Here is a 288,358-nt window from a genome sequence, read left to right on the forward strand (position 1 = left end):
AATATTTAGTCACAGTTGAATAAACAAGCAAACACTTCTCCCTTATCACAGGTGACCATAGATAAAGTTACATCTTCAAAGATTCAGTAAATGTGTCAAGAATGAAAGCAAATTCCATCTGCAATTAACTGAGAAAACAATATGTGAAATGCTGGACTTTCTCATCGGGAACATGTATGTGAAATCTGTGAATAGGCTAATTGGGCAAGAAGTTGGCATCCCCATGGGCACTAAATGTGCCCCCCTCCTTCCTGATCTGTTTCTTTGTGCATACGAGTCAGAATGTCTTCACAAAACAAGGAATTTGGCAAACTTAAGCTTCAGGTATATCAATGATCTGATGTGTCCAATAAGGGTCAGACCGGCTCCGTGGTCCAGCGGTAGAGCGTCCGCCCGGAGAGCGGAAGGTCCTATCTCAGTGAGCTAGCACTATAAATCGGTATCAGTCCGGACTAGTACAAGCAGCCACACACACACGCACGTGCATGCACGTCGCTATATAAGTGCAATAATCTTGGACGCGACGTTAAACCCCATTTCACCTCACCTCACCTCACCTCACCTCACCTCAATAAGGGTCAAACAGCCAACTCCCTTCTACGGATTTACCCACATGCGATAGAAGTACATGTACGTTTTTGTTTGTGGTTTAACGCCACATTCAGTAATATTCCAGCTAAATGACGGCGGTCTTTAAATAATCGAGTCTGGACAAGACAATCCAGTGATTGATGTCATGAGCATCGATCCACGCATCTGGGATACGATGACATGCATCAACCCAATCAGCGAGCCTGACCACCCGATCCCGTTAGTCGCCTCTTACGCCAAGCATTGTCACCTTCCACGGCTAGCATGGGTTCGCTGCACAGGGCTGATGATGTCAGTGAAACCGCCTCATTTGTTTCATAATTAATTTAGAGTGTCCAAAAAAAAGAAGGATGACTTCATCTTTCCAATAGTCAACTTCCCTTTATGCTGAGCAATAGCCCAGAAGCTCCAGCAATGGTGTCTACATTTCACAACTTTTGAGGTACAATCGAGCATGCTCTTTCTATAAAGTAGGGCTGGGACGAGTCCAAATTTACTACCTGGGTACCCGCCCCCCTATTACCCCACCCTACCCGGGTACCCACTCTAGGTCTCAGGAGATGTCTCAAAATGTCCGATTGGGAACTTTTTTAGCATAGCCCTGGCAAAACGTGTTTAGATACATGTATTAAACAATCTGGTCATGCATACACTGAAGATGACTTAAGATATATCTTTATACATCCATATGACAAATCAGAATGAATGGGTGCATAGTCAGAAGAAAAGCGAACATTAATTACATGTAGTGTAACCATGGAGTTCCAGATAATTTTAGTCATTAGACAACATATCACGTGACTAACCACGGGTCCGGGTATTCCTTTTGGGTACCCGGGTCCTACTCAGTACCCACCAGACCCGGGTTCCCGACTTACATGTCCCAACCCTACTATAAAGATTTCAAAGAGCGACGTACGACTCTTGCTCAGAAGTTGTTTGATCAAGGTTAAAACATTCAAGACCTCAGTAAAGCTTTCAAAAGGTTTCATGGCAGACACGTGGAGGACATTTCCAAATTTGACGCATCGGTGACAAAAAAATTAGGTCCGATGCAATACCCTATTACGACTCTTGCTCAAGAGTTTTTTAATCAGGGTTATATCAATCAGGGCCACAGTAAAGACTTTTAAAAGGTTTTATCTTAGACACGTGGAGGACATTTCAAAATGTGACGCTCCAGTGATGCAATTACCTGTTTTAACCTTTAAACAAATTTTCCCATGTCTTTTTTTTCGTTTCAGGTGAACATTTTACTTCTTTGCGTGTGTTTATGACGGATACAACTGGTTGGCCAGGATATGCTCACCTTTTCGCGAACACGTAATATCATCACTATTAGATAGTGATTCATAAACACATGCTCATGATAAGTCAGAATCGTTCCAAAGACTCTGCTTTTGGCAGAGATTTCGTATTATTATGGAAGGAGTTTTACCTCTTTCATTTTCATGAAGCGTGTTTGTCTAATATTTGAGAATTTGACCCAAGCTACGTTTCTTTCGATATGCAGATATTAGCAGTTAATGCGTATGCTAAAAACCTTTTCTTACGTCAACGAGGTGCTGATGCTAAGATGATATTTCTATAAGTTCGAAAATTCGACCTTTTTCTATCACATGGATTTAATTATGCCGCCAGAAGACCTAAACACAAGAATAATAAAGAAGAAAGGGTAGTTGGCAGCCATTTGAACATGTCTCATAAGTGGCAGTTATTTACTTATACAACATTAACATTAAGAAAGGGACCGCCTCCGTGGTCTAGTGGTAGAGCGTCCGCCCGGAGAGCGGAAGGTCCGGGGTTCAATCCCCAGCTGCAGCATACCAAAAGACGTTTAAAGATGGGACCTGTTGTTAACCTGTCTGGCGCTCGGCATTAAGGGGCTAAAACAAGGACTGGTCGGCACGGAGTCAGTATACTGTGTCTGAGTGGGGTATTCATGTTAAACTGCGACATGTTATCTCAGTGAGCTAGCACTATAAATCAGCATCATTCCGGTTTAGTACAAGCAGCCACACAAACACACACACGTACATGCACGTCGCTATATAAGTGCAATAATCTTGGACGCAACGTTCAACCCCATTTCACCTCACCTCACCTCACCTCACCTCACCTCACATTAAGAAAGTGCGAAAACGTTTTACTGTTATGAAATACGTAGATTGACGTCTTGCTGGTGACGTTCTCCCAGTAATTATTATATATATACTACCGACAAAAATAAGAAAACAAATAATTTGAATGTAGAAATCGTTGAGGTGTACGTTTACAATACCGTGGCGCTGCATCTGAACGCAACATCTAATCAGAATAAACCTTCACATCGTGCATCAACAGCACGTGATGCTCGTGCACACAGAAGCCAAAGCGCGTGCGCCTGTAGGGGAACTCATAATATCACTACTGCAATTGAGCTTAGCACACGCTTAAAATGTGCCCGAAACAGTATCTCAATAAACAGACAAAATGGTGAATTGTGGGTACGGTAGACAGAGGGAGTGAGTGAGTGAGTGGGTTGGGTTTAACGCCGCTTTTAACATTATTCCAGTTATATCGCGGCGTGTCAGCTTAATGTGGGAGGAAAGCCCGAAGTGATGCAGGTCTCAGACGTTTACAACTTCGGTGAAACCCACGAGCACGGGTATGGTGCTGACAAACCTAGAAACATAATCGGGGCGAACCGGGATTCGAACCCACAATCATAGGTTTCTGGCGTGTCCAAGGGACGCAACTCTGCACAGCGAATCGCGGCGCTTTAGACGACTGGGCCACCCGTGCCCCCTAGAGAGAGGGAGGTCAATATCCAAGGTCGCCCGAATGTTTGGCTAAACAGATAGTGTAATTTGTCGACTATGAGACAAGTACCGTCAAACGGATGTGGTTGCAATGGGACCCGGGCATGACAGGCTTTAACAAAAGACACTAAGACAAGACCATCTCATTGCATTGATTACACCACGCAATAATACAAATCTGCTTCTGTTGTCAATAGAGAATTGCGTTCAAACCAGGAAAACAAATTTCAACATCTACAGTTAAAAAACGGCTCGGCAGCCCTTTTAAAAGCAAGACGTCCTGAGAAGGGTATGACCCTTATAGCTTATCATCAGCAAAGATTGGGGTGTACTTGTCAACACCAGGGATGGGTTCTGCGCCAATGACGTTACACTATGTTTCCAGACGAATGAAGGTTTTACCCTAATTCACAGATGGCAGAAAACGTTGTTGGCGACGTAGCGGCGAGCGGTATACCAGGGCAACAATTCTTGACAATGATCGTAATGAGGGCGGTAGTGTCATGGTGGTGGGTGGTATCACACATGACAGACGAACTGATTTGATTTATGTGAATGGACATTTTACAGACCATCGACATGTTTACGAGACTTTGCGTCCTGTCGTTGTGACATTCGCTATAATTATTGACAGATATTTTGAACTATACTACAACATGACAATGCCAGACCACATCGTACCCAGGTCGTTACCGATTATCTCCGACGAGAAAGCATACGGACATTGAACTGGCCGGCTAAGTCTCGTGGCATGTCCCTGAAACAGCATCTTTGAGATGTTCTCGGGCGGTGAGATCCAGCACCTGCCCACGTGGCCCAGCTTGGAGTAGATCTTCAGGCGTAATGGCGGCAATACCAAGAGCGACCATATGCAAGTTAATCAACAGTATGCCTTCAAGGTGTCGTGCATGTATCGCCCAAGATGGTGGACACACCAGATATTGATCTACATGCCTCAAATTAATTTTACAGACGTTTATCATCTTTACACTGTCACTATGATTTCATCAGTTCCCGTACTTTTTGTGTGTAGTATATATATATTTCCCGCAAACTTTATTTTTGCTCTTTAATGCCTCTCCCTTGCACCCACTCGCCTGTACCAGGGCAATACGTTCCTTTAACCTGTTCAGGTCTGCCCCAAACACCCGGGCCACCCTTTACTCGACCCAGGACATGCACCTTACACTATGAGCCACCCTTTACTCGACCCATAACATGCACCCACACCCGGGGTCACCCTGAACTCGACCCGGATCATGCACCCACACCCGGGACCACCCTGAACTCGACCCGGAACATGCACCTTACACCCGGGAACACCCTGAACCCGACCCGGAACATGCACCCACACCCGGGGCCACCCTGAACTCGACCCGGAACATGCACCCACACCCGGGGCCACCCTGAACTCGACCCGGATCATGCACCCACACCCGTGGCCACCCTGAAATCGACCCGGGACATGCACCCACACCCGGGGCCACCCTGAACTCGACCCGGAACATGCACCTTACACCCGGGAACACCCTGAACTCGACCCGGAACATGCACCTTACACCAGGGTCACCCTGAACTCGACCAATAACATACACCCACACCACGGTCACCCTGAACTCGACCTGGAACATGCACCTTACACCCGGGAACACCCTGAACTCGACCCATAACATGCACCTTACACCCGGGAACACCCTGAACTCGACCCGGAACATGCACCTTACACCCGGGAACACCCTGAACTCGACCCATAACATGCACCTTACACCCGGTAACACCCTGAACTCGACCCGGAACATGCACCCACACCCGGGGCCACCCTGAACTCGACCCGGAACATACACCCACACCAGGATGACCCTGAACTCGACCTGGAACATGCACCTTACACCCGGGAACACCCTGAACTCGACCCATAACATACACCCACACCAGGGTCACCCTGAACTCGACCCGGAACATGCACCTTACACCCAGGGTCACCCTGAACTCGACCCGGAACATGCACCTTACACCCGGGGCAACCCTGAACTCGACCCGGAACATGCATCTTACACCCGGGAACACCCTGAACTCGACCCATAACATACACCCACACCAGGGTCACCCTGAACTCGACCCGGAACATGCACCCACACCCGGGGTCACCCTGAACTCGACCCATAACATGCACCTTACACCCGGGGCAACCCTGAACTCGACCCGGAACATGCACCTTACACCCGGGGTCACCCTGAACTCGACCCGGAACATGCACCCACGCCCGGGGCCACCCTGAACTCGACCCGGAACATGCACCTTACACCCGGGGCAACCCTGAACTCGACCCGGAACATGCATCTTACACCCGGGAACACCCTGAACTCGACCCATAACATACACCCACACCAGGGTCACCCTGAACTCGACCCGGAACATGCACCTTACACCCGGGGTCACCCTGAACTCGACCCATAACATACACCCACACCAGGGTCACCCTGAACTCGACCCGGAACATGCACCCACACCCGGGAACACCCTGAACTCGACCCATAACATACACCCACACCACGGTCACCCTGAACTCGACCCGGAACATGCACCTTACACCCGGGGTCACCCTGAACTCGACCCGGAACATGCACCTTACACCCGGGGCAACCCTGAACTCGACCCGGAACATGCACCTTACACCCGGGGTCACCCTGAACTAGACCCGGAACATGCACCTTACACCCAGGGTCACCCTGAACTCGACCCGGAACATGCACCCACACCCGGGGCCACCCTGAACTCGACCCGGAACATGCACCTTACACCCGGGGCCACCCTGAACTCGACCCGGAACATGCACCAGAGCGTAAGTGCAAGTACGTGGCACGTGCACGTGGCTATATAAGCTCAGTAATCTTTAACGCGACGTTAAAATCCATTTCACCTCACCTCACCTCTACTGTGGTCTGTCAACGTTTTGTTTGTTGTTTTACGCAGCAATGAGTAATATTCCCGCTATGTCATTGCATCCTGTAAGTAATCGATTCTGAATCAGATAATTCAGTGATTCGCCTTTGGGGTACGATGCCACGCAATCAGCAAAGTCAGCGAGTCTGGCAGCCCGACACATAAAATCGCATCTTACGACAGCATACGTTGCTTGGGGCCAATCTCAACCCGGAATCCCTCATGGTGTAAATGGTTAACCCAATACGTGGCTGTGTGTTCCCCTAAACATTTATGAGTGCAACTGTTTCAATCTCATTAAATTCCCATCATGCACCCCTATACGATATCCCTCTGTAGAACAGAAGATCCGATGTTAATGAGCTCAGCGAGAGATTTTATGCTGGAGTAACCATGGTTACAGGCCGGCAAAGCCACATTTCGAAAATAGATAGCCCGAATTGATGTGGCTCTCGCGGCAATGGTTATGGTTGCGTGATTGTATAATGTGGCTCTCGCGGCTATGCTGTCAAAACATGCTTTGTGATTCTAACAGGTTACCGTATATGGAAACACATTAAATGGCCTGGCCGGGCCCGTGTGCGACATACGCTTGCAGTCGGAAAGCGCACGTTAAATCTCCAATATAAGTAAGTAAGTAAGTAACACCACGCTTAGTAATTTAAATGTGGGACACTAATTTAAAGGTATCTCTAAAGAACACCACGCTTAGTAATTTAAATGTGGGACACTCATTTAAAGGTATCGGTAATCGGATTAATTAATTACCCGCTAGAATAGGTGAAATGCACTCAGCTGAAAATGTGGCTCTACCGGCAATAGCCATTTCTGAAATGTGGCTCTCCCGGCTAGACACCGATAATGAGACGGGTGACTGTTTATGGTGCGCACAGTTGATTTTACAGTAGCTTCATTCACTTTAAAACCTCATCTAGCGTGATGGGGGATTGTTTAACGCAGTGAGGTCGCACCGAGCACGATGGCTCCATCACTGTCATTCGATGTGACGAGAGAACGCTTTGATCACTAAGCTATCCCATCGCCCCTCATCAGCAGTAAATGGGTACCCGGTAGGATGAAATAGTGACAGTTATCATTCTAGCGCCTCACAGGCAGCTTAGGTTGTATTCTCCCCAGGGAGCTGACTGATGCAGACTGATCCATTGACCGAGTCTCAAACCATAATGTAGCTCCAGGAGCATTCACATGTTGAATGAAATCCGACTCACTTTAAAAGGTTGGTTGGTTGGTTGTTTTACGCCGCACTCAGCAATATTCCAGCTATATGACGGCGGTCTGTAAATAATCGAGTCTGGACCAGACAATCCAGTGATTGACATCTTAAGCATCGATCCACGCAAGGGAGAACATCAACATTGTTGTTGTGTAGACAGGCTCTTGTGATCCCGTGCTGTATGCGGTCGAGCGTTGTCCTGCTGGAATACACCGTTGCCGTTGGCTGCAATTGGGAGGACGTGCGGTAGGAGAATTTCGTTGATCCGTAAGATTGCCCTGGATATGGACCAAAGCTGTCCTGCCATGATGAGAGATAGCCACCCACATCATAACGCTACCCCCACCAAACCTGTCCACTTCCTGTACGTAGTTTCCGGCGTAACGTTCTTCTGGCTGCAGCTGATGGGGATTCCCCTGTCTACAATCGGCCTATAACGTTGTTTCTTTGCACTTCTGTTAATCTTGATATGTTGTTGAACTGTCACTGTTCGATTGACGCTGATGCCAGGCAATCAAAAACTCTGCAATTTAATACCCTTCATACTTCTCCCTGGCCCTTTTGTTAATGCACTGGGTGCGTTTTGCGAATCGAACGTGTTTCCCGACTAATGGTTTGCATGTCCTTGTTGTGATCATTTTCATCCGGGAAATTTGTCACTTACACTATAACACATTACACCTCTACATTTTGCACTACTTGGTCCGCTAATTTTGCTTTTATGGCCAAAAGTATCCGTTTTGCGTTTCTTTTTTTTTGAAGAGTACATTTTACCACCGGTAACTGCGATGGAAAAGAGGAATTTCTAATACATCATATATCTGAAAAAAATGAAAGATATCTACCACTCACGTTGAGTAAACAAATTCTGATGGATCGAAAAAAACGATAATCTCACACACGCTCCCATATAGCGCCCTTCCTGTTTAATATGTTATAGGTATAAAGGTTTCACCTTTCTACAACAGAATGAGATCCATGTTATAAGCATCATCCTAGCCCTGCACCATGACTGTGGAATACATTTATTTTATGGAGAGAAAAAACAATCTAGAAACGAATACAAAAGTAAGTCTAGCCAGCTCTTGCTAGCTCTATTCCACAGTCGTCTAAGAAATCAGCATAGGGATTATTTTTATTTTTAGAGTCAAGAAGGATATTGTGTAATATAAGATTTCATAGACTAAATGTTAGTCCAGCGTCATCCCAATAAGGCGATTTTCACCACTGTGGTCAACGTCTTACACGTGTTACTGGGGCTTGTCCTTCAGCATTGGACTGACACGTCGTGATGTAGATGACGTGGTGTAGGGACATTACACATAATGACTCGACAGAATGGTCTGCGATAAACAGTGGGAGCAAGTAATCACCACGTGTTAAAGCTGGGCATTATCGTATGAACTCGACCGTGTAGAAACATACAGGGGACATAACTCCTTCTACCTTCTACAATATGCCAAGCAGTCGCAAATGTTTGTAAAACGCCCTGGCGTTCTGTGTACTTTATATTGAAGTTGAAATAAATTCAAAATACTCATTGTATGTTACACCTGAATGGTGAACCCGTGAAGATCCGGGTAAGAATAGGTCTTCAGCAACCCATGCTTGCCGTAAAAGGCGACTATGCTTGTTGTAAGAGGCCACTAACTTGGCTCGCTGACTTGGTTGATGCATGTCATCGTAATTGCGTAGATCGATGCGCATGATGACAATCACTGGATTGTCCTGTCCAGACTCGATTATTTACAAACCGCCGTCATATAGCTGGAATATTGCTGATTGCGGCGTTAAACAACAAACAAACAAACCTATACACGTCCTCCATCAAGGGTTAAGTATCGGGAATTAAAAGCATGTTTAAAATAACACTAGCATCGTTTAATAGAAGAAATGTAAACAACCAATGCCAAAAATCATTAAACTTAGCTTCTTTAAGTTACAATCAACATGCAAACTCATTAAAATCAGATCTTAGTTCTCGCTACCGCTAAAAAAATGTGTTTAGCGATAGCGAGAACTAAGGTCTGATTTTAATAAGATTGAATCAACATGATGAGCTGCAGGATCAAATTTCTGATACCCGGTTCCACTTTTCCCACTATTAAACACAGAGTAGAAAACCCAGTCTTTAAACAACCACAAATTCAAATGCGCTTCCTCTGAGAAATACCACAGGTCCATCGAGAAAGGCAAAGTCTCAGAAATTACCGAACGCAAATTTGCGTCATTGTCCCCGTGAATGGTAAACCCTGCATAAAGCCATCCATCCACGCGTAGTGATGCATGCATTGATGCAGTCCAGGGCTTGGGGTCCATTTAGCAGTTTATTCATCTTGTATGGTGAACCTCACCAAATACATGCACATCTTCAGGAGACTAGGTTTGGTCAAAATATGTGTCAATGCAAGTTTAATTGAAATAACCCAGATACCATCTTGTTTTTAAGCTTACTAACATATTTTTGTATATCAATCTAAAAGAGTTAGTTATTGCCATAACTACACAAGGAGCTGGTTACCCTATCCATGTACTTAAAGTAGCCACTATGCCCCAATTGGCCCTTTTCGCTTTCTAAACCATTTTTGCTTTAAGTACGGTAATGTTAAAAACAAACACATAACTGCATATTAATACATGTATTTCAATCAAAAATTGCATGTTCTCCGATAGCCTTTCCATTTTACTTGTTGCCTTAATGGCGTCAGCACCTTAATCCGATAAATGTTTCTTTGTGTTTAAAATCAAAATAGTTTAATACATATTTAGCATAATGACGTATAATTTTGTAAAATTGTAACCTCTTTTTTTCATTGAAAACATAGTTGTACAGCCAAACTGGTTAAAATCTGATTTGTAAAAAAAACTGCACGAAATAAGGCAATAGCACTTTCGTGAACAGGCGAAAATATTATGCACGTCACGTTGGGTGCAGGGGTCAACTATTCTCCGAACAGCCAAACCAGGATGTGTCTGTTCCGTGTTTGCTTTTCCAAATCAGAACCGGATTCGCTCAGTCCTTGCTTTTATACAGACAATAATTAACTGACTGTTACAGCGTTCATGCTGTAAAAGGTGTTTCACTTACAAATATTTACACAGCATTGTCCAGCGATACATGTCAATACATCGCACCTGAAATAGGCTGAATACCTCATCCGGGTACGCGCTTAAACCTAAAATAATTGCTTCAAGAAAAAATAACTTACAAGTCCTCGCTTTCAAAACAGCTACAAATGCTGAACTAAATCGTATATGAGTATGACTCCGTTAAAATAACTTTATTGAATTGGTAATGAGTGCATTTGAGCAATATGGTAAACTTAGATGCGTTTTATGACTGCGTCATATACACGCGCCTGTTGTGATCAATATTAGAGTTACGTCCCTTCGTGAACTCGTGACACAGCAGTCACATGACAGATTTGCAAAGATGGCGTCGAAAGGTGGGCAGATAGATATGCGCTCGCTGAATGGGCCTCTCAGTGATATTGAAGCAAGAAGAACACACCATCTGGCGGTGTCGAGAAATTACATTTCACAGCCGAGAATAAGTAAGTTAATTTCGTTCACATTGCGTGTTGAGATTAAGTTATAAAGCGGATAGACCAAAACATCGGACGCCGACACATGAACACATGATTCTGCATACATGAATGAAACTCAACTGTGTATGTGGTCATGTGCCGGCTTTGTTTCTTCAACTAAAGCCGGACATAAGTCACATCTGTCTGGTTGACAAACATATGGACCATTTAAATAAATCAAATTGTAATAATTTTCTTTCAGGTTGAATTCTTGAGGTGTTTATTATTGATTATTTGCTATAATTTATGTTACGTGGGGGGGTGAATGTCATTGTCAAATACGCTCAAGTTACCAATGCTATGATCACATAATCCTAGCACTTGATTACATATTATCCCGAAATGATGATTGTATTAACATGTTCTATTTGTTTTTCTTCTGACATTGAGAATACAATAACTGAAATTTAGGAACAAAATCTTTAAATTATTTCTGGTTTGACTTATGAGATTTATGGAACTTCAACAGTGTGTTTGCAAATGTCGTCTTGAAAGTGAAAGTTTGTATCCAACAGCTGTTAACAAGGAAATTATCATTACCTTCAAACCACAGCATCTGTAGTCACTCTATACTCATGACTTATCATGTTATGTGAAACAGATAAACACTAAATTTATCACAGGGTCTACAGTTTCTATTCCTACATGTAACAGTTGTATGTAGATTGTGAAAACTAGATATCATCACAATTGTAGATCTGTTCCAGACTCCATTTGACATGTTTCACAGCTTCAAAATATGCATATAACATGACAAAGGCTGTTCATGAAATATCTTTTCAGTGTTTTATGTTATTTGTGGTAAACGAAACAATCCTACTTGCTCAGTTGATTTATAGTGATAGTTCTCATTGTCCTACATAGATCATGTGCCTGTTTTTATTTGTGTCTATAATATCGGAACATTGATGAAGCTGTACTATAGCTAATAATCATGGTAATACCCAGAAAATCACTTACATGTGTATACCACTTTTTAATAAATACAGCCATGCCCATGCTATCATGACAGTACCCTGCACAATTAGGGGTAGATAACCTTAGTGTTTGAACTTGAAGATCAAGGTGAATGTGCCCTAGTGTTGTGATCATACACAGGATGTGATGTAGGCATGATGAGCTGCTGTTATTAAGCATGGTCTGCTATGTTGTCAAATTAAATAAGTAATATGGAGGCCAGTTACATGTAGATCAGGTATTGTCTTAATTTATATAGCTATGCATTTTTGTAGGTGAGGGTGAGAAAAGTAATTTTTGAATACAGGCTTTCAAATTTCCGTTTCAACTGTAAAACCAGATATATTTTCATAATCAAAACTATGGGCGAAAAAAATTGTTTTAAGAAACAACAATGTGTCTTGAATGGCTTACACAACTGTATTATTTCTTTCAACCGACTATAGCATTATTGTTTGTTTTTTAAAGCATTTTCTGCAAGAATTTGTGGGTTTTTTTAGGGGGGGGGTGTTAAAGTACTCTGAATACTTGCCTTTTTCTATTATGGATGTTTAGTCCTATTTTGTACTTTTTTAAATCAATACATTGTGCATATCTTATCACTACTAACACAAGTACGGTAATGTTCATGTTGTTAAAGATTAAGAAATATTTACACTTTATTTATGTGTGAAGTCATGGTCATTAAGTAATGTTGCTGTAAAGTTTTATCAGACTTTAAATATGTTAAACATGTTACCATAGTTTAAGAGAGGTTGAGCTACGGCTTCTAGGGATTTGTGGGTTGGCATAAAATTTACTGAAGTTTTATGAGATGGATCAACATGATCAGTAAAGCAATAATGATAAAGTACTACCAGAATCACACAAGCATGACACAGCCATCATTCAGCTTCACACAACCCATAACTACAGCCTCATCTCCAACACTGATGGGCATCAGACAATGGACGTTAATCTCGCCTTCATGCACATTTTAATTTCACTCATTTAATTACAGTCTGCATTTTGACATTTTACTGTGCAAGTCTCCAAGCATAAGTGATTAATTATTTCTCATATCAGTTAAAATGGATAATGATTTATATCTTTTCCTGGTTTGTCAAAATAATTGATGAGTTGGTCCCTAATCAAGCAGTCCTATGCCTGGAGGCTATGAACTACACATTTCAGGATGTATTTTGTTCAGTCAGAATTTCTACTCTATATAACTGCATTCAACATTTCCATAACTTGCACTGGAATAGTCCCAGCAGTTGGCTAATGCTTTCAAAACATTACTCGTGTTTGTCATGTACTGCTGTTGCAGACAGTTTGTTGAATCACAACACAGAAGAGTGCAAAACATTGAACATTGTTGAACTTAGGTTTCAGGAGGCTCACAATTAATTTTTGAATATATATACTGTGTTATCATGATTATAATTTGTAAAATAGGTTAGGAGCTGTTAAAAAATTATGCACAATTTGAGACCTGTTATTGAAAATGTGAGCACTTTTTATATAAAATAATTGATTATGCTTGTGGGAATGTTCTCTCTAACAAGATATGGTTAACCGGGAAGGGTTGTGGAATACCATGATGAATGTTAGCATGTTTTTTTTATGATAAAATATTAATAAATTTATTTGATAATTGATCATTCACACCATTTCCCCTTTGTCGTTGGATAGGGAATGCTGATATTACTTGTTGTGTCATGTTACATTTGTTTACAAGATAATATGCTGCAAATATCAAGATCATCAAAAAGAAATATTAATTCCCAAATTTGACCTAAGCAAGCTTTGGAGGCCAAGAGAAACATTTGATGACAATTAAATTTTTCATGAAATTGTTCTCCATGTCTATCATCCTACTCATGGCCTATCTACATGATGTAGATAGGTGGACAGCCCCTGAAGGAGTAAGAGGGGGTCAGTAAGAGGGAGTTGGCATGTGGGTCAGGTTGTTCCAAGTGGGCCGCATGGTCGTTCTTACACTAGTGACACATTCCCATGTTGCTGGCTACCAGGGAATCATAGTGCTTAGTATGTACTGTCGTAAAACATTTGTAGATATGACTAGGGCAGTAGACATGAACAGTTTTGCCACGGATTCTGAGATTTATCTAGGGTTCAAAACTTAGTGCCCTGGAGTCAATTGGGAAAAATTGATTTTGTTGAATTATTGGATTTTTTTTTTAAAGTTCCTACTTTCCTATATTCAGAGGTATTTTCACTTTAATTTAACATGTTCTAGATTCCCTTCAATTGACTTATTGGATTTCATCACTAAAAGCGCTTCTTCTTCTTCATGTTCATTGGTCCTGTCGTCAGAGAACATGGTGAAGTAAGACTCACCTGTACAAAACCACAACATAACTTTGAAGGGGCGGTTGGGTAGCATAGTGGTTAAAGTGTTCGCACGTCACACCCAAGACCCAGGTTCAATTCCCGACATGGGTACAATGTGTGAAGCCCATTTCTAGTGTCTCCCGTTGTGATATTCCTGGAATATTGCTAAAAGCGGCGTAAAACCATACTCACTCACATTACTTTGAACTATATTGACATGAACTGGAAAATTTGTAACTCAAATTTGGGACCCTTTACTGGCTTTAACTGAAGACTTGAGGACGAATATCGGCCTCTGAGCAGGTCTAGATAAAAATCCCTTAGTTTTGTTTTACGTATCTTTTTATTCTCCACTACGACTCCTGTCTTGTGGAGAAATCTTCCAATACAGCATGTAAGACACTGACAATATGGGCTTGTTTAAATCAAGACTTAAATACATCTCTTTTCCCAGTATTACACAGGCACAACTGTTGATCAGTTTTCCTTCCTTCACTTGTATATACTTGGTGTTCACGCTGCAGAACATTGAGCATACCCTAGGGCGTGGAGTGTGCATGTATAAAGTATGCATTATCGATATGAGAATCAGAAGGCACAATCTACATACACACTTCATTCCTTCACGTCCCTCAAGAAAGAAACATTGTAGTGGCTATCAACTTAAGCCAAAGACGATACAGGCTGTTTTCATAAATATTCACAAAGGTTTTGTGAGTTCTTGGTCTCAAACAGACAAGGGATATTATTTTTGGAGTTATAAATGATATGGATCAAATTTGCATCTGTAACAAAAAGGCCACAATAGTTTTTCCTGTGTGTTTATATCCTAGTTGCCATAAAACTGATGTTAGTGAAAGTGAAGTCTTTGTTTGTATTGCATGCTAGATAGGAATCTTGAAGAAGGCGTACAATGGCAAATGTCTTTTATGACCTTTAACCAGATGACCTTGTCCAGGGTTCATTATATCATACCATGCCTATTGGTTAAAATAGTTGAATGGTTCAAGTTTTTATTATTTTACGGTGTTTACATTTGCCCGGCATGGCTGGCGTTAAAGTTTCCATTGTTGATACTCGTGAACAAAGTTGTCAAATCATTTTCTTTTAAAGCAGGGATTAAAGTGCATTGTTTATCAAGTGTGCATACGGATGCTCGTGAAGATGTTTAGGTGTGCGTAGAGTTGATGTGTTCCAACTAGGACATGTAGAAGAATACTTTTGATCTATTTTGCGAACTTGGTGACTCATTTCACCATCAGCAAGATAACAAGTACATGTAGTTGGAATTTGCCAACTCCTCCCTCGTACCTGTAGTTTTGTATGATACTGGTATGTTAAAACTTAAATATAAAGGAAGTCCTTAGATCATGTTGGATTACTATGCTGTTTATGTTACTTTCTAACCCAGCATACCTCATGCTTGTGACAGCAGATAGTGTGATAGCTGAATTGATCATGTTTTCAGGGGTTGAATTGCACTTGGGACAACTGGTTGTGGTGGTGAGCTGTTTCACGTCTCAACTCCTATCCAGGTCTGCTCTTGTCTTGATATGTTGTTTTCAATCCAAGAAGCTGAAATTGTCCCTTCTGCTATCATCTGCTGCCTTGTGACATCCACCAGTATGTGGTGGCAGTGTTCCGGTTGCAGCTGAACATGTTCAACGTTTAATGTCAAGTGTATGGTGTTAAAGGAAGCGATTTGTGTATGATCCTACTTTGGTGTGTTTGAGATTGTAAAAGTAGGTTAAAGTGCTCATTATTCATCATATCTCAGGCTAAGCTGTGTGAGTGTGAAGATGAGGCTTCGCTGTTAATCTCCTCCATGGATGAAAGCACACAGTCCTGATCACACATGTAGACATCTGCATGATCAGATTAAAAATGTGAGCATTTCTAGAACTTTATTTCTCCCACAAGCAGAGCTCCCAACAAGCTGCATATTGGCAATATGTACACACACTAATTGACCATCACCCCAAGTTTGTGTTGCTTGGGAACAATTATGCTTGAAGAAAATAAACAACCTAATGGTATAATGACACTGTGTCACTCTTCACCTTGTGTGCCTGTATGTCTTTGTCGTGTTTACAGATCTTTACTCACTGAACTGATGCAAGCATCGCATATACCGTATTCGACATAATAAGCGCTCACGGCGATATTTGCCAACATATTGGCAAGTGAACAATCCCAATTAGAATCCCTTCCGATTGGTCAATGTACACAAGACTTATTTATTCGTGTATAATACGCACTCATGTGTTATATGCACCCTTAATTATGGGAATTAATTTCTGGAAAAATATATCTGTCGTATATAAACAGTTCAGACCGTCAGCATAAACCACGAAATTTATTTTTCAACTCTGTTTTTTCCACCCAAATAATATTCTAATAAGAGCTCCCTATTTCTAATTTTGAGAGCGCCCTGGGCGCTTATTACGTCGAATACGGTACATGAATTCAAAGTCTACGTCAGTGTATAATGAAAAAAGTGATACTTCTTGCTTATTGTATAACTTAGACATATATTGCTGTTATGATCGTATGCAATATGTGACACACATGGGGCATCACATCGTTAGATACAAATAGAAGGTCTATAAAACAGCATGTTAAGCTGACTGATGTTTGAAACAGGCTCACTCATTGGTTTACAAATACCCAATAGACTGGACCCAAGAGAGCAAAACATAATTTAATGCCCAAAGAAAAATATCAATACACAAAGTGAATAATTCCATGTGAGTAAATACATGGAAAAACACCTGAAAAGAAAAGGCACTGTTTGGGGTCCTCTCTCTTATTTATTTACTGGAAAATAAAATCTATGAAAGCAGGTTATTTAATTGATTTTACCCTACACTCGTGTGATCAGGTTTAGTTGACATTAGTCTTTGTAGTAGACTGTTAAATATTTCATTGGTCATAAAATTGTGACATGAAAAGTTTATGAGCAAAGAGTTGCATAAGTCATGAGCTGGTGATAGTGCCCGCTTTGTCAATGCCAACCTCGTTACAGATGTTGCTCAAAGAGCTAAACCACGTCAAGTAGTTAGATGCCTTTGTGCTGTATAATACTTATGTAATTGCAAAGACTTATTTAGATCCATCAGTGGAATAGTTATTTCATTACGGTTGCTTCAATCCTCATCTTGTGTTCCCAATACAGAGTGTCTGGTGAAGCACTGCCTGCTTTAATCAATAGTACTATCTTGGGAAATGGTGAGATGTACATGGGAGTTATGGTTCTTTATTACCCAGCTGGGGCTGGAGATGTGGTATAACTAACTATTACTGTATAATGTTCAGTGGTTCCAGATTCCTTGTGTTAACATGTTAAATTCAGTTGATTTCCATCGATTTGGAGGAGCATTTTATCTATGATGGAGTAACAGCTGCCATTTCTTATTTTGGTTATCAGGCCAAGATATTTCATGCAAGGGTTTTATGAAACTTTGACACTCAACCAAACATGCCAAATGTAAAGAATATTTTTAAACCCTTCCCACATGTCCCAAACATGCCACATGCTCCAATATGTTTGTCATGACTTTCCACAGACAAACCATTTGAGTTTAGTTTTCTATCATAAACATGTTGAAGAAATTATGATGAATCATCATAATCAGACAATAAAGAAAGTATGTTTCTCTTGTGTGGTCATACAGCAAAACCCATAAATATGGCAAATTGCTACTAGTCCTTACGATACCTTAACTATTGGGCAGTTTGGCCAGTGCCAATTTCTAACACTGCTTTAGGGTAACCTTCCACTTATCCTGTACAGAATGTCTTTACCACGTTTGGATATCCCATCCTTAATTTACTGCTGGGAACATTAGTTTTATCTAAGGACCATGTTATGTTACATTGAGAAATGTCCATGGAATACTGTTTATCATGTTTATCATCCAAAACTTGGGGGAGGTTAAGCCATATCTCCTAGGAGATGAGGTGAGGTGAGGTGAAATTGGGTTTAACGTCGCGTCCAAGATTATTGCACTTATATAGCGACGTGCATGCACGTGTATGTGTCTAGGAGATGAAATGTGTTGCAGACCATTGTGATGTCATTAGTTACCATGACATCACAATCAAATAACATCAAACCGCTGAAGTTGGTAGCTGTGCTTTTTGCATTGAGGACTCTTAGTACAGTTTCCAAGCCAAAGAAATTGAATGATTTGGATGATAAATAGAATCTCACCACCATGTCTTTTCATATCAAATATTTTGACTCCTCATCATGATCAAAAGGCACAAGGGTGAGATTCTCTATGTACTAACTGATTGTTGAGAGACAAATTTAGAACAAGCACCCAATCACAGAGTAGAGTACAGCCTAATCCGTCCTGAGTCAGGGCTCAAGCAGTGGGTCGTGGACCATATCTGTACTGATTGCTGAGAACAAAGTCTGCCAAATCCATTGTTATCTTATACTGTCTTTTTGTCATGTTTATGAGGGAATCGCATCAGAGCAGTATTTGGAAGCTGTTAAGAAACTGATCATGCTGATGCGGAATTACGGACAATTTGCACCAAACCATAAACAGCTAAGTTTTGCTAAGTGTGAGCAAATAGCTCAATGGGTGAATACAAGTTTGACAATTACTTCTGATCTGAAAGAGACTTGATAGGAATATGAGACAATATGTCTCCAGCTCGGAGAGAGTGCACATTGTGGGCAGGAGCGTCTCTCACTGTGGTTATTGATCAACACGAATAAGGGACGCTGGTATTCATCATTTGAAAGTCAACCGCTGCTGCAGGGAAGCATTGATTGTCATCGATCCTGATCAAATCTGCCTGATGGAGGCCTAAACCCTGTGTGGGGGACGGTCAACATACACCACAGGCCTCTTTTATACTGTACCCCTGATTTTGGTAACTGTGTAGGTCCCCGATATCTGATACCCCATGGGTATTACAGGGTGGAGTGGGTCCCCTATTTCAGATACCCCATGGGTATTACAGGGTGGAGTTGGTCCCGATTTCTGGTACTCCATGGAGATTACAGGATGGAGTGGGTCCCCTATTTCAGATACCCCATCGTTATTACAGGGTGGAGTAGGTCCCCTATTTGTGATACCCCATGGGTATGACAGGGTGGAGTAGGTCCCCTATTTCTGATTCCCCTTTAGGGATTACAGGGAGGAGTAGGTCCCATATTTCAGATACCCTATGGGTATGACAGGGTGGAGTAGGTCCCCTATTTCTGATTCCCCTTTAGGGATTACAGGGAGGAGTAGGTATATTTCAGATACCCCATGGGTATTACAGGAGATCAAGAGATAGGTACAAAATATCCGATTGGGATTTTATTTTAATCAAGGCCCTGGCAAAACGTATTTAGATACATGTATAAAACAATCTGGTCATGCATACACTGAAGTTGATTTAAGTCATATCTTTATTCAACCATATAAAAAGTCAGAAGGAATGGGTGCATAGTCAGAAAGAAATTAGTGACTTTTAGTGTAACCATTGAGTACGAGATTTTTTTCATTAAACAATATATCACATGACTAACCACGGGTCCGGGTAGTCCTGTGGGTACCCGTCCCACCCCTAACAGATAGGCTAACATCTAGTCTCTGAAATGAACCTATTTTACAGGAAAATAACAGTTGTTAGATTATATTAAGAAAATATGATGAAAAGAAGCCAAGAGATTCAATTTTTAAGGAAAAACTTGCTAAGTATTAAAGACTTTCAGGAGTTGTATTGGATATATTTGTTTCAGGGTCTGTATGACAGACTATGGTACAGACAATAACCATAATGTCAGCTATTTGCTTCTTTGCATCTTGATCTTATGTAAACATGGTCAGCCGCACAAGGCAGACTAATTACATTTTAGACTCAGAATAAACTTGTTTCAAAGCCCACATGAGCTGTTCGTCTAAACTGTTTTCCCCCAACTATGACCCTGGTAATTATATTCAAGCTGCATTATGATGCCTATGAATAATTCCGCCATATGTTGCTATCATCCAGTATTAACTGTCTGCATATTATTTTCCAGCCTACAAAACAGTGTCGGGCGTAAATGGACCTTTGGTTATCTTGGACGATGTCAAGGTAAGCTGCTTTTTGGTGTTTTCTGGGGCTGGGTGCAAAGGTATGATCACTGTGCAGAGTGGCCTCCCTTAGCTGCTTAAGGGAGGCCACTGGGATGGATTCATTGATTCCAGATTCATCTTAGTTATGATCCAAGGTGTATGAACGCATACTGTGGCTTCCCCCAACTGGTAAACTACCACTAGCATTATCTAAGCTGGTGGTGCAAGGGATCTGGGAATTTTGAATTTTGAACAAAATCTGTTCCAGATAGCGTTGGAAAAAAAAATTCCCTCAGGTTTACATTCGACATACTGGACGTTCTGAAAGATAAGTGTTTTTGTCACAAGACCATTGTTATTCTCCTTCCTCCTACCAGGTTCCATGAAAAATATTTTATGTCTTGAACATGTCAAAGATCAGGCTGAAAATTGAATTTTTCAAATTGACATCAACTTCTGACTGATCGGGTGACACATTATGCTGCTTGTTTTAATAATGACCTGACGTTGAGGAACATCTGGTGTCAGCTGAATATTATGCACAAAGATTAGCCATCAGTTTAGTGGACATCTGTTGGATACCTGATCTGAAAACTCTCATCTGTTAACCAGACCGCCCACGGTCCTCAAGTTACCTGTAAATAAATGTTCAGAAGTGAAGTGAATGATATACCCACTGTAATTACCCGTCTAGGATTCATAGATGGTTCAATATGTTTTCTGTATCCAACATGTCCCATTGGTACTAGTCTTTTTACAATTTCTGTGAAATGTTTTATTTTTACACAAGGTTTATGAGCGAAGGCTGAAATTATTGAGTGGTTGGATGCCACAATTACCAGTATTCATTCACCAGTATTCCACCAGTATAGGCGGGATCGTGATTGGCTTCAGTTGAAGTACTTGGTGGGGAGTCAAACACAGTGAAGGTTGCCATGCTGACTAGTTTGAAGGTCACTGTGATAATGTAGTAATATGGCTGCCTACGCTGTGAAGGTTGCCATGATCTTGGTGTTAAATTGCTGACTAGTTTGAAGGTCACTGTGATATTGAAGTAATATTGCTGCCTACACAGTGAACATGGTGAAGGTCACCATGATATTGGTGTTAAATTGCTGACTAGTTTAAGGTCACTGTGATATTGAACATGATTGAAGTAATATTGCTGTCTACACAGTGAAGATCACCATGATATTGGTGTTGAAGGGGCACTGATCTAACGCAATTCCCCGGGACTGGTTGTTGCCTTTGTTATTGTTTTTTCCCAGTGAGTACCCGGATGTATAGCAGAAATCTAGACTAGTTCGAGACCTCTGCTGCGCCATTCGTAAGCGCATCAGTCACTTTTATGGATAGTAATAAGGGCGTATGGTCACATTGATCAACAAAATGAAATACAGTTTTCGAGATAATAAGGAAATGTAGGTATCTTTGTGGGTAGCATTGGTATTGGTGACGAAGTTTTAATAAGTCACTTGCTTGGTCATTTTGCGATTTTCGTTTACACTATTTTGACTTGCAACACAAAGTAAATATTTCACCTGAGCATATGCTTTTTTATAGTGTGTATATTTTTTTACTGTCAATATGTGTAACATTTTCAAATTTATTAAACTGACTAAAAACATTTCCATTTGTATTATTATGATAACGAATTCCAAACATTTTGATGTTTAATGTCATCACCAAGAGACTGAAAATGTTACGTTGAAAAGTACATTTCTATGTTGTTTGGCTTCTAATCTTACATAATAATCTGTTGTGATGTTTGTGGGCCCTTTTGATCATCTTAATCAATCTGGACAGATTTTTTAGTCAAAATGACTGAAATATTTACACATTTTATAAATTCCCTGAGAGAATCACATTTTACAAATTGACGGTAATATATACACGCTTACAAAGGAAAAGACCTGTGAAAACAACATCTATCGTGTATTGAAGAATTTCCCAACCAAGACATAGAGAAACAAGAACGAATCGGTTCAAATGAAGGAAAACAAAATGCAAATACCATAATTGCAACCTACCAAATTTATGTGTATAAATTTCAGGAGCTTCTTTGTTCGAGGAATGTATCCGTGAATATCCACTCGTCTGCAGCTGTACAAAGAAACTTATTCGATGTCATGTGTCTCTGTAACAATCAAATATGTTAAAAGATATATATCGTTTCGGGATATTATAACCCGTGTTCGTTCCTCAACTGATCACTTGGATTGTTTCAGGTGTTTCACATAGGTGTCAAGTCTCAAGGGTCGGCCACGTGCATATTACATAACACACATTTCACCTCACTTCAAACCTGGATTTAGATTGAATAATTACACAATAAATGCCAAATTGGAACCTTTGTCAGGTAATCTAAGTGGTGCTACCACTAACTGTACCTGTAATAAATTCATTAACTGAGCATCAAGTGAATGACGACAAATACACAAGTGTAGGGTTATACGAGAAAACGTGGATGACAACAAGGGAGTAGTAATCGTATTATAACCATCTGGGGTATTTCCAAATTCGATGAGCTCCGCCTTTCTTTTTGTCTGTTTGTTTAGGCTGAAGAAATTAATTTACATGCGCCCTTTGTCGAAATCTTTAAAGATCACAGTTAACAAATCAGTGTTTATACAAAAATTCGTAAAACAAATATTGCCTCCAGCCTCCAAGTTTATTTAGCTGTCCTTGCAGGCGGTAGCACAGTCACTGGTCACGCTCAGTTGCGTTGCGTATCATCCGGGTACTCACGGGGGAAAAAACAATAACAAAGGCAACAACCAGTCCCGGAAATTGTGTTAGATCAGTGCCCCTTTAAATTGCTGACAAGTTTGAAGGTCACTGTGATATTGAAGTAATATTGCCCTATACTGTGAAGGTCACCATGATATTGGTGTTAAATTGCTGCCCACACTGTGACCGGGAATGGATTTTTTTCACCTCAGTATTAATTATCCTTTACCTCAGAGAACAAGTACATAATGTTTTACACGAGTTCAGTAATTTCCTTCAACCAATAAACCTGCCTGTGAATATTGTGAGATAAAGCAGTGAGTAACACCCCTCTGTAATGATGCTGTTCACATCCTACTGTGCAGACACTGTTCAGTGCAGGTAGGTGCCTGTGTAGAAAGTTGTGAAACACTGACCCGGCTTTGGGGATGTTTTGTTATTGAAGCTGACTCTGAACAACAGCCAGTGTGTTCTAGGTTCATGTCAGCCCTGGCTCTACACAACAACCAGTGACTTAACAGGTGCCCTTTGTGTGTCCAGGAGTTGGGAACTGTGTGTGAACATATCTTAGGAATTTTGTATTACTGTTACCCTGAAATCAGAAGGCAATTTATTTTTGTGAATTAACAATTTTTTGAAGAGACAAAATAGGACCACCCAAAACAGTAATTACAGGGATTCATCTAGGTGGGCAGGCAACTTGGGGGGGAAATCATGATATTGAATATATGAGACTTTTTTGTGGATTTTATTTATAATTTTTCAATGTTCACATTTTCGTAAATTCAGAGGAGGTACACTGAGCAGGTCTAGATGAATCCCAGAATTTGCTGTTATCATTAAGCATGTTAAAATGATTTATTTCATTATTCTAAGCCCGTTTTCATATTTCTGCAATAGTTTATACTGCTGACAGTTGACCAGGTATTTCCTTGACCCATGTTGAGTGTTAGAGGTACCTCTGTTGTGCCTAAATGTTGTGGCCATTTTCAGAAGATGCAATAATTACAGAATCAGTTGTTTTCCTCATGCGGATGCCTTCATGAGCATGGTAGAATAAGTCTCTTGTAACCATGGTAACTTAGGTTAGTTGTAACATTCAACTTTAATGGATGAATTCAGTGTTTGAAATTACTGTATTCGATCTTACAATCCCACCCGGACACGTAGAAAACTGACTCTGGCAGCCGCTTATTAAAGCTGTACACAGTAAGTTAAGTTTGTTTTAGTTGATCGAACATTAGTTGAGAGGCTTAGTTCAAACATCAATGAAACTAAGATGACCCCTGACACGCTACTAACAAGAAAATAGGGACTGTTTTGTATATTTCAGTCTTAGTAGGCAGCGCTTGTATAAAGATTTCTTACAGATTAGTCTAGAATTTGGTCGCGCTTAATAAAATCTCATTAAAATGAGATCTAAGTTCTCGCTGCCATTAAACAAAGATCTGAGGACAACCCATTACAGATCACATCAGTATGACCTTTCATGAACTTTGACTGACCACTGAAATGACTAACAAATCGACATTAGCCAATTAGAAAGCAGCTTTCTCACGCACTACGGCACTCGTTTCAACCTGGAGCCTTCCATTTCAGACTACGCTTGAAAAATATGTTGAAACAGTTCTCGATTAAAACTTTGAAAACTGAGCAAACGAACATTCCGGAATGTCTAATATATGGTTGAGATAGTGTGGCAGTGCTTTCCACGTACTGTGTAACGCCTCCTCCGTTCAAATGTTTATCCCATGGAAGCGAGAGATAGACAATTATTTTGATGGAATCAGTCGTAAGGGATGTAACTGTTGTTCGGAATACCCCGTGTTAACGGTTGCATGATTAGAAAAAACATTCCGACTGTCACTTTCATGATCTGGTAAGCGACGCTTTGATTGGTCGGATGAAAGGTCGTTCTGACATGACCCCTAATGGGATGTCCTCAGATCTTTGTTTAGTGATAGCGAGAACTAAGATCTGATTTTAATAAGATTGCACTTAATACATGGAATAAGTAAGCATTGTAGTCAAGCTGTCTTTATCATAACACGAAATTTAAAAAGTTAAAATTATAAGGGGTCTCAAGAATGCCTAGATTCAGACATTATAGGAGTGGACACCAAGGTCCCCATCTTTAATTTCGAACTCTGGATGAAGTAGTGAAAGTTGTCTGACTTGGCTGATAGCTGGTCAATATCATCACTCCCATCACTAGAGCCAGGATAAGTTTCATGTTTCAGTGACTGGTTTATCTGGTTCAGAATCAATTATTTACAGTTGCTGACCGCAGTGAAAACATGTTAAGCAACATTATTTCATTCATTCATGTTGTGGTCTTGTACTTTCAGTTCCCCAAATTTGCCGAGATCGTCAAGTTGACGCTGGCCGATGGCAGTCAGAGAAGTGGACAGGTGCTGGAAGTCAGCGGGTCAAAGGCTGTTGTGCAGGTCAGTACCGGTCAGTCACATGACCCGATGTTCCGTTGATACAATAGGGCGATGGGAAAGTGCCGGTTGTGTCCAGAGTCTGAGGATCACCTGGAGATGGGTCATGTCCCATGTTGGAGGATCACCATTAGATGGGTCATGTCCCAAGTCGGAGGATCACCATTAGATGGGTCGTGTCCCAAGTCAGAGGATCACCATTAGATGGGTCATGTCCCAAGTCGGAGGATCACCATTAGATGGGTCGTTTCCCAAGTCAGAGGATCACCATTAGATGGGTCATGTCCCATGTTGGAGGATCACCATTAGATGGGTCATGTCCCAAGTCGGAGGATCATCATTAGATGGGTCATGTCCTAAGTCGGAGGATCAGCATTAGATGGGTCGTGTCCCAAGTCAGAGGATCACCATTAGATGGGTCGTATCCCTAGTCTGAGGATCATCATTAGATGGGTCGTGTCACGAGTCGGAGGATCACCATCAGATGGGTCATGTCCCATACAGCAGGATCACCATTAGATGGGCCCTGTCCCATATCTGAGGGTCACCATTAGATGGGGAGTGTCCCCAGTTGGAGGATCACCATTAGATGGGTCATGTCCCATAAAGCAGGATCACCATTAGATGGGTCGTGTCCCGAGTTGGAGGATCACCATTAGACACATGCAGGATACAATAACAGAATTGATAGCCTGGGTGGTATATGTTACAGGAGAAACTTGTTAACTTACATAACTGCAGGGAGCAATTTGCATTTCTTTTCAAAATATGTGGGGAATTCAAGGCAGAAAAGGTCCCTGCATTCAGGCCACAAACAGCTGGTACAGCTGTCTACCATATAAACAACTCACCAACATTTCCTGTTTCTTGTTAGTCGCTGGATTTTGTGTGATATGGAAAAGTTCAAATATACATTGACGACTGTGATGACGGAATGCAAAGAGAGTGACAACTCTTCTCAGCCAGGAAACTTTCCAAAATATTCAAAATCTTTCTCATTGGTTTATTTAAGACTTTAACATTTTCAGTATTTTTTTCAATAATAACATAAAAAGTGATTTGCACACGCGTATCAGATTTTCTGAAAATGTACAAACTGTTTTTTACATTGACATTCCTGCCAAAACATTGAAGAAATTCTTATGAATAAATATGTCAACAGTAATAACAGAAACTGCCTTTTTTAATCATTAACTCAAAAACACAGAAGACAACATTCCGATGTCAGGGACATCTCTCAGCTCAATAAAGCAACACATCAGCCAATTAGGAATCACTTGACGACCCATGACGATCCAGGGTAGAATAGGTCTTCAGCAACCCATGCTTGCCGTAAAAGGCGACTATGCTTGTCGTAAGAGGCAACTAATGGGATTGGGTGGTCAGGCTCGTTGACTTGGTTGATGCATGTCATCGTATCCTAATTGCGTGGATCGATGATCATGATGTCAATCACTGGATTGTCTGGTCCAGACTTAATTATTCACAGACCGCCGTCATATAGCTGGAATATTGCTGAGTGCTGCTTTAAACAACAAATAAACAAAACAAAACAAACAAACACTTGTCCATTCGTGGGCATGGCCTCAATGTTGTTTTTTGGTTTACAGAAACTTAACCGTAAGAAAAAATTGCATGGTTAGCCATGGAATCACTTGCAATATACTTAATAAGCAGTAAACCTTTAACATGTTTAAATAATGCATACTTTACTGGCAAATAACCATGTTACGGTACAGAAATACATCTATAAGAATGTCAAAAATGTTGTAAAAATCCAAAAATTTAAACAAATAAATACGATTGTAGCGTGCTTTGTGTGGTGTGCCCTCTGCTCAATAGTGTGTTAACATCCTTGATCTCAGCGATGAAGGGATGTTCTATGTTGTTTGTGGTCCTGATGTTGACGAAACCTGACAAGTTCACTTTTGACCCTATTATCAGTCAAGTGGGCGACCCAGTTTTAAGTCACTTGCGAGGTCGGAGGTCACATAACACTGCTCACACACAACATGACGAGCACAGGTCACATCGTCACATGTGTTCAGGTGGAGATCAGGTGGATCAGTATCAATCAGCCAGATCAGCATACATGTGATCATACAATAAGGTGTTACAAATATCTTGTAAAGCGCTGTTATCACATATCAGGATATGTTGAAGTGCAGCTATTACATTTGTTAAAGTAAAGTTATGAGATGTGCTACGGTCCAGTTAATATGTTAAAGTGCAGTTAGACGCCCATTTCTGGTGTCCCCCGCCGTGATATTGCTGGAATATTGCTAAAAGCGGAGTAAAACCATACTCACTGACTCACTAAAGTGCAGTTAATGTGCAGTTATTGCATATGTTAAGGTACAGTTATTAGGTAAAAGGCGACTATGCTTGTCGTAAGAGGCAACTAAAGGGATCCGGTGGTCAGGTTCGCTGACTTGGCTGATGCAAGTCATTGTATCCCAATTGCGTGGATCAATGCTTATGATGTCAATCACTGGATTATTTACAGACTGCCATCATATAGCTGGAATAATGCTGAGCGCGGCGTTAAATAAACGAACAAAAAGATATGTTAAGGTGCAGTTTAGATGTTAAGGTGCAGTTATTACATATGTTAATATCTTTAAGTTGTTACATATGTTAGGTAAAGTGCTGTTATCACATATCATGATATGACCAAGTAGAGTTATTACATATGTTAAAGTAAAGTTATCAGATATGTTAACATGGTTAAGGCCCAGTTAATGTTATGGTGCAGTTATGATGTTAAATTGCAGTTAATGTGCAGTTGTTACATATTTTAAAGCAGGAGTTACTATGTTAAAGTACAGTTATTACATATGTTCAAGTGCAGATATTGCACATGCTAACATGCAAAAATTTGATAAATGTGAAGGTTTGGACTGGTACACGTTTCAGTAAAACAGTTGCTGAAGTAGTGATTAGAGAGTTTAGTGTGAGCTGTGGACACTTTAATATGCAACAGTTTCTTAGACATTTCAGCTCTTTCACATTGTTCTCAAATTCAACAGCAGCACCATTGATTTGGTAGTTTTACAGTTTCTCTTTGCTGTAGGTTTCAGAAACAGTAGAATGAATTAGCACCCAGTCTTCTGTCTTGACCTGAATGCCACCTTTAGACCCCTATAGTTGTAGAAGATTGGTTTGTGTATCATGTTCACATAGTCATTGTCATGACAACCTGGCTGTACTCACACTCCAGATAAGTCACATGATCACATAGGAAGTCATCCCTTGTATTACTGCAGATCTGGGGGCGGTCGGGTAGTGGTTAAAGCATTCGCTCGTCAAGCCGAAAACCCGGGTTCGATTCCCGACATGGGTACAATGTGTGAAGCCCATTTCTGGTGTCCCCCGCCGTGATATTGCTGGAATATTTCTAAAAGCGGCTTAAAACCATACTCACTCACTCACTCATACTGCAGATCAGTGACGTATTACCTTATTTGTGTAACAATACTACATGGCCGTTGTGTTGTTCCTGTAATGAGACATCCAAGATGACACAGTAGACCTCACTGTCAGAAGCAGGTGCTCCACGCATGACAGAGGATGCCCAGGGTTAGGACACGAGATAGACACACACACATTACTCCCATGTGTGCATTTAACCTCTCACAATGTGGAGGATGACTGTCCGAATCGTTTAAGTGCTGTAACTTCCTGTGCACAGTTGCCTCCCTTGGGCCTTTCAGAAACCAAGGGTAATGGGTTCGAAACCAGGTTGTCCTGATTATGTTTCTAGGCTTGTCAGCACCATACCCATGCTTGTGGGTTTCATCGAAGTGGTAAACATCAAAGACCTGCATCACTTTCCTCCCTCATCCGGCTGACAGGCTGTGATGTAACCTGCATACGGTACAAAGTGGCAATAAACCAACTCGATCGATCACTCACTCACTCACTCACTCACTCACTCATGATATGATTGAAAACTGTTAAAAAAAACAGGTCACACACACACAAGTGACATATCTTCCTATGACTGACATGGGTTGACTAGAAGCATAGTGCTAACTGTGGGTGTTAACATTGACAAAGGTCATGAACATTGAACAGTGGTGGTGTCCACTTGGATTGATACTATCTAATACTGTTTTTATCACTCTTTCACCCTTGCTGGTTCTTCTGTTGGTGTAGGTGTTCGAGGGCACATCAGGTATTGATGCCAAGCACACAACATGCGAGTTCACTGGCGACATCCTGAGGATGCCGGTGTCGGAGGACATGTTGGGTATGTATTACCATCATCATGATTGTAGAAAGTTGTTCCGAACCATCTGGTGCTGTGACGATGAGCAGTACTTGGCTGCACATCACATGTTACATGCTCATCATCTGTAGATGATGCTTTTCATGAATCAGATTTGAAGAATTATGTAAGCACATCTCAGGCCTCTTAAACGTCCTAAATTACTTGTTTGCCAAAGTGATGAGTTGGCAGTCATGCTTGTACAAATATGAAGTCCACATTGTATGTGTTGCATCCTCATCAGTTTTTACCTTGTGTTGACCAGGCAGTAATTTACCTGTAACTGAAGTTATCACTCATTGTGGCGTCAATATATTTTCAGGTTTCAGAGAAAAGTTATTGTGGCAGTTTTTATGCTCAGATAATCATTTTATGGCGGCCATTTTACTTAATATGAAAGGACACATCTCACAGGTAACACTTCCATACTTACTTGTTTTCCCAGGGAGAGTGTTCAATGGATCTGGCAAGCCCATCGACAACGGTCCTCCCGTCCTGGCAGAGGACTTCTTGGATATTCAAGGTGAGCAGCCAGTTGTCAACCGTCAACCCTGGCCAGGGTTAATGGAGGCCACGTAGTAGCATCATGTTTTGCCTCTGTATCTTTGAGACATGTCATTACTGTACCCATGATATTCCTGTGTAAAATTTTCTTCAACCAGAATTGTTGAATTACCTCGCTCATTGAAATACAAACCATTGGAAATTAGGTCGCAGTGGCCTAAATACTTTGCTCAGTTGTTTCAGCTATATAAAGCAGGCATAATTTCCTTTCCTGGTGATACATAGCTTAAAACTGCTGACATGACAAAAGTTCAGATCCATTCCTGGTGAAATAACAGAGTGATATCGAACAAGTGAAGCATGCAGTTAACAAGTGTGTTAAGATAAATGCGTTCTACACACACTTAACTCCTGAACGGCAGGTCAGCCCATCAACCCCTGGTCCCGAATCTACCCCGAGGAGATGATCCAGACTGGCATCTCCGCTATCGACACAATGAACAGTATTGCCCGTGGCCAGAAGATCCCCATCTTCTCCGCCGCCGGTCTGCCACACAATGAAGTGAGTACACTGTCGGGGCTTGCTGCGTAGCCCAGTGGCTCAAGTGTTAGCCCATGCCCAACACTCAGGTTTGATTCCCCACATGGATGCTAAGGGTAAAACATTACAAGGTCACAATACAATATGTGTCATGATACATAGGTCATGATACGATACGTATCATGATACATAGGTCATTATAAAATATGTATCACATGGAAACTTCTTACTATTAATATTTCAGAGCGGGTTCAAAAGGAAAAGCTAGCTGTAGATACATGTTCATAGCGTTTATTTTTAATAGTGAACTTGAACGCTATTTACAACACATTTTGCGATATTTGACTGACAAAAATGCTGGGTGTCACTAAATGCTCATGATGTCAATCTCTGGATTGTCTGATCCAGACTGTTTTCTACAGACAACCATCTTATAGCTGGAATATTGCTGAGTGCAGCATTAAACAACAAACAAACAGTTAAGAAAGTATGAAAAGGATTTATAGGTTTCTAGATTCTGATGCTGTAACAGAAAAGCTCTATGTTATCATGAACTCTATTCCCTGCAAACACTACCTCATTGCTCCAGTAATCAGATGCTAACAGTAACCATAGTAACAACCCACTTAATGTGACTCTTGTGTTCAGATTGCTGCCCAGATCTGTCGCCAGGGCGGCCTTGTCAAGGTGCCAGGGAAGAGTGTGCTCGACGACCATGATGACAACTTCGCCATTGTGTTTGCTGCCATGGGTGTAAGTAGGCACAGGAGGGTTATCATCATGACCATGCTTCATTTGTCAATAACCTTATGTTAACCTTGTCATGTGGCAGTCATCTTAGATGAATTGATAGGCTCAGTGGAGTTACCCTGTAATGTTTTAGATTCACTGTATGCTATAGATATACTGAAACTCTTTGAAAACACATAGAGGATTTTGACTCTTGATAAGTATCAAGAGACTTGAAGATTATGTCCCGGTGAATGAGGATTCAAACTCAGACAACATTAATGCAATGTAGCATACCTTCAGGCCTCACAACATACCAATTTCTTCTTTTCTGTCAGTTTGCAGAAAATTATTTCCCAAATTCCGCTTAGCGTTTTCATAGTATGTCAGTACATATTGAACTCCTTCTGTATGGAATTTGGTAGGCATGTCTTAGAATAGTATATAAACTTCTCAAGTGCGATTGTTACATGCATCAACAGTTCTGTAAGAACTCTCCTTGTTCTGTCTGTAGGTCAACAGAGAGACTGCGAGATTCTTCAAACACGACTTTGAGGAGAACGGTTCCATGGAGAATGTTTGCTTGTTCTTGAACTTAGCTAACGATCCTACGTGAGTTCTTTACCTAATGCTACCTTCACACAGCAGTAGTTCAGTAGAGAGTTGCTGGACATATTCTTTTAGTTTCTGGGGTGATGAGGTAGAGTGGTTAAAGAGTTCGCTCATCTACCGAAGGCCCAGGTTCGATTCCCCACATGGGCACAATGTATGAAGCCTATTTCAGGTGTCCCCTGCCGTGATATTGCTGGAACAATGTTAAAAGCGGCGTAAAAACAAACTCACTCACTCACTTTTAGTTTCTCAATAAGCATGATAAGAATGGTATTAACTATTCACATAGCTGTTTACAGCGATATAGTGCCCTGGCTTTGTTCTGTTCACGATTGAATGTATAATCATCACCTGCAGAAATCAGGACTTGATAATGACCAGTGGCTAGTGGGAATAGTCAAAGATGGTTGCAGACTGAGATGTCCTGTGTCTAGACTGGGCTGCCTGACCCATTATTATTTTCCATCCGATTTGAATGCATATGTTTCAGCAAAATCATAATGACATTATTTTCTTGTGTCCAGGATCGAGCGTATCATCACGCCCCGTATCGCTCTGACCGTGGCCGAGTTCCTGGCGTACCAGTGTGAGAAGCATGTGCTGGTCATCCTCACTGACATGAGTTCATACGCCGAGGCTTTGAGAGAGGTCAGTACAAGACTTGGCCATGGTGTAACACTTGTCTGCATGCTGCTTGCGGATTTCGAATTAGAATTGATGCCCAGCTGGTTGTAATGAATCTGATGGACTTAATGGATTTCATGTCATCGTGACTGAGTGGAAGGTGCTCATGTTATCAATCACTGGTCCAGATTTGATCTTTTACAGAATATAGCTTCAATATTGACGAGTTCAGCTTTAAAGAACTAACAAAAATACAAAGTTCTCTCCATGTTCATTTTTGGTGTTACATGTTCGAGACTAAAAGAAGTTGTTGTCCTTACATTGCTGAAAGACTTAAAACAACATTCACTCACTCCAGAATGTCACAGAAATCACAGTATCAATTCCCCTTTGAATGTAGGTCATGGACATTATACGGAAATATGTGAGGCGGGAACGTTTTGCAATCAATTCTTGACCATAACAACACTTTATCACTCTTTGATGTATTTGGGATGCAGGTGTCAGCAGCTAGAGAGGAGGTGCCCGGTCGTCGTGGTTTCCCTGGTTACATGTACACAGATTTAGCCACCATCTACGAGCGAGCTGGTCGTGTCGAGGGGCGGAACGGCTCCATCACACAGATCCCCATCCTCACTATGCCCAACGATGGTACGTTGTAGCCGAGTGGTGCATTGGTTAGCTAACAAAATTCAATTACCAAAACATGAAGATGAAAGTTAGAGCTTGACCCTCTGCTACTAATGGTAATTTCCACTTATCCTTCCTGGGGGGCATGGGTGGCCCAGTTGTCTAAGGCGCCGCGATTCGCTGTGCAGAGTTGCGTCCCGTGGACACGCCAGAAACCTATGATTGTGGGTTTGAATCCCGGTTCGCCCTGATTATGTTTCTAGGTTTGTCAGCACCATACCCATGCTCGTGGGTTTCACCAAAGTGATAAACGTCTGAGACCTGCATCACTTCGGGCTTTCCTCCCACATTAAGCTGACACGCCGCAATATAACTGGAATACTGTTAAAAGCGGCGTTAAACACAACTCACTCACTCATCCTTCCTGGGTCTACTGAAGTAAAATCCCTGTTTCACCCCAACAGTCATCTGTCGGCACCAAATTAGTAATGGGCTGTGAGGTAGCATAGTGGTTAAAGTGTTGCTCCTCATGTCGATGGATTGGGTTTAATTCCCCCCATGTGAAGTCCATTTCTCATGGTTCTCGTGTTCCATGATATTGCTGAAAACATTGCAAAACCAGTCTCTTTCACCAAGTTTTAGGTGTTTATGACGTCCATGCCTCGGTTTCCTTCTAATTGTGCCGGAAAAGAAAAGTGACATGACATGCTATACAGACTCACTCCCTTTGTATGTTGGGCAGATCCACCTAAATGTATTTCAAGCACTTCCCTATACACTCTGTATACAAGAACTACCCTAGCCACTGTGATCTGTTTGGGGTGCAACGTGTGTTGTGTGTGTAGTTCATGCTGTGTGGATCTGTTTGGGGTGCATCGTGTGTTGTGTAGTTATGCTGTGTGGTGTCTGTTGCAGATATTACCCACCCTATCCCAGATTTGACTGGTTACATCACAGAAGGTCAGATCTACGTTGACCGACAGCTCCACAACAGACAGGTAGCCAGCATACAAATATCAATCATTATTATTCTAAATCTATCAATATTATTCAATATCAATCAATATTATTCAGTATCAATCAGTATTAGTCACTATCAATCAGTATTATTCAGTATCCATCAATATCATTCAGTATCAACCAATATCATTCAGTATCAATCAGTGTTAGTCAGTATCAATCAATATTAGTCAGGATCAATCAATATTAGTCAGTATCAATCACTGTGTTAATCAAGACAGTACTGTTAATAAAAGCATTACAATAACAATTTCCATCACCAGTTCTTCACGTTTATATACACTATGTCAAAGGATCATTTTAAATTAATACTATCAGGCAATTCTTTTGATGGTTTTTCTAGAGGTACCGATATGTTGAGAGATTGCTCCTGTGATGTGATGTTTTTTTACCTGTCTCCAGATCTATCCACCAATCAACGTGCTGCCCTCCCTGTCCAGGTTGATGAAGTCCGCTATCGGCGATGGCATGACAAGGGAAGACCACTCCGACGTTTCCAATCAGCTGGTGAGTACATGTGTACCTGTAACAAACTATGTCTGTTGGGATTCTGATGCAGAATGGATGCATAATTACCACATACCCCTCGAGATCAGTTGACAACTTATGATGTATCCTGCCTGGGAGGGAAATAAATTTCTTAATGGGAGAAGAAATCCCTTATACCCCACCATGAAGAAGACAGGCTCCACCCTGTAAATTTCTGAGCTAGAGAATAGGTCCCTTTGCTACGAGGCAAAAAGTTGCACATTGTTTAAGAGTCAATGAAAGTCATATGACACACCACAATTAAACCTAAGCACATACGAACAGCTGTTTCTTCCAGTTTTCAATTTGTTTTACATCTTCTACAATGGCAGGTTGAAACATGTCGGTAAGATAAATTTGTTGTAGCAGTATCACTCACCTTCGGCTCGTGGTATATAGCCTAATGTGGGATGCGTAAAACCACCTACGTCCCTTGTGTACTGTTAATGAAATAGTTAAATTTGCCTGTTTAAGCAAAGTAGACTTCACCAGTCCAACCAGTAAATCTGTGTGCCTGTTTCAGTACGCGTGCTACGCCATCGGTAAAGACGTGCAGGCAATGAAGGCCGTGGTGGGCGAGGAAGCCTTGTCCCCGGAGGATCTCCTCTATCTGGAGTTCCTCACCAAGTTCGAGAAAAACTTCATCTCACAAGGTACGTTTACAGCTTCCAAGATTCATCCTGATCATCCTTGGTTTGTCTGCTCCATTCCTGTGTGTCCCCACAGTGTTTGGAGCTGTGACCTCACACATTAGGCTGTTAAACCTCAACACGACTACAACACTGTTGATACATGTATCACCTATCACTTTGTGTAAAAGAATTATCCGTTGTATGCCAAATTCTCACTGAATATGATCCTTTGTCTGAGGTCTGAATAGCATCACTTGAAGCTAATGTAACTTTTGACAGCGACATTGAACCGAACTCACTCACTCACTCACTCACTTGAGTATGCATCACTTCAAGCTAACATAACTGTTGACAGCAACATTGAACCCATCTCACTCACTCACTCACTCACTCACTCACTCACTCACTCACTCACTCACTCACTCACTCACTCACTCACTCACTCACCTATGCAACCACCCACTCAAGTATGCTGTAAGCTAAAACGTCATTCTTCCAGACTTTCTAACTGTGTCAACTATTACTAAGTTTACACATTAATTTAACAACTTTTGTCTTCCCACAGGTCATTATGAGAACAGAACAATCTTCGAATCTCTGGATATCGGTTGGCAGTTACTGCGTATTTTCCCCAAAGAAATGCTGAAGCGTATCCCCGCGGCCACACTCGCCAAATACTACCCCAGGGACGCCTCCCGCTCACACGCTAGCGCTGCCAAGGACCAGATCACATCCTTGTAATGTCAATCATCTGTAACCATGGTAACACGACACTTCTCAGCTTGCAGTATTCCTTGCGGCAGACAGTCCAGACAGTAAACTTTAGGATGGTGTATATTAATAAAATCAAATGTTCCCTATCAAATTTGGTTTTTGTGAAACTCACTCTTCAAAATGTTATGGACCCAACTATTGTTTTTTTTGTCAAATTAATATTTGATATTAGATGACACCATTCAAAGTGAAATATCTGTTGTTTTGTTCAAAGCTGAGCTGTTCAAACAAAGTCTTGTGAAACCTTTGTTATTATTCTTACAAATAAATTCTTTGGAAGTTAAGTGAGTGACAGATTTCATGTTGTCCCACAGCCCTGTCAGTGTGCTGGAGATGAGAATCATAGTAATATATATGTGTGAACCCGTCTTCATGTTCCACAAGAATTGAACTACGCAATGTTTCATATATAGAATCATTTTCTCTGATGGTAGTCAATCGTTTAGAATCCAATGTGCAACATTCTAGATGATATGAGATAATCTGGAGATGGTGGATTGAATGTGAATGCAGATAGGCTGATTGACTTGATATTAATTGCTCACTGGGTTTAAAGCAACATTCAGTCACTAGAATTGTAATTTTCCCACATGAACATACCACTTGTGTTATAGAGATCTATGTTTATCAGGTTATCATCAGTGCTATTATAGTACTCAAATGATGTTAAGGACCACCCATTATTTTGTAATACTATAATAAATCTGTCATGACAGATTTACTTTAGCAATATGAAAGAATTGTTGGTCCTTGATTTCTTTTGAATAGTATATCTTAGGAATAGCGACATTTGTAACTCTTCTTTGATCAAATGATATTTATACTCTTTAAGTCCCTTCTGTGTTTGTTGTCTGTGGTTTATGATTTAATGATATATTTTGTTTTGGTTGTCAGTCTTTCAAAGTAACCAACAGAGATCGCGTTTATTCCATCATGACACTGAAATGTTAGTCATTATTAGTAATGTCTCGGAAAGTGTACTGGTAAAGTCAACGTCTTTAAGTAGAGACGAGAAGCTGTTTTTTGTGAATTATTTGTCACGAGTAAACAACATTCCATTGTTTGAAAGTGCTGTGACAGGTGTGTAGTTACCGTTATAAAATGTGTAGAGAAAGATTACCTGCTTCAAACTAACCAAGTCCACAATATCAATTCATTATATCATTCATTTAATATTTCAATTTGAAAATGTGTATCTTGATTTTGACACTAATGGGTTTGTAGTAGACTGACTGGCAATATTTCCAGAAGGTAGGGGAACCATGTATATTAACATTGTCAATACTTTGCCCTGTTTATTTGCTTGTCGACATAAGTATGTTTGATTCCAGTTGTAAATAATTCTGTCTGTAATGTGTGAGATAATTTGAATAATTTGCATTGTTTATACATCATTTCACAAAGTGAATCTGTGACTGTTTGGAGGTTTTTTTGTAATATTTTATTCTGTTCCTAAAAGCTCATTTGGATAATTGTTTTATTTATCTTTAATGTCGTTGCCTTTTTTGTGTTAAATTTTGAATATGTTTTACTGCTTCTGGAAAACTAATATCCATTGAAACATTTTAGACAATTATTTCAGTGCAAAACTATATCTTAATTTAAAATATTGTGAACTGATGAAAGGGATTTGAATCAATTTATCATTGCATACCATCATACCATGTTATGGTAGAACACCACCTAGTGAGTTAGACTTGTATTAAGGGGAGACAACACCAGATTTCACTGTGATATATGTGTTATGTAGAGACTATATATAGGCTTCTCATCAAATGGCTGTGTATTTGACTTATATGTAGATTATGTTGTTTCTGTATATAGAGAGTATTCCATCACTTGACCTACGTAGAGGATATTAGCTTGAGGCAATATTGTCACCACATACTGTAAATCTTGAAATTAACGCGAGCGTGAATTAAGTGCGAAAAATGCGAACGGCATTTGCTCGTATTATTAAACATCGCATTTATATAAAAAATAAGACATTTTGGATAGCAGAAATACCAATTTAGACATACGCTGAAAACAAACAACTATGTATTGCACACTTGTTATTGTAGCAAGTATATACTGTAAACAATGTCATTCAAACACAAATTACATCCTGGGAATTGTCACTGCTGGGGTCAAGACACTTATGTCATCACTGATCACACCTGCAAGTCCAGACAGACGTCGCTCATGCAACACGTGTCTTTGTTTTTGCGACGGCATCAAAGGCCAACACGAACCAGCGTGCATTTATTGTTTGAGCGGAAGTACTCTACTCAGCTCTAATAAGCGGTGGTATTTGGTGTGTGATTGGATTAATATAAGAATGGACTGATGTTTGAGAGGAAGGGGATGTAGCATTCATATCAAGTCGCATTTTTGTCTAGGGGCAGTGGTCGCATTCTTTTGGAGACGCAATAATTTCACGATTTACAGTATCTGTTAGGTGGTGCAGACGTAGAAATGTCAGATTATGATATTGTCACCATTAATGAAATCTTGTCACATGTGATCTGTTCATTAGCTTCAGAGACATCTATTTCTTGCTGTACCTAAATATTGACATTTCATCTAATGATTGGCCCAGGATTCAGCTCCAGCTGTTCAAGGACTTAAGATGTCGTTCAGAAGTAAAATATGTTTATTGAATTGTTTGCCAACTCATTTCAATAAAGATGATAAATCAGTTTTTGAGAGATGCCTAGTCAGCAGGATTATTGACATAGATGATGTATTGAAGAATCAAATGTTACGATTTTGTCCTAGCTGTTCTAAAACAGATGTATCAACCAGTGATGTATCTCCTTGTCACACACCAGTATATCTGTGTAGTGCTCCCTCCTCCGCACGTCCCGGTACCGCTCCTACTTCCACACGTCCCAGCGTGCACTGATGGCATTAGTTCATTGATGTCTTGTCCAGGGGTGGGTCCAGGTACAGTGAAAACTGAGCAGGGCCCCGTGCCACAGAGAGATCTTATCACCACGACTGTAACGACTCTCACAAGTGCTGAGATCGCTTTGTAGAACAGGCCCTAGAGAGTGTTGACCTGGGAGTGTACTGACCAGAGAGGTTGTCGATCTTCAAGCCTGTTCCAGTATTGGACATTGGGTGGTTGTTTCATAAGGGTTCCTACCCCAACACATGCGTGTCAGATACATGAGATCATCAGTATGGGAAGGTGGAAAACCATCAGACAAGGCCTCGGTGCCAGAAAGATACAACCAGTGACTGATACAGGATTTTGTAAGCCTGGATGGGGGCGGTCATGTACCCTAGTGGTTAAAGTGTTTGCTCATCACGCCAAAGACCCTTGTAAGATTCTCAACGTGGGTACAATGTGTGAAGCCCATTCTGGTGTTCCCCGCCGTGATATTGCTGGAATATTGCTAAAAGTGTTGAAAACCAAACTCACTCACTGTAGCCAAGGATGTCATGCAAACCACTGGTCCATTATATGCTGAATAGTGAAAATTTAGACAGACAAGTGAAAATATGTATGGGCAAGTGAGAATTTAGACAGATTAGTTGTTTGCTCCCAAACGTATACCACTTGTCTGAGATGAGTCCTGGACTAGTTGGATGTGACCAATGGTTCCTACCCTTGGGGCCTCACACAACCAAAGTCAGGTGTGATCAGAACAGGGGATCCGACGCAGGTACATACTTCCTGCATCCCCCTGACGTGGCCATTTTGGGGTCGTGTAAAGATGATCATGCGGACCGGGAATCTAACCTATACTGGGAGTTTGTGTCTTTAGGCCCATTACGGAAGTGTCTTCACTGAAACATGTTTTGGTACTTTTATGGTCGCAGGATGGACATGTGTAGTCCTGTCACGGGTAGCAGGTAGATACCCTGTTGGGTGAGGTAGACCAGGTAATCAGAATGTGTATATTTGTATCAGCTCTGTCTGTCAGTTCATTGTACACTGGAGTACTTCAATAAAGCAGTGCAACCACACCTTGCTTGTTGTGATCAATAACAGGAGTATGTTCCCGTGGGTTTCTTCATAGTGGTGAACGGCTTGGTCCTTCGTTACTCTGGGCTCCCTACCCACATTAATCTGACTCGGTCATTTGATTGTTTGATTGTTTGTTTGTTTGTTGTTTAATGCCACGCCTAGCAATATTCCAGCTATGTGACATCAGCCTTTAAATAATCAAGTCTGGACCAGTAAATCCAGTAATTCACATTGTGAACACTCCAATGACACGCACTCAATCATGTCGCCAAGTCTGAGCAACCCAGTCAAATGGATCGGCTCTACCAACCAACATGATTTGCTGGGGACCTTTCGAACATGGAATCCACAAACAACAATTCATCTGAAATACATAGTGATGTAAAATCAAAATTCTCTCACTCGATAATATCAGAAAGGAGTGTGATTATGTCCCTATCCCTATGAAAAACAGGCCCAGTCCACATTCTGTGGTGATTCCAGGTTAGAATGTGTCCCCAGAAATATATCACCCTGTGGGAATCCCGAGTTTGAATAGGTCCCCAGTAATGCTTGTCGTTATTGGCAACTGAATGGTTAAGATTTAGTGACTTGGCTGATTGCGTATCCTTGTGCCCTACTCACACCTATGGTTGCTCACAATATCAATCACTGGATCGCCTGGTTCAGACCCGATTGTTCACTGGGTGGGTTGTATAGCTGGAATATAGTGGGTGAAGCATTAGTAAGTGAGTATGGTTTTACGCCGCTTTTAGCAGTATTCCAGCAATATCATGGTGGCTTCACACATTGTACCCATGTGGGGAATGAAACCTGGCCTTCGATGTGACCAGCCACCGCTTTAACAACTAGGCTACCCCACCACCGGAGTGAAGCATTTAAGAGGCAAACACAAGTATGAATAGTGCTACATGGATGACGTCATAAAAAAACCTTCTGTGCCCAACCTTTCAAATTAAAGGTAAAAAAAACAATATCCTAAAACATGAGGATCGGGAGGTGTGAGCTTTCTGACTGGACCAACTTCATGACCAAGTAGATTTTACGTTTCTGCAACCAACAACTGATTTTCCTGACCAATACTCCATAATGTGCAGGCTGTTATGTCACAGTTGGAATAGTGCCGGCTGCCATCAAAGGCAATTTAGGTGGCCAGCTCCGTCGGTCGTTGTAACTTCAGTTGAAGACCACCGTGGAAGACCTCGCTCTCAGCAGATTGTCAACATACCTCGACGTAGCCGTCAGCCACAGGATCCGCGGTCCCAGTTCCACATGGCGACCTTACAATTAGCGCTATGACTGAGTATGTTCAGTACGGGAGTTAAACAGTCCTAGAACTGACATATACTCAAAAACAAAAGTTCCTGTGACGCCAATATTTTAGTGTATTTTTCAAACAAGTAAAGTTTGGTTTTCAATATTGTAGTACATGTATGGGAATCAAGTCACAAAAACGCAACTGCTACAGAAAAGCTTGCATTCCATGCAAAAGTTGACTTTTATGCAAGCCCCATGCATTTCACTACCCAAGAATGGGTGATCATGCTGACAACAACCACTCAGATGTTGCAAGACAATTTAACGTCCACAGAAACACCATTTGGTGTTTATGGCAACGTTGGCAACAGATGAATGCAGTCACAGACCATCCTTGGAGTGGCAGGCCACGCATAAACCAATAGTCGACAAGACAACTGGATTTGAACAACACACCTACAAAATCGATTCCAGACAGCAACAGTGACAAGAAGCATCCCTTGCCTTCGATGAATATCATCACAAACCGTACGTCGTCGCCTCAGATGTGCAGGGATTGTCGCCAGAAGACCCGCCAGATGTCCCATTTTGACAGGAAACCACCTTCATGAACGTCTACAGTGGTGCAGACAGCACCTACGCTGGACGGCCATGCAGTGGGGACAAGTTCTATTCACCGACGAGTCTCGTTTTCACCTCAGCCACACCGATGGACGGATTCGAGTGTACCGACGTCGAGGTGAACGTTACGTCAATCATTGTGTCATGGAAGAAGATCTGTTCGGATCACCAATCGAGCACATTAGACAGGCAGCCCAGAGCACTTCCGTCAAACGGACAAGGTACCAATATCCGAACACAGGAACATTTACTGTGTAACCCAACATATTCATATATGGATGTCTGCCGGGGAGCCCCTGCTGCGTGTGGCCCCTGGCCCCCCAAAAGAAGGGGCCATTCAAGGACTGGATCAAACATTGGAGGTACCACATGAAAGTAAGTGTAAATGAACTGGTACATCTCACAGGGTACAGAATGGGCCACGCCAGACAAAGTCTTCCTCTGCAAAAGGCCTGCCAGACACCCCCAAAGAGGGTCCCAAAATTTGGGCTGGGTTAAACATTGGAGGTACCACATGAAATCAACATAAAATGAACTATTTCACTCTACTAAGAATAAAAAACCCATTGCCAGACAAATCGTCTGCTGCATAAGGCCCGCCAGACACCCCCAAATGTTGACCCTTAATGCACTCAGTGGACACTCTGGTAAAATTTGACCAGAGTATACATTCAAAGTACCAGATGAAAGTAAGTTTAGATCAACAGGTACATGTTACTGAGTACAACACGGCCCATACCTGACAAATTGTCCTCTGCATAAGGTCCGCCAGACCCCCCAGTGAGGGTCCCAAAATTTGGGCTGGGTTTAACATTGGAGGTACCACACTGGGGTGTCGCGCCTTCAGATTATAACAATTGCAATACAAACCAGTGGGGTCCAAGAAACAGGTTCTCATGACCTGCAAGTATGATCATGTTAATTCTAGTTCAAGTGGGAAATCACGCCATTAAGATAATTACAATGCCAAGACAAACCAGGATAGTAGTATATAGTGAGGGCGCAGACGCTCCTTTTGGTGGAGGGAAAAGTGGAGGGAGCCTGAAAGGGTCCCCCAGCATATCGGAGCAAGCGCAAGGGACAGCGCGTCACAGGTTTGGGGGAATGAAAGGTGTGTGTGTTTATAAGACAGAAAAGAATTCGTAAGTCAACAAAAGTAAAGGGTATTCAATAGAGCTATGTGTATGGCGTGCTGCCCTGAATAGACAAGCAACCCAGTTTGAATTGAGCGCGCTTGACAACTCACGTGACCACGTCGTTTCAAATTGTTTATTACACAATCAGCAAGCTAGCAGTGTCGTTTAATTACATTTAGCGCGCAAGAACAAGGTAGTCACGTCACCCTGCATTGACTATAACGCTGAAGGCAGCCGGATTTCGAATCACCCGCGCTGCGTACTATTGTGAACCATTTGTATAGAGGGCGTTCACTTATTCAACCCTGTCCCGACTTGCATAGTTGATGTTTCAATGCTAGCTTTTCCATTTAACGCAATGATAAATAAACCGTGCGGTTTGAGTTTTAACCGTGTAACATGATGTAAGAGTGTCTTCCAAGAATCCCTGCACGTGTAAGACAGTATAAACTCTACAGTAGTGTAGCCCGACAAACAGTTTTACTCTCGCCAGCAAACGGATTGGACGTGAACAACATGAAGAAAGCATCAGAGATTAGACTTGACCCTAGAGATATATTTAGGAAGACTACGTTGAGAAAATCACAACAGAGAAAGAAACCACAAGCAGCCAAGAAGTCGACGCTGAAGACAAAGAAGAGACAGGTAACACCCAAAATGAAAACGATGACAACCAAACAGGGATCGAAGACAACACCCCAACCCGTGTAAATACAACATGTGTCGGAGGTGAAGGCTGTGGTGGAACGGGCAGTTGCTGCCTTGAAGCGTCAACAGAGTCAAGGGTATAAAAGAAAGCTTCATACCCTCTAATCGCACACCGTATTGGATCACCATGGGGGTTGCCAACTGTCCGGACTGTGAAAAAATGTTTTCAAGGAGAAATGTCATGTTACGACACAGGAGAAATAAACATAGCATACCGCCGCCGTTACAAGCCCATCCGCCGCCGCAAATCCACCCGCCATTACAAGCCCACCCGCTAACGCCGCCGCCGCCGCAAGTCCACCCACCATTACAAGCCCACCTGCTAACGCCGCCGCCACCGTCGCAAGTCCACCCACCGCCGCCGCTGCGTCAAGCCAACCCGCCGTTACAAGCACATACGCCGCCGCCGCCGCCATCGCTAGTCCACTCGTGGCTGCCTCATTTACCATGTATATCTGATCTTCGAGAACAATTCAAGTTCCTGATTCCCTCAAATGCGCTCGTTGTGGGACTCAGTGGTTGTGGAAAGTCTGTGTTTACCTCTCATGTACTCCGGCATGGCCTGATCCAACCCCAACCTACCCGCATCGTTTGGTGTTATACTCAATGGCAGCCATTATATCAGGAGCTCGGTGAGCAGCTTCCTCAGCTGACCTTTGTCAAAGGAATTCCCTATGATATCTTGGACGAGGATTACTTTGATGCTCGTCAACAGAACGTGTTGGTCCTGGATGATTTCCTGGCCGAAGCAAAGCACGACAAGCGTATTTCGCGGCTGTTTACTCAAACCTCACATCACAAGAATGTATTGATCTTTCTCTTGATACAAAATCTGTTTCCGAGAGGTAAGGAATCGAGAGACATTGCTTTGAACGCGCATTATGTCACCCTGTTTCATTACCCCATAAATAAACACCAAATTAAACTCTTCGCTCGTAGAATTTTCCCCGAACATATGGATCACTTAAAGGCTATGTATGAAAAGGTTGCTGAAACACCCTATGGGCAACTCACCATTGATCTAAAACCTACCACCAAAGATAAGGATCGACTGCATGTTAACCTCATAAATGAGGAAAACAGGAGAACAACAGCACAGTCTGAACCTGATCTGCGTAGGGAGAAGTTGACTACAACAGAATCTCTGGATAGTCCTCTGACACATGAAGAGAGATTGCCCCAACATCAGCTCACTCCAATTGAAACCGATTCAGACACGAGAAGTGAGACATCATTGACTATGGCCACGGCTTGCGCAGATTGCAGGGTGCTGATAGATAACATGCACGATCTACAGCGACATATCAAACACTGGTGTCCGGCCAATAGCCTTCAACCTAAGAGAAAGCGTGCCAGACTCGAGAGTGATGACGATGACAGTGACTTTGACGACCTAGCCTCTTCCCAGAAAGGCAGTGGTCTTGCCGTCAAACCTCCACGTGGGAAGTCAACATTCACTAATATGGAAGCCGAGGAGTGGCAAAATGTAGGCTTACAACGCATCTGGAAGCAGGTGTACGATACGTTTCATGACATGATGAAACTGCAGAAAAAACAGTACAAGCGACAGGGACGAACGCAAGAATGGATTGAGAGAAGATTGAAACTGAGGTGGGAGGATCTAGTGCGTAGTACTCTCAACTATGCGATGGAATAAACCACGTACTTTAAAGAGGCACCTCTGTTTCAAAACATGCTATACAACCTGGGAGACATGAATCCTTCCACGGAACAATCCGTTCTCAAAAATAAAATCAAACTCCTCCTAAAACCCAAGATGAAAGAGATCCTGCCTTTGATGGATATGCCGGAAATAGAAAGTGAGACTGAATCTGATAGCGTTGCAGAGGATAACGACGGTGATGACGAGGAGGAGAATGATGATCGTGAGCAGAACGATTAGGCATAAATACCCATCACTACTATATCAGACTAACAGTCAGAAGAGAATGCGGAGTCAACGCCACGCGTCTAGTTTGATTCATATTTTGAAAACACCTCGTAAACTGAGGCGTTTGAACGATAAGAAACGCCGAATTTCCCTCTACGTGAGAGGAATTGTGAAACTGGGACCTCCTGGACGGAAATCGTTACAAGCAATGGATAAAGCATAGACTATAGACAACCATTCAACCTTAAAACAGCGTAGACAAGGAAACATTCAACAGTGCGAAATGTGTTTCAAAACATGGACTCGCTGTTTAAACAATAGGGCCTTCGAGCAGCAGCAGCATGTGTATATGAGTGACTAAATAATGTTCCAGAGTGAATACTATTGTCCATTCGTATATCACGGCTTTGTATGGAACCGATTGACTCGAATCAATAAATGATACGAATGAATTGTTTGTTTTTTCTCAGTTTTCGATCATAGTCTTCGTCATACTACACCCGTGAAGGTCCCGGGTTATAGAATGGACCTTCAGTAACCCATGCTTATCGGCGACTGACGGCAGGGATCGGTTAGTCAGTCTCGCCGACTCGGATGACACGTGCCATCGGTTCCTAGTTGCACAGATCGCTGCTCATGCTGTTGATCACTTGATTGTCTGGTCCAAGCTCGTTTATTGACAGACCACCGTCCTAGAGCTGGAATAATGCCGAGTGTGGCGTAAAACTAAATTCACTCACTCACTGATACCAATACATCTAAAAAGTAATGTCATCATTTAAATGGTGAGTTTAAACGCGTATTTTACCCTTACAAGGACGAGTGCATTCCACACACCCTTCCTGTTATCAATGTGTCACTGTTTACAGTTCGGGCGAACATAACCCTATAGACATGTGTGCGGGCGAGTTCATTCATCAGAAATCTGTCATTTACGATGTGTTTATAAATATGAACTGCTTACCACGCTCATAGTCATGTTGCGTGTCGTGGTTAGAACCGTAATTGGTCTATTGAAAGGTGTCATACATTCGTGTTCGGATATAGGTACAACATCTTCACGCACATACTTTCCTACATCATTCAAATGTATTAAATACCGGATACGTTTAATAGACACCAACGAAAGAAAGGTTTAATGAGGGGGAATACCCATATATATCCTCTCTGAAATAACTCCCTTTTAAAATAACAAATGTACAACACATGTTCCCTAACGTATCATAAATACGGGACACTGGTCACACAATTTATGAATGGGAAGCTTCAGGCGAGGCTGGTATGTTAACATTAATTGTAAGGCCGGGGTATGTTGACATTGTTATGGGTGGTCGGTCGCTTAGTCTCTCTGCTATACATTAGCTATGAATAAACCTGCTTCGACATATATTTCCAATAAAACATTTTCCTCGTCAAACAATTTTCCATGATAAACTCTGTTCTCTCTTCGAATTAAGGGTGAGTATTGTAAACATGAAAATGTCCTATAGATTGCTTCCATCACTTTCCCAACAAACCTAGCTTCGTGCTATCACATTGCTACATGTACTCATCAGTTTTCTATTGAACATAGACATGGTTCTATCCATACGTATTGCGAACTATCTATTGTCAAAATAGCACGTTCTGAAGTAAAACTGTGCACATCATGTTACACGGTTAAAACTCAAACCGTACGGTTTATTTGTCATCGCATTAAAAGAAAAAGGCTAGTTGAAACATCAACTATGCAAGTCGGGACAGGGTTGAATAATTCTTTACAAATGGTTCACAATAGTACGCAGCGCGGGTGATTCGAAATCCGTCTGCCTTCAGCGTTATAGTCAATGCAGGGTGACGTGACTACCTTGTTCTTGCGCGCTAAATGTAATTAAACGACACCGACACCGCTAGCTTGCTGATTGTGTAGTCTTATCTATTTCTTCTATGTTTTTTCCATACAGGTTGTCTAACGTTCATGGTGTACAACGTGTAGACCGTACAAGATGAATTTGATCCAGCTAGACGTACATTTTTTTTTTTCCTACATTACCCGGCGTATATCATGTTGACACAACCCGTCTCTATTGTGGTATGGTCGTACTTTCAACACACACCCTGCATTCATCAAACCAGGTCGCACGCTCTCGCGAGCGCGGTCAATTTGAAACGACTACGTGAGTTGTACACTAATTGTTATTTCTACTAACGCCTGAAATTAACGAAACCATTATGACCAATAAACAATTTGAAACGACGTGGTCACGTGAGTTGTCAAGCGCGCTCAATTCAAATTGGGCTGCTTGTCTATTCAGGGCAGCACGCCATACACATAGCTCTATTGAATACCCTTTACTTTTGTTGACTTACGAATTCTTTTCTGTCTTATAAACACACACACCTTTCATTCCCCCACACCTGTGACGCGCTGTCCCTTGCGCTCGCTCCGATATGCTGGGGGACCCTTTCAGGCTCCCTCCACTTTTCCCTCCACCAAAAGGAGCTCCTGCGCCCTCACTATATACTACTCAGGGTGTGTCAAAGGAAGGTTTCTCACGACCTTCATGTATGATCATGTTTATTCAGTTCAAAGTGTTTTATGATTTGATAAATGCTTCAAGCAATATTTTGATTATAACGTCAGTAGCACTATTATTAAGATTTCATATTTGCATTCAGAGGTTGGCAGAAAAGAAATGGCTAGGTGTGGTTTGGAAACGGCTTTTCTTTTAACAAAAGAATTCACATTTGCTTGAAAACACAGCTCTATGGTAACAATTATATGGGAATTTATACAAAATTCAGTCAATCGTGACAGATCAACAATTGCTTGTTTAGAATTTTGTGTTGTGGAAAACACCCTGAATGGATCAGGTTAATGCAACCTTTCTTGGCATTTTACCGGGAGGTAAGAAATGTTTTCCCGGGAAGCTTGATGTCGATTTTTCGAGAGAAGTGACGTGCTCGTTACACACCTCAGAAAAAAAAGAAGTTAAATTTATCGTGTATGGCTTTCCCTTCTTTATTGAGGATATTCAAAAACAGATATATATATATATATACAGGTCTGTGCCACGATTTTGTTAGGTTTCTCGATACGATAAACTTTTCGGGACCGACCATAAATATGGAAATTTTTAGATGATAAAACTTGCTAAATAAACGGAGATCATAGGTTTTTAAACACAATTATCACCAAAAGATTTCCAAATGGTATTGGGGACTGTCATTTACCATTCTTATAGCAGGCTTTGAGGACTACCTAAGCATGTTTGGGTTTGTAGGAATCCATAGCCAAGCTATCAGGCTATAGCAGGCTTTGAGGACTTCATAGCTGTTCAGATATATATTCACAAGAATCAGATACCATGCCTTTTTTTATTACATTTCAACGATAGGCCTAATCTATGATATCAATACTAGTATTCAGAGACCTGATTTTATAAATACGTGATTTTAATCTCAATAAAATCCTTCCATCTTTAAGAACAAAACATAAATTTGACCATCTGTTGACTCTCAGAGCTGATGTCCAATGTTTCATTATGCACACTGGGATTACAGAGGGTCAACTGTGTAGGGTGGGGTGAGAGTGTGTCTAGCACTTAATGTGGTACAATCGATATATATTCCAGACCAATTTTACCCGTGTATACCTGAAGGGTCAACTTTTTGTGGGTGTCTGGCGGGCCTTATGCAGAAGATGATTTGTCTGGCAATGGGTATTGTGCAATAAGTAGAGTGCAATTGTTCATTTTATGTTGGTTTCATGTGGTACCTCAAATGTTTAACCCAGCCCAAATTTTGGGACCCTCACTGGGGGGTCTGGCGGACCTTATGCAGAGGACAATTTGTCAGGTATGGGCCGTGTTGTACTCAGTAACATGTACTTGTTGATCTAAACTTACTTTCATCTGGTACTTTGAATGTATACTCTGGTCAAATTTTACCAGAGTGTCCACTGAGTGCATTAAGGGTCAGCATTTGGGGGTGTCTGGCGGGCCTTATGCAGCAGACGATTTGTCTGGCAATGGAGTTTTTATTCTTAGTAGAGTGAAATAGTTCATTTTATGTTGATTTCATGTGGTACCTCCAATGTTTAACCCAGCCCAAATTTTGGGACCCTCTTTGGGGGTGTCTGGCAGGCCTTTTGCAGAAGAAGATTTGTCTGGCGTGGCCCATTCTGTACTCTGTGAGATGTACCAGTTCATTTACACTTACTTTCATGTGGTACCTCCAATGTTTGACCCAGCCCTTGAATGGCCCCTTCTTTTGGGGGGCCAGGGGCCACACGCAGCAGGGGCTCCCCGGCAGACATCCATATATGAATATGTTGGGTTACACAGTAAATGTTCCTGTGTTCGGATATTGGTACCTTGTTCGTTTGACCAAAGTGCTCTGGGCTGCCGTTCTACATGCGGGATGAGATGGATCGGCGCCTTTGACGTCAACTACGTGTTCCACAGACACTCCAGGAACTTCGAACTTTGTGCGACGCCTGATCCATTCCATGAGAATAATGCATCGCAACCAGAGGTGGACACACACGCTATTGATTTGTAAATTGACATTTTGGCATGTTCATGGGTTTTTTTTATGAAATCGCATTTTCTGAAGTCAGTATGGCAAATTAAACCAATTGAACACTTACATGAGTCTTTTTTCTGTTGCAAACCGAAATTGTTTCAGATTTGGTAAAAAACATACCTTTGCATTAAATCTTATTCAATGTCACAGGAACTTTTGTTGCTCAGTATATGGTTGTGGAATCGCATTCACGGGACCAGGCTTGTTTGAAGGGGTCAATAACTAGTCCTTGCAAGTTTGATTCATATCATTCAAACTCCATTTTATCGACATGCAGTTTACGTCTACCGATCAAGCAAGTAATTATGTCCCAAAACACAGAGTGAGTTTGGAGTTTTACTCAAGGCATTAATTACAAGATCTTCGATTACCCAGTGTGGTATTTTTCCGTTCTGTTGTGAATAACACTCTTGGCCCATTCGCCACCGCAGCCTCGTTCCGGAAGTGATGTCATCTCAATTTCTCTTATCAATAATTCAGCAAATACTTTATCTCACTCACTAATGCCATTTGATTTGAAGGCTATTTTCAGCATCATGTAATTTGAATCGGTTTAAAACGAAGCCATGGGCTCAGGTTATTTATTGATATAGCATGGAGATGTAATACCCTGCATTATGGAGGATGTCATCACAAGGTCTTAACTTTGACTGGAAGTGGGCAGAACAGTTGGGAACGCCCCCTTTAAATTCTTTGGAGGCTTACCATCTGTATTTGTATGAAACAAAGCTTGCGTTTTCAAAATGCAGCTTAAAATAAATCCTTTCTCGACCTCGCCCTTCAGGGTGTCATCAATTGCATAGATTGATGCTCATGATGTCAATCACTAGATTGACTATTTACAGACCGCCGTCATATATATAGCTGGAAAATTGCTGAGTGCGGCACTAAACGACATCAAACATGAACTTTAAGGTGTACAATTCCAGGTCGGTCAACTCCGTAGATAAATCTGATATTTATGTGATTATCATTTAACCACAAGGTACAATAATTAGTTTACATAAGACTCCTTGTGATCAATTAAACGTGTGAATTAGGGGTTGGGGTTGGGGTTGGGGGGGGGGGGGGGGTATCACTTGTCCCCAATTTGATTCAAATAAAACTGTTTTATATATAAAAAAAAATCTAGGAAGGTTTTCCTTGGTTTTGAATGGAAACAGTTCTGTGGTCTGCCGTGAGTAGAGAAAACATCGTTAAAAAGATATTTTCCAGTATTGGAGTGTGTGTGTTTGGTGGTGGTGGTGGTGGGGGGGGGGGGGGGGGGGCCTAATGGATTTGTTGTGTTCGATTCCCCAGGGTTCACTGGTCAGCAAAGGCGATGGATCTATGTAGGTACAACTTAGGAAGACATTAACAATGACCCTTAAGAGTTCCCTTAGCGCTTCTTATAGTTGTGTCATAATCCGCTGATCGATGGGTAAAATCCCAGATTGGTTCGTCAGCACCATACCCTGCTCGTGGGTTTCACCAAAGTGGTAATCGTCTGAGCCCTGCATTACTTCAGGCTTTCCTCCCACATTAAGCTCACACGGTGTGATATAACTGGAATACAGTTCTCAATGACGTTAACCCAACTCACAAATTCCTGCGGAGACATTATCACGCGACTGACAAGGGTTGACTGCGGAGTTAGGCGGTTATCTGTCCTCGCATGTTATCTACGCGGCGTGCAGTGCAGAAACAAACACACACTTAGATGGGTGTGTTATCTATGCCGTACCAGGTAAACATGCTGGAGATAGGATTGTACGGGATAAAGTTGGTCGTGATCAAGAATGCAATTTTATAGTCCTGATAAATATGTAATAGAAAAGGGGTTATGTTTGTCTAGGTTTAATGTTTGTCAATAATAATTAAAAATCTATAAAAGAGTGTCATAAAATATTATGGTTATGCTAATATGATTAATTTCATAAGAGGCGTACAATTCCCGAATAAATGACACATAAATAAAAATCTCTTTGATCGTTTATTTGTTTGTTTGTTTGTTTGTTTGTTTAACTTCAGCAGTGTATATAACGGCTATATCCCGACGGCCTATAAATACTGAAGTCACGATGACAACGTACATCATGTAGGGTATCACTAAACGCTTGATCAACATAATTAATTTGAGGATAAAAGGGTGTCTTTTGAAACACTTAAATCAGACTTACTGGAACTGTCAACTTGCCAGAGCTTTAGAATCTCCCGCCAAGGAAGGCACTTCGCCAAACGACGGATTCTATATACCTTTGCTGTGAATAATGTTTCTGTGCTTTGCTTGTTAACATTTTAAAGTTTCGTAAAATGACAAAACGCAATTATTTCACACACGTGTTTGGTTAAATCACTTGAATCAATTCCGGATTTGTTTTTAGTCCGTACAATATCATTCAAATCATATCTTACTGCTAACTCCGTGATATTGCTGGAATATTGCTAAAGGCGGCGTAAAACTATACTCACTCACTACTGCCAGCTACCGTTATAGTAGCGGTATCTAGCACTAAGATCTGATTTTAATGAGATTGTATTCAAAATACGATTGACATTTGACGCTCGTGGCACGAAGTCTGCACGAGGAAGCTCTGTATTCGCGAAACAACCTGTCACAAGCTTGCCACCTTTAAATATAACTCATATTCCCAGGAACATGCCCAAGTCAAATCATATACTACTCAAAAGAAGTTAAGGATCATCGATTCTTTCATATTACAATTGTTAATCTGCCCTGAAATGAGAGATTACCTGTAGTGATGTGAAAGAATCGGGTAATCCTTAACTTCTTTTGAGTGGTATATATGGACACGAAGTTTATCAGGTTTACGGTAGGCAGTTTCCGCACTCGTGTGCGTGGCGTGGCCGCCATCGGATGGCTGTCTGTCTGCCTACCCGGGAGGAGAAAGTCACCTTTATATAACTACAAGCTGACACGGGGGCACTCAAGGTCATTTCAAGGGCGAAGTGAAACGTGTAACTGCGGCGAATATTTATATTTGTCTTCCTGAAAAAGCCGGATCTCGCCGCCATAACATACACCAGCTCCACAACACAGTCGCGTGCACTATACACGGCTTAATGCCCCCCCCCCCCCCCCCCTAAAAGGATGCAAATGATAGCCAATAAGGCAAAGGCCCTAAAATGTTTTTAACGATTACATAATTGTCATTTATTAAGATAAATACAATAATGTGTTGTTATTTTCAAAGACATTACGCTTGGTAATACATGAGGTATTATTACCGATGTATTATCGATTTATGTGGCGTGAGTAATTTCCAGCCTTAAGCATTCGGGTAATTCACCATCGTTTGTCATATTGAATATCAGCTAATGTATTGATGATGCCCATATCGTTTGTCAGTAACATATGACGTAGCTTTTCCTTATGTGAATAAATAGTCTGTGGTATAACGTGATGTCGTTTGTTATACCTCGTCGTGCACGACGTCGTTCTGTCTCATGCTGAAATCGACATTGGTTTTTTTTCTTGTTTGTTTGTTGTTTAACGCCGTACTCAGCAATATTCCAGCTATATGGCGGCGGTCTGTATATTATCGAGTCTGGACCAGGCGGTCCAGTGATTGACATCATGAGTATTGATCCACGCAATTGGGATACGATGACATACATCAACCAAGTCAGCGAGCCTGACCACCCGATCCCGTTAGACGCCTCTTTCGACCAGCAAAGTCGCCTTTTACGGCGAGCATGGGTTGCTGAAGACCTATTCTACCCCGGATCTTCACGGGTGGCATTTTGGAGGACGGAGTACAACAAGACTTTATTTACACTCAGGCCGGGTACTCGGCACATGAGGTACAAATTTACAAGCAATATATACATAAGATGGCGGGATTGTTTACGTGGCAGATTTCACAGTTTCCATAGTGACATTACAGGATGCACAGAAGCTTGTTTGTAACACTTATTGTTTTACAATTAAAAGTTCTTAATAATAAAGCATATTTTGGTTTTTAACATATGAATTTGAAACAAATATTTTCCGTTGGTGTCTAACCAAGGACAAAGAAAAATATAATGGTGTTCACATGTTCGTTCACTGACGGGAATTTTGAGCAACCTACCCACGTGTAATTCAATAGGTTATGATGGCATGAAGTTCTAAACAAGAGACATTTAACAGCCGAAGAGAGAGGCACAAATAAGAATTCTTTTCAAGAACGAGTTAGAAAGCCACGAGGCTACTGCATGCTCGGCGTCAGAGTGAGTGAGTGAGTGAGTGAGTGAGAAGGGTTTCGCCGCTCTGACAGTCCGGTTGATATATCTGTAAAACCATATACATGTAATATTGTCATAACCATTTTTTGGCGTCACCGGAAGAGAGGTTTAGACTAAAATTGAAACATTTAATTTAATTAAGTTTACAAAATAATGACGAATCCCATAATAAAGAAAATACCCCGCACTGTGACTATGACGACAGACTTGTCGTGCTAAATTGAACGTGAACGCTAAGTATCCATCATTATGATATATTTATCCCTGTGATTTTCACAGTTGTATACCGTGATAGGGAGGTAAAATGCAAAACAGCACTAAAATAACTGAAACTAGTATTTTGACTGAAGCAAGTCGTTTATGAAATTGTGCGGTCAAGGGGAGATAACAACCTCCAACACTTCCAACACGGAAGTAGTTCGACGTTTACGAGCGAGTCAGCTGACTGTGGAGGATTCAGTGTGAGTTCAGATTTCCTGAACGAAACAAGCGGTCTTCCTGTTGACACTGGTGGTTTTCCTGAAACTGGAAATCCCGTACACAAGCAGCATGTTGATGGTGTAAACAGAAGAGTGTCCACTAGGGTAGTTTTGAGATACTGAACTTCGATTTGAATAAAATAAGCATAACTGAACGAGAGACCATATAATAGATTATTATATGGTCTCTGACTGAACTTAGAAAATTTTCTAGCGATATCATCTCTAGAGAAGGGGGTAGTGTCAAGTCGTCATGTCAGCGACGCGGGTTTGACTTATTTTGTATAAAACCCTTACCTGGCGCTATATACAATCAACCAGAAGTTGTTATCCAAAAAATTGTACGTTTTCTACTCACTAATTTATTGAAAACAATGTTTGGCATACACAATGCCCAAATACATTTTGTGATTGTAGTTTGTTTTTCTTGTCAATCCAGTTAAGATCTAAATAGACAGATCAGACAAGCAAAATATAAGATATTGTATTTTCATCATTTTCTCAAGAGATTGTAAATAACACCAGTTAATCCAGAAAATAGGAAATTTAAAAAATGTTTTGTTTAAGATGTTGAACTAAATGAGGAAAGCAAACTAAACAATTTCCACGTGACTATTCCAGACAGAGACCGATGAAACTGAGACCTGCTGTGTCAGCCATTATGCGTCGAGTGTTTGCCATCTCTGACCTCCATGTTGACTACAAAGAGAACATGGACATTATCCAGCAATGGTCGCCCATGGACTACGAGAATGATGCACTGATAGTAGCTGGCGACGTCACAGACTCGCTGCCACTTCTTCAACAAACACTGCAACATCTGCAGCAAGTCTTCTTCAGGGTCTACTACGTTCCGGGTGAGGATTCTATAACCGTTGATGGAGCCTGGTGCTGTATAAGGTTCACAGTTAGAAAAAAACATCTGATCTGGGAAGTCTACCCTGGAGTATTCAGTCTATATTTCCATTCTGATGACTCATGTTTTCATTCCAGATTGCTTTTATTATGATTGCCAGCACCCACCTTGTGTTCATCGATGGCCTCACTCACTCAATCAATCAATCACTCACTTGATCACTCACTCAGTCCCTCTCACTCACTCTTTCACTCACCCACTTAGTCTCTCTCACTCAGTCATTCACTCACTAACTTGATCACTCTCACTCAGTCTCACTCACTTGATCACTCACTCACTCACTCTGTTGTTTCAGGGAACCATGAGCTATGGATTAGGAAGCCTGAGCAGGAGAAAGATTCAATCACTAAATTCCACCAAATAATCACGATGTGCAAGGAGATGGGGGTCGTGACCGAGCCGGAGTCATTGTGTGTATCCAATATGGCCGCAGTGTGGATTGTGCCACTCTTCTCCTGGTACTCAACTCCAGAGGAAGACTCGGAAGACTCGCTCTACATCAAACCACAGAACCCAGTGGGTGAAGACAAGTCACACAACATGTGGATGGACAATCATTTGTGTATTTGGCCAAGTTTCGAAGGAACACGATCCAAATATTTTGCCAATCTAAATTCACAGACGTGTATGAAACAATACACAGACCCTGTCCTCTCGTTCAGCCATTTTCTACCAAGAACAGATCTCGTCAAGCCTTCAGATAAAGAACTTGCAGAAATTGAAACGGAAAGGAAAAGACTTGGACTTGAGAGCGCTGTCGAAGCAAACAAGAAAGGTCATATAAATCCACGATCTTTCAACTTCACCCGCTATGCTGGGTGCAAGGTGCTAGAAGCACAGATTCGGCAGATAGGTTCGTCCGTCCATGTTTTTGGCCATCAGCATAGGAACAAGGACCGGAGAGTGGATGGAGTGCGCTACGTGTCTCACTGCCTGGGATACAAGAGGGAGAGGGCGGCTGGACTTGTTACCGGAATTGAAGACTGTGCCCCGAAACAGATATGGCCGGACATTGTATAGTGTTTAGATGCTGATTGTTGACTTTTGACATTTCGATACAGGTTGTTGTGATGCTAGTCTTGCCAACCGTAACCATGGGAGCACCAGTGGCTATTATGAGTTATGTCCCTCCTACTGACCAATCAGATTCCACCTCTCATATCACTTGCATTCAAACAAAATGGCAGCGCCCAGTGAAGACGATCTGATCAATAATCAAGATCTTTATTGTATTAAAATGGGTCTCACTTAGCAAAGCGCACCAAATCACTTGAGCACCTTCATTAAAAACATGAAAAAATTGGGAAAATATATGTTGACACTAAATTGACGGTACACGTTTTGCAAATCCTGCTGGTGACCAAAATCTGTATGGCAGTTTACAAACCAGATGGCAGTTTCGTTACTTGTTAGTCCAGCCAAAATATAACTCCATAATCAGCCTTGTTTGGCAAGGATGGAAACTGGACTTTCAGGTAACTCCCTTGCCTCAGGAAGATGATCCAGAGTTCGATTTAAGGAATTATTTATCTTGCACCAGAAGCATGTTGACATGAAAACCAAGTTGCACTAAACAAAACCAGGCTGACCCTGGTCCTATAAATTTATCAAAGTTTAAATTGTAACAGACCAGCCTTCTGCCAGTGTCACATAAATTAATGCCGCATTGCTGCAAAACATGACAGGAACGTGCACATGATCTTGAAGTACCCACAGATTGATGACATCATGCCAAGAAAGCTTGACAAATTACAGGTGACTCAGGGATCAGTGATGTAGTATGGTAAATAAACTTTAGAGGTATTGAGTGTGTTCAAAGATAGGTTTTGTGTGGAGTTAGTCACACAAATTTGATATTTTTTTACATAAATATTAGCTTGCTCTTGTGCATGTTTTATACAACTAAATCGAGCCCTGACATGTACACACACAAACACATATACAAAGAAGGAAGATTTTTATCAACATCAAAGTTTGGAACTGCTCCAAATGAGAGTTATGTCATTATTTAAAGTCCTACCATGTGATGGCCACGTGTGAAAAAAACAACATACGAGGCTGCTGGCCGATCTTGACAGACATCTTGATGTCAAAATGTTTGAGGTGACATCGCTTGTCACAGCTGCCTTTGTAGCCCCAGTTACCAAACAGAACTATATTGTAACTCCTATTCTAAGCAATTGTTGAATGTTATAGATGTGAATGCTGTGATGTGAATAATAATCGTAGTTGACCATGTACAGGTATGTGTAGTCTGTTGCCACTTTGTTCATACCCAGGTTTGTTTGTTTGTTTGTTGCTGCACACGGCAATATTCCACCAATATTATGGCGGTCTGTAAGTTATCAAGTCCGGACTAAATCTAGTGATTGATATCATGAGCATCGATGTAATTGAGATACGGTGACATGCATCAACCAAATCATTGAGCCTGACCATCCAATCCCGTTAGTCGCCTCTTACGACAAGCATGGGTTTCTGAAGAGCTATTCTACTGTTACAGCTGATTAGACGCCAACGTGGGGTTGTGATCGGTTTTTATTCAGATTCAGAGATGTTGACATGGAGAAATGTTGAAATGTAGAAATGAAGAAATGAATGGCCCTATTTGTGGAATTGAGCCATGTAATTAACTGTGGTGACTCACGCTGGATGACCATAGATTGCCTGTTGAACCCTGCCACCACCTTGTTGTTGCCTCTTGTGCTGTTCTGTGCTTGTGAGGTGGTTAGATTGCTGCAAAAAAGACTATCTTAGTTTTGAAATTAGCCAATGAGAAGCTAAGAATTAGGGTCAGGTGATAAACAACTTTCATCCTGGATGCAGAATGAGACAATACTCTTGATCCAGCATATACTTTACATAACTCTGATGTCATAACCATTCAGATGAATGAAATGTCATCTGTGGGACGACTCCACGCCCTGTAACACTATCATACCCAGGTTGTGGTAGAATGACCTCAAAAGAGGTCAAAGAACACCTCATTCTTTCATATTACTAGAATCAGATGGTCTTTATCTTCTTTTGAGTAGCATATATAACTTTATTTCCCCTTACATGAGTCTTTCTGTGCAATAAAATAATGTCAAAGAAACAATTAAATACATCCAGTTTATTTTAGAAAAACATAATCTTTGTGATGTCTGGAGTACATATTATTGTCCCAGTGTTGGAGCAGGGGGCTCAATCGGTAGCTCCTTGTGAGTGAGTTGGGTTTAACGCCGCTTTTAACAGTATTCCAGTTATATTGCGGCGTGTCAGCTTAATGTGGGAGGAAAGCCTGAAGTGATGCAGGCCTCAGACGTTTACCACTTCGGTGAAACCCATGAGCACGGGTATGGTGCTGACAAACCTAGAAACCGGGCGAACCGGGATTCGAACCCACAATCATAGGTTTCTGGCATACCCAAGGGATGCAACTCTGCACAGCGAATCGCGGCGCCTTAGACGACTGGGCCACCCGTGCCCCCAGTAGCTCCTTGTGAGTGAATGTTGTTTAACGTCACAGCCAGTAGTTTTTCATGTAGATCAAGGTGGCCAATAAACTGATCCAGACAAACCAGCAGTTGATACATCATGAAGAAAGGCTTGCCCTGCAGCTACAGTGGGCATTAGGTGGTTGCAGTGTGTGGCTGGTCGATGAACCGTGATGACGTGGACAGTTCATCATCCTGGCTATCACGGATTTTTCTGTTCCAGATTCAATTGCTGCAGGACCAATATTCACCCACTGCCGCCAAAATTGGATGCTGAGCAGTGTGACAACTCGCGACAAACTGTCGTTGCACCCTAGTGTAATACATGTAGTTCCAATAATGTTGACTCTTGTCAAGCTTTTGTAGCACGGTACATTGTGAAATATTGCTGTCTTTCTGTCAGCATTCCATACATTGTGAAATATTTCTGTTCATCTGTCAACCTCCAAGAGGAGCCTGACCAAACTCAACTTCTGCCCCCAAAGTCCCACAAGGTCCATGGGAAAGACAACAATTCCAACAACTTTCTGAAATGTTTTTATTTTGTCAATGTATGCGGAACTTGTGTTACAAACAATACAAGTTAAACTGAAGGAGCAGACATGTTGGGCATATTCAGGTACAATAAATCTACAGCAAAAACCTGAAACATAACGCCACGAAAACTTGCAGCTAGAGTTGGACTTATACGCCATTGTGAACCACATAAACTTTCAGCACTTTCCAACAGCCAGTAGTGGCAGCTAGTTCCATGGCTGCAGTGATGACTGTTTGCACACTAGTGCACGCAGTTGCCAACACCCCTGTTCGAGAAACGGAAGTTGTTTAACGCAGTTCAAATGAGTTGCAACAGGCCATATAAAGCTCTTCAATGCAGCAGAAGTGTCAATGGCTGTCTATTATTTTGTAGATAACCCACAAGACACACCACTCTGGTAAGTATGTACCGACGTCCTTCACAATCCGATCTATCCCGATATCCATCAAAAACAGTACCGGGGAAGAAGACCCAAGGAGTTCAATCCTTGTCCACAGCTCATTTTATTCTTTTGTGGTGGTCTAGTTGATAAGAACCAACTATTCTTTGCCTTATCTCACTGGTCTCGGCTGACTAGTGACTGTCTAACCTGTTGATGCATGAACTCCAGTGACCATATCCTAGACTTTAGAGACAGTATTGGAAGAAATCAAACTGAATTTGGTGACTAGATTAAAGCTTGGCTTGGTGGGATGTAAGTTTCAACAGGAGCTGGTACCATAGTAAGGAATAACTTACTAAACAAATGCTTTCTGGCTTAAACAACAAACACAATTATGACTACTTCTTTCCCTGACCAGTGCATTGTGGGATTCCATAGAACACGCAGTTCACAATGAGATGGATGAAAAAGTCTATCCAAAGTACTTCCCAAATTTCTGACAAATATTTAACGTTTAATATATTATAAATCTGACCCAGGGCCTTCACACGAATTAACCGGCACTGTTCAAGTACCATGACCATATAAGGTCAAGTTAACATTCATGATGGAATTACTATCTGGATCAGAGACCTGAAATTCAAAAGAATAAGCAACGTTTTGGTACAGACTAATTTGTAGGACTACGTTTCTTTTAAATTATTTTTTACTGAAAATAACAAAAGGAATCGACCGATGTTAGCAGTACCAGAAACCATGTTGATTGATCTACGAATATATTTGATAATGTGAACAAATGAAGTGGACACTTTCCCCACAGAAATATTTACCAGTGCTGGAGTGCCACTTAATGAGTAAAATAAACAATGTATAACATAGACAGACCTGCTGTAATTTCATATCCTTCAATGCAAGGTGAACGACATAGCAGACCCAATCACGAAAACAAATATCATTCCTCCATTTCACAAAAGTTTCAAACTCGAAAACATCTTGAATGGATTTGCTATGACCGTTGACCTTAAACAACACCAGCGTCATCCACACTGGTGACAATATATCATATGGTATAATTTATAACTGCAAATATTCACTTCAAAGCACAACTTGAAGACATAATATTTACATAACTTTGTAGGATAAATGGCAAGGAAGAGATTATTATAGTAAGATTGGTAGCTAAACAGTTTCATCCAATCGAGGTGGGACTTTTCATAATGTGTCAACATGATTGCAGTACTCCTTGAATCACGCCTGAACTATAACCATGATATATGACTATCACAAAATACATTCCAAATATTGGTCAGCTTGCGTTACCATTCTACATACCGAACACAGTATGTCAATTTTTTGTGAAACAGAATTTTAATTATTTGTTTGCGTAGAGCAATAAAATCAGATTAACACAGACCCCTAATGAAATATCCCAGCTCTTCAAAACATATTGCCTGAAAACATTTCTGTGTAATGAATATTCAGTTGAAAAAAACAACAATCTCCTCCTTGCCATCTTCTCATAATATTCCATTGCCAGCAATTAGTAGAACATAAACATCAACAAACAAACATACAAGTAACGTACTCTGCCAGGAAGAGGTATATGTAACATACTCTGCCAGGAAGAGGTTGTATAAGTAACATACTCTGCCAGGAAGAGGTTGTATAAGTAACATACTCTGCCAGGAAGAGGTTGTATAAGTAACATACTCTGCCAGGAAGATCCAATTGAAGACAACACTCTGTCTCCTGATAATAATTACCTGAAATCTTCAGAACGTTTTGATGCAAATCTCAAACAAGGAAATAACCAACATATAGGAGAAAATTCACTGTATACAATAAAATATTAATACATGAAGTTCAAGAATTCCATGTCAACAGTAGCACTATAAACACAAAACAACTGGAATACAATCCTTAAGTGATATCAACAATGTTTATCTCTCATCATTGTCAATCAGCAGTTTAGACAATATCTAACAGCAGGAACACAATGCCATCTACAGTCTGACCTCTGACCTGTGTATTTGTAACCTTTCATGTAACTCATTAAAACACAAAATCTTTTTCTTCTTCTCCATAATGAATATCAAAAATCAAAATGTTCAAGACTTGTAAATTACTAATATTTACGAACTAACATCAATCATTTCTCCCCGAAAACCACTACTGAAATGGAACTGCATCACAATTATTTGACAGCCATCTGCAAAAATCAGCAAAAACAAAACAATATGACACTAAGACTGTGGAATGTATTGAGTCATCTCCAACACAAAGTACTTCACGGTACTTCAGTCTTGCAGCGATAAAACTGCTGTACGCAACATGAATCACCATACAATGTGCTCCAATGAGAAATCACTGAACCAGACACAGCTGCTCGAGAAGGAAGCCCATTCAACTGCGTAAACCTGCAGTATATGTAGATAACCTCAAGCGATACATCCATGTCCTTGTTCTACAAATACAGATACCATTGATGCAGCTTTGAGATGGAGATGTCTCAACATACAGCCGCAATGAAACTTGTGTAGCCAAGTTCAACATGGCCAAACCAAGCTGTGATTGCAGAAGATTATTATGATTGTGCTGTTAGGGATTTGAAATCAATATGACCTCTGTTTCAAACCTTTCTCTCTCATGACCCTACCGTATAATTATCTACCTACTGTACGGTCTAACAGATCACTGTCCAATAGCAGTGGTATTTGTCAAGTCGTATGAAACAGAGGTCTTCAAAATAATATTCTGTATCCATGGCAACATGCTATATGACTAAAAAGGACAGATATCCGACCCCTTTGGATAACTGTCCTTCATAAAACTTGTCAAACATGTATGCCAGGATCATTCAAATTCTACATCATGAATTCGAGAAAAGTCAAACTGACAAAAATTATTTTGATTTGGTCAATAAAGAAGAGTAAAGATCCTGACCCTTGGATCCTTCCCTTCTTAGTCGATGATTTGAAACAACAAACTTAATTCGATAATACTTTTGTTTCTAAAAAACACACTATCGGGTAACTCAGGAGTGGATGATAGGCCATAGAAGGGGAGGGAACTCCTGACCCCTTGGACCTCCCTCCCTTCTATAGACCTGCAACAGTCACACGCCTCGAGGGAGGGATTGCAACTGTCGACATGTGCAATCACAGCTTGCATCTGCAGAGTCAAGGTTTGGGAAGATGGAACATTTTCCTTGACAGGTACGTCTGCAGCTTGGGAGGAACGGGCAACCTTGGAATGACCTTGACCAGGTTCTCCTGGTAGCAGACCTGCTGCTGGATGGTCTTTCGACAGAGGTTCACCAGGGTGTGGGGCGAGTTCATGTTCGACTTGTACCAGCTGCGGAAGTTGTCGTCGTCGGCCAGCATCTCAGCAGGAATTCCCGGCCCCTTCCACTTGAGCCAGTCAACCAGGTTGAGCATGTCGCAGCCTGCTGCGTACAGCACCTTGATGCACGGCACCTGGTACTTCAGGTCCTCGAAGTACAGCCCCGTGCTGAGTGAGCTGACGCACACGTACAGCGGCGTGCGACCCTTCAGGTCCATGGAGTTGATGTTGCTGTTGGCGTTCAGCAGGATTCGGATCATGTCCTTCAGCTTCCAGTGGGCTGCCACATGGATGGGTATCTTCCCCGACTTGTCAGCCCTGCGGACACACCACATGGATAAATAGTATGGCAAGATGGTATGGATACATGGTATGGCTAGACAGGATGGCTAGACATTATGGCAGGATATTATGGATCTGTCCATTAAGTCACCTCTTGCTGGGGACCTATATATAACCTGGAATCCCCACAGGGATACTAGCTATGCTTCATGTTTACTAGCAATATTATTATGAAAAGGGAGTGAGGGAATTGACTTTCACACAAGTTCCACCAAGTGAAGCAGGTCCCATGTTTACCGCTTTGGTGAAACCCATGAGTATGGGTATGGTGCAAACAAACCTTGACACTTAATCAAGGCGAACCAGGATTCTAACCCATGATCATAGGTTTCTGGTGTTCCCAAGGGACGCAACTCTGCACAGCGAATCAAATTTTTTTCTTACATCAACTGCTTCAGAAAATCCACCAGTTAATTTTTCATGGATCTGAGTTGTCGATTTTTTCATTCTTGAAACAATGACCGACAAATTATTGTCTAACAAAAAGCCGAGACCCCCACCAATGTTCTTGACTGGTAGAGCACCAATTCTATCGATCCTAGTGATGGTCAGTACAATCATGACTATCGTGAATCTAGTTCAAACATTACTAGGACTAATTATAGGGTTGGAACGATACACCAACTGTGCGATCCAATACGTATCACGATACTTGCATGTGCTCTTATCTCCGGTGCATAAGCCATCTTTTTCATAGACAAGATGGCCAAATACCAGGCACACTGACGATTTACAGTTGGCAGTGTCAAGTATGTCACAATGGACGAAAACATTTGCGTTTTTCACCACTAATTTTCACTACTATTTAGTAATCAGTGCTTGGTGTAACAGTTATTATATCCACTTAGGTGGGAATCGATATTTTTTACTTAGTGTGCGACTAAGATCAATATTGGTGATCCACCAATGCATCGGTGTATCGTCCCACAACTATTACTCAGAGCTCCAGATAAGCTGCGTATCTGCATAAAATATGCATCAGAATTGAAGAAATACGCAGTAAAATACAATCCAAGCGTATGATATACGCAACAAACATTACAGATACGCTACAAAAATAAAACGTGTGCGTATCATCAAAATATTGTGAAGTAACCCTGCATATTCGATTAGCAAATCAGCAACTTATTTTGAAATTATAAACGGGCATTCCGTCAACCTTGCCAAACTCCACGATGACAGTTACATCATGATCATTTGCCATAACACTTTCTTGTGGAAGTATCGTGGTATTTTTGAGTCCTTGAGCTCTCGAACCCACACGACACCAGTTTGCAGGGACTAGATGAATAGTGTTTTTAAATATTTAACTTAGATACCCACATTGGTAAAAACGAGTGGGTAACAGAAATTTGAATACCCAGATAGAATTACTGATACCCAATGATTTTAAAATGCATGGGTAAAATACCCACAACACCAAAAACTTATCTGGAGCTCTGATTACTTGTACTGTCATTAAGGATGGTCTTTAACTAACATGTTAGCTACTTCTGTGGCTTTATGCCACAGCCCCACACAAACTTACATGTTAACGGATGCACCTGCAGCAAGCAGTCGTTCCACCGTGGCGTAGCTGGAGTGTACGATAGCGTTCTGGACACAGATATACAGAGGAGTCTGACTCTCCAGGTCCGCCTTGTTAATATCGGCACCTGGCATGACAAGAGGAATAGGCTAGAGTAAGACTCTCTTTAAAATTTATTTAGATCCTGCTGACACAACATAATTTAATGTGAAAGAGTAAGTGAGCCAGTTTAATAATGCTGCTCTGACCAGTCCGTCAGTTACACCACCGTGTATGAGCTTTCTGTGGGAGGAAGGCACATCATAGCTGTGGTTGGCCATTACAACTATGGCATGGTGTGACCCTGACAAACCTAGAAACACAATCTGGGCAAATCTGTCCCTGATCATAGGCTTCTGGCATGCTTAAGGGACACAACTCTGCACAGCGATTTTCAGCGATGGGGCCATTCATTCAGTAATGAAATAACAAAACAACTGCTACACTTGCTACCAGCATCTCACCTGCTTGCACAAGGATATCCACTAAGACCGGTCGGCCATGGAAAGCAGCCTTGTAGAGCGGGGTGCAGTTTCTCTTGTCCGTTCGGTTGATTCCAGCACCTGCCTTCAACAACATCTGAAAGGCAAACAGTCTCTGTGGTGAAAAGTTTTCACATATTCAAGACAGTTTCATTTTCCTTGATCACTGGGAACTGAGTTCTATTCTGCCCCAAAATCCCCATTGCTGACAAGAATGGGGTATACAGTGTCTATTCTGCCCCCAAATCCCCATTAGGGACAAGAATGGGGTGTTAGGGGTCTATCCTGCCACAGACTTTCCAGCATCAGCATGAGGGGCAAGCTTGGGGTACTGTAGGTCTATTCTGCAACAGAATCTTCATTGGGGACATGCATGGTGTACTGAGGGTCTATCCTACCCCAAAATCCCCATCTCGGACAAGCTTGGGGTATTGAGGGCCTACTCCGCCCCAGAATCTCAATTGGGGACAAGCTTTGGGTATTGAAGGCCTACTCCGCCTCAGAATCCTCATGTGGACAAGCATGGGATATCAGGGTCTATCCTGCCCATAATGCCAACAGGGGACAAGTATGAGGTAGTGGGGGTCTATTTTGCTCAGAATCCGCAATCAGAAGGACAATTATCGGGTATTGGAGGTACAATCTGCCTCAAATGGTGTACTGGGGATCTATGTTCCTGGAGCCCCTGAGGATCATGAGTTTACCCACCACACTAATTTCCACATGGTTGAGGGACACAGCAGCCAGCAGGGGGGTAGTACTGTCCTTGACGCTGGGGACAGTCGGGTTATTCCAGGGGTAGTTGATGTCAGCGCCTTGTGCAATGAGGCTGTTGACACTCTTGCGGTCGTTGCCCATGACGGCCAGATGGAGGTCCCGCTCCCTCTGCGGCATCCCCTGCGTCACCACATCGGTCTTGGTCGACTTCGAGTTGCCCATTGTTGATGAATACTGCAACATAAGTAATAATTCTGTGAGAATAATGGATAAACTATTACTGATGGTTATGTTTGGTTACCATAATAATAAATCAGAATGATGCAGGAATATTTGGGAAATACCATGTGAATTGGAGGTGACACATTTCATCCCTGTATAGCAAATTTACACCTGTTGGGACGATACTCGATTCAGCTACCCATGTATTGAATCATGTTTTAATCATGTTAAATCTGTATTGATTTTCAATAATATTTTTTCAATTTCAATAATCATTCGTGCTAGGATTATCTAAATACTGCTTTTCACAAAATAAAAGGCTAAATCTGATTGTATAATGCTTTATGAACAAGTCTTAATTAACCAGCCATGGGAGTAAAACACTAACAGGTTGATCATGCTGAAAGCAAAGGAAAATCTAAGGCTTTGCATCAGAATATCACCACCCACATCCCTCCGTACAGTTGGACTCTAGTGTAACTTGTGTAGCACTTGCAAAGACTTGAAGTGATGGTGACTGTCAAGTCAGTGATTTTGCTGGAGACAAAATGCCTTAGTGGACGTTTCAAATAATGATTATATCAATATTAAAATTACCTCTATATAATTAATAAAATGCATGTTACCAGGGTAAGCAGTTTTCCAAGAACGAAATCCCCTCGTCACATGACCATGATTCATAAGCCTAATGTTCAAATTTAAAGTTTTGGGTGTCCCCACATTTGAATACTTCAGCAAAGCACCTCAAGGGACTGAGGGTCCAAGACCCACCTAATTTCTATCATGTCTATCACTGGTTTTACATGACAGCTAGACACGAAGCATAAATCTGGAAGGACTTCTTGTTTTCTTTGTTGTTTAATGTTACACTCAGCAATATTTGAGTGAAATGATGGCAGTCTGTAAACAATCAAGTCCATAGACCAGACAATCCAGTAGTTTATATATGATCTGATAAGATGACATGCAATCAACCAAGTAAATTTGTGATGTTAAACTAATTTGTAAGCTATTCTTTACGTCTTGCAGTAAAAGGATCATAAAAGTCAACTAATCACTAACTTGATATGTTTTCCAACTGAAAATATCACAAATATAAAAAGTTGCTGATAAACATGATCATGACGATAAAGGTATCACATTTTCATTGGCATATTAACACGACCTAATCTTTTTTCCATCAAGAACGATGAGTATCATGAGCATCCACATATCCAAAGTCAAAGTGTTTAGGACAATTATGAAATGTATCAAGGTGCTTTACAAGATGCATGTTTCTGCATATATCCCTAACCATAACAATGCATAATATGCAGGCTGGCGTAGAAGCCATTGGTCATATCCAAATAGTCTGCATTTCATACTCATGGTTTCTGTAATATAACTTGATTTGTGGAGAAAACAAAAAGTCATTTTATATTCCCTCTAGTCTCGAACTAGTGGCCATGTCTCTCCCTGGTGGGTGTTGCAACAATATTAGGGAGATATGTTCAAGACCATTACTGAGTATGACAGCAGGCAGGTCAGTGAATCGTCAGTCAAACAGGCGTCTGCATCTCTACGCTACACCGCGAACTGCACTCTATCCAGTGCCCACACAAAAACATCGTTCAACTTCATCATTCACACTGTGTGTTCGTGTGTTACATCCTTAACTGGAGCAGTAAATCGGGAAATATAATTCCAAATTTGGTCACGGCGTTACTGGTTGTGTCACATGAAAAAAAACACACGTCTAATAGACTGATGAAAACGACACACGCAGCAGTCGGCAAGTTAAGAAAAGGTGATGTCATAAAACAGATAATATACATCAATTAGCTTCGCGGCCTAGGTAACATATGCCAGCAGTCAAAGATGTGATAGCCGGGATCAGTCAACGGGTGTCAAAGCGAGTCAACATTGCAGATGCCCGTTGAAACTGTCACAGAGTATTTGTTCCAGTTTTCTGGTATGAAATCATCCGATATAGACAAAGTCTACCTACTGTAACTTAGAGACAAAACTGCCGTTGTCAATCCATGCTTCTTGGTGTGTCTTATCAGTCAAATCGTGTATTTTTTCTGGCATCGAATTTGCTTTCCTTTTCCTCCATCTTGTTATTCCCCGGATGTTGGGGAGAACTTAGTGTATGCGTCTGCTGTGGGAAAACTCCTTTCGCCCCAATATATATGGATATGGAATAGCAATACTATTACATGTCAAATATATGAATAAATATTATGAAAACCGTTAATTGTCATTAATAGAAGCCATACGTTTTCGGACGGCCATGTTTATCGCGATTACTCGCCCTGTAATGGGGGGATGTACCATCACACAGACATTGTACATCATTGTGAAAGCCCGAAGAGATGCAGGTCTCAGACGTTTACGACTTCGGAAACCCACGAGCACGAGTATGGTGCTGACAAACCTAGAAAAATAATCGGGACGAACCGGGATTCGAACCCAAAATCATTGGTTTCCGGCGTGCCCAAGGGACGCAACTCTGCACAGCGAATCGCTACGCCTTAGACGACTGGGCCACCCGTGCCCCCAGTTGTATAACAAATAAAGATACCAAAGGCTGGGACTGCTGGATTATTACTCGACATGAAGGGACGATGACTATTGGAAAATTAAAGTCATCCCTCTTGTCATACTGCCGTGTGGATAGTTTTTTGTCACTTTGAATCTTTATGCATAGATCTAAATTTAAAACAGATGAGTCAGTTTGTAATTGTGTGACGTCAATGCCCCACTGTGCTAGGCGATAAGGTCTTACCTTAATGAATTTACTTTTATTTTGTTGCAAATATTATATATAGGGGCTAAAAACCTGTTTAAATCATGCTTCTCGTGCCCCAGAGAAATTCCATTTTGTACTTCCCAGCGAGAAAATGGTATTTGATGCCTACCAACTTCCGGTTTGGCGCGGCCAGCTCTTACCCCTAGTCCTGCAATATGACCGTGGAATATATTTATTTTATGAAAAGAAATATCTAGAAACGCATACAAAAGCAAGTCTAGCCAGCTCAAGCTAGCTCTATTCCACATATGAAATCAGCATAGGGAGGTTTTTTTAGAGTCAAGAAGGATATTGTGTAATATAAGATTTCAGAGACTAAATGTTAGTCTACTCTTACCCCCTGTTAATTGGGATATGATGCCATGCCAGGGAGCCTGACCACCCATTCCCTTTAGTCGCCTCTCACGACAAGCTTCGGGTTGCTGAAGACCGATTGTAACCCGGATCTTTACAGGATATCTGAACGCCAAAGACGCATATGAAATGTTATTATGATATGAAAGGAAACTTCACGATTGAAAAATTGTATTCATCTGTTTTATCTTAAGCATTTATGCAACATGAATGTCTATGTATTGTTCAAGGCACGAGGATTATTTTGTTGCTTCTTTTAATTTCGGATTAAAAAAAAGTCAAAAACAAGGGAATTTGGCTAAATTTAACTTCAATTATATCTTTGATCTGGCATCATTCAATAATGGTCAAGTAGCCAATTCTCCTCATTGATTTACCTGGCCCTGTTCCACAAAGCGACCTTAGTGCTAAGTTGGTCGTAACTCCCATACTTTACCATAGGCTTACGATCAACGTAGCACTAAGATCGCTTTGTGGAACAGGGCCCTGAGAGCTAGAAATAGAGGAGACCAATGAGACCACCTCGCCTGTTTCATATTTAGATCTATGCACAAAGATCCAGAGTAACAAAAATCTACCCACAAGACTAGCACAAGAGGGATGACTTCAACTTTCCAGTGGTAAAACAATGCCCTATATTATATCTGTTTATTTCTACATTTGTACATTATTTAGGGACTGGTCATGTATTATGGGAGGGGGTGACATGACAATATGTTACTTGGGTGGTTGGGTAGTGGCATGAAAAAATGGTAATATGTGAATTTGCTATTTGAAAAACTTTCCTCCCATATTGAATGATATACTTTGCTCTTAAAAAACTGGTGCTGAGTTTCTAGACCTTCACAATGTGTGAAAAAATGTCCCCTGCAATTGTGGTGTTCATTAGTTAATGGATTGATATCAATAGAGACGGGTGGGGCATTAATTTATGGATTCATGTCAATAGAGACGGGTGGAGCATTGATAATGGATAGTTGTCGCAAAAACGGCACCTCATATTTAATAACGATACGAACGATTTATGTAGTAGCATTCATTGGTTGACTACATCATTGATCATTTATTTCTACAGAGACAGCATCATACCATATACAAATTGAGTTGGTGGTGTTTGAATGACTTAAATCAAACTCGAATAGACTATTATGTGGTCTTATTCTTCGTAGGTATACGTGATTGTCAGCGGCGTTAAACCCAAATCACTCCCGGTAAGGATTTTCAATATTGTGGGAAGAGGAGTAAAATATCTAGCGATGCGCCCCTGACGCAAATCCGGAAATGTTATAGCGGAAATTGATAGAGAATATACGCATGCGCCCGGCGCGAAGATTGAACAGGACGGAACAAGCTCAACGAAAGAGGTTGACTGAAAATGTCAACTAGTGGGATTAAGCGATCTTTGTATCGCCCTGCTCCTAAGTCCAATGTGGGTCAGAATAAAAACAGGTTGGTGGGAATTTATCTATTCCGATCTCTGTCTTATGGTACAGCAAAGACAAGCTTGTGTCATTCAGAGCCCGTCTCGTCCATATTCACTTTCTCTTCATTTAGTTTCTGACCCTGCTTCAAGTGCTTGTCAGAAATTACCACCTGGCTCATTGTAGTGGATACCTTTCTACTGATTGTTTACTGTTTACACACAACTCAACAATATTTCCAGGTACATGACGGCGATCTTTATATAATCGATTGTGGATCAGAAGATCCAGTGATTAATTTTGTGTACAACTACCCAAGCCGTCGGGACAACCAAGATAGCCTGACACAGGATCTATCTGATCGCCACTCTTACGTACAGCATAGGTTGATAAAGACCTATTCTAATCGGAAATCTCTGCAGTGGACTATTGTTCATATTGGCTGTTCTCATTTGTGATGGAGGGGGCACAGGTGGCCCAGTCGTCTAAGGCTCCGCGATTCGCTGTGCAGAGTTGCATCCCTTGGGCACGCCAGAAACCTATGATTGTGAGTTCGAATCCCGGTTCGCCCCAATTATGTTTCTAGGTTTGTCAGCACCATACCCGTGCTCGTGGGTTTCACCGAAGTGCTAAACGTCTAAGACCTGCATCAATTCGGGCTTTCCTCCCACATTAAGCTGACACGCCGTGATATAACTGGAATAATGTTAAAAGCGGCGTTAAACCCTACTCACTCACTTACTCATTAGTGAGGGGTTTTACTACGCTTTTAACCATGTTAACAATATTCCAGCCCTGGGAACACCAGCAATGGGCTTCACACATATTGTAACTGTTTATCTGTATTGTCACTCAGATTATAGGTCTTCGGACATCATGCCTTTTCAGACAGCCATGTTTACTGTGCAACCCATGGTGTAGCAGCACACAGACATTTTAAGTAGTCAAAAAATGGCTTTTTTTAAAAGAGAAAGTTGTCTTTGATAAGTGAAGGAGATGTTTTACAGCTGGTCGTGTGATTAGAGAGAAAACTATGAATGTTTCTTAACCGTCCGAAAACCCATAACACGGGGATATATGGAAATATATCCTAGCTTACCACTGTATAACATCGGAGCCACTAAATGAGTCCATTCAGTGAGCTGAAACAGACAGTGAGGTATTCATGTTAATTTTTATGCTTGAATCATATGTTCTCACAATCTCAGAAGAACAATTTTATTTCTCATTTTGTTATAATGACAAGAGGGTAAAATCCCTTTGTATAAGACTGAGAGGAATTTCCCATAATGTAGAGAATCCTTAAATGTACAGTTGTTTAACACTAGGATTATTGACAAGGACCACTTGTCTTTCATCACCATTTTAGAACATGGTTTAGAGTTTGTTTGTAATAGATCCTTGAACATGAAGGTGACCAATTTTGTCTTGTCCATCATTAGCAGGCCTTGCCCCAGACAATATGAAGCAGCTGAGATAAGTAGACTAGTGAAAATCAAACAACCTCATCATGTCCAGTTTTACAAATAAAGAGAAGTCCTGGGGTCAGTGATGTTTACTCCCAGTGTGAAGTCGGGGATACAAATGGTCCCCAGCAACCTTTGCTGGTCTTTAAAGGCGACCAAATGGATCAGGTGGCCAGGCTCCATGACTTGGTTGATTGCATGTTATTGTAACCTGACGGCATGGATTGTTGCTCACAATATCAAACTCTGGATTGTCTTGACCAGCCTTGATTATTCAGCACACTTATACCCAATGTTTATGCTGACTTTCATGTTGGTTGTTTCAGGCGTCGTCTGGCTCAAGGTCGTCTTGTATCTGGAGCAGGGCAACCACCTCAACCAACCATCCGACTTCCACAAGGTGATACAATACTTTGTCCAAAAAAATAAACTGGACATAACATGCAGTTGTTGAGGATCATGTCAAAAAGATTCCAACTGTCCCTCATGAATGTAACATTTTGTCAGCTCCAGAGCTTACTGATAGCTATTTAATTTGCATTTCATCCATATAGATGCACTAGATTACTTACAGTGTGAGGGGGGTACAGGTGGCCCAGTCATAAGGCACCATAATTTGCAGTGCTGAGTTGCACACAAGAAACCTATGTTCGTAGGTTTCACCAAAATGGCCCAGTTTAAGGCTCCGTAATATGCTTTGCAAAGTTGCTTCCCTTAGACATTACAGAGACCTATGATCATGGGTTTGAAGGACAGATTTGCCGTCAAGTTTCTAGATGATTTGTCAGCACTATATCCATGCTTGTGGGTTTCAATGATGTCAAGACATCTAAGATGTGTATTGTCCATAACGTTTGCGAGTCCCGTGGGAATCGAACCGGGTACTTTCTGATCGATATTTGGGTGCCTTGTCCTCAGGACCAAAGATGTTAACTCTGTCAGCAAGCTGTCAAGGTGAGGATAGCATCTGTGAAATGACTCCATGCCCTGCTAAACATGCATCACTTTGTGTGTTGATCCCTGATATTAAACTGAAAACTGACACCCTGATATTACTAAACAAAAGCACTGTTAAACCCAACTCACTCAACTTGAAGTGTTCGTTGCCATAGAGATATCATGGAAGCTTTCTCTAATTTCAGGTTTTGAAGCACCTAAACAAACAGAAAGAACGCTGACACCACGCAAGTAGGTGTACACACTTTACCCTCATGTTACATATGTTGTTTGAAACATTTGACTGTTTAGTTTTCTAATGTCCTTTGCCATTGCCAGTTTTCTTTGTATAAAATACCACATATTTAATACAACTGACAAAAGATATGTTTTGTAAGACAATTTGTAAAGAACAATGCTTATTTATTGGGGACTGCCATGACTCCTGGTTGACAGTTTCCAGATTAGCCCTGTTTATATTATTACAGTGATTCTGTAGGATGATATATCTCGGTAACTTACATACAGTAACCTATGTTATTTCACTTTGCGCATAGTGTGTGCAATGGGGACAAGTTTCCTCAGAAACTACTGAAGCAACATGAATAATAGTTTGCATGGTTATTTAAGAGATACTTATCAAGACTGCATTCGAAGATTTGTGCCATCAATTAATTGTTTACAGAGTTAAGGCCCTTGATCCATGTTATTTGTGCAATGGGGGCAAGTTTTCTCAGAAACAACTAAAGTTAGCTTATCTTAGAGATACTTATTAAGACTGAGGTATTTTTCGCAGAGAAAGAGCCTTTTTTGTGTATTAATTTCACATTTAATCATTTTCTTCTGATGACGAAAAGCGACCCAAGTGCCTCTGTCTACATAGGGCTTTATGGGGCTCTTTCTTATAGTTTATGTTCACTACTATATGAACAAACAAAACTTCTAATGTGCCTCATGGCGGGGGATAGTGATAACGCTGTTTTTATTGTTTTACCAATAACTATGTTCACAGTTTTTACCAGTCAGAAATTCTGATGTATAATATCTTGATGTTTATAGGCAAGCTCCCCAGGAGACAGAGAGCAGGTCACCACGACCTAGTGCCCCACAAGACAGCCTTGACCTTACAGACTCTGAGGTCGACTTCCCTCAACTCAGAAAGGTCAGCTGTTGCTCTTGTGCTTTGATGGAGGAATCATGGCTCTTTATGTAAATGTGTGGAGACTGAAACAGTGTTGCCTCTATATGGAGCGCTTGGGTAGCCTACTGGTTGAAGCGTTGACTTGTCACGCCGAAGACCTGTGTTTGATTCCACACATGGGTACAATCTGTGACATAGCAGGAATATCGCAAAAAGTGGTGTAAAATCCAACTCACTCAGTCACACAACCTGATATGGCCTTCTATCTGTTTTGAGCAGATGTCAGAAAAGAAAACAGGGACAATAAAAAGAACTTGTCTTCCTTACATTTATATTATCATGATTATTGCAAGTAAGTGCAGTGTAAAAACACCATAGAATTTATTAAAATAACAGCTTTAAAAAATCTGAGTTTTGGACCAAAGGATATTTTATTTTTTCCCACATTTGCTTGCCATGTTTAGAATCCAAGATAAATCCCATATAAGGGACAAAGTTTTAAAGAATTAATGCTGAAGGCTGTTGCTCTTACTGGTCCTCGGTAGGTGTTGTTTTCCTGACTTCCATGCAGGACAGGGGCATGTTTGGTCCAGCTGTCTGTGCAGAGTTGCTTCCCTTAGGCGTGTCAGAATCCTGTGATTGGTACGAATCCTGTTTCACCCTGATTATGTTTCTAAGTTTGTCAGCACCATACCCATGTTCATGGGTTTCACCACAGTGGTTAAAGTTCAAGACCTGCATCACTTCAGGTTTTTTTTTCATCATCATTGCTTAAAATGCAAACAAATATTTAAAAAATATCGGGGGGGTAGCCTGCTCACATCCCTGAAGATGACATGCTGTAATATATAAGTGAAATACTGGTCAAAGCAGTGTTAAACCTAACTTCTTCACTCCATGCAGGACAAGCAAGTGTTGGTGCTGGATGCTTCACGCCAGACCCTCTCTCCACACAAGGCGGAGGTAGACGTGGTGATGGGCTTTGAGAAGTCTCCGGTCCGAGTGGTGTGTCACTCAGTACACAGTGCACAGAGGCAGCTCAGGTAAATAACAATACCCATGCTATAATCTTGGATATCTGAGTGGTGTGTCACTCAGTACATAGTGCACAGAGGCAGCTCAGGTAAATAACACTACCTATGCTATAATCTTGGATATCACTCAGTACATAGCGCACAGAGGCAGCTCAGGTAGATAGCAATCTTGGATATCTGAGTGGTGTGTCACTCAGTACACAGCGCACAGAGGCAGCTCAGGTAAATAACACTACCTATGCTATAATCTTAGATATCTGAGTGGTGTGTCACTCAGTACATAGTGCACAGAGGCAGCTCAGGTAAATAACACTACCCATGCTAAAATCTTGGATATCTGAGTGGTGTATCACTCAGTACATAGTGCACAGAGGCAGCTCAGGTAAATAACACTACCCTCAGGTAAATAACACTACCCATGCTATAATCTTAAATATCCTGTTTTAAATCACCTTAGCTAAAGGTTCATTTGACTGCCGTCTGTCATAAACATCTTCTCCTTCGAAAACACTAAACCACTGAACTGAAATTTCACACACTTGTTCACACTGCACATTGTTGAACATGTTGAACATGTTCAAGAGGTTCGAATCCCAATTTAAAAATGTCTTTTTATGGCCAAGTTGGTAGTTTCTGAAGTGTCTGTTTCCATGGTTACAGAGATGCAGGTTCATCCCATTGGGAGGTGGAGGTAGACCAGGTTCCCCACCTCTCCATGACAGATGACCACCCCTCCCACCACCACGCCATCTCCCCCCGGGTGGTCCGAGAAACGCAGATAGAAGGTAAACACCGCCAGTCTCCACTTTACCCTAACTGGCTTCACTTCCAAACCGGGTTAGAATACATCCTCATCACTGTGAAGCCTGTCCATATTATAGGCTGGTCGGACTCAGTGACTTTGTTGATTGCATGTGATGGAGCTGACGACATCAACCGTTGGTTTGTCTGGCCAAGACTCACATTTTGTACAAGTCTCTGTGATAAGCAGAACTGTTGCTGTCTGCAGCATCAAGCAGCAACATGTTGTTTTTTATCCATATTACAGAGCTCCAGATAAGCTTTTGGTGTTGTGGGTAATTTACCCATGCATTTTAAAATCATTGGGTATCAGTAATTCTATCTGGGTATTCAAATTTCTGTTACCCACTAGTTTTTACACATGTGGGTATTTAAGTTAAATATTTAAAAACACTATTCATCAAGTCCCTGCAAACTGGTGTCGTGTAGGTTCGAGAGCTTTATAGGACTAAAAAATACCACGATACTTCCACAAGAAAGTGTGATGGCAAATGATCATGATGTAACTGTCATCGTGGAGTTTGGCAAGGTTGACGGAATGCCCGTTTATAATTTCAAAATAAGTTGCTGATTTGCTAATCGAAAGACGCAGGGTTACTTCACAATATTTTGATGATACGCACAAGTTTTATTTTTGTAGCTTATCTGTAATGTTCGTTGTGTATTTGATACGATTTTATTTTATTTTACTACATATTTCTGCATTTCTTATGCGTATTTTATGCAGATACGCAGCTTATCTGGAGCTCTGATATTATGAGGAGGAAGGCACTAAATTTTGTAATCTTTTCTTCTCATAAACAAAGATCATGTGGCCCAAATGGCCATGTAGCCACACATGTTTATTGGAAACAGTCCATCGGAAAAGTCTTAGAATTTAAGGGGTCCTTGATTCAAATACAATAGCAGAAAGGGAAATTTCAAACACTGGTTACCTCTATGAGTAATTATCTTAAAAAGATGTTTAAAAACTGACACTGATATCAGTACTACCTGTCTGCATGGTCGTGTGTGCCAGGTTCGGAATGTTGAGGATGAAGCTGTGTGTTGACTCTGTGTGTTGTTACCCAGGTGGCCAGAAGGACCCGATGTCAGCATCCCGAGTTGTGTTTGTGGAGCCAAGTGAGGACAGAGTAGCGGGACAGTCACGGGTTCCACACTATCCACAACCAAACTTTGACGATTCCCATGTAAGTTTATAAAGTGATGTCTTATTCTGGAGACAAGAACTCCACCTAAGTACGATCAATTCTAATCCTTAAGGAGCAGTTTATAGCATGTAGTGTCAATGAAGACAGAATTGACATATGGATTACTAGTACCTTTATTGGGAAGTGCTCAGTAAAGGTACTAGGGGCTGAATGGTCGCAGTGGAAAGAATGAAGGAGTTGAACTTCGTCATCCTTGATAATCCAATGTATCATTGCTCCCTTGTATTCTGATAGGACCGTATCCGTGGTTTAGTGGTACAGCGTCCGCCCTGAGAGCCTCGGCCGTGTCATACCGTGGTCATGTTAAAAGATTGAACTTGTCACCCTGCTTGGCGCTCGGCATTAAGTGGATAAAACAAGGGCTGATTGGCTCGGAGTATTCTGTGTCTGAGTTGGGTATTCATGTTAAACTGCAGCATGGTGTCTCGGTGGGCTAGCACTATGAACTTAGCATTAGTTCAGACTAGTACAAGCAGCCACATGCACACGTGCAAGCACGTTAAGCTCCACTTTACCTTACTTCTATTCTGATATATGCTATGGATCCATTCCACCCAGGGTGGCAGGGTATCCTAATGGTTAAAGTGTTTGCTCATCACGCTGAAGACTCGGGTTCAATTTCCAACATTGGAACAATGTGTGAAGCCCATTCCGGTGTTCCTCACCGTGATATTGCTGGAATATTGTTAAAAGCGGCGTAAAACCATACTCACTCACTCCATTCCACCCATTGCTTTGGTTCCGATGTGATGTGATTATCACCACAAAATTTCACTTGCTCATGAGGGGCAGTTGGGTAGCCTTGGGGTAAAACCTTTCACTCGTCACACCAAAGACCTGGGTTCGATTCCTGACATCGGTACAAATTCAATGTGTGAAGCTCATTTCTGGTGTCCCATGTTGTGATATTGCTTGAATATTGCTAAAAGCGGCATAAAACCAATATCTCTCTCTCACTCACTCACCTACTCACTCACTCACTCACTCACTCACTCACTCACTCACTCACTCACTCACTCACTCACTCACTCACTCACTCACTCACTCACTCACCTGATTATGTTTCTAGGTTTGTCAGCACCATACCTGTGCTTGTGGGTTTCACCGAAGTGGTAAACGTCTGAGACCTGCATCACTTCGAGCTTTCCTCCCACTTTGAGCTGACACACCGTGATATAACTGGAATACTGTTAAAAAATGGCGTTAAAGCCAACTTCACTCACTCACTCACTCACTCACTCACTCCTGTGTATTAGGACAGGAGTCGGAAGTCATCATGTTGGCTGTATTGTAGACAAGATGCTGAAGCAGAGTTAAATACTTGTGATGTAACCATTTGTTTCAATCCTGAAAGAACAATGCAGTTCGATTATATGTCTGTGTGTCATGTGATTTTAACTTGGCTCTCAGCTCAGAATTGTGTTTAGAGCCAATGGTCAAAGATGATTTGTTGTCTGCAGGAGTCTGACTGTTCTACAAGGGTGGTGGAACCGGTCACTGTGGTGTCCGAGACACAGTTGTCCGACAACGATGCTCCGTCGGTCATCAGCGAGAGTGATGCCTGCTCTCTCTTCGAATATGTGTCCAGCAGTAAGAAAGGGTACGACAACTTCAGATGAATTTACTTTTGAACAGAGATTGTTCTACATCATCTATGTCTTCTCAAACATCAACATTCATCCCTAAGTCTACATCTACTGTCAGTCCAAATGCCAAAATTGGATTTTAAATATTCCCAATCAAGATACTATTCATATAACTACATTTTTAAATTTATCCTATCTCGCAAGATGCTTTTCTTCTTTCGGTACTATATGGAAACATGTTTGAACAAAGTCTCCAGCTTCTAAAAAACAAATTACCTGAACACATCCGAGCATCACTATGGTCACCACTCAAACAAATAGGACATGCACTGTAATCTTGTATGGTGGTCCACATGGAAATGTCCCTAGTCCTGCTAGAGTTGCCATCTACCTAATGGTGAAAGTGGTAGTCCACAAGGAAATGTCACCAGTCTTTCATGAATTTACTTGTCAAGAACTGGTACACTGTTGACATATGTTGATTCTAGCCAGAAATAATAATCCTTACATCCACCCATCCCATGATATTTTTCTTGCAAGAAATAATCATGCATTATCATTTGTTTTCTGGACAAGTTTCATTCTGATTCTACTGTTTTAGATCTTCCAGCTTCAAGACTTCTGCTAAGAGAACGCCAGGCAAAAAGAAAGGTGAGCTATCTATCCCTCCACATCATTGCATCTTTGAGTAGCTAGGTGAGCTAACTACTCATCTTTGCATCTTTGAGAAGCTAGGTGAACTAACCACACATCATTGCTTCTTTGAGAAGCTAGGTGAGCTAAATACTCATCATTGCTTCTTTGAGAAGCTAGGTGAGCTAAATACTCATCATTGCTTCTTTGAGAAGCTAGGTGAGCTAACTACTCATCATTGCATCTTTGAGAAGCTAGGTGAGCTAACCACACATCATTGCATCTTTGAGAAGCTAGGAGAGCTAACTACTCATCATTGCATCATTGTTCTAATGGTTTCTATACAGAAGAAAAAGTTAAAAACTGTATCATTACAAACAATGAGAGTTCATATCATCCATGTTCACGAAAATTTACTAGCAAAACATTCTGTGGACACAGACATTGAAATGATGGGAATGTTACAGAGTTAATGGCAATGGCATCAGTAGATCGGTCACTCCCTCTGGTTGTGCATGGTGCTGCAATACTTAGTGGTAAAATGTTTCTTATTCCTCCTCCACCAGGGGGCACTGTCATCCCGTCACGCTACATGCAGAGTGCAGCCAAGGTGTCCAAGTCACTTTCCTCTGAGAGGGTAGGTTGTGTAGCACTGGGAATTTGTCTCAGTTAAGCAGGATTTGAGTTATAACTGATGTTTTGGAGATATATAGAGAATAATGTTTGAAATACTTTCATATTTTGAGGCTTCAACATTAAGTGCTCCAGAGATGTTTGACAGCTTTTAACATCACAATGATAAACTTTCAAGAAGAGAAACATTTATCAAGAGCACAAGAAGTTTGTTTCCCAAGTGACTTGAAACCTTAAATTGTATTAATGATAAGGATGACAGTCGATGTTTTCTATCAACATGTTTTGTGTCAAATAAACGAACTAAGCATGTTCCTGTCGCAGAGTTTCGCAGTAGGGAAGAATGTTTCCCACAAGAGCATCGAAGCTCCAGGCTCTGTGAAGAAGCGCAAGCCGAAGTCCGAGTCACGCAGTCGCCAAGTGACCACGCCTGTAGCCTCCACTCATGCAGTAGCCAGCGACAAGAAGACCTCAACACCCACACATGACGTGACCTCCATGATATCCCGCGACATCGACGCTTCTGCAATACAAGCCGAGACGTCCGTCATATCTCTTGGTATGTGTTCTTGTAGTGGGTGAAACAGCTGCTCGCCTGTCAGATTATGGACAGAGTAATTATTTCAGCCTCCTATACCTCTAATTCTCAACATCATGATGACCCTGTATAGTTTGTAGCTATTGGTATTACCATGATGTTTATTTTGTCATTGGTCATACAGTTTATACCATTTCATTCACATGACCCGTGAAGATACGGGGTAGAATAGGTCTTCAGCAACCCATGCTTGTCGTAAAAGGTGACTTCCTTTTCGGACTTCGGGTGGTCAGGCTCCCTGACTTGGTTGATTCATGTCATCGTATCCCAATTGCATGGAACGATGCTCATGATGTCAGTCACTGGATTGTCTGGTCCAGACTCGATTATTTACAGACCACCGTCATACAGCTGGAATATTGCAAACAAACAAACAAGACAAATTTCATTCACATATTAAATTTCTGTCATTACTTTGGGGGGTTATCAGGTACTCATCACTAATATCAATCTTGTACCTTTGTATGTGGTATTTCCGTATCGAGGAATAATCATCCTCACAGTAATTGTTGGGTATCCGCTGGTCGTTGGTAGGTTGTGGGTGCAAAACCCCAACCAATTTTTGGTCTTCGTTTCACTTCAAGGCTACTCGGCATCTCACTAATGGGTGCGAAGCCCTTTGATACCCAAATTCAGAGCAAGGGTGTGCAACCCTTGCTCAACACCTGTTACTGAGAACCCCTTAATGCCAAACATGTAAATTTAATAGTTCAACTAACTTGCTTTGTTTGTTATCTTTGGAGGAGCAGTGGGGTAGCCTAGTGGTTAAAGCGTTCGCTCGTCACACTGAAGATCCGGATTCGATTCTCGACATGGGTACAATGTGTGAAGCCCATTTCTGGTGTTCCCCGCAGTGATCTTGCTGGAATATTGCTAAAAGCGGCGTAAAACCATACTCACTCACTCATTGTTGTCTTGGTTGTAAAAGTGGGTGAAACAGCCGCTCGCCTGTCAAATTAGATGCAGATTAATTATATTTTTTACTTATCCTGCATTACTCCTTAATGCATTCACTGCTTACTTACGACAACTAGAAGGACAGCGCTGGGAAGGTCCTGGGTGAAGAAATAAAGTTGTTGTTCTCAAGTCCCAATCAGTGGCCTTCCGTCGCTGTCCTGTGACCTTGATGACACCTAAGGTCATCTTCACATCACTGCTTGTCGCAGCACAGCTAGGACGTGTCCAAGCGGAGCTCTCCTTTTGGATTAATTTTAGACCTTCAGTTTGTCTACAATCTTAAAAATTGATCTGCGATGGGTGATGTATTCTTTTCATATTACTTTCACCATGTTGTGTAGTTTTATGTGAATTAATTAGGCGTGAAAAGACGCTTGTCTTTTTTCCCGCCAAAATATTGTTGTTCGCCGCCATTTTGAATTGTGTTACAATCGTTTGCCTGCCAAGGTAGTCATATTGTTTACAATTCTCAGCTACGTATGTATAACATATTCTTATGTTCTTAAATATTACTAGCTTTGGCGTAACAGTGAGTTGCGTATACTAAAATTATTGTATACTTTTTCAACTCGTTAAAAATATGGTTGCCGATAGATTAATATCAAATCTACGGCTTTCTTCCAGTCCCGCTTCATCAACAATTCTTTTATTGCGTACCTATGTTTATGCGATTAAATAGTTTTTTGTTGGTATTTTTGGTGTTACATTGAGTTGCGTATATGAACTATTGTATACTCTTGCAACTCGTAGTTTTTGCCGATAGATTATTGTTCAATTCTATGGCATTCTTCCAGTACCGCCTCATCAACAATGGCGTAATTGTGTTTAATTTAAACATATTTTATTGACATATATGGTCAACGGGATTGGGCAAAAGTTATCCAACTTAGGTGGCCCTTTCCCTACTCTATATGTACAGACATTGAATATACATATATATATGTAATTGTGTAACTTATGATTGAGCGTGGTATTAATTGTCGTGGGAAAAATCTTACAAAGATTATCATCCACGTTGTTTGGTTTGCGTGCAGATGTGCTCTCCAAACCCTAAATGAAAATATAAATACCCTTGGTTTACATTGGGTTGCGCATACAAAAATATTGTGTATCCTTGCAACTCATAAATTTGCCGATAGATTAGTGTTCAAATTCTTCGGCACTCTTCCAGTATTATCTCATCAACAAGGGTTTCATTGCGTAACATACCTTTGAGCATTTTACTAATTGTCGTGGAAAAAACCTTACAAGATTATCATCCACGATTGGTTGGTTTGCGCGCGGATGTGCTCTCCAATCTCTAAATGTAAATAGCCTTGGTTTACATTGAATTGCGTATATAAAAATATTGTATACCCTTGCAATTCGTATTTTTGCCGATAGATTACTGTTCAATTCTACGGCATTCTTCCAGTACCATTTCTTCAATGGTTTAATTGTGTAACATAATTATGTTTGCTCGGTGTACATATTGTCGTGGAATAATCGCCCAAAGCTCTTTATCCACGGTCATAGGCATGCACGTAGATGTGCTCGCCAAAATTCAAAATGTAATTTTTATGTAAATCTCTAATCCAACGAGTTTACTATATAAAAGCAGATTACTCACAATCATATTTTGCAGTTATTCCGTCGTGAGACGAGAGGAATGTCACTATCGCAGAATAGCGAATGACATATGGTTCTGTCATTACCACCCAACCGTTATTATCGGCAGGTATTATGACGACTGTGATTGCAGAAGTACACCATCCACCGAAATCAACAATACCGGAGGATTTTGTGAGTATCGTAACTGCTCCTATTTTTTCAGCCGCCGGACACTTCCAGATACATGTATGATAATCTGTGACGTCGGCGACAGCACCAGCGTATCGAGATGCTATGATGGGGGTAGATTAGACACAAGCCTTGATCCAGTCAATACTTTTGAGCTTTGTGTCTGATTTATCTGCGCCGAGCGCAGCACTTGACTACAACCAAAGCACTTCTATTACGCAATCGGCGCACGATCAGCTTAGCGCTGTTCCAACATATCCAGCATAGACCTGCGCCGAGCGCAGCGTCTGACTGATACCCAAGCGCTCCTATCACGCCAGTGACGCACGATCAGCTTAGCGCTGTTCCAACATATCCAGCATAAACCTGCGCCGAGCGCAGCGTCTGACTGATACCCAAGCGCTCCTATGACGCCAGTGACGCACGATCAGCTTAGCGCTGTTCCAACATTCCAGACCTGCGCTGAGCGCAGCGTCTGCGTATCAATCAAGGTCTCTACAATGACGTTAGCCCAAGGCTTACAGTGTACTCGGTTACGTAACCGGCACATGATCAGCTTAGCACATGTACCTGATTGGGAAGCAGACCATCTCGTGTCAGTAACGCCCTCCCCTGATAACAGGGTAAATAAGAGGGACACCACGAGGTCATTGGAGGAAGCCTTCTCCAAAACTCACATTTGCTCCGTGATTTAAGCGACCAATATCGTCAATGTTTGCAGTGGATCAGAATCTATTAGAGGATAACCCTATCTGATTAGATCACTTCCAAACTATGGTGTTTTTCCTACAGCGTCAGTTTGACCACAGGAAAATTCATCTTGAGACCGTTCTGACGGTGATTACCGTTGCACCCAAGACTTTATAGCGTTTCCAACTGAGATGCTGGTTTCAAGGGCAGTCTATTACGTCAACCTTGATCATCTACTCCCCTGTTCAACGAACAGATCGCAGACACGCACGTCAAGTTCCCAAAAAGCTTGGAAAGTCCAAGTCAGGGAATTATAAGCCTAGACGCGCGTTTCTCAGGGAAGACCAGCATTCCCTTACTGAGAAAGGGAGTGGCAGAGACAAGTCTCAAGGACGATTTCGTACTTATCGCACTATATCATGGTGTCCGTATAAGGGTAGAGTTAACCCCACCGTTGACCACAGTTTGATTGGGAAAATCCAACATAGACATACTGTTGGTAAGAAGAGCTGTAGAGTGGGTTCACAACCCAGTCTTTACTCCGGGGTTTTATCCTCACACCTACCTGGTACTCATGAAGGACCCAGACAAGATGAGAATGATCCACAATCTCTGTGTTCAACGAACGTTTGATTCTTCATCAGTCTCGACTATCCATCCCAACCGTAGACTTTTCAGGTCCAGTTCATTGGGGTTCACTACCAATGGTAGTATTTCCCATTTGACATGTCAGTGACACTTATGGCTATTTACAGGAGTAATGAAGCCAATAACTATCTACACGTGACGAACACTTGGTTCGAGTCGTAGATGGAGGGCGATCTACTGTATCATCAACACATGTCAATAACTGGGATAGACAATCAACGAGGCGAAGTCGGGAGTATTCTCCTTCCTATTGACTTCAGTTCATAGGAGACCTGTTTAAGACAGACCAGGATATCCTATCTGTACCGAGGGACAGATGGCACAAGTTTCTACTTCTTTTGTCATCTACTCTACACCAACCACACACACTTCGCCAGTGGCAAGTGTTGCTAGGGTTAATCACCTCGGCACAGGAGTTAACTAGCATGGGCCGCTTACAACAGCGACCAATTCAATTTTTTTCCTGAACCCTTACATCAGGAGTCAGGATCCACTCAAGGCCATCACTCTACCAACTAAGCTAGAGCCTCAATTTGTGGCGCTGAATGTCTGCGGAGTCTGTTTAGTCGGATTTTCCCCGAATACACACCTGTTTGTGGACGTCCCCTTTCAGGGGTGGAGTCTTCACTTACAAGACCAGATAAGCTCAGGGCTATGGCCCGGCGCACAATGGAAGTGGCACATAAACAACTTGGAGTTGGAAGCTTTAATTCTGGCTATATCACATTGGCAGAATCAACTACAGTTAGCCCGACTCGCTATATCCACAGACAACAGCACTGCGGTGTGGTGCCTGTGCAATCGGGGAACAACACACTCTCACTCTCCACTTCTAAGGACATTCAGATTTCTTCCATCTAGTGGATCGGCTGTGACTAAGGTTCATAGTTCAGCACATCCCCGGATGTAGAAACATACTGGCCGATACTTTATCACGTCCAGACAGGGTGGCTCCCACTGAGTGGAAATTTCTCACAGAAGCATTCCAGTTACTGCTTCAGGAATTCAGGCAACCAAACATTGACTTGTTTATTACTTGCCTAGGCCACCAACTCATGACGTATATCTCCCCGTTGCCGGATCCGCAGACTTGGGCGGTGGACGAGTTCAGTATCACTTGGGAAGGGCAAAGAACTAACACTCTTCTGCCACCACTTTTACTTCCCAAGGTGCTACAGGGGATCAAGGAGACAAGGTATCTCGATCTCTCCTTTGGTCGCACCATGGTAACCGGCGAGAGGGTAGTTCGTCAAGCTCGGAAAAATCTAAAACGATTCACTTCCCCTCTCACAGTGGTCCAACCTACTCATCCACCCTCAACAGAAAATTGCCTCACCCAACGTCTGCACGCATGGTTCGTCTTTAAAAGGCGTTTAAGTGCGAAGGGTTATTTCGACACGGGCAGCAAAGCTATAGCTTTAGTTCATCGTTACTCTCCCAGAGACGACGATGACAAGTGGGGATCACTTGAGACTTTTTACAGGGAAGAAAAGAATCAAGACCCTACGATTGCGTCACAATTCCTAGAGGAATACCTCCTACATTGCGTACCCAAAAACACTTGGAAGGTAGCACCATTACTACGTAATTGGCTGCAATTATCTTAGTGTTGGCCGTTTCCGGAAAATCACAGTGTGATTAAGGTCACGGAACTACAGGCCATATTATGCTCATTCAGGTTTGAGGATCAGAAGGCCAAGTTCCAGCCACCTGATTGGGACTTGAACGTGGTACTTCGAGGTTTGCGAGGTCCCCCTTCGAGCCCCTCATTGCATCCTCATTTTCAAGCTCCTTCCCAGCGCGTGACACCTTCGTTACACTCTCGGTATAGTATAGAGAGCTCCGCGAACGGGCTATCGCTGTGAGGAGCTTGGACATCACCAAGGAAACAATGGTTTCTCTTGGCATTAGCAATGGCGGTACAGGTGAGCGAACTACATGTGGTCGACTCAACCCGGATCCGTTTTGAGCATGGGACGCACGGAACAGGACATGTAGGGTTATGCTGGGATTTTATTGCTAAAATCTACTACCAGGCCAACCCGACCGTTCTTCACCATCCCACCGATATCGACTATTGTGGGAATCGTACATGGTGAAGTTCTCCTGGGCTCGGTGCGAGCAGTTCGAGTTTTCATTCGACGCTCCAAGACAAGGCGTGGTTCGTCCACGACAGAAGTTAGTCGCATAATCGCAAACACCATATCTATATGGTTACGCGCAGTAATCCTTCAGGCCTACGAGATCATCAAACGGAACTCGCCGAGAGCGAATTACCCTCAAGATCTCAAGGTGTCAGCCTTACCAGGGCTCAACACGGCAATTGTGGTTTTGGAACAATCACGGAAGGATATTTCTGGAGATTCGACACATATTTTCGTTAGTCATAACCTTCGCGTTGTGACTCTCGAGGATGTCAAAGACGTTCGAAGTTTGGCCCTCTGGTTGTTATCCTGCAGATTGCCAACCACTGACGCAAATAATGAACTCGCCCTATACAGAGCCAGTCAACTTCCATGTGCAGTCACTCAGTCGCCACCAGTGGAAGAATATTAGACAATCTTGTTTGTCAGCGACGGCTCTATGACGCAGTAAGTAAAGAATTAGCTGAATAGCTATTATTTTCTTTATTACTAAGCGTGTATAGGGAATTTCTCTTTAATTCCTATGTTCAATGTTTTTGATTTTTGAACAACCCTACCGTAATGGCGTTTTTGTCTGAACTTTTCCGCTTCACGGCTTATCGACCAAATGGGGTCGTATTGCAGGGTGTGAATTATTGAGGTTTCTGTTTTCATAAGGTTGACCCACCTCCAAACCGTCCGATACAGATGCATTAAGGAGTAATGCAGGATAAGTAAAAAATTTAGTAAAATCTAAATATTTTTTACATTTGTATACTTATCCTGCATTACTACGCTTAAGGCCCACCCGTCGTTAGACTTGCCTCCCCACTTTGGCTTCAGAAACCTCAAAAGTATGTTTTTCTAAGAGCTTGGGCGACAGGCAGTGATGTGAAGATGACCTTAGGTGTCATCAAGGTCACAGGACAGCGACGGAAGGCCACTGATTGGGACTTGAGAACAACAACTTTATTTCTTCACCCAGGACCTTCCCAGCGCTGTCCTTCTAGTTGTCGTAAGTAAGCAGTGAATGCACTAAGGAGTAATGCAGGATAAGTATACAAATGTAAAAAATATTTAGATTTTACTAAGTCAGTCTACAATACCTATAATTCTCAACAAAACTTTCTGAATGTAAAGGAATTTCAAGTTCAATTTTTGCAGTCATCAGTCTTGCTATTGTTGTGATTTGTGTCAGTGTTTACCTGAGTATTGAGGCAATTAGATACTTATCCAAAACGTGTCTCACAAGAAACAGATTGAATCTATTTTCCTTTTTTCAGCGGACATCAGTCATGAATCTATTTTCCTTTTTTCAGCGGACATCAGTCATATCAAGCAAGACAAGAAACACCAGAAGCAGGCTGCCAACAAGGTGACGAGCCATCGGGAACCTTGTGTCACAGTGTCGACATTGTCACATAGGAATTTAGATCACTGGTTGGGGGTTGGGTTGCAGAAATGTATTTTTTGCCCATGAATTTGCAGTTGCTTCACTTGCCTTGTAATAATAAACTGGCCATTACATGTCTGGATACATGTCAATGTATATTTCAGGGGGGAAACAAAGCATTGTCCAAAACAAGCATGAAAGGGATTTTTGTTATAGTCCTAATGCTAAAAGTTAGACCTCCGTGGTCTAGAGGTAGAGCGTCTGCCGGAGAGTGGAAGGACCGGGGTTCAATCCCTGGCCACGTCATACCAAAAGAGGTTAAAAGATGCTACTTGTTGTTGCCCTGTCTGGTGATCGGCATTAAGGGGCTAAAACAAGGACTGGTCGGCTTGGAGTCAGTATACTGTGTCTGAAAGGGCTAGCACTATAAATTGGCATCAGTCCGGACTAGTACAAGTGCAGGCACCCACGCATGCAGGCACACACTCACACAATTTCACCTCACCTCACCTAAAAGTTAGAGTTCGGGTGTCCTTAGATTCAAATAGCATTGAAGCAAACCTCAAAACCCAAGGACTATGCATGATGAGAGGAACAGTACTTGCTCATTTTAAGCATGACGTAATAATATTGTGATGGAAGATGCATTGATGTGTCCCTCATGCCCTCATCTCTGTGTGTTGCAGAAGACGGAGGAGGTGAGCCAGGACCATCTGGACACGCTGTACGCCCGCTACCTGCAGTGGGTGTTTGTGGAGGCCAAGGCTCGCATGGCCTTCCAGTCACAGGAGAAGGAGGCTATGGTAACGTTCCTTGCAACATGATCATGTTTGATTTACGGCATATTTTGTGTTTCCTTGTTGAGACACTGCCTCTATGGTGTAGTGGATAGGGTGTCTGCCCAGAGAGTGGAAGGCTGGTGGTTTGATCCCCTCTTTGTCTCTGGTGTAGTGGATAGGGTGTCTGCCCAGAGAGTGGAAGGCTGGTGGTTTGATCCCCTCTCTGTCTCTGGTGTAGTGGATAGAGCATCTGCCCAGAGAGTGGAAGGCTGGTGGTTGGATCCCATCTCTGTCTCTGGTGTAGTGGATAGAGCATCTGCCCAGAGAGTGGAAGGCTGGTGGTTGGATCCCCTCTCTGTCTCTGGTGTAGTGGATAGAGCATCTGCCCAGAGAGTGGAAGGCTGGTGGTTGGATCCCCTCTCTGTCTCTGGTGTAGTGGATAGAGCATCTGCCCAGAGAGTGGAAGGCTGGTGGTTGGATCCCCTCTCTGTCTCTGGTGTAGTGGATAGAGCATCTGCCCAGAGAGTGGGAGGTCGGTGGTTGGATCCCCTCTCTGTCTCTGGTGTAGTGGATAGAGCATCTGCCCAGAGAGTGGAAGGCTGGTGGTTTGATCCCCTCTCTGTCTCTGGTGTAGTGGATAGAGCATCTGCCCAGAGAGTGGAAGGCTGGTGGTTTGATCCCCTCTCTGTCTCTGGTGTAGTGGATAGAGCATCTGCCCAGAGAGTGGGAGGTCGGTGGTTGGATCCCCTCTCTGTCTCTGGTGTAGTGGATAGAGCATCTGCCCAGAGAGTGGAAGGCTGGTGGTTGGATCCCCTCTCTGTCTCTGGTGTAGTGGATAGAGCATCTGCCCAGAGAGTGGAAGGCTGGTGGTTGGATCCCCTCTCTGTCTCTGGTGTAGTGGATAGAGCATCTGCCCAGAGAGTGGAAGGCTGGTGGTTGGATCCCCTCTCTGTCTCTGGTGTAGTGGATAGAGCATCTGCCCAGAGAGTGGGAGGTCGGTGGTTGGATCCCCTCTCTGTCTCTGGTGTAGTGGATAGAGCATCTGCCCAGAGAGTGGAAGGCTGGTGGTTGGATCCCCTCTCTGTCTCTGGTGTAGTGGATAGAGCATCTGCCCAGAGAGTGGAAGGCTGGTGGTTGGATCCCCTCTCTGTCTCTGGTGTAGTGGATAGAGCATCTGCCCAGAGAGTGGAAGGCTGGTGGTTGGATCCCCTCTCTGTCTCTGGTGTAGTGGATAGAGCATCTGCCCAGAGAGTGGAAGGCTGGTGGTTGGATCCCATCTCTGTCTCTGGTGTAGTGGATAGAGCATCTGCCCAGAGAGTGGAAGGCTGGTGGTTGGATCCCCTCTCTGTCTCTGGTGTAGTGGATAGAGCATCTGCCCAGAGAGTGGAAGGCTGGTGGTTGGATCCCCTCTCTGTCTCTGGTGTAGTGGATAGAGCATCTGCCCAGAGAGTGGGAGGTCGGTGGTTGGATCCCCTCTCTGTCTCTGGTGTAGTGGATAGAGCATCTGCCCAGAGAGTGGAAGGCTGGTGGTTGGATCCCCTCTCTGTCTCTGGTGTAGTGGATAGAGCATCTGCCCAGAGAGTGGAAGGCTGGTGGTTGGATCCCATCTCTGTCTCTGGTGTAGTGGATAGAGCATCTGCCCAGAGAGTGGAAGGCTGGTGGTTGGATCCCCTCTCTGTCTCTAGTGTAGTGGATAGAGCATCTGCCCAGAGAGTGGAAGGCTGGTGGTTGGATCCCCTCTCTGTCTCTGGTGTAGTGGATAGAGCATCTGCCCAGAGAGTGGGAGGTCGGTGGTTGGATCCCCTCTCTGTCTCTGGTGTAGTGGATAGAGCATCTGCCCAGAGAGTGGAAGGCTGGTGGTTTGATCCCCTCTCTGTCTCTGGTGTAGTGGATAGAGCATCTGCCCAGAGAGTGGAAGGCTGGTGGTTGGATCCCCTCTCTGTCTCTGGTGTAGTGGATAGAGCATCTGCCCAGAGAGTGGAAGGCTGGTGGTTGGATCCCCTCTCTGTCTCTGGTGTAGTGGATAGAGCATCTGCCCAGAGAGTGGGAGGTCGGTGGTTGGATCCCCTCTCTGTCTCTGGTGTAGTGGATAGAGCATCTGCCCAGAGAGTGGAAGGCTGGTGGTTTGATCCCCTCTCTGTCTCTGGTGTAGTGGATAGAGCATCTGCCCAGAGAGTGGAAGGCTGGTGGTTGGATCCCATCTCTGTCTCTGGTGTAGTGGATAGAGCATCTGCCCAGAGAGTGGAAGGCTGGTGGTTGGATCCCCTCTCTGTCTCTGGTGTAGTGGATAGAGCATCTGCCCAGAGAGTGGAAGGCTGGTGGTTGGATCCCCTCTCTGTCTCTGGTGTAGTGGATAGAGCATCTGCCCAGAGAGTGGGAGGTCGGTGGTTGGATCCCCTCTCTGTCTCTGGTGTAGTGGATAGAGCATCTGCCCAGAGAGTGGAAGGCTGGTGGTTGGATCCCCTCTCTGTCTCTGGTGTAGTGGATAGAGCATCTGCCCAGAGAGTGGAAGGCTGGTGGTTCTTTATGTTACCCAGTCTGGCGATTAAGGGGATTAACTGGTCAGTATACTGTCTGAGTAGGGTATTCATGTTATGCCCCCATAGAATGTGTTAAATCAGGGGAGGGCGGAGTCTAGTGCACCCATAGAATGTGTTAAATCAGGGGAGGGCAGAGTCTAGTGCACCCACTGAATGTGTTATATCAGGGGAGGGCGGAGTCTAGTGCACCCACGGAATATGTTATATCAGGGGAGGGCGGAGTCTAGTGCACCCATAGAATGTGTTATATCAGGGGAGGGCGGAGTCTAGTGCACCCATAGAATGTGTTATATCATGGGAGGGTTGTGGTTGCCCCATAGAATGTGTTAAATCAGGGGAGGGCGGAGTCTAGTGCACCCACGGAATGTGTTATATCAGGGGAGGGCGGAGTCTAGTGCACCCACGGAATGAGTTATATCAGGGGAGGGCGGAGTCTAGTGCACCCACAGAATGTGTTATATCAGGGGAGGGCTGAGTCTACTGCACCCATAGAATGTGTTATATCGGGAGGGCCGAGTCTAGTGCACACATAGAATGTGTTAAATCAGGGGAGGGCTAAGTCTGGTGCACCCATAGAATGTGTTATATCAAGCGTGGGCGGAGTTTAGTGCCCCCATAGAATGTGTTATATCATAGGAGGGCGGAGTCTAGTGCACCCACGGAATGTGTTATATCAGGGGAGGGCGGAGTCTAGTGCACCCACGGAATGAGTTATATCAGGGGAGGGCGGAGTCTAGTGCACCCACAGAATGTGTTATATCAGGGGAGGGCGGAGTCTAGTGCACCCACAGAATGTGTTATATCAGGGGAGTCCGAGTCTAGTGCACACATAGAATGTGTTATATCAGGGGAGGGCTAAGTCTGGTGCACCCATAGAATGTGTTATATCAGGGGGGGGCGGAGTTTAGTGCCCCCATAGAATGTGTTATATCAGGGGAGGGCTAAGTCTGGTGCACCCATAGAATGTGTTATATCAAGCGTGGGCGGAGTTTAGTGCCCCCATAGAATGTGTTATATCAGGGGAGGGCTGAGTTTACTGCACCCATAGAATGTGTTATATCAGGGGAGGGCGGAGTCTAGTGCACACATAGAATGTGTTAAATCAGGGGAGGGCTAAGTCTGGTGCACCCATAGAATGTGTTATATCAAGCGTGGGCGGAGTTTAGTGCCCCCATAGAATGTGTTATATCATAGGAGGGCGGAGTCTAGTGCACCCATAGAATGTGTTATATCAGGGGAGGGCTGAGTCTAGTGGCCCCCATAGAATGTGTTAAATCAGAGGAGGGCTGTTGTGGCCCCATAGAATGTGTTAAATTAAGGGGGGGCTGTGGTGGCCCCATAGAATGTGTTATATCAGGGGAGGGCGGAGTCTAGTGCCCCCATAGAATGTGTTATATCATGAGAGGATTGTGGTGGCCCCATAGAATGTGTTAAATTAAGGGGGGGCTGTGGTGGCCCCATAGAATGTGTTATATCAGGGGAGGGCGGAGTCTAGTGCCCCCATAGAATGTGTTATATCATGAGAGGATTGTGGTGGCCCCATAGAATGTGTTATATCAGGGGAGGGCGGAGTCTAGTGCCCCCATAGGATGTGTTATATCAGGGGAGGGCTGTGGTGGCCGCATAGAATGTGTTAAATTAAGGGGGGGCTGTGGTTGCCGCAAAGAATGTGTTAAATCAAGGGAGGGCAGGGGGCCACCTGTGTGTAGGGTCCTGGATCTACTGCACATGGGTTCAAGTCTCATTCCCGTGCTTTGGTGTTGGCCAATGTGATGAATGACCTGCATTATTTGGGGCTTTCTTTCCACATTAAACTGACACACTGTCTGATAACTGAACAAGAGCTTAATTTGTGATTAAATGTGGACAGAAAACCATCAACCAATGCATTGTCTTGCTTCACGAGAGGAAGGTTTTCCTTGAATACTGGTAGATGCTGATTGTGTCTCCCCTCCCATACTGTTTTTGGCCCGGTTACTATTCCCCTTGGCGTCGGTGTTCCCATCCTTTTCCGAGCCATAACTTGAAAACTGTACAATGTTTTCAAAAGAAACTAGCCATATGCATTGCTCATCAGCTTAACTGGTGCCTTTTGCTATTTTGAAACTTTTCAACAAATTATTTTGTTACATTTCCATGGAAACTATTTGGACTAAGTCTTAAACAACTCTTAACCATGTTAACTGTTTCCGAGTCATGACTCTCAAACTAAGGAATATATTTTCATGAAACTGTACATGTGCAATGACCAAATGCTCAACTATTGCCTTTTCATGTTTTTAAAATTATGGTGTTTTTTAATTTGTTGTTTCCATGGATACTATTTGGACTAAGTCTCAAACAAGTAGTGTTTGTTTCCCTTCAAAACTCTGCATGAATATTTCTGCATGAAACCATTATATTTCTAGGTTATAATTTGCTGATTTATTTGGACTAAAAACACATTCTAGTCCCAGTATGTGTCTCTACAAACAAAATGTGTTTCCAGGCACAGCTGTCAGGTCTGTGGGGGAACAATGACAAGCTGGCAGCTCAGGAGGCGGAGCTGAAGATGGAGCTGGCTCGACTCCGACACCAGAATGTCCTGGATGATCAGCTGGCTGTACAGGTACCTGCCGAAATCACACTACTGCCACACTCATACCTGCCGCACTCAAACACCTGCCGCACTCACATACTTGCCGAAATCACACACCTGCCACACTCATACCTGCCGCACTCACATACCTGTCGCACTCACATACTTGCCGCACTCACATACCTACCACACTCACATACCTGCCGCACTCACACACCTGTCGCACTCACATACTTGCCGCACTCACATACCTGCCGCACTCACATACCTGCCGCACTCACATACCTGCCGAAATCACATACCTGCCTCACTCACATACCTACCACACTCACATACCTGCCACACTCACATACTTGCCACACTCACATACTTGCCACACTCACATACCTGCCACACTCACATAACTGCCACACCCACTTACCTGCCGCACCCACATACCTGCTGCACTCACATACCTGCCGCACTCACATACCTGCCACACTCACATACCTGCCGAAATCACATACTTGCTGCACTCACATACCTGCTGCACTCACATACCTGCCACACTGAACCATATGTTGCGTGTTGTAGGAAGCGGGGCTGGAGACCGTGGTGGGGGGTCTGGACCAGATGGAACGGGAGTACAACAGTTTGGCGGACAGTCTGGACACCACGCGGCACCAGATCCGCACCACGGGGATATACATCCCACCAGATGAAGACCAGTTCCTGGGTGAGTCTACAGCCGACTGCCGAGATGCAAGCCAGTGTGTGCACTTTTACCCATGTCAGGAAATATGGACATTGATGGGGGATATTATTACAGTGCCTTTCATTTGTTGAAAGCTTAAATGTGGTCCTACTTACTTGATAATGGCTGTCCATGTATAAATCTTTTCAAAATGAATCAAAAATAGAAGTTCAAGTTATTTAGTTAGTGAAGGCTCCAGAGGCCCACTTAGAAAAACACCTTGATCTTGGTCCTAGCCCAGTACCCCATGTTAAGATTCCCTCACTCACAGAATGTGACAGAGTTGTACTCCTTACACAGATAAACTGGAGTCGGCCCTGTTGGAGAGTGAGCAGCTGCTGGGGGAACTTAGTGTGATGACGCGACAGTCCACCCCCCACGTCAGGTCCTTCTCCAACGCCCTGCTGACCGGCAAGACAACTCTTCAGGCACAGAAACATCAGATGAAAGGGTAAGCCTATTTCAGCTTCAAGGGCCTATTGTAGTCTTGCAATCATACTTTAGGCAAAGTGGTAAACATCAGTAACCTGCATGTTTGTGCTTTCCTACCACATTAAGCCGACACACTGTGTTTCCTCTAGGCCTGGTCTGTTGTTACCCGATCTGGCGCTCAACAAGGACTGGTCAGCTTTGAGTCAGTATACTGTGGGGTATTCATGTATGGTATCTCAGTGTGCTAGCACCATAAAATGGCATCAGTCTGGACTAGTACAAGCAGACACACAGAGACAGGCACACACAAGCCGCTATATGGGTGCAATAATCGTCGATGACGCAATGTTTAACCTTTTCCCCTCAAGTTCTCTGTCACTCTACTGCTGTTTTCAGATGCAAGGAGATGCTCGGCGCCTGTCAGTCTCTGGTCATACAGGAAACATCTCTCAAGATTCAGGATATTCAGATCAATACAGCCAAAAATACAGGACACACATCCGTCGGCTCTTGATGAAGATCAACTGCTGACCATATTGAACACGTCTGTTATAACAAAAGATCTTCATCCAGAATCTGTTTCTGAACTATTATTGACAAGGCTGGACATCCAACTCACCATGAGGAAGTTGAAAGATTCCAAAAGGATCTGTTTGCATGTAACAGGCAGTAAGGCAATGACATTGGATATCATTCCTCTGACTGGAGCATCATTTTCAAGAAATGACTTGGTTCTCTATTGAAACATGTTTGTGATATTGGTTTATTGGTATATATATATAACTATAAAGCAACACCATGATAATTGTCATAATAATTTATTTTCACATGATGCATACTTTACCTACAGTACACCATGGTACAATAACATCCATACACACCTAGTTAATAATAATATCACACTCATTGTGAATCTCTCATCACACTCAACTGAATCACAGGACAATAACACAGAATATACACCCGCAACTATATTGTAATACACTTTATCAAGTGTGTTGTGGCAAGGCCAGCAACCCAAGGGAAGCAAGTCTCCTGAAAATACTGTAACAAGCTGACCACGGATTCATTTGCCAAGTGCGTTCTGCTTGTATAGAACAATGAAAGGATGAAATCCCCGGGATACTGATGCTACTCACACTTCAAGGAACTTCAAGGAAACAGTGATGTGAGTGAAGTAAGAAAATAATCACAATCTTGTACACATCCACATAAGACAACATCTTCAAAGAAGTAGTGATGATGTCAGGCTTTGGAGTTTATCTCAATTGACAACAATTTTATGATAACCTTAAATGTTTTCCAAACTGATTAACAAGGAATGTACCTGTTGCCATGGAGAACTTTGGTTAGGTTTGGGGGCACATGTTTTATACTTTGGATGTTTCTCAGATAATAACTTGAGCCGGTATCTGGAATGTTGACAACTGAACCATCAAGCAGAGATTTCAATGTTAAAGATGCTGAATACTCAACTAATTCATTTGTGTCCAATACAAGTCTCCAGTGATAAAAGCACATACTGCAACTCTGCTATAGACCACATGACCACCCTGTGTTGCCCTCGTCCAGGTTTACGACCTTTATACCACACCTACAAGTATATCCCCCTGGCTGGTATATACTCTTACACACCAGTTGGAAATATTCAAGCCATACTCTATAAATAACTGAGTCACACACCAGTGATTGATATGATAAGCAATGTCCCACACCATCAGGGTATGACGACCTGCAAAATCTGAGCAGACTCTAATGGATTGAGTTACCATCATAGGTTACTGCGGATGTCTCAATGTGCAAGCTTTGAAATTTTGAAAATGACTTGCTGCTACAATCTCCTAATAAATCACAGCAGATTCGTTTGTTGTTTAATGCCACACTCAACATTATTCCAGCGGTCTGGCCCAGACAATCCAGTGGTTCATATTGTGAACACCGTCGGGGTATGATGACATGCCATCAGCCAAGTCACCTTACCTCTTACATCAACATAGGTTCTGGGAACATCTCTAACCTGGACTCAGGAAGTAAATCATTTGTTTTATTTTCACAGGTCCTCAATTTTCAAATCTTATATGACGATGTTTCGATTTGTTTTCATGCTTAAGCTGTTAAAATAACAAATAATGATCTGTATTTTGCCCTTTTGATGAAAAATCAATTTAATCACTAGAGAGAACCCATGGCAGTTGGTTCAACAGAGTGAGCAACACATATTACACACATCGGCCAAGATGAGATATAAACACTGTTATACCCTACAAGGGCACTAACACACATATACAAGCAGGTAGACAGACAAATCCCTAAACATCCCACCCACCCCCTCCAAACCAACAAGCATGGATCAGGACCAGGTGCACATGAAATCTATGTGAGACGAGATAAATATTTGATGTCTAACCACGATAACAGTTACAAAGGGTTTTCACAAGTTGGAGTGAATGAATAACATAAGAAATTGATAAGTTGAAAAGAGAAAACACTGAGACAAAGATAAGAATGAAAACAATGTTGGTACACCAGACTCTAGGTAGGAGATTGGCAGCTGAAGTTATGGCTAAATAATTCGTATCAACAGCACTTTCACAGGATGTTCTGATACAATGGTTTATACATCTTCAATGTTAATTTGTTTCTGCAAAGTGCAAACCACATTTGGCATTTCCCAAAGCAAGAGCATCCTCTAGCCTTTTTGTCTTCTTGCCACTTTTCTGTGCTAAATATGATTGGACTATCACACATATCGATAGTCCAATCAGAATGTTTCACAAAACCAACATCCATGATTTTGTATGAAAGTGATTTACCGCTGCCTGTCTTTGCTGACACATCTTTTTCATCGAAAAATGATTGCCTTTATTTATGTGTTCGCAAATGATTTCTTTATCTGATCGACTAGGTCGTCAGCATCTTTTTGAAGCTATATGTGATAAGAACAGTGATCTTATTGGATATTGTGTTTTCATTACAAGGGGCACAACTCGTGAGGTGACGCCATGGTTGAGCTAAGAAAAGTGGCCTTCATGTGGCAAGGGTAGAAAACTAGGCTTTGATATACACTTGCCTCCGGAAGATGTTCCCAAAGTATAATGTAACTCTTACATAACCTCCAGTGAACCCCAGCCATGCTGATCGATCCACCACAGTACACATGAAGATATCCACCGTGATAATCTTCTACCTCGAATGTCTGTAAGTCACTAGTGCAGCAAGTTATCACAGATTTATCTGAGGATTTGACCGTACCATCCTTCAGGGATGGACATGGGAACAATTAGGAAATGGATTCCACACACCGTTTCACAAACAAGAACAAGAAAAGAATAACTTAGAGCAATCTCTGGATAGTCACAGCCTTTGTAGTACAAGCTTCAATCACAGATAAATCACAGCCGCTTCCGTGACAGGTAACATAGTGATATTCGGCAGTCTACCCCAATTATTCAAAGGTATTATTCCACTCAATAACGGCACAACAATGTGTCACTTCTACCAAGTGCAGCACCTCAAAACTAACATTCAACACCAAGAGTTTCATTCACACCAAGAGTCTGACAGCCTGAGACATTGCTGGAGCCATACTGTCTTATATAGTATCAAACAGTAATTGCAGTTGAATAGCTGTGCGTTGAAGTCAGTTCCACAAGTGCAAAAATAGTCTGATTAGAATGGTTTCAAAGGAGATATATCTGTTTATAGTGTTGCAGTTTTCGATCCACACTGGGTCATCTTAGTTGTGTCTGATTATTCCAGCATCATTTTATGGTAGGAATGTTCACAACACGAAGAGAAAGAGCTCCATGTACACAAGATCATTGTTCCCCACCACAGTCAATAGAATCACACAAGTCCATATCCATCCTTGGTCATTTCGACAATGTCTTCCTTATCATACAATTGACTTCTGAACCATGTGCAAGGAGACATTATGCCATGTGGATAGTCAGGACACAGTGCCGTCTCGCAATTTCAGAATACACATGGAGAAAGGAGTGTGCAAGGTCCAGCTGGATTGTCTACAGACTATCCGTGTCGCAGTTCTTGTATTGCCAGTTATCTGTCTGTCCATCCGTCCAACTGGCTGTCTGTCAGTGTGGCAGTTCCTGAATGGTAAGCTGCATATGCCTGTTCTCCTGGGAAAGCCTGGCAATTTCTGTCCCTAACGTGTCTAAGCTTTCCTGAAAATAAAACACAAACATGTGTTAGTACCTTTTCATGAAACACGTGAGCATGGTTACTACCAGTTTATCTGCATCCCTTCAGCACTTTACCATTATTTTATCTATGTACCTTCAGCGTGATGTTGCCATTTTTTTAACTAATGTATTTTCTTGACCATAGTACACACCCACATATAATGCGCACCTCCCTAGCTGATTCAGTATTTGGGATTCAGTTGCAGCTTTTTAAAATAATAATAACCCTAAGCGCAGCACTTCGGTGCAGCTAATCACTATTGCCAGTTATTTTTTTGGAACAATTTGACCAGTCACCGCCAAGGCTCCCGTGCACATGATCGCGAGACATACGTGTTGACATAGAATCGTCAAACTACAACAAATATGTCTTTTAACGAGTCAAAGTATGGCATTTATGATATATGCATCCATGCTCAGTCAACTAGAGTTCGTTTCAAGGGGTCAATAGTAATCTGACCATGGTTGCTGTTAATAACGGTGAGTTGTGCAATCTTCCGCTTCACACCTGATTTAGCCAAAATTAATTAAAACAATATTAAAAGAAACTTTGAATAGAATTAATGAAAAAAGTTACAAACATAAGTCTGTATATACAATGAACACTTTTTATAGCCTGACAGTAATTGCATGATTAATTTGCGTACTTCAGTATGGATTTGTTGACATGGTATTTCCAGTGTAACATGCTCACGGTAATGTCTTAGCGTTTGGGGTAAAAACATCAGAACTCATTATGGCGTGTATAATGCGCACCCCTTTCTACACAGCTGTTTTTTTCTAAAAATAAGTGTGCCCTATACTCAAGAAAAGACGGTACGTACCTTCAGTGTGATGTTTTTAAGAAGTGTGTCCTCCAAAACTCCCTGTAGCTTCTTGTTGATCTCCAACGAGAGGTCAAGGGTCATGGTGCCATCCTGTTGGTGTTGGCTGTACACGGATGCCATGATGCCACCCTTCTTAGCCAGGAGAGCCTGTAAGCAAGGGAGGTAACTGTACACAAGCATTCCACCACACACCACAAAACTATTTCTCTTACACTGGTTGATTTATTTCAGTACAGTGGTCAGTTTCGACAAGCTGCCTGTTTAATTGCAGCATGTTCAGATCTCAACCCAAAACACAATCACAAAAAGATTTTCTTGTTTTCATTAATTTGATGGGAAAATCATTTGCTGAGCGTTGAGAAACAAGAAACTGGAAATACTTTATAAATACCATCTCTGAAATGTCTCCGAGATATCTGACTTGATAAATTCTTTGAAAACAGTTACGATACAGCTATTATTGGCATTGTTCAAACAAGCCCACACAAGTTGTGTGAGTGAGTAAGTTGGGCTTGACAGTGTCACACTGAACAGTATTTCACTGCATGTCATGCTAATCTCAATCTCATTCAAATCAGATCTTAATTTTCACTACCGCTAAACAAAGATCTGAGGACATCCCATAACGGATCACGTCAGAAGGACCTTTCGGAACTTTGACCTACCAATGAAATGACTGACAAGAAATTGACATTAGCCAATCAGTAGGCAGCTTTCTCGAGCTTTACGACATAAGTTTCAAACTGGCGACTATGCTTCGAAACATATTTCGACATATTCTCGATTAAAAATTTTAAAACTGATAAAAAGAACGTTCTGGAATGGCTGATAGATGGCCTAGATTGTATGGATATAATCATAAAACCCGTAGCTGTCGTTCGGAATACCCTCTGTTAAATTTTTCAAGGTTGCATGATTAGAAAACACATTCCGTCCGTCACTTTCAGGATCTGGTAAGCGACGCTCTGATTGGTTGGATGAAAGGTTGTTCTGACATGACCCATAATGGGATGTCCTCAGATCTTTGTTTTGTTTTGAGAACTAAGATCTGATTTTAATGAGATTGTGCTAATCTTCAAGGATAGCCCAAAGTGGTAGAAGTGTCAAACTACCAGTGTATACTGGTACAGACAAACCAAAGCATCATTAGCCGCCTGGTTCACACAAGGCCAGTGTGGTTGTAGTCAAGATTCTCTATAGCATGCAGTGCATAGAGAGACAGAAAATACTGCACTGAACAGGTATACTGCCAAGGGAGCTGAGAACGCATACTGATCCATTGACCAAGGTAATATGCCATGCACTTTGAGCATGCCTTTCAGCTGTGGATAGAGTCTAGGTCTATACAACAGACAAATAATTAATATGTCTACTACTCCAGCTTGTTGCATGACATGGGGTACAGACTTATCTCTGGACTTTTGTGACAGAACTAGCAGAAAACAACATCAATGTAAACACAACAACTGAAGATCAAACAGAACAACATCAAAGTTATACTAATATACCTGAAAGTAAATCACTGTGATTGTACCCATATACCTGACTGAAATTACTTGTATACTTGACAGTTAAACACTGAAGTTACACCTTCCTACAAACACAAAAATTATACCTACATACCTGACAGCAGACACTGAAATTATACCTACATACCTGACAGTAAAACACTAATGTTATACCTAAATACAAATACTGCAATTATACCTACATACCTGACAGTAAAACAATGAAGTTATACCTAAATATAAATACTGCAATTATACCTACATACCTGATGGTAAAACACTGAAATTGTACCCATATACCTGACAGTAAAACACTGAAGGTATACCTACATACAAACACTGAAATTATACCTGCATACGTGACAGTAAAACACTGAAATTATACCTACATACCTGACAGTAAAACACTGAAATTATACCTACATACCTGAGATAAAAACAATCAAATTATACCTATATACCTGACATTACATGATACTGTAAATGATGGGTACAATGACAGTTTCAAGGTTAAGATCAGTCATGAAATATGAGATAATGAAAATGGACCTGTTTGAGTATGGTTTTGCCCTGCTTTTAACAATATTCCAGCAGGGTTCACAAGAAATGGGCTTCACACATCGTACCCATGGTGGGGATTGAACCAAGGTCCTCAGCATGAATGAACGCTTTAACCACCGCCAAGACCTGTTTAAATCTATGCATGAAGTGTTTTTTGTTGTTTGTTTCTTTTTTAACGCCATGCTCAGCAATATTCCAGCTATGTCATTGTACATGATGGCAGTCTGTAAATAATCGACCAGACAATCCAGTGATTGACATCATGAGCATCGATCCACGCAATTGGGATACAATGACATGCATTAAGCAAGTCAGCGAGTCTGACCACCTGATGAAGTCTCAGAGTTTTCCCACTTGTGTTGATATATTTGATATCAAAGACATTTGGGTGAGATTCTCTATATGTCATAGAGAACACCCAGACAGGTCTTAGCACACAAATAACGGGTTGCCATGCAATGACAATTACGAGATCAGTGATCGTGAGCAATCAACTCTTCATTCTTGTTAGCTTGAAATGGTCAGGCACCCATTACATTTTTATCATCAAGAACAAAAAATAAAATGTTTTCATATTGTCAGATTTTCAGAAGTCTTGAGAACACAAAAACATATTTATCAGCCCCATATGTTTCAACTGAATTAAATTTTGCTAAAAATTTTAAGGATTCCACTTCTCCGTATTCTGCATCACAAAAAGAACAAATGTTTCATGCACTACGAGTGGCTGTATACGTCACGAGACTGTCGACTGCCATGACACAGTTGCATGTTGGATGATAAGGACAACTGGGAAAGCCAGTAAGGAATGGTAAGTACAGATTAATGCATATGACAAACTACAAACAATAAAAACAATAAGAAGAACAAAACACCAGAAAAAGGCAGTCAATTGAAACTGCTTCATAACAAAAACGCAAAGGGATGGTCTGGAGTTTCACCATTCCGATCACCATGGAAACAAGTTTACAGATGAAGAAAATTGACACCATTCAAGAAAGTCAAGAAAATTACAAAAACTACGAAAATAGCATTGAGCAGTAACAACAATGTAATGGCAAGCAAGTAGAATACTGCAGCATGGTTTTTTTAAAATATATTTGTATCTTATTTGTGCTAAAACTTGCCCAAACGTTGATAAATCAGAAATCTGCTTGGTCTACAAATCGTTTGAAACTATTCCAAAATCAAACTACAGACCACACATTATTTCTTAAAGTTTACTTAATCAGAAATTTAATACAGTAATTAGAATAATGTAACTGAAATAATAATCTCAACATCTTTTGTTCAACCCGACACTCAATCTGATTCCCCATGTGACACCGACAGGAAGACAGCGAGCGCACCCTGGTGGGGAGGAGGAGCGATGGAAAGGGGAGACAAGCGAAGTGAATGGAATAGCCTACCTGTGACTCGGTCCTAGCTCGCAGCTAGCGGAGAGAGAAAGCACAAGAAGTTAGCCACATCGACATGCACAAACAACATGGCGTAGATGACAGTGCCGTCACTGACGACGCTGCCAGACAGACAGGGTGAAGCAATGCTGGGTGCCTTGGGATGTCACTTTTACTGCTGAATTTCGACCAGATCAATTTGTTTTCATTTAAATTAAAAACCTACCAAAATGTTTTTCAAAAAGTAAATAAATAGATTAAACAATTTCAATTGTAAACATTCCTCAATTGCAGCAATATGGCTGCTAATCCCGCATTTACCAACATTTACTCTTTGATTCTTTGCATAGGCTGAGAAATTCAGTAAAGCAAGAAAGAAACTTGGGCGGGTCTGTTCATGAATTGCGAGGTATTCTTGTCTTTGATATCAAACAGAACACTTCCTGTTCAAATTCACAAATATACACGACTTGGACTAGCGAGAGATTTGTGCAGCTGAACCGGAGCACTACAATACACAGCTGTCCTAACATCTCATGTTTCCGTGTCCCAGTGCTGGGCTTCTCAAACAGGGATCAACATTGTGTGCCTTACTCCTAATTAACCAAACTTACATCACTGAAACACAGTCAAGTAATAATTTCTCATCACATAAGTTTATTCTTAACGCTATCAAAGCTTGAGACATATTTTCATTGCCTAATGTAACTTTAGAAACTGCATAGGAGTTCAATTCCTGAGTGAACAGCCCCATTTATTACAGACTGTCAAATAATTAAAAGCCATGTTTGTTTACAATTACAGAAGCCCTCACACATCTGGCAATGCATATCAAACATAACATCCGGCAATAGTTAACTCAGCAGACAGAAATCAGACTTTTGAGTTCATGAAAAGTAGTTCCGACAAGGTGACCTCATTGCATATTTCTGGGATCTTGACACCAAGTTCATGGAAGGTTTATCACATTAGTAATACAATCTATCATAGGATAAAAATTATTATCAATCTGGCAACTGATGATTGCCGTAATCACAAACAGTCTCGGCTTTGAACAAGGTACGACCGGTAAACACAACACCTAAGACTAGGCTGAAACTCAGGGTACAAAGTCTACTTGTCCAAGACTAGTAAAATTTCGTGACATTTCCCTGTGGACTACAACTTTCACCATTAGGTAGATGGCAAATCTGTAGAAAATCATATTTTTGGACGAGTGAAAATATAAATTAATTTCTAAGCCCGTAACCTGAAGGTACAGCAGCAAATGTAGAAGCCATGTGATGGACTGAGACTGTGGGTTAAGCTGGGGCAGTGCAGGAGGTACTTACTCATGCTGTTAGTTGAGAAGCGCTAAATGGTTTCGTGAAACGTGAACATGGGGATGTATGATGGCCTGGACACAACTGTCAAGGGTAGGCTAATGGATGATGGTTTTCTATGTAAGCTGTCATCACCACAGCCATAGGGTTCAGTGTTCACTCAGTGGAGCAAAGCTGTTTCATAGTTTCTTTCGCAACCAAATTCGAACTTTTGAATATTTAAAAGCACTATTTGCATTTTTAATTTAAGTTTATACACAACACTGGCAAAAAGGTAATAAAATACTGGAAATGTGGAATGTCTCAATCTTACCCTACATGCTGGTCTTTATCTGTTTATGGTGCTGAGTTTGTGACAATGTTTTTATCAACCATTTGAAATGAAAATTCTCATTATGTAGTCATATTTGAAGGAAAAGAAGAAGAAATTGAAAAAACCCAACCATATCTGCCACACTGAATGAACACTGAACCCGACTGGGTTTGTGGGAACCGTCATGAGTTACCGCTAGACGCCGAGCATCACGCACACTGTCAGCCGTGACTTGAGCACAACACAGTTCACAACACATTAACACAATACAAAAGCAATAGCACGTCAGTACTGAAAACAGCTACACTACATCATTGAAAATGAAAACATTGAGAGGTGAGATTAAATATTTCTGCCTTTTCCATTGACATCAAATATGGTAAGAAATACAAAAACATATTTATTATTTCCATCTCCCATGTCATGCAACACAACAGTCTGGTCAACTGATTACCAGTTACCTCTCTGCATCAACACGGACACAGAGTTACTTCCCCTGCGTCAAACAGTCACAGAGTTACCTCCCCTGTATCAACACAGACACAGACCACCAATATATATATACTCCCAAACCGGAGTCTGTTGGTCTGTGATATCACTACAGTAAGACAACAATACACAAGGGGGGGCCTATGTTCCTGTACTGCTTCATCAGTATCTTTACTTGGCATCATGGTTACTGTTATCGTTAATCCTTGAATATGTGCCAGGGTTTTATTCCAGGAGGAACTGAGACTCAGTGTCTGAGTTGAGGCCAATCTCATTACATTCAGATCTTGATTCTCGCTATCGCTAAACAAAGATCTGAGGACATCCCATTACAGGTCATGTCAGAACCTTTTGCAAATTTTGGCCAACCAATGAAATGACAAACAAGATGTTGAAATTAGCCAATCAGAAAGTAATTTTCTTGAGCTATTGGCACTAGTTTCAAACTGGCAACTTCCATTCCACTTTTCAATGGCTAGGCTTTGAGAAATGTTTTGACTTATTCTCTATTCAAAATTTGAAAACAGAACAAAACATTCTGGAATGTCTAATAGATGGCCAAGATTCTATGGCAGTACTTCCCACCGGCTATGTCAAGTTCTTTCTGTTGAATTGAGTGAGTATGGTTTTACGCCTTAGCAATATTCCAGCAATATCATGGCAGGGGACACCAGAAATGGGCTTCACACATTGTACTCATGTCGGGAATGGAACCCGGGTATTTGGCGTTACGAGCGAACACTTTAACCACTAGGCTGCCCGACCACCCCTTTTCTGTTGAAATGTTTATCCTATTGAGTGAGAGATAGATGATTATTTTGATGGAATCGGTCATACAGCCTAGCAAATGTCATTCTGAAAACCCTGTGTTAACCATTTCGATGGTGCATGATTAGAAAACAAATTCCAACTGTAACTTTCCTGATCTGGTAAGCGACGCTCTGATTGAACGGATGAAAGGTCATTCTGACGTGACCCTTAATGGGATGTCCTCAGATCTTTGTGTAGCGGTAGAGAAAAGAAAGATCTGATTTTAATGAGCCTGGTGTGGGGCAGACATTTAATTATCGGAGTCTGCAGCAGGTGTTCTTAAATTGTTTCTTCTCAGTGAATCACCAAATTAATGCATGTATTAACCTCTCACCTAATATGTGTTATGAAATTAATGTGGGTAGCCGTCTCCCAGCGATCATTCAAGGCAGGCACTTATTCAAGCTAGACACTGTAAGCACTTATTATTCAAGGTAAGCAAATATTTAAGGTAAGCACTTTTTCAAGGTAAGCATGATTTCAAGGTAAGCATGATTTCAAGGTAAGCACTTTTTCAAGGTAAGCACTTTTTCAAGGTAAGCACTTTTTCAAGATAAGCACTTTTTCGAGGTAAGCATGATTTTAAGGTAAGCACGTTATCAAGGTAAGAACGTATTCATGGTAAGCGCATATTCAAGGTATCTACAGTACTGCTGCGCTGATGGAAGCCCCTGGAGAGCCAGTCAGGACAGAGTTCAAGGTGACAATGAAGGTTTAAGTATGTTACTTTGTTTTCGTCCATGTATTCCGGCGCCAGGGTGCCCGATTCCTCTCTCATCACGTAGTTCTGGATGATCCTGCAAACACAGAAAGAGTGAGTGAGTTAGGATGAATGTCGCTTTGAACCGTATTTCAGTTATATCAGCTTCATGATGCAGGTCTCAGATGTTTACCACCTTGGTGAGACTAGTATGGTGCCAACAAAACTAGAAACATTATTAATAGGGCTGGGACAGGTAACTCGGATACTTGAGTCAGGTGGGTACTGAGTAGGACCTGGGTACCCACAGGACTACCCGGACCCAATGTTAGTCACGTGATATTTTGTTTCATGACAAAAATTCACTATATAACTACATGGCTACACGACAATTTTAAGTCTCTAATGTTCCCATTTCTTCATGACTATGAACACGTTCCTTCTGACTTATATATGTTTGAACAAAGCTAAAACTTAAGTCAACTTCAGTGTATGCATGACCACATCGTTTTATACGTGTATCTAAACTCGTTTTGCCAGGGCTATTGTCCCAATCGGACATTTTGTACCTATCTCTTGAGACCAACAGCGGGTACCCGGGTAGGGTCGGGCAGTAGGGGTGTGGGTACGCGAGTAGTAAATCTGGACTCGTCCCAGCCCTAATTATTAGGATGAATCTGGGATTTGAACCCTTCATCCTAAGTCTCTGACACATCTAAGGGATGCAACTCTGCACAGCAAATTGCTGTGCCTTAGATGACGAGACCACCTGTGTTCCCGTTAATAGCCTGAAATCAACATGGTGCGAGCCTGTGGGTTTAAAGCCATAACGCTGCTTCAAGCAATAATTCTGCTTCCTCATCATGTCATCTTTGACATATCCCAGGAGCATGGTGCTGAAAGATTAAGGATCATTGAGAGCACATTCAGATTTTGAACACTAAACAGGTGAGGTGAAATGGGGTTTAATGTCGCGTCCAAGATTATTGCACTTATATAGCGACGTGCATGCAACAATGTAATTTTTTAGGCAGACAATTTTTTTTTCAACAGTCTTAAGCATAACATTATTTTCAAGACATTTTATTTTTTCAATAAAATCATGGATACATCCTAACTGTGGTGCCCAAGCCATGTGTTGTGTCAGGCCATTGGGCAGTGCAGGTGAACATCTGACCACATGGTAAGTGTCTCACCTGTTTTTCTTCTGTATCTCGTCCACCAGCTGATGGATGTGGTCATCCAGGAACTCGAGCTTCTCATTCTTCCTGGCATGGGCCTTTTGCAATCGAACAATCCGCTCAATGAGGACCTGCTTGTCCACCTCGACCTGCTCCGTTATCACTGGGTACTCCTACAAAAGACAGCGATATCATTAGGTTTTCCTACAATTGACAGAGTGATATCATTAGGTTATCCCACAAATGTGTGAGTGAGGCAGGTAACAGCCTTGGGTGGGTGTGGTGTTACCTGTTCATGGCTGGGGGCTCTAGAGTTGCTGTTCGAGCTGTGGTTACTGTTAATGTTGGTATTGTTATGAGCTGTGGCGTTATCTCCTAGGGTGTTGAGGGACCCGTTTGAGCTAGTGCGAGACCCCATGCTGGTTGTGTCCCGCTCTACGTGGTTCTCATGGGCTTCTAGCTTCCTCCGGGCCTGCTGGAGCTGCCGCGTCAAGTCCTACACAGAACAAGCACCTGTACTCCGCCGCATACAGTCAATACTAAGACATACTAATAGTGGATATCTAAAAGAAATTTCTAATGTTTTATGAAATTGAAACTAGAAATTATGAAAACAATTAAATATATATGTGCATCTGAATGAATACACACTTACCATGGTTACCAGTTATAAAAAGTGAAACATTAACAGTCATTGTGGTCCTTGATATTTACATTCTTGTGTCCCTTTCTCCTGCACATCCAGCACTCTTGTGCTTGTCGTATGAGGCAACTAAGTGGGATCAGGGTCTCAGTGACTTTGCAGGCTGTTCCTGGTAACTACTGGTTTGTCTTGTCCACACTAATTATCTACAGGCTGACTGGTATCATATTAACTGCAGCATGAAACAATTGACAAAGACACACATACTTCACAGGGTGAGTGATGGGGGTGTACCTTGAGGTTGTTGACATGCTTCCGCTTCAACGTCCGCGTCAGGTCCTTCTCATCCTCCAGCTGCTGCTGGTAGTTGTCAACTGTAACACACAACAGGTGCTTGTATGTCAACTGTAACACACAACAGGTGCTTGTATGTCAACTGTAACACACAACAGGTGCTTGTATGTCAACTCTTACACACAACAGGTGCTTGTACGTCAACTGTGACACACAACAGGTGCTTCTTGTATGTCAACTAACACACAACAAGTGCTTGTATGTCAACTGTAACACACAACAGGTGCTTGTATGTCAACTGTAACACACAACAGGTGCTTGTATGTCAACTAACACAAAACAAGTGCTTGTATGTCAACTGTAACACACAACAGGTGCTTGTATGTCAACTGTAAAACACAACAAGTGCGTGTATGTCAACTGTAACACACAACAGGTGCTTGTATCTTAACTGTAACACACAACAGGTGCTTGTATGTCAACTGTAACACACAACAAGTGCTTGTATGTCAACTGTAACACACAACAGGTGCTTGTATGTCAACTGTAACACACAACAGGTGCTTGTATGTCAACTGTAACACACAACAAGTGCTTGTATGTCAACTGTAACACACAACAGGTGCTTCTTGTATGTCAACTAACACACAACAGGTGCTTGTATGTCAACTGTAACACACAACAGGTGCTTGTATGTCAACTGTAACACACAACAGGTGCTTGTATGTCAACTGTAACACACAACAGGTGCTTGTATGTCAACTGTAACACACAACAGGTGCTTGTATGTCAACTAACACACAACAAGTGCTTGTATGTCAACTGTAACACACAACAGGTGCTTGTATGTCAACTGTAACACACAACAAGTGCTTGTATGTCAACTGTAACACACAACAGGTGCTTGTATGTCAACTGTAACACACAACAGGTGCTTGTATGTCAACTAACACACAAGAGCTTGTATGTCAACTGTAACACACAGCAGGCACTTGAATGTCAACTGTAACACACAACAGGTGCTTGTATGTCAACTAACACACAACATGAGCTTGTATGTCAACTGTAACACATAAGACCTTGTATGTCAACTGTAACACACAACAAGTGCTTGTATGTCAACTGTAAGACACAGCAGGTGCTTGTATGTCAACTGTAACACATAAGACCTTGTATGTCAACTGTAACACACAACAAGTGCTTGTATGTCAACTGTAAGACACAACATGAGCTTGTATGTCAACTGTAACACATAAGACCTTGTATGTCAACTGTAAGACACAGCAGGTGCTTGTATGTCAACTAACACACAACATGAGCTTGTATGTCAACTGTAACACATAAGACCTTGTATGTCAACTGTAAGACACAACAGGTGCTTGTATGTCAACTGTAACACACAACAGGTGCTTGCATGTCAACTGTAACACACAGCTGGTGCGTGTATGTCAACTGTAACACAATAGGTTCTTGTATGTCAATGACAACACACAACAGGTGCTTGTATGTCAAATGTAACACACAACAGGCGCTTGTACATCAATACCTGCTACTAGTCAAAATTGCAATGAGTTAAGCGCATCTGTTACAAGTGCATACATGTCTTCAACAAAACATTATTTCTGTATGTATACTTTCTGCCTTGTCAAAATATAAACCTCCTACCATGTTTTGTCTTCTCTTCCAGCTCTGCTCTGAGGGATTCCGTCTCTTCCTTCCTCTTCCTTTGTTCTGTGGTCCAATTGTCCTCCTGAAAACACCCATTCATACAGGACATTAACTCTTTCAACACCAGTCAACCAGAAGTGTTTACTGCTGGGACACCGAGTTCCCAGAGACTCTTGTGTGAGAGATGAAGGCAACATTTATCAAAGAAAATATCTGCTTGTAAAATATATTTGCTACTACATGTTATACACCATTTGAAAGGTGATCCTATGGTTTATAAATATGAAAGTTATAATTTTCACATTATTTAAAATAATGCATTTACAACTAAATTAAGTTCGTTGTAAATAAAAAATGTAAGCTAACACGTTGTTAACATCCAGATTAAGGACCAAGGAAGCGAAAAATTGACGATTTTCAGCAAATATAAGATTTCATAAAATCCACTTACCTATTTCTGTTTTATTTTCATTGTTTACATAATTGGAAAATCATTTTGAAAAAGAATTATAAATAGTTTCTGTCATCGCCCATTTCCCGATAACAGCGGCTGTCCGCTCAGTAACATGAAGAAATACCCCCGTTTTCGAGGCTTCATATGAATAACACGTTCGTCGAAGAATGGCATATGACACATCGCTGGAAAGCTTATTCCTTCATCTACACGCTTGTAAAATGTCCATGGTTATAACAAGCGATTTCATTGGATTAAAATTGGTTTCTAATGACGCTTTCTTGCCGAAATCTGCAACAAATCTTGTGATTGGTCAATTTTGAGCATGTGACCTAAGGCAGCCAATCAAATTACAGCTGTGATACCAAGCTCTTGTTTGATCAATTTCAGAAGTTGGCGAAAGATGTTTGTTAAATCGTGTTATTCTGAGCGTTTTAAGCAGAAAGTCAAGATATATATTAAAAATATGGAACTTTGTGAATGTATCGTGCTAGGTTATGATCTGTGACAAAGATTTTTCATGCATATATTTTTGCATTAAACACTGTGTATGAGCCGAGAATTCAAGGTGACGAAAGCCGAGATGTCATTTGACTTACATAACACACGATCGCACGAAAAGATGGAAATAATAACTTAGATGTAAGTTTGATTACTTTTAGATATATTTTTGTTGATTTTATTTATTACTTTGTATAATATATTTAAAGATTTGTTCAAAGCGTCTTTATTTTGCTCTTTGACATGTTCGATGTGGACCCGTTGTTGAAATGTGTATCAGAGAACTTTATTTTCAATAACATCGAGGGAAATAGTGAATAATTTTTTAATTTATCGATAAAAATTAATGATATTACAGGATGTCCATAAAAATATATACTATTTTGACGTGACTATGGCTTGGCCGGTTAACCGGCCTACGGTGTATGGGGACTCGATGCTTCTTGGCCGGAAAACCGGCCTACAGTGTTGAAAGAGTTTAGCAAGGGTCTGTGACTAACAACACATTAGCTTTCTCAAAATGTACATGAAATGTATTGAACAAGGAACTTCACAAACAGACACTCACAAAATCTTGGCCCCGAGTCTCCAGCTCTTGTATCTCCATCTTCCACTTCTCTGCCTCACTTGACAACGTCACAACCTGCCAACATTCAGAGATAAATGTCATCAAATGACTGAGTGAGTTTGGTTTTCTCCGCTTTTAGCAGTAATCCAGCAATATCACTGCAGGGGACACCAGAAATGGGCTTCCCACATTGTACCCATGTAGGGAATCAAACCCCGGTCTTCAGCAAGACGAGTGACCCACTTTAACCACAGGGCTACTCCACTGCCCCAAATGTTATCAGAACTAAGAGTCAGCATAAGTGAGCGAGTGAGTTGGGTTTAACGCCGCTTTTAACAGTGTTCCAGTTATATCGAGGCGTGTCAGCTCAATGTGGGAGGAAAGCCCGAAGTGATGCAGGACTCAGACATTTACCACTTCGGTGAAAACCACGAGCATTGGTATGGTGCTGACTAACCTAGAAACATAATCGGGGCGAACGGGGATTCGAACCCACAATCAGAGGTTTCTGGCGTGCCCAAGGGACGCAACTCTGCACAGCGAATCGCGGCACCTTAGAGGACTGGGCCACCCGTGCCCCCAAGAGTAAGCATAAGAAATACAGATTCTGTCCCTCTCACATCCAGTCAACCCTACAACCATCTCCGTTACTGTTCAGGCTCATGTCAGTAACACACACAACGCTGATGAGCCATGAGTATACAGTCTCATACCATAGTTGAGATGAAAAGGTGTTTAATGTCATGTTCAGGTTTATTTCACTGACATAGCAATGTGTATGCCATGCTGCAGGTTGACACCAATACCCATTCAGACTCCTAGCTGACCGGTCCTTGTTTTATCCCCTTAATGCAAAGCGCCAGACAAGGTACCAACAAGTACCATCTTTTGCTATGATGCGGCCAGGGGATGGAGCCAGTACCACCATCCTTCCTCTCTCCGGGAAGACACTCTATCCACTACACCAATCCACATAGGCCGTCCCTTATACTATAAGCAGGATTTCTGTTATCTAACATCTGATGATAAAGACATGAATGTTTTTTAAGGAAAACAACTTGTTGAGGGTTTGTGTAAATATTTCTGTTAGTTCTTGTACGTTCATCATTGTGTTTCATACTTTCTGCCTTGCTAAAAATATAAATGTCATTTCTTCATGTCTGTCAACTTCAAAATGCCAAACAAAGACTCAACATTTGCTGGGCTACACACAATCCCAGCATGCACCATGCTGGTGAAATCACGAGGCCCCACCTGGTTAGTGAGGTTAGTGTTGTCAGACTGTAGCTTGGCATTCTTCCGACTCAGTTTCTCGGTGAGGTCAAGGAGCTCGGACTCGCGACGACGGCACCCCTCCATGTCCTGCTGGAGGTCCTTGTTGGTCACCATGAGGTCGGTGATGTCCCGGTCCAATGTCTTGATCATGTCCTGGGCCCTGGGAGCACACAGACAGTGAGTGAGTGAGTGAGTGAGTGAGTGAGTGAGTGAGTGAGTGAGTGAGTGAGTGAGTGAGTCAGTTTCAAACTGCTTTCAACAGTATTATAGTTATATCACAGAGTATGAGCTTCATGTAAGCACTTGATGCAGGTCTTAGAAGTTTACCACTTTGGTAAAACCCACAAGCACAGCTAGTGCTGACAAACCTAGAAACGTAATCAGGGCAAACCTGGGATTCAAACTCACAATCATAGTTTTCTGGCATGCCTAAGGGAAGCACCCTTTGCACAGTGAATTGTTGTACCCTATGCACCATGTGCTTATATTTATTTAATGTGACCACTTTAGTGTGTCCGTTGCCTCCTACCCTCCACTAACAATAGGAGTCAGAGCTCCAGATAAGCTTTTGGTGTTGTGGGTATTTTACCCATGCATTTTAAAATCATTGGGTATCAGTAATTCTATCTGGGTATTCAAATTTCTGTTACGCACTAGTTTTTACACATGTGGGTATCTAAGTTAAATATTTAAAAACACTATTCATCTAGTACCTGCAAACTGGTGTCGTGTGGGTTCGAGAGCTTTATAGGACTCAAAAATACCACGATACTTCCACAAGAAAGTGTGATGGCAATTGATCATGATGTAACTGTCATCATGGAGTTTGGAAAGGTTGACGGAATGCCTGTTAATAATTTCAAAATAAGTTGCTGGTTTGCTAATCGAATACGCAGGGTAACTTCACAATATTTTGATGATATGCACAAGTTTTATTTTTGTAGCGAATCTGTAATGTTCATTGCGTATTTGATACGCTTGGATTTTATTTTACTGCGTATTTCTGTATTTCTGATACGTATTTTACGCAGATACGCAGCTAATCTGGAGCTCTGGGAGTAAAAGGGGAACCCCTGACCTGCTGAAGTCATCTTGCAGTTGCCCCATGCCGGAGGTCTTGGTGTGGAGGTCGCGGTTCTCCTCCTTCTGCTGCTGCATGATGCCCTGGAACTGGGTCAGCATGTCCTGCTTCTGGTGTCGCTCCTCCTCCAGACCTCGCAGCTGCAACCACACACACATTTACCACAGAAACATCCAGGTCTATGGTCACCATGGTAACAACCACACACAGTTACCACGGTAACAACCACACACAGTTACCACGGCAACAACCAGGCATATGATAACTAAGATAACCAGGCACAGTTACCATGGCAACAACTGGGTCCATGGTTACACTGGTTACAATCATGCAGTTACCATGGCAACAACTGGGTCCATGGTTACACTGGTTACAATCATGCAGTTACCATGGCAACAATCAGGCACGTAGTTACCACAGCAACAACCAGGTACATGGCTACCATGGTAAGAATCATGCATGTGGTAAAGAACAGCATCAACCAGATAAACTTTTACTGCAGCCACATTGAGAGGATACACCATGGCCAAACAGTGATGCTTACTTGGTAAATAGGATAACCATATCAAGAACTTATGAAGGATTACAATTTAGTAAGACATTTCAAGTTGTTGTTTTCTTAGAGAAAGATGTATCTTAACACTGAATTGAACATGTTTGTAGTGGTGTGGTGTGGTGTGGTGTGGTGTGGTGTGGTGTGGTATGGTGTGGGGTGGTATGGTGTGGTGAGACGCCCAATGCTAACAACGATTAACAATGCTAATCATGCATGTTTCCCGTGCACCCTTTCGAGTTGAGTTGATTGGTTCAACTGTGTCATATGGCCCTGTGACTCAGGGGGCAGCATTATGCAGATGGCTGTTTCAATGAATGCTCGTTCCACGCGTGACGAACAGGTCTGGTTGTAGATGAAATATAGTGATAGCTAAATAGACAGATTTTTTATTAATGCACCGATTGTCTTTAAATGTAATATCCAGTTATATATGACTGTTTAATAATCTCATACCAACTTTGACTGGAGTAGGTCCGATAGTTTTTCAGATATTGTAGTAAACGTTGGTACTATAGTCGCGTCTGCTCACCTTGTCCCGGATTGTGATCAACTCCTCCAGGCTGTCCTTGTGCTTCACCTTGAGAGACTCCAGCTCCCGGCTGGTCATCATGTACAGCTGCAACATGAACATCATTGTGCAGGTCATATAGACATGACAAGTGGATGACCCTTCGTCATGGTGATAAAATTTTCTTTGGATTTCACAGTCTTTACATTTGTACTATGAATGTCAGATTTTTACAGAAGAATTATCTTTCCTAGCAAAAACATTGCCACCATGGTTGCTTACAAGCTCAATTCATTTCTCAACCAACTGGAGGAAAACAATAAAAGCCTTGCAAAACAGGTGTTTTATTTTAATGTCAATTAATTGTGATGAGTTTACCTCTATATCTTTTGATGCCTGTCAAACATATCATTTGATTTCAGGTTAAAAAAATAATAAACATTCAGCCAGGACAATTCAGTCATCTTAGTGATCAATTCAAAGTTTCTCTGCAGTATCTTGACAGATTGGATTGTTCCTGATTAAGTGCCCACCTCCTCGCGGTCATCTCGCTCCTGGCGCTGGATGATCAGCTCCGTCTCCTTCACCTTCAGCTCCTTGTCTAGGGAGTTGGACTTGATCTCCTCCGACTCCTGCAAAAGTCACACAGTCTGTCTGTGATATCTAAGCAATATCACTGGCTGTTGCAAATAATCTATTCCAGGCTGACTGATCCCTAGGGTGGCTTTGTGAGCCATGTTCCAAAACCTTGTTTCCAGCAAAAGATTTAGTGTCAAGAGTTTTCTGAGTTGCAGCCATAGCTCACCTGGTACGTCTTGATCATGGCCTGACAGTCTCGTCGAATCTGCATCGTCTCCTCCTTCGCCTCCTTCAGTTTAAAGTTTGTCTTGTCCAGCGTGGCCTTTGTTTCCTGGAGGGGAGTAAGTGAGTGAGTTGAATTTATGACGATATTAACAATTTTCCAGGCGCAATGCTAATCCAGTGTCAGTGTCAGTGAGTATGGTTTTACGCCGCTTTTAGCAATATTCCAGAAATATCACGTCGGGGGAGACCAGAAATGGGCTTCACACATTGTACCCATGTCGGGAATCGAACCCGGGTCTTCAGCGTGATGAGCAAACGCTTTAACCACTAGTCTCCCCGACCGCCCCTTGATGCTAATCAATCCCCCAAATCATAGAAAAACAGGATAGAGTCTGTGTGCATAGCATCCAATTTCCTGAACACTGTCTGTACTGTTGGTGGTGTCTACTGGTTGATTCATGTCTATTGCATCTATATGTTAATTTGTTTTGTTTCTGCAAAATCCTCCAACAGTACAATAGAATCTTAAAGTGCAAACACAAGATTGAGCAAAGATAACTTTACTTGTTTTGCTTGTTTGTTTGTTAGTTGTTTAACGTTGCAATCAGCAATATTCCAGCTATATGACGGCGGTTTGTAAATAATCAAGTCTGGACCAGACAATCCAGTGATTGACATCATGAGCATCAATCCACACAATTAGGATACGATGACATGCATCAACGAAGTCAAAGAGCCTGGCCACCCGATCCCCTTAGTCGCCTCTTACGACAAGCATAGTCGCCTGTTACAGCAAGCATGGGTTGCTGAAGCCCTTTGTCCTACGGATCTTCATGGGTCTTATTGTCTCTAGTGTCATACAAGAGTATATGTACAAATACAACATTGTCTCCATAGGCTGGTGAAGCTGCTTACCTTGTGAGAATCCAGCTCTGCCCTCAGCTTGTTCTGTGCCCACTTGATTCTCACATCAGCAGATGACAACGCCTCCCTCATCTTCTCTATCTCCTTCAGTGCCTGCGTCAACTCCGATGACTGCAAACACATTAGGTGTTCAATGAATTAGATGTTGTTTTTTCATTGCAACGCCAAACCTTTGATAATGGTCCAAACATAACAAAACATTTAGTGAGTCGAGCAATATTCCCGCTGCATGCCAGGAATCAAGGACCAATGCTGTACCCAGGAGCTACCCACCTTGGCCTCCATGTCTGCCACTGCTCTGTGCTTCTCTATCTTGACAGCCTTCACCTTGCTGACCATTGACTCTCGGTCCTTCGCAGACTCTCTGATCTTTGTTTCCAGCTTCTCCACCATCTTCCGACATTCGATGTTCTTCTGTTCTGACTCTGCGTACTTTACAACCATGGCGTCCTTCTCCCGAACACATTCTTCATACATCTTTGTAACCTGAACAGATGGTGTCATATTCATAATAATAGGTACAACTATCCTGTCATTCTTCTTTGGGAGACAAATTTGTTTGACATCCCTTTTGGAACAATTGTTAATATGAAGGACACAATAGGATGTTCTCATGCTAAAATAATAACTTAGCTGTTCAATAATCTTTTGATCGACTTTATTCAAGGTTGGCAATTAATTTCTATTTTCACTAGTCTGCAAAATTGATCTGCTACAGTTGTAGTCCACAAGGAAATGTCACTGGTCCTGCTACAGAGTTATCTATCTAATGGTGAAAGTGGCAGTCTACAAGGAAATGTCACTAGTCCTGATACAAAGATGCCATCTACCTAATGGTGAAAGTGGTAGTCTACAAGGAGTGAGTGAGTCAGTGAGTGAGTATGGTTTTACGCCGCTTTTAGCAATATTCCAGCAATATCACTGCGGGGGGAGTCTACAAGCAAATGTCACTAGTCCTGCTACAGAGTTGCCATCTATCTAATTGTGAAAGTGGTAGTCTACAAGGAAATGTCACTAGTCCTGCTACAGAGTTGCCATCTATCTAATGGTGAAAGTGGTAGTCCACAAGGAAATGTCACTAGTCCTGCTACAGAGTTGCCATCTATCTAATGGTGAAAGTGGTAGTCCACAAGGAAATGTCACTAGTCTTGCTACAAAGATGCCATCTACCTAATGGTGAAAGTGGTAGTCTACAAGGAAATGTCACTAGTCCTGCTAGAGTTGCCATCTTCCTAATGGTGAAAGTGTTAGTCCTCAAGGAAATGTCACTAGTCCTGCTACAGAGTGGCCATCTACCTAATGGTGAAAGTGGCAGTCTACAAGGAAATGTCACTAGTCCTGCTACAGAGTGGCCATCTACCTAATGGTAAAAGTGGCAGTCTACAAGGAAATGTCACTAGTCCTGCTACAGAGTGGCCATCTACCTAATGGTAAAAGTGGTAGTCTACAAGGAAATCTCACTAGTCCTGCTACAGAGTGGCCATCTAGCTAATGGTAAAAGTGGTAGTCTACAAGGAAATGTCACTAGTCCTGCTACAGAGTGGCCATCTAGCTAATGGTAAAAGTGGTAGTCTACAAGGAAATGTCACTAGTCCTGCTACAGAGTTGCCATCTACCTAATGGAGAAAGTGTTAGTCCACAAGGAAATGTCACTAGTCCTGCTACAGAGTTGCCATCTACCTAATGGTGAAAGTGGTAGTCCACAAGGAAATGTCACTAGTCCTGCTACAGAGTTGCCATCTAGCTAATGGTGAAAGTGGTAGTCCACAAGGAAATGTCACTGGTCCTGCTACAGAGTTGCCATCTATCTAATGGTGAAAGTGGTAGTCCACAAGGAAATGTCACTAGTCTTGCTACAAAGATGCCATCTACCTAATGGTGAAAGTGGTAGTCTACAAGGAAATGTCACTAGTCCTGCTAGAGTTGCCATCTTCCTAATGGTGAAAGTGTTAGTCCTCAAGGAAATGTCACTAGTCCTGCTACAGAGTGGCCATCTACCTAATGGTGAAAGTGGCAGTCTACAAGGAAATGTCACTAGTCCTGCTACAGAGTGGCCATCTAGCTAATGGTAAAAGTGGTAGTCTACAAGGAAATGTCACTAGTCCTGCTACAGAGTGGCCATCTACCTAATGGTAAAAGTGGCAGTCTACAAGGAAATGTCACTAGTCCTGCTACAGAGTGGCCATCTACCTAATTGTAAAAGTGGTAGTCTACAAGGAAATCTCACTAGTCCTGCTACAGAGTGGCCATCTAGCTAATGGTAAAAGTGGTAGTCTACAAGGAAATGTCACTAGTCCTGCTACAGAGTTGCCATCTAGCTAATGGTAAAAGTGGTAGTCTACAAGGAAATGTCACTAGTCCTGCTACAGAGTGGCCATCTAGCTAATGGTAAAAGTGGTAGTCTACAAGGAAATGTCACTAGTCCTGCTACAGAGTTGCCATCTACCTAATGGAGAAAGTGTTAGTCCACAAGGAAATGTCACTAGTCCTGCTACAGAGTTGCCATCTACCTAATGGTGAAAGTGGTAGTCCACAAGGAAATGTCACTAGTCCTGCTACAGAGTTGCCATCTAGCTAATGGTGAAAGTGGTAGTCCACAAGGAAATGTCACTGGTCCTGCTACAGAGTTGCCATCTACCTAATGGTGGAAGTGGTAGTCTACAAGGAAATGTCACTAGTCCTGCTACAGAGTGGCCATCTACCTAATGGTGAAAGTGGTAGTCCACAAGGAAATGTCACTAGTCTTGCTACAAAGATGCCATCTACCTAATGGTGAAAGTGGTAGTCTACAAGGAAATGTCACTAGTCCTGCTACAGAGTGGCCATCTACCTAATGGTGAAAGTGGTAGTCCACAAGGAAATGTCACTAGTCCTGCTACAGAGTTGCCATCTAGCTAATGGTGAAAGTGGTAGTCCACAAGGAAATGTCACTAGTCTTGCTACAAAGATGCCATCTACCTAATGGTAAAAGTGGTAGTCTACAAGGAAATGTCACTAGTCCTGCTAGAGTTGCCATCTTCCTAATGGTAAAAGTGGTAGTCTACAAGGAAATGTCACTAGTCCTGCTACAGAACTGCCATCTACCTAATGGTAAAAGTGGTAGTCTACAAGGAAATGTCACTAGTCCTGCTACAGAGTTGCCATCTACCTAATGGTGAAAGTGTTAGTCCTCAAGGAAATGTCACTAGTCCTGCTACAGAGTTGCCATCTAGCTTATGGTAAAAGTGGCAGTCTACAAGAAAATGTCACTGGTCCTGCTACAGAGTGGCCATCTAGCTAATGGTAAAAGTGGTAGTCTACAAGGAAATGTCACTAGTCCTGCTACAGAGTTGCCATCTACCTAATGGTGAAAGTAGTAGTCTACAAGGAAATGTCACTAGTCCTGCTACAGAGTTGCCATCTATCTAATGGTGAAAGTGGTAGTCTACAAGGAAATGTCACTAGTCTTGCTACAAAGATGCCATGTACCTAATGGTAAAAGTGGTAGTCTACAAGGAAATGTCACTAGTCCTGCTACAGAGTTGCCATCTACCTAATGGTGAAAGTGTTAGTCCTCAAGGAAATGTCACTAGTCCTGCTACAGAGTTGCCATCTACCTTATGGTGAAAGTGGTAGTCCACAAGGAAATGTCACTAGTCCTGCTACAGAGTGGCCATCTACCTAATGGTGAAAGTGGTAGTCCACAAGGAAATGTCCCTCGTCCTGCTACAGAGTTGCCATCTATCTAATGGTGAAAGTGGTAGTCCTCTAGGAAATACTCCAGAACCATGTGTCATCAACCATTTGGACTACCAAATCAGGAGATTGTTTGAAGGCTACGAAAGAACGTTGTATACGTCTCACTCAGACACAGATATGACAGCAATTATGCATGCCATATCTGTACGATCTGATATGAGCGAGGTGACACAACACAACCATCCCATCCTGATGTTTGTCTGCTCTAACAATAAGCATGAGGCAATGGGAACCTTTTTGCCCTGTAATCAACATGGGGAATTATAAGGAATAACACCCAGATACATGTCCACAATGTCACACTGACCTGGTCAACCCTGACCTTGAGTTCATTCTGCAGTGTGGACACCGCCCTCTTGGCAGCATTATCGTGGGAGGACAGCTTGTCCTTGAGGCCTCGCATCTCATTCTGCTGCTGCGCTATAGTGTACTCCAGCTGAAACATGGGACAGGTGTACTTAATTCATTTCTGGTATACATGTGACATATAACTCAATGTCGTGTTATAAGCAATACATGTATTACATCCCTTTCATGTACTCATAATAATAAGCTAATGCTCCGTTAGAGGGAAATGGAGGGGCCCAGTATATCTTCTCTTCTTATAAACACAAGCTAACACAAGAAATGCTGAACTTGGACCTCTCCCCAGTATCTAGCCATCATTGAACATATGGCCCAATCACCCTTTGTCCAACACCCACTCCCCTTTACCTAGCCACTATTGAACATATGGCCCAACCTTCTGATGTCCAACAGGATGCAGACTAGGACCTCTCCCCTGTATCTAGCATTCATTGAACATAAGGCCAAATCATCTTATGTCTAACACCCTTTCCCTGTATCTAGCCATCACTCAACATATGGCCCAACCCCCTGATGTCACCTACCCTCTCCTTGTATCTAGCCATCACTCAACATATGGCCCAACCCCCTGTGGACCTCCCCTGTATCTAGCCATCACTCAACATATGGCCCAACCCCCTGATGTCACCTACCCTCTCCCTGTATCTAGCCATCACTCAACATATGGCCCCAACCCGTGATGTCTAACACCCTCTCCCTCTATCTAGCCATCACTCAACATATGGCCCAACCTTCTGATGTCCAACAGGATGCTGACTTGTGCAAGGAGATGCAACAACAATATCGTCTCTGTATGCCACATATTTTATATCTCTGTATCCTGTACAGGGGGAAATGCCAGCCCTCACTGACTTGGACTGATATACAGTGTTCAGTTCTTGGGTCATGACTCAGGAAAAAGACGAACATAGTGAAAACTCTGAACCAAGATGGTTCAACAGACATGATGGAGGCACAACGTTTTCACCCTATGTGAACTATTACCTTTGACAGGGTGTAAACTGAAACACTGTCTTATTTACAATAAACATGATAAATATAAGTAAATATTCAACCCAATTCAAACATTCACCCATACAGGGGTATTACTAATTAGGGATAAATATTATGAGTTTTCAGATTTGCAGAGGTCAACTGCAAAAATGTCATGAAATATACTCAATAACCAAGATGCAGCTAAAATCTGAAAACATAACTTCATGTTCTTCGACATTGTAGAGAATACAAAAGTTATCTGGCTTGCAGATTTTGGAAAACATATAATCAAACTGAATGGCACATTAAAGGTTTTATCAAATTTGGGAATGAGTAAAATACGGATAAAGAAAACTAATCAATCGCAGTGAAAAGTCAGGACAATTTACTTGATCTAATCTCATTTAACACATGTTTTTCAACCATTCAAACTGCATGAAACTCTACTATTCATTTCAGAATTGATGATTGATCAGATAATCGCTAAAATGCACATGTACAAATATTTACACATGATCATTCTAAACATATGGGTAACATAGCCCTTTATCATACCTCCGTGTCAGAATGATGAGATCTGATTGGTCCAAGTGATCTTGATAAAATACTATGTAACCTGCCTTGGAGGGTAATAAATATCTTATACCCCGCCACGACCAAGTCAGGCTGCACATGGATTTCCGAGAGGCAGAATAAATCCCTAATAACCCTCTTCAAAGCAAAAAGCCACACGCTTTCCACCCCCACCCCTGAGTCAATGGAAGTCACTTGACATAAGACAAGTTAACCTCAGCTTAATCGAACAGTTGTTTTCTATCAATTTTGAATTTGTGTTAATTCTTTTACATGTTGTCAAGATAATATGTTGTGGCAGGATCCTCAGGTTACATGGAGTTTTATGGGTCCCTTGTTAGTGATGTACCCCCCATGATCCTGCTACAACATATGGGTAATATAGCCCTGTATGCTGGGTAGACCCACCTCCTTTATCTGGGGCAGGTAGTAGTCGTCGGGGTTGCGAGTCTTCAAGGCCTGCACCTGTCTCAGGTAGGAGTCCCTTTCCTTTACCGTCGTCGCCAATGCCTCAACTTGCTGCTGCTTCTCTGAGTGTAGTCTACAACACAATAGCGTAACCATGGTAACAGTGTAACCTACAACACAATTGTGTTACCAAGGTAATAGTTTGATCTACAACATGACAGTGTACACATGGTGTAACCATGGTAACAATGTTAACAGTATGACCAGTATAATCTGTCAGACAGTGTAACCATGGTAACAGTGTAGTCTACAACATGACAGTGTAACCATGTTAACAATGTAAACATATCACCAGTGTAATCTATGAAACTATAACCATGGTAACATTGCAATATACAACATGACAATGTAACCATGGTAACAACGTAAACGGTATCACCAGTGTAATCTATGAGACTGTAACCACGGTTAACCTACAACACGACAGTAAACTGTAACACAACTTATCTACAAAAAAACGTGTAACCATGGTAACAGTGCAACCTGCGACAGCATTCTTCATTGCTCCCTTACACATGGCTCAGTCTGTGTGCAGTCTGTGTGCAGTCTGTGTGCAGTCTTGTCAGCTGCAAGTCAAATATACCCTCACACCCTATATATCTGTTACCATCAGGTACACTCCATATGTACATGACGAAGCTATTGATTCCAACAGTCTCTTTGCTTCTTTATTGCATGTACTTGGGTCAGTAAGATAGCATTTGTCACTTTGACAATATCTTCACTGAACTTAAAATTTGTCAAATACTTGTCAATCAGGTTAATCCACCCTTTTTTTGGTTGACATTTTTTTTATTCCTTTCAATGGTTAATCCATTTATCCATAAATTCTTATCCTTACTTAGTACTCAACTTCTAAATGCCTATCAAAGAAGTCACATGACTTTGTAAAGTGAAACCCAGATAACCCATGTTATTAACCGTACCCTTGTTTACACTGATTGATGTCATGTCTGCTATACTCCAGGTTTCTATTTCCCTTGAGCTTCTTGTCTTGACACGTATGATGGACAATCATTGAATCACCAGACATTTGATCATGCTTTATGTTAAACATTTCCGAACATGCTGCACTCGTATTCCCCAATGAAGTGACCTAAATTATGAAATGCATATGAACATATTATCTTTGCATGAACACATTCTCCCTATCCTGTTTGTGTTTATTTTACACATGTTTATCTTGCCTAAAAAGTTACATATGTTATTGTTAAGGAAACATCTGTTGCATTTGCAACCTCAATTAAATTGTGCCAAACATTCTTTTTTATCCTATCACCATGATCACTAAAGAGTGAGTGAAAATCAAATTAACACAAAAGATAGCAATATTCCAGCTATCTCACATCTGTGAGAGTCTGAGCTAGTCACCATGGTCACCCCAGTGGTTGACAGCATGACCAAGATTGAAACAAAGACAGACAGGTCTAAGAACCACCTGAGTGAGAAAATGTTGTTTTATGCCACAATATTTGAGCAACATTACCAAACTACAGACGTCTGTAAATAATGATGTTTTGGTGAGACAAAACATTAACCACTTTAAACCCAACACCCTAATGCAGTAGCATGAGTCCACACTTTAACCACCCCAACACCCTAACAGGGGTTGATTTAAGTTTAACAACAAATATGAATGAAGCCAGTAGGTCTTGCTCCTTCTAAAAGTTACTTGCCCTTCTCCAAACCAACTGGCCTACATCTAAATGGTGGAGGCCAAGAAGTGTCCGAACCTGAGATCACGTAGCCACCTAGCAGGGCCCTGAAAATTTTAGAACTCCTCACCCCTGAAATGCCTTTTCACGATAAAATCTTGGCTTCCATTTGCCTCAATCTGTAGTGATTTATGAGCAAATAAAGATGCTGTTCTACACAACATTACAAAATGGCATATATGATTGACACATATCTCTCCTTGAATTAACTATCTCACACGACATCATCCCCCATAAACATGAAAAATGTTTTCTCATTGAAATTACATTATTCACGAGTAGTGTCCAATTAAAACAAGCGTACATCGAGAATGGGTGAAATTTTGTCTTGGAAAGTCATTTAGATGTGATACACATAAGCATGACCATGCTACAGTTACAGGCATTATGACATAAATCTGTGCAACTCGCCAGTCTGAATACACATGGTGCCAGATATCCCGCTGGGCTATGGTAACATTTGTGTCAACATCAATATCTGCCACCCTCCATGTTGGTGTTTTTGCAGTATTTCATCACAACAATCAGTGTGTTTGCACTGCTCATTGATCAGACAGCCAAATCAATACTGTCAGGGCTCTTGATAAAACATAAAGGTTGAAGCACAACCGTTGAATTCATTTACCTATCATGCACCAACACGCATACCAGCTCACTTCTGTGGACTTGTGTAGTGACCGAATAAACAGGATACATTTCATTAGCAATGTTTGGAACACATAGAATGTTTTAAGAAGTCAGTCATGTTTCACAAATATTTTTCACAGAATTTTTTTTCTAATAGTGGAAAGCAGTAACCACCCTTTTTGATTCATAACTGTCGCAAGATAACTTCAACATTGTTTAATACATAAAACAGTGTTAAAGATTTAAAATGTTTCAAAGACAAAGAAAACTGGCAACAAGGAAAACTACAAGAAGCCATTGACGTCAGGAGACACCAGGAAACATATCTGCCTAGTGCTTGGGACATATTGCTTTGATCTGTGTTGATCTCTGCCGGTGCTTATTACCTAGCTGGCTTCAATTTGCTCTTTGCTATGTCCATTCTTTCACCTACCAGTGCTAATTACCCCATGCCTCCTGTTTGCCCAGTGTCCCATACCTATAACCATGATTACTTATCTATGATAACTTAAGTACTGGCTTCCATACCATAAGCCCCAATTACTGTAAAGCGTTGGCTTCCAATGTCTTTTGATAATCACCTATTAGTGCCAATCATCTGTTGGTTTCCCTTGTTAGATCCTACCCTTTGTTAGCTTATCAATTTTGATGTCCTTACATGTACATATATATGCTCTCTGCCTCATGGGAATCATAGACCTGATGGAAGAGTAAGTATATACCCCAAAACGTTGTGTACCTTATAATCAAGAAGTTGACATCCATCTATTCTCTTCCTTATGTTTCAGTATGTTAAAAAAAATGTCATGTTTTTTTATCGACATGATCAAAGTGTCCTTACTCAAAACGCCATTACTCAGTCTTCAGGTGTCAAAAGTTGCTTAAAGGGGCACTGATCTAACGGACTGGTTGTTGCCTTTGTTATTGTTTTTCCCCCGTGAGTACCCGGATGATACGCAACGCAACTGAGCGTGACCAGAGACTGGGGAACCGTCTGCAAGGACAGCTAAATAAACTTGGAGGCTGGAGGCAATATTTGTTTTACACATTTTTTAACACTGATTGGTTAACTGTGATCTTTAAAGATTTCGACAAAGGGCGCATGTTAATTCATTTCTTCAGCCTAAACGAACAGACAAAAAGAACATGGGAGCTCATCGGATGTCGTCATTTGGAAATACCCCAGATGGTTATAGTTTAATACTAAAAACAGTATCCATGCAGTGAAAGCATTTTCGGATTTCGGCTTGCGTCGATAATACGATTACTACTCCCTTGTTGTCATCCACGTTTTCTCGTATAACCCTACACTTGTGTATTTGTCGTCATTCACTTGATGCTTAGTTAATGAATTTATTACAGGTACAATTAGTGGTAGCACCACTTATATTACCTGACAAAGATTCCCATTTGGCATTTATTGTGTCTGGGGTAATTATTCAATCTATTTCCAGGTTTGAAGTGAGGTGAAATGTGTGTTATGTAATATGCACGTGGCAGCCTTGCAAGAGATGAGGTATCAGTTGATTTACTTTTTTTGTAAATCAACGGATCGTTCCTAGTCATCAAAGGATTAACAGAAAATACGTTGATTGATTAATCACTGTTATCTTGCACAGTGGATATGTCAAGAGTGAGTGTTTACATGTCTAGCTTTACTAAAACAAAGGGAATACACTCATATCATGGCGCGAAGTGCCGATGTAAAAACAACATACTTTGTTCAAAGGGTTAACTGATAATACGTTGATTGATTGATCATTGTTATCTATCACTTAATGGAATTTTTAGGAACCGTGGACGCTATGAAAATAGTTGTCACGTGGGCTTTCTCAGCCGACCATTGAGACTTGACACCTATGTAAAACACCTGAAACAATCCAAGCGATCAGTTGAGAAACGAACACGGGTTATAATATCCCGAAACGATATATATCTTTTAAGATATTTGATTGTTACTAAGACACGTGACATCGAATAAGTTTCTTTGTACAGCTGCAGACGAGTGGGATATTGTTCCTTTGTGTGGATATTCACGGATACATTCCTCGAACAAGGAAGCTGCCTAAAACTTATACACATAAATTTCGTAGGTTGTAATTATGATATCTGCATTTTGTTTTCCTTCATTTGAACCGATTCGTTCTTGTTTCGCTACGTCTTGGTTGGGAAATTCTTCAATGCGCGATAGACGTTGTTGTCACAGGTCTTTTCCTTTGTAAGCGTGTATATATTGCCGTCAATTTGTAAAATGTGATTCTCTCAGGCAATTTATAAAATGTGTAAATATTTCAGTCATTTTGACTAAAAAATCTGTCCAGATTGATCAAGACGATCAAAAGGGCCTACAAACATCACAACAGATTATTATGTAGGATTAAAAGCCAAACAACTTAGAAATGTACTTTTCAACGTTACATTTTCAGTCTCTTGGTGATGACATTAAACATCAAAATGTTTGGAATTCGTTGTCATAATAATAGAAATTTGTTACACATTTGACAGTAAAAAAATATACACACTATAAAAAAAGCATATGCTCAGGTGAAATATATACTTTGTGTTGCAAGTCAAAATAGTGTAAACGAAAATCGCAAAATTACCAAGCAAATGACTTATCAAAACTTCGTCACCATTACCGATGCTAATCACAAAGATACCTACATTTCCTTATTATCTCGAAAACTGTATTTCATTTTGTTGATCAATGTGACCATACGCTCTTATTACTACCCATAAAAGTGACTAATGCGCTTACGAATGGCGCAGCAGAGGTAGCGAACTAGTCTAGATTTCTGCTATACATCCGGGTATTCACTGGGAAAAAACAATAACAAAGGCAACAACCAGACCCGGGGAATTGGGTTAGATCAGTGCCCCTTTAAACATGTGACATGCAGGTTGTCAGTCAACAAGATTAAATCTGTGTCAAAAGTATATATCATGTACATTGCATCGGAGTCATGCCGTCTTAGTGTTCTGCAGTTCTGTGGAATGGGGGTCAAGGACTATTGTAAAAATTTTCGCCACCACTTAGAGTGAGTATTGTCTTACGCCACTTTTATCAATATTCCAGCAAAATCACAGGGGGTGGCAGACTGTAATGGACTTCACACATTGTAACCGGGAATTGAACCCGGGTCTTTGGCGTGATGAGCAAATGCTTTTACCATCAGGCTACCCCACTGCCCGCAATGTGATGAACCAAGTCACAGAACATGGCAATTGCCAACCATCCAATCCAATGGAGTCGCCTCTTAGTCTTATGACAAGCAGCAGAGGACTTGGAACTGGCTTGACCCGGGTCCTGTCAGCACATTCAGGGTGCCCAGCTATGATGTTATGCATTATTAAAATTATATGTATTTATTTCAAGGTGTTCAGGTATGGAGGCAAGGCATTATTTCAAGGAGATTATTTAGCATGTGTTTACATGGTTTAGGACAACAACAATCCCGCAGCTTCACTGGTTACCATGGTTTCAGATCGGTTCATTTTCTAGAACATTGACTGATTCTCATCCAAAATGTCTTAAGATTTGTTTTCCATATTTGGTAATGCGACTGACGAATGTCATATCAAAGTTGATGATCTAATGGAAATGCCACGTTGCCATTTGGCTCCAGCAAAATCACTGGGTTACGTACCTGCTAAGTTTTGTCTGACTGTCCTCCACTTGTTTCTGCATTCGCATCAGTTGCTCATAGATCGCCTTGACCTGAGGAGAGTCACACAATTCGGCCACACTGAATCCATTAGGAAGGGAATCACTGCCACTCAGCTGCTCACCTTCCATCCACGGTTCCATCGCAGAGTCTGTGGCCCTCTCTACAATAGGTTCTAGCTGGGACACATCGGTGTGTGAATGCAATGCTGCATCGAGTTCTGACAGGAGGTCATCCTCTACATCACCCGAGTCCACCCCTGATACACGAGACTGTTCCGGACTTGGGTGACCGAGATGTGATGGTAGAGAACCACCGGGACTAGCTTTAGCTTGAGATGGGGAATTTGACTGAACAGAACACAGAGGAGTAGATATGTCTTTTTGTGTCTCTTTCTGGTTTGCCGTAGATGAAACAGCAGAGACACTTTGCTGTTGTTTGCTATACTCAACGTCAGAATATTCTTCTGAGAGTTCCACACCTATCTCTGTACCACACTCCACATTGTCTGGGTTTCCATTAACTTGACCCGACTGAGCACCTACTCCTGTAACATCCGATGATGGCAAGTTTGAACTGTCAGGACATTTTGAAGGAGAGGGCAGTTTCAGCTCCACATTTGAACCACCTGAAACGTCTGACATAGAACGTCCTACAGCTCCTTCCAAAGATATGGGGGGCTCACATGATGGATGGTCTTCGTTTGAATTGTGCTCGGTTCCAGAGTCGAGTCCAAGTGCAAAGTTCCGATCACACTCAGGAGCTTGAGGATCTTCTACAAGCTGACTAGCATCTCCATCCTCTGGAGCAGCTGCTTGTATTGGACACTGATCTGCACGTTCTCGATCTGACCCTTCATTCACAACCTTAACACTGTTTTCTGCACTGTGTGAGCCACCATCACAGTTCATGGTCACAGCATCTTGTGATACCTCATCTTCCTCGGAATAATCATGGCCACTTGCAACAGAGAAATTGGACCCAGAAGAACACAACTGGTCTGCCTGAGAAAATGACGCATCTACAAAAATAGGTTTTTGGCCAGCCACACCACATTTTGCAGATGGATCTGCACCATTATGTTTTGGAGTGGTCTCCCTTGATCGACTACATTCAGGGGAGGTCACTCTTGCCTGTTCATGTTCAGGGGCAGCAACAGAACCAATCTGCACGGGGAAGACTCCCTCGGCCTCTTCCCCCTCGACATGCAGGGAGTGTTCATTATTTTCATGTCTTTCACTCTCTGAAGCATCACCTTCCACATCCATTGACTCTTTAACAATGTCATTATTTTCATTAGAATGCCTTTCACTCTCTGAAGCCTCTTCTTCTACATCCAACAACTCTTCGACAACGTCATTACTGCCATCAGCATGTCTCTCACTCTCTGAGGCATCTCCTTCAACACTGAGTGATTGGTCCTCCTCGACTATGTCATTACTTTCATTCGAATGTCTTTCACTTTCCGAAGCCTCTCCCTCTACATCCAACAAGTCTTCGACAATATCATCAAATCCATTTGTGTGTCGTTCACTCTCTGAAGCTTCCAGCTCTGCTCCCACACATTCATCTTCTGGTTGGTCAGTCACATCTGCCTGAGCTTCTGGTCGGTCAGTCACATCTGCCCGAGCTACCTCACCGTCATCTTCTGGTCGGTCAGTCACATCTGCCCGAGCTACCTCACCGTCATCTTCTGGTCGGTCAGTCACATCTGCCCGAGCTACCTCAACATCATCTTCTGGTTGGTCAGTCACATCTGCCCGAGCTCCCTCACCGTCATCTTCTGGTCGGTCAGTCACATCTGCCCGAGCAACCTGCCCATCATCTTCTGGTTGGTCAGTCACATCTGCCCGAGCAACCTGCCCATCATCTTCTGGTCGGTCAGTCACATCTGCCCGAGCAACCTGCCCATCATCTTCTGGTTGGTCAGTCACATCTGCCCGAGCAACCTGCCCATCATCTTCTGGTTGGTCAGTCACATCTGCCCGAGCTACCTCACCGTCATCTTCTGGTTGGTCGGCCACATCTGCCTGAAATACCTCCCTATCATCTTCCACTGCGCCGCCTATCACAGGAAGTTCAGCATCGGCTTCAGGTTCAGGGTTTTCCACAATATCTCCACTCTCCTGATGCCCCTCACTCATGCCGAATATGAGAACTCATCAAAAGTTTTCTAAAATGAAAACATTTCACAATTAGGATTCTTTGATTCAAATTGTCAACAATTATGAATCAATAGACATCATGCACATAACAGATCTACAAGGTCAATGAATGAAACATCTCACACAGCAATACTTCAACAAAATTCCAGCAAGACCAAGGGGCACTGGTGGCTCAGCCGTCTTAGGCGCCGCAATTCGCTGTGCAGAGTTGCGTCCCTTGGGCACGCCAGAAACCTATGAGTGAGGGTCGAATCCTGGTTCGCCCCAATTATGTTTCTAGGTTTGTCAGCACCATACCCGTGCTCATGGGTTTCACCAAAGAGGTAAACATCTAAGACCTGCATCACTTCGGGCTTTCCTCCCACATTAAGCTGACACGCCATGATATAACTGGAATACTGTTAAAGCGCCATACAACTCACTCACTCACTCACTCCAGCAAAATTATGGCTAGTTCTGGGCCAGGCAAGCCAGCAGATTAGGAAGCGAGCAACTATGTATTATAACACACAAACAGCCATGTAGCACTTTGCAACTACAAAACCCTCACAAATCAACAGGGGTTGATCTTGACCTACAAAACTAGGGGTCCAGGGGATCACCATTATTAATTTCAAGGGTCCTTTTAGGACATACTTCCATATTTGCCAAATGTTGCCATGGTAACTAGAATGAACGCAAAGTCCATATTGATTGACTTTGTATGTCCCATGCTGTATCAACTTACAATTCACATACTGAAATACATATTAATGAACTTCTCTCAAGAGATTGCCAGCATGTGCAGTGTTTAACAGGTAATCCATGCCTTCATTGCACAAATTACCTCGCTATGGCTTGTAACAGCTTGTGGTTTCACATGCAATGAAACCTGACCTTCACTTATAGGCTGACACCAGACATAATCTGACAAAATTTGACTTCACTGGCAGCACAAAACATGAAAAAACTATCAGCTCAAAATATGAATTTTACAATTATGATCCTATTTAAAAATAGAAAAAAGTCATATGTCACTTCACATGAATCCACAATTTAATAGTTTATATTTCATTCTAACAGTGAACAAGCGAATGTTGTTTAACGCCACAGTCAGCAATATTTGGTCTATATCACAGTAGCATGTAACCATGGTACATAATCAGGTCTGGGCCAGCCAAAGCAGTGAACACTTTAACTACTAAGCTATGCCATCCACCCCACTAATACTGCTGGTTTTTCTGTTATTTTGAGGGTGCCGGAGAAAATATTCACACGTAGTTATCACAATTAGGTGAGGTGAGGTGAAATGGGGTTTAACGTCGCGGCCAAGATTATTGCAATTTCATAGCTACAGGCAGGCATGTGTGTGTGGCTGCTGGTACTAGTCCAGACTAATACCGTTTTTTATGGTGCAAGCCCACTGAGATACCATGCCGCAGTTTAACATGAATACCCCACTCAGACAGCATACTGTTTTTGTTTGTTTGCTGTTTAACCCCGCACTCAGCAATATTCCAGCTACATGACGGCGGTCTGTAAATAATCGAGTCTGGACCAGACAATCCAGTGATTAATATGATGAGCATCGATCCACGTAATTGAGATCGATGACATGCATCAACCAAGTCAGTGAGCATGACCACCCAATCCTGTTAGTCGCCTCTTTCGACAAGCATAGTCGCCTTTTACGGCAAGCATGGGTTGCTGAAGACCTATTCTTACCCTGATCTTCACATGTCCAGAGTATACTGACTCTGAAGCGACCACTCCTTGTTTTAGCCCATATGATGCCAAGCGTCAGGTAGGGTAACAACAAGTATCATATTTTAACGTCTTTTGGTATGGCGCAGTCAGGGATTGAACCCCAAACTTCCGCTCTCCTGATGGATGCTCTACTACTATGCCACGGAGGTGGTCTTATCACAATTAGAATATATTGGCTCACTTTTACCAGTTTTACATAATTCCTAAGCCGCTATTTGTATGTCAGCTGCTACTGTTGCTATGAGGTGCAAATAGGAATTGAAACAATATATCCTCCAGGGTTCATGCATAATATGAACATTTTGAAATGATGTGTTAACATTGTATTTCATCCAAGCACCAGTTCTTACATGCACAAAAACTGATAACTTGTGGATACTTGTCGGCTTAGGATTATGACCTGTATCTAACAATTACTGTACATCCTATGGTAATTACAATTTACAGTTCTGCATAAATGATAGACAATGTTTCAATTCTACTCATGCCACTTACTACAGCATACAGATAAAAAAATATGCACCAGAAATGCCCATCCAAGAAAACCCAAAGACTAATGTCTAGTCTCTGAAGAAAATATTATTTTGCCAGAAACAAGCAATTATAATGGAGCCCCAATGAGATGGGAGATTTTTAACATGTGGAAAATATAGACTTGCTTCATTTATGACCATACCATTAGAGTAAGGGCTGAACGACAGGGAGAGTAGTGTGGTTCAGGGACTGTGAGACAGACTAGAAAACCTGGCCCGAAAAGCAACTAACTTGACTAATATTGTTTTACTGTAAATTGCTTATCAGTATCGGACAGCTTGCAGTCTAACAATAATGTAAAGCCAACATTGTATACAGAGCTAATGAGTGCAAATATCCTCTTCGGTTGTAATATTTAAAAAGTTTTGTCAATTCTTAGGAAGTAAACAAGCAAATGACACGGTCGCTGACAGCTCATTCAAGGGACCGAACTCGTGAAGACTATATTCGATTTATTGATAAACATTTTCATTTCATAATGTAAAAGGCGTTTTTTTCTCATTAAACCAAACAACAAAGATCAGGCAATGTTCACACTATACCTGTGTATTTGGAATCAACCTAGAAGTACAATAGGTAGTATTAGGACAAAAACTTGTCAGATTTCCTTGTGGAAACTCGACATCTTGAAACGGAAGCTGCCAACATATCCAAAATGGCGAAACGTCAAACAGATCACATGACTTCGCCGTGAAGAAAATATCTTTTTCTCATTATACATACTTTTAAAGTCTTAACCAAATAATTGCCCTAGAATCTCAATAAAAGACTCCAAACATCGTAACAACGTTTTCTGTTAAAACCTACTCCACCTGAACAAACCTGAAAAATCTATGCCATGCGGTCACGATTTCACTCACACCCAAAGGGAAATAACTGCTGTATCGTCGGGCATGTGGAAAAACGAAAATGGGGGAAAAGTTATGAAAATAATGTCAATCGAGAAAATAAGGAAACTAAGACAGTAAATGCCTTGTCGAGGTACCTGACAGGTAAAAGGCAAATAACGGTTAGTTTTATGGCATCGTTGCCATATCTTTATAATTTAGTTTTGAAGATAGTTTGAGTGAAAATATCTCCAGCACATTGAGACAGTCCTCGTCTGGGACATCTGCAAGATGGCGGGAGCCGAAGCACGAGGTTATTTAAATCCTGGAATAGGCTACCATGATTTCATGACAACTGTCGACAGTGATTTGAAACGTTCATAATAACATATGGCCAGACACTGAGTGGATATCGAATAATTGACTTCGATGTGTTTTGCATTTATCGAGTACATGAGCTTGGGCCGTGACGGGTAACTCTGGTACCCAGGATCTGGGTAACTAGATCTACAGTACTACGCGGACCTGTGGTTAGTTACGTGATACACTGAAACGCACTGTAAACGCACCAGAGTAAAAAGTGACATTGACACTTAAATCAAATTTTATATGGTGTTGGCTGTGCACTACAATCACACTCAGATAACTTAGTTCCACATTAGTAATGACAAGTGTCATTGGAAAGGATACAGAGTTTTAATGTAGAGGAAATAGAACACACAAGGGGTCCAAAGACACAGTCAGTACTGGTTGCAATGCATGCCACACAATGCCTTCTCATGGACAGTATCAGTCGGGATAACAGTTTGTGGTCTTACTCCACTCGCGTTGCAGGACAAGTGCGAGCTCCTACGCCACTCAGACATATTGACATTTAATAGACTATTCCCAGTTTTGAGTTCTTTTGCAATTCAAGGTCCAGTGTTCGATCCCCGGCCACGTCATACCAAAAGACATTTAAAGATGGTACTTGTTGTTACCCTGTCTAGCACGCAGCATTAAGGGGCTAAAACAAGTAGCCTGCAACCTCGGGATATCACGGTACTTGTCATGTATGCTGAACGGAACAAAATGCACTCACTAACCTTTATGATTATTTGTGTTCTCTATATCAGATGTCATTTATTTGATCTAACAATGCATATTTTACTGATAAAAGTTCATTATTTACATTAGTAGCTCCGAGTAAAAGGCGGCCTCGCGCTCAGTTTGACAAGGGAGAGAACTCCATCGTATCGCGGTACAGAGAAAAGTTGTGTATGGAGGTCCGAATTGGACAAAAAGAGGACATAATTCTACCAACCACTTGGTATGATCATGCCAGACATCAGTGATTTGTCCAGACAAGTGCAAAGACAGCACAAGTAAAATTCTAAATGTGTTATCAGCAATAGGTATTCAATGCATTTTTACCGAAAAGTAAGAGAAAAATATTTTTATAAGTCAACAACAAAATATCAGAAATGATATTTTAAGATTGTTTAAAAAAAATTGGATGTCAATAATTCGTCACAAAATGGAAAAATGTTAAAAGTCAACAATAAATATATAAAAAGCACTCCTAGTATGCCCAAAGTATGTATTTATCTTTTGGTTACTAGTGAAGGACGTATTTCTAAGTTTGGCATTATGGCCCTTATCATCTCCCAATAGATTCTGGGCACAGAGCGGGAAAAAATGTGCGGACTACCTAACTTCCGTTACCTCATTAGTCGCCATGAATATGCAGATGAACTAGTTAGGTCGATAGAGAAAGTTTACTTGGGGAACTGCGGGTTATATCGTTGGCCATTGATAGATGGGGGTAAGGCAATATTACAACAGATGCCAGAAATATGTATCAACGGATTAATAACTCCTTACTTACAGCAGACGGAACATTCCGAGGAAATTGAAATTGTTTACGAAGTGAGCACTTCCTGGTTACTGATTTGCATTAATAGACAGCCGCTAAGAGGCGTGTCCCGCGTGAACCACCGGAAATCACAAATGCCGCGATACGATGAATGCCAATTAAACCCGTTAAACCCAATTTCACTTCACCTCACCTTACACTCAGTGGAACATTGGGTGCATACATGTAGATTGGTATTTCTTGTGTAATTATTGGAGTTACTTACTGTCTCAAAAATATTTAACATCACTTGGAAAGCTGCTTCGCGATTATTGAATGTAAACATGGTAAACATCCGAATTTTGTTGCCTTATGTGTGTCATTGTTTACTATCAGCGGACCCATGAAAATCCAGGTTAGAATAGATCTTCAGCAACCCATGCATGCTGTGGGAGGCGACTTTGCTTGTTGTAAAAGGCAATTAACTGGATCGGGTTGTCAGGCAGGCTGACTTGGTTGATGAATGTCATCGTAACCCAATTGAGTAGATCGATGCTCATTATGTCAATCACTGGATTGCATAGCTCCAGATAAGCTGTGTATCTGCGTAAAATACGCATCAGAAATGCAGAAATACGCAGTGAAATAAAATTCAAGTGTATCAAATATGCAACGAACATTACAGATACGCTGCAGAAATAAAACTTGTGTGTATCATCAAAATATTGTGAAGTAACCCTGCGTATTTGATTAGCAAATCAGCAACTTATTTTGAAATTATATACGGACATTCCGTCAACCTTGCCAAACTCCACGATGACAGTTACATCATGACCATTTACCTTCACACTTTCTTGTGGAAGTATCGCAGTATTTTTGAGTCCTATAAAGCTCATGAACCCACACGACACCAGTTTGCAGGTACTAGATGAATAGTGTTTTTAAATATTTAGCTTAAATACCCACATGTGTAAAAACTAGTGGGTAACAGAAATTTGAATACCCAGATAGAATTACTGATACCCAATGATTTTAAAATGCATGGGTAAAATACCCACAACACCAAAAGCTTATCTGGAGCTCTGGAATTGTCTAGTCCAAACTCGATTATTTAATTACAAAGTTATTAAGCTGGAATATTGTTGAGTGCGGCGTTAAACAACAAACAAACAAGCAAATACTGTCAACACCTTTCATTGGCTGAAAGTCACAAGTGGTCCAGTCAGAATCGAACTTACATTTTTTTTCAAATATAGCAGTCAGTTCTGATAATGCCAAACATGTTTCTGCTTCAAATGACGTTGGTATCGCTGAATCGCCGACCACAAATTGTTTGGGATACACAGAATGTTTCCCATGGTGCACCTGACAGTAACCATGCTGAAGGAAGGTCGAAATTTTCGATGATCCTGGCTTCGCGACTGCACGTAATTGTCAGCATAATGATTAAAAAGACATACTTCATGTCAGCTTTGTTTAAATCATGGGGAGTCTTAATTCAGCGTGACAAAGCTATATTCAAATTTTAGGACAATTCCATTGATGCTAAATATAGGACATTGGATGTTGTTGCTGCAATACGTAATATCTGAGAAAGATGCCATGCGAAACATTCATGTGTCAGTTATGTAACTTGTGACTGTCACATTTCAACTCAAATGTTTCCTTCAGATGAGCTGCATATTTGCGTAAAATACCCACCAAAACTATTCAAAACTCAATAACTTTCAATTAACTTGCGTACAGAAACGCATGCATTAAATGGAAAACTCAATTGTTTGAAAACAGCACACGTAAACACCCAATAAATCTTTTTCAGCATGCGTACAACGGAGCTAATTTCCGAAACACAATTACGAGCTAATTAACTTTCTGTGTCAAGCCTATATTTAGAACCTTCATATAACATCTAAAACAATATTTCATTTTTTTGGCTTACACATTTTGGGAAAAACCCAATAGAGTGATGAATAGATGAGGGGAAAAAATATTGGTTACCCAATGAAAAATGTAATAACCCAATTAAAATAGAAACCTTCGAGTAAAAACTCAATTGCTCAAAAAGTTATCTGGAGCTCAGCTTATGAGTTTGTAAATATGTTCATTGCATCTCGGATTAATGAACAATAAAGTCACTTTATTCACAACCAGTTCTTATGAGACTTACCCCTCACCCAAAGAGATGTATAAATTCCAAGTGACTTGTGATTGGACAGAAGCTGTATGTCGTATGTGACAACTGACACATACTCCTCAGAAGAAGATAAAGGACCACCCTATGCTTTCTTATTACCATAGTCAATATGTCATGCCATGATTTCATTTGAGCATGTTGAGTAGTATGTTTCAAAAAATGAAATTGTGAAGTGAACATTTGTCCCATTGTGTTAAGCATGCTTAATACCAGTATATATTTGTCATTGCAGAAGATGATGGCTTACGGGCAAAGGGAGAGGATTTTCATGGGGTAAGGAGAATTGTTTTATGCCATAGTTGGCAGCTGCAGCATATATCTTGGCGGCCTGCAGCTAATGATTCCTGTCGAAACAAACCATTTTGTGTCTGATTTCTGCACTAACTTGCCCCTTGTGGGGATTACAGGCTAAATGTGCGCCCAGCAACCTAGGCTTGTCTTGCAAGGTGACATGTGAGGTAGTCAGACTCGGTGATTTGCTTGATGGCATGTCATTGTACTGGACAGCTCAGTATATCACTGGTATCTGGTCCAGACTTGATTACATACACCCTTGTGTAGCTGGAATGCTGCTGAGTGGGGCATTAAAGAACAGATACTGCATTTCACGGTTCAGTTCTTTCATGTCCCTGTCTCAGTAAGAAGACAGCCAGCATTAGTAAGTAGTAACCAGTCAAACATGACAGTTTTCCCCCTTGACCACTATTATTTTTATTTTATATATATATATATATATATATATATACAGGTGCAAATGTCGCCGAGTTGGGGGTGGTCTCAAAATATTGCTGTTATTGTACTTAATTAACATGCGTTGATGAGGTAGCAATTTAGGATATGTACTGCATTATATTTGCTGGGAAACATGATGGACTAGTTAAGAGCTATGAAACGGGATGAGTATTGGAAGGTTGTGGTTTTGGAATCCAGAAGTATTTGTTGTTCTACAGTTGGCTTCTTGAGGTAGCATTTATCTACGCTGATGACGTATATGAATCTGTACTTTTGAATGTTGTGTTATGTCTTGCCACGAACCCTGTACATTTAGCCAAGATAGACACAACAGGGTTGAGCTCACAATGTCTGACTGCCGTAGGTAAGACAACGTAACCGTGTTGTGCCACCAGCACATACATCTTGTACTTTACTGGTTTCTTATTCAGCCTAATTTTCTCCATGAGTTGAACTTTCGTTTTATATGGTCTAAAGTCGACCAATGTCATATATTCCTGTATGGTCGCCTTCAGACTACTCATGGTTTGGGCGACAGTATCTGAATCCCGGACGTTATATTAACTGGCATTATCTATGACAATCACACCGACGTTGTTTAAAATGGGCAATAGCTGAAGTTCAAACCAGTCTATGAACACATCACCTCCTATAATTTCCTTATGAAAATCACCAGTTTCTTTTTCGTCTCGAAAACATCCATCAATAAGCCCCATGTCATGGGTTGCAGTGTTCAAAACAATGACACGATTCCCTTTACCTGATGGCACCATGGGTGCTTTTTGTCCATCTGCTAATAGCCACATGTAGTCAGTGGAATGATTCACCGGGGTAATTATCTGGACGCCCTGACTGTGATAGTTATGAATGGTTCAGAGATAATGTGACCCCATAGACAGGATGGACTATTTTCCCCTGAAAAGTGCTCGGTTATCGCCATGCGCAGAGTATCGAAATCCCATCTCTTGGAGAGCAATAGTGAAGTCAGGAAAACATTGATTGTATCTTTAATTCCTCCCAAAATATACTACAAGTCAGGGTTACCTTCTGCTCATAAAGCTTGTACACTATACGCCTAATCACCCTGCATCAAAGCTGTCTAATATCCTTTTACGCCCCAGTTTTGTTTTTGAGACAACCCCTATACCTTTTTCTGTTTACTTATCATACCGTAGACTTGATGGTATGAATTGAAACACCATAGCCATATTATATTTCTTCATATAGCACATAGATAGGTCTAGTGGTGAACTGGTGCCTTTTGTTAGTTTGGGATTTACAAAAAAAATTTTTTGTTGAATTTCCATTGAACCGACTTTGATTTAGACTGAAAATGGCGGTAGTCCTCTTTTCCGGAGCAGATCTTGAAAACCGTACCATATTTCTTCACCAAACTTGGCACATAGATAGATCTAGTGGTGAACTGGTGCCTTTTGATAGTTTGGGATTTTTTTATTTTTTTATTTTTTGAGTTTCCATGGCAACGACTTTGATTTAGACTGAAAATGGCGGTAGTCCTCGTTTCCGGAGCAGATCTTGAAAACCGTACCATATGTCTTCACTAAAATTGGCACCTAAATAGATCTAGTGGTGAACTGGCGCCTTTTGATAGTTTGGGATTTTAAAAAAAAAAATTTTTTGTGTTTCCATGGCAACGAATTTGATTTAGACTGAAAATGGCGGTAGTCCTTGTTTCCGGAGCAGATCTTAACAACTGTACCATATTTCTTCATCAAACTTGGCACATAGATAGATCTAGTGGTGAACTGGTGCCTTTTGATAGTTTGGAATTTAAAAAAAAACATAGTTCACAGGAGCTAATGCATTGCACACAACTGGACATGTCATATTAGTCGGGGATGTGAGTATTTCATGCTTGTTATAATTGTAACGGAGTCACGTGCGCATATTTCTATAGTCCGTTTCAGACTGCCATCATTGGACTTAAAATAAATGTTAATTCCTGTTATTGTTCAAATTTGTCTCCTGTAAACTTGTCGATAGGACTCCTGGTGACTGAAATACTTCAAACCACAGGTAGGGCGATCGGTAGTTATTTGATATTTCAATAACAACAGTATGTGAAAAATTATATCCCTTTTTAACCGACAAAAAGCAGTTTTCTAGCATTTCCGACAGTACTTTAGTCCTTTAACAAGTTTAGTCCTTGCAAAAGTGTCCAATGGTTAAGGTATCATAAGGACTAGTAGAAATTTGCCTTTTAAAGGTTTTTCTATATGTTATCATTATAAGGACTAGTGGACAAAAACTATTGGTGTCTATGACTGACAAGTCTGTATAGTGATACATAACACAATTTTAAAAAATTTCTTGCGATACATATCACAATAAAGTCTATCTTGTCTTATAACTTAGCAAGAATAGCCTGAAGTAGTGTTGTAAGAACCAACTCGGTATTTTCTGCTGCAGGGGTGGTGCTGAACTTGACGGATGGGATCCATGTCAGGAAGACTACAACAACCGACAGTTCAACTCGTACAATCAAGGCCCTGGAAAAAACTTAGAAAACCGGTAAAAACTTAATTCCATTTTATTTAAGAATCTGAGAAATACTTTTTTCTTTACTTACTTCGAAGTGCAGTTTGTTTAAGGTCTCTTGTTATATGGCCCACTGGTTGACTCTGATTTCTGACTGGAATCTGTTGATAATGTAACCATGGTAACCCAGGTGCTGGTACTGTATTGGCAGGAATATGTTTATGATGTAACCATGGTAACCCAGGGGCTGGTACTGTATGGACAGGAATATGTTTATAATGTAACCATGGTAACCCAGGTGCTGGTACTATACAGACAGGAATCTGTTTATAATGTAATCATGGTAACCCAGTGGCTGGTACTGTATGGACAGGAATCTGTTGATAATGTAACCATTAGGGCTGGGACGAGTCCAGATTTACTACCCGGGTATCAGCCCCTCTATTACCCTACCCACTCTAGGTCTTTTGATGTCTCAAAATGTCCGAATAGGAACGTTTTGAGCATAGCGCTGGCAAAACGTATTTAGATACATGTGTCAATCTGGTCATGCATACACTGAAGTTGACTTAAATTATATGTTTATTCAACCATATGAAAAGTTAGAAGGAATGGGTGCATAGTCAGAAAGAATAGCGAACATTAATGACTTGTAGTGTAACCATAGAGTTCCAGATAAATTTAGTCATTAGACAATATATCACGTACTAACCACGGGTCCGGGTAGTCCTGTGGGTACCCGGGTCCTACTCAGTACCCACCCGACCCGGGTCTGAGTTACCCGTCCCAGCCCTAGTAACCATGGTAACCCAGGGGCTGGTACTGTATGGACAGGAATCTGTTTATAATGTAACCATCAGGCCCCAAACTTTAATTCTCTTCAGATTAAATCCTCCTCTTGGGGCACCTTTTGCATTTTCCTTGCTCAAGAAAATCTACATGACATAGTTGTAACCATTTTCCTTAATAAAAAATGTTACCACACAAAAAACTTCGTTTTTGTATGATATACGACCACCCTTACGGGGCCTCACCCTCCACGGCGCGCCACGCCAGGGGGAGCAACTCTCACCCAAACCACTTTCCTTGTGTCATCTGTAAGAGACAGACGTGCTGATTTTTCACACAAGACAAAATAAGAGAATAACTATCGTTCGACAAGAACCATGGCTGACCAAACTGTATGTATGGTACATTTCTTTCATTGCAAAGGCGTACTACCTCGCATTGTAAAGTTATAGAGTTGTAATTATACGCCACGTTGACGGTACCTTTGAATTCAAATGGCCGTAATGGCGTCCATTGTAGTTCCACTGGCTGATACATGTAACACCAAGGCCATTGGAAAAACGGCTTGGGGTTTTGTTATATCATATAGCATTGGTCTACAATTTTTTCCTTTACATTCACCCAAGGTGGTGTGTTAATTTATAAACTACACTTACCTTTTTTACGGGTTTTTACACCTTCGCGCGTAACACGCCCCCCTTTGGTGTTATAATTATACTACGACATTGGCTATTAGTATCGCGTTACAAATCGCATTCTACATTACGCCTTTGCTTCTAGTTTAACAATTTATGCATGTATCTTTCCGATCTTTATATCGCACTGATCACTTTAATACCCTTCCCGCCCACCTCAGAAATTACGGTCTTTTTTACAGACCTTCAAACTGTATACGGGTTGTTCTGCTACCATCTTCTCTCTCCCCCCCCCAAGACCGTCACGAACGCTGCCTAAAATGTCTAGCGGAGGATAGGCATTGCCTTTACCCCCCGGGCCCCAAAAAAGAGACAAGTTGACTTGCTCCACTTTAAAGGTCTCTTAAAGGCGGGGGTAGATCAAACCCCCCCCCTCTCTCTCTCTCCCCCCCACCATCTAAAAAGGGTAAAAAAGCTGCCGAGACTGTCTCCCCTGCTCCCTCTCCGGGGGCCGGGGGAGAAGGCTCAAGGGTCCCTGTAGTATGCACTGAACCGTCATTGGCAGACTTTAATGTGTTTTAAGTCGCAGATGGTGTCGATGATGGAGGAAGTGAAGTCTCGGCTCCGGCTGGAGCTACGGGCTGAGCCTTCCCCGTTGTTGGCGCCGGACGCGGCTTCGAGACCTTGTGTTATGCCCGGCATTGGTTGAGGCAGACCACTTGGCCTCGGGGAAGATCTGAGACCGGGCTCCGGCTCCGGCTCCGGCTCCGGCACGAGGTCGCTCCCCAGCGGAGGGATGGCGGGCACCGGCTCATGCACTACCGATGCACATTTTTCCCTAGCGGAGCCAGACGCCTCTTCCGAGTCCGAGGCTTCCACTAGTGGATACCCAGCCCAGAGCCAGGTGGGTTCCGTTGAACCCCCGGCACCTCGGCACCGGGACCCATGCCAGAGTCGGAGACCCCCAACTTGACTAAGGTCAAGCAGGGGGGGGTGGTCGGGTAGCCTAGTGGTTAAAGTGTTCGCTCGTCACGGCGAAGACCCGGGTTCGATTCCCGACAGGGGAACAATGTGTAAATCCCTTTAAAGGCCGGCGGTTGCCCCCCTTTCCCGCGTGCGCTGCGGAGTTGAAGGCTGCTTACATATGCTTCGAGGAGCAATATCGTAATGCATGCCAACAGCTCCGTGTGTCCGTACACTCCGCGTATCTGTCGGCTGTACAGAGGGAGTTAGCGGGAGAGGGGCCGGTCGACTCTTCGGAGTTGGCCGTGCAACTAACAGAAGTTCACAGTCATCTTGCGCGGGACGCTATTCGTAGCTGTGCCTCGCAGATGATGTGCGCTGTTATGGGCATGCGCAGGCTGTTGATGTCGGTATCTGAATACTCGACTACCACACGCCAAGACCTCCTTGCTTTGCCTTATAAGATGGTTGCCACCCTCTTCCCTGGGGCTCAGCAGGTGGTCCAAGAGGCCGCTCAATTGTATACTTCCATCAAAGACTCTAAGGCCTTGTTGGAGGTACCAAGCGTTAAACCGCGTAAGCGGTCCTCTCCACTTGACTCCTCCTACGCTGACGCACCGGGTCAGAAGTCCACACCTGCTTGGAAGCAGCCGCTTCCTTCAGGTAAGGGTGCCGGGAGGAGCAAGAGAGGCCGGGGCAAGGCAGCCTGTTGAGGATGGACCCACAGTCGCAAGTTATCGAACTGCCGACAGCCGGATGTCCCCGTAGGCAGCCGACTGGCTCTATTCCTGAAAGAATGGGAGACAGTTACATCACAATCCCTGGACCCTGTCCACTCTAAGGGATGGCCATTTGCCTCGATGGAAACATCATCCGCCCCCCTTCTCCGGGATAAAGCACACTACGGTGCTTGCTACCCGAGAGAAGGCGGAATTTCTCCGTCTGAGAAGGTTGAACAAACTTATAGAGGTACCGTCCTTCAGGGTGGAGACACTGCGTTCAGTGATCTCAGCTTTGGAGACAGGAGAATGGCTAACGTCAATAGACCTAAAAGACGCCTATCTCCACGTACCCATACACCCCGAGTTCAAGAAATACCTGAGGTTTTCTTTCGACGGTAGGTGTTATCAATCAGTTCAGGGTTCTACCATTCGGGATCTCCACGGCCCCGAGGGTGTTCACCAAGCTGATGTTGATTCCTGCCCAAGAGGCCAGGTCGAAAGGTCGGTTCTGCCATCCGTACCTCGTCGACTGGTTACTAAGAGCTCTATCACAATCCCTGAGTCAGATAGCTACACAAGAAGTGATAGACATTCTGATCACTCTAGGGTGGATAGTCAATCTCAAGAAGTCAGATCTGAGCCCTACTCAGAATCTAGTCTTCCTAGGGGCGCATTTCAACACGGTGAGCGGACTTGTATCTCTGTCACAAGATAGCAAGTTCCTTATGTCCGCAAGTCACACTGCTCGTACATGGCTCCAGTTACTGGGCAACATGGCGGCGACAGTGGATGTGGTCTGGCGGGCGCGCTTGAGAATGAGTCCCATTCAACAAGCACTCCGTCGACTTTGGGCGAACTCGGAGGATCTCGAGACTCCGCAGTGGCTCATTACACACCTTCAGTGGTGGACCGAGGTCGGGAATCTGTCCCGGGGGCTCCCCCTCGACACTCCCGTTCCGTCTCTCACAGTTCAGAAAGATGCGTCACTCTCCGGCTGGGGAGGCGTTCTGAACGATCACACTGCCTCGGGACTATGGTCCCAGCAGGAGATCAAACTGCATATCAATATGCTAGAACTGAGAGCGGTCAGGTTGGTGTTCCAACGCTTCCTGGATCTGCTTCGTGGCCAAGTGGTTCGTCTAGAGATGGACAACCAAACGGTGATGACTTACATCCAGAAGCAAGGGTGAACAGCGTTTCCATCGCTTCGACAAGAGACGTGGCAGTTCCTACTATGGTGTGACTCTCACGATATCAGGGTGCTACCTGTTTATCTCCCGAGGGTTGACAACGTCCGTGCGGATGCTCTGTCTCGCCGGATCCTCGCTCCTCATGAGTGGAGCCTCGACCCATTCGCCCCAGTACCTCTGATTTCCAAGGTCCTGTCTCAGCTAGCCACTCAGCCTGCGCGACTACTTATTCTCCTGGCACCTCTTTAGTCGGTGCAGAGTTGGTTTCCAGTAATACTCAGGTTTCTGGCTCAGCCTCCTGTTATATTACCTTTACGACTGGACCTCCTATCCCAGAACGGGGCCCTCCACCCGAATCCCAGGATTCAATGGGTGGCTTGGCCACTGTCAGGAATTGCCTCCAGAAGAGCGGTATCCCTGCACGAGTTGCAGACACAATACTGGCTTTGCGGAGGGATTCGACAAACGTTCAGTAAGAGGATAGATGGGCCTGCTATGCGCGCTGGTGTGTCGATAGAGGGATTGCAGGTCTCGTAGTCGTGACTAGATGACGGCCTGGCCGCATCGACACTCCGAGGGTACTCTACAGCTATCGCAGCTTTTCACATCCCTGTCGACGGGGCACTTCTGGGTGCACACCCATTAGTGCAGCGCTTTTAGCAGGTGTGGACAGGATCCGACCGCCAGTCCGGCGGATCAGTCCCCCTTTGGACTTGTCAATCGTTCTTCATTGGCTTCCTTCCTTTCGGGATCTGTCATCTCTCTCTCTTCAGCTGTTGAGCTGGAAGACGGCGTACCTTGTGGCGGTAAAGTCCGGCAGATGGGTAGGCGACATTCATGTTATGTCAGCCGATCCTGAAATAACTGTCTTCCACCGGGACAGTCAGTATTCGACTACCGGACTCTTACCGTCCTAAGGTTGCACACGCCTTCCACGTGAACAGCTCCTATTGAGCTACCTGCTCTTTCATGTCTTGGATGTCCGCCTATATCAGCAGAACTATGGGTATCCGTAAGGATAACCAACTATTTTGCTGTTAAGGCGGTAGGAAGGCTGGCTCACCTGCGAGCAAACAATCTATCTCGAGGTGGAAAGTTTCAACCATTTGTACAGCGTATACGCTTACAGGCCTACCTACGCCTACCAGGCTGAAGGCTCATTCGGTTAGAGCAGTGGCTATGTCACAAGCGTACACCGCGGCTTTGCCCATTGAGGAGATCTGCTCCGCGGGTATTTGGAGCCAGCCGAGCACGTTCATCAAACATTACCAACTCGACAAACACTCAAGCGAGCATGCTCAGTTTGGTCAGTCAGTTCTCCGAACTGGGCAAAGTTCTAATCTCTAGCCGATTGAGCATTCGAGATTTTAGACAGTCCTCCGGTTATACTGCTCAGTAATGGTCCGGATTTTATCTTCTGCGGTCGATAAATATCAGTCCTTACTACTCGATAATACTCGTTTTTGCACACGCACTCCTTCCATCCTCGGGGACCCTCTGGCCTAGCTCAGCGCGGGTTATAGTCTCTCGTGATCTACGCCCCTGTATCACTTGTTCAAAAAAGCGGGGAGGGGGGGTGTTTCGAGTTCTCAACTAATGACAAGCCGCAAAAAGAGGCTTTATCATAATATATGGTTGACTACGCCCTGTCTCTAGCCCCCGCCTTGCGACGGTGGTGCCTCACAATAAGGTTGGTTCCATTTATTGAACACTATATTTTATTCTGGTGAATAATCAAATAAGATGTATTTATTTACGCCTGTTGCTGACGGATGCCACTTCCTATATTATCTTTAGGAGTCTATCTTGATGCAAAAGGTGCCCCAAGGAGGATTTAATCTGAAAGAGAATTATACAAACCTGTAGAGGTTATGGATTCTCTGATGAAATCCTCCTTGGGGCACGGCCACCCACCTCCCAACATTCCGTCAGCATTAGACATATGGAAAGTGATTTGGGTGAGAGTTGCTCCCCCTGGCGTGGCGCGCCGTGGAGGGTGAGGCCCCGTAAGGGTGGTCGTATATCATACAAAAACAAAGTTTTTTGTGTGGTAACATTTTTTATTATGGAAAATGGTTACAACTATGTCATGTAGATTTTCTTGAGCAAGGAAAATGCAAAAGGTGCCCCAAAGAGGATTTCATCAGAGATACAGGTTTGTATAAGTTTTTACCAAGTAGCCATGTACAAATATCTTTTTCTAGGTAGCCACTGGTAAAATTAAGAAGTCAGTGCAATATTATAGGAAGTCAAACAATTGAAATTATCGTTTTAAAGCATTTTAATCAAATTCCTAGTATAATATGTACAAGTCATAGCATTAGTCTTGGAATCGTATATTAGCTATCTTATTGCAGAACACTGAGTGAACATCCTTCTTTATTCTGTTTCAGACAGCGGAACACCATCAATGGAATCACCTTGTATGTGCAGAACCTGCCACTTGAAATTGACAGGGTACGGTGAATCTTTGTCATTATCTGCTCTCAGCGTATTGCAATATATTGAGATACCAGTATTTATCATACCATTTATCATACCATTTATCATACCTCCATGTCAGAATGATAAGATCTGATTGGTCCAGGTTATCTTGGAAAATAATATGTATTCCACCTGGAAGGGAGTTTCTGAGCTTCGAAGCAAAAGGCCGCACTCTTTTATCTGAGGCAATGAAAGTCATGTGACTTGGCCCAAGTTAACCTCAGCTCAATCGAACAGCTGTTTTCTATTAATTTTGAACTTCTTTTAAATCATTTCCAATGGCATTTTAAAAAGATTAATGGCAGTTTTATATCACTTGCTACGTTATCACTTTCAGTAGTTAGGGGCACACTATGAGAGATCATGAAAACTTGAAATCCGAAAGTTGTTTTTATGCAGTAACGTGATCCTAATGTTAGATGTAATGTTGTGAATTGCAGCAAGTTCATGTATAAACTCAGGGCTGTTCAAATTCCAAAATTCTTACTAAACTTCTAATGTTATAAAAGAGTCAAACAACCACACTACCGTATTCGACGTAATAAGCGCCCACGGCGATATTTGTTAATATATTGGCTAGTGAACAATCCCAATTAGCACCCCTTCCGATTGATCAATGTACATAAGACTTATTTTTTCGTGTATAATACGCACTTGTGTGTTATATGCACCATTAATTATGGGCAATTAAATTCTGGAAAAATATATCTGTCGTATATAAACATTTCAGGCTGTCAGCATAAACCGCGAAATTTAACTTTCAACTCTGTATTTTTTTCACCAAAATACTATTCTAATAAGAGCCCCCTATTTCTAATTTTGAGAGCGCCCTGGGCGCTTATTACGTCGAATACGGTATTTTGTATTACATCAAGAGTTGCAATGTAAATCTATATAGGTCAACTCTTGATGTGGACGAGTCCATAAAACCTTCTTTTGTGACTTAGTATTGTTGATGATACATCAAGTTGCAAGTGTCATATAGGTTTACCCGAAACCCACACACCTCGTCTTCTATTCATACAAGGGGCGGTTGGGTAGCCTAGTGGTTAAAGTGTTTGCTCGTCACGCCGAAGACCCAGGTTCGATTCCCGACATGGGTACAATGTGTGAAGCCTATTTCTGTGTCCCCTGCCGTGATATTGCTGGAATATTGCTAAAAGCGGCGTAAAACCATACTCACTCACTATTCCTACATCTCTAACTGTGTTGCAGCAAGGACTCATGAACCTGTTTGCGGCTGTCGGCACCGTATTGAACTCTCATGTCGCCATCTCCACGAAGGACAACTCCCAGTGCATGTTTGGGTAGGGACTGATGCTTTATTCCTGCACAGTCAGCAGTATTCCAGCCATTTTACAGCAGCCTCTTAGTAGAGTCGGTGCTCCACAAGCTGGTGGTTTATATTATGGGGTGAAGATCTGGGGTAGAATAGGTCTTCAGCAGCCCATGCTTGCCGTAAAAGGCGTCTATGCTTGTCATAAGAGGCGACTAACGGGACCGGGTGGTCAGACTCTCTGACTTGGTTGATGTAAGTCATCGTATCCCGATTGCGTGGATTGATGCTCATGATGTCAGTCACTGGATTATTTAGAGACTGCAGTCATATAGCTGGAATACTGCTGAGTTCGACGTTGAACAACCAACAAACACATTATGGGGAATGTCCCATTGGTATGGTGACATCCAATCACTGAAGTCACCGAGGCAACAACCCTTACCACTTTTGTCAGCTCCACTGACAAGCATGGTTTTCTGGGGACCACTTTAGTCCAGAGTCCTAGTGGAGTGAAACTGGATCCGTCGGTCTCCATGAATTGGCTGATCACTGGTTTCCCTGGTTTACACCTGATCATCTGCCGCTGTGCTGTGGCTGGACGTCTGCTGACTGCCTGTAACACTTCCTCCCTCCTGGGTACGATGTGGTATGTGACAGTCAGTAAAAATTCACAAATGGGAATGGAAACTTTCCCCAATTCCTCTGAATTTAGAAAAATAAGAAAAGTTAAAAAAATCCCAATTTAGAACATGTTAAAATTTCAAACATGCCTGCTGTGGGCACTAAGTTTGGAGTCCGAGTTGAATCCCTGGGTGATACGGAGGTTATCACCTTTACAATGCCGATCCATTGACAGCTGACATCTTGCTGTGATGTTTGTTTCTGACTGTCAGTTGACAACTTGCTGTGATGTGTTTGTTTCTGACTGTCGGTTGACATCTTGCTGTGATGTTTGTTTCTGACTGTCAGTTGACAACTTGCTGTGATGTTTGTTTCTGACTGTCAGTTGACAACTTGCTGTGATGTGTTTGTTTCTGACTGTCAGTTGACATCTTGCTGTGATGTTTGTTTCTGACTGTCAGTTGACAACTTGCTGTGATGTTTGTTTCTGACTGTCAGTTGACAACTTGCTTTGATGTCTGTTTCTGACTGTCAGTTGACATCTTGCTGTGATGTTTGTTTCTGACTGTCAGTTGACAACTTGCTGTGATGTTTGTTTCTGTCAGTTGACAACTTGCTGTGATGTTTGTTTCTGTCAGTTGACAACTTGCTGTGATGTTTGTTTCTGACTGTCAGTTGACAACTTGCTGTGATGTTTGTTTCTGACTGTCAGTTGACATCTTGCTGTGATGTGTTTGTTTCTGACTGTCAGTTGACAACTTGCTGTGATGTTTGTTTCTGACTGTCAGTTGACAACTTGCTGTGATGTTTGTTTCTGTCAGTTGACAACTTGCTGTGATGTTTGTTTCTGACTGTCAGTTGACATCTTGCTGTGATGTTTGTTTCTGACTGTCAGTTGACATCTTGCTGTGATGTGTTTGTTTCTGACTGTCAGTTGACAACTTGCTGTGATGTTTGTTTCTGACTGTCAGTTGACAACTTGCTGTGATGTTTGTTTCTGACTGTCAGTTGACAACTTGCTTTGATGTTTGTTTCTGTCAGTTGACAACTTGCTGTGATGTTTGTTTCTGACTGTCAGTTGACAACTTGCTGTGATGTTTGTTTCTGTCAGTTGACAACTTGCTGTGATGTTTGTTTCTGACTGTCAGTTGACATCTTGCTGTGATGTTTGTTTCTGACTGTCAGTTGACATCTTGCTGTGATGTGTTTGTTTCTGACTGTCAGTTGACAACTTGCTGTGATGTTTGTTTCTGACTGTCAGTTGACAACTTGCTGTGATGTTTGTTTCTGACTGTCAGTTGACAACTTGCTTTGATGTTTGTTTCTGTCAGTTGACAACTTGCTGTGATGTTTGTTTCTGACTGTCAGTTGACAACTTGCTGTGATATTTGTTTCTGATTGTCAGTTGACAACTTGCTATGATGTTTGTTTCTGACTGTCAGTTGACAACTTGCTGTGATATTTGTTTCTGATTGTCAGTTGACAACTTGCTGTGATGTTTGTTTCTGACTGTCAGTTGACATCTTGCTGTGATGTTTGTTTCTGACTGTCAGTTGACATCTTGCTGTGATGTGTTTGTTTCTGACTGTCAGTTGACAACTTGCTGTGATGTTTGTTTCTGACTGTCAGTTGACATCTTGCTGTGATGTTTGTTTCTGACTGTCAGTTGACAACTTGCTGTGATGTTTGTTTCTGTCAGTTGACAACTTGCTGTGATGTTTGTTTCTGTCAGTTGACAACTTGCTGTGATGTTTGTTTCTGACTGTCAGTTGACAACTTGCTGTGATGTTTGTTTCTGACTGTCAGTTGACATCTTGCTGTGATGTGTTTGTTTCTGACTGTCAGTTGACAACTTGCTGTGATGTTTGTTTCTGACTGTCAGTTGACAACTTGCTGTGATGTTTGTTTCTGTCAGTTGACAACTTGCTGTGATGTTTGTTTCTGACTGTCAGTTGACATCTTGCTGTGATGTTTGTTTCTGACTGTCAGTTGACATCTTGCTGTGATGTGTTTGTTTCTGACTGTCAGTTGACAACTTGCTGTGATGTTTGTTTCTGACTGTCAGTTGACAACTTGCTGTGATGTTTGTTTCTGACTGTCAGTTGACAACTTGCTTTGATGTTTGTTTCTGTCAGTTGACAACTTGCTGTGATGTTTGTTTCTGACTGTCAGTTGACAACTTGCTGTGATATTTGTTTCTGATTGTCAGTTGACAACTTGCTATGATGTTTGTTTCTGATTGTCAGTTGACAACTTGCTGTGATGTGTTTGTTTCTGGCTCAGATATGTGGAAATGTCCTCCATCCGAGAGGCGGAGGAGGGAATCCGGAGGATGGACGGTTTTGTCATCAGAAACCACCGACTGAAAGTGCAGGTTGCTCTCTCTCAAGAAGAAAAAGCAGCCCGAGCACGCAAAAGAAAGGTATGTCTTGTCCTGGATTTGGAATATTACATTCTTGTTTTCTTATCAGTCTACCCTTAATATCTTCCCCACATTAAAAGATCGATGTGCAGAGTTGCGTCCCTTGGACAAGCCAGAAACCTATGATTGTGGGTTTGAATCCCGATTCGCCCCAATTATGTTTCTAGGTTAACCCAACTCACTCACTCATTTAGATACTTGTATTTTTTAACTTGAAATCAACATTATTTAATTTTTTATAGGTGCCTCTTGACATTAGAACAAGCCAAATGTGAAACAAGGCACGTTTTTTCTGTGCCCATGGAATCCGAAGCTCTTATTTGTTGATATTGAAAATTAAAAACTTATGATTGGTGATTACATCCCTTGATAATGGGATCCCTGTCGATCTGTTTGGTGATGTTGAATAGGTTATCAGAACTCAAGGTTTGTGTGGTGCATTTCCCTCCTTGCAGGAAGACGAGGAGTTTCTCAGTCAGTTGAATGGTGGGAGAAGGAGCAACATGGGAAGCGACTCCGATGAACGCAGTAACAAGGTAAGCAGTAGCAGCACTGGAGTAGCATTGAGAGTGAGTAATGTTTTAAGGGTAACGCTATTTTTCAGGGCATTATCATTTGCAGAAGCCTTAGGTTTTCCATTAACTGCCCTACGAAGGAGGGCAGTTGAAAAGACCGAGGGCTTCTGCAAATGATAATGCCCTGAAAAATAGCGTTACCGTTCTTATAGCTAAAATGGATGGAATTTTTTTATCAAATAAAAAGAAACAATATCGGGTTTGAAACATTTACTGCAGTCAACATGAATGTCACTGACCCACTTTTACAAATATGGAAACATCATAGAATAAACCAGATGACGTCACTATTGAACGTGACGTCACCTATCCTATCCTATGACGTCACCTAACAACGGGCGTGATAATGGCCTGTCGTCAAGCAATATGAGGGCATTATCAAGTTACAGTGGCCCGCTCATTTCTGATAACATGCAGTCTGTTTAATGATAATTCTATCCATTTTAGCTATAATAATGCATTAGTCTGGAGTGTTACAGCTCTGTCTCAGCAGTCTGTACATAGTCATGTATGGACCAGACAAACCGACGACTAAGAGCGGGAGCGTGGAATACAAAAGGAGATAACTCATGGGATAACATAAAGACCACTAGAAAATATTGGCAGAATGTAATTTTACAGTGTCTTTAGATGCGGTATGGTGATCCGAAGGTCACAATGGATGTTCAGAAAAGACAGTTCGGGTAACATTATTCCTTGGGAGGTGTTGTTTTTTTTTTAAGCTGGAAACTTTGTTCTCAGGTAGTTTCCACACCAGGATCGAAGATAAAGGATGAAATGTATAGTGTGCGACAGGATAGATTTTCTATTTATAACTTATCCTGCATTACAAATTGCACATTGCTCTTACTCCCGAAGTCCTAATTGGAAATGAATGACGATCTGTCAGCGTCTTCATTAGCTCTTTTGCCCAACAGGGGGCACGGGTGGCCCAGTCGTCTAAGGCGCTGTGCAGTTGCGTCCCTTGGGCACGCCAGAAACCTCTGATTGTGAGTTTGAATCCTGGTTCACCCCGATTATGTTTCTAGGTATGTCAGCACCATACCCGTGCTCCTGGGTTTCACCGAAGTGGTAAACGTCTGAGACCTGCATCACTTCGGGCTTTCCTCCCACATTAAGCTGACACGCCGTGATATAACTGGAATACTGTTAAAAGCGGCGTTAAACCCAACTCACTCACTCACTCACTTTTGCCCAACATGATCTCCAAGGCCCTTGTGACCAACGGGATCGGGTGGTCAGGCTTGCTGACTTGGTTGATGCATGTCATCAATCCCAATTGCGTGGATCGATGCTTACCGTATATCGCTGTGTATAAGGCGACCCCACGTAGAAGACGACCCCCCTGTACACGCCTTAAAAATCAACCCAAAATCCTATACTCCGTGTATAAGGCGACCTGGAATGAAACACATCACAAGTCTGACTGATATACCGGTAGAAGATTTAACGTGCTCTTGCCGACTAGCGTATTTCGCACACGGACATCACAAATTAGTTAGTTAGTTACTTTGGAGATTTAATGTGCGCGTTCCGACTGATGCGTATTTCGCACACATCACAAGTGCGCACACAAACCTTATATATGCAATAGAAATATGTTTATCTTGCATTGTTTTTTTTCTACAATGATAGGTCGCGTGTGTAACTCCAGCACACGTCGCCATTTTGTGTTTACACGGTACGACACCAAATTGGTGCCCGTAAAATAAAATTCATTTATGAAGTAATAACATATAAGAGACAATGGTGAGTAATTTAATCGCCAATTAACTATGTTGTAACTAACTAGGCTTATGTTTGCTTCACATTCAGCGTGTTTATTCCTCAATCACTTGTACACACCGTCTCCAACACTTGTAAATACAACTGTAAAAACAGCGGGAATTGATTTCAGCTTCACCGGTTATCACATATTAGGTCACATGTGCAATATGCAAATGATTACCGGTACTTCCGGCTCTCTACTCACAGATGTTGATTGTTTCACCGTGTCAGCTGGTTTGACAATCTGCATCGAGGAGAGGGTCATTTCAACTTTATTTGCAGAAATTATTAAACTTTAATCAAGGAAAAGAGATACAAATCATGTTTATGTATGGAAATAGTTATTGGAACAGTTATTTAGGACGAAATGCGAAGTTTTATTGTCAAATGCTGGGCTGGCTATCGGACGCCGGTTGACATCGCCAGTGGAAAAAAAATGTGAGATCTTCGACTCCGTGTATAAGACGACCCCCCTTCTTAGCCCCCTCATTTTAGGTACGAAAAACTCGCCTTATACACAGCGATATACGGTATTATGGCAATCACTGGATTGTCTGGTCCAGACTCGATTATTTACAGACCACCGTCATATAGCTGGAATATTGCTGAGTGCGGCGTTCAACAACAAGCCATCATCAACCATCATGTTGGTGGGAGACGCAGATGGTCTTACCTACAGCAGGGTTCATGTTTAATGTGAATGTTCACTGTTCTTGCATTTATCCTTCATGTTATCCAGGGATCAAACTTCAGATCACAGATTACCTGATTATGGAAAATTCTAGTTGCCACATTTGCCATTTTGTGGTACAGAACTAGTTTTCTACTGAAGCTATAATCTTGATGTGAAACTGTTGTCATTGAAGAACTATTTGTTTTGCAGGGTAGATCTTTCCAAGGCAGCCGACCAAGGTTAGTAGTAGTAGTAGTAGTAGTAGTAGTAGTAGTAGTAGTAGTAGTAGATGAGACTGGTGTGTAGACTTGTGTATTGTTTGTATTGAGGCAAAATGACAGTAGTTTCAGGCATTGTTTTTTTTCTCAAGTGTAATGCTTATATATATTTTTGGTTTTCAGGTGTATTTTATTATGAAATACATTATAAACATGACATCAGTGTTGGCTGAAGAGCGCGTTTTTGCGTCTTGGACGCACAAAAATGAGTTTGAACGCACCTGCGTAACATGTGTGGGTCTCGTGGACGCAGTGACTGGGGCGTTATTAATTTCATATCGAATTGACACTGTTATCGTAAATCAAAGACGTACGTCTTTGCGTAAAGGTATTTGTTGCCAAACAAGACCGGGAAGCATGTTGATTAACACTTCCGTTTGCTAAACCAAACCAGTTTCATTATTCTCTCCCTGTTTATGACAAATACCCAAACCGGTTTCTTGACCTATATCTATTTTCGGTTTTGCATGTATTAATGTTTGGTATGGTCCGTAGCTTTGCTTCAGCCAATCAGGTGCCGCATATTAAGCAGGTCGGATATAGTCGTAATTCATTTAGCTTGATTGGTCGAAAATTTCCCGACCTTGTGTCAAACTAAAAATAGCCCGGCACATGAAGGGTATACTTCAGAACGTGGTAACAGTGACCCGCGAAATCGAGCGACCGTGTAGGATGGTACGCTATGTTATCGCAGTAGATTGAAATGGGGCACGCTTATAACCTTATTAAATATGTGATTCAAATATTTTTTGTTCATTGGATTGATCGATGCTGATTTTCTTTACCGAGTTTGGTAAACAAAGTTCCTGTGTGGGTTATATGGTTTACATCACGTCCTGTTTTGTATTTTACATACGACCGAGGTTTGATCAAGGGACTTCGTTTAAACAAATGGGTTCTTTTTCGTATCAATTTCGAATGGAGGTAGGGGTAATTCCACTTCAAAAACATCCCAGAAACTATCATAAAGAAGTTAACGTGTGTACAAGTAGCCGTGACATACCGCAACGAGTCCTGTATTCAATCATGCAATGAAATATATCGTGCTTAGATTTGCATAAGTAAACAGTCGACAGTTTGTGTGGATTTCGAGATTTATCGATACTGCCATACTGTATATGATAAAGAATAAATGCGGACACTTGAATGTAAGCATTGTTTTTATTTAGCGGACTCTGAATATTTAGTTATTCTACAACAGACTTATCAAGCTGATTATAATTCAATCTCTTGTGGGTTATATTAAGAATTGCAAAACACATTTTGACAGAACCGTTATTAGTGTAAATGACATGTTTTAACATTTATAGCACCTGAAACATGTTCATTGTTGACTAGATTTATGAAGGAAATGCTGGATCCTGAACATACTCTTACTTAAAAAAACTATTTGATATCCCAATTATGTTATGACTCATTGATCATTGTCACAGTTACGACATGAACTCACTACTCAGTACAGTAGCATCAGAACAGCCATTGAACTTGACTGAATCCATAAACTTCAAATCATTGGAAGATCTAGATATAAACATTAACAAATGTCTGCCCCTATGACCCCTTACCAATGGCTGATCACCCGTGTACTGCCTTTTCATTTACAAAGTTAGATATTAACATGGATAGTTTTGTGTTAAAATATTCATTAGTATCAAATTTCCATTTTAAGAAATTGTTTGTCCCTTAATGTAAACCTCTTGGTCCTGAGAGCAGGATGTGTCCTGATGTGAACCTTTCTCTCACTTTGCCTGTTTGTTGATATTTTGCAGTTGCGAAAAGATGTCTGATTTTTCACAACCACTGTATTCTGTTGTTTATGTTATATTATGATGCTACAAATTGGACCCCTCCATTTTTGTTTGGGACCCCTAATTTTATGCTGAAGGGGTCCAACTGACCCCAAGAAACTTTAAGCCAGAGCAGACACTGATGACATACCAGTAAATCTGTTATGTTGCCATTGATAGAACTGGTCGGGGACGAGCAGAGTTGTTGGATGAATTGACGGATACTGAGACAACAGATCGCAGGCCCGGTCAAGGTCAGTGGATGCTCCCTTGGTCCTGACACTACATTGTTGGTGTGCCAGGTGTATGGTGTGGTGGCGTGTCTCATTTAGCGACGTGTCTCTCCGGGAATGCTCCCTTGGTCCTGACACTACATTGTTGGTGTGCCAGGTGTATAGTGTAGTGGCGTGTCTCATTTAGCGACGTGTCTCTCCGGGGATGCTCCCTTGGTCATCACACTTCATTGTTGGCGTGCCAGGTGTATTGTGGACATAGTGAGACACGGCTGATTTGTCTTCATGCCCTGAAAGTGCAGACTGCCCCATGTTATCCACCAGCGGTGTGCCTGGTCCAAAAGCCCTCAATTTCAGATGGCTGTTTTGTTGCGACCGCCTCTGTGGTCTAGTGGTAGAGTGCCGCCCGGAGAGCGGAATGTCCGGGATTCGATCCCCGACTGCGTCATACCAAAAGATATTAAAAGATGGTACTTGTTGTTACCCTGTCTGGCGCCCGGCATTAAGGGGCTAAAACAAGGACTGGTCGGGTATGGGGTATTCATGTTAAACTGCGGCATGGTATCTCAGTGAGCTAGCACTATAAATCAGCATCAGTCCAGACTAGTACAAGCAGCCACACAAACACACACACGTACATGCACGTCGCTATATAAGTGCAATAATCTTGGACGCGACGTTAAACCCTATTTCACCTCACCTGTTGTGTTGCTGTACTGGCCTGATTCTATAGTTGGAAGTTGCTCTGTAATTCTAGTAACGTGGTCCAGCTGCTGGACACGGTCAAAGTGCAACCTCACTCATTTAAATCAGGAGTTGCCAGATTTGACATATTTAATATTTATGATGAATTATCCAACAATAAGAATTAAAATTGTGTAACATGAACCTGCCTATTTTTTGATTACCTGAGTGAATGTCAGGTGAGCTTATACCATGGCCTGGTTGCTCGGTATCATCTCCTCAGAAACCATTGGACCAATGACACTGAAACTTCACACACTTGCTCCCACCAATGATGCCCCAATTTGTTCAAGAGGTTCAAATCCACAGCAGCCATTGGTATTTGTTTTCAAGAAACGCTTATTTCTTTTGCAGACAAGAGGAACAATGGCCTACTTGGAAGTCATCCTTATGAAAGTCAGAGAGGAGTTGTGGCCCCTGGCTGTTACCCCTACCAAGGTCAAGGGGGCAGAGGTGGTCAACGTGGCAGAGGAGGTTACCATGGTAACTCTGGTAACCCTGGTCACTTCCCTGGCTACCCTGGTGGTCAGGGCCAAGGCTTGGAGCTGCCGTTGAGCCGGATGGGGCAAGGATTTGCTGTCGGATTTGGAAATACCAATAACAACTTTGCACCCCCAGGAAGAGACATGAACGGTTTCCATGGTTTCAGTGGAAGGGGGGGATACGGTGATTGTGGAAATATGTACAATGGGCCAGGGATGGGGCGAGCATATGGGAGCTTCCCTTACCAAGGCCACTTCCAGGGGGGCGGCCATTATCAGGATCCTACCAGGACGTTCCCTATGGGCCGAGGCATGCCGTTCGGGCCCCTGGCGCACACCTTCCCATTTCAGGAAGTTAATCCAAACTACTATGGACGTGGACGCGGTCGTGGTCGAGGTCAAGTGAACACTGCCCCAGACCAAAATAGGTCTGGCTACTCCACAGACACGGAGCGAGTAGCAAGAGGTTGGTTGTGAGCTGAAAGTGATAACATTTTAGTGTAGTGATCATGTGTACCTCTCCATCAACACATCTTTCAGGAATGCGAATTTTAGTGACCACTAATTTGTTAAATCTGATGGCTTCTCCCATAAAATTCTCAAATTATGGACCATGCTCTGTTGCAAAAATGTTTCAGCTGAAAAGGAAAATATCCATTCTCATCCACGATCTTTCTGTTTGGCAGAAAATGTAAATGTATTTATATTTGTATAATATTGATTTACAATGTATTTATCAAAGAAGAAATTTCTTTATTTCCGTGATCAGTAGCGATGATGGAATTATTACCTTGACTAGACCTTGCATTAAAGAAGGTCAAAGTCATTTTTCTTCTGTGCTGGCATATTGCTTAAAACAAAGTAAACCTGTCCTTATTCATTCACTTGGGGCTACCTCTTTAATGTTACACTGATTTTCTCTGACCTAAGACGGGTGGCCCAGTCGTCCAAGACGTCGCAATTCGATGTGCAAAGTTGTGTCCCTTGGGCACGCCAGAAACCTGTGATTGTGGGTTCGAATCCCGGTTCGCCCTGATTATGTTTCTAGGTTTGTTGGCACCATATCTGTGCTCGGGGATTTCACCGAAGCGTAAACGTCTGAGACATGCATCACTTCAGGCTTTCCCCCCACATTAAGCTGACACACCTTGATATAACTGGAATACTGTTTAAAGTGGCGTTAAACCCAACTCACTCACTCACTCTGACCTAAGACACAATTATGCTGCATGTTGATCAGGGTACTCTCCTGTTTACAAGCAACTTCTCTAAAAAGTGACGATACCGCTGTGTGTCACTTTCAAATCACACAAGCAGGTGTATATTAAGCATCAGTCTGTCTTAATATACAGGCACCAGGTGAGCTATTTCGGACTCTTGAAATATTGGACAGTATGTGTTTGACTTTGTTACAATTTGAGAAAAATATTCTCCTAATGAAGGTAAATTTTGTTTTGGGATCATTCTCAGAAGTTGCTTGTTTACAAGTTATTTGTAGCTTCGAGTTGGAGAGCTTGTGTGGACGTCACACGTGACATCCATATTCATTTCTTTACAGAGAAGCCTGTGACAGTGGACAGCGAGCGACCCTGCTTGTTCTGCAAAAAGAAAGGTGAGCTGTGAAAGTTGGTTGTCAACACACTGTTGTTTAACCATATGTGGTTCTTCGATTCTATGTAGTTTAACTGAAGATCTGTGTGGGAATTCCTCATCTGGATGTCAGGCTTGGCGATTTGGTTAATACATGCCTTCATATCCAAGTTGCATAGATCGATGCTCATGATGTCAATCACTGTTTTGTCTGGTCCACACTCAGTTATTTCCCGACTGCCATATATTCCTGGAATGTTGCTGAGTGCAGTGTTAAACAACAAACAAAACAAGTTTAGCCTTGGTGTAGACTGCTAAGACACTGACACCACACCTCATTGACAATCCTAGGCGTAACTAAAAGGATGGTGGTCATTGAACTGTCAGGCTTGAGCGTATTTCTTTTTTAGTATAGTGCACACTTTTCCCCCCAAAAAAAACACAGCTGTGTAGAAGCTGTGCGTATTATACACACCATAATGAGTTTTGATGTGTTGTTCCCCCAACGCAAAGACATAACCGTGAGCATGTAACACCGGAAATACCATGTCAACAAATCCATACTGAAGTATGCAAATTTATCATGTAATTACTCTGTCTGGTTATAAAAAGTGTTCATTGTAGATAAGGACTTTGTAACTTATTTCATTAATTTTATTAAAAATTACCTTTAACATTGTTTTAATTAATTTCATCAAAATTGTGTTATTAACAGCAACCACGGTCAGATTACCACTATTGACGCCTTGAAACGAACATTAGTTGACAGAGAATAGATACACATAATAAATGCCATACTTTGACCCGTTAAAAGTCATATTTGTTGTAGTTTGACGATTCTATGTCAACATGTAGTTCTCGCGATCACGTGCGCAGGAGACTCGATGGTGACTGGTCAAATTGTTTCATTGAAAAATAATAACCGGCAATCAGTATCAGCTGCACCGGAGTGCTACGCTTAGGGTTATTATTGATTTAAATTTATTAAATAAAGGTGCAACTAAAATAACATGATATTGGAATATATTATTCCTGATAAAAAAAATGGTTTCAGATACAATTTGTCCATATCCTTGAATTAAAATCCTTTAAAGTTATATCATTGGGTAAGTATTAACCAAATTAAAAGTAGTTTCCATGAAAACGTGAGTACTGCTGATTGCTTTTCCCGGCTTAGTTTACAAGAAAATATGCAAGGTAATCTTAATCCCTGGATGTAAAACAATGCCTAGCAGAACATTAAATACAATTTAAATACAATTTAAATGGTAGATCAACATGTTTGGTGATTTTCTACCTCAAATTTCATTTCATATGTGTACTGACCAAGTTTCTCCTCACCCGTTAGTTTACCGGAATTCACTGAAGGGATACGGTGTAAATATTTTCTGCATAATAATTAAAAATTTATTTCCAAAATACTGAATCCTCTAGAGAGGGGTGTGCATTATACTTGGGTACACACTATACTCAAGAAAAATATGGTCTTTCCCTTTCGCCTCCTCCTCTCTCATTGCTGCTGACCATTGTTGGGAACTCATTCATACCCCGAGTTTGTTGTCCAGGCAAGCTGCAGTGCGCTCGGTGCAAGATGCCATACTGCTCCTCTGAGTGTCAGCGGAAGGACTGGGAAGGGCGACACAAGAATTGCTGTCAAGAAATAAGGTGAGACAGAATATGCTTATCTTTTCAAATCTGAGAAAAAAAGTTTCTTATTTTTCCAGCTTATTCAGGAATAAATCATTTATTTCTTTTATAAATCCTGGTGCTCCATGTGCCAGAAAATCAAGTGATCAGCCCCTTATCCGCTCATTATCTGCTGATGGTCTGTAGTGTCCAAAATGAAGTTATGGTCCTGAAAGGTATTTATGCGTCAAACTTCAGTGTTTACTTTACACCATGTTTACTGTGTGTTTATTCTGTTCATAGTGAAATGGGAAGTTGTTCGATGGAGGAACTGGAGAACCGGTTTGAGGTTTATGTGAATGACGACTTTTATGAGGTGGGTCATTGTATCATCTAAGGAGACCCGTTAAGATCCGGGTTAGAATAGGTTGTCGGCAACCCATGCTTGCCGTAAAAGGCGGCTGTGCTTGTTGTAAGAGGCTACTAACAGGATCGGGTGGGCAGGCTCGCTGACTTGGTTGATGCATGTCATCGTAACCCAATTATATGGATTGATGCTCATGATGTGAATCACTGGATTGTCTGGTCCAGATATTATTTTTTTCTACAGACGCCGTCATATAGCTGGAATATTGCTGAGAGTGGCGTTAAACAAACTCTTTACAGAATCTTCATTAGCCCGTTTCCGTCTTGAAAAAAACCATACAAGTCAGCCGAGCAGCCTGTACGGACATCGTGTCACACTGTGATGCTTCCCTTGCTTGTCACACCACAGTTGATTCTGTTCACACTTGAGTTGCCATTCAGAGAGTCTGGTTTAAACATAGAATTTATTGTCACTCACTCACTCATTGAAAATAGTTCTTTGTAAGATGTCAACTCATAATGATGTATTTCTTACATGCATTGTGTGCGAACTTTGAGCTGGATATTTGTGTACTTGAAAAGTCAGTACATCCCACTCGTGACAGATGTAACTTCTTGTATGGGAGTGAGTGAGTGAGTTGGGTTTAATACTTCTTTGAACAATATTCCCGTTATATCACGGCAGTTCCATACATATGATGATGTCAAAGCCAGTATGGCCAATCGCTGACATTTTGTAGTCATGGATACAGGGGAAATAACAGTGTGAGAGAAAAGTCACTTCCACATTTCCATTGTTTTGTCAATCAATTATAAAGAAGAAAATTTGTGATGAATTTCTGTGTATATTTTAGTTTAAGTGATACAAATGATACCCAAACTTGTTATTGTATTTTTACCCAAATTACTGGAACACAGAAATAAATTTTGAAATAGGTATCGTTTTTAAATTATACTGAATTACTGTTAAATATTATTTGTGCCTAAATCGTTGCGCCATTTGATGAAACCAACATTTATTTTACGATGTCAAGAAAGTGATTGTTTCCTCACAGCAATATTACAGCAAGACTGGAAGGAAGTCATCACGGGACGTCAGTGACTCCTCCTCTGAAAGTGGGAGGGGTGGTGGGCGTGGCAGCCATGGGCGTGGAGGAAAGACAAACACCAAGGCCAAGCAAAATAAGAAAAAGGGTGAAAACTCTCCTCCTAAAGATAAGAAGCCAGCTAGTGGTGGCCATACTAAATCTCACCAGCAGCCAGCAAGTGCGAAACAGGGTGCAGCTGCAAGTCTAGCCGGCAAGAAAACAGTCTCGAGTCCAAAGGTGGTGACTCGGTTTTTGTTCAAGAACATTACAAAGACACAGCTACCTGTCGGCAGTGCTGTTCAGGTGAGTCTTTGCCCTACGATTGTTGTAAGTCTTTGTTAAGGTGTGGGAGTTATGATCGTCTTAGCGCTAAGATTGCTTGGTGGAACGGGCCTGGGGTCTGTTCCACAAAACGATCTTAGCCCTACGATTGTTGTTAGTCTTTGTTAAGGTGTGGGATTTATGATCGTCTTTAGAGAGATTTAGTCATTATCCAGTCTGTCTGTCCATCAGTGTTTCGTTTCCGGAGCATGACTTGAAAACTGAAAGATTTCATCAAAACTTGGTGCATGTATTAACCATTAACCAGGGGCTGAAATGGTTGTTGCAGGTTGTTGACAGGTTCTTGTTGTTGCAGGTTGTTGACAGGTTCTTGTTGTGGACAGGTGTTTGTTGTTGCAGGTTGTGGACAGGTGTTTGTTGTTGCAGGTTGTTGACAGGTGCTTGTTGTTGCAGGCTGTTGACGGGTGCTTGTTGTTATCCCCCCAGCATATAATGCGGGGGGATAGAGCGATCAGCCAGTCTGTCCGTCCGTCCGTAATCATTTCCTTTTCTGGGGCAGAACTCGAAAATAATTCAGTGTATTTGATCGAAACTTGGCATATCTATCAGTCACATACTGAAGTTGTGCCTTTTGCTATTTAGGAATTTTAGAAATTTTTATTTTTACGTTTCCATCGTAACAAGTTGGACTTAGGTTCTATAAGAGTGGTGTTCGTTTCCGGAGCGTAATTCAAAAACCGTTAAATACTTTCTTACAAAGCTTTGCATGTCTACCGGGCACATACTGAACTGGTGCCTTTTGCTATTTAGGAATTTTTTTTATATTTATTTTTTACATTTCCATGGCAACCAGTTGGACTTAGGTTCTATAGGGCAGAGTTCGTTTCCGGAGCACAACTCAAAACCCATTCAAAACTTTCTTACAAAACTTTGAATGTCTATCAGACTCATGCTGAACTGGTGCCTTTTGCTATTTAGGAATTTTAGAAATTTTTATTATTTACGTTTACATGGCAACAAGTTGGACTTAGGTTCTATAAGGGTGGTGTTCGTTTCCGGAGCGTAACTCAAAAACTGTTAAATACTCTCTTACAAAACTTTGCATGTCTACCAGGCACATACTGAACTGGTGCCTTTTGCTATTTAGGAATTATTATTTTATTTTTTTTAACTTTTCCATGGCAGCAAGTTTGATTTAAGTTTTCACATAGGGTGGGTTCATTGCATGTCCATATATAAAGTACATACTGAACAGGTGCCATTTGATATTAAGGAGTTTTAGAAATGTTTATTTTAGAATTTCCATTGCAGCTATTGATTTGGGACCATAACGTGTTAAAATGGGTGGGGGATATAGATGACTTCGTTGACTATACGCTTGTTTCTTGTAATTTGTCATTTGTTTGCATAAAAAAAACCACAGAAACACACGTTTTACTTTCCATTTCGTATGGATGCGACCATGGTGGATCTTTTGTTGGTAAACAATGTATGCTTCTTAAAGAACATTCTTGACTCATTACATACAGAATTGCACATTTACTTGTGGTTACTTTACAGAAAGCTGACGGGGGGGATATGTCATCTTTCTGATGACTCTTGTTGCAGGTTGTTACAGGTGCTTGTTGTTGCAGGTTGTTGTGACCCACATGGAGAGCCCGACAGAGATCTGGATTCAGCCAGCCGTCTACGAGGAGCTGGAGAAACTGGAGCAGCTGAAGGAGAAGATGAACAAGGTACACTGACCTGTAACTATGGCAACAGTGAATCATTACAATACACAGTCGATGGTGAGAACCAACTGAAATATAAACTGGCTCATGTTCAGAGATAAAATGATTGTTCTAATGGACAATATGCGTTGTTATCATCTGATTGTTCTACATGGACAATATGCATTGTTATTACCTGAATGTTCTGTGTGGTAATCTAGGGACCTGTTTTGTGCAACAAGAACAAGTTACAACACTGTTTTGTTTTGTAACAAGATTTGTCTTTTGTCAAGTTTCTCCTCATTTCTGGGGCCACAGGTAGCCCAGTTGTCTAAGGCGCCGCAATTGGCTGTGCAGAGTAGTGTCCCCTTTGGGCATGCCTGAAACCTATGATTGTGATTTCGAATCCTGATTCACCCGGACTACTTGGGGGGAACCCAGACTGTACTAGTGAGGTATGACATGCTGCCTTTCAGGTCTGTGGCAGCAGCTCGGACAAGGTGACAACGCCGATGGTGGGGGATGTAGTCGCAGGACAGTTTGAGCAGCAGTGGTATCGCGCTGTTGTCAGGTCTCTAAAAGCCCCGGATAATGCCACAGTGTTCTACTTCGACTACGGCAACTCGGCAACCATGACGTACTCGCAGCTTAGGAATGTAACGGAAGAAATGTGCAAACTCCCCGCCCAGGTGAGTGGAAATGAGGATATAACTTCACCATATTGAACGAGGCCAACAATTGCCCCTTCCCATAGTGACACTGAGGGCATTAATTCTAGTTTTAAGGCCCCACACACCGAGTGAGAACATAGTTGTGACATCACTTCTGCCCTTGTTTGGAAGCACAAGGGGTCAGTTTAAGATGCCGCAGTTCACTCTGCAGAGTTGCCTCCCTTGGGCAAGACAGCAACCTGTGGGTTCGAATCCTGGTTTGTCCCAATGATGTTTCCAGGTACTTATGGGTTTCACCAAAACTGGTAAACATATTGAGACCTGCATCACTTTGGGCTTTCCTTCCACAGTAAGCTGACACAACGTGATAGGATTTGAAAACTGTTCAAAAGGGTGTTAAGCCCAACTGCTTCACTCACTCACTCACTCCATCTTTGATTACCCACTGTATTGTATCCTCATTCAATTTTGATACGCCATGGACCTATTAGATGCCACCTTTTGAAGGGTCATCACCACCTCATTCCTGTCTCTAACTTAACACACAATTACTCGCTCGCTCAATCAATCAATCAATCACTCACTCACTCTTCGATTACCCACTGTATTGTATCCTTATTCGATTTTGATTCGCTCGCTCAATCAATCAATCAATCAATCAAATTTCTATCTGCAGGCAGTCCATTGTTGCCTTGACGATGTGCGTCCAGTGAAGGAGGGATGGAGCCAGGAGGTAGTGTCTGTGCTCCACTCCGAGCTGTCACAGGGCGTGTGTGTGTTCCAGGCCGAGGGACAGGAGGAGGGCAGATACACAGGCCAGATGTTCCTACCTGACGGAGGTATGGCTGACTCCAGTAAACAACAGTCCTCAGTGTAGAGTCCTTCCTTCCCCTGTTGACATGCTGGCTGCACCGTTATCACCCTGTAGTGCTTGTGTAGACTACAGTGGGACCTGTTAGGTGCTACAGGAAATCCCACACGCTCCACAGAGTATTCTGTACAGGGCATGCTGGGAGACAGTCATTTATATTAGACAGTAAATATTATTCCAGGAATGTAATCTGTGCTTATATATGAAGGAATTTAAACTCAAAAGAGTCATGTTACGAGTTAAGATAGGTAATGAATAATGTCATTTGTTTGTATTAGCCCAGTACAGCAGTTGTCTCCCCTGTGCATAGCCCATGTCCACTTGTATGTTGTAACATAAACCAATGTTATCTGGGTCCCGTTCCACAAAGCTACGTCCACACAATGATCCCATGGGAATAGGCCCCCAGCCACCAAATCCGTACAGGGAATGCTGGGAGATATTTTGCCCCTAAAACATAATTCGCTCAAAAAATGAACATGGAAGAATACCTATATGCAGAATTCCTGGAGGGGATACTTGACAAGAATGTTGACAAAGAGAAAAGGAAGAAAAAGACTGTATTTTCCACTCTGAACTGACCTGTTGTGTGTTTCAGGGGCACCGGTGAAGGACATGCTCATTGAGAAGAAACTTGCTCGGTCCAAGGGGTGAGTTGTAGTTGTCGAGTCACATGCTTCTTTCTACAAACAGTACCCTGGTACCGATCCCCTAAAGCAATGTTTGTGCCAAGACGATCGTAACTCCCAAATTTCAATATGGGTTTACAGTAGTCCTTGCACTTAGATCATTTTGTGGAACATGGCCCCCATGAGAGTTGCCTCCCTTAGACTGCTGTGAATTGCTCGTTGTTCAAAAGATCAAAATCAGATAAAAATATGAATTTTTAAAGTTTAGTTGAGGGGTGGATAATGGCCCTGCAAGTTTTCCATCCAACAAATTCAACTTACCTGATTCCTCATATTTACATGCCAGCTTGAAACAGCTGGAATAGCATGTACTGTGGCATAAAACAACATTCACTCACTTGGTCACATAAATGAGTCATTGATCAACAAATACACATTTCCCCCCTATGATAAAGGATTTTACAATATATTTAGAGTAAGACTTACAAATGTATGCATTATTAATTTAGTCTCCAGTGATGGATGTTCTGTGGTTTCCATGGTTTCAGCCCCCTGATGGTTGCGGACATGACGTCGCTGTCCCAAACCCTGCAGCTGGGGCAGGAGCTGACCATCCTCATCTTGGACTGTGTGTCGCCCTTCAACTTCTCCGCCCAGCTCATGCAGGCCGACAACGTGGCCAACTTCCGCTCCCTCCTCCAGGACGTGGAGACAGCATGCACCCAGGAGGGACCCCACACCAGGTCAGGACCTGGCAGCCATTGCTTTCTGGCCAGCTTTGAGTTGAACACCCAGGGGCCTGTTGCACAAAGCGATCTTAGCACTTCCAACTGTTAGAAGTCAACATTAAAGTGTGGGAGTTGGGATGGTTGTAGCCCTGAGATTGCTTTGTGTTGCGCAACGGCCCCCTTTGTCAGCTAAACTGACTGAAAGTCAAGCAATTCTAACCATATTTTAGCATGTGTTTTGTTGGATTAGAACAAAATTCAAGGGTAGTTTCCCTTCATTGAGACCTAAGTGGTGAGCCTGTTGTTGTTAACCTTGGGAGTATTGGGCCTTGTACAGCTGTTGTTTACTTCTTGTTTTATGGTGAATATATATGTTTTACACCATGCTACAAATAACATAAATATTGTTCTCAAAGCATCGTCTTTTAGTTTGTTTGACATTCATGAAGGCGGAGGTGGGTGGATCTAGACACAAATCAAACTCCAGTTCCAGTTCAGAGATGCCAACCATTTCGATTTTGAGCCTAAAACTACACTTTTACGCTTGTCCTCCGCCAAATTATGATTTTGGGAAAGGGATTTCGCGAATTGGTTACCTGCATGAACTATCACAGAGAGCAAATTGTTAATGTACTGTGACATGATACGTTCTGCAATGAGAGCCTTGCTTTTAATTGACATCATTTTAAGATAGTCTTTACTTAGTGATACAAGCTCAAGTCATTTTAGCTGGCGATCGATCTTTGCGGTTGCAGAAGGAGATCATTGCATTAACAGTGATACGACTTCAGAACCCAAATCACCACATTGTCTTTCTGAAAAACAGTGGTTGGTGTCACATGATGTTTCATTCACATCTAGGGGTGGTCGGGTAGCCCAGTGGTTAAAGTGTTCGCTCGTCATGCCGAAGACCCAGGTATTGATTCCTGACATGGGTACAATGTGTGAAGCCCATTTATGGTGTTCCCGCTGTGATATTGCTGGAATATTGCTAAAAGCGGAGTAAAACCATACTCACTCACTCATATTTAGCATGAAATTGCCCGTGTACAGGTAATTTCTTATGTATACTCATACAGAATAGTTAATCTTCTTAATCGTTATATCAATATAGCGTGAAACTCCTGATCGCTGACACTCCTCATCACATTCATTTGACTTAATACATCTATATACTTCTTATCTTGCAGCCCTACAGTTGGAGAGTTTGTCATTGGTCAGTTCTCTAAAGATGATGGTTGGTATCGAGCCAAAGTTTTAGAAGTGGACCAGACCAAGGTGAAGGTCCTTTACGTGGATTTCGGCAACGTGGAGGACATTGACTATACACGTCTTCGTGCTGGCAGGGAGGCCTTTGCACAATTCCCAATACAGTGTCTTATTTGCCAGCTTCACGGAGTTACTGCCCCTGAATCAGGAGTCTGGCCAAAAGACGTCACTGACTTGTTTAAAAGACTGGCCGGCACAGGTGGAGTTAGAACGGAAGTCCGGGCAGTTGTGAAGCTGAAACAAGACATACGACTTTGTGTTGAACTGTATGATGTCAATGATGAGCCAATTTCTGTTGCTGTTGCTGGGAAATTGAAAGAACATGTTCCAGGTGTTCCCAAAACCGACACACTGCCCTTGGATGGTACTTCAGTCCAGGTTGCCATCATTGAAGTTGTGTCAAGTGACTGCTTTTACGTGCAGTATGTGCAGATAGAGGATAAGGATGAGGATGCAGCAAGGAAGGTGTTGGTCGCACTGGAGAAGTGCGCGGAGGCTCCCGCGTACACGACGCCGGCCCAGGGAGAAATGGTTGGAGCTAAGTTCAGCGTAGACAAGGACTGGTACAGATCGGTCGTAACAAGCGTCACCGACTCACACTGCAAGGTCATGTTTGCGGATTATGGGAATAGAGAAAATGTACCATTCGCCGACATTAGAAAACTGGACCACTCTGCCTGGTTACTTCCACTCCGCGCCATCAGATGTCGACTGGCAGAAGTACCACAGGGCTCCGCCTCCCACTTGGAGCTCCTCCAGCAACATACAAACACGGTCGTACAGGTCCTGGCTCTATCCAAGACTGATGACATTTACGATGTGAAGGTCACTTTGTTGGATGGGCAATGTTTGAATGATGAGTTGTCTCCCCCTTTGACATCTTCGGCAGTTTACACTCTAAAGGATGTTGCCTTGACAACGCCACCTGATGGCAAGTCACCTGTAATTGTGGCATGTGTTGAACACCCTGGTTCTCTGTACTGCCAACTTGCTGACCAGGATGGTGAGTGCAACGTGTCAGGTGTGCGTAGTGCAAGGACATGTTCTGAAGGCATGACATGTGATATGATAACTGAAATATTTCTTTGGTTTTTGAGACGCAATTAATGGTGTCAGGTCATATATTTCCAAACATAATTTCACATATTTAAAGCTACATGTATGTAGTGTATTGTTCGTGAAGGGCTTTGACAAATGGATACATGAGACTGATGTAGGTGTATGTTAGTCGGTTTTAAGAAAAAAAGAGAATAATAGGAAATCAAGAAATTATTTCATTTTTTGCAATCAAGCATGTCAGATGGGAATCCAGTGATTTTTGGGGATCATTTTGTCAGAGATTGATGGGTGATTTCTCTGTTGTCATGATTAGTAGACAGTCTTTCAGGACATCTTGGACAAGTTCTCGAATATTAACCATTCTGTATCTCTCTTTTACAGTCAAAGAAGCTTTCGTCATTCTGACCCGCAACATGGGGTTGTTCCACAAGGAGCAGACAACTCCTGCTGTTGACCCCCAGTTGAACCAGCTCTTCTGTACGGAATTGGAGGGTAAGTCTGGCACGAGGGAGGGGGATCCAGCACTAGGGAGGGGTGAGTCCGGGACTAGTGGGGGGGGGTGAGTCCGGGACTAGTGTGTGTGTGTGTGTGGGGGGGGGGGGGGGGGGGGGGGGGGGGGAGCCCGGGACTAGGGAGGGGGTAGTGTCCTGGACTAGGGAGGGGGGAGTCCGGGACCCGGGGAGGTGGGAGTCCGGGACCCGGGGAGGTGGGAGTCTGGCACTGGGGAGGGGGGAGTGCGGCACTAGGGAGGGGGAGTCTGAGACTGGGGAGGGATTAGTCCTGGATTTGGGAGGGGGAGGGGAAGTTTGGGACTAAGGAGGGGTTAGTCAAAGAAATACATCACTCCCAGAAAAGCATATTGGTCAAATACTTTCCACTTGCTCAACTATGTTCCAATTAAAAAACAAGGTATTGAATGTTGAAAAAAACAAACAATTTGTTTGATGTGTCACTATTGGGGTGTACAGGACTTATAGACTGGTATCTACACAAGACCATCATGATGTCCACACTTCTCAGCAGATTAGTTTTGTTGGTTTATCAAGATGGTGACTGACACCTAGATGCAATGGCAGGTAATGATCTTTTTTCCCCAAAACTTGCACTACTTTTGACCTCTTGACCTCTGTCCTGCTGGACCTGTCTAACTACGTCTTTTCTCTACAGGTTTGTGGTACCGGTGTGTGGTGGTCGAGCGGAAGGATGTGGCTGTCCGTGTTCGCCTGCTGGATGTGGGATCTCTAGAGGAGATGACAGTGACAGACCTGCGGGCCATGCAGCCAGAGTTCCTAGAGCTCCCGGTTCCAGTGTTCAAGTGTTCCCTGCATGGTGAGGAGACCTATTGGAAAACTGTAACACCAGCCGGTGGATGTAGCAGCAGTAACACCAGCTGGTGGATATGGAAGTAGTAACACCAGCTCGCAGATAGAAGCAGTAACACCAGCTGGTGGATATAGAAGTAGTAACACCAGCTGGTGGATATAGAAGCAGTAACACCAGCTGGTGGATATGGAAGTAGTAACACCAGCTGTTGGATATAGAAGCAGTAACACCAGCTGGTGGATATAGAAGTAGTAACATCAGCTGGTGGATATAGAAGTAGTAACACCAGCTGGTGGATATAGAAGCAGTAACACCAGCCGGTGGATATAGAAGCAGTAACACCAGCTGGTGGATATAGAAGCAGTAACACCAGCTCGTGGATAGAAGCAGTAACACCAGCTGGTGGATATAGAAGCAGTAACATCAGCTGGTGGATATAGAAGTAGTAACACCAGCTGGTGGATATAGAAGCAGTAACACCAGCTGGTGGATATGGAAGTAGTAACACCAGCTCGCAGATAGAAGCAGTAACACCAGCTGGTGGATATAGAAGCAGTAACACCAGCTGGTGGATATAGAAGTAGTAACATCAGCTGGTGGATATAGAAGTAGTAACTTTAGCTGGTGGATATAGAAGTAGTAACACCAGCTGGTGGATATAGAAGTAGTAACATCAGCTGGTGGATATAGAAGTAGTAACATCAGCTGGTGGATATAGAAGTAGTAACACCAGCTGGTGGATATGGAAGCAGTAACACCAGCTGGTGGATATGGAAGTAGTAACACCAGCTGGTGGATATAGAAGCAGTAACACCAGCTGGTGGATATGGAAGCAGTAACACCAGCTGGTGGATATGGAAGTAGTAACACCAGCTGGTGGATATAGAAGCAGTAACCAGCTGGTGGATATAGAAGCAGTAACCAGCTGGTGGATATAGAAGCAGTAACCAGCTGGTGGATATAGAAGCAGTAACCAGCTGGTGGATATAGAAGTAGTAACACCAGCTGGTGGATATAGAAGTAGTAACACCAGCTGGTGGATATAGAAGCAGTAACCAGCTGGTGGATATAGAAGCAGTAACACCAGCTGGTGGATATGGAAGTAGTAACACCAGCTGGTGGATATAGAAGCAGTAACCAGCTGGTGGATATAGAAGTAGTAACACCAGCTGGTGGATATGGAAGTAGTAACACCAGCTGGTGGATATAGAAGCAGTAACCAGCTGGTGGATATAGAAGTAGTAACACCAGCTGGTGGATATGGAAGTAGTAACACCAGCTGGTGGATATAGAAGCAGTAACCAGCTGGTGGATATAGAAGCAGTAACACCAGCTGGTGGATATGGAAGCAGTAACACCAGCTGGTGGATATAGAAGCAGTAACACCAGCTGGTGGATATAGAAGTAGTAACACCAGCTGGTGGATATGGAAGTAGTAACACCAGCTGGTGGATATAGAAGCAGTAACCAGCTGGTGGATATAGAAGCAGTAACACCAGCTGGTGGATGTAGAAGCAGTAACACCAGCTGGTGGATATAGAAGCAGTAACACCAGCTGGTGGATATAGAAGCAGTAACACCAGCTGGTGGATATAGAAGCAGTAACCAGCTGGTGGATATGGAAGTAGTAACACCAGCTGGTGGATATAGAAGCAGTAACCAGCTGGTAGATATAGAAGTAGTAACACCAGCTGGTGGATATAGAAGCAGTAACACCAGCTGGTGGATATAGAAGCAGTAACACCAGCTGGTGGATATAGAAGCAGTAACACCCGCTGGTGGATATAGAAGCAGTAACCAGCTGGTGGATATAGAAGCAGTAACACCAGCTGGTGGAAATAGAAGCTGTAACACCAGCTGGTGGATATAGAAGCAGTAACACCAGCTGGTGGATATAGAAGTAGTAACCCGCTGGTGGATAAAGCATGACAATCCCCATACATTAGACCACACAATACAAAAATTGTTTTGCAGTACATTGAAACCATACTTCAATATTTTGTAAGAGCTGTGTATTTATCCAACTCAGTTGATACGTCCTGCCTTCCCCTGTTGACATGCTGGCTGCACCGTCATCACCCTGTAGTGCTTGTGTAGACTACAGTGGGACCTGTTAGGTGCTACAGGAAGTCCCACACGCTCCACAGTACAGAGTAATCTGTACAGAGCATGCTGGGAGACAGTCATATATATCAGACAGAAATGTTGATCACTAAAAATCAGTGCTTTTTTATGAAGGTATCTTATTTTTTTAAATACTTATAAATAAGAAGTAGACATATTTTAATCCCTAAAGATAATTTGTGCCTTTATTACAAGGTATATCAAATATTTTGTCTAATTATTTTCAGAGAGTCCTTGACATGTTCAGAACTGAAAAAAGGTTATGAATGTATATTTCTTAAGCTGCTAAGACACGTCTGCTATTTCCTACTTGTTCGACCTGTTTTCATGTATTTATCGAACTCAGTTGATACTGTTGTGACCAAGAAATCAGGCAAATTTAGCTGAGACCCGACTATGCACACAATCCACTGACTAAATACATGCATGTCTCTATTACAGCACACATCGGCCATATGTATTCACGGGTGATCTAGGTGTGCAGTGTGAAACTGTGATGATGATTGCATTCATGTGCAAATTAAGTTTCGAGATACTATTGTATCAGGAGGGGGCATGGGTGGCCCAGTCGTCTAAGGCGCCGCGATTCGCTGTGCAGAAACCCATGATTGTGGGTTCGAATCCCGCTTCGCCCCGATTATGTTTCTAGGGTTTGTCAGCACCATACCCGTGCTCGTGGGTTTCACCTGCATCACTTCGGGCTTTCCTCCCACAGTAAGCTGATACGCAGTGATACAACTGGAATACTGTTAAAGGCGGCGTTAAACCCAACTCGCTCACTCACTATAGTCTTCAGCCACCCATGCTTGTCCCCCATGAAGATCCAGGGTAGAATTGATCTTCAGCCACCAGTGCTTATTCCCCATGAAGATCTGGTTACAATTTGTCTTCAACAATGCGTGCTTGTCCCAGTTAAGATCCAGGGTAGAATTGATCTTCAGCCACGCATGCTTAATCCCTGTGAAGATCCGGGGTAAAATTGGTCTTCAGCCACCCATGCTTGTCCCCTGTGAAGATCTGTTTACAATTTGTCTTCAACAATGCGTGCTTGTCCCCCGTGAAGATCCGGGGTAGAATCGGTCTTCGGGCACCCATGCTTGTCCCCTGTGAAGATCCGGGGTAGAATTGATCTTCAGCAATCCATACTTGTCTTAAGAGGTTACTAAAAGGATCGGGCAGCAAGGCTCCCTCATTTGGTTGATGCATGTCATTGTATCCCAATTGGTGTTGACTAATGCTCATGATATCGATCACTGCATTGTCCGTTTCAGACTCGATTATGTACAGACAGACCAGTGAAGATCCGGGGTAGAATAGGTCTTCAGCAACGCATGCTTGCCATAAAAGGTGACTATGCTTGTCGTAAGAGGCGACTAACGTGATCGGGTGGTCAGACTTGCTGACTTGGTTGATGCATGTCATTGTATTCATTGTATCGATTGTGTGGATCAATGGTCATTATGTTAATCACTGGATGTCTAGTCCAGACTCGATTATTTACAGACCTGCCATTTAGCTGGAATATTGCTGAGTGTGGCTACAGTTAGTTTTCATCATTTGTGCAGGACATACTTGTACACATTCATGTTCTGCTATGCTGCTTAAGCCTTGGTTAAATCTTACACTTGCACTTTGACACAACAGGAATTAAGCCCACGGGCGCCACCTGGAGCCAAGATGCAGTAGATGCAGTGAAGCGGATCGAGGGGCAGCTGTTGATGATGTTGCTCAAGGGGACGATCGACGATGTCCACCAGGTCCAACTGTCCGACAGTGGTAATGAAGCTGTCCAAGTCAGCGCCATACTTGTGGGTCAAGAATTGGCAGTTTCAGGTAGAGAACTTTAGACTTTTGATGAAATGGTCCTGGAGTCAGCAAAGATTTCTCTACGCCAACTCAGAGACCAATACTCGGCCCCAAGTCTGAAGCAAATTCCTAATTTTGGAATAAAAAATATGGCGAAACATTTATTATATTCTCACGGGGGGGAAAGTAACTGTGCTTCATACAAGGTTTAATGAAAATTAAATAAAGCATCTTTCAATACATATTCATGAAGACATCTCCTCACCTTTAAGGTCATGATTCACGATTTGCATTTGAATGTTTGTTGGGAGCATTTAACTCATGTACTTGGTATTTTAATGTGAACAGTACACAGCCAGTAATGCTAGCTCAGCTGGACCATTCATTGGTTGACAAGTGGAACAACAGCCCATAGGCTGTTTTCAATCATCTGGTGTCTTCAGTGCACAGTCACCCGTACTGCCTCAGTTACAGTGTGTGAAGTCTGGTGTCCCCTTCTGTGTTTGGCTGGAATAATGCTAAGAGCAGTGTAATTCTCTATGCTCAAATGCATTGTTATATGAATGGCATAATTACACTGGTTGGGGCAGCAGGTGTTGCCTAGTGGTTATAGCCAAGGTTTGATTCCTCATATAGGTTAATTGTGTTCCTCTCTACAGCTGAGAGACCAAGGTTTGATTCCCCATATAGGTTAATTGTGTTCCTCTCCACAGCTGAGAGACCAAGGTTTGATTCCCCATATAGGTTAATTGTGTTCCTCTCCACAGCTGAGAGACCAAGGTTTGATTCCCCATATAGGTTAATTGTGTTCCTCTCCACAGCTGAGAGCCCCAACCAAGCCTCCAGTGATCCACCTATCATAGCTGCAAGCCTACAGAAATCATCACTGCCACTGGATGGCACTGAGGTGGAAGCCATCGCCACATACGTACAGGACTTTGACGACCTGTACCTCCAGATCATGCATAACGCCCTTGCTCTGAGAGACCAGATGCAGGAACTGAATGAGGTCTGCCAGAGTTCCAACGCCATCCTCACACCTGGCAAGGGGGAGATGGTCGCTGCTCCGTTCGAGGGGGATTGGTACCGGGCACGAGTGGATGGAGTCAAGGAAACAAACTGTCGAATCTTCTTCGTTGATTACGGGAACTACGATAATGTGCCTTTCTCGTCAATCAAGAAGCTGGATCCTAAGTTCTGTCAGCTTCCCATACAAGGAATTCATTGCTGCCTGGCTGGGGTGAGCATTAAGAATGATAAGGAAAAGGTGAAACAACTTCAGGACAGAGTGTCAAGGGTGAAGCTGCTTGTGAAGGTGGTCAGCGTTTCTGGCAGCATCTTCAGTGTCCAGATCAAGGCTGGTCAACATAACATCAATGAGTTGTTCCTGTCAGAACCAGACATTGTCCCAAAGGAAGACATCTTGAAAGAAAACTCCCTGACTAAACCCAAAGAGACATCTGCCTCTGTATGTGTCCCAATGTTGCCGTCTGCTTCATTGCCAACAGACGGGTCATCAGTTGAAGCAGTTGCCACGGACATCCACAGTTTCTCGTCAATATACATACAAACCATGGATGGGTTCAAAGCTCTGCATGAATTCACGGCTCTTTTAATCACAGCATGCACAGAGGACGAAGCAACCATTACGCCTAAAGTGGGCGATTATATCTGCGCATGTTTCAGTGAAGACAGTGTGTGGTATCGAGCCCTGGTCACAGAAGTGACACACTCCACATGTACAGTTTTCTTTGTTGATTTTGGGAACTCAGACACTCTTGACTTTTCACAGATCAGGAAGCTTGATGCACACTTGGGCAGCCCACCTTGGCAGGGTATAAAATGTCGGCTGGATGGCATTGATGGCGGCAGTCCCGAGATGCTGGAAAAACTGAAACAGAAGATCGCTGGTGTGCATCTGAAGGTGAAGGCTGTTGGGAGACAGAACGATGTGTACAGTGTGGTGATGGAGGTCAATGGCGCCACCATAAACAACATGTTTCAAAAGGATGAGAAAGACAAACAGCCAATGAAGTTTGTAAGCCTGACCACAGATGGGACTGACACAAGAGCGGTTGCTACGTTTGTTCAAGGACTTGATGTCATCTACATACAGACATTAGACGGAAACAGCGTTCTCTGTGACTTGATGGCAGAGATGAATGCTCAGTGTACCAACAACCATTTCTCTGTTCACCCGCAGGTTGGAGATTATGTTTGTGCTTTCTTCAGTGCTGTTGGTGTGTGGTACAGGGCGAGGGTTGATGAACTGAGAGACTCAGAATGTAAGGTGTTCTCTGTAGATTTTGGTATTTCTGACATGGTTCCATATTCATTGATAAAGAAGCTTGACGATCAGTTCCGTTGTTTCCCAATCCAAGGAATCCATTGTTCGCTGGACTGTGTTCCTGTGACGGATGACCCTGAGACCATCACCCAACTTCAGGAGCTGATGACCAACAAGAACCTCGATGTCCGCGCCATGAGCAAGAGTGGCAGTGTCTACAGCGTTGAAATCAGGGTGGACGAGGAACTCCTTAACGACTACTTCCGTACAAATAATGGAAAAGCATCTCTTGAAACAAAACCATCTCAAACAGCCCCTCCAAACATTCAGCAATCTGAAACAGCCCAAGGTCAACCCTCTCAAACATTGCCTCCTGTAACTCCTTCATCTGGAGAAACTTCGCCATGTCCATCCCCTCCTGCGTTGCAGATGGTGGAGTATGCCGAACTGCCTGTAGGAACCACAGTCGATGCTCTAGCGACAGATGTCCATGACTTTGACTGTATTACCATCCAGACGATCCAAGGCTTTACTAACCTCCAGCCAGTGATGGAGGAGCTGAACGTGCACTGTACCAATACATCCGACTCGGTCACCCCTGCTGTGGGGGACATTGTGTGTGCTCTTTTCTCTGTCGATAACAAATGGTACAGGGCCAGGATCGATCAAGTAGGTGACACATTCTGTGACGTCTTCTTCCTGGACTACGGAAATTCGGATAAGGTCAAGATGACCGATTTGAGAAAACTGCCTGATAACTTCTTGACTTGCCCCATCCAAGGCATCCAGTGCTCTTTGCCAACGGTGACCATCAGAAACAATCCGGAGAAGATTGAAGAGTTGAAGAATACAATTTCCAATGTCAAGTTGTCAGTGACGGCTCTCTCCAAGAATGGGAATGTACACCATGTGGAAATGTTGGTAGATGAAACCAACATCAATGACATGTTTGCTGTAGCACCTTCTGAAGATGAAAACGCTCTGGTCACAATTGAACTTCCGAGGGGAACATTTGACGCCATTGTGATGGACATTCAGGACTTTGACTGTGTCTACTTCCAGACATTTGAAGGCTACATGGAGGTGATTGAGCTGATGAAGGAGATTAATGTCTACTGCACCAGCAGTACGGACTCCCTCACACCCCAAGTTGGAGACGACGTCTGTGCCTTGTTCACCCTTGACAACACCTGGTACCGAGCGCGTGTGGAGGAGGAAACTAAGGAGGGAGGATACAAGGTCTTCTTCTGTGACTATGGTAACTCTGATGTCGTACTGCCTGCCAATATCAAAAAGTTGGAGCAGCAATTCCGGTCTTTACCAGTCCAGGGACACAGATGCCACCTCAATAATGTAACTGTCCGAAATGATCCTGTGAAACTGGCTCTGCTGCAAGAGAAAATTAGTGGTGTGAAACTGCAGGTGACTGTTTTAGACAAAATTGATCAAGTTTACAATGTTGAGATTCAGGTGGAAGGGGAAAGTATTAATGACCTACTCAACACACCTGTGGCCCAGGTAATGACCTGTAGTGAAATCCCGGTAGACGGATCGTCAGTTGAAGCTTGCGTGACACACATTGAGGACTTTAATGCCATCAGCATCCAGACTGTCGAAGGGACAATAGCACTGGAACCTCTCATGAAAGAAATCAACACCAGATGTTCCAGTAATCCAAACACCATCACCCCAAAAGTTGGGGATATGGTCTGTGCCTTCTACAGTCAGTACGAGTCGTGGTATCGAGCGAGGGTTGAGGATGTCACAGATACTGATTGTAAGGTGTTCTTCTGTGACTATGGAAACTTCGACAGAGTGGAGTTACAGATGATAAAGACGCTAGAGTCGGAGTTCGCCATTCTGCCGCAGCAAGTGGTCAAGTGCAGCCTGGATGGGGTGGACGTGAGGAATAACACAGAGGAGTTAATGAAGCTTGCCGAGAAGGTCGACAACCAGAAGCTGACCATCACTGCGTCCTCCGTGCAGGATGGTGTGTACAAGGTCAAGATGTGCCTGGACGATGGTGCCACGAGCATCAACTCAATGTTCCAGAAAGAGTGCCCAGGTGAGATTTCTAACATTTTACTTACATGGTATAGTTTACCATGAACATCTAATGCCGATTTGTGTTCAAAACAACTGGCCTTCCTTAATATTGACAAGAAAATAGAATCATGTTAACAATTCAAATAGACCTCCTGTACTTTTTGTTCATCTGTGGAATAACAAATATGAACATCCAATGAGAATATGTGAGTATACGCTGTTAACTGGCCCACTGCTCTGCTGATTCACTGATTTCAGTAGGAATAGGATCTCTGCTGTATCTGCCCCGGCCCACAGGACCAGCAGGAATGTTATATCCCACCTACTTTAATATTCAATCTGTGGTATAACCAGGATATGTATAACACCTTGTTATATCCCACCTTACTTTTATATTTAGTTTGTGGTATAACCATGATAATATGTATCACACCTTGTTATGTCCCACCCTACTTTATTATTCAATCTGTGGTATAATACCTTGTTAAATTGCGTCTGTCTAACGTTGAAATTCAGTCTGTATAATAACATGTATACTAACAGAAAAAAAGTAACCGTGCTTCATATAAAGTGGCATAAATGTTATGTTATTGAAAAGAACAATATAATATTGGGTCATTCGTCTGATAAATGTTTTATCACAACAAATTCATACCTGGCAACAGGCGACACGCCCTAAAAGAGGGGTGGTGTAACAACTCAACAATGTCAGTATCGGGTGTGACCACCATATGTGTTGATACATGCAAGGCAGAGAGTGTGCATTGATGTTATTCAAAATGTCAACCAAGGTTTGTCCCAACTGAGCTGGCGTTACTGGCTGGTTCTGGTCCTGTTGTAGGCATCGTTCCATCTCATCCAAGACATGTTCTAGGGGGGAGAGCTATGGAGAAACAGCCAGCCATGACAGTACAGCAATGTTATGCTGCCCATTAATAAAGTCATGCAACGTGTGAGCTGGCATTATCCTGCTGCAACATGCCATTACGTCCCTGCATTTGCACTTGGGCAGAACATGATCTCGAATGATGTTGTCCTTGATGCATACACAATTCATACTGCCATTAACAATGATGAGTTGTGTTCTCCCGTGAGTTGCAATGCCACCCCACACCATTTCAATTTCCCCCCTAAACTGCCAACATCAAGTAACACACGAGTCACTGAAATGTTCTTCAGGACACCTGTAGACCCTTGTAGACATGAACCCATTATGTGGACAGCATACTGTCCCAGTCATGTCTTCTGAACATCACATGCTGCCTGCACCAAGCTGACGGTAACTGCGAAGCATAATTGGGCACATTGCTGGACTTTGGGCTGGATGTTGTGCTCCCTCAACCGGTTGCGTACAGTTGGGCGACTATTTGGACTCAACCCACGAATTGTCCGAGACGTTATTTACAGTTAAGCGAAAATATCTTTTTAAGCGCCTCATAGCTAAACAAGCATTGTGTGCTGTTCACATTCAAGAACAACATGTATGAGTTTCATGCTCCAAACAAACAAACAAACATTGAAATTGTTCACCGTGCATTAACATACATCTGCAAACTGTGAATCACATCCTTCAAGTCAAGATGTCTTCATGAATATGTATTGATAGATGCATTATTTAATTTCAGAATATACCCGTGAAGATACGGGTTATAATGGGTCTTCAGCAACCCATGCTTGCCGTAAAAGGCTACTAACAAGATCTGATGGTCAGGCTCACTGACCTGGTTGATGCATGTCATCGATCCCAATTGCATGGATCAATGCGCATTATGTCAATCACTGGATTGTCTGGTCCAGACTTGATTATTTACAGACCGCTGTCATACAGTTGGAATATTGCTGAGTGCGGCGTTAAACAAACAAACAAACAAAATAAGTTGTATAAGCATGATAACACCTTACATCCAGTCAAGCATCATGTTCCATTTGTTATACTTGTTTCAGTTGATGATGAAGATGATGATGAAGAAGAGGCTCTACGTAAACAGATTGAAGAGCTGCAGCTCAGACTTGCTGCCAAGACAAAAAAGAAGACGTAGATGTCCCTGACATCGTCGTCAGCAACAGCTGTTGCTGATCTTCACCCACGGGAAGCTTGCTGCTCCATCTTCTCAGCTTCTGCTGCCGACGCTGAGGACAATCAGACTTCCTCCAGATGTTCCACGTTACACCGTTGTTATGGTTGTCAGTAGATATATCTTTTTATGTTTTGTGACCACAAAGATGGAAGTCATAAAGATCGTACAATGCTGGAAGTTTATTTGTGCCACATCTTTTTGAAAGGGAAGTGATTTGTGCTTTTTGATATGTATTTGGGTTTTGATATATGCTGATATTTGAGGCTTTTAACGTGTTGAACACTTGTTCTAATTGTGCCAAATTTTGACTTTATTGCCTAACCATGACGAATATTTCAAATCAGCAATCAGAGATTACTGATGAAACGTTCTGATCAAGTTAGCATATTGCACCAGTTATTACATTTCTGAAAAAGATCAATGCTTTTGTTATTACTTTCCAGATTTTACTGGAGTTAATTTTCCTGTAAAAAGAGAAATGTATTGAAATTTAAATATGTTTTAGCTGACTAACTGCTAAAGGGACAGTATACTGACAGTTCTGTGTGTTTTTTAATCATGCAGGAAATAGTGACGTCACATGCCCAATTCAATTCTCAAACCAAAACAAAACAACGCCAGCGCTGCGCAGAATAAACTTGCTTCAGTCGTGTGTTTTTATTTGAGGCAAATTTAAGAGAAAGCCTGTCTGTCTTTCTTACGGATGAGGTACAAAATACTAATGCCAACTTGATTAGATTAGAAGCCAGTGTTTATCAAAGCCTAGATTACAACATTTATATGCCTCAGTCATATGAAGCCAACCACTCTCCTACCCAGAGTTCCTTGCTGCCAGCCTTGTGCATCTGTCACATCTTACATGAGTCCATTCATGTGTTTTTCATGTTTCATTTTGTACGAGTCTACACATTTAGATAAGCATAACTTTCATTGAGAAAATATCCTAGAATGTGAAAAACTATTTTCATTTGCATGTTTATCCTCCAGGTGCTGTCATTAAAGCCCCAAGGAGAGCTAGCTATACGGTCTCTTCGATGTGTTAAGCTATATTTCATGCACCTCACTGTCTCAGCTGTAGTAGTAGGAGACCCGTGAAGATTTTGGGGTAGAATAGGTCTTCAGCAACCCATGCTTGCCATTAAAGGTGACTATGCTTGTCGTAAAAGGAGACTAACGGGATCGGGTGGTCAGGCTCGCTGACTTGGTTGATGCATGTCATCGATCCCAAATGCGTGGATTGATGCTCATGATATTAATCACTGGATTGTCTGTTCCAGACTCGATTATTTACAGACCGCCGTCATATAGCGGGAATATTGCTGAGTGCGGCGTTAAACAACAAACCATCCAACCAATGTAGTAGTATGTCTGTCACGTGATAAGCCTACACCCATGGCGTGGTCACTGAAACAAAAAATTCACTTGTGGAATAAGGCGAGCAGAGCTGTATAAGCTTGGAGGTTGTCGGCTAATGTTTACAAAAAATGCTTCAGAACAGTCAACATCGTGTCCCTTTAAGTGTTATTGTCAGTTTTGGTGCGGTGAGGTAGCCAAGTGGGTAAAGCGTTCAACATCCCGCAGTATGCCCGGGTTCAGTTCCTCACGTGGGTACAGTGCGTGAAGCCCATAATTCCCTCTATTTCATCTCAGCCATCATTTCCTGTTTAGGCTGTAATTACACTATAAAATCTTATAAATTTTCAACTTATCTATGAGTTGTGAAGATAACCATGTCTTTTGCAGGAAATGCAATTTCAATTGTACACAATGATAACTGTTTATTTCTGCAGTGTTAGAAACTGACATTTTTATTCCACTAGTCCTTAAGACACATAGCAATACCCTTAAAAAGGGCAATTTACTACGGGTCCTAAAGATGCCCTAACTATTGAGCAGTTTGGCAAGGACTATAGGACTTGTGACAATTTCTAATGCTGATTTACGGTGTTCCCTGCCCTGATATTGCTGGAATATTGCTAGCAGCTGTATAATATCATTCTCACTCACCCTGGTGAGTATGGCATAAGTAGGATCATCACAGCCTGTGTGGCAGTTAACGGAGGCTGCAACTCGTCAGTTGATGCCAATATGCTTGTACACTATTCATAGAATATATGTTGGCCAACTGACAAGGAGTGTTTTAGGACTTGAATCATATATTCCAGAATGGCCATTTTACCCGTGCAAAGTCCCCTCTTTAAATTCTCCCAGACCAAGTGGGGGTAACTCAAGCCAATCTAGCTGTCACAGGAGCACAGTCTACACAGGTGGATGTCAGTTGCGTAGTGGCAAGATTGTGTTGGAAGAGAGATCGGCCACTAAGGTCCTTTGGTTCTAAAGACAACTAGATTTAACACATTTTAGAAATAGTGAAAAAAATGTATACTACTCAAAAGAGGTTAAGGAACACCAAGAATTGGAAGGCTGTATTGACAATACCCACCAGCTATGAAAGATTAGTGTTCCTTAACTTCTTTTCATTCTATATCTGGGGCGGTTTGGTAGCCAAGTGGTTAAAGCGTTCGCTTGTCACGCCGAAGACCTGGGTTCGATTCCCGACATTGGTACAATGTGTGAAGGCCATTTCTGCTGTCCCCCGCCTGATATTGCTGAATAATTGCTAAAAGCGGCGTAAAACCATACTCACTCACTTATTCTATATCAAGCAAATATTTTTCAATTCTTAGAAAAGGTTATATGACAATGATGATCAGTTGAACTAAGTGCTAAACATGCAGCCAACATTCCTGTGGAACCTCCCATGTAACATCTTTGTTTCCTTTATAATGTCTGTCCTTTCTGCAACACTTGAATGATCTGTGATTCTCTACCTTGCCCGAACCATCGGTTCAGGTTGGTGTATGTTGTGGTATGTTGTCTGTCCATCGACTTTCAACTTTTGACAATGCTCTGAAACCATTTTGCAAAGTTTAAACTTTGCGAGCAAATTACTCTGATCCTCTTATTCTGATCCAGCTCAACCATATTTTAAATTCAATTTGGTTGATGCTTCTGCTATTTCTTCACATGCAGTTGAAGTCAGATACAGAAATATTTTGTGCATTCGGATTTTGGGTCAACTATACCTTTTGACCTTCGCATGTTACACAAAATGTCTTTTGGTGATACATGTATTTATGATCCCAGTTACAATGACTAAATTTGATTTTGGTTAAATGTTTTACACTTTTTGACTTTTACTCAAGTTATTTGATTGATGACTTTGCAAATATCCTAAGATGAGCTACATATTCTTTTGGCTCTATTTTTACCTGAAAAAGGGATTTATTTCATAACAAATATTTTATCCACTTTAAAATTGTGAAATTATAACTTGGTAAGATCTCGGGACACTTGTGACAGCCAAACCACCATGATATCTTATTCTGGTAACAAGTAAGAGCAAGTGCTTTCAAATTTAGGAGATACTAGTACTATTGTAGCTGGAGCTAAGGTGGGTCTTCAGATTTTGGAAAATGTTGCATACCAATCTCATTAAACCAGGTCTATGTTTTGCTGCCCCTAAACAAGGATCTGAGGACATCCCATTACAGGTCACGTCAGGACGACTTTTCGCGAACTTTGACAGACGCCTGAAATTACATCAGCCAATTAGAAAGCAGCCTTCTCAAGCTTTACGGCACTCGTTTCAACCTAGCAAATACCATTTCTGTCTACGCTTGAAAAATATATTGACACAATATTTTGAAAACTGAACAAACGAACATTCCGGAATGTCTAATATATGGTTGAGAGTGTGTGGCAGTGCTTCCTACGTACTGTGCAAAATGTCCTCCGTTCAAATGTTTATACCACGGAACCGAGAGATAGACGATAATTTTTACGGAATCAGTCGTACGGGCCGTAACTCTTCGTTCGGAATACCCCGTGTTAACGTATTCGAGGTTGCATGATTAGAAAATACATTCCAACTGTCACTTTCATGATCTGGTAAGTGACACTACACACATCCTGGAAAACATGCTTAAGTCCTTTAACTACTGTTTGATCTCAATGAAATGCCAGGCATCTGATTTAAAGTCCGGTACACAAAGTGAGCCGCCATGGTGGTCCAGGGTTTTTCTCCCCACTCCAACTCCACAGGCATGTATTCATTCATGTTCAAGACAAGCAGTGCTACAAGGAAGGCTTTCAAAAGTTTGTTTTCCTGTGAACACAACCCAGTAAACAAAGTCGTAAGTACAAAATCTGAGTCACACTGGTACCACAGGTTACTCTGTGACACATTGATAAAGCTTGAGTAATTAGCTGTTAACTTGGATCATATGCTCCCCTGATGAGACAGGGGAGCTAACTCTGTAGCATGTCGTCCATCAATCCAATGATACCAGAGTTCTGTCTGTCACATGTAGGCACACAGCTAAGATCTGATAGATGATGCCATTGTGGCACAATTAGGTGACCCTGTAACAAGTTTCAGCGGCCACATATTTTTTTGTGCCTGCTATCTTTGAGAAATAAGGTGAGCTACAATGATACACACAGGACAGTGTGAGTAATGTTAATCAATGTTTAAATATCTTTAAAAATCAATGTTAAAATATGTAAACAAGCTATGCAACATGAAGCAATCAGCTGCAGTCAGCACCTACAGATATCAGTCAAACTATGGATGTTGGTGTCTTAGTAAAACCTCCTCTGATTCAATGACTCTGCTGATATGAGGCTGAGGCTCGAGTCATGTGACTGGAGGCAATTTTCCCAACAAAGTGTGGATGGAGTTGACTGTGCTTGTAACATCCTCCACTGTTACAAATGCTTCTTGATCCTGGGACATGAACCCGGTGCTCAGCTTGCCTTTTGTAGGTTTCCCTGTCATTTACCTGGGGGACATTTTGAAAACATCTTTCTGGGATGCCAGATCTGTGTTTGTGAAATCCTCCACAGTTACAAATACTGCTTGATTTTGTATCAAATATCTGAGCTACCCTGTCATTGTAGGGGAGGACATTTTGGAAACATTTTTCTGAGACTCCTGATCTGTGTTTATAAATTCCTCCACGGTTACAAATACTGCTTGATCAGAGAATGTTCTGGCTTCTTTTCTTAAGTAACTGGGCGACCCTGTCATTGTCATTGAGGATTTGGAAACATTTTTCTGAGGTTTCTGATCTTTTTATAAATTCCTCCACGGTTACAAATACCACTTGATCAGAGAATGTTCTCGCTTCTCGTCTCCAATAAATGAGTGGCCCTGTCATGGTAACCAAGGACATTGGGGAAACAGTCCAAACTTGCTTCTGGTCTCAGACTGAGACTTGGCATACCATGAACTTTCATCCCACACAGGAACAGCTTTTAACAAGTTCAGCAATTACATACCTTTGTTGCACCGCCATATCATCCTAGAGTATTAAATCTCATTGTGATGGTGACATTGCTTCCCAGACAAAGGGAATGGTATAGAGTGATGATATAGGACACATGATAATGCAAGATTTTAGGTAATAGAAATGTGATTTTATTCCACTTTGTTACATACTCCGGATATTGAAGGATGCAGTTTAAGCTGTTATATATACATTGAAAAAGCATTATGATCAACCTACATACAGATCAGTTTTCTGAAAGGCAAAATAGTTCTCAGTAAAGTAGTTGAATATCAGTATATGAACCCACATTGTAATAACCATAGCAGGTAGAGATATGTACCAAGTGCACATTGTAGTACAGTGTTACACATTGTGTTTATCTGTTTCCCCTGACAATGGACAAGGTATGGTGCATACATATCTTTGACATTTCATGGTGGAACTGGTCTTCCTGTATCACACAGCAAGCTATTGAATATCAAATGATGTGTAGTAAGATGGTGCATCTATGTTCTATATGGTATATGCCCATGGCTCGTCAGTCACGAGGGATATGGGGGCGGTCGGGTAGCCTAGTGGTTAAAGCATTTGCTTGTCACACCAAAGACCCGGGTTCAATTCCTGACTTGGGTACGATGTGTGACCAATTTCTGGTGTCCCCGCCGTAATATTGCTGTAAGTTGTGTAAAACCAAACTCACTCACTCACTCACTCACTCACTCACTCACTTGCGAGTGTAATGAGTAGCTTGAACACTTTTTGGTTTCCAGGAGATACATTTTCATCATCAGTGTCAGTACTTTCATATTTACTTGAAGGATAGTATTAAAAGAACTTGGTAATCAAAACCTGTAATTAACCAGTGTTGATAATGAATGTCTTCGTGCTTATAATTTAATACATTTGTAAGGTCATGTTGCTCCAGCAGAAAATTCTTATGAGGGTATCACACAGCAGGTTGGTACTGTGCCCACACATGCTGCGTCAAAGATAATGGAATGACTGTTCCCATTGTTTAAACTTGGTTTGTACCATCTTTCTACTGAATACAACATTTTGCTCGTTTTCAAACTTCTTTGTTTGAGCAATTTGTCAAATTTCAAGTTTTGTACCAAGTGATCCCCCCTTTTTTTTTTCCTACATGGTTACGGAAATAATATTCAAGTCTGCTATCCATATATTGTGTCTGCCCATATTAGGCATTTGCAGATGGTTTGTGGATTTGTCTACATAAGTTTGAGCAATTTGTCAAATTTCAAGTTTTGTACCAAGTGATCCCCCCTTTTTTTTTTCCTACATGGTTACGGAAATAATATTCAAGTCTGCTATCCATATATTGTGTCTGCCCATATTAGGCATTTGCAGATGGTTTGTGGATTTGTCTACATAAGTTTGTATTAGCAGTACATAATTGCTTGATGTAAACTCTTGTCACCATTACTGTAATGTGAAAAATGTTTGCATGTGTTTGTTATATACATTCTGTTTAGTTAGACACTTGATGCCTAGTCTTTGCTCACAGTATTCACACTGACTTGAAGGATTTATAAGTAACCTTCCAAACTAAAACCTGTGTAGTTTCAGTTTATGGAATGCTGTGTAGTTTCAGTTTATGGAATGCTGTGTAGTTTCATTTTATCCAATCCTGTGGTGTACTTGGATTTCTTCTTGGATATATTTCAATGTATCTTTTCATTTTCAGTTCCACATGTTTACTTGGAGAAGGCATTAAGTTACATAAGATAATCACACAATTTTATGTTCCAATATCTTTAACTACTGTTCCAGCATTACTGTCTGGTATGATATTGTCTTGATACATGCTTCCAATATATGGAGAATCTCATCCATGTGTCTTTTTGGATATCAAAATATATGTAAAGAGTTGATAAAAAAAAGGTTTAATATGCAGAGGCTTGCTGAGTAGTTTAACCTTTTTATCGACGTGTGTTGATATGGTTTGATATCCAAAGGAGAGGCTGAGATTCTATTTATTATCCAAGTCATTCTTCCAACTTTTTCAGTTTGTAAACCATAACAACCCATGCCTTGAGTGTAAATGTAGAGCTAACCATCTTCAACGGCAGAGAGAAAAGTGGTGTAATTTGATTGTGGTATCATGGTAACCAATGACATCACAATGGTCTGCAAAGCATTGTGATGCAATTTCATTTTAGCACTAGGAGATACCGCCTGGTCTCTCCAAGAAGGAAGCCTGTTTTGGATGATAAATTGTTCTTTAACGTCATGTTTTATTTTTCATGCTATTGGTGTTGTTATATCCCATGCTGTTCAAAACCTTAGGTTCTGGAAAGAATTATTTCCCCATGGTTACCAGTATGTAACACCCGACTGTTGGCATAATGTCCAGAGTGAGATTAGTCTTCTCAATGGAAAGGTTTGGTACTTGGGTTTGCTGTTCATGAAGGTGTCCAAGGGAAACTAAGAAATGCCTTTGATGAGATTTACCCATCTCTCAGCTTGAAATACAAGGCCAAGTATTCTTGACACTCTGTGTTAAGGCAGGAATCTAAATACCCAAGTTGTTTGAATCTAAGATTTGAGCAATTTCAGTTCATTAAACATCTGATAGGTGAGCTACAGTAATAGTGTGGAAGTGAGCTACAGGATCCACTCTGGAGATTAGACAACATCAGCAACCCTTTATGTAGTTCCTTGATGGCCACAGGTAATGTGGTTGGTAACCATGGAGATGTGACCACCTTGATCTCAGACCAAGGTGGAGGTGTTTGTCCCAGTCCTGATTACGTTGAACGCTGAATTAGCTGATCAGTGGATGATTAGTTCTGTGCGCATCATATGTTTACCTTTAGTTAACCTGCCAATTGTAATCACTTAGTTTTCTGTATTCTTACCCTGTAATAAAAAGTAGATATTAATCCTCCGTTATTTGATCTGTTAAAGGATCATTGTGGCCACGGAGGCCAATGCTCTGCCAGGATCTTTTGGCGTCTCCAATCCATGATTCTCCCAGATGATGACTTGGCTTGGCTGCACCACAGGGGAATCTGTGGGGTTGTCCTGAATCACCAAAGATATATCACATTGGACTTTCCTTAAATAAAACCAGTGTTCAAACGAAAAGCAATCAAGACAATATCCGCTCAAGAGCACTCCTGACAGGGACTACGGGATGTACACTCAAACGGGAGATTTTCGTGTCCTGCGTTGATTCTATTTTGTTAAAAACAAAAATTTCTAATCGAGGTGGTGGTGAGTGAAATCATCGTTTAGAAAGCGGATAACTGATTTCGGCGTATGGAGGTGTTATCACATCTGAACACAGTAAATGATCTGATTTTAATGTAACACCGATTCTTCGTTTTGTGACGACAGCACTATTAAACTGGCGCACTAGTACCAGCAGCATTAAGCATGCACATCGTTATATAAGTGCAAGGAGTGTATAAACTGAAAACTACCTCATCTTGTCCAAACTACTTGTTACAGGCACCCTGATAATCAGAAACATTAGTGACACGTAAAACAGAATTCAATCACCCGATCTTCTTTCATGTAAAACCCATCGCATCTTTCTATCACCTCTGTAGGGGGCACGGTTGGCCCAGGCGCCGCGATTCGCTGTGCAGAACCTATGATTGTGGATTCCAATCCCGGTTCGCCCCGACAAGTTTCTAGGTTTGTCCGCACCATACATGTGCACGTGGGTTTCACCAAAGAGGTAAACGTCTGAGACTTGCACCATTTCGGGCTCCCCTCCCACATTAAGCTGACACGCCGTGATATAACTGGAATACTGTTAAAAGCAGCGTTAAACCCAACTCACTCACTCACTCACTCACTGAAACCTCTGTAAAAGATTACCTTTTCTAATACATTTGGGTAGCCTAGTTGTTAAAAGCAGCATTATACCATGCTCGTTCGTCATATTACTGGACTATTGCTTAAAACAGCATCTTTCTTACTTTCTCTGTGAAATCGATCAGGTATGTCCACCCATCTGGTCAGTGTAACTGTTATCTCCCCTGTACAACACGTTCTGTCATCTCCCCTTTACAATACATAGTGTTGTCTCCCCTGTACAACATTTGCAGTGTTATCTGCCCTTTACAATATAGTGTTATCTCCTCTGTACAACATATGCAGTGTTATCTCCCCTATACAGCACATAAAGAATACTAAACGAGCTCCCGTGTAATACCAATTTTATGAAACGAGTGAATAGTTGTATCTGACGAGCGAAAGCTATTCACGAGTTTCATAAAATTGGTTTTACACGGGAGCGAGTTTAATATTTTATTTATTACTTGCCATTTATAACGTTTTTAGAATTATACTGTTGAGTGTGAATAGGCTGACACCTACACGATCCACGGCATAATCCAATTGAGTTTAACAGAATAATACTTAAACCACGTCAAAAGTTGAAACGTATGAATTTGATACCATACAACGGCCCACCTTTAGAATTCAGGCGTCCGTTCCACAAAATTATCGTAGCGTTAAGGTTATCGCAACTCGCATACTTTAACTTAGACCAACGACTGTCGTTGCGCTACAATACGATCGTCTTGTGGAACGGGGCCCTATACAACACATGCGTTGTTATCTCCCCTGTACAATACATTCAGTGTTATCTCCCCTATAGAACACATGCGTTGTTATCTGTCCTGTACAATACATTCAATGTTATCTCCCCTGTACAACACACCCAGTGTTATCTCCCCTGTACAACACATGCGTTGTTATCTGTCCTGTACAATACATTCAGTGTTATCTCCCTTGTACAACACACCCAGTGTTATCTCCCTTGTACAACACATGCAGTGTTATCTCCCCTGTACAACACACCCAGTGTTATCTCCCTTGTACAACACATGCAGTGTTATCTCCCCTGTACAACACACCCAGTGTTACCTCCCCTGTACAACACACCCAGTGTTATCTCCCCTGTACAACACATTTAGTGTTATCTGCCCTGTACAACACACCCAGTGTTATCTCCCCTGTACAACACACCCAGTGTTATCTCCCCTGTACAACACATGCAGTGTCATCTCCCCTGTACAACACACCCAGTGTTATCTCCCCTGTACAACACACCCAGTGTTATCTCCCCTGTACAACACACCCAGTGTTATCTCCCCTGTACAACACATGCAGTGTTATCTCCCCTGTACAACACACCCAGTGTTATCTCCCCTGTAAAACACACCCAGTGTTATCTCCCCTGTACATCAAACCCAGTGTTATCTCCCCTGTACAACACACCCAGTGTTATCTCCCCTATACAACACACGCAGTGTTATCTCCCCTGTAAAACACACCCAGTGTTATCTCCCCTGTACATCAAACCCAGTGTTATCTCCCCTGTACAACACACCCAGTGTTATCTCCCCTATACAACACACGCAGTGTTATCTCCCCTGTACAACACACCCAGTGTTATCTCCCCTGTACAACACACCCAGTGTTATCTCCCCTGTACAACACATTTAGTGTTATCTGCCCTGTACAACACACCCAGTGATATCTCCCCTGTAAAACACATTTAGTGTTATCAGCCCTGTACAACACACCCAGTGTTATCTCCCCTGTACAACACACCCAGTGTTATCTCCCCTGTACAACACACCCAGTGTTATCTCCCCTGTAAAACACATTTAGTGTTATCTGCCCTGTACAACACACCCAGTGTTATCTCCCCTGTAAAACACATTTAGTGTTATCTGCCCTGTACAAAACACCCAGTGTTATCTCCCCTGTACAACACACCCAGTGTTATCTCCCCTGTACAACACACCCAGTGTTATCTCCCCTGTACAACACACCCAGTGTTATCTCCCCTGTAAAACACATTTAGTGTTATCTCCCCTGTACAACACACCCAGTGTTATCTGCCCTGTACAACACACCCAGTGTTATCTCCCTTGTACAACACACCCAGTGTTATCTCCCCTGTACAACACATTCAGTGTTATCTCCCCTGTACAACACATGCAGTGAAGACACACTGACCCTCGAACTTCCCGGCCTCCTTTTCACACAAATTAGCACAACTCATGGTGATATGTATAAAGTGACATATTTCATTTATTTTTTATATTACAATTGGCATCGACTTGGCATTGTAGATTTCAAAATTTCAGTTTCCCTAAACAGAAAAATACATTTTGATAATATTTGGGAAACATTTCCTGACTCGCTCGCTCGCCGCGAATAACTGCACAAACGACTGACTCACTCACTCATATGGAATTATCACATAATATACATCGGCATCGGCAAGTTTTACTATGGCACATCCTACAGGACGCCTGGTATTGGAAATATGGATAATAGCGTGCTCCATGTGTGAACCAAGCAGATTTAACTGTTATGATATGTACCGGGTAATACTACTTCTACATTTGTGTTTGTTTGTCGTTTAACGCCGCACTCAGCAATATTCCAGCTATATGACAGCTGTCTGTAACTAATCGAGTCTGGACCAGACAATCCAGGAATTGACATCATGGGTATCGATCCACGCAATTGGGATAAGATGACATGCATCAACCAAGTCAGCGAGCCTGACCACCCGATCCCGTTAGTCGCCTCTTACGACAAGCATCTTCGCCTCTTACGGCAAGCATGGGTTGCTGAAGACCTATTCTACCCCGGATCAGATGTATCATGTATATTACATACGCTGGAATGTGTCACCTGAGTTAGCTGACTATAAATGTCAAGTTTCCATCCTAGCCTAACTACCCAAACACCCCCATTCTATACCGGATCTTCATGGATGACTCCGGAGTTGAGCATGGTGAACATGTCCCGCCCGACCTGCATTTGGACCCTGATGATCCCGCACAACAAACATACTTTCTAGTTATTGAAGTACTTCCGGTGCATAATGTCAAGTGGAATCGTAGAAACGACTACACTATACAAAGGCATTGCTTCATCACCTGCTACCATCATTATTTGATAGTTATTTATAATCACATGCTCGTGATATAGTCGACATCGTACAATCGACTCTTTTAGCAGAGATTTGTTATGAATATAGAAATGGTTTTGTCGCATTTATTTATTAAAACTATTCGCCAATCCAGAAATGTATAAACAGCCTGTCCACAGTTGGTTGTAACCCAACTTACCGCACTCCCACTCACTCACTCACAGACCAATCTCATTACAATCTGTTTTCGACTCCGATCGATATCCTCCTGATTTAAATTCCCAGGACACCTCCATTGAAAGTCGCGTCAGGTGAATCCTGAGCGAATCCCGAGTCCAACTGAGGCTCAGTGGGTACGCTATCAGCTGTCAGCTTTTACTCACCCCCTCGATTCGAAAATTTTGACTTTTAAAATGAAAGTCCACACACAACACATATTCCTTCTATTGTCTCCTTCTCCCAGCGGTGACGTTATGTCGCACAGAAAGGACGGGGTATATAACATATCCACACACAAACTTAGAGGGCCGCTGCTGTTTTCTACTTTCGGAACGTCTCGGTTTAGTTCGTTTTCGAGATATAGAAATCAGATGTACTGTTCCGAATGCTTCGCTCACTCGTACCGACAATATAGTGGCATCGACGCTCTGATTGGCTGATAAGGAAGTTCACTTGACGCGACCTCCGTTGGAGGAGTCTCAGGGTCTTTATACAGAGGTGTCGTATCGGAGTAAAATATCTCCTTGTCACGATCTTTTCATCAATCAAGACCACAGCGCCAATAAAATCCTTCATTGGGATAATATGGATCAGCAAGAAAGTGGGGTTGTGAATTTTAATACTGTCGGTGTTTATTTCTTGTTGAACAAAAAAGAATACTGTAGGCGCCTCCGGTTACCATGGTTACTCGACAACGTGAGGTAAACAACGTCATGGGGTAGTGACGTCCAACCTCCTCTTCATTTCACTATTGGATTCTATCAAAGTACTTGGGCAAGTAAGTGTTGCCTGTTGGCGATCCTGGTTCGATTCCAAACCTTCGTCACAGTTTTGGAAGCCCACTTGCACCACACGTCCATATACTTATGAAGCAGGGGAAACCATCCTGACTGACACGGACAGAAGTCAATATGCCATCTGATAGTACACCTTTGTGACACCCTAACACCACACTATCTCAACAACTGTCTCTCATAACACCATCTCAACAACTGTTTCTCACAACACCATCTCAACAACTGTTTCTCACAACACCATCTTAACTGTCTCTCATAACACCATCTCAACAACTGGCTCTCACAACACCATCTCAACAACTGTTTCTCACAACACCATCTCAACAAGTGTCTCTCACAACACCATCTTAACTGTCTCTCATAACACCATCTCAACAACTGGCTCTCACAACACCATCTCAACAACTGTTTCTCACAACACCATCTCAACAAGTGTCTCTCACAACACCATCTTAACTGTTTCTCACAACACCATCTCAACAACTGTTTCTCACAACACCATCTCAACAACTGTTTCTCACAACACCATCTCAACAAGTGTCTCTCACAACACCATCTTAACTGTCTCTCATAACACCATCTCAACAACTGACTCTCACACCATCTCAACAACCGTCTCTCACATCATCTCAACAACTGTTTCTCACCATCTCAACAACTGTTTCTCCCAACACCATCTCAACAACTTTCTCTCCCAATACATGTCTCATACTATTGACTCATTATGTATGAGAGAACACGGTCTCTTGTGGATCACGAAAATACATGTCTTTGGTGAAACATTTAAAAAAAATTTACAGCGGTTTTCGTAAAATTTTGAGTGATTCTCATCTAACTTTTAGACGTTTCAATAAACACTCGGTGTTTCCTGTTTGGTTTTGAAGGGATGTTATCAATATTTAGTTTTTTTCTTGGTATTTGTCTTTCAAATTTTCAAGTTTTAACCTTTCATTATGTTTCGGTAGTTTTGTAGTATGTTTCGAAAGGTTCCTGAAACAAAGTCTGAATCGTGCAGAATTCCGAACGAGAACGTGTAACACACGGAGGTAAATCGAAACACACTTTGCGAAAAGATTTCAAAGTCCCTAATGGGCCACAGTAATAATCAGTTAACCTTTATGGACACATTGTTGACATTTAGCGTTTGAAAATACACCACACACTAGCGTCTGTGTCAAACAAGTACACAGGGGGCGTTGTGAGCGCAACATCGAATTGTTGCCTGGCTTGCTCTAAAATGGAGGGGCATATCGAAACACTCGTCAACAGAAAATTGCACGTCGGCACGACTGTAGCTTTGCCTCGTTCTGGCGCAGTATGTCAAGGTCAAAGAAAGGTTATTACACCCAAACTTGTATCATTTAAATACAATTAAGATATAAAAACGTTGGACAGAAAACAGCACAATAACAGCTCTGCATCGTGTGTGTCGAGTCAATGAATGGATCGATATTACATCTTTTCAATACGAACGATTCCGTGCGGCCTACTTCCGCTAGCCTCAAATGATGAAAAAGTTCACGCATAATTTGAGGCATAATTTGAGGTCGGTTAAGTCAGTCAGGTCTCAACAAATTCAGTAATGAAATCTGTGGATCCTGATACAGCTCGGAAGGTTTATGGGTACTGGGCGTACTCGTTGTTTGTCCACTGGTCAGTCAGCACACATCGGTCAGATTCGGTTTCCTCTTTCGTGACCACTCGTGTCATTCCGGGATAAGCCGAATGGTGGCGTATGTTATCTTTAAACCGGTTCCCTGTCGCTGTTCCGTCCCTACACAGGCCGCAACAGTCAACGGTCATCAGTTTCCCCTGATATTAACCCGTGAAGGCAATAATCGGACGGTTTTTGAGAGATTCATTAGCTGGAGGCTGAGTTAACTCCCTTGCCCAGAAGTTCCCCCATGACGGTCTTGACACTGAAGTCCATCTGTTCCTGGTAGCGCAGTGTGTCTGTGTCAACAATCCTCGCCCGCGTTTGGCAGTCTAACCAAGTCTCTGGGCATGTCCGGAAGTGGTGTATTATGGCTACTTCCGGTGGAATGGTGTATCTGGAAGATGACAAACCGGTATTAAACATCAAAATATGTCGATTGGTGATTGAGTATGATTTTACGCTGTTTTTAGCAATATTCCAACAATATTAAGGCGGGCGAACGGGCTAGCTACTATGAAACCTGACTAGTACAAGCACACACATATACATGCATATGTAACCATTTTGAACGCCACGTTAAACCCCATTTCGCTTCAGCTATTACAGTACTAAGCTGGGCCCCGTCTCTAATATCACAATGGCGCAAGTTGACGACGCGCATCGGGAGCCGGGAACCAGCTTATTACAGTACAGCATGTAGGACACGTGACCATTGTTTCCAGTTCCTATTTGCAACCGGAAGTTGCTTGTATGTACTGAACCTGTCATACGTACGTTGAGTACCCTGACTTAACGAACACTTCGTGCGTACGGCCATAAGTTGTCCGGTCAGGAATGTAGACAAATTTCTGCGACTCCCACCGCGGAGGGTCCGTCTGTAAGAAGCGCATGGTGGTCAGCGTGTTGTTCGGATGAGACGGACCCCAGTCAGTGATGTGAAATTGTTGATAGAAGTAGTATGCGCCAGCGTCAGGATGCTGTTTTGACAGGGAGTTCTGTAATTAAAGATATTTGTCAGTTACTTCGCGTATGATCTATTTATTGCGATCATATTTACATTACAGACGTCAGAGAGCTGGAATATTGCTTAATGCCGCCTTAAACAACCAACAAAAGACTACCAGTTGTCGAATTTTCATTTTTGTGGAAGCCTTGGGCAGCTGATTGGGTTAGATCGCTGACTTTGTGTGCTGGCGATTAGGTGCCTCACTCTGGCAGTGTGGGTTCGAATCACGGATGGGACTCGACCCCAAAAAGTACTAGAATCTGTACTTAACCAAGGAAATGTTATCCCAAATATAACATGTGTTACAACTAACAAAAGCAAAACAAAAATACTACAATAGGTGTCAACCTTCATCTATAAATCGTGAATCTATTCGCAATAGTTTAAGAATGTCCTAACCGAGAGAGCTAGGTTTTACTGCGCTTTGAGCAGTATTTCAGTTATACCACGCCATGTCACAATGTCGTGGACACTATCCTTATTTACGTAAGACTCCAAGCGTGTCTCAATTACAATGCAGTCTTCATAACAAAAGATATACTTCAACCGTGTGGGGGGCACGGGTGGCCCAGTCGTCTAAGGCCCCGCGATTCGCTGTGCAGAGTTGCGTCCCTTGGACACACCAGAAACCTATGACCGTGGGTTCGAATCCCAGTTCGCCCCGATTATGTTTCTAGGTTTGTCAGCACCATACCCGTGCACGTGGGTTTCACCGTAGTGGTAAACGTCTGAGACCTGCATCACTTCGGGCTTTCCTCCCACATTAAGCTGACACGCCGTGATATAACTGGAATACTGTTAAAAGCGGCGTTAAACCCAATTCACTCACTCACTCAACCGTATGCACCAGATTAAACATTTTAAGTTCGCTGTACAGCCAAACCCCGTCGACATAAACTTCATCAACTGTAATTATCATTTGTTTCCTTTAAACATCCTACCTTCAACAACTGCTTTAGAGTCTGGCCTGACCTTGGTACAATGATTTCGTCAAGGTCAATCCCGGCCACGTGACTATATCCCGACAGCCTCTCGCGGCAGTCAAAGATGGCCAGTTGTTCATCGTGACTGAATTGAGGGAAAGATCGGTTGCCCTTCCGGAAACTCCTCTCCAGATGACCTACAAGCAGACACAACATGACACACGGGTTAGAGAACAGAACAAGACTGACGAATTAGAGAACACAATATAACTGACACCTGTTCAAGCGGGTCTGATGTTAGATTGACGTCATGAGCATCGATCAACGCAGTTGGGATACGATGACATGCATCAAGCGTCATTCGGTTTTCTACACATATTGCCAAGAGGTTGGTTGTTTGTTTCATGTTGTTAAACGCCGCACTCAGCAATATTCCAGCAATAAGAGGGCGGTCAGTAAATAATCGAGTCTGGACCAGACAATCCAGTGATTGACATCATGATCATCAATCCACGCAACTGGGATACGATGACATGCATCAACCAAGTCAGCGAGCTTGACCACCCGATCCGGTTAGTCGCCTCTTACGACGGGAAGACAGATCATATATTGACATTTGACGGGACGAATATGATTTTTTCACTGACGAGGTTGAGTGAACAAATTACACTCATCAATCAACAATGCACCCTGGCCCTACGCTCAACAAAGGCAATTATCTAACAGCGCCAGCGGCGGCGTAATGTCCCAAATAACAAGTAATCTAACTTACTTACAATTGCAGATTTAACATGCGCTTTCCGACATTAAGCGTATTTCGCAGTAATCTGTATGATGCATGGTTTTTTTTATAAGAATAGGATAAAACACGCCACGGGCCTTACCCTCGCTCGCTGTTTGACATTTTCAACCAAAACCGAGGAGTCGACTTTGATCGAACATAGAACCGTCTTAATTCAAGAAATACCCGAAAAAAATAAGAAAACATCGACATACCTTATAGTGAAACAATACACTGTGTCGCGGTATAAACGGAATTCGACCAAAGCGTGCGAGAGAAAAAACACGTGCAATATGGACTCGCTGGGGCAATGACATGATAACTAGAACTTCTCAACACATGCGCAGGTTGCTCAGTGGGAAAACAGTAGGTTACAGAACAGAACGATATGTGAGGTTGCAGGTTCGTTTCACGTCATGGAATTTTTATGTAATAAATAAATGTGCCTTTCAACCAGTCATCAAACACAATTGTGTTCATATCAAGAGGCAAGTTTTGTAAAACATTAATTGTAAAACCTGGGTATTACAGTTGAAATGTAAAACCTCAAAGCGGGTTTGACCCATTTCAAAACCTCAAAGCAGGTTTGACCCATTTCAAAACCTCAAAGCAGATTTAACCCATTTCAAAATCTCAAAGCAGGGTTGACCCATTTCAAAACCCAAAAGCAGGTTTGACCCATTTCAAAATCTCAAAGCAGGTTTGACCCATTTCAAAACCTCAAAGCAGGTTTGACCCATTTTAAAACCTCAAAGCAGGTTTGATCCATTTCAAAACCTCAAAGCAGGTTTGACCCATTTCAAAACCTCGGAGCAGGTTTGACCCATTTCAAAACCTCAAAGCAGGGTTGACCCATTTCAAAACCCCAAAGCAGGTTTGATCTATTTCAAAACCTCAAAGCAGGTTTTACCCATTTCAAAACCTCAAAGTAGGTTTGACCCATTTCAAAACCTCAAAGCATGTTTGAGCCATTTCAAAACCTCAAAGCAGGTTTGACCCATTTTAAAACCTCAAAGCAGGTTTGATCCATTTCAAAACCTCAAAGCAGGTTTGACCCATTTCAAAACCTCAAAGTAGGTTTGACCCATTTCAAAACCTCAAAGCAGGTTTGACCCATTTCAAAACCTCAAAGCAGGTTTGACCCATTTCAAAACCTCAAAGCAGGGTTGACCCATTTTAAAACCCCAAAGCAGGTTTGATCTATTTCAAAACCTCAAAGCAGGTTTGATCCATTTCAAAACCTCAAAGCAGGTTTGACCCATTTCAAAACCTCAAAGCAGGTCTGATCCATTCAAAACCTCAAAGAAGGTCTGATCCATTCAAAACCTCAAAGCAGGTTTGACCCATTTCAAAATCTCAAAGCAGGTTTGACCCATTTCAAAACCTCAAAGCAGGGTTGACCCATTTTAAAACCCCAAAGCAGGTTTGATCTATTTCAAAACCTCAAAGCAGGTTTTACCCATTTCAAAACCTCAAAGCAGGGTTGATCCATTCAAAACCTCAAAGCAGGTCTGATCCATTCAAAACCTCAAAGCAGGTCTGATCCATTCAAAACCTCAAAGCAGGGTTGACCCATTTTAAAACCTCAAAGCAGGGTTGACCCATTTTAAAACCCCAAAGCAGGTTTGATCTATTTCAAAACCTCAAAGCAGGTTTTACCTATTTCAAAACCTCAAAGCAGGGTTGATCCATTCAAAACCTCAAAGCAGGTCTGATCCATTTCAAAACCTTGGTTTGGAAGAAGAGCTGGTTACTAGGTTTACCCGAGGTTGTCAGGAACCTAATGCAATATTGGACCGCCTCCGTGGTCTAGTGGTAGAGCGTCCGCCCGGAGAGCGGAAGGTCCGGGGTTCGATCCCCGGCCGCGTCATGCCAAAAGACGTTAAAAGATGGTACTTGTTGTTACCCTGTCTGGCGCTCGGCATTAAGTGGCTAAAGCAAGGACTGGTCGGCTCGGAGTCAGTATACTGTGTCTGAGTGGGGTATTCATGTTAAACTGCGGCATGGTATCTCAGTGAGCTAGCACTATAAATCGGCATCAGTCCGGACTAGTACAAGCAGACACATACACCCAGACACACTTGCATGCACGTCGCTATATAAGTGCAATAATCTTGGACGCGACGTTGAACCCAATTTCACCTCACCTCACCTAATGCAATATTGGGTAACACGGTGATTTATAACAACCCTTCTCTCTCTCCAGGTCAGTGACATGATAGCTTGGGAAAGAAAATATTTTGTTGATCGTAACTACTTTAATACAAACTTGCAGTAAAATTAGCAATAAGGAAGTCATCGAGCGGTATCAAAATAATTGGAACCTAAAGTAACACGTCACCAAAATACATCAAAGTACTATGACCCTCTTGTGCTCGTGCTTGTCTTAAGAGGCCACTAACAGGATCGGGTGGCCAGGCTCGCTTACTTGGTTGATGCATGTCATCGTATCCCAATTGTGTGAATCGATGCTCATGATGTCAATCACTGGATTGTCTGGTCCAGACTCGATTATTTACAGACCGCCGTCATATAGCTGGGCTATTGCTGAGTGTAGCGTTAAAGAACAAACAAATAATAATAAGAGAGCACGAGATGCTGAGTGCGGCGTTAAACAACATGAAACAAACAAACAACCACTTGGCAATATGTGTAGAAAACCCAATGCCACTTACAATAATGTATACAGCCTCGTTGTGGGATAAAGTAGCGCTTCGGGTGAGCGTTCGATGACTATATCTAAGGTTTTGTGGGACGATGCCGTGACTTCAATGACACATGATATATAGCTCACCTGGGAGTTGATACGGCACTGTCGTCAGTAATCCTTGTTTGGCATAGAAATCAAACACCATCTGCACATCGCGGGTAATATCCAGGGTGAATATCAACACCATATCCACACCCATCACTCTCTGGAACTCGAACCATTCCACGAGGCGCTCTGGCATCAGGGCGTGGCTATAGGCGATCTTCCCACACACTGCGAGCTGCCCTGCACGTTCTGGCACGTGCACGATCGTCTGGTACTGGTCTGGGTGCGTGCTGCACGTGCTTGATGACAACGATATGTGGGTGGCGCTACCTACCGGTGACGTTAGTGGGCAGGCTATTTGTCGAGCTGGGTAGGGGGCTGTGTAGAAAAGTTCGGTCAATGTACTCAAGAACATGAGATGATGGTACTGTCTCAGTGTTGAAGCCCACGTGACATGCAACTTCCGGCCGTCTTCTAAAACACAGCAGACGAGCCTGACGTTACTTCCGTCAAAGGCATTCACGACGACAACAGGGTTGGCGGTATCTGATTGGTCAGCGGGAATGATGGCGGACAGGATGTACGTCTGTTGATTGGATAATTTAAGAAGGGCGGAGTGATTTGCATGAGGTACGGTGGTCCGGATGTTCAGATGCCAATTCAGATCAGGTTGTCTCTCAACTGGAACACCGCCCTGCGAAGAGAAAATAAACACATTGTATTCCATGTTACATCCTGTATGTGGGGGCACGGCTGGCCCAGTCGTCTAAGGCGCCGCGATTCGCTTTGCAGAGTTGCGTCCCTTGGGCACGCCAGAAACCTATGATTGTGGGTTCGAATCCCGGTTCGCACCGATTATGTTACTAAGTTTGTCAGCAACATACCCGTGCTCCTGGGTTTCACCGAAGTGGTAAACGTCTGAGACCTGCATCACTTCGAGCTTTCCTCCCACATTAAGCTGACACGCCGCGATATAACTGTAATAGTGTTAAAAGCGGCCTTAAACCCAACTCACTCACTCACTCATTACATCCGGTTTGTAGTCTTGGATCGGGCGGGTTGGAGGAACATCTCGGGTACCTGTAAGGACCCCTCGAAATGTAAACGCACGACGGACAGACGACGGACAACCCATCACTTAAATACGAATTAGTCGTTGATGGAAATGACACATTTTGTTTTTTGAAGGTCGATATGGCACGCTTTTCTCATCTGTTTTATGACACGTTTAACACTATTGTCTCCTGCAGGAAAAAAACATCGGACATAGTGTAACAGTGTCTCCTGCATGAATAAACCTCGTGCATAGTGTAACAGTGTGTCTTGCACGGACAAACATTGTACATAGTGTAACAGTGTGTCTTGCATGAACTAACATCGCACATAGTGTAACAGTGTGTCTTCCATGGTCAAACATCGTACATAGTGTAACAGTGTGTCTTGCATGGTCAAACATCGTACATAGTGTAACAGTGTGTCTTGCATGGTCAAACATCGTACATAGTGTAACAGTGTGTCTTGCATGAACAAACATTGTACATTGTGCAGCAGAGTGTCTTGCATGGTCAAACATTGTACATAGTGTAACAGTGTGTCTTGCATGAACTAACATCGCACATAGTGTAACAGTGTGTCTTCCATGGTCAAACATCGCACATAGTGTAACAGTGTGTCTTGCATGGTCAAACATCGCACATAGTGTAACAGTGTGTCTTGCATGGTCAAACATCGTACATAGTGTAACAGTGTGTCTTGCATGGACAAACATCGCACATAGTGTAACAGTGTGTCTTGCATGGTCAAACATCGTACATAGTGTATAAGTGTGTCTTGCATGGTCAAACATCGTACATAGTGTAACAGTGTAACACTGTATGCATTCTAACAGTGTGTGGCAACACTCTGACCTGCTGTATTACATGAGTGGTTAGGTGTGTGATCTCTCTGAAAACGTGTCACTTACATCATACAAAACGCCCCTATGTATGAGACGTACCCTGTGACGCACGATGTGACGTACCTGCTGACGTACCTGAGTAAGCCACGAATGAAGCAGGAAACAGAGCAAGCACAAGGTGACGAGGACGGACGCTGTCCGCCGTAACGTTAGACGCCGAGAGTTCGTCATACAGAAATATTTTGTTGTCATCTTGAAGCAAGACTGCGACAAATGCCGAGTAGATCCTAGCAGAGAGCCCCCTGTCCCAGCATCACATCGCCCAGCCACTGAGGGAAGTGTCTTTCCGCGGATCTTCCAGCAGGATCGTACATCACTTCAGGACACACATACTTGCAGAACGAGTTTGGAAAAAAGAAAGAGAAAAACAGTTTCTTGTTTTTCATCCACACGCTGTTCCTGACGTTGTTGTGTAATTAGTTGTTGTCGCTGTGTCGTTCATCCCCACTCGCTGGTAATCTGGAACAAAGGAAGTTAATGTCAGTCACGTGACATAATACTCCAGTACTGTTGATGCGGCTTATTTGTAATCTTTACCGCCAACTTATATGTCTAGCTCAGCGCCATTCCAAATGAGCCACATAACGGTGCATGCCTGAATGTTTAAAACAGTGTTTGATGATATATGTAATGTGCGTAGCCTTTCCCTTGACAGGAAACCTGACTTTTAAAGTCATAAAATATTAATGATTAGCTTATCATCGTCGCCCGCCCCACTACCAAACAAAGACTCCTCGATCAACTTGAAAACCCGGAGAGAGTAAGGTCCGGATGGTTTTTTTTACCCCGCCATATGAAGACATTAAAAGATGGTACTTGTTGTTACCCTGCCTGGCGCACTGCATCAACGGGATAAAACAAGGACTGGTCGGTTCGGAGTCAGTATACTTTGTCTGAGTGGGGTATTCATGTTTAACTGCAGCATGGTATCTCAGTGGAATAACACTATAAAACCGGCATAAGTCCGGACTAGTACAAGCACACACACACACACGTACGCACGCGCGCACACACGCACACGTCGCTTTATAGATGAAATAATCTTAAACGCAACGTTAAACCCCATTTCACCTCAGTTCAATTTATTTTTATAAAGAATCTACAATCTATTCAGTCTGAAAAAATACTTAAGAACTGTGGATGAAAGTCAATCATTATAGTATTGTGACCCCACAGACATACATTGTTGACGATATGTGTGCCCCCCTTCATTAAGCTTGACGTGAGATTATTTAAGAAACAAACGTAAGCAGGTACATGTATGTGCCCTCAGTGGCTGTGAACAATAGTCCGAGGATGCAGGAGAACGCGTGACAGATATTGCATCAGAGTTGTTCACACATGGAGCCCTGCAGTTGTCGATGACTGTCGTAATGACCTCACAGCGCCGCTCTGTCTCGCGCCCAGTCAAACTGTGAGTCGGAGTCCAGTCATTATTCATTGTGTAGCTAATAATCTCCATACCAGGGCCTTTTGTATAAACTTCTCTCCCGAATACCAATTAAGTTCGTCGCCCGAAACATATGACTTCCCCATGACACAACACGAAAACATTATGGCGGCAGTCGTGAACTTTATATAATTGTTCAAAATGTTTCCGTTTGACTTTTTCTTCAAATATAAGTGTCTGTTCATTTCTGTCTTTAAGCAGAGATTTCATATGATTATGGAAATGTTTTTGTTGCTTTTTATTCATTATTATTATTATTATTATTATTATTATTATTATTGTACCAAGACTGCCGTTATGTACGGCTATCGACAGCCTAGGTTGAGATACCAACTATTGATATTTATCTGTCATCGTACCATGGTCAATTGCCATGCATCCTCCCGAGAAGACATGCTATATCCACGACGAGCTGAATCAGTCGGTAAACCCGAGGAAGCGATTGTGATTAAAACTAAAACGAAATGTTCTCATGTGATAATTCATAAGGCGCACGCTGCATATTTTGATTAGCCACTGATATGATTAGAATTACAAGTTATCTCCTGCCATAAGCTATGAAATAGGTTGAAACTATTATAACAGATAAAAGAAAAACATCCATCATCGACCATCCTCGACATTCCAGGGTATAACATCTGCATCTATTGTGATAAATACCCCCAGTCCGATTCGAAATACGTAACACTAAAAACAGCAGTCCAATCAAGATACCCGTGAAGATCCGGGTTAGAACAGGTCTTCAGCAACCCATGCTTGCCGTAAAAGGCGACAATGCTTGTCGTGAGAGGCGACTAACAGGATCGGTAGGCCAGGCTCGCTGACTTGGTTGATGCATGTCATCGTATCCTAATTGCGTAGATCGATGCTGATGATGTCAATCACTGGAATTGTCTGGTCCGGACTCGATTATTTACACACCGCCGTCATACAGCTGGAATATTGCTGAGTGCGGCGTAAAACAACAAACTTTAGAGAGAAAATATCAGTTACTTATAAGATAAGTGTTGAATTGGTCCAGGGTGTTTGTCATGATAATATTATACCCTGGATAAACGAGGATGGAATCAATATCAGGACCTACCTGCCCACACCTGTCCATTCAGGAAGACAAAGGTTAAAGGTAACAACGATCACATCCATGGATGTCTGTGCAGCTAAATATCAGCGTTGTTTGATAACGGCGTCCAGACACACTGTGACAGGCATCCCTTTCCTTTCATTAATGCTCGCTTGTATATTCGACTCGGCATCGATAACGGATAATTATCGTCACTGCAGCCATTAGTTGTCGATATCACCTAATCTATCGCCGTCCATTCCTGTACGCTGTAGAACATCACGTGACTCACAAGGAGCCTCGCTGTGGGTCAGCTTGACAAGCCGTGTTTCAGCTGGGCTTCAAACAGAATCAACTGATTGAAGTCAGTTGTGTTAGTAAGCAGGTTTACAAGTCGCACAGCACGATTCCAAGTTGTGTCAAAACCTATTACAATGAGGAAGTTCTGAGGGGTCAGTTTCAATGACATTAAACCAGGCCTAGATTAATATGAGCTGCGACACAAAAGAACATATACATTTGACAATTGGATTTGACCAACAAATTACAAACGTTATCAAAACGTTACTTGGCTGAAACAAAGTCGCCGAAACACTGCAAACTTAAGGTCCAATATCGCCTATGATATTGTTTAAATTAATTTCGGCGGGATCGTGTGTGAAGTGATCGGTAGATCGCACAACCATAGACCTTGGTCTCTGGCACAACTCTTTATTTACAGCAACCACGGTCAGATTACCGACATTGGCGCCTTGAAATGTACTTAAGTTGACTTAAGATCCAATTTGATACCCATACCAAATGCATTACCATCGAAAAATACATGTCATGTTTGTTTCCATATCAGCTACCATCAAACATGGGTGCATACCAGCGATCCGGAATTTGTTTTTGTCAATCGGACATTTGTATTTTGGTCACGCCTCCTTCATATTTGACAGCTGGTGGCCGTTCATGTAGGAATATATTAATAAAAGAATTAAATGAAGGGTCACTTTCATAACATATACCGTTGGTTGGTTTGATTGTTGTTTAACGCCGCACTCAGAAAAGGCTGCAAGAGCTGAGGAGATGAGTATATAAACTGATAAGGAGATAGTTTATGCTGCGGGAGCTGAGAAGGGGGTGGGAATAGTATTTAAGAATTGACCTTCACTTTGTGTGAGTTCATTGAAGTATGAACCTTCATCGAGTGAGGGCCAAACTGTATGAACGTCGGAGATTGCGACGACTTTCATACAATGTTTGGCCCTCACTCTATGAAGGTTCATACTCCAATGAACTCACTAAAAGGGAAAGTCAATTCTTATCAAAAAAATTATCACAATTTCTTACCTCAAAGGATGTAGGCCAAGATCTAAACACAATTTTATTTAGTACGTGTGACTCCATGTTTACACTGACAGACATACAACAACTATCTATATCGCGGAGTAAAATAGTTCCTCAAATAGAGAGGTGACATGGGCGTATGGATACACAACTTGCTCTTCAGAAATATCTTACGCATCACATGTGTGCAAATCATATCCTCATTAGATGAGAAAGGTCTGTAAAGAACTACATCAGTAAGTCAGTCACAATGACAGCGCGTCGTAATACATTTACATCAAGTACAAGACGTCAAAATGGCCGACACGATAAACATTACGGGAGAGATTTCCGAAGTTGTTAATGAACCTGTGGCGGTTACATGTGTTAGTCATCATTGATCAACTGGCCGATCATTGAAAGGTGAATAAAGATGCGCCAAACAGACACTAAGGTAAATTCATAGATTGCTGGAGACGGTCAATGTCAGCCTAGACACGGGTCGAGTCGATACTACGATATAGGTTAGATGTGCATTTTTTCGTTTGTTCATTAAGATAGGCCTTAGCGAGGATATTCGTGAACAATCATGCAGTCACGCTCTCTGACATTTCTCAATGTAATATGAAACGCTGAGACCAAGAATTAAGGTTCTAAATGATCAGAAAGAAGGCTTTTGTATGTTCTCCCAAGAATGTGGAAGGAGTCCGTCAGTGTTTACGTCATTTCAAGAACACGGGGCGCGTTGCAAGCCACGAATCGCTTAGAGAAAGCAAATTCATCGCTCAACCCGGGGTCTGCAACAGTTCGAAGCGCTTGCGCACTCTTCCAAAATGGCGGCACAACTACCGCTTGGTTGCCTTGACGTTTGTTTGTTTGTTGTTTAACGCCGCACTCAGCAATCTTCCAGCTATATGACGGCGGTTTGTAAATAATCGAGTATGGACAAGACAATCCAGTGATTGACGTCATGAGCATCTATCCACGTAATTGGGATACGATGACATGCATCAACCATGTCAGCGAGCCTGACCATCCGCGTAAAGAAGAACGTAAAAGAAGAGGCTCGATGACGAGCTGATGAAATTTATGACTACTTTGAAGATGTGGAGCAGACTGAGGATGATGGGGTGTTAGCTACCTTTGCTCATTTTCTCGTTGATCCAGTCAAGAATTCCTTGTTCCGCTGTCAAAGTAAGCCGCCATTCTGGTTTGAGAACGAAGCGACCTCAGTCAGCGATTGTTTCGCTTGCAAGCGGCTGAAAGTTAGTGCACTGTTGTAAGGCGAATCGCTGTACATCGCTTACAAGCGATTGGCGCTTTGCAACGCACCCACGGTCTCGTGATAAACATATGAACGTCAAATTGTGTCGTTCATACACTTATGAACGTCAATTTCGCGGTCATGTGACCGACCTCTCGACCAATGGAAAAACCGTATATCGTGTAAACTTCAAATTAAAAGATTAATGGGTGTTAAATTGCTCTGGATATCTTGGAGAGCATTCTGTCAAGGTGTCACAGCGATTTTAAAGCCCACATTATTTCTGACATGCGTGTAACTTTCGACGCCATGTTTAGCATGAAATTATGACACAAACAGCAGATCCATGTAACCTATCTACAACACTCACCAAGCTACGACCACACGGCTATTTCAACCAGATACACACGCTCTGAACATTAGCTTGCTACAAATAGCTGAATCTATTCCTGTCACTGTTAGAATAGTACACTCAGCTCCTGACTCCGGATTAGGAGCCGCTCCTTCGCGTTATCCGTTTAAAGCTCAACCACATCCATGGTGTAGTGGACTCAGCGTCTGCCAGAGAGGGGAATCTCGGTGGTTCGATGCCCTTGCCGCCTCATACCAAAATACGTCAAAAGTTCGTACTTGTTGTTACAGTAGTGAGTGAGTGAGTGAGTAAGTATGGTTTTACGCCGCTTTTAGCAATATTCCAGCAATATCACTCCGGGGGACACCAGAAATGGGCTTCACACATTGTACCCATGTCGGGAATCGAACCCGGGTCTTTGGCGTGACGAGCGAACGCTTTAACCACTAGGCTACCCGACCGCCCCTGTTGTTGCAGTATCTGGTGCTAGGCATAAATACAACTATACATTTATACAGTTCTTATTTTCTATTGATCCTAACTGCTCACATGTACTTTGGAGCAATGATGTGTTCTGGGTATGGCTAAAAACAAAAATTAAAGAAATGTAATATACAGTAAACTACCGTTATAGCGAACACGCTTATTACGAACTGACGGTTATAACGAACTTACTTTTTTGGTCCCGACTATTTGCTGTATATATGCTGCATATATGCTTATAACGAACTTCGGTTATAACGAACTAAAATTAGTGGTCCCTTTGAGTTCGTTATAACCGTAGTTTACTGTACTGTAAAGTGGTGAGGCTTCAGTCCTGCAAGAACTTGAGTTCTTGGTTTGCACATCTTTGTTTGTACTAACAGGCTTTGAATATCTAAATATTCAGAAGAGATCTAAAAGTTTCTCAATTCATTAAATTCACTCAACTTGAAGTGAGTTCAATACCTTGATGGTGACCGCGGCGTGGGTACTGTTGGTTAATGCTGACTGATAGACCGCTAGGATGTTGTCGACTTGTACTTGGACAGGTTCGGCGAGATACGCAGACGTTTGAGCGAGGAGTGCTCGAAGAGTCGTATACTTTTAACTTGATTCTGTCCTCATCCTTCAAACCAGGAGCGATATGTTCCTATTTCCTAGTTCCCCGTATGAACCTGGCATCCTGAAAATCAGGTGTTTTGGAAGGTCGAGAAGAAGAGAGTTACACTAGTCAAGGTGAAAAATAACATAGACAAGCGTAGTTGACGCTTTATCTCGGAGTCTGTATACTGTGTTGGGGTGGGGTATCCATGTTAAACTGCGGCAGTCGGCAACACACTATAACGTCCGGAGTACAAGCAGCCACGCGCACACACAAACACACACGCACAAGCACGCGCGCACGCACGCACACACACACACGCACAAGCGCGCGCGTTAAACCCCATGTCACCTCACCTCACCAACTGAAGCTGGAACAAGATAACATAAGGACCTTATCTCGATGACAACCAGATAAGGTTTTATGTCTTTATGTCTGTGCGTTGGGATAATAAATTATCTCGGCGGCTGGGAGTTTGGGGGGGGGGGGGGGGGGGGGGGGCTGAGGAGTCCCATATAGCATAGTGATTTTTACCATAACACAGCGTTCTATTACGGAACGAGTTAAGATCAGTGTGACGGCTGTTGCTGTTGGCAACAGCCGATTGTCTGACCGCTGTACCACCAAATGATCGAACCAGTCCCTGATGTCAGAATGTTCCTGACCATTTGATATTCTAGGAGAAATTTGGGCCTGAGATTTCATCGACAAAAATGTATTATCCCAGAAAATTCTTGAAACAAATAATTTTGCTTGAGACTATTGAAAAAAGACATTGTCTGCCACAAACGTTACATCTTGCAGGGTGATTTTCATAAAAATAACAATTCAGGATCATAGTTTTAATTGTAAAATATCTGGTTTTAAAATGGTTTTGAAAATATATCTCATCGCCATACAAAATACCTATCGGTCGATACAAAACACACAAAAAGCAACAGACATGACATCTTTTGACAGTTTGGCGGATCTGAACGATGCCATTTCAAGAATGCAGTCAGCGAAACGAGGCCAAAGTAAAATCACAGACTACACATCTCGTATGTAAATCGAAAAATGATAAATATGTTTACATTTTGTACATGTATTTGATAACAATCTTCAGAAAATGTTATGAATTTAATGTTATTAAATGAGTGTTATAAATTGTTATCAATAGAATGATCACTGCTAATACAAATCAATGCTGCAGTTACGTGTGTATTGTGTTTTGCCTTATCCAAGATGGCGGACGTTTCCGAGCGAAAACGTGTATAACGAACTGATTTCTCTGGTCTCTTGTAGTTCGTTATATCCGTGTTCTACTGTAGTAACCTTAAACCAGCATCGTACATCCGATCGGAATATTTTGAAACATCAACAAATCAATCGACTATTACATATACATGATCTAGTGGTATGGTAGTGCGTCCACCCGGGGAGCGGAATGTCCGGGGTTCGATCCCCGGTCGCGTAATACCAAAAGACGTTAAAAGATGGTACTTTTTGTTACCCTGCCTGGCGCTCGGAATTAAGGGGCTAAAACAAGGACTGGTCGGCTCGGGGTCAGTATACGGTGTCTGAGTGGATTATTCATGTTAAACTGCGGCATGGTATCTCTCATTTGGCTAGCACTATAAAATCAGCATCAGTCCGGACTAGTACAAGCGGACACACACACACACTTGCATGCATATTGGACGCGACGTTAAATCCCATTTCACCTCACCGAACCTCACCGAACCTCACCGAACCTCACCGAACCTCATCTAAGGTAACATACAACTATATTGCATGTTTGAGTGCTCTGGCAGTAAAAGCTAACTTCCGGGAGGCTCATGCCCATGCGCATGGTGCACACTAGCCGTTGCTTTGGAGAGTATATTCCAACGTTAAGAGTGAGTGAGTTAGGTTTAACGCCGCTTTAAGCAATATTCACGACGCGTGCGAATCGAACGCGTGCGTAACGAGCGAATCGTTTAACCACTAGGCAACTCCACCCCACCCCAAACCGTACTGGGGCGGTCGGGTAGCCTAGTGGTTAAAGCGTTTGCTCGTCACGCCGAAGACCCGGGTTCGATTCCCGATATGGGTACAATGTGTAAAGCCCATTTCTGGTGTCCCCCGCCGTGATATTGCTGGCATATTGCTAAAAGCGGCGTAAATCCATACTCACTCACTCCCAAACAGTACAGAGACCACAAGTGAGGCGGAGACAGACGAAAGAGTGGGTGAGTGAGTGAGTTGGGTTTAAAGCCGTTTTGGACAGTATTTCGGTTTATATGACGGTGTGTCACCTTGATGTCTGTTTTTTGTTTAACGCCGCACTCAGCAATATACCAACTAAACTGACGTCCAAAAGAAACTTTACCAACTATAAATATAAATTTCAGACAAAGTATAATTTTTTTTTCGATGAAGTCTATCTAAAACACATAAACTAAATACAACATAGCGTAGCAGAAAATGTTAATCGTCTGTTACATGTTTGCGAGATAACAAGCGAAAAAGTGAAAAACACGTGCACCACGGACAACTGCAAATGCACGTGCGGGTAAGGGTATAAAACGATTGCAACGGCAAGTCAGACATCCACAGTGATAAAAAAACACACAAAAGAAATGCCACGACTCACAGTCGAACAACGTGAACGAGCCTTGGGTATGGTACAGATGGGAGCCACCCACGCCCATATTGCACGAACCTTCAGTTGCTCCCGTGTTGCCGTTACCAACTTGATGCAACGTTACGGACAGACAGGGCGGACCGCTGATAGGCCAAGAACAGGCAGACCCAGGGTGACCACGCCCCATGATGACCGGTTCTTGCGTACCTTGCACCTCCGAAATCGCTTCCTGACAGTGATGTCATCGGCGACAAATGCCTAAGGTCACAGGGTTAGTCGACAGACAGTGGCCAGGAGACTCAGGGCTCATGGAATCAGGGCTTTTAGACCATACAGAGGACAGCTATTGACAGCGCAACATCGTCGTCTGCGATTGAGATGGGCCCGGACTGTACGACGTTGGCAACGACGTGACTGGCAGAGGGTTGTCTTCACTGACGAAAGTCGATTCTGTATGTTTAGGGCTGATGGAAGACAACGTGTTTACCGCCGAAGACCAGGCAGACCCAGGGTGACCACGCCCCATGATGACCGGTACTTGCGTACCTTGCACCTCCGAAATCGCTTCCTGACCGTGATGTCATCGGCGACAAATGCCTAAGGTCACAGGGTTAGTCGACAGACAGTGGCCAGGAGACTCAGGGCTCATGGAATCAGGGCTTTTAGACCATACAGAGGACAGCTATTGACAGCGCAACATCGTCGTCTGCGATTGAGATGGGCCCGGACTGTACGACGTTGGCAACGACGTGACTGGCAGAGGGTTGTCTTCACTGACGAAAGTCGATACTGTATGTTAAGGGCTGATGGAAGACAACGTGTTTACCGCCGAAGGGGTGAACGAACGGCGGCGTGTTGCGTGCAGGAGGTCGTACCATATGGTGGAGGGAGTGTCATGGTGTGTGTGTGTGTGTGTGTGTGTGTGTGGGGGGGGGATCTTTTCGGCAGGAGAGGACACCGCTGGTCATCGTTGACGGAAACTTGACAGCTCAGCGTTACATGGATAACATTCTTTGTCCAGTTGTCCTACCATTTCTCCAACAGCAGCCACGTGGTGTCATTTATCAGCATGGCAACGCTAAAGCCCATACAGCCAGAATTGTCACTAACGTCCTCGCAGCCAACAACGTCAACGTCAACGTCCTGCCGTGGCCTGCACGCTCACCCGACATGTCCCCCATAGAACACCTCTGGGACTTGATGGATCGTCGTGTTCGACAACGACCACACTCTCCAGCCAACCGGCAAGAACTGATCTTGGCCCTCCAAGAAGAATGGCGTCAAATCCCACGTGACCTCATCAGACGACTGACTTTTTCTGTGCGTCGAAGAGTTTTTGCGTATTGAGGCATTTGGTGGTCACACACGCTACTAATGACTTGTTACTGAACTTGAGCGATTGTTTATGTACTCTGCCTATTGTCCATGATTCTGAAAGCTCGAGTTTTGTACCACACCCAACTTTGGGAGACTCTGACGTCATTCTCGGTCGCGGTATGATTGTCATTTTCAGTGTTGATTATGTTGATATATTGATCTTCTCAATACACTTTACTTCATGCATGTATGTTTTGTTGTTTTTGAGCAAGAGTGATTTCAAACTCTGGTAAAGTTTCTTTTGGACGTCAGTTTATATGACGGCGGTCTGTAGATAATCGAGTCTGGACAAGACAATCCAGTGATTGATATCATTAGCATCGATCCACGCAATTGGGATACGGTGACATGCATCAACCAAGTCAGCGATCCTGACCGCCCGATCCCGTTATGTCGCCTCTCACGACAAGCACAGTCGCCTTTTACGGCAAGTTTGGGTTGCTGAAGACCTATTCTACCCCGGATCTTCACGGGTCGCGACACCTTGATGTAGGGGGAAAGCCCGAATTGATCTCACACGTATACCAATATACCACGGGGATGGGGTTGGCAAACCAAGAATCACGACTGTGATCATTGTAGTAACTAACGGTTACCAGTGCTCACATAACGGTTACCTGCCCTCACCTAACGGTTAACTGTACTCACCTAACGGTTACCTGTGCTCATAACGGTTACCTGTACTCACCCAGAGGCGGGGTTACATTTAATATTTTGCCATTAGCAGGAGGAGGGGGTGTTGAGTGTGTTAAACAACATCAGCGAGTTGCTGAAGTGGCCATCACGTGACCTCCGTAAGAAACACATTGGCCTTTTCAGTCAGTAACAAGCTGGTTCAGCGTATCAAACAAACATTTGCGTTTTCGAAATAAATATTCTTCTTAGTTTCTTTTTCAATTCCAAGGTGCAGTCCTCTTCAATGTGACAATTCCTATAAGAAATTGTGAGCTTATCTAGGATATGTACAACAAATGAATGACCAGACATGTTTTAACATTGGTGATATTCCGGCTCCATTACCTCATTATAGCGCGGTGCAGAGACGTCAGAAGATAGGAAGTTTGAGATTAGCGCTTCGCCACATCCCTCCATATACGGCTTCTGTTTAGGCCTGACTTTAATTATGTGAATAACACGTTCAGTGATAAAGAAGTCTCTACATCTGTCATTGTACGTAAGAGTATTAAGAAAGAGTCCAGCAGAGAAGGGCGCACCACGTGTGACTCGCCAGGTGGTACAGATTGGCGTAAAGAGTATCACCGCCTTATTTCGGGGAGGGATGGTTGAGCCGCTTCTGTCTTCCCGTCAGCAGTCTTCCCGAGAAACAAATCAGATGATGAAGATGAAATGTGACAAAGCCACTTACCTTGTTTCGTTAAAGAGGTGATGGTTCAACAGTGATGTAAATATCTTTGTCTGCGCTCTGTTGAAGAATTGCCGGAAATTGTTCTCTGTGTAAGCAGTCGGTCAGCCGCCGCGCGAAATAATCATCTCCAACCTCAACACTGTCGTCTGCTGCAAACGTAAAGCCTCGCTTTCGTTCCAAAGCCTAATGAATGACTTTAGGCATTAATTTTCTTGAGTAATTAGCGACTAATATTGCCTCTCACACTGACGAGGCCTATTCTGCACCTTGGCCACTTTTGGAGAATACTTTCGACATTTTTCATTGATCGAAGCCATAATTACGGCACTGTCGCTTCCCTCGGTTATCGATCTTCTTAGGAACAAGCGCTAGATGGATGATGCTCTCCCTCAAATACGTCATAGATCTTATAATATCCAAAATTGTCAACACATTGCAGCAATGCCGAGCTCTCTGAACACGACTTACCAAGAACATCTTTACGCAGTCTCGCGCACATGACCTTGACCCGAGGTTACAGTAAAGACTCAGACCCGTCAACATGAGCGGGATTTACATTGCTGTGCACAGATTTCTCGTGCAGTGGGTTTAATGTTTGAGGAAGTGATGCAGACGGTAGGCCGTTTAGCAGAAATCCACAAGCAAGGCATGGCGTGGACCTGGCAGGGGTTCGAACCCGCCTACGGTCAAAGCGCCTCAATAACCGCTTTGCCACCCATGTCCCTATCAAATCACAAAACAACATTATAAACATCAATTATTAACATACCTTAACTCCCTTGTTCATCATACCAACTTCCAAATGCCACTTTAAGAAACATTTTGTTGTGTCGCAATATGTTATAACATACCGACAATTTTTATATATCATACATCAAATTTTAACATACAAGTGGTCACCCCACAATGTGTCATATCAAATTGTTATTACATGCCCGTGGTCACCCTACCAAGCGTCATATCAAATTGTTATAACATGTCCGTGGTCACCCGACTTTGAAGCATATCAAATTGTTATAACATGTCCGTGGCCACCGCACAATGTGTCATATCGACATGTTATAACATGCCCGTGTGCACTCCACAATGTGTCATATCAACATGTTATAACGTGCCCGTAGCCACCCTATGATGTGTCACATACTGATGTTATAACATTCCTGTGTTTAACAATGATGAACTTATTGACGTAGCTTGAACAGTGGCATGAATGAATATTTTCATCAGTAAAACATGACGTATTAGTTTTTAAAGGCGTGCTCCTCCCATTGAACGACTGTCCGCCAGTTTCATGTCCCGCATATACAAATATATTCATGATCATCTCGTGTCCGTCCGGAGACAAGCCTTATGTCGGTTACGGAGACGCGCGAGTGGATACATACGGCTTGTTATGGCACCATTAGTGTTCCAATTACTGTGAATCGAATCCGCGCACTTACAAATATCACAGGTCGCCATGTACGATTCATTATCCCATTAGAAATCACTATTTGTGCTCTTACCGACTGCACGCAGTGCATCATGGGACACGCGCTGTTTCCGCCAGCTTATCAACATCGACATAAAGAGCTATTCTAATAATTTAAAGGGCATGTTCACACGCAAATAAACCTGTTTTTCTTGTACTTTTTCATCATGACAAGTATAGACCTAGTAGTTTCAGAGGCAAAACAATACACATATCACAAGTATCTAATTTATTTTATTCATTAAATCGGTTAATATTTTTCACACACTGAGAGTTATATTTCCATAATAAACACACCATGGCCTGTGCCCCTTGCGATATGACGTCACTGGTTCCAATTGATAAAGGAATGACGTCATAAGACTATATTACTCGTTTCACGTGGTGTAGGTACATGTGTGTGACACTTATTGTGAGCTTCCTACTTTCACTGTGAGAAAAATGAGTGTATATTTTCAAACACTGATACTAACTAATTCTAAAATTGCGTTTTGTTTAAAATGAGAAAGAACGTGATTTTGTGTGTGTACACTTTCCCTTTAAGTGTTGAAAAAGTGATAGACATGTTTTCATTGATTTGACAAACAAGGACTGGTCGGCTCGGAGTCAGTGTACTGTGTCTGAGTGGGGCTTTCATGTTAAACTGCCCCATGGTATCTCTGTGGGCTAGCACATAACCCGCAAGAAATGGCTATTCGATCGACAGGTTTGTTTGTTGTTTAACGCCGCACTCAGCAATATTACAGCTATATGATGGCGGTCGATCGATAGGTACCTCACAGTCGTGTTTGGGCCTTGCGTTTGCGGTGTTTCAGCGACCAGTTTCTGCCGAGTAAAATCCAATTTTCAAGTGTATACTTTCAATTGCCCGGCATCCTTACAACAGTGCAACAAAATATTCATATGAGAGAGAGAGAGGGAGAGAGAGAGAGAGAGACAGAGAGAGAGAGACAGAGAGAGAGAGATAGAGAGAGATTGTATTCTCCCGCTCAGACTTGTATTTCTCTCACAGATGCGATACGTAGTGTTTTATCAAGACCACGTGAAGCAATCACTCTGTCCACTCTGAGGTAACATGAAAAGCTTTAGCACTGCACGCAGCTCAAACTGTCGAGGTTAAAGGTTGAATTTGGCTTTCAGTATGAGGCGCACCTAAAATCTCTCTTCAGACACAAGTTTCGTGCAACCGACACATGCCTCTTTTCAATAAACGGTCCCACCCGTGAAGATCCCATGTTTGTCGTAAGAGTGAGTGAGTGAGTGAGTTGGGTTTAACGCCGCTTTTAACAGTATTCCAGTTATATCACGGCGTGTCAGCTTAATGTGGGAGGAAAGCCCGAAGTGATGCAGGTCTCAGACGTTTACCACTTCGGTGAAACCCACGAGCACGGGTATGGTGCTGACAAACCTAGAAACATAATCGGGGCGAACCGGGATTCGAACCCACAATCATAGGTTTCTGGCGTGCCCAAGGGACGCGACTCTGCACAGCGAATCGCGGCGCCCTAGACGACTGGGCCACCCCTGCCCCCGTTTGTCGTAAGAGGCGACTAACGGTGCCACTAATTAATATCATCTTAGAATCTTGAACCCGACCTGGTACTTTTCAGAGTTATTTTTCCAGATTTGTGATATTATTTAAGAATTGACCTTCACTTTGTGTGAGTTCATTGGAGTATGAACCTTCATAGAATGAACGTCGGAGATTGCGACGACGTTTATACAATGTTTGGCCCTCACTCTATGAAGGTTCATACTCCAATGAACTCACAAAAAGGGAAAGTCAATTCTTATCAAAACAAAATTATCACAATTTCGCACCTCAAAGGATGTAGGCCAAGATCTAAACACAATTTTATTTAGTACGCGTGACTTCATGTTTACACTGACAGCCATACAACAACCAGCTATATCGCGGAGTAAAATAGTTCCTCAAAAAGAGAGGTGACATGGGCGTATGGATGCACAACTTGCTCTTCGGAAACATCTTACGCAGCACATGTGTTCAAATCATATCCTCATTAGATGAGAAAGGTCTGTAAAGAACTACATCAGCAAGTCAGTCACAATGACAGCGCGTCGTAATAAATTTACATCAAGTACAAGACGTCAAAATGGCCGACACGATAAACGTGATGGGAGAGATTTCCGAAGTTGTTAACGAACCAGTGGCGGTTACATGTGTTAGTCATCATTGATCAACTGGCCGATCATTGAAAGGTGAATAAAGATGCGTCAAACAGACACTAAGGTAAATTCATAGATTGCTGGAGACGGTCACTGTCAGCATAGACACGAATCGAGTCGATACTACGATAGTTTAGATATGCATTTCTTCGTTTATTCATTAGGATGGGTCGTTGCGAGGATATTCGTAAACGATGTCGCAGTCAAACTCTCTGACGTTTCTCAATGTATTCTAAAACGCTGAGTTCAAGATTAAAGGACCTAAATGACCAGAAACAACGCTTCTGTATGAATTCGTGCTAGGGACTTCCCAGGGGTTCTCCCAGGAATGTGGAAGTAGTTCGTCAGTGTCTACGTCATTTCAAGAACACGGTCTCGTGAAAAACGTATGAACGTCAAATTGTGGCGTTCATACTCTTATGAACGTCGATTACGCGGCCATGTGACCGACCTCTCGTCCAATGGAAAGGACGTATATCGCGTAAACTTCAAATTAAAAAATATAAGAAGTTAATGAACAACCGATTCTTTCATATTACTATAGTAAATCTATCATGCCATGACATGTTTGTTCATCTGTTATATATTAGTCTGATATGACCTTTTCCAAACGAGGAACCTGCTGGGGTTTTCATCAATATATGTTCAGTTTGAACGTAGTCTTGTATGACACCCGGGTCATTTTAATTTATTTAAACTAATGTTCAAAAGAAACGATACCACGTGTTTGAAAGGACATTACAAAAAAACTAAACGATACAGACATTTCAAATTGGTATATGACTTGTGAGTAATGTTTTCACAGTATGTGTACAACAATTCATTGTAATCAATCCTTTACAATCATGAGGACAGACATGTAAAGACGCGGGGGGTCCAAAATGAAAATTTCATTTGATCACAGTTGATGAGACAAGTGTGGAAAATGTCACAACACATGTCTCAAAGTCACGTCAGTACCGGGTATGTCCACCGTGAGCGTCAATACACGCTAGTACACGACTACGGGCTGATGACGTCAGACGTCTGATGACGTTGGGGGGGGGGGGGGGGGGGGGGGAGATGCGTTGCCCTTTCATGGAGGAGACATTGTTCCAATTCCTGGAGGTTAACTTGAGGCACAGGGCGATTCCTGACTTTGCGGCCGAGAATGTCCCACATGTGTTCGATTGGGTTCATGTCCGGTGAACATGCCGGCCATGGTAAAACGTGAATGTTGGCGTTTGCTAGGAAGTTCTGGGTCAGCCTTGCCGTGTGAGGCCTCGCATTATCGTGCTGGAAAATGTTACCATTAGGCTGTTGTTGGATGAATGGCACCACAACTGGTTGTAAGATGTCATCACGATAACGCTGCGCATTCAGGTTTCCTCGAATAACGACGAGTCTCGTTTTGACGTCACCGCAGATTCCACCCCAAACCATTAAACCTCCGTCTCCATATGGCCTGACTTGATGGATGCAGTTCGGTGCCAAACGTTCACCTACTCTTCGGTACACACGCTGCCGGCCTCGTTCCTGAAGATGCAAAATCTGCTTTCGTCAGAAAACATGACACGTGCCCAGTTCCACCGTTGCCACCGTCGAAGTCGCCTGGCCCATATCCGTCTGTTCAGTCGGTGTTGAGGTGTCAGGAACGCTCCGCGGTAGGGGCAACATGCTCGGATACCATGTGCCCGCAGTCTCCTGTACACGGTTTGTCGACTTATCACGTGTCCCAGTGCCGTCCGTGCCGTTAACGTCGCCGTTACGAAGCGGTTCCGAAGGTGAAGTACCCGGATGTGACGGTCTTCAATAGGCGTGGTCACCCGTGGTCTCCCGGTTCTCGGCCTGTCTGCTGTCCGACCTGTTTGACGCAACCGCTGCATTAACCTGGTGACGGTTATGCGCGCGCATCCTAAGCTTCTGGCGACGTCGCGGTGCGTAGCTCCCTGTTGGAGCATTCCTACGGCTCTCTCCCTCTCAATCGCTGTCAAACGTGGCATTTCTTTTGTGTGCTTTTTTTGCTGTGATCCCAACGTGTCGGGTCAGCAGTTTTATACAGAAGATATGTACGTGCATTTCGTGTTACGGGACGGAACGTCATTTGGGCAAATTGCACGCTTTTTTCTCAATTGATCAAATGTTCCCGGTTTTATCGACCGAATACGTTTGGTTTGGAACGTAGGATACGCAAAAGTATCTTTTCAGACGAAAATTAACTCTTCATAATAAAATATTTAGAAAAATGTGTGGTATCGTTTCTTTTGGACATTAGTTTATTAGGAAGCAGTTCAAGATGATTGTATTTGCATACAAGGAATCTTGTGTTAAAGTCTTTGGATCAATGTTACTATCCACGCCGTGATATAACTGAAATATTGTAAACTGGTCAATGGTGGTGGTTTGAGGGCAAGTCGTAGTCCCCTTTGTGCAACAGGATACCGATCGTTTGTCCGTGACTTTAGGAATTGGTTACGTGTCGATTCCCAAATTGAAACAATGTTATTCCAGCAATCTGTAGTAAATGAACTTGTAGTGAAATATTTTAAACACTCGGCTGGAATATAAAATGGCTGTCCCCAACTTTAATTTTGCTGCACATTTGTGAAATTAAGAGACGGGGAATTCGTTAACCAAGGAATAAATCCACCTGAAATCGATTTAGGTTCCGTCGGATAATTAGCATCACCCTCCACAGTGGAGGGAGAGACACACAGTCAACATGTCCGACATTTCATCGACTGAAGCAATTTGGTACCACCCGTTTTCACACTCTGTGACGAGTCTAGTCTGTCTTGTTTAGAAGTCGTACATTGAGGATGGGCTTGAAGGTTAGTAAATGTATGTGAGTATAAATCTGGTTTTGTGTTCACTCCGAAAGACCAATCACTCCGTGACTCCATTGACCTTGGTTTACCAGGAGAGTGTAGAGTCGTAGCTTACGTTGACCGTGACAGCGCGGGAAGACAATACGTTAGGTAACTGTAGTAGGGTCCAAATAAACCCCAAACGCTGTTACGACACCGGTTCCTGTAAAAATACAATTTCCTTACAAACAAACAAACAAACAAACAACAACAACCTCGTCGTGTGCGAGAGCAATCATATGATAAGTTAGATTTACTTTTGATGGAGAAGGTATCCCGACTACAAAGAATTGGTTGCAAATGGGTCCGGGGTATTTATCCTTCTCGAATTGAGATATAGTACCCTGGAAAATCGAGGATGAGATTATTGGTCAGGTATTGATAATAAATATCAAACAATTTACTGAAATAAAGGCGGAATATGAAAACAAAGAGAAGTTTCAAAATATCTTATCGAATATTTTACTCTCACACGAGCATGTTGTCTTTCATTTTTTAATTCACGTTACACAAAAGTACTTGCAAACATATACGAGATAATTCAAATTATTTCCATTTCCATCTTCCCGGGGCAAGGGAGTTAGCTGACTATAAAAGTCCAGTTTCCACCCTTGCCAAACTAGGCTGGTATTTTTTAGATACATTGTGGCTGGACTAACAAGTCTATGCATAGTCCAATCAAAATCGCGCAACGACATCGAATTCCGGTTCGTAAACTGTCGTACAGATTTCGGTCGATTGCAGGATTTGCAAAGCATGTGTACCGCCAACATGGCATCAACAGATATTTTCATTTCTTTAATGTTTTTAATTAAGGTGCTCACGTGATTTGATGCACTTCGCGATGTAAGACCCGTTTTATCACAATATAGATCTTGATAATCGATCAGACCGTCTTGACTGGGCGCCTCTATTTTGTTTAAATCAAATGCAAGCCATACGAGAGGTTGAATCTGATTAGTCTATAGAAGAGGCATGGCAGGGACTCGTAAAAGCCACAGGTGGCGCTACGATCGAGCCCAGGAATTCCAGCCTAGTTCGGCAAGGGTGGAAACTGGACTTTTAAAGTCAGTTAACTCTCTTGCCTCGGGAAGATGTTCCATTTCTGACTTGAATCAATATTTGGAAAGGCATGGAGATAAAACTAAGACGTCTCGGATCCGAGAGTAACATTGATGTATGCCTTCATCGCGTCATTTGTAAATGGCGCTTGAAGTGAAATATACGTGGTTATTAAATTGTAAAGGCCAAGCGGTTACATGTATGACCAAGGACCGAATATTTTGTTCTTTGTTTGCTTGTTTGTTTGCACAACGCACACGGCAGTATTTCAGCTATATGACGGCGGTCAGTAAATAATCGAGTCTGGACCAGACAGTCCAGGGATTGACATCATAAGCATCGATCTACTCAATTGGGATACGATGACATATATAAACCAAGTCAGCGAGCCTGAACACCCGATCCCGTTAGTCGCCTTTTACGACAAGCAAAAACCAATTCTACCCCGGATCTTCCCGGGATTAATCATCACGTATTGAGAATTATAACTACACATAGAAATATATAACGTAGGGAATCTCCTGCTAAAAAACTAAAAATGATAAAATATGAGCAAAAAAACTGTTTGTTTGTTTGTTGTTTAAAGCCGCGCTCAGCAATATTCCAGCAATATGACGGCGGTATGGAATGTTGCGTTGTGGAAGCTGTCTTCTAATATAATTATTCTTGTGAACTATTCCTTGATACCACAGACAACTTAAGGCAGACGTCATTTTCTTACCGCCATTTTTATTATCTCCAACATTCACCTCTGCCGAAGGGCAGATAATCCCAAACGTTTTTTCATTTCAAACCGCCAGAAAATAAATATAGTGAGTGAGTGAGTACACGCCATTTTTATTATCTCCAACATTCACCTCTGCCGAAGGGCAGATAATCCCAAACGTTTTTTCATTTCAAACCGCCAGAAAATAAATATAGTGAGTGAGTGAGTGAGGGAGTTGGGTTTAACGCCGCTTTTAACAGTATTCCAGTAATATCACGGCGTGTCAGCTTAATGTGGGAGGAAAGCCCGAAGTGATGCAGGTCTCAGACGTTTACCATTTCGGTAAAACCCACGAGCAAGGGTATGGTGCTGACAAACCTAGAAACATAATCGGGGCGAACCGCGATTCGAACCCACAATCATAGGTTTCTGGCGTGCCAAGGGACGCAATTCTGCACAGCGAATCGCGGCGCCTAAGACGACTGGGCCACCCGTGCCCCCAGAAAATAAATATAACATGCTTTTCCCTTTGCGAAATTTACATTGAAATTTACTGCTAAATGTACTCCCTTTTGCTACGCTACAGTAAATAATCGAGTCTGGGCCAGACAATCCAGTGATTGACATCATGAGCATCGATCCACGCAATTGGGATACGAGTCAGCGAGCCTAACCACCCGATTCCGTTAGTCGCCACTACAAACAGTAGTCGCCTTTCACGAAAAGCATGGATAGCTGAAGACCTATTCTACCCGGATCTTCACGGTTCAACATAAAAACTGAACAAATAATCAACCGAGATGAAAATGTAGAATAATACTTGAACACTAACTCAAATATTAACATCAAAACTAAATATAATATCTGACTGTTGACATTACCACGGTGACCGCCATTATCAGAGATGAGTCCCAATGTTTTCACAGCGGCACTGTGTGCAGCTGGATATTTGTCTATTATTTGTCGCTTCTGAAAATCGGTTTGTCTATCCGGTCCAACACAGCCCGACCTGACCACCGCTAGGTCGCGCATGTGCCATTCTTTTCCACAACTGATTGCCTAGAGACGAAAACTAAACATTTTGAACTGAACATATTTTGGCGTGGAGCCAGTATTTACAAGCAAACTTTAGGAAACAATACAACACACACAACACCTGCTACGAGACCTTCAACTACGGGGCAGGTATTCAGGGGACAAATACGTAATAATGTAATTATGTTCACACTTCCCTTGACCTTTGCTGGTACAACAGCGGACTTAATGAAGTAGCGGGTTTTAAGAACAATTTACACATACTACCGAGGTTTGTGCTAACACCAAGGAGAGTACACAGCACGAGGGGCGATGGAGTCCATCCATGCAGTTGATTTACCGTTATCTAAGCTGATCATCCGGGGCTATTTGCTTCACGAAAACACACGAATCACTGGTTCCCCGGAGTCGGCACGTTCCGGCTGGTCAGTTTGTCGGCGGCGGGATTAAAGCAGCATCGACCATCAGCCTCCCGTGAGAGACTTAACACTATGTCATGAGCGGCCTTCGAGTGAACCACAGTACACTTATGTAACCAGAAACAGATATATTTCAGTTAAAATTGATGAAATTTCATTCGGTTGAACAGAGTGAATTAGACTTAAATTGGTTTCTCTTAAAGGTGAAGCCAGATATAAAGGGAGGTTATTCAAGGTAGAGGGCGCTAACGGAAGGAGTATATATAGGAATTGTAAAGCCAGGGTAGTGTATCTCTCCTGTGGTGTCGCCGTTACAGTGCGGTCTGTTTATTTTATGTTTATGTCCCGTGCATTATGGTTATAATCATTTTCTGCTGTCAGGTGTTGGCAGGCTTGATGCAAGACAAATGCGAGACAGATGTCGTCACAGTGACGACTATGGTTCTGAACCACAAGGGGGCACGGGTGGCCCAGTCGTCTAAGGCGCCGCGATTCGCTGTGCAGAGTTGCGTCCCTTGGGCACGCCAGAAACCTATGATTGTGGGTTTGAATCCCGCTTCGCCCCGATTATGTTTCTAGGTTTGTCAGCACCATACCCGTGCTCGTGGGTTTCACCGAAGTGGTAAACGTCTGGGACCTGCATTACTTCGGGCTTTCCTCCCACATTAAGCTGACACGCCGCGATATAACTGGAATACTGTTAAAAGCGGCGTTAAACCAAACTTACTCACTCACACTCTGAACCACAAAGCATGGATGGTACCTGGTACATGCATGTATCTTACAGTTAGATTTTACAGTGTAGGTGACTGGCGGGGTTCTGAAATTATATGGATCCAGGCTAGTGACGCTACTGGGTTTGTAAAGAAAACAATCAATGCAAAGTAAATGCCTCGGCGAGTGCCACAGGGGAAGCCACATTGTGTGTTTGTTTTTAAATATGTCTGGCTTGACGAGGTTTTGGAAGAGAATTCTATTTGTTGTGTACTATGGTATGCACCGAATGTTACTATCTAATAAATAGTAAGATCAAAACAGTTTCAAACTGAAGGTATTTTTTGTGTGTACTCCCATCAATTCTAGTCAGAAGCATGGGACCCGTGAAGATCCGGGGTGGAATAGGTTTTCAGCAATCCATGCTTGCCGTAAAAGGCGACTATGCTTGTCGTAAGAGGCGACTAACGGAATCGGGTGGTCAGGCTCGCTGACTTTGTTGATGCATGTCATTGTATCCCAATTGCGTGGATCGAGCTTATAATATTAATAACTAGATGGTCTAGTCCAGATTCGATTATTTACAGACCGCGTCATTATAGCTGGAATAGTGCTGACTGTGACGTTAAACAACAAAGAAAATAACAAAAAAGCTGAGATGTGTTTAGTAAAACGTCACATCCAAACGTCACCAAAGTAAGAGAATGTCATGAAACGCCAAACGTACATCTGTAATCAATTCACAGGGGTAGCGTGACAGTCAATGGTCGTGGGTTCCGGAGCTTACAGTGGTATTTATAAGAGTGAGTGTGTGAGTGAGTGAGTGAGTTGGGTTTAACGCCGCTTTTAACATTATTCCAGTTATATCGCGGCGTGTCAGCTTAATGTGGGAGGAAAGCCCGAAGTGATGCAGGTCTCAGACGTTTACCACTTCGGTGAAACCCACGAGCACGGGTATGGTGCTGACAAACCTAGAAACATAATCGGGGCGAACCGGGATTCGAACCAACAATCATACATGTAGGTTTCTGGCGTACCCAAGGGACGCAACTCTGCACAGCGAATCGCGGCGCCTTAGACGACTGGGCCACCCGTGCCCCCGGTATTTATAAGAAAAGAGTTCGGTTTTACCAGATTAAACGATAGACAAGGTACTGCTTCAGGGCGTCGGTTCTGTTATACCATTGTGTCCTTATTGACTATTTTGCCAACAAATGGAATGCATCTGTAAATAGTTCAGCAAAAGGTCAATACTGTTAACTGTTCAAACAAATGTCACTATAAGAATCATATCTATTTTTTTCTGCCGTATAAACTGACGTCATGGTTGGCACCTTTTCGATTGCCTGTAGAAACCGGAAGATGGCCTACAAGTGCACAAACAATGTGAACACATGTCATTTAGCTGCGTTCAGTTAGAATGCGGAAGTCTTATGAAATCTCCTCTAACCTCAGATTTCTATATATATACAACTGAAGAAAATTATATTTTCCTACTGCAATGTACTTACAAGCCACTTATGATAACAATAGTTAAATATACCAGAGAATATCGATGCATGCACGGTAAACTACGGTTATAACGAACTCAAAGGAATAACTACTTTTAGTTCGTTATAACCGTAATTCGTTAAAAGCATATGTACAGCATATACACTGCAAATGGCCGGGGGAAAAATCAGCACGTCTATCCGTCAGTTCGTTATAAGCATTTTCGTTATAAACGTAGTTTACTGTATAAATATATTGCGTTACTGTTTAATCATGTATGTTGTATGATTCTAGTTATCAAACATCAGCTCCATATCAGAGATGTATGTTCTCTATGTCACTGTTTGCGATTCACGAGAATATGGCTTCTTTTTCTTCTTCTGCGTTGTGTTCGTGGTAATAAAGCTGGTACTGATTGGCAGTATATAGTTATATTTTAGCTATGTCCAATGGGGTGGACCTGTGACGCCAATAGAAGCCATGTCCAATGGGGTGGACCTGTGACGCCAATAGAAGCCATGTCCAATGGGGGTGTAGCTGTGACGCCAATAGAAGTCATGTCCAATGGGGCGGACCTGTGACGCCAATAGAAGCTATGTCCAATGGGGGTGGAGCTGTGACGCCAATAGAAGCCATGGCCAATTGGGTTGACCTGTGACGCCAATAGAAGCCATGTCCAATAGGGGTGGAGCTGTGACGCCAATAGAAGCCATGGCCAATTGGGTGGACCTGTGACGCCAATAGAAGCTATGTCCAATGGGGGTGGAGCTGTGACGCCAATAGAAGCCATGTCCAATGGGGTGGACCTGTGACGCCAATAGAAGCTATGTCCAATGGGGATGGAGCTGTGACGCCAGTGGAAGCTATGTCCAATGGGGTGGACCTGTGACGCCAACAAAAGCTATTAGCAATAGGGATGGTCCTGTGACGCCAGTGGAAGCTGTGTCCAATGGGGTGGACCTGAGACGCCAATAGAAGCTATGAGCAATAGGGATGGTCCTGTGACGCCAATAGAAGCCATGTTCAATGGGGGTGGAGCTGTGACGCCAACAAAAGCTATGAGCAATAGGGATGGTCCTGTGACGCCAATAGAAGCCATGTCCAATGGAGTGGACCTGTGACGCCAATAGAAGCCATGTCCAATGGGGGCGGACCTGTGACGCCAACTGGTTCTTCTGAATATGCTTCCGAGTATGACCGTGTCCTCCCCGGAGTGTAGGTTGGACGAGTTGGGCGAGTCGGGAGTCTTGATAGGGCGAGTGGGAGTCTTGATAGGGCGAGTTGGGATTCTTGATAGGGCGAGTGTGGGTCTTGATAGAGCGAGTCGGGAGCCTTGAGAGTGCGAATGGGGGTCTTGATAGGGCGAGTGGGGGTCTTTTGGGTAAAAAGGAACGGTTGATTTAATTCGAGCAAACGGCACTGTCATCACGGACAGAATAAATTAGATTTGGGCTGACTGAAACGAAATATACCTGAGACAAAATTAATGTGAAAAGAGCCTGAGGTTATGACGTACTTGAATTTGAGCATGGAAGTTCACGAACCTGTGGAAAACTGTAAAACATGACATTCTAACATCTCACTGATGCCTCACTGTTGTTATTTTTCCGAAAACGGATCAGTTACCGGTGTCATTGTAGATGATAGGTGAGCAGGTTCTGCAGTTTAGTGGGGAATGAATGTTATCATTGTTTGGAGAATTAACACAGTAAATATTGAATGAAAGCAAAAATCTATGAAACAATAATTCCTATTTGAAAAAACACGGAAAGTGCACGGTGCACGTCTGATGTCAACTGTTCAAAGGCGTTGACGTCTCGAATGAGTGAGTTTGGTTTTACGCCGCTTTTAGCAATATTCCAGAAATATAACAGCGAGGGACACCAGAAATGAGCATCACACATTGTCGTGACGAGCGATCGCTTTAACCACTGGCTACCCTACGCCCCAGGCTGCATGTAGTCAGGGTGGCCTATGTACGCTAGTCCTTCCGTTGTAGTTGAAAGGTACCCGAGCTCTCGATTCAGTGCTAATCATTCCTGTTCAGGGCACCGTGGTTGAAAAGGCCCTGGTTCCTATCTCTCGGAGTGATTCCCGAATATCATAGCTCAATGCAAACATAAAGCTCTAAAACACTATTAACACCCAAGTAGTACTGTTGCCGATGTGGCGGTCAAACAAATCGGACTACTTCAACAGGATGGCGTCAACTGACAACGCTTTGGACCATGTGTGACGCTACATGGGGAGGTGCGGTCGGGTAGCCTCGTGGTTAAAGCGTTCGCTCGTCACGCCGAAGACCCGGGTTCGATTCCCGACATGGGTACAATGTGTGAAGCCCATTTCTGGCGCCCCCCGCCGTTATATTGCTGGAATATTGCTAAAAGCGGCGTAATACCATACTCACTCACCCCACTACATGAGGAATCCACTCTCAGAGCCGTTAGCATATATGCAAATATCGGATTGTGCATGACAGGCGATAATATTAAAAATTAAATTTGTTGACAAACCGTGGGCCCCGTTCCGTTAAATCGGACAATTGGGCGTCCAAGGCTTGTTTCAGCATCCTTGGCATGTAGGCGAGGCCATTGATCGATACGTGGACAATGACGAACTGAAAACAATGTTTAAATACCGCTCAACCCGTGTTGTTTTTTGTCATACATGTCTCCTTGACTGTAACCGCGGATACGGTTTTTAGGGAATATACAGTTTACGTTACAAAACTTCGGGGGACTCCGGTGGCCCAGTCGTTTAAGGCGTCGCCATTGTTGTGCGTCTATGATCGCGGGTTCGAATCCCTGTTCGACCCGATCATGTTACTATGTTTTTTCAGCACCATACCCGTCCTCGTGGGTTTCACCGAAGAGGTAAACGTCTGAGACCTGCATCACTTCGGGCTTTCCTCCCACAACTAGCTGACACGCCGCGATATAACTGGAATAAACATTTGGGTGTAACGTTTGCATCAAACGGAAAATGGTCCTGTCACGTAGATAACATAATTCAATCAACATCAAAAATGATAAATTCAATGAGAAAATTAAGATTCATATTGAACAGAAATACATTAAACAAAGTATATACAGTTTTCATAAGACCCCATTTCGAATATGCTTGTGAAGTGTGGGATGGGTGTAATATAGAATTATCAACTCAGTTAGAAAATCTCCAACTAGAAGCTGCCAGAGTAGTTACTGTGCTCCCAAAGTATACTTCGCACACACATCTGTATTATGAAACAGGATGGGAAACGTTAATAGAACGAAGGAGGAAACGTAAGCTATGTTTGTTCTACAAAATACAAAGTGATATTGCCCCAACGTATTGAAACAGTCTGTTTTAAGGACCGTTTATGCCCAGAATTGTTGCGGGGAATTAACTCCGGGATCTAACTACGATTAGCACCTGCCAGCTCGTTTGATTGGTTTCGACAGCTTCCATCTCCAGGCGTTACGTATTATGTAGTCCTGCACCGTGACCGTGGAATATATTTATTTTATGAAAAAAAAATAATCTAGAAATGCATACAAAAGCAAGTCTAACCAGCTCAAGCTAGCTCTATTCCACAGGGATTTTTATTTTATATTTAGAGTCAAGAAGGATATTGTGTAATATAAGATTTCAGAGACTAAATGTTAGTCTACGTATTATGATACAAGTGCTGTAAACTATGTAGCGCTTACTGGCTTGGGAATGTGAAACTTAAAGTAGTAGAATATATTTGATTTTGATAAAACTTGAAGAAAAATTATAATGATTTTGGCACTGTTATAATATCTTAAAGACATTGTACCAACCACTGTAGGTTCAAATATATCATATAATTTAAGAAAATCAGACAATATTGTGATTCCATATACTAGTTTAAAACACTCAACGTGTTCTTTTATTCCATCAACTGTAAGGTCATGGAACACTATTCCTGCAACAGGTAGAAATTGTACATCTACATGGGATTCCCAATTCAAGTCATACATACAGAAAGAGCAAGGTGTTGCACCTCCACATGTTTCCTACATAAAAAGGCAGTTAAATTATGATTTATACAGAATACAGATAAAAAGTGATCCAATATGTCAATGTGGTATTCCATGTGAAAAGGTATTTCATTATTTATTAGTGTGTCCATTATATGTCCACCATAAGACTCTGTTAAAAATAATTCGGGACATTTTACAGAACGCCGTGAACAGCAATGTTAAATTAGATTAAGGTTGATGTCAAACGGAAGTGAATGTTTGTCCCTTATCGAAAATCAACATGTCTGTAAGGCTGTGCAAATGTCATACAAAGAGATTTGGGTAACACTTTGATGTAAATATACTAGTCTCTCTTTTGTACATTTCTTATATATCTTCACGAATCTTCTTTTCTGTTTTCCTTGTATATGATTTACAGTACAAGCTTTTGTAAATACCATGGAGATGGAGTCCTAAGTTGGATAACTTGTTCCCAATCCATTTCAATCTGAATAACGCGGCGTTTAACCCAACTCACTCACTCACTCACCCCAAACCCTAGGAAAACAGGGTTAAAGTATCACTTTAGGGGTTTATTGGGACTGACTACTTATTACCAGGTGCGTGAATAAGCTTAAGTGACTCTCTACAACTTTTATTAAAACGTCATTTGAAGATTTACCAACCTTAAACCTCACGAGGCATTCGTCACCACTCGCATGTTTCCGTAACCTACATTCGGCTTGTCCCGGAATGGGACGAGTTGGTCACGAATGCTCGCGATGTTGCAGAGGAGACTGATATTTGACTGACAAGTGCTTGTTACATGTTCCCTGTTGAATGGAATTACTCGTGTTCACGTGATATTTCGAAAGGCGTTACTCGTTTCTGATTCCAGTAACAAATAACACATGTTAAAGCTACACCACAGCGGTCTGTGGTCCGCAATATAACATCTACATGGACAATGTATATAACGTGCATAACGCTGGTGGTGTTGGACAATGTTTGTAACGTGCATGACGCTGGTGGTGACGGACAATGTATGTAACGCGCATGACGCTGGTGGTGTCGGACGATGTATGTAACGTGCAGGACGCTGGTGGTGTCGGAAAATGTATATAACGTGCATGACGCTGGTGGTGTCGGACAATGTATGTAACGTGCAGGACGCTGGTGGTGTCGGACAATGCATACAACGTGCATGACGCTGGTGGTGTCGGACAATGTATGTAACGTGCAAGACGCTGGTGGTGTCGGACAATGCATACAACGTGCATGACGCTGGTGGTGTCGGACAATGTATGTAACGTGCATGACGCTGGTGGTGTTCTTGATTCTGGTTTTGCAGCTATAGCTAATAATTATATTCCCGATCCTCGATACAAAATCCACAACTAATAAGAAACTCCACCTTTCTGATATTCTGGTCATTAAATTTCACCCGACTAATATTCTCGTATTTGAAACCTGTCTGATATTCGAAACTCCACGTTTCTGATATTCTGTTAATTAAACTTCACCTGTTTGATGTTCTTATATTTGAAACTCCACCTCTGTGATATTCTGATATTTATTAGGTATGAATGTATTTTGCTTCCTCGGCCCGGGCATTCGCGAATAAATATGTCTGCACATTGTTGACATGGGAGCCATCGTTGTAACCCCCTTTAAATGTCGGGCGTGTTTGTCCTCCTACAGCTTCCGCCACTCGGCAAACACCTCTCCGCGTCGAGGGCCGTCAACGAGGGAGATGGGAATGTTGTAGAGATGATGACCGCATCGACATCTCCACCACCGGTGTCGACATGACCGACAGCTCTCGGTGCAGCAGGGGACTAGCAGAAGGAAGACCAATTTGCTTCAAGCGCAGGCTGGGCAGGTGTTTCCTTCGGGCCTCACTAACTAACTGAATGGAATCCAGTCCTACGCTGAGAGGTGCTCTGGACACCAGGTGTTTACAATGCATGACCAGACCGATTGTGTTATTTTATCCCGATGACGTAAATTGGTGCTCATGCAGTCAACCATTGGCTTCCCAGAATCTATTATTCAACGCCGACGATATATAACAAAACTACCAGGCAAAAGGAAGTAAACAGCCTTGTTTGAAGGTGAATAGAAGAAAGTATACACCCATGTTTGATGGTGAATAGAAGAAAGTATACACCCATGTTTGATTGTGAATAGAAGAAAGTATACACCCATGTTTGATGGTGAATAGAAGAAACTATACAACCATGCTTGATGGCGAATAGAAGAAAGTATACACCCATGTTTGATGGTGAATAAAAAAATGTATACACTCATGGTTGATGGTGAATAAATGAAAGTATACACCTGTGTTTGATGGTGAATAGAAGAAAGTTTACACCCATGTTTGATGGTGAATAGAAGAAAGTATACACCAATGTTTGATGGTGAATAGAAGAAAGTATACACAAAATGTTTGATGGTGTTTAGAAGAAAGTATACACCCATGTTTGATGGTGAATAGAAGAAAGTATACACACATGTTTGATGGTGAATAAAAAAATGTATACACTCATGGTTGATGGTGAATAGAAGAAAGTATGTAACAATGTTTGATGGCGAATAGAAGAAAGCATACACCCATGTTTGATGGTGAATAGAAGAAAGCATACACCCATGTTTGATGGTGTTTAGAAGAAAGCATATACCCATGTTTCATGGTGAATAGAAGAAAGTATACACCCATGTTTGATGGGTGAATAGAAGAAAGTATACAACAATGTTTGATGGTGAATAGAAGAAAGCATACACCCATGTTTGATGGTGAATAGAAGAAAGCATACACCCATGTTTGATGGTGAATGAAAGAGAGCATACACCCATGTCTGATGGTGAATAGAAGAAACTATACACTCATGTTTGATGGTGAAAAAAGGAAAGCATACATCCATGTTTGATAGTGAAAAAAGGAAAGCATACACCCATGTTTGATGGTGAAGAGAAGAAACTATTCACCCATTTTTGATGGTGAAAAGAAAAAAGTATACACCTATGATTGATGGTGTTAAGAAGAAAGTATACACGTATAATTGATGGAGAATAAAAAAATGTATACACTCATGGTTGATGGTGAATAAATGAAAGTATACACCCGTGTTTGATGGTGAAAAAAGGAAAGCATACACCCATGTTTGATGGGGAATAGAAGAAGGTATACACAAAATGTTGGATGGTGAATAGAAGAAAGTATACACCCATGTTTGATGGTGTTTAGAAGAAAGTATACACCCATGTTTGATGGTGAAAAGAAGAAAGTATACACACCTTTGATGGTGAATAAAAAAATGTATACACTCACGGTTGATGGTGAATAAATGAAAGTATACAACCGTGTTTGATGGTGAATAGAAGAAAGTATACACCCATGTTTGATGGTGAATAGAAGAAAGCATACACCAATGTTTGATGGTGAATAGAAGAAAGTATACACCAATGTTTGATGGTGAATAGAAGAAAGCATACACCCATGTTTGATGGTGAATAGAAGAAAGTAAACACCAATGTTTGATGGTGAATAGAAGAAAGTATACACACTTGTTTGATGGTGAATAGAAGAAAGCATACACCCATGTTTGATGGTGAATAGAAGAAAGTATACACCCATGTTTGATGGTGAAAAAAGGAAAGCATACACCCATGTTTGATCGTGAAAAGAGGAAAGCATACACCCATGTTTGATGGTGAAGAGAAGAAAGTATACACCCATGTTTGATAGTGAAAAGAGGAAAGCATGCACCCATGTTTGATGGTGAAGAGAAGAAAGTATACACCCATGCTTGATAGTGAAAAGAGGAAAGCATACACCCATGTTTGATGGTGAATAGAAGAAAGTATACACCCATGTTTGATGGTGAATAGAAGAAAGTATACACCCATGTTTGATGGTGAAAAAAGGAAAGCATACACCCATGTTTGATGGTGAAAAGAGGAAAGCATACACCCATGTTTGATGGTGAAGAGAAGAAAGTATACACCCATGTTTGATAGTGAAAAGAGGAAAGCATACACCCATGTTTGATGGTGAAGAGAAGAAAGTATCCATCCATGTTTGATAGTGAAAAGAGGAAAGCATACACCCATGTTTGATGGTGAAGAGAAGAAAGTATACACCCATGTTTGATGGTGAAGAGAAGAAAGTATACACCCATGCTTGATGGTGAATTGAAAAAAAGTATACACCAATGTTTGATGGTGAATAGAAAAAAGCATACACCCCGATTTGATGGTGAATAGAAGAAAGCATACACCCATGTTTGATGGTGAATAGAAGAAAGCATACACCCCGATTTGATGGTGAATAGAAGAAACTATTCACCCATGTTTGATGGTGAATAGAAGAAAGTATACACCCATGTTTGATGGTGAATAGAAGAAAGTATACACCTATGGTTGATGGTGAATTAAAAAAATGTATACACCCCGATTTGATGGTGAATAGAAGAAAGCATACACCCATGTTTGATGGTAAATAGAAGAAAGCATACACCCCGATTTGATGGTGAATAGAAGAAAGCATATACCCCGATTTGATTGTGAATAGAAGAAAGCATATACCCGAAGTATACACACTTGACTGTGTGAGTGGTGGGTTGGGGAAACTGAACACAGTCACGTGATAAACCCATCATTTCACGAACATAAATACGAAAAATAATTGCTGTATCAGTATTTGTAAAAGGCGTATTTGCCTTTAAAGCCTGGTTCTGGAACTCTGCGGACTGAGTCGGTACCGTTGCGACTCTGCGTGAAAACGCTCGGCACTTTGACAGATAGGCAAAATTGAATCGATTTTTTTTGTTCGGTTTCAGAGATAATTTTACTCCGAACAAAATGGCATTTTAACTAAATACTAAGATTAAAGTTGTCAGGTTGACGGAAGGTAATGCTACCTAAAGGGAGCGACGGAGAAGCGGTTAACGATTTTTGATTAAATTATGCCAGACTTTTGTTTCCATTAATTTTGATATGTCCACGTGACTCCTTTATCAGTTGTACTGAGAGAGGCGGCCGCCATTACGCGGGGAGGCGGAGAGCCTGATCACCCCCACATGTATCCCGCTCTCGGCTGGAGGTGCGTTCATGCGAGCCACTCTGAAAACAGTAATAACCGTTCTTCTATTGCATGCATACCCCAAGATTATGGTGAGCTAGACTAACATCTAGTCTCTGAAATGAACATATCGTACATAAAAAACCAATTGTTCAGTTATCTACATAAAAATATAATAAAATGGAGCCCAGTGACTCTTCATTTTCAGATTTCCTGATACTGCAGTGATCTAGACTTGCCAAACATTATAGACTTGCATGGGCTGTATTTGATATATATTTGTATCAGGGTCTGTAAGACAGACTAATGGTGAGCTTAAATAGCTTGTTAATTTTGTGAGTTACAGGCAGCATTGATATTGATTTTAGCAGAAGTAATAAAACTAAAATGTGTTAAGCAGGTCGTTTATCAATCGTTTGAAATAATTTTCGCGCTTGAATCTAATCTTGAACCAGAGACAATTTGTCATCTGATTAAACCTATAGCTTTCTGTTATAATGTGTTCAGTATTTCCTGTCATGATATATTTCCTCAAATGAAATCATCCATAACACCTTATTTACCAAATTAAAGTTAAAATGATTCAATATTTAAAATTTATTCTCAGACTCATCACAAAAGGAAACGTCAACCCACAAAGCTCAGTTTGAGTCGCTATGGCAACCCAGAGATCCGACACCAGATTTTGGCGTATATGGTTCCTGAGCAAGCCCAAGAGAAAACATGGAGAATTCTCCCAAACGCAACCTCCACCAGAAGTCTCCAGTTCTTGAGGGAGGCAGGGTTGAGTGGAAACAATACAGTTAGCAGCTTGAGTGATGCTCAGGGCTGAGAAGGAAACGGTAGCGGGGTCGGGATGCCGATGGTTACACGGTCAAGCGCGGATACACGCTATGGATGGAGCGCAGGTAAGACCAATAACGTGCACTATGAGACAGATGGAAGATGGGATTCTGTAATCTGGCTAGACTATTCTTTAAAGAGTAAGTGAGCCGAATATGTGCTGTCTTATCTCATAGACGGCGCTCCATACAAGAGGAGACTTTTAATTTAGGAATAATGCTGATTAGAGTCCAAATCGTTACTTGTTAGTAGATCGGTGCTTATGTTTGAGGTGGCCGCACGTGTCCGGCTCGACCTATGTCGCTTGGCAGAGCAATGTAGACATATTTGTGCGTTGATGGTAATTTAATAAGATCTGGAACCACTTGTATTTTAAGCAGGGGGATTCGCGTTATAACGGGGAGCCATTGGAACTGATGCTTTGATATGTAAACACAGCGTTAAGAGCATCTGTTGGTGTCGTCTGCGTCTGAAGCTACTTCTCTCGGAGATCGCTCTTGCCTTAAAACATTTGTCAGTCAATATGTTTCCCTAAAAAATATCCTGGCAAAAAGCTCCCGCGATCTCGCACATGATACGATGTAGCAGCGCTCTGTAGTGAGGTCAAGTCGGATGGTGCTGGAGGGTTGTGTGTACTGTTGGCTCACTGGTTTAACACGTGCCCTGAAGTAGACGGTCAGCACCTGTACGCCCTATCGGCCTACTGTGAAACTAGATCGTGCTACCAGGCGTCGACGCCACGTTGCTTCCAGATGGGCGATATAGCTCGCCTGCAGTGAAGTGCAGCCTCCGACATGCTCTTCATTCTCTTGCATCATGACCGCTGTCAGACATTATCTAGCTTACTTCTCAATGACATAACCCAGACTGTATTAAGACTCAAGTAGGAATATAGAAACCACGTCAACATGGTGAAATGTCAGAATGAGGTCACATAACATCTTGGGAGTAATTGGTTGAACAAAACGTTTGTTTTAGCCTGAATTGAAATAACAACCATTCATTGGAAAATGCGGCAAGCATTGGCTTGTGAACCTAGTGCTTTGTTTGCGCGTGAAATCATTTCCGCACATGCGTTGTCTGGGTATTTGCTTAAATATTTGTTCGCTTAACAAGCAATGATGGTAAACATGTGTGAGTTGCCCTGAGGTTTTGGACAAAGTGTTATATAAGTTTGTGATACCGACACACACACCGTCTACGCTTCGGTAAGACCGTTTTTGGAGGTAATACTAGCCTTGCTCCAGTGCTGTACTGAAAGATAAGTGTTGTAATTCTATCCTACTGACAGGTAAGTCTAGATATGTGGTCTATGGACACCAGTCTCTTATAGGGACAACTTGTTCTTATTATTTACATAATCTAGAAATTATGATTTAAACTAATAATTATTGCCATAGAGACTTGTGCAAGTCTAAGATAACACGTACAGTAAACAGTCTAACTGATTTAGTAGAGAATTGCATCATTTCAAATTGTAAGCGTACTGGTAGACTAACACCTAGTCTCTGAAATAAACATATTTTACAGAAAAAAACATTGTTTAATTATAGTTATAAAATATAATAAAAAGGAGCATAGACACTGCAGTAACCTAGACTTGCCAACTATATTCTAGACTTGCATGGGCTGTATTGGATATATTTGTTTCAGGGTTTGTATGACTGACTAGTGTACTGGCAATGTCACATGATAGTACTTGTATGTTTGACGTACGTGGTGCGTTTTTCATTTTACTTTGGGAGTTTAAATTGTGTTACAGTATTAAATGAGTGTATTATATTCATGACGTATCAATCATGTGATCACCAGTCTACCCCCCCCCCCCCCCCCCCCCCATGTACATACCGGTCTATAGCCTGAGTGTATGCGATAGACATCTAAACTGACCAAGAGTACCTTCATGTTTAAACTCTTCTATATTGTTGATGTAGGATTCCACACCCCAAAATGGTTGAACATTGCGAAGGCAATCTGATTTAACCATTTCAGAGTTGTTCTAAAAACTCCAACAATGTAACGCACGATTAAAACGTGGTTTTTTGTGGGTTTTTTTTAAGTTATTAGTTTATTTCACATTAGGTGCCACGATTTTACACTAGACCCTACAGGACCACGCTGGCCTAACGGGTCGCAGTATGTGCAGATTAAGTAGACTTTGCTTGGGCAGAGGTTCAAATTTTCGCTGTCATTACACGGTCCATTTTCTGATGTTTGTTTATTATTTGTACATGAAACTCAAAGTCCTTAACAAAGTTATTAAATGTAGAGATCTTTTCAAGAATTTTACATTTATACACATAATATTTTGCCGCAAGTAGAAGTATCGTTGAGTATCGTTTCGTCAGTGGACACTCTTTTTCACTCCAAATAATACTGTATCTCTAATTTTCAAATATCTTATAATTTATGTTCAGTTTCATCCATTTAAAAACAAGTGACCCAAAATGGAAAGACTGTTGTACAGTAAAACAAATGATGTTGTATTGTGTCCGACACTCCACATCTGTCACTGGTTGGAAGACATGTTACGATAGCTGGAGACTTAACTTACTTCGCGGAGAAAACAAGCACGTGCAAAACGAGGCAAATCGGACTTACTTGAGTTAAGTTCAGTTTGGTTTGATATCTCGGCTCGATAGGACGCACATTCGTCAGATTGGCATGTTATTTTGTCGCGATAGGACGTATAATTCAACAATTTCGTTTTATAGCTCGTCAAGGTAGGACGCTGTAGAACATGTTAGTTAAGGCTGTCGCGATAGGACGCAACAATGCTTGCCAAAATAGGGCTTGACTGATAGGTTGATAGCAATAGATTTTGAGAATCATATTTAGTAAATTTTGTCACATTTCTTCATCATTTTTAAGAAGAGATTCACGTTTTGTTCCTCGAATTTATTATCTGAATTATTTCATCATATAAGGGACACGGGTGGCCCAGTCGTCTAAGGCGCCGCGATTCGCTGTGCAGAGTTGCGTCCCTTGGACACGCTAGAAACCTATGGTTGTGGGTTCGAATCCCGGTTTGCCCCGATTATGTTTCTAGGTTTGTCAGCACCATACCCGTGCTCGTGGGTTTCACCGAAGTGGTAAACGTCTGAGACCTGCATCACTTCGGGCTTTCCTCCCACATCAAGATGAAACACCGTGATATAACTGGAATACTGTCAAAAGCGGCGTATAAACCCAAATCACTCACTCATCATATCAAGAGAGTCATGTTTCGTTTGTGAATTCGCATTTTGGTAATAGTTTATATTCCACTGCGCAATAGTCAAATTTATTACTGGTCTTATTACTATTTTTTGTAAATATATTGAAATGATTAAAATGTTCACAAGTCTATTGTTTGGAGACGGGCTTGGGATCGAGTTGTTTGGGAAGGGTGGTGGGGTGGGGGTGGGGGGTGGGGGGGGGGGGGGGGGTTTCTATCGGAGGGAGGAGGATTATCCGCGCTCAGCTATGCTTACGCTGGTAACCTGCCTGTCTCGAATGGCAATGACAGCATCGTGTGAGACATCAAAAGATATTTGTTGAACGTTCCTCCCGCGTTTAAACAATACGACCTTTGCTTAGAGATCGATGCCGAATTAGGAGACTGTGGCTGTAGCGAACAGTGGTTTTGTTTCAAGATGTCGGACAGACTCGCATGGCTGTGTTGATGTTGGGCAATGGTGGATTCCACCTGTGTTCATATTCCTTAGAGAGAAATGCAATTACAGACCTGCCCAATACCATAACCATCTGCTCAGTTTAAAAGCAGATTGAGAGTTTGGTTACAAAGGTTTGACGTCACGGGATCTGTGAAACAATCCACAAGCGACCAACTGGCCTGTGGGTTACTGGGATCATTGAGGCGGATTGCCTGGAGGTGAGTGGGCGATACTATACGCCATCAGTGACTAAACTTGTCTCAGTGACGGCGAGGACTGAGAATTTCGGATGTGAATCATATTCGTAGATATTGTTACCAGTTTGATCATATATTGCTAACTTCTGCAAATTATAGGCAGCAGGGATCAAATCTCTCAACTGAAGCTGTGATCATAAGTGTTTTCATTTCAGCAATTCATTAAGGCTATGAACCAAATTTGCAAAGCGACTCTGAAATGGACAAAAATGTCAAACGACCATTAAGACCATAAACTATGTAACAACATTTATTTGTTACATTTGCTTCACATGATCAGGGCGGTAAAGGAACACGTTGTTTACTTGACATCTACCTGGATGGTTTAGCCGGGTCGAGTTCTCGGCCTTAATTACATCAGTTCGCGAGCGTCTAGCACCTGGGTGTCGCCAACTAACGCGGACATGCCACTTATAAGGGTAAATCTACATCTTGCCATGCAGCTAAACATAGAACTGTTTTTCATTTCAACACACACCTGTCTGAATGTCAATGTTGCCACGTGCCGTCTGAGCCAGGTGTAGAGTGTTTTTGGTTTCAACGCGGGTTGATGGTTCGCAGCGCCACTTAGTGGTGTCATCACCATCAACCACCCCAGAACGAGGCTGACACTAACCAATAGGCATGTCGACATGGGGTGATTGATGTGATTGCTGTAGTGCAGTACAGTATACTCTCTGTGGATGACAGGTTTCAAACTGATTTTGCAACCAAACTATGTTTTGGGTGAGTTTTAAAGCCGCGTTAGTTTGTTTTGTTTGTTTGTTGTTTAACGCCGCACTCAGCAACCTTCCAGCTATATGACGGCGGTCTGTAAATAATCGAGTCTGGACCAGTGATTGACATTATGAGCATCGATCTACGCAATTGGGATACGATGACATGCATCAACCAAGTCAGCGAGCCTGACCACCCGATCCCGTTAGTCGCCTCTTACGACAAGCATAGTCGCCTTTTACGGCAAGCATGGGTTGCTGAAGACCTATTCTACCCCGGGTCTTTCATTATTTCAATGATATAACGGCACGTCAGCTTCATGTCGAAGGAAGTGCTTACATGACGCAGGTCGCAGACTTACACAACTTTGGTGAATAGCAGCAAGAGTAATGATAAATACTCAGCCTAACACGTTCATAAACGCGGGGACCGCCTCCGTGGTCTAGTGGCAGAGCGTCCGTCCTGAGAGCGGAAGGTCCGGGGTTCAATCAACGGTCGCGTCATACCAAAAGACGGTAAAAGATGGTACTTGTTGTTACCCTGTCTGGCGCTCGGCATTAAGGGGCAAAAACTAGGACTGGTCTTCTCGGAGTCAGCATACTGTGTCTGAGTGGGGTATTCATGTTAAACTGCGGCATGGTATCTCAGTGGGCTAGCACTATAAATCGGCATCAGTCCGCACTAGTACAAGCAGCCACAGACACACACACACACACACACACACACGTGCATGCACGTCGCTATATTAGTGCAGTAATCTTGGACGCGACGTAAAAACTCATTTCACCTCACCTCACCTCACCTCATAAACGCGGGTATTGTGGTGAGACCAAAGTCATAATCGGGACGGGCAGCGGATCCTGACAACATCAAGGGGAGCGATTTTGACCACAGAGCCTGCTGTTACCCTTTCTTTCCAAGACTGAACAGTGTATGTGACTTTGATGATGCTTATCTCTGTTACAGACGCTGCCGAGAGTCTCGGCGTTGAGAGTGGTGACAATGAAACGGTACGTATGTTACTGTGTAAATCTGTATACGTAGACCAGGGACACGAACCCAGAACAGTCCAACATCTGTTGAGTTGACTGCTAACTGAGTGTAATGATACGAGTATTTTAGAAGTTTCCAAATAGTTCCTTTTCTGTTGCATGTAGAATTTTCGATACGAAAATATTACCGATTTTGACATATGGTTCCGAGATTTGGGGATTCAAATATAACGATAAAATAGGTTAATCATCATATTCTTCCAGCAATGCGGTTCTCGGAGACTGTGGAAGAAATTATATATATGTTGAGTGTTTCACAAAAGTTATTAAATATTGGTGTAAACTTTTAACCTTAGATTATGGTAGATATCCTAGGGCTTGTTATGCCATGTTGAAATCACATGATGAGTTAGGAAGAGTAAACTGGGTCAGTCACGTTCTGGAACTTTTGTTCAATACAGGTTTTTCATATGTTTGGATTATGCAATCGTATGGGGATGGGGATGCATTTCTGCAGCAGTTCAAACAACGATGTAAGGATATTGGAATTCAAAATTTGCATAGTAAAGTAGAAAATTCTCTTTTTTTAGAAAGTTATTCTAGTTTTAAGACACTGTTAACTCCCGAATCCTATATTTTACATTTAGAACACAAGGATTTGATTAGAATTTTGTGTAAATTTAGATGCTCTTCTCACCACTTGAATATTCAAAAATTACGATCCTCAAATGATTTTAATTCCTCAAATGTATTAGAAAGTTTATGTGAAAAAATGTTATTTGGCAGTTAAAGAAGATGAGTGTAATTATTAATTGGTATGCCCGGCATACAGAAATAGTCGCCAACAATTTATTCCATCATATTTTCATAAATTTCCTTCAGAGGATAAGTTTAAATTGTTAATGGCAATTAGTGATGTACATGTAAAAACAAAATTGCTCTGTTCCTTAAGAGGAATTTAATTTCTTTATAGTTTGAAACTGAACAAACAAATCATTGTATGACATTTTGTTCCACGTATGCATGCATGCATGTTGTATTTGATGATATTTCACATTTGTTCTATAAAATATGAATGGTTCTTTTGTACTGTAGGCCATGAGGCCCATTATACAGAAATAAACACACTGTGTTTAATGAGTGTAATGATAGAAGGGCAACGCTATTTTTCAGGACATTATCATTTGCAGAAGCTCGATGAAAAAATGCTAAAATGGATAAAAGTTATGAAATAAAAATAAATAGAGGTTATCACGCGAGTGTGTTTGGGGATGGTAAATATCCTGTATTAGGAATAAACATTGTATTTAGCGAGCCTTGGCGACATTATATGATAAAGAGGTTAACACGCTTGTGTGTTTGGGGATGGTAAATATCCTGTATTAGGAATATACATTGTATTTAGCGTATATGTACAAGCGTGATAACCTCTTTATCATATAATGTCATTCTTCAATTCTGTGCTCGAAGATCTCTTTCCATCACTAACAAACATTAGATCTACCTAAACATTGCAATTTTCCTGGAATGTTGCGCATGAATATATATTACATCAGAGGGTAAGTGATGTGTCAGTCGGACAGTGACAGTTGCCAATATAGTTTCAACAGAAACCTTTTTCTTATACAGTGGCGTAACTACATATATGCAAAGCAATTGCCTTCACAAATTGTTTTTACCTGCTTTTCACGGCAATTCATCGGTCTGTCCGATAGAGTAACTGCCCTTTATCAAAGGGAAGCTACTCTAACCCTAGTGTATCAAACGTCACGGCCACAGTCAGACGTTGTTGACAGTCGGCCTGCCCTGTCATAACGTAACGAAGTGCTGTCAAATGTACACACAGCGACACAAGGTAACAATTCGAACATATTTCGGCCAAATCCAACTGTATTAATTTGTGAAAAGGTTCCAAGCCACAGAGGTCTACAAGAACAGATTCGTAAAGTGATCCCGCTTGGCTAGTGCCCTCGCTAAATTGTTTCTCAAATTATATCTCCAAAGTTGCCAAAACTTGTAAAATTCCTTAGCTACGTCACAGTAAGACACTGGTTTTCAGTATATTAGTCTATTCTTTTCATAATGATAGCAATTATCCCTGTAGTTTCTCCACATTCCCGATGGTTAAATCTGACTCGATCGCCGAATGACGAGGGCGACGCCCACTCTCCTACCCAGAGTTCCATGCGGCCGGCAGCCAGCCAGCATATTACCTCTGCCACAGGCCAGCGCCATGTGACGATTCGTCACATCTTTCACAGTCCATTCAAGATATTGCATATGCTTTTCATCCGTTTCATGTTTGACAAGTCTACACATTTTCAAAAACAAATGTCAAAGAAGCGTTAACTTTCATTGAAAAAGTATGCAAATACGTAAAAATCTACTTGTTTTTGCGTAGTTATCCTATGTTTACATTGGTTGTACGGCTCCACGTGCTGTCATCGAAGCCCAACGGAGAGCTAGCGACACGGTCACTTTGATGCAAAAATATATATTGTCATGCAACTCACTGTCGCAGTTGAAGTAGCATATCTATATAGTTATGCAAAACAATATGTAAAGCGCCCCCAAATACTTGCATTAGTCCGTTCTACACTGATTTCTGAAAAAGCGCGTTTGTTTACAAACAAGAGAAAAGTCCGGTCACGTGATATGCAAATTAGCCTGTGGCAGTGGTGTTATGCTGAGTCACCACACACTCCGTCGCAGTGGTGACTCAGCATAACACCACTGCCACAGGCTAATTTGCATATCACGTGACCGGACTTTTCTCTTGTTTGTAAACAAACGCGCTTTTTCAGAAATCAGTATAGAACGGACTAATGCAAGTATTTGGGGGCGCTTTACATATTGTTTTGCATAACTATATAGATATGCTACTACAACTGCGACAGTGAGTTGCATGACAATATATATTTATGCATCAAAATGACAGTGTCGCTAGCCCTCCGTTGGGCTTCGATGACAGCACGTGGAGCCGTACAACCAATGTAAACATAGGATAACTACGCAAAAACAAGTAGATATTTACGTATTTGCATACTTTCTAAATGAAAGTTAACCATTCTTTGACATTTGTTTATGAAAATGTGTAGACTAGTCAAACACGAAACGGATGAAAAGCATATACAATATCTTGAATGGACTGTGAAAGATGTGACGAATCGTCACATGGCGCTGGCCTGTGGCAGAGGTACTATGCTAGCTGGCTGCCGGCCGCATGGAACTCTGGGTAGGAGAGTGGAGTCACCACTGCGCCGGAGTTCGGGCGACGCCATGTTTGTTTATAAACACTGAAAGTAGTCCCTACTTGACCTTTGATATTTGCATCTCTATCCGCATATGACCCCAACGGATATCGTTTTTTCCCGTCGTCTTTATCCTGCCGAGAAACCCACCCATTATATGATAAACAACAATATCGGTTTTGAAACATTTACTGCAGTCAAAACACAACGAATGTCACTGATCCACTTGTTTAAATATGAAAACGTCATAGAACAAACCAGATGACGTCATGTAGGACATTAATATGACGTCACCTAACAACGGGCGTGATAATGGCCCGTCGTCAAGCAACATGAGGGCATTATCAAGTTACAGTGTTACAGTGTCCCCGTATAACAGTTCGCGTAAATACCCAATGAAGCCTTTTCAGCATGCGTACAAAGGAGCTAATTTCACTAGTTAACACAATTATATATATTTAGAACAGTTATATAAATCTAAAACATTATTTCACTTTTTTTAAATCTTAAAATGTTAACTAGTTTTGGGGAAAAACCCAAAGAGAGATGAATAGATGAGTGAATAAATATTGGTTACCCAATGAAAAATGTAATAACCCAATTAAAATAGAAACCCTATAGTAAAAACTCAATTGCTCAAAAGTTATCGGGAGCTCTGCATACGTTACCGATTCATACGTTACTGTTAATAAGGTGGACATAGAAGCTTGACACAATATGCAACAGAGAACATTTGCTGCGTAATGGCAAGTCAGGGAAGTTCTCCAAGCTCCGGCAGGGAAGCAGTATACATAGCGAGATATGTGACCAGTGTCTGATACGTAACTTACAGCACCTGCAAATACATAATATGCTGTGACTCTAATGGTGATTAGATAGGAGGAAAGGCGAACCTGTGCTGTGCTTCAGTAGTTAATGGATATATCAATCCCAATTGGAGATGCTCATGTCAAACTAACACACTTCTGACATCATTCTGGAATGATCGTTGTGGACCTGTGGAAATCCGTGGTGGAATAGGTCTTCAGCAATTATGCTTGTTGTAAGAGGCGACTAGCAGGATAGGGTGGCTAGGCTCGCTGACTTGGTTGATGCATGTCACCGTATCCCAATTGCGTGGTTCGATGCTCGTGATGTCAATCTCTGTATTTTCTGGTCCAGACATGATTATTAACAGACCACTGTCATATAGCTGGAATATTGCTGAGTGTGGCGTTAAACAATAAACAAACTAGAATGATAGTGGTGAGTGCGTTATCCATGTTAAACTGTGGCATCTTGGTTAGCCAGCAGTATAAAACCAGCAACCCGTGAAGATCCGGGGTAGAATAGGTCTTCAGCAACCCATGCTTGCCGTAAAAGGCGACTATGCGTGTCGTAACAGGCGACTAACGGGATCGGGTGGTTGATGCACGTCATCGGTCCCAATTGCGTGGATCGATGCTCATGATGTAAATCACTGGATTGTCTGGTCCAGACTCGATTATTTACAGACCGCCGTCATATAGTTGGAATATTGCTGAGTGCGGCGTTAAACGACAAACAAAAAACCGAAAAAGACTGATTTCGATTTGGCAATTGAGATTCTAAGGGGTTTTCATTATAGATACACACGTTACTCTGATACTGCTTTGTAGATGAAGCTGGTTATGCTATGATAATATAATAGTTTATTTTATATTGATCCTGATTATTATTTATGTTATTTGGAATTTCTAAAAATCAAAGTGTAACTTTTATCTATTACTTCACAAGAGTAACTCATATTGAAATTGTAATAAAATCAGAATAATTATATGTCTTAGCATAAATGTTCATATAACAATATGGATAAAAATAACTATCATTCATTAACGTGTAACTGTTAGTCAGTAGTAAGATGCATGTTACCCAATCATACGTAACTGTTCCTAACTGCCAAAATAGTTTCATTTAAGTCAGAGACATTTGATCTTCTGTGTGAAATAGATTGGAATTATTGTTTCCTTTTCAAAGTTCTTGCTGTTAAATTATTTGTTTTTTGATATCGCAAAATAGACTATTAAAAAGGAACATTTAGTTAAAGTAATCACTAAAAAAGTTAATCATTTTTATTAATATTGTTAATGTTATTATTTGTCAATATTAAGTTTAGAGCTACGATTATCAGATTATTAATACTTTTAGTGTAATTATTAGTCAATATACGGCTTGGAGATACGGTAATCATTGTTTCTGCTAGTCTAACCTTTGGTGTTAACATTAATTCAGCTAATATCGCGGTGTGGACAGCGATAATTCTTTTTTTTTATTGGTGCTGTTAGTGTTATTGTTAGTCAGTGTCTGCGCGTAGAGCTGCAGTAATCGGTATTATTAATGCTGCTGCTGTTATGAGTACTCAGTGTTATGTTTAGAACTACCGACACCGTTTTCGTATTGATACTGCTAGTGTTCAACGTAAAGTTCACAGCCACGATAATCGTTTTGTTTTATCATTTCAATAATTGTTGTTAGTCAGTAAGTTTAGAGGCTCGATATTCGTTTTGTCGTTGATAGAGCTAGTCTAAAGTTATTCAATTTTAAGATTAGAATCACGATATTCTTTGTATTATTAGTGTCAGACAATGTTGCGTTTAGAGCCATGATAATCGTATTCTTTTATTACTATTGTGCGTCAAGCTTGCGTTAAGAGCTACAATAGTATTCCATGATATGGCGTGCTCAGAACTACGATATTTATAGTGTTATTGTTATTTAAAGTTGCAATCTCATTAAAATCAGATCTTAGTTCTCGCTACCGCTAAACAAAGATCTGAGGACATCCCATTACGGGTCACGTCAGACCGACCTTGCGCGAACTTGGACCGACCAATGGAATGACCAATCAGAAGCCAGCTTTCTCGTGCTTTACGGCACTAATTTCAAATTGGCGAGTACGCTTCGAAACATATTCTCGATTACAAATTTGAAACCTGAACAAAAGAACATTCTGGAATGGCTAATAGATGGTCTAGATTGTATGGATTCAGTCGTTAAACCCGTAACTATCGTTCGGAATACCCCGTGTTAAAGTTTTCGAGGTTGTATGATTAGAAATCACATTCCGACTGTCACTTTCATGATCTGGTAAGCGACGCTCTGATTGGTCGGATGAAAGGTCGTTCTGACGTGACCCCTAACGGGATGTCTTCAGATCTTTGTTTAGCGGTAGCAAGAAGTAAGGTCTGATTTTAATTAGATTGTTTGAAGTTGCAGAGTGCTGATACCATTTATCTCAGATTCTTAGAACTACTTTTGATTTTACATTTACAGATTCCAACGTTGCAAGGCTGTGTCTTTCTTGGCTATCTTCATCTGCGGCATCATCGCCATCAACATGTACACTGACAGTGTCGGGTACCAGTTTGCCAGACCAAGCTGGCTATTGGCCGGAAACACGACCGCATGGCAGCATGTCGTTCCAAATACAAACGTACGGCATGTCGTATTTCTTAAAGTACACAAGGCAGCAAGCACGACTTTGATGAATATTTTTGTCAGATATGGATTAAAAATGAATCTGACGATGATGATTCCATCACGGAAGAATATTCTGAACGAACATGGTCACTTTAATGGTAGAAATGTCCTACCTCCTATGCGAAACAGAACTTACGACATGATGTTTAATCACGTCATATTTAACAAGACATTCCTGAAACCACTCTTTCCTCCCGACACTAAATATATCGCCATATTGCGAGAACCCTTTGACCAAACTGTGTCGGCATTCATGTACTATAAATATGTGTACCCAATGCCCTATCTATGGACAATCAATGGCGAGAATCCAGTTACAGAATACTTAAAGGACCCCCGGAAGTACGAACCCCCAAATGCATCAACATCTTTCACAAATAACCGGATGTCGGTCGATCTCGGTTTCCCCAATGTATGGTCTCGCAATCTCTCACAGGCGCGGGATTTCATCAGAGACTTAGAAAACACATTCCACTTGATACTTATTGCTGAGTATTTTGATGAATCCATTGTCCTCATGAAACGATTACTGAAATGGGAATTTCAGGATATCTTGTACATATCAAGTAATTCTTTGAAGAAAGGACATGATCTCAAATTCACACCCAAAGATCGTGAAAGACATAGGCGGTGGGCGTGGCTTGATCACATGCTATATGATCACTTTTACCAGCTTTTCTGGGACAAAATTCACGCTGAAGGCAAAAGCTTCTTCAGAGAGGTTCAGACGTATAAGGAGATTCGCCATATGTGGCAGACATTTTGTTCACAGAACCTAAACCACACGGACACCTTGAAACTTGAGGCCACGCAGTGGAGTTCAGCCTTTGAGGTCTCGTCACGTGACTGTAACCTTGCAACGACCGATGAAATTCCTCTTATGGAAAAAGTGAGATTAAATTACTACAGGAAGTCGAAAGAACGGGTCATGTCTTTACCAGATAGGTTGTTTGGTGTCAGCCGTGTAAGTAAAAGTAAATACCACAAAACACCGAGATCTCACCATTTAATAGAGACAAAAAGCGGTCGTTGGATTAAAGTGAGCAGTTCCTCCATGAACAAGGCCTCAGTCAAACAGAACAGTCATCAAGACAAAAGGGCGACAACGTGATGTAATTTAATGGAAATAAACATATTCTTTTAATTGTGGATTGTTTTGTTCTATGAGCTGTATTTTCTTATAAAACAGTCACGAGGCGGGGGTAAATCAAATGTGGGGAGGGTGGGGGTGGGGGGTCAACCCGTGGGATAGCCTTGCTCCAAGGCTGTACTGAAAGAAAATTCCATGGATGTGTCGTAATTCTATCCTTATAATGGACGGGACTCCAGGGTCTAGATTTTCGAAACGATCTTGGCTACGATTGATGTTTTGGTTGCCAGGAGGTTGCATCCGGTCGCATTGTCTGTGTGGCTGAGACTGAAGTGCCATAATCTTGGGCAATAAACCCAATTTCACCTCACCTCACCTTGCGATCCAAGGTCTCAACCAATACTGCCTTCGCCTTGTCCTTCTCATTCTTCTGTACATCATCATGGCAGCAACTGCAGCATTTTGATTTATTCTTTGCAGGCGGAGCAACTGCAACTGTTCTGCTGTTAACATCTGGAAAAACTTGCAAAGAAATGATTTGATTAAGAAAAGCACCCTATTTATATGCATTATGTTTTGATCGGTGATCGATCGACAACTAGTCACCGACCAGTCCCCGTTCAGTTGCAACAAGTCACCGAAGATTCGCTGACTCGTCACCGATCGGTCTCAACCAGTATCTGCGGTGAACAGTTGCCGATCATTCACTGACAAGATGCAAAACCTATCGCTGATTGATCGGCGATCATACCCTACAGTAAACTACGGTTATAACGAACTCAAAGGGACTACTAATTTTAATTCGTTATAACCGTAGTTCGTTATAAGCATTTATACAGCATAACTACAGCAATAGTCGGGACCAAAAAAGTAAGTTCGTTATATCCGTCAGTTCGTTATAAGCGTGTTCGTTATAACCGTAGTTTACTGTAATTCCAAATACGCGCAGAAGTAGTTGCACCGGTCTCAGCGATCGCTAGTCGATTGCAAAGGAAATCAGTCGCCAATTGCACTGATTGCCAAGTTACTTCGCGGTCCTATTGCGTGTGGCGGTAGCTTTAGGGGCGTTCTTCTAAATGACGATGACAAGACATATGATCGAACAGCAGGCGTTCAACATTTGAGAAGTGTGTTCAAGTCTGTGACGTAATGTATACTGGGTCAGTTTCACAATACTGCTTTTTTGTGTTTATGTCAAAAGTCAAGTTTACAGAGAAAACATCAACATTTTACGTGGAAACACTCAAAATACAAATTGTTCAAGAAGCAGCGCACACACGAGCGAGTTGTAAGCTTAAGTTTGTTTGTTATTTATATATCCAATGTATTTCACGAATAAACCAAGGACTCAAATACAATATCAAGCTATTTGTATTTAAATGACGTAATTTGTTTTGTCTGTCTAGATCCATAATTCTTTTCAAAATTTGAAAGTGACACTAATTTTCGTTCACAAAGGGAGATAAGTAAGGAATTGTCAAGTTATGTTGTCTCATGAAACACGCCACAAGTTAACGTGAACATACATAAAATGTAGTCCTTTTCTATCCTTTTAAATTAAGTAGAGCTAATAAACTGATTTGTCTGATTTCATTTAAATTTAGGTGTGGAGCGAAATATCTACATTGTCAATGTGTGAAATCTATACCCGAATGAAGTTCGATGATGCTTGGCCTGTCCTTTACAATGATATTATTGTTCGAATGGTCTCGAGTGTCTATATTTTTTTAATAAACTGACGTCCAAAAGAAACTTTACCAACTGAAAATATAAATTTCAGACGAAGTATAATTTTTTTTTCGATGAAGTCTATCTAAAACATATAACCTAAATACAACAATAGTGTATGCAGAAAATGTTAATCGTCTGTTACATGTTTGCGAGATAACACGAGAAAAAGGGAAAACCACGTGCACCACGGACAACTGAAAATGCACGTGCGGGTACGGGTATAAAACGATTGCAACGGCAAGTCAGACATCCACAGTGATAAATAAACACAAAAGAAATGCCACGACTCACAGTCGAACAACGTGAACGAGCCTTCGGTATGGTACAGATGGGAGCCACCCACGCCCATATTGCACGAATCTTCGGTTGCTCCCGTGTTGCCGTTATCAACTTCATGCAACGTTACAGACAGACAGGGCGGACCACTGTCAGGCCAAGAACAGGCAGACCCAGGGTGACCACGCCCCATGATGACCAGTACTTGCGTACCTTGCACCTCCGAAATCGCTTCCTGACAGTGACGTCATCGGCGACAAATGCCTTAGGTCACAGGGTTAGTCGACAGACAGTGGCCAGGAGACTCAGGGCTCATGGAATCAGGGCTTTTAGACCATACAGAGGACAGCTATTGACAGCGCAACATCGTCGTCTGCGATTGAGATGGGCCCGGACTGTACGACGTTGGTAACGACGTGACTGGCAGAGGGTTGTCTTCACTGATGAAAGTCGATTCTGTATGTTTAGGGCTGATGGAAGACAACGTATTTACCGCCGAAGGGGTGAACGAACGGCGTCGTGTTGCGTGTAGGAGGTCGTACCATATGGTGGAGGGAGTGTCATGGTGTGGGGAGGGATCTGTGGGCAGGAGAGGACACCGCTGGTCATCGTTGACGGAAACTTGACAGCTCAGCGTTACATAGATAACATTCTTCGTCCAGTTGTCCTACCATTTCTCCAACAGCAGCCACGTGGTGTCATTTAACAGCATGATAACGCTAGAGCCCATTCAGCCAGAATTGTCACTAACGTCCTCGCAGCCAACAACGTCAACGCCCTGCCGTGGCCTGCACGCTCACCCGACATGTCCCCCATAGAACACCTCTGGGACTTGATGGATCGTCGTGTTCGACAACGACCACACTCTCCAGCCAACCGGCAAGAACTGATCTTGGCCCTCCAAGAAGAATGGCGTCAAATCCCACGTGACCTCATCAGACGACTGACTTTTTCTGTGCGTCGAAGAGTTTTTGCGTGTATGAAGGCATTTGGTGGTCACACACGCTACTTATGACTTGTTATTGAACGTGAGCGATTGTTTATGTACTCTGCCTATTGTCCATGATTCTGAAAGCTCGAGTTTTGTACCACACCCAACTTTGGGGGGCTCTGACGTAATTCTCGGTCGCGGTATGATTGTCATTTTCAGTGTTGATTATGTTGATATATTGATCTTCTCAATACACTTTACTTCATGCATGTATTTTTTGTTGTTTTTGAGCAAGAGTGATTTCAAACTCTGGTAAAGTTTCTTTTGGACGTCAGTTTATAATACGGGTAAATGTACGCTTAATTATAGAAAGGCCAACGTCAATTATTATTTTTATATCGGTTCACTGAATGCAAAATTCAAAAAGTATTGTGATGAAAATGTCTATTTTATATTGATGTGTAAATTTCTTTCAATAAAATTTTCTGCGAAAATATATTGGAAAATGAATTTTGAACAATGCCCAAAATATATTACTCTTTGACGACATTTTAAACCCAAACGAGCATCGGAATCCAGTTTTTACTTGATTTTTCAAATCGCCAATCTCGAAAATAGGATACAAAAATATGTACTTAATTTTGCTGTCAAAATATCAACAAATTGCTATATTTAATGGAATACATGCAATGAGTTACCGATTTTATAAAGAGTTCTTAATTAAACCGGTTAAAACTTTTAGTCGTGTTCTTTGTCATCCCGGGGCGGTCGGGGAGCCTAGTGGTTAAAGCGTTCGCTCGTCACGCCGAAGACCCGGGTTCGATTCCCGACATCGGTACAATATTTGAAACCAATTTCTGGTGTCCCCCGTCGTGATATTAGTGGAATATTGATAAAATCGGCGTAAAACCATACTCACTCACTCTTTGTCATCCCATTTACTAAGAAACATCCATGTGACCAACAAAGCAAATGTACAAATAAACAAAAAACTTGAAAAATGAACGTTAGTCGATTTGTTACATTTAGAGCTTTGTTGAACACAATGACGATGCAGTTGCAAGTAAATGATGCGATTAGTATCGAATGATGCGTTTGGAGCTTAGTTAGCGACAACCATGGTGTCATTGCAAGTAAATGATGCGTTTAGTAGTAAATGATGCGTTTATAGCTTTGTTAGCCACAGTGAAGGTGCCATTGCCAGTGAATGATAGGTTTATAGCTTTGTTAGCCACAGTGAAGGTGCCATTGCTAGTGAATGATGCGTTTAGAGCTTTGTTGGCCACAACTACTTGCCATTGCAAGTAAATGATGCGTTTAGAGCTTTGTTAGCCACGACTACTTGCCATTGCAAGTAAATGATGCGTTTACTAGTGAATGATGCGTTTAGAGCTTTGTTAGCCACATTTACGATGTCATTGCAAGTAAATGTTGCGTTTAGTAGTAAATGATGCTTTTATAGCTTTGTTAGCCACAGTGAAGGTGCCATTGCTGGTGAATGATGCGTTTATAGCTTTGTTAGCCACAGTGTAGGTGCAATTGCTAGTGAACGATGCGTTTAGAGCTTTGTTAGCCACAACTACTTGCCATTGCAAGTACATGATGCGTTTACTAGTGAATGATGCGTTTAGAGCTTTGTTAGCCACAACTACTTGCCATTGCCAGTAAATGATGCGTTTAGCAGTGGATGATGCGTTTAGAGCTTTGTTAGCCACGACTACTTGCCATTGCAAGTAAATGATGCGTTTACTAGTGAATGATGCGTTTAGAGCTTTGTTAGCCACAACTACGATGTCATTGCAAGTAAATGGTGCGTTTAGTAGTAAATGATGCTTTTATAGCTTTGTAAGCCACAGTACAGGTGCCATTGCTGGTGAATGATGCGTTTATAGCTTTGTTAGCCACAGTGTAGGTGCCATTGCTAGTGAATGATGCGTTTAGAGCTTTGTTAGCCACAACTACTTGCCATTGCAAGTACATGATGCGTTTACTAGTGAATGATGCGTTTATAGCTTTGTTAGCCACAGTGAAGGTGCCATTGCCAGTGAATGATGCGTTTAGAGCTTTGTTAGCCACAGTGAAGGTGCCATTGCCAGTGAATGATGCGTTTATAGCTTTGTTAGCCACAGTGTAGGTGCCATTGCTAGTGAATGATGCGTTTAGAGCTTTGTTAGCCACGACTACTTGCCATTGCAAGTAAATGATGCGTTTACTAGTGAATGATGCGTTTAGAGCTTTGTTAGCCACAACTACGATGTCATTGCAAGTAAATGATGCGTTTAGTAGTAAATGATGCTTTTATAGCTTTGTTAGCCACAGCGAAGGTGCCATTGCTAGTGAATGATGCGTTTATATCTTTGTTAGCCACAGTGTAGGTGCCATTGCTAGTGAACGATGCGTTTAGAGCTTTGTTAGCCACAACTACTTGCCATTGCAAGTACATGATGCGTTTACTAGTGAATGATGCGTTTAGAGCTTTGTTAGCCACAACTACTTGCCATTGCAAGTAAATGATGCGTTTACTAGTGAATGATGCGTTTAGAGCTTTGTTAGCCACGACTACTTGCCATTGCAAGTAAATGATGCGTTTACTAGTGAATGATGCGTTTAGAGCTTTGTTAGCCACAACTACGATGTCATTGCAAGTAAATGGTGCGTTTACTAGTGAATGATGCGTTTAGAGCTTTGTTAGCCACAACTACTTGCCATTGCAAGTACATGATGCGTTTACTAGTGAATGATGCGTTTATAGCTTTGTAAGCCACAGCGAAGGTGCCATTGCTAGTGAATGATGCGTTTAGAGCTTTGTTAGCCACAACTACTTGCCATTGCAAGTACATGATGCGTTTACTAGTGAATGATGCGTTTAGAGCTTTGTTAGCCACAACTACTTGCCATTGCAAGTAAATGATGCGTTTAGTAGTGAATGATGCGTTTAGAGCTTTGTTAGCCACAACTACGATGTCATTGCAAGTAAATGATGCGTTTAGTAGTAAATGATGCGTTTATAGCTTTGTTAGCCACAGTGAAGGTACCATTGCCAGTGAATGATGCGTTTACAGCTTCGTTAGCCACAGTGAAGGTGCCTTTGCTAGTGAACGATGCGTTTAGAGCTTTGTTAGCCACCACTACTCTGCCATTGCAAGTAAATGATGCGTTTAGTAGTAAATGATGCTTTTATAGCTTTGTTAGCCACAGTAAAGGTGCCATTGCTGGTGAATGATGCGTTTAGAGCTTTGTTAGCCACAACTACGATGTCATTGCAAGTAAATGATGCGTTTAGTAGTAAATGATGCGTTTATAGCTTTGTTAGCCACAGTGAAGGTGCCATTGCTAGTGGATGATGCATTTAAGGCTTTATTAGCCACAACTACTTGCCATGGCTAGTGAACGATGCGTTTAGAGCTTTGTTAGCCACCACTACTTACCATTGCAAGTAAATGATGCGTTTAGTAGTGAATGATGCGTTTAGAGCTTTGTTAGCCACCACTACTCTGCCATTGCAAGTACATGATGTGTTTACCAGTGAATGATGCGTTTGTAGCTTTGTTAGCCACAAATACGATGTCATTGCAAGTAAATGATGCGTTTAGTAGTAAATGATGCGTTTATAGCTTTGTTAGCCACAGTGAAGGTGCCATTGCTGGTGAATGATGCGTTTACAGCTTCGTTAGCCACAGTGTAGGTGCCATTGCTAGTGAACGATGCGTTTAGAGCTTTGTTAGCCACCACTACTCTGCCATTGCAAGTAAATGATGCGTTTAGTAGTGAATGATGCGTTAAGAGCTTTGTTAGCCACAACTACGATGCCATTGCCAGTAAATGATGCGTTTAGCAGTGGATGATGCGTTTATAGCTTTGTTAGCCACAGCGAAGGTGTCATTGCAAGTAAATGATGCGTTTAATAGTGAATGATGCGTTTGATAGTTGATAGTTGTCCTCATGAAACGATTACTAAAATGAACGACATAGACGGTGAGCGTGGCTTGATCACAGGCTATATGATCACTTTTACCAGCTTTTCTGGGACAAAATTCACGCTGAAGGCAAAAACTTCTTCAGAGAGGTTCGCTTACACTGAGGCGACAAACGGGATCGGGTGGTTAGACTCGCTTAATTGTTTGATGCGTTAAGAGCTTTGTTAGCCACAACTACGATGTCATTGCCAGTAAATGATGCGTTTAGTAGTGGATGATGCGTTTAGAGCTTTGTTAGCCACAGCTTCGATGTCATTGCAAGTAAATGATGCGTTTAGTAGTGGATGATGCGTTTAGAGCTTTGTTAGCCACAGCGAAGGTGTCATTGCAAGTAAATGATGCGTTTAATAGTGGATGATGCGTTTAGAGCTTTGTTAGCCACAACTACGATGTCATTGCTAGTATCATGTTTGTGATATGATTCTAAGATTCCCATTAGCATTTTGAATCAAGTTTTGAATCAAGTTTTGAATCAAATTATATTATTTAAAATAGAACCATGTTGAAGTATTCTTTGAATGCTGACTGAACGGTTCATTTTTTGGATATAATATCGCTAAGATATTTTCAAATAAAACTCAAACCTAAAATAAAATCTACTGATGGGTTCATTTGCCCCTAAGTTAAAAATAAAGAACACTGTTGGTATTTCGGGCTCGAACACAACATTTCTTGCTTCAGGTCCACTGCCCTAGAGCTGCCTGGACGTGTGAGTGAGTGAGTGAGTAAACGTATATAGACGCCGGTCATCAAACTGTGACATGACATCCTGTAAATAATCAACAAACAAAATTGACAGCTCGACCGCCGATCCTGGGGTACTAAGACACAGAACATGCTGGATGATATACATTCTAACCACCAATTCCTCAATTATCGACCACCCAATCCTCATTTATCGGCAATACCGTCCCCATTAGTCGGCTATCCAATCCTCATTTATCGATCACCCAATCCTCATTTGTCGGCAATACCGTCCCCATTAGTCGGCTATCCAATCCTCATTTATCGATCGCTCAATCCTCATTTGTCGGCAATGTCGTCCCCATTAGTCGGTCATCTAATCCTCATTTATCGACCACCCAATCCTCATTTGTCGGCAATGTCGTCCCCATTAGTCGTCCATCTAATCCTCATTTATCGACCACCCAATCCTCATTTGTTGGCAATACCGTCCCCATTAGTCGGCCATCCAATCCTCATTTATCGATCACCCAATCCTCATTTGTCGGCAATACCGTCCCCATTAGTCGGCCATCAAATCCTCAATTATCGACCACCCAATCCTCATTTGTCGGCAATACCGTCCCCATAAGTCGGCCATCTAATCCTCATTTATCGATCGCTCAATCCTCATTTGTCGGCAATGTCGTCCCCATTAGTCGGCTATCCAATCCTCATTTATCGACCACCCAATCCTCATTTGTCGGCAATGCCGTCCCCATTAGTCGGCCATCTAATCCGCATTAATCGACCACCCAATCCTCATTTGTTGGCAATACCGTCCCCATTAGTCGGCAATCTAATCCTCATGTATCGACCACTCAATCCTCATTTGTTGGCAATACCGTCCCCATTAGTCGGCCATCTAATCCTCATTTATCGACCACTCAATCCTCATTTGTCCGCCATCCAGTTCCCATTTATCGACCACCCAATCCTCATTTGTCGGCACGCGGTACTCGGGGACCACTCTGTCCCCAACTTCGTGCTGCCTGTTCTAAAGGTCCTGAAACAGCCGTGAAGCATCAATAAAATCTGTCTCTATGCGTATAACATCACCGTCATGTACACGCGCTTCAAACACTGCCGTCTGTTTAAACTGGAATATTTGAAACGATATTCCAGTTATATCACTGCATGTCAGCTTAATGTGGAAGAAAAGCCCGGTTTATCACTTTATTGGCCATCCGTGCCCCAATTTGCTTCAGTTATCGATGTGGTTCCAGATGGAAGAGTTAGTATACATTCATATGAGGCACACGTGCTTGAAGGCAGTTATAGGTCAAGACCCGTGAAGATCCGGGTTAGAATTGGTCTTCAGCAACCCATGCTTGTTGTAAGAGGCGATTAACGGGATCGGGTGGTCAGGCTTGCTGACTTGGTTGATGCATGTCATATCACTGGTTGAAACATGATATCACTGGTTTGTCTGGTCCAGACTCGATTATTTACAGACCGCCGCCATATTGCCGGAATACAAGCAAACAAAGGTTATACGGCAAGTAGGCACAGTGAACAGAAGTAGCACGCCGCCATGTTTCTGGACATAGAGTGAGTGAGTGAGTTGGATTTTACGCCGCTTTTAGCAAATTTCCAGCAATATCACGGCAGGGGACACCAGAAATGGGCTTCACACATTGTACCCATGTCGGGAATCGAACCCGGGTCATCGGCGTGACGAGCGAACGCTTTAACCACTGGGCTACCTGATCGCCCCTCTGGACATAGAGGTCATCACAGTAACCTCGTACATAAACAACGATGAAAACGCACGTTGCAGCATTCACTACCATAAGTAATGCTTGATGTTAATACATCATCCAGAAGAAATTCAGGGTGTATTTGTTTGTAGTTAAACGCCGCACTCAGCAATATTCCAGCCATGTGACGGCGGTCTATAAATAATCCGAGCGTGGGCCCCGCTGCACAAAGCAGTCTTAGCACTAAGACTCATAACTCCCATACTTTTAACATAGACTTACGATAATCGCAGCGCTAAGATCGCTTTGTGCAACTGGGCCCTGGACCAATCCAGTAATTAACATCATGAGCATCGATCAACTCCGACCGCGTACGATGACACGCCACCAAGTCACCGAGCCTGACCACCCGATCCCCTTAGTCCTTCTTACGACAAACACAGACAACTGGGGACCTTCAGGTCACACCAGGTGAGCTACGTGGTACTGGTGAGCTACATGACTATGGTTGACTTTATAGGTGACGTCCAGGTGACATCCATGGAACAGGAAATACAAAAGTCAAACAAAGAACTATTTATTTTAATTCGAAAACATATGGAATGAAACAGAAAACAACATTACAGGCAAACAGGCATATATATATATAATGCTATGTTGGACATGTTGCTGACACGGCCGTAACGTTGTCATCAAGTGGTAGATGTTGCTGACTCTCAACGAAGGGAACACCAGGTCAAGGTATAATATTCAGGCTCATAGGTTCAATTAGAAAAATATCTGGCTTGCAGCTGCAGCTGAAAAATATCTATTCTCCATACAAAACTCCTACCCTACCCACCCCCAGTAGATAATGGTCTGTCCCTTACCCACAATGCATCATGTAATACCGGGAAGGAGTAAGTGAATATGAAGTATTAAAGCTGAGTAGTAAAGTCACGGTTTCAAGCAACGTTTACCACATTACGAACACGGGTATAATGCCAACAAAGTAAGAATCAAAATCGGGGCAAAACCCTTGATCCAAAGATTCTGACACGCCTAAGGGAGGCAACTCGCAAAGAACTTCGGCATCCTAGACGACAGTCACCTGGGCTGACAGTTATGAAATGCTAATGTTGACCGTCAATAATGACATAATTTGGCGTCTCTGAGATCATGCGATTACAGCTTACTGTATACCAGTCTAACTTCACAAACCGATGATCGCCACACATTTGCTAATGCATCACACATTGACATTAATACGATACTGACGGTACACCTGACGATTACAAACGCCCTAGACTCTATATTTAACGACATATGTAACGTTACTTTTACTGATCAGTATACGTGTACTTCCAGCTATAGCACTTTGACTGGGGCCAAGGCGTTGACCTAACACATATCAGATAGGCCGACCAAACATAATCATAGCATCATTACATGTATAATTGTATTCATATATCTAAATTATATGTTACAAGGTGATAGGAGTGAGTGAGTTGGGTCTAAGGCCGCTTTTAACAGTATTCCAGTTATATCGCGGCGTGTCAGCTTAATGTGGGAGGAAAGCTCAAAGTGATGCACGTCTCAGACGTTTACCACTTCGGTTACACCCACGAGCACGGGTATGTTGCTGACAAACCTAGAAACATAATCGGGGCGAACAGGGATTCGAACCCACAATCATAGGTTTCTGGCGTGTCCAAGGGACGCAACTCTGCACATCGAATCGCGGCGCCTAAGACGACTGGGCCACCCGTGCCTCTACAAAGTCATGGGCGGATACAGCTTTTTTGAAAGGGGGGGGGGGGGGGGGGGGTTGACAATTAAGATCTATTTATTGTCTTTGGTGATAATTTATACAGAAATAAAGATTTTTTTCGAAATAAAAAGGGGGGGGGGGGGGGGGTGCGCACCCCCGTCCTGGTGTACCTGTACAATACATACTCACCGACAACAAAAACGCGAATACCATGATATTTGTTGGGTTTATAAAAATGAATTACTCATTTTTAAGAGATATTAGATTGGTTTGATGTACAAACGAACATACTGGTATGTTCTGTGAACCGACGCTCATGAACGCATCACATATGACGCTATAGATCCACGACCCGAGATGCACATTTGTCTCGTGCAGGATTAGCGTGTAAAGTGTGGTAATCACGTGCAGCATATCGTGATAAGAATAAAGACACTGTGGTAAAACTTGACTGATTGTTAGTTTTGTCATTAAGTGGTACACATTGGAAACATCTCTTCTTAACGTACACACTTCTCTATATGTTTCTATGGTTCGCGTTTCTTTTGACGGTGAGTATATTCTCTTTCGAGGGGCACACCAAAGAATGTGTCTGTCATGAAACCACAATGTCTCAGATCTTTGGTAATGCACATCACATGACATCTTCGAGGAGGCTTGAACATCCTCGTCTACCAATCCGAATATTGGGTATTTATATATCCGAGTAATGCAAGACCTTGTCGATGTTCAATACTTTACATAAACATCAGTATATCAAACCAACACTTACGGAACAGCATATAATGATATAAGGCTCAGAAATGAACACATCACTACACATACTCAGTCACACAGACACACACAGCCACACAGACACGCACAGACACACACAATTTAAATCCGTTGCATCGTGCTTGGTCCAAGAATTATGAACAACGTCACAACGGCCAACGGTAGAAAGACATCTCAGTGGACGCCAGCTGTGCTCACAATATCAGAAATATTACGCTTCAAAAATACTTCGCATAAATACGCTATTTAAACTTCAATACCAGGAAAACCCGTATTATATTGTCTGGCTTACACACTCAACATTCCAGTGGAACATGGCGTTCTTGTTCTCGATTTGATACTAAATGGTTTAAAGAAGTATGCAGTTATTGTAGGCGTAGCTTGCACACTGAATGATTCAGAGGAAGGATACGTACTTGTAGAAAATGCTTCAACACTTCATGCTTCAATGTCCATGCGGTTCTTAAACTGGCTTCAATGCATTGTGGTTGACAGGACAGGAAGTTGTTGTAGGTTTTGGTTTTATATCAGGAGCTTTTTCTGAAGCATTCCTCCTTGCCTGACTTCAATGCTGTAGAGTTCAACTGTGGCTTCAATGCTGTTGAGTTCAACTGAGGCTTCAATGCTGTTGAGTTCAACTGTGGCTTCAATGTTGTTGAGTTCAACTGTGCCTTCAATGCTGTTGATGTCAACCGTGGCTTCAGTGCTGTTGAGTTCAACTGAGGCTTCAATGCTGTTGAGTTCAACCGTGGCTTCAACACTTTGAGTTCAACTGTGGCTTCAATGTTGTTGAGTTCAACTGTGCCTTCAATGCTGTTGAGGTCAACCGTGGCTTCAGTGCTGTTGATTTCAACTGTGGCTTCAATGCTGTAGAGTTCAACTGAGGCTTCAGTGCTGTTGAGTTCAACTATGGCTTCAATGCTGTTGAGTTCAACTGTGGCTTCAATGCTGTAGGACTCAATGGAACACGAACTTCTTGCAGATCGTGAATTCCATTCTAAAACATTAAATTCCTGTATACCTGACTAAAATTATAAATGCTTCGCAGGAACGTAAAGTAGCAATACGCTATGTCATAAAAAAATACAGGTTTCTTGTGTGCAACGTGTTTCTTTCTTCAGTCATACAAGCTCTACCTACATCTTTAAATATATACTCCTTACCCTCCTCCGGAATGTACCATACAACTTTCGACCCGATAAGGGTTAGGATCGGTCTTCAGCAACCCATGCTTGTCGCAAGAGTAACGCGTTGTCACCGTATCCCGTACCACGTATTAATTACTGGATTGTCTGGTCCAGACTCGATTATTTACAGACCGCCGCCATATAGCTGGAATATTGCGGAGTGCGACGCCAAACAACAAACAAACACGGCTTTCACTCCAGTGTCCCCATGCCGACTCCGTAGTGCGCATGACGGAAGTGTTAGCTGGGCTGCTTGAAGTGGGTGTTGACGTAGCACATGTCAGCCTGGGAGTTCCAGTACCGATAGTGGTGGTACCTGCTGCCGCTGTTCTTGTGGTAGAACTTCAGTCCGCCCGTCTTCAGGCTCATGTAGGCCTCGTAGATGTCCCTGAAGTGCTCCCTGGATGGTTCGTTCGGGAAGATGTGCCATTCCACGAGAAACTGGCGGATTTGGGGAAACAGCCCGTCCTTCATGATGTTGGCTGTGACAGCCCACTCGTACACCTCAATATCGATCTTCAATACATCGATCACGCGCTGCCAATTGAAAACAGAAACGAGATCACATGACATATTCAGAGTGAGAAAACTGACTTGAACAGATTTATTAAATTTATTGCATTTGATATGCTCCTACTTGATATGTTTCACGTTAGTTTCAGACCTATGGGACAATATTATAAAGGACGAAACCTTTCACGTAATCATTAGAAATCTCTGCTAAAGGCAGAGGCCATTGTGTGATTCGGACTAGATCCTAAGCATTTGTAAGATATACATTGTTTAGTTATGGTTTCGGTTATGTATGGTTGATGCAAGATGTCGGAGACTGTGATGTTTATATTTATACATTTAAGAAAAGAACAAGAGATTTGTTTATGCAAGAATGGTCATATAGAAGCTAGATTTATATTGCACTTACAAATCCTTACTACAACCTGAAAAATATCTATCATCGATTAAGACTATAAATTTAAGAAGATCTTTAACAAAATTTAGATGTTGTTCAAATAATTTTAAAACACATAAATTTAGAATGTCTAGTGACCATGACTTTGCTGACAGTCTATGTACTTTCTGTAAAGAAGACTTAGATGATGAATACCAGCTTATACTAACTTAAGGTTAAGGTATTTGCCCTCGTATTATTATCAATATCCTACCCTGCACGAGTTTGTATTGTTACTCACAGCAAATGGCGACAACATTTTATTTCAGCTAGCTCTTTATTTAGATAAAATGTTTAAACTTAGAAATTCCAAAGCCAATATTAACTAAAGCGCTCTGTCACAATATGTCAAATATTATCCAACCATCTGTACTATTGGCCTCATGGCCAGACTATACGACATAAATTCTGCTCTGTTTATGAATCTCTTTTAAAAAGTGATGTCAAAGGTATTCGTGACACGGTAAGCGTATCCTGCTCCATCGGTGGCACCCGTCATAAGAATTGCATAAGAAGTTGTTAGGAGATGCGATTACATGTGGATTATAAAAAGCTTTTTAATATTTTTGACTCCAGAAGTGAGAAATAATTTCTGCAGCTACAGATGCTCCGCCTCAAGCATTACATTACATAATCTTCCTCCTAGGACAGTGAACCTTATGCCTCTGCTGGGTATGTGAATACTTCCACGGCGAGTGAGTTGAGCTTAGTGCCGTTTTCCACCGTATTTCAGTTACATTTAGTATATCACGGATATCAGTTATTGCTGGAAGTGGTGTTTGTCATAGCTGTATACCACTCAGTGAAACCGTAGACTATGGTCCTGACAAACCAAGGTGCATACGATGGATCGTAGGATTCTGAAGCAACTAGGGGCCACAACTCTGCATAGCAAACTGGGGTGCCCGTGCCCCCTCATCAGTCTTAGAGAATCCGAAAACACGCGAGACCTTGCTATTACGCGTGTGTGTGTGTTTGTGTGTCTATGTGTGCATGTGTGTGTGTGTGTGTCTGCGCGTGCGTGCGTGCGTGCGTGCGTGCGTGTGTGTGTGTGTGTGTGTGTGTTAACGCCACATTCAACAATATTCCAGCTGTGTGACGGCGGTCTGTATCTAATCGAGTCTGGACCAGACAATCCAGTGATTGACATCATGAGCATCAATCCACGCAATTGGGATACGATGACATGCATCAACCAAGTCAGCGAGTCTGACCACCCGTTCCAGTCAGTCACCTCTTACGACAAGCATAGTCGCCTTTTTACGGCAAGCATGGGTTACTGAAGACCTGTTCTGACCCGGATCTTCACGGTCCGTGTCATACAGACTATCCAGTGATTGGTATTGTGAGCAACGATCCAGGCAGTCCGGGTACGATGACACGCCATCACTCAAGACACCGAGTCTGACCACCCAAACCCTTAAGTCGCCTCTTACGACCAGCATAGGTTGCTTGGGGTCAATTCAAACCCGGAATTCCAAAGGGCCGTTATAAAACCTATGGACAGCGCCACTATTGAACTACAAACCTTCTCGTGGCCTAGCATCTTCATGATGGACTTGAGTGTTCGGATCTTCCAGCTGGTAGAATGTCGGACGTACCCGTCAAAGTGGGGGTGGAAGGAGTCGGTGTCCACCGCACCCAGGCCCAGGTTTTTGAAGAACACCCGCTCGGAATGTTTGTGATCTGTTACCCCCATACTGAAACATTGAGTGAGTTTGTTTGCGTTGCTTTGAACAGCATGTCAATGACATCAGGGCGTGTGAGCTACTGTGGGAGGAAAGCCTGCAGTTGACCCTTGCCGTCTAAAGTACACAATAGGTATTTCCTTTAAATAGGTATTTAGATACGACAGTGTTGGCCTTAGGTTTCAACTGACAAATGTCATTTGATATGACTATATCAGCGGCAGGTTTCCAAACACCATGTCATTGGATATGGCCATGTCATACGTTTGTTTTTTTAGTTGTTTTTTTGTTTGTGGTTTAACGCCGCACTCAGCAATATTCCAGCTATATGACGGCGGTCTGTAAATAATCGTGTCTGGACTAGACAATCCAGTGATTGATGTCATGAGTATCGATCCACGTAATTGGGATACGATGACATGCATCAACCAAGTCGGCGAGCCTGGCCACCCGATCCCGTTAGTCACCTCTTACGACAAGAATAGACACCTTTTACGGCAAGTATAGGTAACTGAAGACCTATTCTGACCCGGATCTTCACGGCCCGTGTCGTACAAAGGTTTCAAATGACTCGTCTGGTTAGTAGAATGAGCGAGCGTCAGTGTGTAGCTGTCTAGATTGAGGCAGGACATTCACTGGTTTGTAACACGAGTAGCCATCCGCGCTACTCAACCTCCATCCTCATCTAAACATGCCCTTACCACATCATCCGCACGTAGGGTCTAGTCCGTATGTGATGGTTTCAGAATCATACAAAACATGGCGGTTTTTTTTATCAGCAAATTTTAAATCACATTGAACTGATAATATTTAAGCTGACAAAATACGTTATAGCGATGAATTCACATTACAATCCTATTCATCACCTTACAAACACAGGAGGGGGGCACGGGTGACCCAGTCGTCTAAGGCGCCGCGATTCGCTGTGCAGAGTTGCGCCCCTTGGGCACGCCAGAAACCTATGATTGTGGGTTCGAATCCCGGTTCGACCCGATTATGTTTCTAGGTTTGTCAGCACCATACTCATGGGTTTCACGGAAGTGGTAAACGTCTGAGACCTGCATCACTTCGGGCTTTCCTCCCACATTAAGCTGACACGCCGTGATATAACTGGAATACTGTTAAAAGCGGCGTTAAATCCAACTCACTCACTCACTCACTCACTCACTCACTACAAACACAGGAAGACCTACCTTGGGTCAAAGCTGTACACGGTGCACCCTCGTTTTGCCATTGCGTCATCGAAACTGAAGTCATTGTTTATACTGAAACGATAAAAATCAAATTCAGGGTGTACGTGGAATAAAGGCATAATAGACATGACGTCATACTTTCAACTCAACGAGAAACTCTTTTTATTATGATAAAGAATGGATTAGTTAGTGCCTGTTGAAGAGCATATTTCTGAACAACCATTCATTATAAAATCATACACAGCACAACGTGGGCAATAGAACCCGGGACATTGGTTTGACGAGCGAATTCTTAAACCACAAGGCTGGAAGAGCAGATAAGCTCTGTGTTTTTAGATTTTAACTGTAGAATTAGCCTTGCGGCAGTGTTTCCAATCCAGGTTTTCTGGTTTTGCCTCTGTTTGCCCTCAACCCTTATAACAAGGCGGCAGTGTTGACTGGTCCCTAGGGCTGGGACGAGTCCAAATCTACTACCCGGGTATCCACCCCCTATTACCCGACCCTACCCGGGTATCCACTGCAGGTCTCAAGAGTTGGGAACAAAATGTCTGATTGGGAAGTGTTTTACCGCAGCCCTGGCCAAAACTATTCAGATCATGCGTACACGGAAGTTGACTGAAGCGTTATCTTTACTCAAACATATGCAAGTCAAAAGGAATGTGTGTATCGTTAGAAAAGAATTGCGAACATGAGCGACTTGTAGTCTAACCACTGAGCTACAGTGAGTTTTTATCATTAAACAATATATCACATGACTAACCACGGGTCCGGGTAGTCCTGTGGGTACCCATGTCCTACTCAGGACCCACCCGACCCGAGTACCCGAGTTACCCGTCCCAGCCCTACTGGGCCCGTCTCTGGGGGAGATAAAGGGCGGTGAGGTAGCCCAGTGGTACGTGCGCACGTCACGTGGAAGAACCAGGTTCGATTGTCGTGAGAGACACGTTTGGTCTCCCCGCTTTGATATTGCTGGAATATTTCTTCCTATTTTTATATAAAACACCATCCTACATTTAAACCATCCATTTACTCACTCACTCATTTACCCACCTACTCACTCACTCACCAATCACCTCGATCACTCACACAATATATAAACAACTTCACCCACTCACTCACTCGCCCATTCCCCCATCCACTCACCGACCCATCCAGTCACTCATTCACATCCTCACTCACTCACACACACACCTAAACCACTCACATTCACACCCATCCACTCATTCACTTACTTACTCACACACAAAAACACATTCACTCACTCACTCACTCACCCACCAATCCACCTACCCACCAACTCACTCACTCACACGCCACACAAACTCACTCGCTAATACACCGCCCACCAACCTATCAACCCACCACATATCCACTCACTCACTCACACACCAAAACCCCACTTACTCACTCACATCCTCACTCACTCACACACCGCACATCCAACCACTCACACACCACACATCCAACCACTCACACACCACACACTCAACCACTCACACACCACACACTCAACCATTCACACCACTCACACCACACACACACACACACACACACACACACACACACACACACACACACACACACACACACACACACACACACACACACACACACCCAACCCATTCACTCACTCAATCACTCACCCGAAGGAGTAAACGAGACAGGGGTCCCTGGGACTGTGGTCGTGGTCCCAGCACACAGGCCAGTTCCCCATTAACTCCTTGTTCTGACACTGGTAGCCGTTTCCGTTGTCCATGTCCCTGCAACATACAACCATACATGAGTGGGGCCGACCACCGCATAAAACTGCTTTATAAATGTATTCTCAGCGTTATAGATTGTTTTTGACAATAAAACCCTACCCACGTCCAAAATGTCTCCAAGAAAATCAGCCTGGTTCCCTGTGTATGCTGCGCTGGCGCTATACTAAAGCGCCAGCGCAGCATACCCAGGGAACCAGACTGCAAGTAAATCTGACTCACCATTCTATTAGACACGCCCACTGCCACCATAGTGTTGCGTTGGTTCGAGGTGTTTCACCTGAAATCAGAAACAACAATATAAACAACACGTGGAAATACACCAAAAGACAGTGGGAAAATCAGTGAAGTTGTTGATGTTTCTTTTTTTCTTGATTGTTGATTTCTTGTGATTAATGTTTTGATCCCCATCTAAAGATGTAGAAGTCATATAATGTAACACAAGAGAAGGGTCTTAAAATTGTATCCGTGTACGGATTCGAAGCCAGACATGTGGTTTAATGAGTGAACACCTAACCCCTAGGCTATCCACACGTCTCCCACCCAAGACACCCTCATTGTCCAGTACATTATGATTGAGTTACGACCGTCGTAACTGTAGCTATGCCAACACATATGGCACTACTATCTAAGCCTTAAAAGTCTCTGTTAGATTAAGGGTGTAAAGATGTTGGCATCTACACTATCTTAAGTCTCTCTTAGACAATAGGAGTTAAGATCTTCGTAGCAGTACCGCCATTGAACGTCTCTGTAGAACTATTGGGGTAACGGTGTTTGAACCTACGACTATCGTTAGTTGTTGATATAGCAGCACGACTATTGAAAGTCTCTGTAGAACTATTAGAGTTACGATGTTCGTAGCTACGACTATCGTAAGTCGCTGTTACGCAATAGGTGTTACGATGTTCGTTGCTGTACTACTATTGATGGTATCTGTAGAACTATTGCAGCTACGATGTTCGTAGCTACGACTATCGTAAGTCGCTGTTAGACAGTGAGTGAGTGAGTTTGGTTTAACGCCGCTTTTAACAGTATTCCAGTTATATCGCGGCGTGTCAGCTTAATGTGGGAGAAAATCCCGAAGTGATGCAGGTCTCAGGCGTTTACCACTTCAGTGAAACCCATAAGCATGGGTATGGTGTTGACAAACCTAGAAACATAATTGGGGCGAACCGGGATTCGAACCAACAATCATAGGTTTCTGGCGAGCACAAGGGACGCAACTCTGCACAGCGAATCGCGGCGCCTCAGACGACTGGGCCACCCGTACCCCCTGTTAGACAATGGAAGTTGAACGGAGGCAGAAAAACACTTGGGCCCCGTTCCTCAAAGCGACTTCAACTGGTCAAATTGTGATAAATAAACAAATAGTTAAGTCGGGACCACGAAGTTACATGTACATCTTCCTAAGCGACACATGATGACATTTGTTTGAACTTCTGACTTCTGACATATTATCAATTTCATCCAGAGTTCCATATTATCGCCGTTAACAGAACTTGCTTCTGGTGCGGCATTAAACAATATTCACTAACTCACCTTTCCATATCTCACACAAGTCGGGGGAGGTAGGGATCCTGTCACAGCCATTGTGCAGCAGGTAGATCGCTATGGTTACGAAGCACACGAGACTGAGTGGGAGCAGGATCCGGAGACTCTGACGTGCCTTGACCCCATTCCAAGCGCTTGTGGCCATGTGGACGACTGGTCGGGACTTATCTAACATTCTTCGACAAAAAACCTGTAATACAAAAATAACTACAATCACCCTTCACGCCTACACAACTCTTGGTTATACATAATAGATGCTTCGCTAAAGGATCAAACGCGCCGATTGTACTTTATCCTGCGATATAAGATAGCTCCGAAATAAATCCCAAAGAACAAGGAAGAACGAAATGTGTTTTATTTCATGATAAAACATTTTTCTTTTATGACGTCATTTCTGGAGATTCGAATATGCGCTCGCAAGGTGATGACGTCGTAAATTGGACGACGTTGTTTTTGAGAGGGAAGTGTCTAGTGAGTTGTTCCCCATAGATGTAACTGGGCAACATAGATTAAAGTAATGGCCGATCGATCGCATGCAAAAGTGGGCGAGATATGTTTACAATCGGTATTGGGAGGAAAGGTACAGATAATTGACTTAAAAATTGTGAGAAGATACCACAATTTACCCCCCTTTTCATAAAATGGACTTGTCCGATTGTATTCCGGGAGTCATCATTATTTACATACGGGCAAATATTTCTAAAGCTTGTACATTTTATTAGGACCCTTAAAGAGGCTGTACATAATGTTGATATCTCATAAAAGTAATAAACGACTCGTGGTTGTTGTTTATCGTACAATAAAACACTGCAGCAAGAATTCCCATTCGTCGTGTATTTCTATACTAAACTACGTAGGCTGGTCAAAAAGTTTTAAGCCTGACTAACTTTCAGCTGTGGGCTATAACAAAGTGAACTAGTCAATGAAGAACATTGTTTGAGTAGTTCATTGCAAGTGTAGCTGGTCCGTTGAGGCCGTTGAACGTGATAGGGGTCCAAATGGAGACAGAAATGGAAAAGAACGAGTGCCGAGCAGTCATCAAGCTTTTGAAAAAAAAATACTCAAGAAAGTCAAGACCGCATGTCACAAGTGTATGGTGATAAGTGTCCTAGTTATTCCACTGTTAAACGTTGGCGGGCTATGTTTAAGGCTGGGTGAACAAGCCTTTACGACGACCCTAAGTCTGAACGTCCCTCAATTTCCATCAATGAAGATTCAATCAAGGAGATAGAGAACACTAATACTGACAGATAGACGTATTACCATTGCTGAACCTAAGGTAGACAGGCCTAAGCCATGGATCCAATAAAACTATTATTCATGAACATTTACAGATGAATAAAATATCTGCTCGTTTGGTGCCAAAGTTTCTAAATCCTGATCTTAAGGAAAAAAGATCTGACATTTGCCAGAGACAATGTTGAGCTAATTGAGGAGGATTTCGTCAAATTCGAAAAGAGATTAGTAACGGGTGATGAAACCACTGTGATCCCGAGTCAAAACGTCAATCCATGCAATGGCACCATTCCACTTCTCTGGCACCAAAGAAATTTAAATCTTCAAAATCAGTGAAGAAAGTTATGGCTACTGTTTTCTGGGATGCAAGCAGTGTGATCTTTGTTGATTACTTAGAAAGTCAAAAGACAATTACCAGTGCCTACTATGCTGATTTGCTTCATCGCATGACAGATTCTATCAAAGAAAAGCGGCGAGGAATGCTGACTGCTGGAGTTCTACAACTTAATGACAGTGCCTCTCCTCACACCTCTCGACTTGCAAAAGCTGTTGTACGACAATGTGGGTTCGAAGAGCTTCCTGAGTGGAATTAAAAAGCTTCACTAGCGATATGATCGATAAGGGTATTGAAAAGCAGGGAAATTATGTTGAAAAATAAAATTAAAAACACTTTCACAATTGTTTGTTTTGTTTGTTAGGCTTAGAATTTTTTTACCAGCCCTCGTACACTTCGAGAGTTACGTTACGTTTATACTAGGCGTTCAATAATTCCGCTAAACCCACCATTTTACAATGGTAGAAAACGGGGCATAATCGCCGACTTTTGCGTCATCAGATTTGATAAAATAAAGATGCTAACGGTATTTCATGAACGTGGTCATTTAATTCCATGTATTATGTATACGATTTCGTGACAACAGTGAGCTGAAACGAAATATTAACGCACATATCACTGTTGAAAATGGGGTGTGTGACATTGTTTACTTTTCACCGATCTGACGACCACTTTCGAGTCTCGAAACAGCTTAAATAATGTTTTCCTTCACTAAAAGTAACAATGGACGTTATTCTCGTGACGTATACATTGCAAGAGTATTATGAAAATGCTAAGAAAAATTTTTAACCACCCGTTCTAGAGTCTTTTCTATAGTAAATACATGGCGTGTCCGCCATGTTTGTTCGTCTAGTGGAGGCCGCCATTGTGCAGTCATTGCCTGGGCCAGTGTAGCGCCAGCGCAGCATACCCAGGGAACCAGACTGAGGCGTCTATTGCTACCAGCCACTAGGTCAATCGAATATGTCATGCAAATATGTCCAAACAATTAACATTTTTTTTGGAAAGCTAGCGAAAACCCCAGCCCCCTTCTATTCAAACCCCAAAACTAGCTTTATGAACAAATATCAAGCGAAAAATGTAGGCACAACAAAGGTACTCCAAATATGTGGCGATGTTGCATGGAAACATTTAAAAAACAGTCGCCTATCGCAGACTGCATCAAGTACTGATTCTGGCATTCTGATGCCAAACAAGCAGATACACTAAATGGGCGCTACCCTTCAGTCAAGGGCTATTTGTTGCTGGGTAATACATGACATCGCTTCAGTGTAACGAGAGCCACCGTTACGGCAGTTGAGGGTACTTTATAAACTTCAATCAGACAACGTAATGGTCTTAAAGAAATATATCAAACTTGGACTATAAAAGTTAGACGGAGCCCAGTCATGTATGGATGCGAATCAGTGTCCGATGGACTGTTAACTGCAGGACGTGACAGTACTCGTATGCACTATTCAAAGATACATGTCTGTCTGCCTGTACAATTGCAGGTGACTTTGAACATAAATCACCACCAAACACCTGCCAGACGGGGGCGGTCGGGTAGCCTGGTGGTTAAAGCGTTCGCTCGTCACGCCGAAGACCCGGGTTCGATTCCAGACATGGGTACAATGTGTGAAGCCCATTTCTGGTGTCCCCCGCCGTGATATTGCTGGAATATTGCTAAAAGCGGCGTAAAACCATACTCACTCACTCACTCACCTGCCAGACGAAACAAACTTTGTATCGTTCAACCCCATTTGTACTGATTCTGGCATTCTGATTGTCTTTCTTAAGGTAACTAGCCATGCTGACAGACCAAATGGCTGTGGTGACGATGATAGTAAACTTTATCTTCAACATTTAACAAAACAGGGACAGAATTACCATAGTTGTTTTCTCATCTGTCAGATTCAAGTTTGCCTAACAAGGATTATTGTGTGATACACTAACTCAGTTAGCAAATGTTGTCCGTTTGTCACAGAAGACAACAGGGTAATATTGAGGTGATAACACTGCGCATGACCAAACTCGCCAGATCATCAAAAACCTGTTTCACCTGATGTTGAGATAAATAAAATTATGATGGAGGAAACGGTGACATTATTTCAGCATTGTACAATGTTTATGTTGAAGAATATCTGGATTATGACAATCTCATATCTGGTCAAAAACAGTGGGTACAATCAGAAATAAAAAAAAGGTATCGTTCTGTTGTCACAACATTATTACAGAAAATAGTAACAGATATCAGTAATGTGCCAAGAAAGTTATATAGAAATAAAATGTTTTGTTCCATATCAAATGAAATTGTTGCTGTTTATTATATTTGAATGGATGTTTTTCAAGTCAAATGCTGAAGCATTTAATAATATCTCATTATACAGTGCATTAATCTAGAGGGGGTAGGTGGGTGGTAAATTCTATATGAAAGTTCTTTTTTGATCTAGTGGGTGACTGTGCACTTTTGAGACGGTCCCTTTGCTTAGCGCACTATTTCAGGGCTAACAGTTTCTTTTAACAGTCTGCTATAAACATAAGTGGCGGAAATAAAGTAACAACGTTTACGACACCGATTGTCGGCTATATTTACTTGTGTTGGTTCGGCCCGAAATTGCACTTGTAGAATGTTTCGAGTCACGTGATTAAACTGAAGAAAATTATTATGAAAACTTAAATATATATTCTTTTTATTGCTGCATTGGATTAAGGACCATCACATACAGAACAGATAATAAAAAGTGACTTAGTTAAACTATAAACTAACAATTTTAGTCGTGTTTTATTATGTTCAAAACGTATTTGTCTCTTAACGTCTGGGTACAGGCAGTCAGGTGGAACAGCATGTCAGTTAGCCCTGCTCGAGTATTTCTAATCAAGGTACCACTTATAGCAGGATACTTTTTTAACCCATCTCTAATATAACACAAGGTTAGTCTTAAATTCGTGATCTTAGAACAGTGATACAGTTTGCACTACTCCCAGTGTAGTGCAGTAATCTTTAGTTTTGCCCTGAACTATTATAACGTCAAAGCACTCCGGACCAAGTGCCATGCTTTAACTATAATAGTTCAGGGCAAAAATATACTTTATTATTGCACTTCACGTGGGGGTAGAGCAAAGTTTAATTTTTAAAAAACATGTTAAATTAACACCTAACGAATCAGTGAATTGACGTATATGTATAAGTCGTCTGTTTCATCGCAATTTCGTTACAACATTAAACTAGAAAAACAAAATGCATCCCAAAAGAATTAAAACATTGTTACAAACATGTTTTTATACACCGGGATGAAGGGATAAATGTATCTCGGGCTGTGTTAGGTTATCGCACAACACACACATTAATACTCCTTAAATCGGGTCAATACTAAGGTTCCTCCACGAAGGGACATGGTGCGTGGATGTGTTACTCCCTTAAATGGGCGCTACCCTTCAGTCAAGGGCTATTTGTTGCTGGGTAATACATGACATCGATTCTGTGTAACGAGAGCCACCGTAACTGCACCTGAGGGTACTTCAAAAACTTCATTCAGACAACGTAATGGTCTTAAAGAAATATATCAAACTTGGACTATAAAAGTTAGACGGAGCCCAGTCATGTATGGACGCGAGTCAGTGTCCGATGGACTGTTAACTGCATGACGTGACAGTATGCACTATTCAAAGATACATGTATGACTGCCTGTACAATTGCAGGTGACTTTGAACATAAATCACCACCAAACATTTGCCAGACGAAACAACCTTTGTAACGTTCAACCCCATTTGTACATGCTCGGAATATCTGAGTCATAATTCAACGAGATTGTGGGTAGAGATTGTGGTTGGTTGGTTTGTTTTTTGTTCGTTAGTCGCCTCTTACGACAAGCATAGTCGCCTTTTACGGCAAGCATGGGTTGCCGAAGACCTATTCTGACACGGATCTTCACGGATTGGTAGAGATTGTGAAACTGCCCTAACTGTATGACTATTATTATGGAATAAACCCTCAGGTCGTGTCTATCATGACTGATAACATATTGATAGATCTTTGAATCGATTGCTGTATGACCGCTATAGATTGATCAAGACATATACCTGTATATGAACACCGACAACGAATACTTACATGAAATGAATGTTTTAAAACTCTCCTCTGGCAACTCGACCTACCTGGCAAGAATTGACAGTATACATGCCGCATGGCGTGATACCAGGTTGTCGTCTTAAAGCTCTCTTATATGAACACTTTTTATATGGGCGAATAATAGATGTCAGTTTTAAACAGAGATTGTGTCAGATGTACAATTATCACCTCACCTGCCCTGCTTGTTACCCTGGTAACCTCGCGCTGATAAGTCAATCTGTGACAAACTGGCGCTCAGGTGTGTAATATCCCCATGATTCGACTCTCTGTGCATGCGCAAATCGAAAAGGAAAAATTGATATCAATGCGTTAGGTCAAAGCTGTTAACTCTTCAATTGACGTTGTAATTTTTTTTATCTGAACTGTCAAATATGTAGTGCACAACGATTGGAGGTTATAATGCCATTCTAAATTGACACAGAGAGACCAAACTATGAATTTACGAGATACGGGTGCAATTGTATATGGAGGGGAGAGGAGGGGAGGGGAGGGGAGGGGGCAGTGTGTGTATTAGCATACCATACATTTCATATCAAATAAAAAAATATGATTTCATCTTGTTCCCATATTAATTTCTTCCCATATGTTCCCATCTTAATTTGTTCCCATATGTTCCCATCTTAATTTGTTCCCATATGTTCCCATATTAATTTGTTCCCATATGTTCCCATCTTAATTTGTTCCCATATGTTCCCATCTTAATTTGTTCCCATATGTTCCCATCTTAATTTGTTCCCATATGTTCCCATCTTAATTTGTTCCCATATGTTCCCATCTTAATTTGTTCCCATATGTTCCCATATTAATTTGTTCCCATATGTTCCCATCTTAATTTGTTCCCATATGTTCCCATATTAATTTGTTCCCATATGTTCTCATATTAATTTGTTCCCATATGTTCCCATATTAATTTGTTCTTAATAATAACACAACATGATATATACAGATATAAAGTGTCAACAGGGTATCAATGAATCAAGAAGACAGGAAATAAACATTTATATCTAACAACGGATATACACAATTAGTTCATGGGACTTCAGATTGTATTCTGTATACGTGTATATGACTACTTAATTCTGGAATTATGCTGAGTGTGGCGTTAAACAACAAACAAACTTAATTCTGTCTTAACAGATGTTAGGAACCTAACAAGTTGCTTTAAATCTTGACATTTAGGAGTACATAAGAGGCGTTTTAGAATCGAAATGTTTGGGCAATTTAGGTATTTTCTATCGATATATGTTATTCTTTGTTTTCCCAGAGCCTCACAACGAAATAAACAGTGAAATTCATCTAAAATGCCTGGTGAGTTATATAATTTACATAAGCGATCTGATCTAGGAGTAGTGCTCCATCTTCCCGTCTCAATGGGAATGGTTTGATGTTCTACATTTTTGGAGTTGGCATGAGACTGATTTATGTTGGTATATGCTTAAAATATAAGTACTAAAATACTTTTGAACTTGTTGCAACTGTACCACGCCAAGTTTGATAAAATTGATATTTCATTGTTCTCTCAACAGCTGCTTAATCCAGTCTCTATTGAAATGTTGGGGTGAATGAAATACGGCAGTTAGTCCACAAGAGTTCAGTATATTTTCAACGCATCTAGGCCAATGGTATTGTTGTTGATTTATAAAGGCATTTTACACAACTAAAGATGACTTGTGATAACTTAGGGGGATCACTTGGGTTATTTAATTTATCCAAAATCTGAAAAGTCTTTTACACATGTGTACACCGAGTGGGGCCTTCCAAGTTCACCATATACAAAAAGGTTTGTGATTGACGTCCTCAGACCAGTAGCATTTTATTTTAAAAAATGGATTCATTTTGAGACAACAATACATTGCGGTATTTATCAAATTTTAAAACCATCTCTTTGTATGACATTTTATTCCTAATTATAACTATCAACTATAACCAACTTCTCTTCTCAAAAGGAGAAGGATAATTTTGATTTAACTATACCTCCGCGAAATACAACTTTTCATTTTGCAATATTGACATCAAGTTTCCATTTGCAACAATCACAGTAGAAAGCATCTGATGAGTTTTGCAATGATATCGATCATTCCCAAACAATACTGTGTCATCTGCTTATAGAAGTAACAAAAATTGAAGGCATAACGTTGCAGTGAATTCGTCAATAGTTCCTATTGAAATTGCGATCTGATACCAGGTAAGATTCCACATTATCTAGAAATATTGAAAAGAGCAGAGGTGATAAATTTTCTCCTTGAAGGACACCAGGTCTTATCTTTAATAAGTTATCTTTCATAAGATCTGCAGTATTTCATTGTAAAGTGTCATTACAAGATGGATCTATAAGACAGGCAGGGGTAAGATCAACAGTCTTTCATTGTAAAGTTTCATTACAAGATGGATCTATGAAACAGGCAGGGGCAAGATCTACAGTCTTTCATTGTAAAGTTTCATTACAAGATGGATCTATGGGACAGGCAGGGGTAAGATCTTCAGTATTTCATTGTAAAGTGTCATTACAAGATGGATCTGTAAGACAGGCAGGGGTAAGATCTGCAGTATTTCATTGTAAAGTGTCATTACAAGATGGATCTGTAAGACAGGCAGGGGTAAGATCTTCAGTATTTCATTGTAAAGTTTCATTACAAGATGGATCTGTAAGACAGGCAGGGGTAAGATCTTCAGTATTTCATTGTAAAGTGTCATTACAAGATGGATCTGTAAGACAAGAAGGGGGAGATCTACAGTATTTCATTGTAAAGTGTCATCACAAGATGGATCTATAAGACAGGCAGGGGTAAGATCTGCAGTATTTCATTGTAAAGTTTCATTACAAGATGGATCTATGAACCAGGCAGTCGTAAGATCTACAGTCTTTCATTGTAAAGTTTCATTACAAGATGGATCTATAAGACAGGCAGGGGTAAGATCTGCAGTATTTCATTGTAAAGTTTCATCACAAGATGGATCTATAAGACAGGCAGGGGTAAGATCTGCAGTATTTCATTGTAAAGTATCATTACAAGATTGATTTAACAAAACGTACCATCTTTTAACGTCTTTTGGAATGACGCGGCTGGGGATCGAACCCCGGACCTTCCGCTCTCCGGGCGGACGCTCTACCACTAGACCACGGAGGCGGCCCAGTTGAGGTAGGTATCATAGTGACCAGGTCCTCGTGACTACCGTTGTTTGACCCAACTCAGAATTGATTTGGCCCAACTGCTATGGGTGTCAGACAAGGGAGAAGAATTTGTCCCTGTACACAGAATGTCTCGTCGGGGCCGGTAAGTCGAATTTGCGCTATGAAACTCAAGGTTTAAGCATATACTAACTGTGACGTGATTTTTAAAAATTAATTGAGTGTGCCTTAGAAGTTATCCAGATTTGTTACATAAAAAATAACTGAAAAGCACTAAAACAAAAAATATCTGAATTTTGGTTAAGTTTGAAACTCATTTCTTAGTTTGTGTATTAATATTTATATGTATATACCATCATCATCACTATTATTATTATTATTATTATTCAGACGCCTGGTACAATCACCATTTGATGGTGATTGAGAAACACCTGTTTGATGATATCGACCCTGCTTCCAGCGAAAATTTCTCCTGATGCTGGAAAGATTCTGTCGCTTTTGTGTTTATCACGCATGCATAGAGGTTCAGCAGATGTCAAAGCATATATGATAACGTTATTGAATATACCACCATCAGTCACAGCATGGTCCACCTGCACAAAGCGATCTTAGCATAACGACTGCCTTAAGTATATGTTGGTTGAGGTACGATCATCTTAGTGCTAAGATTGTTTTGTGCAAATGTGCCCAGTACGTCGTGGAACAGATATATTGTTCCTTCTCTATCAACTAGTTTTCATATCATCGCGGATTTAGTGTCATTTCGTCAGGTACAGATTACAGAAGATTTCAAACAGAATCCCCACCACCTACAATGCCTTTTATAACAGATGAAAATGTTACGATAGCAGAAAAATCTAAGAAGCGGAATTCATCCTTTGCATACAGAAATACCTATCTCAAATTTACGAGCATCCTCGATTATTCTGTGTTATTATCTCCATTCTCCTCTGATAACTTCCCTGGACAGAGTTCCCACGATAATCCATCTGAAGCGCACGTAAAATCATTTACTTCGCCCACCCATTGCTTGAGTGAGTGAGTGAGTTTGGATTTACGCCGCTTTTAGCAATATTCCAGCAATATCAAGGCGGGGGACACCAGAAATAGGCTTCACACATTGTACCCATGTCGGGAATCGAACCCGGGCCTTCGGCGTGACGAGCGAACGCTTTAACCACCCCCACCCATTGCTTGAGTTGAGGTGAAATAGTGTGTGTGCGTACGTATAATAGTCCAGAATAATGCCTATTTTCTTAGAGCTGGCCAAACGGGGATACCATACCGCAGTTCAACATGGGTTTCCCGCTCACACAGTATACTGGCGCTGAGTCTACTAGTCTCTGTTATATCCCGTTACTGCCGAACACCATCTGGCATCTGGACGATGTTGTGCATTCATCTAGCTGTTATAGGACGTACTTCATTCATCTCGCTGTTATAGGACGTACTTCATTCATCTAGCATTTATAGGACGTACTTCATTCATCTAGCATTTAAAGGACGTACTTCATTCATCTAGCATTTATAGGACGTACTTCATTCATCTAGCATTTATAGGACGTACTTCATTCATCTAGCTGTTATAGGACGTTCTTCATTCATCTAGCTGTTATAGGACGTTCTTCATTCATCTAGCATTTATAGGACGTACTTCATTCATCTAGCTGTTATAGGACGTTCTTCATTCATCTAGCATTTATAGGACGTACTTCATTCATCTAGCTGTTATAGGACGTTCTTCATTCATCTAGCATTTATAGGACGTACTTCATTCATCTAGCATTTAAAGGACGTACTTAATTAATCTAGCATTTATAGGACGTTCTTCATTCATACAGCATTTATAGGACGTACTTCATTAATCTAGCATTTATAGGACGTACTTCATTCATCTAGCATTTAAAGGACGTACTTCATTCATCTAGCATTTATAGGACGTACTTCATTCATCTAGCATTTATAGGACGTACTTCATTCATCTAGCATTTATAGGACGTACTTCATTCATCTAGCTGTTATAGGACGTTCTTCATTCATCTAGCATTTATAGGACGTACTTCATTCATCTAGCATTTAAAGGACGTACTTAATTAATCTAGCATTTATAGGACGTTCTTCATTCATACAGCATTTATAGGACGTACTTCATTAATCTAGCATTTATAGGACGTACTTCATTCATCTAGCATTTAAAGGACGTACTTCATTCATCTAGCATTTAAAGGACGTACTTCATTCATCTAGCATTTATAGGACGTACTTCATTCATCTAGCATTTATAGGACGTTCTTCATTCATCTAGCTGTTATAGGACGTTCTTCATTCATCTAGCATTTATAGGACGTACTTCATTCATCTAGCATTTAAAGGACGTACTTCATTCATCTCGCTGTTATAGGACGTACTTCATTCATCTAGCATTTATAGGACGTTCTTCATTCATCTAGCATTTAAAGGACGTACTTCATTCATCTAGCATTTATAGGACGTACTTCATTCATCTAGCATTTATAGGACGTACTTCATTCATCTAGCATTTATAGGACGTACTTCATTCATCTAGCTGTTATAGGACGTTCTTCATTCATCTAGCATTTATAGGACGTACTTCATTCATCTAGCATTTAAAGGACGTACTTAATTAATCTAGCATTTATAGGACGTTCTTCATTCATACAGCATTTATAGGACGTACTTCATTAATCTAGCATTTATAGGACGTACTTCATTCATCAAGCTGTTATAGGACGTTCTTCATTCATCCAGCATTTATAGGACGTACTTCATTCATCTAGCATTTATAGGACGTACTTCATTCATCTAGCATTTATAGGACGTACTTCATTCATCTAGCATTTATAGGACGTACTTCATCCAACATTTATAGGACGTACTTCATCCAACATTTATAGGACGTACTTCATCCAACATTTATAGGACGTACTTCATTAATCTAGCATTTATAGGACGTACTTCATTCATATAGCAATTATAGGACGTACTTCATCCAACATTTATAGGACGTACTTCATCCAACATATATAGGACGTACTTCATCCAACATTTATAGGACTTACTTCATCCAACATTTATAGGACGTACTTCATTAATCTAGCATTTATAGGACGTACTTCATTCATATGGCAACTGCTGGCGTGTTCTGCCGCCAACAAAACCAAACAAATTGATTGGTAGACATAAAATGATGTACTTACATAACGTCTCATTCATCACCCAGATGACCACGACTGCAGACCTGAGAGTAATCATCACTTTACATCACATGTATAGATAAAACTTCACACATATCGATTTGCAACGTCGGATATAGTATAGCAAGTTAGCATTGTTAATTGGCCATATTTCATATTCACAGATGATGCAGTCTGCAGTTGATGAATGAGACCTACATGGATTACATGAACAAGGCGTTGCCTCCTTTTGTCAATTGATCATTCAAACGACTCCTGGTCGAAACAATTATGTCACAATGACACAAACCTTTGTATCGGCATATACGAAAAACTACACCGAGAGAGGATGTGCGCTCGCCATATGCAACATCTGGCATATCAAAAATCAATATTATATATGTGACAGAAACCGCTCACATGCGTAACATGCATAAATACATTAAATGAAATATTATGCTTGCAACACATGTAAGCTTGACTCAAACTGTGACACGGCCTATGGTAGACATATTTGGTAAGCACAGAGCAGGTCCGTGGCACGCTGTTGCACGCCGCTGGGTGAAATATGCCAGCAATATCACCGGGGCATGGACATGATCGAGTCTGGACCAGGCAAACCAGTGAGTGAAAGCATGAGCTCTGAACCAAGACTGACTGACTGAGTATGGTTTTACGCCGCTTTTAGCAATATTCCAGCAATATCACGGTGGGGGGCACCAGAAATGGGCTTCACACATTGTACCCATGTCGGGAATCGAACCCGGGTCTTCGGCGTGACGAGCGAACGCTTTAACCACTAGGCTACCCGACCGCCCCCTCTGAACCAAGAGAACGGGGTATGAAGTCACCGATTCTGGCCACCTGCTTCTCTCGAGTCGACTCATGCTACAACACAAGTACACGATCTGGGCCCAGTTGCACAAAGCCACCAGGGCCCCGTTCCTCAAAGCGATCTTAGCGCTAAGATGATCGTAAGTCTATGTTAAAGTATGGGACTTACGATCACCTGAGCCCTAAGATCGCTTTGAGGAATGGGGCCCTGAGCGTTAAGATTATCGTAAGCCTATGTTAAAGTATTGGAGTAACGATCATCTTAGAGTTAAGATCGCTTTGTGCAAGTGGACCCTTAACTCCCATGGGAGCTCTGACAGAGCAGAAGAGGTGTTGGAAGATGATGGTAATAATAATAATAATAATAATAATAATAATAATAATGCTGAGGCTGATGATGATGATTATGATGATGATGATGATGATGATGATGATGATGATGATGATGATGATCCACTTCCAGCACAAGACTCTAACAACGTATGTTCTAAGCGCAGGAAATTATTAAACGTTGGTCTGTGGACTAAAGTGCATTTAGACAGAATGCTCAGCTCCCTGGGAAATATACAATCCCAATTCTTACATTCTTTGCATGCACTGTTCAGTGGGGTCTGTTTTATCGCATTGCAGGACCCCTTATTTATACCTATGACGCTATCAGACGCTATCATACTACTGGGCCTGCTATGCGATATACACTTATCAATATTCATAAACGCAGGGGCGGTCGGGTAG

General features: G+C 42.1%; 9 protein-coding genes across 19 annotated transcripts in view; 5 read left to right on the forward strand and 4 right to left on the reverse strand.

Moving 5' to 3' along the window:
- Window positions 1-10,966: 10,966 nt before the first annotated feature.
- LOC124136622 (V-type proton ATPase subunit B) lies at window positions 10,967-40,513 on the forward strand. Its single transcript, XM_046502601.2, has 14 exons — window positions 10,967-11,123; window positions 20,482-20,537; window positions 25,597-25,695; window positions 29,851-29,944; window positions 30,408-30,485; window positions 30,889-31,028; window positions 31,656-31,760; window positions 32,251-32,348; window positions 32,873-32,996; window positions 33,473-33,623; window positions 34,518-34,600; window positions 35,025-35,129; window positions 35,674-35,803; window positions 36,348-40,513. Exons 1-14 carry the CDS (start codon window positions 11,003-11,005, stop codon window positions 36,521-36,523), a joined length of 1,560 nt encoding a protein of 519 aa, XP_046358557.1. The 5' UTR covers window positions 10,967-11,002; the 3' UTR covers window positions 36,524-40,513.
- A 5,416-nt stretch (window positions 40,514-45,929) lies between these two features.
- On the forward strand, window positions 45,930-59,412 carry LOC124136620. Its single transcript, XM_046502599.2, has 4 exons — window positions 45,930-46,122; window positions 55,300-55,381; window positions 56,021-56,256; window positions 56,611-59,412. Exons 1-4 carry the CDS (start codon window positions 45,930-45,932, stop codon window positions 57,333-57,335), a joined length of 1,236 nt encoding a protein of 411 aa, XP_046358555.2. The 3' UTR covers window positions 57,336-59,412.
- A 906-nt stretch (window positions 59,413-60,318) lies between these two features.
- On the reverse strand, window positions 60,319-69,527 carry LOC124136614 (ankyrin repeat, PH and SEC7 domain containing protein secG-like). Its single transcript, XM_046502593.2, has 5 exons — window positions 69,374-69,527; window positions 67,156-67,398; window positions 66,430-66,544; window positions 65,927-66,053; window positions 60,319-64,374 (listed from the first exon to the last, which is right to left on the reverse strand). The coding sequence occupies exons 2-5, from the start codon at window positions 67,384-67,386 to the stop codon at window positions 63,894-63,896; spliced, it is 954 nt and encodes a 317-aa protein (XP_046358549.1). The 5' UTR covers window positions 67,387-67,398; window positions 69,374-69,527; the 3' UTR covers window positions 60,319-63,893.
- A 2,317-nt stretch (window positions 69,528-71,844) lies between these two features.
- On the forward strand, window positions 71,845-97,789 carry LOC124136613 (HAUS augmin-like complex subunit 8). Its single transcript, XM_048393574.1, has 17 exons — window positions 71,845-71,980; window positions 73,745-73,818; window positions 74,561-74,606; window positions 75,414-75,516; window positions 76,399-76,538; window positions 77,190-77,314; window positions 78,402-78,520; window positions 80,002-80,141; window positions 80,729-80,778; window positions 81,327-81,397; window positions 81,718-81,952; window positions 89,508-89,563; window positions 90,268-90,384; window positions 95,389-95,508; window positions 96,052-96,193; window positions 96,512-96,662; window positions 97,040-97,789. Exons 1-17 carry the CDS (start codon window positions 71,907-71,909, stop codon window positions 97,155-97,157), a joined length of 1,881 nt encoding a protein of 626 aa, XP_048249531.1. The 5' UTR covers window positions 71,845-71,906; the 3' UTR covers window positions 97,158-97,789.
- Window positions 97,790-98,796: 1,007 nt separating this feature from the next.
- Window positions 98,797-136,488, reverse strand: LOC124136612 (coiled-coil domain-containing protein 186-like). 4 transcript variants are annotated; one of them, XM_048393573.1, is made up of 21 exons: window positions 136,344-136,488; window positions 133,297-133,529; window positions 131,339-132,951; window positions 125,290-125,422; window positions 123,275-123,403; window positions 119,503-119,715; window positions 119,221-119,340; window positions 118,307-118,411; window positions 118,035-118,133; window positions 117,523-117,609; window positions 116,435-116,577; window positions 115,336-115,516; window positions 114,082-114,156; window positions 112,556-112,640; window positions 110,891-110,970; window positions 110,243-110,449; window positions 109,969-110,126; window positions 108,800-108,869; window positions 105,151-105,174; window positions 101,670-101,819; window positions 98,797-100,827 (listed from the first exon to the last, which is right to left on the reverse strand). In XM_048393573.1, the coding sequence occupies exons 2-21, from the start codon at window positions 133,498-133,500 to the stop codon at window positions 100,738-100,740; spliced, it is 3,966 nt and encodes a 1,321-aa protein (XP_048249530.1). In that variant the 5' UTR covers window positions 133,501-133,529; window positions 136,344-136,488; the 3' UTR covers window positions 98,797-100,737. The 4 variants fall into 4 exon arrangements, with proteins under 4 accessions (XP_048249530.1, XP_048249528.1, XP_046358546.2 ...); XM_048393571.1 differs by having other exon boundaries at window positions 133,117-133,529; XM_046502590.2 differs by having other exon boundaries at window positions 131,339-133,529.
- A 198-nt stretch (window positions 136,489-136,686) lies between these two features.
- LOC124136611 (tudor domain-containing 6-like) lies at window positions 136,687-186,256 on the forward strand. Its single transcript, XM_046502587.2, has 25 exons — window positions 136,687-136,810; window positions 140,889-140,929; window positions 143,819-143,920; window positions 150,580-150,643; window positions 151,886-151,977; window positions 154,854-154,992; window positions 155,448-155,528; window positions 158,218-158,246; window positions 160,253-160,326; window positions 161,404-161,997; window positions 163,090-163,143; window positions 164,687-164,786; window positions 165,051-165,123; window positions 166,169-166,504; window positions 168,118-168,219; window positions 168,672-168,884; window positions 169,543-169,705; window positions 170,336-170,387; window positions 170,915-171,109; window positions 172,285-173,366; window positions 173,804-173,914; window positions 174,590-174,751; window positions 178,514-178,702; window positions 179,497-183,027; window positions 184,953-186,256. The coding sequence occupies exons 2-25, from the start codon at window positions 140,892-140,894 to the stop codon at window positions 185,045-185,047; spliced, it is 7,671 nt and encodes a 2,556-aa protein (XP_046358543.2). The 5' UTR covers window positions 136,687-136,810; window positions 140,889-140,891; the 3' UTR covers window positions 185,048-186,256.
- An 11,920-nt stretch (window positions 186,257-198,176) lies between these two features.
- LOC124136610 lies at window positions 198,177-219,789 on the reverse strand. 2 transcript variants are annotated; one of them, XM_046502586.2, is made up of 6 exons: window positions 219,312-219,789; window positions 207,518-207,901; window positions 205,525-206,179; window positions 201,968-202,146; window positions 200,795-201,015; window positions 198,177-200,414 (listed from the first exon to the last, which is right to left on the reverse strand). In XM_046502586.2, the coding sequence occupies exons 2-6, from the start codon at window positions 207,632-207,634 to the stop codon at window positions 200,225-200,227; spliced, it is 1,362 nt and encodes a 453-aa protein (XP_046358542.2). In that variant the 5' UTR covers window positions 207,635-207,901; window positions 219,312-219,789; the 3' UTR covers window positions 198,177-200,224. The 2 variants fall into 2 exon arrangements, with proteins under 2 accessions (XP_046358542.2, XP_046358541.2); XM_046502585.2 differs by having other exon boundaries at window positions 207,506-207,901.
- A 21,258-nt stretch (window positions 219,790-241,047) lies between these two features.
- On the forward strand, window positions 241,048-254,648 carry LOC124136608 (galactose-3-O-sulfotransferase 2-like). Of its 4 annotated transcripts, none has more exons than XM_046502583.2 (3): window positions 241,048-241,198; window positions 246,730-246,773; window positions 253,298-254,648. In XM_046502583.2, the coding sequence occupies exons 1-3, from the start codon at window positions 241,109-241,111 to the stop codon at window positions 254,613-254,615; spliced, it is 1,452 nt and encodes a 483-aa protein (XP_046358539.2). In that variant the 5' UTR covers window positions 241,048-241,108; the 3' UTR covers window positions 254,616-254,648. The 4 variants fall into 4 exon arrangements, with proteins under 4 accessions (XP_046358539.2, XP_046358540.2, XP_048249533.1 ...); XM_046502584.2 differs by lacking the exon at window positions 241,048-241,198 and adding an exon at window positions 241,735-242,424; XM_048393576.1 differs by lacking the exon at window positions 241,048-241,198 and adding an exon at window positions 244,572-245,007.
- Window positions 254,649-265,813: 11,165 nt separating this feature from the next.
- Window positions 265,814-288,358, reverse strand: part of LOC124136607 — a 24,951-nt gene continuing 2,406 nt past the window's right edge. For 2 of the 4 annotated variants that reach the window (XM_046502580.2, XM_046502581.2), the window contains exons 2-7: window positions 274,773-274,974; window positions 273,456-273,513; window positions 273,117-273,233; window positions 271,474-271,545; window positions 270,121-270,292; window positions 265,814-268,180 (exon numbers count right to left, since the gene is read on the reverse strand). In XM_046502580.2, the coding sequence (XP_046358536.1) occupies window positions 267,884-268,180; window positions 270,121-270,292; window positions 271,474-271,545; window positions 273,117-273,233; window positions 273,456-273,513; window positions 274,773-274,959 (903 nt within the window). In that variant the 5' untranslated portion in view covers window positions 274,960-274,974 and the 3' untranslated portion in view covers window positions 265,814-267,883. Of the gene's footprint in view, window positions 268,181-270,120; window positions 270,293-271,473; window positions 271,546-273,116; window positions 273,234-273,455; window positions 273,514-274,772; window positions 274,975-280,638; window positions 280,725-286,813; window positions 286,855-288,358 lie in introns of those variants that run through there. The other 2 variants (XM_048393577.1, XM_046502582.2) reach the window with 2 other exon arrangements.

This window comes from Haliotis rufescens, unplaced genomic scaffold (genome assembly GCF_023055435.1).
Source record: "Haliotis rufescens isolate VD_foot unplaced genomic scaffold, xgHalRufe1.0.p SCAF_12, whole genome shotgun sequence".
In the NCBI taxonomy this organism is placed as follows: domain Eukaryota; kingdom Metazoa; phylum Mollusca; class Gastropoda; order Lepetellida; family Haliotidae; genus Haliotis; species Haliotis rufescens.

Coding starts and splice junctions, on each gene's coding strand:
- LOC124136611 (XM_046502587.2), top strand. CDS start 140,892: ATGATGGCTTACGGGCAAAGGGAGAGGATTTTCATGGG. Junction 151,978..154,853: donor AACTCCCAGTGCATGTTTGG/GTAGGGACTGAT, acceptor TTTCTGGCTCAG/ATATGTGGAAATGTCCTCCA. Junction 166,505..168,117: donor CTGTCGGCAGTGCTGTTCAG/GTGAGTCTTTGC, acceptor TTGTTGTTGCAG/GTTGTTGTGACCCACATGGA.
- LOC124136612 (XM_046502590.2), bottom strand. CDS start 133,500: ATGAGTGAGGGGCATCAGGAGAGTGGAGATATTGTGGAAAACCCTGAA. Junction 116,578..117,522: donor TGATCACAATCCGGGACAAG/GTGAGCAGACGC, acceptor GTGTGGTTGCAG/CTGCGAGGTCTGGAGGAGGA. Junction 110,450..110,890: donor AGCATGTCAACAACCTCAAG/GTACACCCCCAT, acceptor TGTTCTGTGTAG/GACTTGACGCGGCAGCTCCA.
- LOC124136622 (XM_046502601.2), top strand. CDS start 11,003: ATGGCGTCGAAAGGTGGGCAGATAGATATGCGCTCGCTGAATGGGCCT. Junction 25,696..29,850: donor GGTCAAAGGCTGTTGTGCAG/GTCAGTACCGGT, acceptor CTGTTGGTGTAG/GTGTTCGAGGGCACATCAGG. Junction 33,624..34,517: donor CCTCACTATGCCCAACGATG/GTACGTTGTAGC, acceptor TGTCTGTTGCAG/ATATTACCCACCCTATCCCA.
- LOC124136614 (XM_046502593.2), bottom strand. CDS start 67,386: ATGGGCAACTCGAAGTCGACCAAGACCGATGTGGTGACGCAGGGGATG. Junction 66,545..67,155: donor ACCATGTGGAAATTAGTGTG/GTGGGTAAACTC, acceptor TTTGCCTTTCAG/ATGTTGTTGAAGGCAGGTGC. Junction 66,054..66,429: donor GGATATCCTTGTGCAAGCAG/GTGAGATGCTGG, acceptor TTGTCATGCCAG/GTGCCGATATTAACAAGGCG.
- LOC124136613 (XM_048393574.1), top strand. CDS start 71,907: ATGTCAACTAGTGGGATTAAGCGATCTTTGTATCGCCCTGCTCCTAAG. Junction 80,779..81,326: donor AACGCCAGGCAAAAAGAAAG/GTGAGCTATCTA, acceptor CTCCTCCACCAG/GGGGCACTGTCATCCCGTCA. Junction 81,398..81,717: donor AGTCACTTTCCTCTGAGAGG/GTAGGTTGTGTA, acceptor TTCCTGTCGCAG/AGTTTCGCAGTAGGGAAGAA.
- LOC124136610 (XM_046502585.2), bottom strand. CDS start 207,634: ATGACAACAAAATATTTCTGTATGACGAACTCTCGGCGTCTAACGTTA. Junction 201,016..201,967: donor CTCTAAAGCAGTTGTTGAAG/GTAGGATGTTTA, acceptor CTTTAATTACAG/AACTCCCTGTCAAAACAGCA. Junction 200,415..200,794: donor GTTAAGTCAGGGTACTCAAC/GTACGTATGACA, acceptor GTCATCTTCCAG/ATACACCATTCCACCGGAAG.
- LOC124136608 (XM_046502583.2), top strand. CDS start 241,109: ATGCTCAGGGCTGAGAAGGAAACGGTAGCGGGGTCGGGATGCCGATGG. Junction 241,199..246,729: donor ACGCTATGGATGGAGCGCAG/GTAAGACCAATA, acceptor TCTCTGTTACAG/ACGCTGCCGAGAGTCTCGGC. Junction 246,774..253,297: donor AGAGTGGTGACAATGAAACG/GTACGTATGTTA, acceptor TTACATTTACAG/ATTCCAACGTTGCAAGGCTG.
- LOC124136620 (XM_046502599.2), top strand. CDS start 45,930: ATGCTATACAACCTGGGAGACATGAATCCTTCCACGGAACAATCCGTT. Junction 55,382..56,020: donor CTGACTGTGGAGGATTCAGT/GTGAGTTCAGAT, acceptor TGACTATTCCAG/ACAGAGACCGATGAAACTGA. Junction 56,257..56,610: donor CAGGGTCTACTACGTTCCGG/GTGAGGATTCTA, acceptor CTGTTGTTTCAG/GGAACCATGAGCTATGGATT.